The sequence below is a fragment of the Trichosurus vulpecula genome, chromosome 3 (assembly GCF_011100635.1).
Source record: "Trichosurus vulpecula isolate mTriVul1 chromosome 3, mTriVul1.pri, whole genome shotgun sequence".
Classification (NCBI taxonomy): domain Eukaryota; kingdom Metazoa; phylum Chordata; class Mammalia; order Diprotodontia; family Phalangeridae; genus Trichosurus; species Trichosurus vulpecula.
The window spans coordinates 427,466,503-427,741,580 of record NC_050575.1 but is presented as its reverse complement, the minus strand read 5'-3'; the positions used below and the strand labels follow the sequence as shown (position 1 = coordinate 427,741,580).

Genomic DNA, 275,078 nt, shown 5'->3' with positions numbered 1-275,078 from the left:
GTTTGCCTCAATTTCCTCATCTGTAAAATGGCCTGGAGAATGAAACGGCAAACCACTCCTGTATCTAAATGGGGGTCGCCAAGAGTTGTACATGACGGAAAGGCTTAACAAATGGAAGGCCCGGTATAATGTGCTTCTAACTAACGAATTCCAGTTCTGTTGGACCAGCCTTTCTGTAAATAAGGCTAGAGTCACTGAATAACAAGCCTTATATTTAGCATTTATAAATGTGCCATGGTAGCCCACATTCTAATGGGCAGACAATATGCAAACAGCTATGCACATTCAAGTCATGTATAGGGTACGTCAGGGGGAAGTCTCCAACATTGAGGAGAGCCAGCATGAGCTGAGTGAAGATCCAGCCAAGGAAGCAGGAGAGACATTTCTGAAAAGAAGGAGGAATAGAGGATAGTAGCTAGCAGGAAGGGGTGGATCAAGGTAAAGGCCTTTTGAAGGATGAAGGAGATATGGGTGTATTGCTAGGCAGTAGGGAAGTATATGTGGGCAATGGCCTGAAGAATAGGTGATGGTGGGGGTAAAGAAAAGGGAGAGGTAATAAGGCAGAGGGAAACGTGGTTGCTTGAGAGGGGAACAGAGAGAATCAGCCATTGCAGGACCTTCAACAATATAGTTAGACCTAAGCTTCAAATTGAGATGTTCTCTGCATCCTAGCCAGACCCCTTGATCTGTTAAATAGGTCTGATCAAGTTTAATTTGCTATGGAGAAAACATTTGATGAAGTGTGAAAAGCTTTGAGCTTGGGGGCAGGAGACATGGGTTCATCTGGGAGATAATTGATAAAGAGCATTGAACTAAATCTAACAGGATGTAATTCAGTAGAAGTAAATGTAAAGACTTCCACTTAGGTACAAAAAATCAGTTTCACAAGTGTAAGATGACAAAGGCATGATTTGGCAACATTCTGAAAAAGATCTGAGTGTTTTAGTAAATTGCAACCTCAGTATGAGACAGCGTTGTGGTATAGCAACCAGCAGTCTTGGCTTGTATTAAAAAAGACATAGCTTTTAGGAATAGGCAGGCAAGAGTCCTGATGGACTCTGTCTGCCTTGTCAGGTCTTATTTGGAGTATGGTCCCATGGTTTAAGAAGATTCCTGATAAACTGGAAGGTGCCCATAGTAAAACAGGATGGTGAAGGGCATGTCATGAGGTCTGGTGGCAGGACCTGGAAGGTTTAGCCTAAAGCAGCTCTGTGGGGGGTGGAGGGGAAGGCCATGATAAATATTCAGGTATATGAAGGGTTGTCTTTTGGGGGAGGGATTGTCTTCTGTTTGATTCCAGAAGCAGTAGGAAAGTGTTAAAAGGCCTCTGTGGACTTGGCATCAGGAAAAGCTTCTTAACAATTTAAACTGTGTGAAAGTAAAATGACCTACCTTAAGAGGTGGTGGGTTTCCTCTCCTTGGAGGTTTCAAGCAAACTGGATGACCACTTGTAAGCTGGAGTGGGGATTCCTTTCCATGTATTAATTGGACTAGAAAATAGATGCTGAAATCCCAACTCCAAATTTTGTGGTTCTGTGAAATCCCACCTTTTACTAGCATTTACTAGCTGTGTATCCTTGGACAAGTCACTTAACTTTTGTAAGCCTCGGTTTCCTCATTTGTAAAATGTAGATAGCATTACCTCACAAGGTGGTTGTTTGGATTAAATGGGAATCAATTGTGTAAAATGCCCAGAAACTTTTTGAAAACTTGAAAGCCTCGTACAAATGTCTTCTGATTTGCATTTGAGTTATAACATCGGAAACATCTCTATTAGGCAACTTCTCCTATGGTGGTGGAATTAGGACACTGCACAAGAGATATGAAAGAGGAACTACTCAATTTCAGCCATTCATCTGTGCATATTTAGGGTTAGGGTTAGAGCGCATTTCATCCTGGAAGCTCTGCCCGAAGGAAGGTAAATTTTGATGGCTGAAACCTAGCCAGATATCTTGAGGTTTACAAGCTAGACTTCTTTCCTAAAACCCAAGCCTTAAATCCAATTCGCTCTGGCTCTCATTGATTGGCCAGCAATAGATCCCAGCCCAAGCCCCACTTAGTGGTCATTTTTTGTACCCTGATGCCTCAGAGTGAATGTAAATAATATTTGTTTCTGTTTTGGCCAGAAACCTTGAGGGTCTTCGCCTCCCAGTTTGTTTGTTTTGACTAGGTAAAAGAAGCAGCTCTATGCCTCATTTCTTACCTGGCCTTAATCACTGAATGGGTATTGCCTCAGTCAAACTGAGACCTGTTAAAGACCTTAGCTTAAAAAGGCCAAGGTCTACCACTGCATCCAGGGCCATCTCCAGTCATCCTGATCTATATCTTGCCATTGGACCCAGATGGCTCTCGAGGAGAATGTGAGGCTGGTGATTTTGCATAGCCCTCCCTCACTTAAATCCACTTTTAATCACTCACTTCTGAGTGGAGTTTAGCACTATGGGTTCAACTCTATCGAGAAGTGAGATTGTTGCTGAGAATGGGGTGTGGATTCCCCCAGATAGATCAGGCATCCAGACTGGGTGAATACGCATCTTGAAATGTCTCTTCATGTCCAAAAATCAAAGCCTTTTACTGAAATACCAGGCTTATACAAAAAAAGAGGGATCTTAATTTCTGCTTGGGTGTTTGTGGGTTGGGAGCTCTCGCCACTTCCTTAGTGCCCCTTCCTGACGTAGACATGGCCTTGGGTTCTCCAAAGCTCTCTGCGGGTCCTGAGGCTATTGACCCACAGACAACATGTCCATCTGGCATTGCACCTGATGAAATAGCCATTGTGGTACAAACAAAACAACCCCACCCTATATTAATGAGTGGCCGGTGAGATAAATATGAGTGGAAGTATTAGCTTGTATGGGCAGCACTAGCAGTGCTGATATGGATAGAGCATTGGGCCTGGAGTTAGGAAGACCCAAGTTCAAATTCAGCTTCAGGAACCTACTAGCTATGTGACTCTGGGCAAGTCACTTCACCTTTGTATGCTTCAGTTTCCCCAATTGTAAAGTGGGGGTATCACCTACCTCCCAGCGTTGTTGTGAGGATTGAAGGAGATGAAATTTGTAGATACTTAGGGCAATGCCTGGCACATAGTAGGCAATACTTGTTTCCTTCCTTCCTGTAAGCTTTGGTGTTGGTGTTAATGTCATAGAATTCTAGAGCTGGATTGATTCTTAGAAGACATCTACTCCACCTCTCTTATGAGAAATCTGCCCTAGAGAGACTGACTCGAGATCATACTTCAAGTTGGTAGCAGACCCAGAGCTGGTATTCAGACCTGGCTCCTAAAATATTTGTTCTCTCTTTGGGTCCCCTGGGAGGCTCTGTGTTGGTAGCCTGACTGGATGAATCCAGCACTTGGCACAGTGCCTCAGGCGTAGGAGGCACTTAATAAATGTTTGTGGGCTGACAGACTGACTGAGTGACCCACTGAATTCATGTGTTGAATTTGCTGCTCCCAACTCTGAAACTTTGAGCTTTGGATCCTCAGGCTAGATCTGCAGGTCAGCCAGCTAGTGAGAAAAGCTGTCCTATGGATGGGGGATTTACTCTGTTCTCTGTGGTCCAGAAAGCTGAACACATCCAGGCTTCAATTCCATCCCACTGAAGCACTGAAACCGCCCTTGCCCCCATGAAGTGTCCATTCTAAAGGCGGGATACAACAGGAACACCTGGAAATAGAGCATAGAAAATGTGATCTGTAAGGGGGATAGGGGTGGGGACTAGTGAGTGGATCCAGGAAGGCCTCGTGGAGGAAATGGCAGCTGAACTTTGAAGCTTTGAAGGGAGCTAGAGATTCTTCTAATTGGACGTAAGGAGAGATGCATTCCAGGTGCTCGTACAAAGACGTGGAGGAGGCAGGTGGAGTGTCATAATAGGAATGGCTAGCAGACCAGTTAGACTGGATGGAGAATCTGTGCCAGGCAGAGGAGTTTGGATTATTTTTCCCCCAAGGCAATTGGAAGTCATTTTTGAGTAGGAGACGTCACATAAATCTCTGTTTTATGAATATCATTTAGCTTTGTAGTAGATGTATTGGAGAGCAAGAAGAAACATCAGAAGACTATTGCAATAATCCAGGCCAAAGGCATGGAAGGTCTGAACTAGGGTAGAGGCTGTGTGAGGACAGAGGAGATGGAGGTCACACTGAGGAGGAAGAACAGGGTTTGGGGTTGTTAGGTATAGGGAAGGATGGAACTATGGAAGCTGATGACCCGATGAAGGAGTTTCAGAGTTCATGAACCTGAAAGTGGTGCCTTTGTGGAGGATGGTCAAGGGTGTAACCCATCTCTGTGTGAAACTGGAGTGAAGAAATAGGTTCTAGGAATGAAATTGGCTGAGGATCTGGGAAGACGGGATACTTGAGGGAAGATTGCTAAGTGTGTTGAAGTCCTCTAGTGCAAGGGATGCAGTGTCGACAGGAGGAAGTTGGGTCTCAGTGAGAGCCAAAAAATAGATGGAGTGAAAAATGAAAGGCAAAAACAAGTCTGATAGGGAGTAGGCATTCCATAGAGCACAGTGCACGGAGACATGGCTCCAAGCTCAATGTAAAGCTAGTGGGCAGGATGGGACTGGGGTCTCCAATCACAGAGAGAAGGGGGCTCCTCTGAGAAGAGTCGATTTCTCCCCCTGATTCTCAGGCTCAGCCACTGATAGTCAAGTGAGAAGGTGATTTTAGGGCTTTCTTCTCAGGGTTGTTGTGAAGATCAAATAATCATTGACAATAGTAGGCCCTTCATAAATGCTAGTTTCCTTCCTACCTCAGATACAGCATAATACTCAGTAGTATGTACAGTAGGTGCATTAGAAAAATACACAAAATTCTGAGTGAAGCCTGCATGGAAGATCATTATCTCCACAATATTTGTCCATCAAGTTGCTGGTCAACGGGGCAGTTTCTGATCACCCGGAATATGCCTGTGTCTACTAAAACGTTAGTACTGTGAGGGCAAGGTTTCGCTTAATAGAACTTTACAACCTGCTTCCTGCATGCCAAGCACTGTGCTAGGGACACAGAGCTGTCCCTGTAGACAGGTAAGCCATCATTACCACCTGGAACATAGTATACATTTCTCTGCTGGGGCAGGACCGCTGGAATGAGAAGCCTACGCTTCCTCTTTTTAAAACCCTTTTTAATGTAGCCTTAGTTTCCATATCACCTTCCTTCCTAACTCTCCCTTTTCTGTCCCCTCCCCAGAGAGTCATCCCTGGTAACTAAGTTGAAAAAGAAGGAAAAGAAATGGTTGGAAAATATCAACCAAGCTCAAGCACGGCTGATCCACATGCATACCTCTGCCAACAGGGAAGGGAGATGCCTTTTCTTGCTTTTAGCGATGTGTATTTTTTCAGCTCTCCGGAGGTCAGGCTTGGTCATTAGCCACAAAAATTAAATAGTATTCACTTGACTTTCTTTTTAGAAGGCTCCACTCAATAATAATGTTTTATGTTATTTTATATTATTTTACAAAGTGCTTTGAGATTGCAAAGCACTTTCCTCACGACAACCCGGGTGCTATTATCACCCTAATTTTACAAATGGGGAATCTAAGGCACAGAGCCGTTAGGTGACTTGCCTGGTGACACACAGCTCTTAGCATCTGAGACAGGATTTAAACTCAAGTCGTCCTGAGTCCAAGTCCTGTGCTCTAGCCATTGTACCACCAAACTGTTCTTTGAATATTATACCTTTCGAAACCCATTGGGTTACACTTTGCTTCCTACATTCTGAGCCCCAGGCCTATAGGACCAACATAGCTTTTAAAGAGCATGAGTCGGAACAGGGTCCTCGGCTAACCCGTGGACTATTCCTAAAGTTAATACTCTGCAGAGAAACAGTGTCATATAGCATTGGGTTAGGTTCCCAGGCTAGCCCAGGTAAGCCTATTCGTGATGAACCTAAAGCGTCAGCCATTATGACTCTACCAGATCATTGTGTAATTATGTGACAGAGACATCCTCATCCCCGACATTGGAATACTGGTGGGGTGTCGGGAAGACGAAGAAGAGAGACTGGAGGGTACTCAAAGGCCTCCAGTCCAAACTGGACCCCCCAAAATTCCCTCTAAACTAGACCAAACAAGTGACCAGCCAGCCATTGCCTGAAGGTCTCTGGGGAGGTGGACAGTTACCTCAAAGCCAGCCCATTCATTCCACTTTGGGACAGCTCCAATTGTTAGCTGGCTTTTTTCTGGTGTCAAGCCTCTATCTTCCTTTTGGTAACTTGTAGTCACTGCTCTTGGTTCTGGCCTCTGGGGCCAGGAAGGAATAAACCTAGACTCCCTTCCAAAAAGCAGTCCTACAGACATTCAATCGGGATCAGTCAGCATCAGCTTGCCATGTGCCAGGTGATGAGAATACAGAGACAAAAACAAAAGCTTCTATTCTAATATGGGAGACACTACACAGGCACACAGACACACACAGACACACACACACACACACACACACACACACACACACACACACACACGCCCATGTAGCATGGGGCCCCAAAGCCTCTCGGTATGAGACTCATTGGTAGAAACCAGTGCCCCCTTCAGGCACTCCAGGCTTCTGGCTTCCAGCTTGGAGAGAGGATGGCAAGCCAAGCCTTCTTCTGAGACTGGGAAGAAGCCAACAAAAGGGGCTGGCAGCTTCCCTCTCACCCCTACCCCCAGCTTGCTCATTAGAGACTGGGGGAAATTTGCCCTTGAGTGGGATCTGAGAGCTGAAGTACCTCCTCCTGATGGGAAGATCTTCACTTTGCATCATCTGGTACATATTCTCTTATGTACACCTTCTCTGATTTCTCTTTTGCTATCAACATGAATAAATATTACTTTGCTATTTCTTAAGTCTGTTCATTGTGGAACTGGAGTTTGGTGGGAAAGAGGTCAACCCTTGGATATAAAGCTTGGGTCCTCCTTTCCCCATTAAAGAAATAGAAATCAGAAGTTCAGCTTGAACCTGAAAACCACAAACCTTGGACGAATATTTAAGGGAGCAGACAGATATAACTCGTGCCTGTAGAGTGGCCAAACTTCTGGCCTCAACCTCCTGCTTCCCATCCTGGCAGGAATTAGTATCCCTTGAAGAAGTATCAGGATAAGAAGAGGTTTGAGATGTCTAGGCTTTGTCCCTTTGATCCACAGAATCTTCCCTGCTACGTGAGGGGAAACCCCTCACTACATACAAAACAAACAGAAGGTTCCCTTGTGTATGTGTATGTGTGTTGGGAGTGGGATGGCAAGTGGAGGCGGGGAGCCCTTAATAGCTGTGGAAACTAAGAAAGGCCTCAGGAGGAAAAGGTAGTGTTTGAACTGAGGCTTGAAGGAAAGCTGGGATTCCAACGGGGAGGGACTGCATTCCAGGCCTGTGGGTGGTTAATATCCTCATATGGGAGAAACTGAGGCTCAGAGAGTTTAGTGTTCACCCAGGGTCATGCTGCTAGTGTCAGAGACAGGATTTGAACCCAGGTCTCTTAGACTCTCAGTCCCACATTCTGTCCACTGCTGCTGAGAAACCTCTAGGTACCAGCTGGCTGGGGATGGAGGCAGGGGTTGGAGGGATGGAGAGGAGCAGGGGGGTTGGGCTCCTGTGGCTGACGTCTATAAAGGTCAAATTTAAGTGTACAGCCTGTGGCAGACGCTGAACGAGTGTTTGTGGAATGAATAAGTGGAGTTTGCGTAAGCCAGGGACTGCCTGTCCTTTAGTGTGATTGCAAAGGAAAGAAAGCTGGGGGTGGGGGTGTTTAGTTTCTCAACTGAAGAAACAGAGCCATGGCATCCTGTCTCAGTTGGGTCTGTGCCCTCAGATGGGTGTCCCAGGCTCATGAGGATGGTGACGTCCTTGAGCTGGAATTGATGAAACCAGGCAAAGTCAGCTCATCCTGGGCTGAGTCCTTGTTTGGGTGCGGCAGTGTGGTTCAGTGGAAAGAGCCCTTGATTGATGTCAGAGGACTCAAGTTTGAATTCCTGCTCAGCAGCTTACTCTCTGTGGGACCCTGGGCAAATCTTTGTTCCTCAGTTTCTTCCTCTGTGACATGGGGGCGGGGAGAGTAGATGGCCTCTGAGGCCTCTTCCAGCTCTTAATTTATGGTCTCTTGGGGTTTCATTACAGCTCCAAAGCTGGGAGATATCTTAGAGATCCTATCTTCTAACGCCCACCCACCCCATTGGCATATTAAGAAGCTGAGGCCCAGGGAGTTTAGTGACTTTCAGAGTTGGAATTTGAACCCAAGGCCTCAGACTCTAGTGCCAGGACACTTCCCATTGAACCACAGCTCCCTCTTTGGCTGTAATTCTGTCAAGTCCAAGGCAGGAGCCACTAGGTCCATTTGAGCATCTGATGGCAAGAGTGTCCAGAGGAGAGAGACAGAGGCTGCCCCGCCTGAGTGGCTTCTGGGCTGTCTGCTTCTGCCCACTGCTGCCAACCCATCCGGTTGCAGTCTTTTTCTGGATTAGTCCTCACCTGGCCCAGAGGGAGGCAAGCTAGGGAGTCATGGGCCTGAATTCTTGATATGAGGATGATGGAAGGAGCTTGGTCCAGCACCCATGGGTCTGGACCTTTGAGCCTGCTCCTCCACCTCCTGGGCCAGATGTAGGCTGTTGACTGAGGCTGTGTGCAAACCAGGCCTCTGGGTGAATGTCAGGAGAGTGTTGCATCAGTTGTTTGGGCTGCCCAGGCTGTGGAACAAGTTCTCCTGGTCTGGTCCTAGGTCTTTGGTTTGGGAAAGAGGAAGGAGGATCTTGCACAGCTTTCCAGCTGCCACTCATGCTCTGTGGGCCTTTGGGTATTCCAGATTAATTCCACAAGCCTTGGAGTGCCTGGCAATGTGTACTTAATGAGGAAACTGAGGACAGTGACTGGCCCTTGGTCACACAACTAGTATCTAAAGCAGGACTCGGGTCAGCTTTATCCACCCCGCAATCTAGCTGTCTCAAGACTCGTCCCCTATGTTTTTAGAGATGAGGCCACTGAATCCCGGAGAGAAGTGATTTACCTAAGGTCACTCAAGCAGGAAGTACTAAGCGGCAGATCAGGGATCTGATCCCAGACCCGTCTCTCCACGTCCAGTTCTATACATGCTTCAGTCTCGTTTATGGGGCCTAGGGCTGTCTCAGCTGTCCCCCGGAGCCTGCATCCCCACCCCACCCCCTCCACCCTCTTCCAGCCATAAGCCTGCTATCAATAGAGTCCTGGTAACCCTCTTAATAATGCCTGGGAGCTGGAGCCGGCTGGGGATGCTCTGCCTTCTGGTCCCTTCCCCTCCTCCCCCGCCCCGCGGCTGGCGGGATGCCCCAGGCCACCCACCCTTTTGCGGCTCGATCTCTCCACGTGGGGTTTACTGTCCCCACGTACACACACGTACCCACCGTGAGGGCCGGATCTCAGGCTGCAGGTTCCCCGGAGGGGAAAAGGCAGGCTCAGAACTGCGGGGGAAGCTGATTGGCTGGGAGGGCAGTGGTATGAGCTGGGGGCCCGCCTTACAGGAGGCCAGGCTTTGGAAGGGGAGGGAGGTAAGCTGGACTCTATTGCTTAGCTATGGAAACCAGCTTCTCTCTCCGCATTGGGGGGAAATGGGGCGGCACAGGAGAGGCGGAAGGGTCAGCTACAAGAACGAAGGGTTCTAACTAAGCCTAACCCTAACCCTAACCCTAACCCTAAATGCTCACGATTCCTCTGCGGGCCCCGGCGGGTGCGGGGTGAACCAGTGCATGGAGGAGGGAGGCAACCCAGGCGTCCCGCAGAGCATGAATGAGTGCGTGCATGATCGCACGAACGCAGGGATGGGTGGACCGGTGGGTGAGTGGGTGGGTGGGTAGATGGATGAATGTACAGACAGATGGACGGACGGACGGACGGATGGATGGATGGATGGACGGACGGTGGGATGGATGGATGGATGGTGGGATGGATGGATGGATGGACGGACGCGGGATGCATGAATGGATGAGCCAACGAGCGTTCATTAAGTGTTTACTATGTGTCAGGCAGCGTTCTAAGCGCTGGGGCTGAAAAGACAAAAGCGAGACATTCGCTCCTTCTAATAGGAGAGACCACCCAGAGAAGGGGAGTGGCGGCCAGGGGAGGGAGTGTGAGTTTGGGTAGTTCCAAGGCAGTGAGTGGAGGAGCCTCTGGGCAGACCACTGACACGCCCTATCAGAAGCCCTGGTAGAGTGTTGGATGGTTTGCAGTTCCCATAGATAGAAGTGGGGGTGGGGGGAAGGGGGGATTGTGGGGAGGAGGGATGGATACAAGGCGGAAGACCGGCTGCAAAAACCGATCCAGGTGAACGCACGGCCCTGTCTTGGGATCCCAGAGGTAGTTTGATTTTACCAATCAAGACAGCCGAGTTTCGGGGAGGGGATTCCAACACCCCCACCCCGAGCGGGCGCTGTTTCTGGATAATGGCCTGGGAATAAGGCAAACTAGGGCTGGGATCCGGGATTTACATCCTGGTCCATCAACATGTGTTAAGCGCTTCTGTTCGTGCCAGACGCCGATCTAGAAGCTGAGGTTACAAAGAAAGGCAAATAATCCCTGCTCTCCAGGAGCTCTCCTCGCGGGGGAGACAACAAGCAAAAGTCTATGTACGAACGAGATCGTGCAGCCTAAATCAGAGACCGTGAATGAAGGGAAAGCGCTAGCACCGAGGGGAGTCAGGACAGGCTTCCTGCAGAAAGTGGGATTTGAGCAGGAACTTGAAGGAAGCTAGGGGCAGGCAGGAAACAGAGATGAGGAGGAGGAGCCCCCCCAGGCCTGGTGTGCGGTATGGGGGTGTGTGTGTGTGTGTGTGTGTGTGTGTGTGTGTGTGTGTGTGTGTAACAGCAAGGAGGCCAGTGTCACTGGATCACCGAGTACGTGGGGATGGGGTGGGGGGCGGGCAGGTAACGAAGGGCTTTAAAAGTCGAACAGACGGCTTTGTCTTTGATCTTGGAGGCAATAGAGAGCCTCTGGAGTTTCCTAAATGGTGGGTGCTACTGCTGGTGGTAGTGGGCTGACATGGTCAGACCGAGATCACTTTGACAGCCGTGTGGAGGACAGACTACCTAGGGGGCTCCTGCGGTAGTCCAGGCTTGAGGTGATGAAGGCCTGTGCCAAGGTGGTGCCAGTGTCAGAGGAGAGCTATTATGAAGGTAGAAATGGCAAGACTTGGGCATAGATCGGACACCTCCCCCTCCCCTTTCCTCCCTTCCACCCACACATAGAAAGAGTGAAGAATTAGGGAGGATGCCTTGGTTGGTGACTGGGAGGCTTTCAACAGTAATGGGAAGTTAGAAAGAGGGGAGTTTGGGGGAGGAAAATATGAGTTCAGTTTTGGACTTGTTCAGTTGAAGATGTCTACAAGGCATCCAGGTCAAGATGTCCAGTAAAGAGGTGGAAATGCAAGGCTGGAGGTCGGCAGTAAATATGACCTGGATGGATGGAGCATCATCGCAGAGCTGTAACGGTTGGCTGGACCAGGAAAGGCCTCCCTGAGAAAGGAGGAGTTTGGGGAAAAGTCAGGGATTCTAAAAGACAAGGGGTAGGGGCGTGGGGGAGGAGCATGCATTCCCGGCCTGGGGCTGCCAGGGAAGAGCCCTGGAGACTGGAGGTGAAGCATCATGTGTGAGAGCAGCAAGAAGGCTTGAGAGTGCATGGGAAGGGAAGAATGTGGGAGAAGACTGGAAGGGTAGGAAAAAGCTGAGAGAGAGGAGTTTTAAATGCCAAACAAAGGAATTTGATCCTAAAAATGTTAAGGAACATCCAGAGTTTTTAACTAGGGGTGACATTGTCCGACCTCTTTGGAGGATGGGCTAGAGCAGGAGAGCCTTGTGTCAGGCAGACCTACCAATAGCTACTGTCATAGTCCAGGTGTGAGTGATGGGGGCCTGCACCAGGGTAGGGGCAGGGTAAGTGTAGAGAAGGAGCCATAGTCAAGAAATATAGGGGAAAAAAAAGAATGACAATTTGGAAACTGACTGGAGTTGGGGAGGTGACTGAGAGTGAGGAGCTAAGGATGTCACCAAGGTTGCTAACCATCCACTTGAACCCTCCCCCGAACTAGTGACGGGGAACAGTCTCTGAGAACCCCCTTGAATTCTCCTTGAATCTTCCCACTAGATCTGGCCTTCACCTGAGGCCATAAGCCTTTCATTACCTCTAGGCCCAAATCTCTAACTAGGGTAGCCCTCTGTTGTCCAGCTGCTTCCCACCCTTGATCCCATCAAAATCCCATTCTCTTGTTTCCTAGAGCACACCTCTAGTCACCCCAGTCCCATCAAGATCCTCCTTAGACTCCTCCTCAAGAGCCTTCGTAAACCCCTCCTCTAGTCACCCCAGACTACTTGGCCACCCCAGATCCCTCCCACAATCTTCCTGTATATAAGTCTCATCTTGCCTCATGAAGGCGCTCAGATTCAGTCTAGCTCAGCTCAGATGGATCTGGCCTGCTGGCATCAGCGTCACAAATCTACCCAATATGGCAAATCTTTAATAAACTTTAATAAACTAAATTTTTTCTTTGGCTGTGAGAAAGCTTGAGTCAAATTCATTTGGTAGGGCTTGGTGTATTGGTATTTTGGGGTCTCAAACACCCCTAAAATCATATGGTTCCCTGACCTCATCATTTTGGTAAACCCCAACACTAGGACCAAAGGAAAACAAAGACTTGGGGACACAATGAAGGACATTTTTCTATGACTTTTTCTAAGGTGCCTATTTTTATTGCCTCCAAATTCTTCCTTTGGTGGCAGAGAAGTAATCCTTCTGTACCAGGCCTTCAGGAGCTCCTTAGAGCCTGTCAAGAATAAATGCCCAACAGAGAAAATAGCTTGGAGTAGGATTCTTGGGGACTTCTGCATTGTGGGGAATGTTATCTGTGAGCCCTAGGCCCTGGGTCCTGGGTCCTTGTCCAGGACCCCAGGCTGTGACGGTAGAAAACAGTATCATAATTTCTATGGGATGCAACCCTGAAATCACTAAATGGAAGGTGTTCAAGAAATAACAGAATTGCAGAGTCTAAAGAGACATGAGCAGCCATTGAGTCCAACCAGTACCAGAAAGAAATTCACACTCTGCCCCTGAGAGACCCATGGCCTCATTTCACTTTTGAATAACTGATTATTAGGAAGTAGATCCTGATACCAAGCCTAAATTGGCTTTTTGGCTACTTTCACCCATTGTGGCTGGTTATGCTTCTCTGTGGCGAAGCAGAAAAGGCTAACCTTGAAAATAGCTCTCATATCTCTCTTAAGTCTTTGCTCCAGGAAAAATATTTCTAGTTCCTTCAGTGGAACCTCATACATCATGAGCTTAAAGACTTTTTGCATCCTGGTTGCGCTCTGTACGTTCTAGCTAATCTGTGTCCTTCTTAAACCTCCATGCCCAGAAGAGGTCTGACAGGAGCAGAGCACTGTGGGATTATCACTTTTTAGCCCTGGAAGTTATGCCCCTTTGAATATAGCCTAAGACCTCATCAGCTTTTCTGACCACCACAACACATTGGTGTGGTTTGGGTTGCTGGGAACCCTGAAATGTCAGGTTATAGAGCAGTGTCTACCTGGAATAAATTCACACTCAAACCTTCTTCCAGTCAGGGGCAAGATTCTTAGATAATTTGCAATTTAATGGGGGTGAGACTGATGCTTATATACAAAAAGGGACAGTGTGGTAAGTAGTCTGGGGTGGGCCAGTTGCAACGGTGAAAGGAATAGCAAGTAAGCTAATTAAGTGATCTAGATGGGTTGGGGTGGACCAATTGCTTTGGGTGGAGTCCAGAGATCTGGGCTGCTAAAATGTATAAGAAAATCCAGGGACTGGGTTGCTTTCAGAGACCTGGTCTTTTCCTTTTAGGGGTCCAAGTCCCATCACGCCATCACCATGGCTCACTTATATGAAGCTTGTAGTCCATTATTATCCCCAGATCCCTTTCAGAACAACAAATGTTAATACATACTTCCCCCATTTTGTACCCAAGTGCAAGATGTTCCATTTATCTCTATTGAATTGACTGTTTTGAGATTCAGCCCAATTCTCTCGTTTGTCAAGATCTCTTTGGATCCTGAATCTGGATCCCTCCGTGTACCCCCTCCCCCTGATGAGGGCACAGTCTCTGGGAACCCCTTGCACCCTTGAACTCTCCTTGAATCTTCCCACTGGACCTGGCCTTGGCCTGAGGCTATAACCATTAAGCCCAAATGCCTACCTTGCCCAGTCCTCTCTTGTCCAGCTGTTTCCCACCCTGAATCCTGTTTCCCATCCTTAATCCTGATCAAAATATCTATACCCTAGCTCAGCTACCCCAGCCCTTGATGGGTTGTCATTTCCATATAGCCTTCAGCTATTTCCCCCACCCTGGAGTCTGACCTCATCCCAGTCCCTTCAGGCTCCTCCTTAGACTCCTCCTTAAGTCCCTCCCTAGACCCCTCCTCTGGTCACCCCAGACCACCCCTCAATCCCTCCCACAATCTTTGTGTATATAATCTCCATTTTGCCTCCATGAAGTTGGTCAGATCCAATCTAGCTCAGATTGATCTGGCCCGCTTTCCTTACAGGCATCGCAAGGGGGGGGGGATCTCTTGGGGCAGGCCTATTTGGCTAACTCTCAATAAACTTTGTCTTTTCCCTCGGCTGAGAAAGCTTGAGTCGAATTCTTTCGGCAGGACCCGGTGTGTCGGTACTTTGGGGAGTCGAGCACCTCTCACCCCAAACCCTCTTCACCCCCATCAGATGGGCAACCTACTATCTGAGATGGGCCTCATCCTCACCCGGCTGCAGCCCTCACAGACAGCCAATTACTATACATAAATAAGAACCTTAAGGACCTAGAAGGGAGGTAACTACATAACGACAGGAGGAGTTAAACAAGGTTGTAAAATAGAGCCTTGGGAGAAGAGTCTAAAAAACACGGTTGTATATGGTGGGTGGGGGTTAGGCTATGAGAAGCTTTAAAAGCTACATGGTGGCGGTGGTGAGGAGTTATATTTTATCCTGGGGCATTAGGAAACCTGGGGAGTTGGTTAAGAATGGGAGACTCAGGTCAGATCTGTGCTAAATGAAAAGTCACTTTGGTAACAGTGTGTAGGATGGATAGAGTGGGGAGAGATTTGAGGGAGGGAAACTATTTAGGAAGGCAGTAGCTGTCTGTGTGAGTGGGAAGAAGGGGTTGGATCGCAGAGACATTGTGAAGGTAACATGAGCGACATCTGGCCACTGTTTGGATGTTAGCCTCAGTCTCCTCGTCTCTAAAATGGGGATACTGATAGCGTCTATCTACCTCATAGAGTGGTTGTGAGGACCAAATGAAATAAGAAGTAAAAAAGTGCTTTGCAAACCTTGTAATCACGTGTACATTTGTCGTCTTTGATGTTATTGTTTGTGCAGTGAATGAAAGTGGGGAGTCCAGGATAATGCTGAGATTAGGAACTGGGGAGTCTGGAAGGGTCGTGGTACCTTTGAGGGAAATAGGGGAGTACCAGCTCCTGTCCGAGCCCTCAGCTGCTTCTGAAGGAAGCCTTTCCTGATGTCCCAGCTGCTAGGGCTCCGCATTCAAAGATACCTTGTCTTTGCCTGCTTTGTAGAAATTTGTATTTATTTACTTTTTACTTATGCTATGTATATATTTTATATGTCCTTGGCTCCTCTGTTAGAAGCTAAGCTTATTGTGAATAGGGATTATTTCATTCTTTATATCTGAATACCCAGTGCTCACACATAATTAGTCCTTAATAAATACTTGACTGGTTATTGGATATGTCTTTTCCCTGTGTTTGACAACTGCATCCTTACCAGTTAAGTAAACAGATAGATCTATATTTACACCTATATCCATATCTGCTTCTATCACCATCAATTCATTTCTCTCCCCACACTCTCTCTCTCTCTCTCCCCCCTCTTCCCTCCCCCCTTTCCCTCCCCCCTCTCTCCTGCCCACCCCCACCTACCTAATTTGTATTGGGTCACTTATTTCCATCACCTCAATGCCTAAGGTTTGGATGTCTCCTCCACCTCCTAGAACATCTTTATCCAAATTCATTGATAAAAGTGTTAAACAGCACAGGGCCAAGTACAGATCCCTGGGGCCTTCCACTGGAGATCTTCAATGTTGACAGTGGACCATTAACCCCTACCCTTTGAGTCTGGCCATCTGACCAGTCCTTTAGCCAGCTGATTATATTACTCTCTTTTGTTGACAAATCTTGTTGTGTATAGTTTCATTGGGCAGCTAGTCTGGAAGACTAATCTTCCTGAGTTCAAATCTGGCCTCAGATACTTTCTAGCTGTGTGACCCCAGGCAAGTTACTTAACCCTGTTTGCCTCAGTTTCCTCATCTGTCAAATGAACTGGAGAAGGAAATGGCAAATTACTCCAGTATCTTTCAAAAAAATCCTAAATGGGGTCATGAAGAGTTGGACATGACTGAAATGACTGAATAACAACATACTTGCATAACACCTCTTGTATACATCTCCTTCTTTCCTCTGACACCACCTTAGTACAGACCCTCATCACCCCATGCACTAGACTATTGCAATAGACTTTTGGTCTACTGGTCTACCTAAAGTCTTTCTCCACTCTAGTCCTCAACTCAAGCTGTCATATTGTTCTTAAAACACAAGTGTGGCCATGACAATCTCCCATACAATCAATTCTATTGGCTTTCTAACACCTCTAAGATCAAATATAAGATCCTGTTTGTCCCCTTCGGATCTTTACAGTCATCTCATCACACACACACACACACACAGACACACACACACAGACACACACACACACATACACACACACACACTGTACTATAGCTCTGGCCTCCTTGTTTTTCTCCCACAAGACCTTCTATGGCCCAAACTCAGAGCACTTTCAATGCTTGTCCACCATAGCCTGAACATCTCTCTTCACCTCATCTCTGCCTCCTTCATGTCTCAGCTAAAGTACCTCCTCTGACAGAAGTCTTTTCCCATCCTCTTTAATCTTGGCTCCTTCCCTCTGAGACGCCTCCCAAATTATCCTGACTATAGCTTGTTTGTACATAGTGACACGAATGTTGTCTCCCCCATTAGACTGTGAGCAACTTGAGAGCAGGGACTGTCTCTGCCTTTCTTTGTATCCCCAGCATTCAGCACAGTGACTAACACACAGTAGGTGCTTGATGCTAGTTAACTCCACTTAACTTCATCATCTTTTTTTGACTAGTGGACACATTACCTAGATTTTAGCAAAAATTTCTGGTAAAGTATCTCATGCTCTTCTTGTGGCAGAGAGTGGGGAGCAAAGGATGGCACCTGAGTTTTGAGCCTGGGTGACTGGGTAGATTGGTAGTCCCATCCACAGTAATAGGGAATTAGGAAGAGGGAAGGATTTAGGGGTAATGATAATGAGTTCATTTTTGGACATGTCTATGAGACATCCAGTTTGAGATGTCCGAGACTGGAGGTTAGGAGAAAAGTTAGGGCTGGATAAACACATCTAAGAATCAGGTGAAGGTTGTTGAGGATGAGGGAGACATGGGAATATTTGTAGGCAGTAAGCAAGCAGCCAGAAGACATGGGGATATTGAAGATAAGGGATAGGGTGAGAATGACAGAGGAGGCAATCAATCGAAAGAAGGAATGGGATCCCTTGTGCAGAAAAAAGTGTTTGCCTATGCAAAGAGGAGGGCCACCTCTTCATATGAGGCAGTGGCAAAGAAGACTGAACATCTCCCATCCCTTCCAGGTTGATTTCCAGTGAACCATTTTTGTCTATAATCGAGATTCTTTTCTCTGAGTCTCTTAAAATCTGCTTTCCTAAAGCCCAGGATGGATGTCAGATTATGCTCCGTTTTCCTCTTCTCTATCATAAACTCTAGAATAGAATGATCACTTCCCAAGGTTCTCATCATTTCATGTTTAAGGTCAGTAGTATCATTGTGACTGATTTGTGTAGAGGGGAAGTATATGGATAGAGACTTGAACTTCAGGGGTGAGTAGTAGGAGTGTATCTCTCCACCCCATGGTCACCCCAGGATCTTAAAAATGAATAGTAGCTGCATGGCTGTGGCTGTGGCAGGTCCCCTCTCTACAACCATCTCCTCACCCATGGAGCTGCACGTCAACAGGTGTAGATTGGGGTGAGTTAGCCAGCCTAGAAAGGAAGAAGACAAGTGTGAGTGCCATGTTGGACACCATGTCCATGGGTTACATTGCAGGAATGAGTAGGTCAGGGTCCAGGCCCACACTTCAGGAAGAATTCATTTAATTCCAATAATATGTGCTTCAGAGGATCATTGAACAAAATCCCCTATGGTCATACTAACCAGTGAGAAAGGGGGACAATCATGGTACAGTGGAAAGAATTCAGTAATTGGAATTGGAGGACTAGATCTGATTCCCATCTGGGCCACTTATTGTGTGACTTTGTGCTTGGTTTCCAGAATCATCTCAAAAATCAAGGAGTTGGACCAGATGGCCTTTGAGTTAGTTTTGAGTTACTCCATCTCAGTCCTTGAGAACCTGTGATGAAATGAACCTGCTACCTTTTAGTAGAGAGGTGGGGCACCATGACTTGGAGTGTTGCATGTGTGAGACAAGGTCATTTTTTATATTCCCAATGTGTTGGGAAATGATTGTGTTGTAAGAGACTAAAGTCACAAATAAAACTTAAATTTATAAAATTCCTCTGGTTTTGTGAAAAGTGCCAGTTCTACCAGGACTCCTTAGCCCTGCTATCTTAATTTAAAAAATATATTTATTTTATTTTGAATTTATAGAATAAAACAAGCATTTCCATAACATAGTATAATTTTAAAAAGATGATTGCACATGGAACTGCAAATCTATTATATACAACTTGCTATTCCTTTTAAACATAATAAAATTATCATGTAAATTTATTTTTTCCTTTTTTCTTCATTCCCCACCTCCCCCCCCCCCACCTAGAGATGGCTACCATTAGACACAAATATGTGTATACATACATAAAATCATTCTTTACATATATCTATTTATCAATTCTTTCACTAACCCTGCTTTCTTTTTTTGTTTGTTTATTTTTGGAGGGGGAAAGGCAGGTCAATTGGGGTTAAATGACTTGTCCAAGGTTACACAGCTAGTAAGTATGTCAAGTGTCTGAGGCTGGATTTTAACTCAGGTCCTCCTGACTCCAGGGCTGGTGCCACCTAGCTGCCCCCCTGCTATCTTTTTAACATCATAAAATAATAAAAATCCTGAACTGGGTAACCTTTTGTGATCTCTTATAGTTATGCATTCCTAAGGTAGGTGAAGTCAGCATTTTTTGTCCCTTATTCTTTGAACCTCATGCTCATTTGACTACATGTACATTGGAGAACAGGGGCAGCTAGGTGCCTAAAGTGGATAAAGTGCTGGTCCTGGAGTCAGGAAGACTCATCTCCCTGAGTTCAAATCCAGCCACACACACTTATTAGTTGTGTGACTCTGGGCTTTCCTCTTGAAGTTAACAAATTCTAAGACAGAGTGGTTGCTTTCTTTTCCTCCTCCCTCTATGAAGGTTCCCATCATTTCCACCCCAGTAAAAACTTCTTTCCTGTTTGGTGAGAATCAGAGAAAATGCCTCTTGTTGATTCCATCACTTTTTGAGCAAAAAAAAATACCATCAATACATTAAATTAAAAAGTTTTTGCACAAATAAAGCCAATGCAGCCAAGATTAGAAGGGAAGCAGAAAGCTGGGAAACAATTTTTACAGCCAATGTCTCTGATAAGGGCCTCACTACTCAAATATAAAGAGAACAGAGTCAAATTTAGAAGAATATAAGTCATTCCCCAACTGATAAATGGTCAAATGATATAAACAGGCAGTTTTCAAATGAAGAAATTAAAGCTATCTATAATCATATGAAAAAATGCTCTAAATCTCTATTGATTAGAAAAATGCAAATTAAAGCAACTCTGAGGTATCACATCATATTGGCTAACATGACAAAACAGGCAAATGCTCAGTGTTGGAAAACCGGAACACTAATGCATTGTTGGTGGAGTTGTGAATTGATCTAACCATTCTAGAGAGCAATTTGGAACTATGCCCAAAGAGTTATAAAACTGTGTATACCCTTTGATCCAGCAATAGCACTACTAGGTCTGTATCCCAATGAGGTCACATAAAAGGGGAAAGGACCCACATGTGCAAAAAATATTTATAGTAGCTCTTTTTGTGGTAGCAAAGGATTGGAAATTGAGGGGATGCCCATCAATTTGGGAACAGCTGAACAAGTTATGGTATATGAATGTAATGGAATACTATTGTTTCATAAGAAATGATGAGCAGGTGGATTTCAGAAAAACTTGGAAAGACTTACATTAACTGATGCTGAGTGAAGTGAGCAGAACAAGAAGAACATTGTATACAGTAACAGCAACATTGTTTGTTAACCAATTTTGATGGACCTAGCTCTTCTGAACAATGCAATGATCTAAGACAATTCCAAAAGACTCATGATGGAAAATGTTATCCATATCCAAAGAAGGAACTATGGAGTCTGAATGCTGATCAAAACATACTATTTTTTCTCTCTCTTTTTCTGTTTTTTCTTTCTCATGGATTTCCCCTTTTGTTCTGATTCTTCTTTCACAACAGGACTAATGTGGATTTAAACAAATATGATTGTATATGTAGACCGTGTACCAGATTGGGGAGGGGGAGGGAAGGAAGGGGGGAAAGTTAGAACTCACAGTCTTATAAAAGTAAGTGTTGAAAACTAAAAAATAATTACTTAATTAAAAAAGAAAAAGAAAACTACAATCAAGGGAGGTCAAGAAATTGTCAGCCACTCTCTTCTGGCAGTGAGAGAATATGACCTCTACTCTGCATCAGGCTGAGTGATCACCTGACTGAGGAGCCTTCTGCCACCCTTCACCCAATTGCAGCCTCTTCCTGGATTTCCCCAAGCGCTTGGATAAAGTGTATTATGATGTCCACAGTTGGAGATGACTAAATCAAGGCAAAAGGGGATGTTTGCTTCACACTTTGGAAGGGATCCAAAAGGAGACATTTCTAAATAGTTGTGGCCTCATTAGGTTTTCTGAGTGCAACTTGCAAGGACCCAAAAACAGAAGCTCCATTTAACATTGGCATGTAGTTTAAAAGAAAATTTAATTAAATTTAATTAATAGGTCTGAATTCTCTGTCTCTGTCTCTCTCTGTGTTTCTTTTTCTCTCTGTCTCTCTCTCTGTGTCTCTGTGTCTCTGTCTCTGCCTCTCTCTCCTTATCCTGAGGCACCTAGAGTGCTAGGCCTAGAGTCAGGAAGATCCAAGTTCAATTTGACCTCAGAGACAATCCCTCGGTTTTCTCATCTGCAAAATGGGGATGATAACGGCACCTACCTCTCAGGGTTGCTGTGAATATGGAATGAGATAATTTTTGTAAAAAGTACTTCGCACAGTGCCTGGCACATTGTAGGTGCTTCATAAATTCTTATTTCCTTCCCTTCCACTGTTGAGAAAACAAGAAAAACAAACTAATAAGAAAACTTAAAAGAAAAACAATATATAAAAATACACGTGTATAATACATGTATGTGTATGTGTATATGTGTGTGTGTGTGTGCGCACACATATTTGTTGTTGCTGCTGAGTTGTTTCAGTCATTGTCTAACTTTCTGACTCTCTATGACCTCATCTGGGGTTCTCTTGGCAAAGATACTGAAGTGTTTGCCATTTCCTTTTCTGCTCGTGTTGTAAATGAGGAAAACAGGGTTAAGGCACAGCTAGTGCCTGAGGCCAGATTTTAACTCAGGTCCTCCTGACTCCAGGGCTGTGCCACCTGGCTGCACCCTAGATCTGTATCTGGATCCATATCTATATCTATAAAACACACACACACACACACACACACACACACATATAGACAAACAAAACAAATTACCTGCTTTGGCCATTTCCAAAACAAACAAACAAAACCACAAGTCTCAGTCTATTCTCTGAGTCCATTTGCTCTCTATCTGGAGGTGGGCATGTTGGTAAACAAAATGGGCTCTTAGCACTCAGTTCAACCAAGTGCCCTGGAAGAGTTTTCTTGATTAGATTTGGGAGTCCTTGGAGTCCTCCTTGCCTCAGGGGAGGGCCTAGTTTACACATGAGTTTGAGTGACATTTTTGGGGCATCAGAGGTTTTTAGACCATGTGAGTTTAAGTCGCCTCTTTGTGAGATTCTAGGTCACGTGGGTGAGTCGCATGTGTGACTCACCCTTGACCCTGAAAAAGATATAAAACCAGGGGTTAGCTTTCTCTTTTTCGGAGCTCTTGCCCACAGCCATGGTGGCGTGTGTGACTCTGGGCCAGCCCTTGTTATGAGCTCCCTGGCTGAACCTAGATGTTGGTAACTATGAATCGTATTTGGTCTGTCTATTGATGTTTGTAATTTGTTTGTATTTGCTCTGAAGTTCAGGATGCTGGCTTTTTCCCCTGAACTAAGTGAATGGTATTTGTATGCTGGATTAAAGTAAACTTGTCAACCCCTTCACCTTGCTTTCCTTACTAAAGCAGATCAAAAGAACCTGGGCTTTTGCAGCATGCTGGCAGTGTTCTGGTTGTTGGGCTTGTGTTGGTCTTTCACCCCCACAACAGCTGCTAGCCGGATTGTTGAAACAGTGGGTAGCATGTTTCATCGTAAGTCTTCTAGAATTTGTTTTGTCATTGTGTTAATCAGAGTTTCCAAGGTTCTCAAAGATGTTTATCTTTACAGTATTGTTATTATTATATAAATTGTTCTCCTGGATCTGCTTATTTCACTTTGCATCAGCTTATATAACTCTTCCTAGGTTTCTCTGAAACTACCCTTTTCATCATTTCTTACATCACAATCATATTCCAGACTTTGATCAACCATTCCCCAATTGATGGGCATCCCCTCAGTTTCCAATCCTTCGCCACCACAAAAAGAGATACTGTAAATATTTTTGTACATATGGGCCTTGACTTCATTTGGTCTCTTTTGGGTGTAGACCTAGCAGCAGTATCTGGGTCAAAGGGTATGCACAGTTTAATAAGTTTTTAGGCATAGTGCCAAGCTGCTCTCCAGAATAGCTGGACCAGTACACAGTCCCATCATCTCCTCCTCTCCTTTCTCTCTCCCTCTCTCCCCCTCCCTCCCTCCCTTTCTCTCTCTCTAGGTCTCTCTCTTTCTCTCTTACTCTTTCTCATTTCCTATCTCCCTTTCTCTCTTACTCTTTCTCATTTCCTATCTCTCTCTTTCTCTCTTACTCTTTCTCATTTCCTATCTCCCTTTCTCCCTCTCTCCCATACTCTAATGTACCTATTTTCCCATGGTCCTTCCAGTATTTGTTATTTTCTTTTTTTGTAATCTCAGCCAATCTGATGAGGGTGTGGTAGGCATATCATGGTTGCTTTAATTTGCATTTCCCTATTATGATTTAGTGTGGTTTTCTCATATGGCTATTGATAGCTTGGATTTCTTTCCCTTAGTGATACAGTTTGAAATACTGGGTTATTTATTAGGTCACTGGGTAGAGAAGATTGTACTGAGACTTTTTCAGATGATGCTAAAAAATTGTCCTCATTTATGAAAATGAGCAAGTTAGATAAGGTGAATACATGAATGAATGAAAAAAGCACTTACTATGTTTCCAGGCCCGGTGCTTTGGATACAAATGCAAAAAGCCACTATCCTCAAAAAAGAAGTACATTCTAATAGGGGAAGATCATACATTTAGGGAAGTGTTAACCAGAGAAGGATATTTTGGATTGGGAAATCACAGGGATGATGAATAGAGCCTTAGGGTGATTTAGTGACTCATCCTTTTCAGGAATGATAACATTGTTTTGATTATAATTCCAAGAGCTTGAGGTAGAAGGCAGGGAGGGGTTTGGCAGGCATGTGATGACCGGGATGAAAAGGGCCAGGGAGCAAATGTGTTGGGTCTAGGCCTAGCACTCGACTAGGCGTGGAGAACTATTACCTATCAAGAGTCTGGTTCCCTTGGAGAGGAGCTGGGGCACCAGTTTGGAAGTCAGAGGCTGGATTAAGGAGGCAAGGATGGAGAGATAGGTGACCTCTACAATCCCATTTAGTCTTAAATCCTATGATCATCCTCATACTTATTATAAACCTAAAATGAGATCATAGTTGTTGTATTAGGTAAGCCAAGCATGAGCAAGAGGAGCGGAAGTAAATTCTTCCCTTTACTGTTCCCTGAGTAAAGTAAGAATTCTCCTCCTATATTCCAAGCTAAGCTATCTTCTTGCCTTAATTCTATAATCCTCATAGCCCTTCTCAAGAGTCCTCAACTCAGGCCAGTTTTCACAGCCATACGGGTTTCCCTACTCATGTACCTTCCTGTTAGGTTTCTGTAAGTGTGTGCCCACTGCGTGTACTGGTGAGATGTGACCCGGGTTTATGGGTGGACTCTTGTAGCTTGATTTTTTTGCTTTTACTTTCTATTGAGTAAATGCTGTGATGTGACCAATTCTTCTTTCTGCCTTCTTGTTTAGTAAATGTTTCATGTTAAAGAGTTAGTGGTATCTTTGTGACTGATTTGTGTAGAAGGGAAGCACATTGGTAGGGGCTTTAGCAATCCTGAGTTATTTCCTCTTGAGGAAGGAAGAACCCACCAGTAAGAAGGTAGAACAAAATGAGTCAGAAATTGATGTTCTCAGGCTTTCCCTGGATGGGGGCATGACTTAGAGAGGTTCCATGAGAGATTCCAGACATACTCTCACTTCACCCCTGTTTTCCTGGTCTGAGTCTAAGAAACTTTATAATAGATATCCTTAAAATCATCTGTATCCTTACATCAGGAGGGATGTTACATTATCAACCGTGTGACCTTGGGTAAATCATTTTTCCTGTTTGAGCTTCGGTATCTCCATCTGCAAAACAAGAGAGTTGAACCAGAGGCTATCCTGATGGTCCTTTTCATTTCTGATGTTCTGTGATCCTAAGTTACAAGCTCATCTTAGCCCAGCCTACCAGTAAAGAAAGCCCATGGACTCCATATTTTAACTTAAAGGCACCTGGGAAGGCAGCCCTAACTTAAATATTTTCACCTCTTGGCCTTGAAATACTTCCCTAATTTTTAACACTGCTTGAAATTCTGTCCGTTAGGGGTAATAAACTTATCACCTGGAAGTTTATGTGTGGATATCCCTTAGCAGGGGTTATTAGCCTGGCATCTGTGAAATTAGCCTTTAAAACTATTTTGATAACCACATTTGAATATAATTGGTTTCCTTTGTAAGTCTATGTATTTCATTCTATACATTTACAAACAATCTGAGCCCCTTCATGGAGGCAAGATGAAACTTATATACAGAAAGATTGTGGGAGGGATCTACAGAGGTCCTGGGGTGATGGAAGGAAGGGTTTGGGGGGTCTTGAGGAGGAGTCTAAGGAGGACCTTGATGGGACTGGGATGAGGTCAGACTCCAGGAACCAAGAGAATGGGATTAAGGGTGGGAAGTAGCTGGGGCTAGGCTAGGTTAAGAGTAACCTAGAGATTTGGGCCTAGGGATAATGAAAGGCTTATGGCCTCAGGCAAACGCCTCATCTATTGGGAAGATTCAAGGAGAGGTCAAGGGGGCTCCCAGATCCCATGACACGTCACCTTTAGCTTTCCTGATGTATCACACTGTTTCAACAATCCGGCTAGCAGCTTCTGTTGGGGTGTAAGATCCACCCACAGCCAGCACCCAGAAAGCTGCCAACAGCACAGATTCTTTTGATCTGCTAAACCAAGGAAAGCAAGGTGAAGGGGTTGACAAGGTTACTTTAATTCAGCATACAAATATCATTCACTTAGTTCAGGGGAAAAAGCCAACACCCTGAACTTCAGAGCAAATTACAAACAAATTACAAACATCAACAGACAGACCCAATACAATTCATAGTTACCAACATCTAGGTTCAGCCCGGGAGCTCAGAACAAGGGCTGGCCCAGAGTCATGAGCCACCACTGCTGCGGCAAAGAGCTCCCAGGAACAGACATCGACCCCTGGTTTTTATATCTTTTTCAGCATCAGGGGTGAGTCACACATGCAACTCACCCACGTGACCTAGAATCGTCACAAAGAGGCGGACTTAAACCCACGTGGTCTAAAAGCCTCTGCTGTCCCAGACATGTAAAAGAGGTACTCCCCGGAGTTAGCCCCACCTTGGGCCCCACCTTAGTTGCCAATCCATACCCACTACGGTTTTACACCTAATAGGGGTTTGGGCCTGGGGCTTAGCACCTAGTAAGGATTACTCAAAGAAAAGGCCATTTTGCTTACCAACACACACCTGCTATAATCCTATACAAGTCCTTCCAAGGAAGCTTCTTCATCCTCTGATGCCTTGTAGTAGCAGGATAAGAGACTTGGACTCTCAAAGGTTTTGCTGGCAGTGCATGGTAGTAGGTGGTGTACTGTTAGCACCACCTATGGTATTGATTCTGCTGAATCTGCTTAGTAGAAGTGCTCTACCATGGGCCTCACCAAGTTCAGAGGGACTCATCACTTAGCTGGGCATCAAAGGAGGAAGCTTTAGTCCACACCAACTCATGAAGACCATTGACTAAGCCATGAAGGAGATGTGATGTGTTTTGGTATATCAATGATATCACAGATCCTTGAAAAACTGAAGCAAGCAACTAATTATCATTGACATATGCAAATGTTCTACAGGAGCCTTTTTGATCCCTCCTGCCACTAGTACTCACCTCCACCAATCATCTTTCATTGATTTTACATGTACTTGTGTATGCATATGTGTTTCCTCCAATAGAATGTAACCTCCTTGAGGACAAGGATTGTCTCCATTCATATAGTTGTACTCCCAGTTCCTGGCATGAAGTAGGTCCTTAACAAATACTTGTGTTTCAACAATCTGGCTAGTGGCTGCTGGGGTCGGGGGTGGGGGGGGTGGGAGGGGCCGTGGGGTGTAAAACCAAAAACAAGTAGCTCACAGAATGCTGCAAGCCCAGGTTCTTTTGATCTTCTTTACTAAGGAAAGCAACATTAAGGGGTTGACAATCTCACTTTAATCCAGCATACAAATACCATTCACTTAGTTCAGGGGAAAAATCCAGCACCCTGAACTGCAGAGCAAATGCAAACAAATTACAAACATCGACAGACAGACCAAATACAATTCATAGTTACCAACATCTAAGTTCAGCCTGGGAGCTCATAACAAGGGCTGGCCCAGAGCCACTGGCACCACCACAGCTGTGGGTCAGAGCTCGGAAAAAGAGAAAGCCAACCCCTGGTTTTATATCTTTTTCAGAGTCACACATGCAACTCACCCACGTGACCTAAAATCTTCACAAAGATTCGACTTAAACCCACATGGTCTAAAAGCCTCTGATGTCCCAAACATGTCACTCAAACCCATGTAAATTAGGCTTTCCTTTGAGGCAAGGAGGTCATCAAGGACTGCTAATTTAATCAAGGAAATAAAGGCCAAACTCTTCAAGGGCACTTGGTTGAACTGGATGCTAAGAGCCCATTTTGATGCCAACACAACTTGTTGACTGATTGGGTGTAACAGCAATGTTGCTAGCAGCAGTTGTGGGGTTGAAAGACCAACAACAAAAGCACACAGAAGGGCTGCTAGCACAGGTCCTTTGATCTGCTTTTCTAAGGAAAGCAACTTTAAGGGGTTAGCAATCTTACTTTAATTAAACACACACATATCATTCACTTAGTTCAGGAGGAAAAGCCAGCACCCTGAACTTCAGAGAGAATACAAACAGAAATTACAAGCATACATTATATAAACAGAGCAAATAAACATGAATCAGCAGACAGGCTTCTAGCTGTCTGTCCAAGCAATACACCAACAGTTACCAGAGAGAGAAGCACCACCATCTGGGTTCCCAAAGCTGGGGGGCTCTTAATAATAGCTACCCAGAGTCTTGCCTGGTCAAATCACATGACACTCTTCCAGTGAGTGAGAACCCTAAAACAAAATGCCAACCTCAGATTTTACATACCCTTCTCAGGGTCAGAGTGCATCACAACCATGGGACTCAAACCTAGGTGAACTAGGCTTTCTTGTTTTTTAAGCAGATCAAAGACTCTCAATTCAATCAAAGAAACAAAATACAACAAACAATTCAGTTTGATGGCCATTACATTTGAAAGGCAAGACTCATCAAAGGTACTTGATGGTACTTAGCATTCTAAAAGAGAAAACAAAAAAGTCCCACCCTAATTACCATAACATTGATTTACGAGGAGTGTTTTACAATTTAAGGGAGAGTCTACAAATATTATCTTATTTCAACCTCATAATAATCCTAAAATGGATACAGATCTGGGAAGACCTGGGTTAATTCCCACCTGGGACACATACTGGCTGTGCCACCATGGACAAGTTCCTTGACCTCTCAGTGCCCCAGGCAGCCTCCTGAGGCTAGATATTGCAGAAAATAGTTATAGATCTTTGTTGCCAGTGGGAGTCTTTCACCCCATGTGCTCTATAGCATGGAGGCCAAAGATCTAGACCAACAAAACAAAACAAATTGCCCCACGAGGGAAATACTCCAGGTATAATTTTTGTCAGTGGAGTGCAAGGTAGCACACTAGATAGGGAGTTGGACCTGGAATCAGGAGGACTAGAGTTCAAATCCAGCCTCAGACACTTCCTAGTTGTGTGAACAAGTCACTTAACTGCTGCCTGCCTCAGTTCTCTCATCTGTAAAATGGGAATCATGATAATAAATAATAAATCGCCTGCCTCCCAGGGGTGTTATAAGAATAGCAGAATTTCAGACTTGGAAAGGACCCATGAGGATGTCTAGTCCAATCTGTAGTTGGGGACACAAAGACTGAAATGAAATAGACCTTGCCTTCCAAAGAGTGTGCTCTCTAACTCAAGGTGGGGGATGGGAAGAACACAACCTATAAACAGAAAAGGAAATACAAATTTTATATAAAATAAGGGATAGGAGCTGTTCCTCTGATTTCCCTGGGGTCAAAAACTCCAGACAAGGAAAGTTCTTGAATCCAAAGTACAACGGGCTGCCTTGAGGGTGAGCGTGTCCCCCTGCTTCACTGGAGGTCTTCGGGTCATCCCCAAAATGGGATGACCATTTGTGCTGGAAAAGGCTTTTTTGTTCAGAGATGATTTGGACTTGATGGTCTCTGGGATCCCTTCCAACCTGGAAATCCTGTGATCCTGTCATCTGGAACAAGACAAAAATTATACCTGGAGTATTTCCCTCATGGGGCAATTTGTTTTGTTTTGTTGGTCTGGATCTTTGAGAAGTTGTGACTTGCCCAGAGTCACAAAACTAGGTGGTAGCAGAGTTGGGATGGGAACCATGTCTCTCTTTGCACTGTGCCTTATTTCCAAGGCTCTGGAGCTCTCCTCTCCCCCCTACTCTTGAGCAGTCAATACCATGACATTACTCATCTATTCTAATTACTCAGCTACTCCATCTTTGTCTGTGAGCAACAATTTTTCAGAATGGAAAGGACATTGGTAGTCTTGGAGGGAGGAGGTAATTTCTGGCTCCCTTCTTCTACCTTGGGCTCCAAATGGCCTCCCTTCTTTTTTCTCCCCCTAAGTAACCTCATAGACATGTTTCCTTACTCTCTAACCAGGGCCAGCATCAGAAGTGTGGGATGGGTAGAAAGAAGGATGCTTATGTACCCTACCTTCCCTCCCCTACCCTACGAAGTGACCCTGTAATCTCTCCCTTGCCTCCTCAGAAGCCTCTGCAGTGGGCCCAACACTGGGGAAAATGTCTGTCCTGGTGATGGGCTCCAAGCCTGCTGCCCAAGGAAGGGGTGGGGTGGGGAGAGGAGCTTGACCAACAGCTGGCTTCCTAGCAGAGGGAGTCAGGAGTAAGGACAGAGGGAGGGAAAGCTTCACACATGGCCGTTCCAAGCTGCTTGCCAGGCCTCTGTTTTGACTCTTGCTTCCCTAAGGCCTAGTACCTGAAAGAAACATCAATTCAGATGCATAGATTCCAGGAGAGTCACTGCACCTCCCTTTGGAGCCACAACTAGGTTGGAGTGATTGGGAATTTTCCCAGGGAACTGAAATTTATAGGGTGCAAACATGTAAAATAGTGACTTTTTAAAAAAATGGTGGAGTGGTTTAACTTGTTATGTTTATATTTTGATAGCACTCTTCTTCAGCTTAAAAATTAGTTGGCCAGAATAATTAAAAAATTCCAGCAGGAAGCATTGAAAAGGCTCTCTTCTTCTCTGCGGCCCTGCCCCCCCCAACTCCTTACTTCCATGGCCAGCAGCAGCATTGCAAGTACTGTCTCTTTGTCTCTGTTTCCTCCCCCCCCCTTTATCTTTATCTTTCTTAGCTCCAGAATTCTAGCCATGGGGTCCCCAGGTCCTGATTGGTGAACATCTCATGTGTGGACCATTGTATCTGACCAGCTGCTCCAGCCATGCTTTCCTTCACTCCCCACCCCCACCACCATATTCTCACCATTCTATGGGTGTTCTCCGTCTCCCTGCCCAGCCCTGCCCCTTCCCCAATTTTTATCTTTAGCACCATAATCAAATTAATACTATCCCTGCTACTGGAAAGTTTCCTCTCTAGGGCTCTCTACCAGTACAATCATAGATAGAAACATTATTTCATATCATGAGCTACAGAGTCGATTTTGAAGGCAGTGAGTGAATTTAGCCTTAGATACTGCTTGTGCAGCCTGGGGCAAGTTGCTGAACTTTGTAAGCCTCCATTTATTCATCTGGGAAAAGGCAATCATGATTCCTTTCGGATAATAGATTTGTACCTGGAAGGGAATTTGGAGGTCATCTAGTCTTAGGAGCAGAGATGAGAGATAAAAGGGACCTTGGAGATGATGATCGTCATCATCCTAACCCTCCCATTATACAGATGAGGAAGTGGCAGTTGGGATTGGTGGGTGATTACCCAAATATCAGAAGGAGGATTTGAGCCAGGGTCGTATGCGTCAAGAAAGACTTTTACTGGAACCCGGCTTCTAGAGTTTCCATGAGGAATGATCTAAGTAACTGACAAAGAGAGACAAAGCACTTTGTATACAGAAGGAAAAGGGCAGATACTTCTGTTTTTGACTCTGTATGCCCAGGCTTAATGGGGGCATATAGTAGGTGCTGAATAAATAAATACATCAATAAATCATTACAACACAGTGCCTCTACTAAGAATAAGGAAAAGAGAATCAGGGAGAAAGCATGATATTACTGGGGCTCTGAAAGAAGAAGAGGAGGAAGATCATAGATCTAGAAATGCAAAGGACCTCAGAGGTCATCTGGTCCAATCTTCTTATTGTCCTTGTAACTATAAGAACTGTTGTTGGGCCCAGAAGGCTAGGGCCCTGAGCCTATTTCTTTTCCATAATGGGCCCCTCTACTTTGGATCTACACAGACAATGATTGGTTAAAACTTGTGGGAGCCTGGCATCTCACTAAAAGGATTACACTTCCTTTCTCATATATTTTGGCTCTTTATGTCCCTCACTCTGGCACCCTGGTGGTGGTGGGGAAGTCCTTAGGTTTGGATCATGTTTAGAGTCTTCCCGAAGGGAGGACTAAAAACATATTTAATAAATAATAGGTCAGGTATGGGACAGCTATTTAGTTCCTACATATGAAAGGGAACCCTTAACATCAATAAGACCCACATATGCTCACTGACAGAAAACTTAATAGGCACATCTTAGTACCATAGTTACTGTTGCCCTCTCCTGGCAAGTTGGTACTTAAAACATCAAGACATGACACAATTGTGGCATTGCTGAGTAGGCATTTGTGCATTTCCCTTCTGGCTATGTATCATCCAAACAATTCCCTCCAATCCTGGTGAGCCAGGTTGGAGGATGAGCTCCTTCCCTCCAATGCAGAAACTCCACCTGTTACTAGTCAGCTCCAACTAATGGACGTAGAATTTTCAGATCTCTGGAATTTCCAAGGTTGCCTCCAAGCCTGAACATGTTCATCTTGAAACTGCTATCAGGTCACTTCTTCTCAGGGAAGTATCAGAGCAGAACAGACATCAAGAAACCCAGGCTCAAGCTTGCCTAGATGAACTCCACCTTGCTCCAGATGTCACGTGCAAGCACTCATCATGCTTCCATCACAGGAAGTCTAGAGCATTGGTTCTCAACCTTTTTGGTCTCAGGACCCCTTTTATAGTATTAAAAATTATTGAACACTCCCCCCTCCCCAAGAGCTTTTGTTTATGTGGATTATACTTGTTGGTACTTACAATATTAAAAATTAAAATTTCTTAGTATTATTATAAAAACAATTTTCACATGATGTACCCCCTGAAAGAGTTTCAGAGACCCATAAGGGTCCCTAGACCACACTTTGAGATCCACTGGTCTAATGAAAGAAAGATTCTTTCCACATGAGAGAGCTGAAGGTAGAGGAGTCTAAAACTGCCTCCTTTTTTCCTTTTAAACAGATGTAACGCTATCCCCCTTCCCACCCCCCACCCCCATCACCAGGCTAAGGGGCTAGTAAGGACATTGTCCTTCCAAAACAACCAAAGTCCTTCCGTGCTGAATCAGATCAGGAAGTTAACCAAAATCAGGCAGAGTATTGCTACTTATGCTCTGGGCAATCCTCCTTCTTACATCTAGATTAGAGCCTGAGGCCCAGGGAGATTAAGAAGAGGAGAAGCACTAGACAGAGGGAAGAAGGCACCAAGTTCATCCAGCCTTCATTGACTGAGGATGTCATGTGCTGCTTCTATTTTTGACACTCACCAGGAAATATCCCTGCCCAATTACTGGAGGGTGACACTGTCATTATTACTATTGGGTCATATACAGTTGGCATTTTAATTGTGGTGAAGGTGTGGTTTGGGGAGCTCATCTTCAAGGGGAAGGGAAAACATGAATTTGGGCAAATGACTCATGGCCCTGAGGTGAGGAAATTGTCCAGGGCCAGTTGGCCCAAAATAGTCTGCCAATGCAATTCGGACCATGAGCAGAGAGCCGCAAGGGGACCCAGATTCAGCAAAGATTTTGAGTAATGGGTGGAAGATGCAAATGTGAAGAAAAAGGTTCCTAACAATTAGAGCTGCCCCAAAGTGGAATGAGTTGCCTTTTCCCTCACTAGAGGGCAGCCTTTAGGATAAATCTAGATGACCACTTGTTTGTTAAGGTACAATGGAGGTGCCTTTCATGTATGAATTTGACCAGATGGCCTCTGAGATCCCTTCTATCTCTGAAGGGGCTCTTGTGGACTCAGGTCCCAGGAAAGAAAACCCAAATGACAAAGGTGAAAAAGGTGATCTGAACAATCACTGGTGGCAACAGCTGAGAATATAAGACAAGTGGAATCCGTTCTAGGCAGACCTAGTAGATTTGAAGGATTGGACTTCCCAAGGAAGTATGGAGACCCCAATCCCCTACCTCTAGAGGAAGGAAGACGTGGCTGCAGGTTGAAAGCAGAAGAGGGGAGTGTGAGAAATGAATGTTTCTCTCATTTTAAATAACTAATTATTGTATTATGACCAAGGTTTTTCCCTTTTTCTGCTTCCTCATCCAGAAATCAATCAGTGTGGGAAATCTTAGGCAGAGATTTACCCAGGCCAAGATCTAATCAGACAGAAAAAGAAATTCTAAGTTTGGGCTAACGACTATATTTCTGTCCATTGTGTTTGCTCAGACAAGTCCTGAGAAAATGTTGATTCTCCTAATTATCAAGACATGTGGTATGGAAATTGATGTCTCTTTGACTAAGATTTAGTGACCCAAGTCACATAGCCCAAGACCTTCATTTTAATATAGCCCATACCTGTTTTTGTGTTAACCAATCTGAATTGATTGCCATTTTTCAGGAACACCTCCTCTTCAAAGGGCATATAAACCCACCACCACTAGAGATCTTTGGTCTAAGAGAGACCATTATCCTTCTACTAATAACCTGCTGCCCTTATTAATAAAACGATTAAATTACCCAGAAACTATGTCTCAAACTTTTTAATTGTCACAAGAGCTAGCTTTGGGGCCCACAGAGAGAAGAGGAAGTGACCTAGGGTGAAACCAAATTCTTTGGTTAATTCTGGACTTCCTTTTGTTTGATCTACTACCCAGGTGTCCTTTGGTTTTCCAATCTGATAATTCCATATATACAGAGTTCAAAGAAGTCATAGACAGATGTTTTAGGTATAGTCCAGATTTCCTTTTTCTTTTAAAATTCTCTATGATAATGAGTTTAACAATCATCAACACAAACATTTTGATATATAAAAAGAACAAGGATTATACATGAACCTGTGAACATGAATTATATACAGTTTATTTTTATAAATGTCTATTAATTTTAACAAGGTAGTAGCAAAATCACTCTGTTTGTATTCCACTCTGCAGTTCTTGAGTTTTCTTCATTGGTTTTTTAATGTTTTATTGATGACCTTTTCTTTCTTCATCCCCCTTCCCCCCACCTCTACTCATTTCCAACCTTTTTTTTTTTTCCTTCAGAACTTCAGAAACATTAAATGCCCACATGGTGGATGGGGCAGAAGCTTAAAACTGGGTGAGAGTAATAGTGAATACACTGGATGACAGGATCCAAAAGGATCTTAATAGGCTGCAGTAGTTTTTATTTAATGGTTCTCCTACCCATCGTGGGGTTTGCCACCGTGGTCCAAGGGGTTTGCACTAAAAATCCTGTAATGCTGCCTTGGGAAACAAATAATTTTAAAGTATATTATGAATGGGGGCAGCTAGGTGGTGCAGTGGGAAGAGCACTGGGCTTGAAATCAGGAAGGCTCATGTTCGTGAGTTCAAATTCAGCCTCAGACACTTACTAGCTGTGTGACCCTGGGCAAGTCACTTAACAGTGTTTGCCTCAGTTCCTCATCTGTAAAATGAGCTGGAGAAGGAAATGGTAAAGAAAAGCCCAATTCGGGTCACCTAGAGTCAGACACAACTGAACAACAACAGTAATGCTATCAGGGACATATTAAATTACCCTGGGAGGTCATGGCACTTTTGTTGTTAAAATGTTGGGAACAACTGGGTTCAAGCTGAGGGCCAAAACTGTTCCAAAGGAATTCAATAGGGAAAAAATATAAAATCTCATTTTTGGGTTTGAAAAGTCAGGGTTGAGGAGTCATGTTTAGAAAAAAGATTGGGGTCAGAGTGGACCACAGTCTCCATATAAGCCACTTGTGTGACCTGGTAGTAAATTAAGCATCTGGGATTTAGGCTTCACCAACCAATCAACAAGCATTTATTAAGTACCTACTATGTGCCAGGCATCGGGGAGTATAAATACAATGAACAGAATACTCCCTGCTAATATCCCTTCCACTGGACAGCCCTTTAGTACTTGTAGAGTGTTAGCTTACACTCTGGAGAAAAGAAGACATATCTTCACATATTTGAAAGGCCGGCACGCTGAAGGGGTGTCTGATTTATTCTGCTGGGCTCCAGAGGACAGAGCAACGGCTTAAAGCCCCAGAGAATCCAAGTTCAGTCTGATGTTAGGAAGTGCTTCCCAACAATTAAAATCATCCTGAAAGGGAAATGGGCTGCCTCCTGTGAAGGTGGCTTTTACCTCATTAGAGATCTCAGAGCCAAGACTGAAGGCCTCCTCACTAGGGATGATGTGGGAGCCTGGCACCTAGGAAATGCTCAGTCAGTGTCTGGTGATTGACCGGGCAGGATTCTTGTGGTGGCACTGATTGGACTGAATGACCTCTGCATGTACAATGAAAAGAGGGCTGAACTTGGTGTTGGAGTACCCATGTTGGAAATCCTGCTTCTGAGTGACCGTGGGCAAGGCATTTACCTATTTGGGGCTCAATTTCCCCATCTGTAAAATGTTGGACTTGATGATCAGTCTGAGGTTCTTTCCAGCTTGAAATCTGTGATCCTATAATCCTACCTGTGTGACTTTGGGCAAGGGGCCTCGGTTGCCTTTTTGGTAAAATGGGGAGATTGGATTGTACAATCCCCAAGGTCCCTTTCCACTCTATGTCCATGGCCCCTTCCAATTCCAAGAGGCTGTCATTTGGTAAATTCTCAATCTTCTGCAGGAAGTGGGTTCAAGAGGCCTAGGCAGAGCAGGGGGAGGGGTGTGGGAGTGGTGGGGAGGGGAATGCAGAATTGGTACAATTCTGGTATGAAATGGCCTGAGAACTTGGCTCTTTGTTAGTCCCAGATCAAACTGCAGAGACTAGCCCTCAGTTTATGCTGAGCTTCAGAAGAAGGTCTGGGGCTGTGAGGGCTGCCAGCTCACCCTGAAATGGAGATGTCTCAATCCAGGATTCTGCCGCTTCCTCACCCTGCTTGGTGTTCCTGGGTATAGTGCCCTTTTGGTGAGATGCTTATCGAATGACAAAAGGAAGAGCTGGAAATTTTATTTCCTCTCTGGACCTTCCCTGCTGGGGCCTGGCCCTGGGGAAAGCTATTTAGAAGCCCGAATGACCCAGGACTGTTCCTTTTCCCTCTCATCCTAGGCTGCCTTTGGACACATGCCAGCCTCTGCAGTCAGAAAACAGTGGCCGGAAGTCTCCGTCTTCTGGCTCCTGCTGGCTACACTGTGGGTTGGAGGAATGCAGAGCATCTCCTGGCAGAGAAAGACAGCCATCCTATTCCCACTGCCTTCTCTGCCCTCCAGGGTTCTCCCAGTCTCAAAGCCTCTCCCAGCCATCCCACCACTACAGAAACCTGGACAAAACTTAGATGCTCACTTGATAGAACCATTGGTCATGGATTGGGTACTTGGAGCTAGAAGGGGCCTCAGAGTCCAATCCCTTCATTTGACCTATTGAAACTGAGGCCCAGAGACAAGAGAACTGATTTGACCAAAGTCACATAGATTGTAAGGGCAGAACTGGGATTTGAACTCCAATCCCCAGGCTCTGATTCCAGTGTTCTTTCTGGTTTCCTCACACCTCGGTTTTCTCCACTCCTCTTTCCACTCTTGGTACAGGGCTTCTTCTAGCCCTACCTCATGTCTGGCTGGCCAGGCTCCCCACTGCCTCTCTTTCCCATGCTTACCATCCCTGAGGACTGCCCCTTCTCCAAACCTGGAGTCCCCTCACTGTCCACACACAATGAGTCTCCATTTCTTGTTTCTTCTGTCTTCTCATCTTTTGTATCTTTCCCTTTCTCTCTGATGACATGGCCACAATCTCATCATGTTTCCCAGCCTAGTCCACTGCTATAGTCTCCTAATGGCTTTCCTTGCCTCCTGTCTCTCCCCTCTCTAACCCATCTTTTACATCGCTGCCAAAGTGATTTTCTGAAAGTACAGATTTGGTCTTATCACTCCCCTGCTCGATAAACTCTGGTGGCTCCCCATCAGCCTAGGGTCAAATAGAAACTCCTGTATGGTATTTAAAGCCCTTCACAAGTTGGCTCCAATTCACCTTTTATAATTGCCCGTATTCCTTGCTTGGATAAGAATACATCTCTCCAGAGTTATGAGAGGCATGTCATATGCTTTTCTTCAATAATATCAATATATTCTATAATAATGTAATACATTTTCTTCTATAATATTCTCTAATTTTCTTCTACAATATCCTATAACATATCCATATTGAATGTGTTATGGGATATGGTATAAGATGTTGGTCTTAGCCTAGTTTCTGCCAGATGGCTTTCCAGTTTTCTATCAAATAGGGAAGGAGCTTCCATTGTAGCAGGGAACCTAACATGTACACATGTAGGTATAGATAGGATAGATACAAAGGAGATACAAAGTGATTGGGGGAGGTTGTGGGATGGAGGGAACCAACAGCTAAGGGGATCAGCTCATGTAGGAGGCAGCTTGAGCTGAGTCTTGAAGGAAATCAAGGATTAGAAATATTTATGAGAGTAGTCTATGTACATAATAAATGTTTCCTTGATGAAATTATGAGATGACAATAGGCAAACAGGCAGATTTTTTTATAGTAGGCTCTATCTTCACAGTCATATAGTTGAACAAGATCTTGTATCCCCAGTGCTTAGCATAGCACCTGGCACATAGTTGGCACTTTGAATGCCTGTTGACTGACTAGAGAGAATAAAAGATCTTACTATGTTTATTATGCACTTTACAAAACAACTGCACCACATTTGACTCCATAGAGTTAAATGGAGTATTCCATGCGACAGACTATCTCCTAGGCATATTAATGTAATAATCTATTATAGGCATCAACTTCCGTTCTTAATCCCCTCCTTCCCCATGCATACCTTGGCTGGAGGAAGGGCCTTGAAAACTTTGGAGGTCTGAAAGAATTCTCATCTTTCTAAGATTATCCAGTAAAAAAAATTTTTTTTTTATGATTAGGAATGGCTCTCTAGGAAGGAAATATAACTAGGCAACATAAACATAAATATATTAAAATTTATTTCAGAAAGAAACACATGTACTAAAAATAAAAAATGAAGATCATTCCAGAGTCTCTGACAGTGCAGCAGAGAGGATTTGGTACCACAACTCTCTGACGGTCAATAGCAAGTAAGACACCAGGAAGAGAACCATATGCTTTTCAGGGGTGTTAGGCCCTATCGGGCTCTGTCCAGCACAGAATCCAAATCACACATGCATTCCCTGTGGCTGGCAAGGGCCTCCAGATGCTCCTATCTGGCAATGACATGGTGCTGATTGCAGTATTCCCTAAATACTGTGGTGAATTGGCTGTTATGCTATGGAACCCTGTGGCCAGCCCAGCAATGCATGCTGGAAAAGCCAAGGGAAGGCAAATGTTGCCCGGATGATCATGCACAGGTGTTTGAACAGCCCAAGGAGCAGACTCATGCTAGCCACAAACTGGGGAAGGACAGTGACATGAGCCTAGAATGGAATTGGAGAGGAGGTGGACTGGCTCACATTTACATTAAATGTGTAGGCTTTTGATGATCCCCAACTATTCCCTTCTTCAAAAGTCATTTTTATGACAATATACTTCAAGTGATTCTATGTGACTGTCAGTCAAGAAAGACCACAATTTCACTAGAATAAAAATTACAGTTGACCCAAAAGACAAGGGAAAGGCATATGGGGGCAGAGAAGTATATCTGGAAGGGACCTCAGAGGCCATCTTCCTTATTTTACAGATGAGGAAACTGAGTCTTAGAGCAGGATTTGAACCCAATAACTCCAGGTCCAGCTCTCACTCCACTGTGCCAGATAGTTACCTCCATAGAGAACCTGATGCTTATGTCCAAGATATTTCTCTAGGACTTTTGAGAGTCCATGGGAACCTAAATAGGAGAGAGATATTTGATTCCATGTCAGCCTTCTTAGTGATCCTCAAATTGAATTAGGTAGATGATCCATGGGCTATTTAGGCTAATGTGTAAGTCTGTAAGTTCCTTGTCATAGGCTCTGGAGGGGAAAGTGACCTGAGAGGGACTCTATTCCAACTTCCTGTCCAGTTAGGAGTGTCCTCTACAACATTCCTGATAGGGAGCTATCTTTCCTCAACCTGAACTTCAGGGATGTAGGGGCACACAGTGGGCAGAGAAACGCACTGAGTTGCTCAAGACCCCTATAATGTGTTCCTGGCTAAATTATGACTAAACCCATGAGTCATTTCCTCTCTCTGTGCTTCCTGAGTTTCCTTATTTGTAAAACGAAGCAGTCAGATGAGTCAGATGCTGAGGCTTCTTCTAGTTCTAACATTCTATGAATCTTGTAGGACTTTCTAGGACTGGGGAGCTCATTACCCTGGGGCTTATGGGAGCAGGGCATGTGCTGGGCAAGGGTGCTCTAGATTTGTCCCTTGGCCATTGGATTCCTTTACCATGAAATCAAATTCATTTATAATATGTTATGATTTGCAAAGCACTTTGTGGACAGTATCATCTGAGCCTCATAATAAATAACTTTATGAGGTAGATATAGTTACTTGTTTTATGGATGAGAAAATGAAAGGACATAGACTTGCTCATACTCACACAGGCAGGAAGTCTTTCAAGATGGGCTAAGGCCAATGACGTTTTGATCACTTCAAGCTGCCTCATGTTTTAACAAAATCAAGTCAACCACATTTTTGTTCAGTTGTTTCATCAGTGTCTGACTTTTCTTGACCCCATTTAGGGTTTTCTTGGCAAAGATACAGCAGCGTTTGCCATTTCCTTCTCCAGCTCATTTTACAGATGAGAAAACTGAGGCTAACAGGGTTAAGTGACTTTCCACACAGCTACTAAGTGTCTGAGGCTGAATTAGAACTCAGGTCCTTCTGGCTCCAGGCCCAATGCTCTATCCACTGCAGTGCCACCTAGCTTGGCCATTTATTAAGTGCTTATTATGTGCCAGGCACCGTGCTAAGTACTAGGATTATAAATACAAGCAGAAAGGAAAACAGCCCTGCCCTCAAGGAGCTTATATTCTAATGGGGAGAAATAGTGTAGCATGTAAAAAGAAGCCGAAAAGGAGAAGGTGGGGGTGGGCAGGTGCACTTGTAGGGGCATGGTACAGAAAGTCCAGAGAGGGACAAGCAGAGAGCCAAGAGGATGGCTAGCCTGGACATTTCCTTTAAAATGGAGGCCCTGGGAGAAACCAGCCAATCAGAGGAAGGTGCCACAAGGTCAAGGTGTACCTCCAATGTGAGAAGTCCAGGAGCGGAGTGAGCTTCCAGGATGAAGAGGTTTCCATGGCACGGTAGAGAAAGTCCAGAGAGTTAGGCATGGAGGCCATTGACCATTCTAGGAAGTCATTCATCCCTGACTTAACGCAGACTCAAATATAACTGAATTCAGCTGGCACTCTGTTCAAATGGCCCTGACAAACTCCTTCAGCCTTCTAGGAAAACCAATCCCCTGTCATCACCCTGGGCCCCTGACTCTGGCAGTCAATCCCTCTTCCCTTCCTTTTGATAAACCCATAGTCAATCACTGAGCCGTTATTCAATGCCTTCCTTAAGCCAGGAGCTGTCCTAAAGGCTGCCAATACAAAGATAAAGATGGAACAGTCTGCTCAAAAAACTTATGAGATGTTGGGAAGAATTGATACGTACAATTCAAAATATCTGCATAACCAGTGTTTCTAATGACTCCTAGAACTTGTCTGGGGGCACCACCCAGACAATCTTCTAGTCACTCAAGCTTTTGACTTGGGTGTCACTCTGGACTCCCTGATCTCTCTCCCCACCCCATATCCAATGTGTTGCCAAGGTCTGTCAATTTTACCTTTGTAAAATCTCTTCCATGAGATCCCCTTTCTCTTCTGACATTGCCACCACCCTGGTACAGGCCCTTATCACCCCATTGGACCATCGGACCATTGGACCATTGTGATAGCCTGCTCTTTGGTTTCCCTACCTCAACTCAGTTCTAACCTATACTCCACTATCAAATTAATCTTTCTAAAATTCAGATCTGAGCATGTCCCTCCCCTCTTCCACCAGTCAGAGTCTCTATCTCCTCTAGGATCAACTGTAAAATCCTCTGTCATTCAAAGTCCTTCATAACTTGGCTCCCTCCTACCTTTCCAGTATTCTTACACCTGACACCTAGTAGACACTTAATAAATCTTTCTTGATTTGCTGATCCCTACAATCCAGTGACACTGGCTTCCTTGAATAAGAATGATGATTACAGCTAGCATTTATATAGAGCCCATGTGCCAGGCACTGTGCTAAAACAGTAAGCATCTCATTTGTAAGCATCTCGTTTGATCCGCGCAGCAACCCTTGGAGGGAGATGCTATAATTGTCCTCATTTCACAGATGAGTAAACTGAGGCAAATAGAGATTAAGTGACTTGCCTCGTGTCACAGTAAGTATCTGAGGGCAGATTCGAACTCAGGTCTTACTGACACGTGATCCAGCACTCTCAGCTTCACCACCTGGCAGTCTCTGAAATGTCAATCATCTAATCAATAAGTCAGCTCAGAGCAGGAAGTTCCCCAAAGTCAGGGAGGGGGCTCAAGAGTAGAAATGAGAAATTCCCTGTCCTAGTAATTTTGATACATAATCTCTAGGATAAAAGACAGTGGGAAGCTAGGAAGACTAGAATTCAAGTCTCACTTCTGACACCTACTGGCTGTGTGACCCTGGACAAGTCACTTAATCTCTCACTTATCTAGGCAACTTTCTCAGACTAGCCATGTTGACCTACATTGACAGAAGGCATCTCCTCACCCAAGGGTTCCCTTCACCAATGAAATTACAGTCCAGTCCCTATCTTTGTCCCTGTCTGTGTTGGCAATCAAAATGGGCTCTTAGCACTTAGTTCAACCAAGTGCCCTTGAAGAGTTTGGCCTTTATTTCCTTGATTAAATTAGGAGTCCTTGCCAACCTCCTTGCCTCAAGGGAAAGCCTAGTTTACATGGGTTTGAGTGACACATTTGTGACATCAGAGGCTTTTAGACCACGTGGGTTTAAGTCACCTCTTTGTGATGACTTCAGGTCACGTGGGTGAGTCGCGTGTGAGACTCACCCTCGACCCTGAAAAAGAGGTAAAATCAGGGGTTGGCTTTCTATTTTTTGGAGCTCTGACCCACAGCCACGGTGGTGCACATGGCTCTGGGCCAGCCCTTGTTACGAGCTCCCGGGCTGAGCTTAGATGTTGGTAACTATGAATTGTATTTGGTTTGTCAATGTTTGTAATTTGTTTGTATTTACTCTGAAGTTCAGGGTACTGGCTTTTTCCCCTGAACTAGGTGAATGGTATTTGTATGATGGATTAAAGTAAGATTGTTAACCCCTTAACGTTGCTTTCCTTGGTAAAGCAGATCAAAAGAACCCGGGCTTTGGCAGCGTTCCGTGAGCTGGTTGTTGTTGGTTTCACACCCTCCGCAGCAGCTGCTAGCCGGATTGTCGAAACACTGTCTGGATCCTCCTCCTAGATCTGTATTGAAACCAGGATGAGGCCTATGATGCCGTGTGCTGTGTCAATAGTCTGTGAGCTCCTTGATGAGAGGGGCTGTCTTTGACCTTTCTTTGTATCCCCGGCGATTAGCGAGGTGCCTGGCACCAAGTTATTGTCGTTCAATTGTTTCATTCACGTCCGACTCTCTGAGACCCCTTTTGGGGTTTCTTGGCATGATAATGGAGTGGTTTGGCCGTTTCCTTCTCCAGCTCATTTTATGGATGAAGAAACTGAGGCAAACAGTGTTAAGGGACTCACCCAGGGTCACACAGCTAGTAAGTGTCTGAGGCCAGATTTGAACTCAGGAAGATGAGTCTCCACTACTGCACCACTTAGTTGCCCACTGGCACTGAGTAGGCACTTAATAAATGTTTGTCAACTGCTGTTTGAGTTCCAGTCCGTGGGTGGTGGGAATAGTCAGAAAGAATCTGTAGGCTGAGTGCCCTCTGGTGGTCCTGAGGTCTTTGGGAAGGCCAGCACCTGTGCCCTAAATAGCTTCTCATAAAGTGAATCCACTTGGCCCGTGTCCTAAGTGAAGTGCCCTTGGGACCATATTATAGATGAGGCTGATTGAGTGAAAGCTGCAGAAATCGCATTGATGAGCCATGTGTGGGCTGGTATTGCTTTTGTAGCAGCACCAACTAGCTCACACCACTGGATGTGATCAAAGTGATTTTGGGGGAAAGAGGACTTTGGAGATGAGGGTGGAGTTCTGGTAGGAGGTGACATTGGAACTGAGCTTTGAAGGAAAGTAGGGATTATACAAGAGAGGAAGGTGAGGAGAGAGTGCATTCTGGGTAAGGGGGGCAGGTGTATGTGAAACAGCAAGCAGCCTCCTGGGGGCTGAAGGAGAGTGAAGGACAGCAAGGTGGAAAGGTATCCTGGAGCCCGACTGGGAAGGGCTTTAAGAGCCAAACAGAAGAATTTAGATTTTATTGTGGAGGCAAATGGGAGCCGCTTGGAGCTCGTCGAGGAGGTGTGGTTAACATGGTCAAACCGTAGACATCTCAGTTTAGTACCTGTGTGGAGGATGGATTGGAGAGGGGAGAGGCTTGGGAGGGAGACCAGAAGGAAGCTCTGGAACGCCAGGGAGACTTTGGGAACAGTGTGTGTACGTGAGTGTGTACGTATATACACATATAGGCATGGATAGGTATATGTGTGCATGCACACACATGTAGATACACACACTTGTACGTGTATGCATATACTGCACGTGTATACATATACATTATGCGTGTGTATGTATATATTACACAATGCATGTATATATCACACGATGTATGAGCACATGTGTATGTGTATATTACGCACACATGTATGTGTATGGATTGTATATATTACACATGTGTGTGCATGTATACACGTATATATTACACATGTATGTATGTATGTGTGTGTGTGCTTGTATATATTCTTTCTTCGCGGGAGAGCCTCAAGCTGAAGTGAGGCGACCCTTTGTCAGGTGTATTAGAGCAGGGATTCCTCATAGGGTATGAGTTCTAAAAGATAGACATCACAGGGTTACCAAGGTCACTGATTTCGAGCTAGAAGGGACCTTAAAGGTTATTTGCTCCAATCCCTTCACTCCATAAATGCAGAGCTGAGGGAACAAGGGAATAAGCATTTATTTAGTGCCTACTGTGTGCAAAGCATGGGGCAAAGCACTTTTTAGAAGTATTATCACATTTGAGCTTCATGACAATCCTGTCTGGTTAAATGTTTTTATATCCACTTTACTGTTGAGGAAAATTGAGGCATACAGAGGTGAAGTGACTTTCCTATTGTCACAGAGCTAGAAAGTGAGGCAGGATTGGAATTCAAATATTACTGGCATCAGGAAGGCCTGAGTTGAAATCTGGCCTGAGACATTTACTAGCTGTGTGATCCTGGGCAAGTTTGCCTCAGTTTTTCATCTGTAAAATGAGCTGGAGAAGGAAATGACAAACTACACCAAGATATGTGCCAAGAAAACCCCCCAAAGGGGTCATGAAGAGTTAGACCCGACTGAAATGACTGCACAATGACGAGAGTTACTGACTCCAGGCCCAGCGTGCTATCTACTGAGGCACCAGATGACAGGTCATCAATTCATAGATCAGAGTCGAATGGGACCATTGAATCCAAATTCTGCATTTTGCACACGAGGAGACTGAGAGTAGGCAGGTCGTAGGATCACAGAACTGTAGATGAAGATCCGGAAGGCACAGGAGAGGCCATTTAGTTCGAACCCTTTGTTGACTGCTGAGGAAGCTGAGGGCCAGAGAGAGCCAGAGAGGGGGAGTGATTTGGCCAGGGTCCCACAAGCCCTAGATAGGGGAGCCGGTTGTAAGTAGCCATGGAGATCTCTCCCAAGCTCCAAATTCAGAGATCTGGTGAAGCTGCTCCCAGAGCAGGGAGTGTGGCGCTGTGGCAAGCACAGTGAATTTTGGTGACTCTGGAAAGGTCTTGACCTCCCTGGGTCTCAGTTTTCTGTCCTGTGAAGTGAGAGGGTTGGATGATATAATCTCTAAGGTTCCTTCTAGCTATAAATCTCTTCCTGGGTAGTAATTTGACAAGCACTTCACGTATATTTATCCATTTGAAACTCCCAACATCCCAGGCAGGTACCATTATTCCCAGTTTACAGACCACGAAATTCAGTCCCACAGAGTTTAGAGTGGCCCACACACTAGCTCAAGGTCACACAGCTGGTGACGGGAGGAGAGAGGCTGAGGAGCCCTGGGATTCTGCCTCTGAGGCTTCTGACATCACAGCAGCCTGAAGGTCAGGTGCTACCCTGAGGAATCCTGGGAAGAAGCACCCAGCCCTCAGCCTCAGCTGCTTCCTAGGAAGGACCAGGGTGTTGTCATGAACATTCTCGCCTTCCTTGTCACTTCCTGGTTTGGTGGATCACCTGTCCCTTGTGGAAAATTTAATGACACTGATGGGGTGACACATCTTGGATGTGGCTGGTAGAAGGTAGAAGGGCAAGGCAAGGAGGAAGGAGCATTATTTTTTGGGTTGTAAGGAGAAGTTCTTTTGCTCTTAGCATCTTAGAGCTGGAGCTTCAAGGGACCTCATAGTCCATTTAGTCCAACCGCTCATTTTACAGATGAGGAAACTGAGGCCCAAGGAAATACATAGCATCATGGGGTCATAAATTCAGAGCTAGAAGAGACTTCAGATGTCATCTAGTTCAACCCTTCCATTTTACAGATGAGGAAAGTGAGGCCTCATAAAGTGAAATGATTTCTTCAAGGTTACATAGGTGTATACTTCCAAAAAATTGTGGGTCTTATTCTTGGATAAGAGTGGAAAGAAAATTGGACTCAGGAGTCCAAGGGCCTGGGTTTGAGTTTCCCCTTTGTCACCATTTGGGTGACCACAGGCAAGGGGTGGAGAAATGCAATCTCTAATGCCTTGTGTTTAGAATCAGATGCATAAGAATGATCCTCGATTTATTTACAAGAACTCTGCAGGGAGAGTTTCTCAGGCCATGAACTAGAACTGAAAAACAGACAACACCTTACATACTATACTTATTATTAGGGTCATTACTTTGCATTCCATAGCTGCATGTGGAATGTGAGACAGAAATGCCAGTTATCTCAAGGACCCTGGTCAGAACAAGATGTAACGTCTTATCTCAAGGATCCTCAGCTGTGTGACCTTAGCTGTTACAACCTCTAAACAAATAGCCTTAGATTTTGTTGGTACAGGTCCTTGTACAAACAGCTTCAGGTTCTGGGGTTCCTCCCATTGGAGCACAGTCTGTTGAGTACAGCTTTAGTTTCTGAGGTCTGAAGTCTATTCAATTTGCTGACACACATGTCACCACTTCCAGGAACCTCAATGTCTTCACCTTTTAAATGGGAATAAAAAGAAGTATGGCACCTGCCTTCCATGGTCAGTGTGAGTACTAAATGAAATAATGTACATGTAATGGGGCTCCATCCTCAGAGCATGGGTGAGGAACCCTGCCTACCGCCAACCCATGTGGAAGGGGCTGGGGAGCCTACTTTCAGAGAGCCAGATAATGTGAGATGGGAAGACTCTGTTCCCCAATCTGGTGTGTGTGCAGCCATTCTGTAACTGGTTCTGGTTGGTTAATCTTGTGGTTAGCCAAGAGATGGATTGTTGACTGGCTTTTTAGATGGAACTGGAGTCCATTCAAAAGGTTAGATTAGGCCTGAGGCTCTTCCCTGTGGCTGAGTTCAAATGAGAAGGCAAGGACTAGTGTAGGCACTCTCCTGGACCCCCTGTCCCCAGGAGAAAAGCCTCAGGCCTCTATCTCCCCACTGGGGCTGCTACCATGTGGGCCTTGAATTCATGTCCCTCCTGTTGTTTCTGTCTCTGTTGTGTCCCTGCTTTGGGGTGAAGGAGTGTTGGAGGTAACCATGACCTTGTCATCTTTGGAAGGTCAGAGGAGCAGGTGTCAGAAGTCCAGGTGGTGGAGTCTCGGTTGGGATTTGGAAGGGATCCAGTGTGACTGAAGTAGAAGATATCCTGAAGAACAACCTGTTTGAGAAGCCAGTGGGAGCAGAGATTTGGAAGGAAGGAAGAAAAAAGCATTTATTAAACGCCTACTATGTTCTGGTGGTGGAGACTTGACTTCAGCCATGCTGGATCCCTCTCTGCTCTGGTCCGTCTTCTTCTCAGCTGCCAAACTGATTTTCCTCAAGGGCAGGTCTGACCATGTCACCCCCCCCCCCCCCCATCAATGAGTATCAGTGACTTCCCAGGACCTCCAGGATCAACTCAGAACTCTGCAGCTCAGGCTTTGAAAGACTTGAGGACTCTGATCAAGGTAATAACCAGGACTCTAGAGGACTGAGGATGAAGCATGTCACCCATTTCCTGGCAGAGAAGTCATGGACTCATGGAGCAGAAAGAGACATATATTTTGGGATACGGCCACTCTAAGAATTGGTTTTACTTCATCGTGCATACTTTTTGCAAAGGTTTTTTTCTTCCTTTCTTTTATCCTTCCTTCCTCCTGCCTCCCTCCCCTTTTTCCCTCTTTCTTTTTTTCGGTGGGACAAGGAGGAGTGTCACACAGTTAGTAAGTGTCTGAAGCTGGATTTGAACTCAGGTCCTCCTGACTCCAGGGGTGGTGCTCTAGCCACTGCACCACTTAACTGCCTGCTGCCTTCCTTCCTTCCTTCCTTCCTTCCTTCCTTCCTTCCTTCCTTCCTTCCTTCGTCTCTCTCTCTCTCTTTTCCATTAGGGGTGGTGGTAAAGAGTGGTTGACAACAGAGTTTTCTTCTTCCCCCTCACCTCCCCCAAAAGGAAAAGAGGTTCATTAATGCATTTTTTTCCAAGTGCTCAGAAGAGAACAGAAGGAAGGCCAGAAGGAATCACAGACAAGCAGGACAGCTTTTAAAGTTACATGTCGAATTTATTATATACTTAAAAGGAAAAGCAAGCTGTAAGTAATAGGGATTTGAGGTTTCATGTACGAAACTTCCAAATGATAAAATCTTCTCTTTGGCATTCAGAACGCTTTACCAGCTGGCTCGACCCGACCTGTCTAGTCTGATCACACATTCTTCCCTTCACACACACTACTGTCCACTAAATTGGCCCCCCTCCCTTTTTTCTATTCCTCACACGTGATGCTCCATCTCCCATCTGGGTGCCTCAGCATGGGCTGTCCCCTATGCCTGTGAAACCCTGCCTCAGTACCTCTGCCTCTTAGAATCCTGTTTCCTTTAAAGCTCAGCATGAATCCAGCCTCCTCCAAGAGGGCCTTCCTAATTCCCCTGCTGTTAGTGATTTCTGGCCTACCACATAGTCAGTGAGTTAACTGTCATTTATTAAATGCCTACTATGTGTCAGGCATAGCGCTAAGAACTAGAGAGACAAAGAAAGGCTTAAAACACCCCAAACAAACCAGTTTCTGCTTTCAAGGACTTCCCAGTCTAATGAGGGAGACAACATGGAGATAACTATGCTGGGGGTTGTTGTCTTTGCTCTTGAAGAGAAATGACATCACTATGTTGGCGTCAGGTTTCAGTGCTGACTGTGGGTGATCGGACCAACATGAGCTTGGAACGCTCCATGACAGGTCGGGCACAAACAGTCCATGTGGACATTTGGGGTGGATTCTCTAAGTCTGCACATCTCACATTTCTCTTGAGCTACGTCAGTTCTGCTTTACTCATAGAGCACAGCACCTTCTCTGATGTGGGCACGCCATGCTGAGTGGTCCTGTGCCAGTGTCTCCCATGCCCCACAATCAATTCCAAAGGTCTTAAGAGAGACCTTGAGAGTGTCCTTGTATTGCTTTTTCTGACCACCATGCGAGTGCTTGCCCTGTGTGAGTTCTCTGTAAAAGACAGTCTAATACCTCTTCTCTCCCACACTTTCCTTCAGAGCCACCCAAACACTGAGCTAGCTCTGGCAGTGCATGCCTCTACCTCATTATCATCGTGTACATCCCTAGAAAAATACTGCTAAGGTAAGTGGACTTATCCACAGTATTCAAAACTTCTCCATCTGCTGTAACCTATGGTTCCACGCATGGATGGTGCGATGCTGGTTGGTGGAGCGCCTGTGTTGTCTTGGTGTTAAAAGTTAGGCCAAAATTAGCACAGGCAGTAAAGAATGGATCCATACTTCATTGCATCTCAGCTTCAGAGGATGCATCCAGCGAACAATCATCTGCAAACAAAAAACTACGCACCAACTCTCCCTCCACTTCAGTCTTGGCTTGCAGTCTTTTCCAGTTAAATAATTTACCATCCATATGATAGCTGACTTTGATGCTGCGTTCATCCTTGCTGAAGGCATGTGACAACATTGCTGAAAACATGATGCTAAAAAGCTTGAGAGCAATGCGCATATAGTCTTATTTCACCCCATTGGTGCCCGGGAAAGTGCAAGAGGATTGTCCCATTATCCAGAACCCAGGCAAACACACCGTCATGAAACTGACATACAATACCGATGAACTCCCAGTAACCAAATTTTGACATAATTTTCCATAAACCCTCATGACTGACAGTATCAGAGGGCTTAGATTGATGAACACTGTGTACAGACCTCTGTTCTCCTCATGGCATTTCTCTTGGAATTGTTGGGCAACAAACACCATATTATTTGTTCCTCAGCCCTTTCTGAAGGCACACTGGCCTTCTGCTAGGTGAAGGATTAGCCTATTAAGGTGAACTCTGGAAAGAATCTTGCCAGCAATGACTAAGAGGGAGACTCTTCTGTGGTCGTCACAAGACAATTTATTTCCTTTACCTTTATAGAGATAGACAGTGGAGGCATCCTTGAATTTCTGGGGGGGGATAACGTTCTCTTGCCATATAATCTGGAAAATTTCAGTCAGCTTACGTATGAACAATGGATCCCCCACCTTGTAAATCATAGCTGAAATAGAATCAGCACCAGGTGTTTTACCGCAGAGAGGAGCCTAATGGCATTCAAAACCTCTTCAGTTGGAAATTTGGCTAGAGAGGGATTGACTTTATCCTGATGTAAACGGTCAGCGGCTTCAGCATTGATTGATGATGGTCTATTGAGAACACTATGGAAGTGTTCAGCCCATCTCTCCAGGATCATGTCCTTATCACTAATCAACCTGGTTCCGTCAGCACTGAGTAGTTGAGATGTACCATAGGTCTTTGGCCTGTAAGTCCCTTCAGGGTGTCATGAAAGCACTATGTAAAACTGAATTTCACTGGCTCTCTTACTGAGCTAAGAATCTCACATCTCTCTAAACTTTGCTTGTACTTGACTTTTGATGGAGCTAAATGCTGCCTTCTTAGAGACAGGTTAACTATCCTGCTGATAAACCCTGTGGAGTTCTTGTTTTTTCGTTTAGCAGCTTCTGGATTTCCCCATCATTTTCCAATTTTGATGTTTGTGAGTGTTTTGACCCAGATGAATAAATGCAGTGCTGTATACCAAATCCCTGAAAGCTGTCCACTGATTTTCTGCCCCACTGTTGCCAACCATGTGTTGGCTCAACTTCCCTCCAAGTTAACTACAAACTGTTCCCATTCGAAGATGTGCTCTAATCTGTTGATATTAGGTCTTCTGGTAGTCATCTTGTCTTGGAGCCTCCACTTTTGTTGAATGCAAATATTTAGCTTAAGTCTATGATCCCTCCAACACTTTGCACCATACATTGCCTTCATCACTCTCACATCTTGTCTGTCTCTTCTCCTTACAGTAAAATAGTCTATTAAATGCCAATGTTTGCTGTGAGGGGCCATTCACCAAGTTTTATTGTGTTTAGGTAAACAGAAGACAGTGTTGATGATGAGAAAGTCATGAGACGCACAAGTCTTCAATGGTAAGTAATCATTGCTACTACTGTTTCCAACTCCATTCCTCCCAAGGACTCCCCTCCATGTCTGGTAGTCTGTACCTATTCTAGCATTAAAGTCTCCCAGAATCATAAGTTTGTCTTCTTTTGTCACATTGATGATGAGGGTCTCCAGGTCTTCATAAAATTTTTCTTTGACCTCATCAGGGTTCGTCATGGTGGGATCAGAGGCGCTGATGATGGTGGAATGGTGCTTTCCTGCAAATGGCAATCACATCGTCCTGAGTCTGTCATTCACTCCTTTTGGTTGGCATACAAGCTCGTTGACTAGATTAGTTTTAATTGCAAAGCTTATTCTAGCTTCACAATGTTCCCTTTCACCGGGGCCACTCCAGAAAATTGTGAATCCAGTTCCGGCTTCAGTAAGCTGGCCTTCATTTGCCAGCCTCGTTTCACCCAGGGCTGCTATTTGGATGCAATACCTGCTGAGTTCTCTTGCCACAAGAGCTATTTGGCTTTAGGTCTACTGGATTTTGTGTTGTCTATAAGTGTGTGTACATTCCATGTGCCGATGGTGAGCAGAAGCGTCTTTGCAGAAGTTTTTGTACAATACTTTTGTGTGTTTTGACCACAGGGTGGGATTCCCCACCTGTCATGTAAACAGGCTAGGGTTGGTTAAGCAGACAATTTTTGAGTTACCTTTTCTAGACCCTTCCTCACACCAGGTGGCCAGTGCTCAGATACCCAGGGGGCTGCCACATCCCATTGTTGCTTCCAGTGAGAAGACAACCTCCATGGCTTGGGCCACTTGTATGCAAAGTTGTGAGCACAGTTCCCAATGTATCTACACCTGCTGCTTCATCACTTATGTGTTGCTACAGAACTTTGAGATAGGTAAATATGGTAAAATGATATGGGTGATTCCATTTGACTTGCGCATAAATTGGATTCGAGGGAGGCAGAGTTGCACAAAGCCATCAGCCTCACTCTCCTCTAGAGTCATCAGAGTCCAGTGGCAGGACAGAGTCAAGATGACTGGTGATGGCTGGAATTACAGTGGATGACCTTGGCCTCTTCCATGTCTAACCAAGCTCTAAGCACTCTACAGCGCCTGCTTCAGCTGCCTTCATAGCTGTTGGAACAAATCATTCTCATCTGCACGTTCCACCAGGGGAAGTCTTCACATGCTTGGAGCAGACACTCCCTTAACTCATTGAAGGGTTTGAGACCCTTCTGTTTAGCTTGTCTGCTGAAACGGTTTACTGGGGTGTGGCTGCTGCACATGCTGCGGCTTCTTGGAGACACAGGTGAGAGTTAGGTGGACCAGGTGGACACCAAAGGTGGAAATCAGCCCTGAAAAGGGCTTAGTAGCCCTCACACCAGAGGTACTACTCTTCCTTGAATACACCCTACACCCAAGTTAATTATGTGCAAACAAGATATATACAGCGTAAATGGGCACAGTCTCAGAGAGAAGGCACTAAGATTAAGGGAAACTAGGGAAGACTTTTGTAGAAGATGGGACTTTAGCTGAGACTTGTCAGAAGCCAGGAAGTCAAGAGGCAGAGATGAGAAGGGAGAGCATTCCAGGCAGGGGGGACAGTCAAGGAAAATGTCTGGAGGTGGGACATGGAGTGGCTAGTGGGAGGAGCAGCAGGAGGTGAGGATCAATGATATAGTATGTGGAGGACAGTAAGATGTTGGAAAAGTGGGGGAGAGGGGCAATTATGAAGAACTTTAAAACCCAAGCAGGATCCTATATCTTATCCTGTAGGAAAGAAGGAGGCACTGGAGTTTATTGAATGAGGGGGTAGTGTGTAACACAATCAGACCTACACTTTAGGAAAATCACTTTAGTGGCCGAATGGAGAATGGACCGGAGTGAGGAGAGAATGGAGGCAGTAGAACCACCAGCAGCTATTGCAACAAGCCAGGTGGAAGGTGATCAGAGACTGTATCAGACTGGGGGCAGTGTCAGAGGAGAGGAGGGGGCACATTGGAGGGATGTGACAAAGATGAAATTGATAAGAGATGTTGCAGAGGTGAAATCCACAAAAGAGGTTGCAGAGGTGAAATCTACAAAAGATGTGCAGAGGTGAAATCCACAGTCCTTGGCAACAGCTTGGAAAAGGGGAATGTGTGTGAGAGAGAGTGAGGAGTCCAAGATGATGCCTAGGTTGTGAGCCTGGATAATTGGGAGAATGCAGTGCCCTGGACAGTAATAGTGAATTTAGGAAGAGGGGAAGGTTTGGGGCGGGGGGGGGGAGGAAGAGAATTATCTTGCTTCTATTTTGCATATACCTGTATATTATGTACATGTTTCCTCCCCTGACTAGACTATAAGCTGTACACACATCAGTGGGGAACCAATGGCAAAGAAGGGTGCTGCTATCTGGAACTGAATATAATCTGGTTTAGCGACTCACTTAAGGAATGCAACTTACCTAAAATGTACCTGTTTGCTATTCTCTAAGACATCGGAAAGTGAACTCCTCTCTAGTCTCTCTTCTCTACCTCATCGCTGCCATGCCAGTTGGCATTGCCACCCTCAGGAGTTTCCTGCTTTATTTAAAACTTGTTTATTTGATGTTTCCATTTTTATAAGAGATTTTTGTCTCCAGGTATACGTTGACTTTTGGTACATTCTGAGTATATTCTAAAAGGAGTGGACCACACAAGGGAGGGAAAGTCAAAAGGGAATCTGAGACCAATTGCTTCAGACAACTATAAACCTGGATTCAGCTACTTTGATGACTTAGGGAACTCCCAGTGTGGAGACTCCCTCTCCAATGCACTTCCACAACTCTTCTGTAAATTTATAATCTTAGAGAATTGCCTGGGAGTCACTGAAGGATTAAGTGAATTGCCTGGAGTCACATAGTACGTGTAAGAGACTAGACAAGCTTAGGTCTTCCTACCAAGACAGGGTCATGCTGCTTCTTTTTCTCTCCATCCTTTTCCCTCTCCCTCCCCCTCTCTCTCTCCATCTCTCCTCTCTCTTTTCCTCTTGCTCTCCTCTCTCTTCCTCTCTCTCCCTTCCCCTTGCTTTCCTCTTTCTTCCTCTCTCTCTCTCTCTCTCTCTCTCCCTCCCTCCCTTTCCCTTTTCCCCTCCAACTCTCCTTTCCTCCTCCTCCTTCTCTCTTTCTTTGCACACACATATATTGTAGGTATGCATGCATACATACACACATATTCTCTGTAATTTGTAAGAATTTTTTTTTTAAGTTTTAAGTGGAGAATTTATTAGCTGGCAGCCATTGGGGTACGGCACCACAAATCAATGGCAAATGTGTTAGGGTGATGGCTTGGCTTATAATTTGTAAGAATTAAGCAATCCTTACTCCTTGTTCTTGTCCCTGTTCTTGTTCTTGGTCTCACCTGTGGACCCCCAGGTAAGTCACTTCTTCTGCCTGGGCCTCAGTTTCCTTATTTGTAACATAAAGGGATTGACCAACATGACCTTGGTGGGATCATCCAGCTCCAAATACACAGTCCTATGATGATGGCATCATATACTTGCTTCTTCTCTGCTCACTATGTTTCTCTTTCTCTTGCCCTTCCCCTACCAATTCAGGAGTACCCTTGGCAACCAAGTTCATGGTCCCTCACTGCGACCTACTCCTTTCTCTCTCTTAATTGTTGCTTTATTGCCATTGACGAAGATTTCTTGCTGAAGTCAGCTTTTGGCAGCTTTCACCACCTGCCTCAGATCTCTGGTGGCACCAATTAGCTCTTTTCTAAAGAGGTCAAATGCTCCTCCCTCCTAATATTTTAAATTTATCTGAACAAAGCAGAGTGATTTAAAAACATGCCTCCAGTAGTTTCTTTATAAGCACCAAGACAGACACATGATTCCAGATGTCAGGCTGGGCCTGCTCTGTTGAGATGCAGAAATTCTGTTTCCTCATGTCCCAATTATCAAAGCATTGTCACAAGGTCGTAGAACTAGACTTGGAAGGACCCTTGGCGATCATCCAGTCTGTGAGTTCTTAACCTCTTTGGTGTCTTAGACCCCTTAGGCAGTGAGGCCTATGGACCCCTCCTCAGAATGATCTACTGTGTGCATAACATACAATACATAGGATTATTAAAAAAAAGCAAAGTTGGTGGGAATAAAGATACAATTAACTTCCTAACCATGTTCATGGGCCCCCTGATATCTAAGTACAGCCCGAAGATTAACAACACCTTCTAACCCAGCCCTTTCATTTTATAGAGAAGGAAGGCAAGGTCGTAGAGTTTAAGTGATGTGCTTAAGGTTACACTAATATCATCAGTGAAAATAGCTGCCATTTATGCAATGGTTTAAGGCCGGACAAGTGCTTTATAGATATTGTCTCTCATACACACACATGTATCAGTGCACACACATATACACACATACATACATACATCTATACTTATACACGCACCACCATGGGATTCAAGCCCTTCAAATATCATTGTCCCTGTTTCATAGTGGAGGAAGCTGAGACTCATTGAGGTCAGATGACTTGGTTGGGGTCACAGCTAGTAAGTCCCAGAAGCAAGGGTTACCCCAGGCTCACCTGTCTTCAAGTCCAGCATTTTTGCCATCAGGCAACATTGTCTCTCAATGAGAAAATGGACAGTTTAGAACTCAGGGTGGAAAACCTTAAAGAAGCAATATGTTTCTCTGAGCACTGGATTCCTCATCTTTAAATTGGGGAAAATGATCCCTGAAGGGTCTCGAGGACAGGGTTGGGATTCACAGCTGGTCTTTCCTGACTTAGAGCCCTGTGTCCTGTATATTGTACCCTACTGTCTCTCACATGGTTAGGCAGGAACAGAAAAGCTAGACCCATGTGAAATTGGAACCACTTTCGTTCTGTGATCTGAGATCTCTGGCAGGGGTTCTGCTCGAGATTATGACCCGCTCTGGTCTCTCACAGGAACATAAATTCTACCATTTGAAATTCAGTCCTTTGGATCTTTGATTAAAAATCAAATAGACATATAAAAGAAAGCAAAAACAACTGATGAGTCAAATGCCCTGGATTCAAACTTCAAATTTGCTCCTTACTAGCAATTGGCCTTGGGGGAAATTACTGAATATCTCTGAGTTTCAGTTTCTTCATTCATAAAATGGGGATAACATTTTATTGGAAAGGTGCTCTCCTCCTAGCCAGACTGGGCCCAGATGGAATAGCCCTGTTGATGGTTCATGTAGAGGAATACTGAATTCCTTCTACCTCAAACCCCACACCTGGCAATTGTTGGATTGGTAATAACCAATAAAAAGCTTGTTCTGATGCTGCTTCTCCACCCACAAGAGAAAGAATAAATAATAGATGGGAAAAGGCAAGAAATTCAATCAATAAGCAAGCATGTATTAAGCACTGACTGTATGCAACGCCCTTTGTTCTGTGCTAAGGATGAACCTCCCTTCCACTGTCAAGGCCCCACTGTCCTTCCAGACACCACGGCTTGACACCTAAGGGGCCATCCTTAACTCTTCTCTCTCTCTCTCTGCCCGCCCCCAATCCAATTGGTGGTCATGTTCTGTCATTTCTGCCTTTATAACTTCTCTCATATGTTCTCCTTCCTCTCTTCTGACGTTGCCACCACCCAGGTGCAGGCTACCATCACTTCATTCCTGGACTCTTCCATAACCTCCTGGGTGGCCTCCCTGCCTCAGATCCACCCTTAACTCAGCTGCCGAATTGTAAAATGTAGGTCTAATCATCTCTCCCCCTCACCTTTAGTGTCAAATAGAAAATCCTCTGCTTAGTTTTTAAGGCTAGTCATAACATGGCCCCTTCCTACAGTTCCAGTCTTCTTGCACTTTATTCCTCTTTACACGCTCCAGTGACGCTGGCCTCCTGGCTGTTCCTTGAGCCTGATTCTAGTATTTTTACAGCCATTTTTCATGCTGGTACTCTCACCCTCCTCATCTCTGTCTCTGGGCTTCCCTAGCTTCGTTTCAGGCTAGCTAAAGACCCAGTGTTCACCATCCTCCTTATCTTAGTGCTACCCTCTGAGATTCTCTCTAGTTTATCCAATGCATATCCTAATTGAGCAGTTATTTGCATGGTGTTTTCCCCCATTGGATCGTGAGCTCCTTAAGAACAAGGATAGTTTGATTTTTGCCTTTCTGTGCATCCCCAGAACTTAGCACAGAGCCTGGTACATCAAAGGTGCTCAATAAGTGCTCATTGACTGACTGAATCCCCAAAAGACCCAGAGGCAACTCTTAAGACACAAGTGAGACAATGTACTCATTGTACTTCCCTCAGAAGGTAAAGGTGACTTTGTGGCTCTGCTGAAGGTCTGTTGTTTACCTGTATTCCCAGAGAGTGCATTGCTTGGACACCACACAAGGTCCCTCCACTTGCTGGCAGGGGGTTGGGCTTTTAAATGGCAGCAGCTGATTCTTCCTCTTTACTGAGGAGAGTTTAGGAAAAACACCTTCAGCTGGGCAGTGGGTACTGCACCTCAGAACTCTCAACCCACAACTTTACCACTGGATCTGAAAATGTCTTTTTCTCGGGATCACTGGCTGCTGATGAAACCCAACGGCAGAAGAAAGTGGGAATTCTGGGCCCAGAGAAAACAGCCCTGCTGGTGGCTCCTGCAGAGGAATGCTGAATTCTTTCTACCTTAAATCCCACACCTGGTGATTGTTGGAATGCCGATAACCAATAAAAGGCTTGTTCTGACGCTGCCTCCCGGCCCAAAAGAGAAAGAATAAATAACAGATGTAAAAAGGCAAGAAATCCAATCAATCTGGGAATTCTGGCTCATCAAGACAGACACGCGTTCGGTTGACTTGACTCCCTGTTCCCCAACCTCTCTTTCACAGTGTCTCCAACTTCCCTGACCCCATAAAGGATCTTCTGACCTGGGGTCTCAATGTCTGATTTGGTGACTGTCTCTTCCAAAGTGCTGTTTTAGTAAAGCCTCAGCTTCCATGATTCACTTTGGATTCCACTCTCCAGCCATCTTTTTTTTTTTTTTAATTTATTTAATATATTTAGTTTTCAGCATTGATTTTCACAAAAGTTTGAATTTTTTCCCCATTTCTACCCTCCCCCCACTCCAAGATGGTATATATTCTGGTTGCCCCGTTCCCCAGTCAGCCCTCCCATCTGTCACCCCACTCCCCTCCCATCCCCCTTTCCCTTCTTCTCTTGTAGGGCAAGATAAATTTCTATGCCCCATTGCCTGTGTATCTTATTTCCTAGTTGCATGCAAAAACATTTTTGTTGTTGTTTTGAACGTCTGTTTTTAAAACTTTGAGTTCTAAATTCTCTCCCCTCTTCCCTCCCCACCCACCCTCCCTAAGAAGGCAAGCAATTCAACATAGGCCGCCTGCATATCATAATGTAAAACCCTTTCACAATACTCATGTTGTGAAAGATTAAGTATGTTTTGCTCCTTCCTAACCTATCCCCCTTTATTGAATTTTCTCCCTTGACCCTGTCCCTTTTTGAAAGTGTTTGTTTTTGATTACCTCCTCCCCCCATCTGCCCTCCCTTCTATCATCCCCCCTTTTTTATCTTCTTCCTCCTTCTTTCCTGTGGGGTAAGATAGCCAATTGAGTGTGTATGGTATTCCCTCCTCAGGTCAAATCTAATGAGAGCAAGATTTACTCATTCCCCCTCACCTGCCCCCTCTTCCCTTCCTATAGAACTACTTTTTCTTGCCACTTTTATGTGAGATAATTTACCCCATTCTATCTCTCCCTTTCTCCCTCTCTCAGTATATTCCTCTCTTATCTCTTAAATTGATTTTATTTTTTTAGATATCATCCCTTCATATTCAACTCACCCTGTGCCCTTTGTATGTATATATATATACACATACATATATATATACCTACACATATACATACATAGAAACACATATGTATATATATATGTATATACACACACACACACACACATATATATATATATATATATATATATATATATATATATATGCATATTCCTTTCAGCTACTATGATATTGAGGTCTCATGAATCATACCCATCATCTTTCCATGTAGGAATGTAAACAAAACAGTTCAACTTTAGTAACTCCCTTGTGATTTCTCTTTCTTGTTTACCTTTTCATGCTTCTCTTGATTGTTGTGTTTGAAAGTCAAATTTTCTATTCAGCTCTGGTCTTTTCACTGAGAAAGCTTGAAAGTCCTCTATTTTGTTGAAAATCCATATTTTGCCTTGGAGCATGATACTCAGTTTTGCTGGGTAGGTGATTCTTGGTTTTAATCCTAGCTCCATTGACCTCTGGAATATTGTATTCCAAGCCCTTCGGTTCCAGCCATCTTTTTTACAGTCTCACCTACCACCTTGCCACTGCTGAGGTCCCTTTTTCTTCCTGCACCCCGCTCCAGTTCTGGAACCATGAGCCATGGTTAAATCAACTCTGCAAATGTTCCTGGATGGGATGTGACAATCAATTTTCTCTGTGGCCTCACTTACCATCCCTTTAACTTTCCGGACCAAAGCACTTCTCTTTGTCCCCCACTCTCCTAAGTGGGTTATCTCCCCTGTTAGGAAGTAATCCACCTGAAGGAAGGGATGGTGTTTGCTTTTGAATTTTTGTATATTACTCTTAGCACACAGTAAATTCTGTTTCATTCATTCAAGAGACAAGAGAGAGAAAATGGAGTTTCTTGAGTAGTAGAGTGGCTTGGTCACACTTGTACACCAGGAGTATTAATCTGGCAGTTCTGTGGAGGATACAGAGAGGATACCAATTAGGAGGCTGCAATAGTCCAGCCAATAAGTCATGAGGATCTGAACTTCGTTGGTGGCCTTGAGAATGGAGAGAAAGGCAGGGGTGTGAAATATAACACAGAAGTAGAAAGGCCAAGACTTTGAAGCTTATCGTGAATTCATTGAGATGAGGATTTCTTTTATATGCTTAGTAGAAAGGATAAGGCAAGCGAGTGGCCTCTAGGAATAAGGAATTCCCTGATGAGGAAATTCCCTCTATCAATGCAGGTTGCAACTTCTGTGCAACTTAGAGTCATAGAGGTTTGCTTAGAGCAATGAGGGGTAAGGAGACTTGTCCAGGGTCATGCGGCTAATATGTCAGAGTTGCGACTTGAACCCAAATCTTCCCAAATTTGAAGATAACTCTTTATACTGAAGCTGATGGCATAAGAGGGATGGATGATTGGGAAGAGCTGAAGATACCAGGGTGAATGGAAGAATGGAAGTGCCTTTGGCAGCTAATGGGAAGTAAGGAAGATGATGATTTCAACTTTGGATATGCCTAGTCTGAGATGCCTGTGGAACATCCAAGTGAAGATGTTGGCCGGGCTCTCAGCAAAGAGAAACTGGAACTCAAGAGAGGGAGGTGGGCCAGCTATGTTGTATATTTGGGAGTCATAATAGGTGGTCACTCAGGAAGCATTTATTAAGCGCCTACTGTATGCCCGGATCTATACTAAGTACTGGGAATACAAATTCAAATGAAGCGATTCCCATCTCCAAGGAGCCTGCATTCTAATCTTTACAACTGCACAGAGATTTAAAGTCTCCACCACTCTGGGGGTTCCTGTGGTCATTCTAGCCACATTTCAGGCAGCTAGGTAGCATAGTTTATAAAGTGTGGGACCTGGAGTCAGGGAGACCTGAGTTCAAATCTAGCTGTGTGACCCTGGAAATGCCCCTTAACTCCTCTGCCTCATTTTCCTCATCCGTTAATGGGTACAATAATAGCACTCTTCCTCCTAAGGGGGTTGTGAGGACAAAGGGCGATCATCTTTGTAAAGTGTCACGTGACTCCTGTGATTGTTCCTGGAGGTCTGATCGCTGCTTTAACATGGCACTGTCCTTTTCTTCAGGACGTTCTTCCTGCATTCTCTGCTGATAGTAATCTTCATGGTATTGGAGACATTTCTTTTTGCTTACTTTTTCAGTCTCTCTGCTGATTCAGATCCTCGTTAGCTCCGTAATCTCAGGCAGCTGGACTCACCCTCTCTGAGCCTCCTTTGTGTCGTCTGCTGGCTGGGACAAAAACAGTGCCCACCTCACAGGGTTGGAATGGGGTCACATGGGGTTGTCTGTCTGTCTATGGCCTGTATATTCTATTTGTCTATATCATCTATCTGTCTGTCTGCCTGTCTGTCTATCTATCTATCGTCTATATATTCTGTCTGTCTATATGTCGTCTATCGTCTGTCCATCCATCCATCCATCCATCCATCCATCCATCCATCTGTCTATCTATCCATGTATTCTGTCTGTCTATATACCATCTATTGTCTGTCTGTCCATCCATCCATCCGTCTATCTATCCATCGTCTATATATTCTGTCTATATACTGTCTATTGTCCGTCTATCCATCCATCCATCTGTCCATCCATCCATCCATCTGTCTATCTATCTATCTATCATCATCGGCATAATCTCTCTCTCATCCGTATATTCCATCTATTCATCTCTCTCTCTCTCCATCTTTACATATATATTGCTTAGTAAATCTTAAAGTGCAACAAAAAAGCCAGCTATTATTAATTATTGTCACTATGTTTCCTAGGCTTTCTTTCTGAAGGTTTCTCTATTTCTCTTCTTCCCTTGTGTTGTTCATTTGCTTTTTCTAGCACATTCCTCACTGTTTTGAGCTCATACAAAGGAGCTCTTCTTAGACTCAGCTACTCACCCACCTTGGTTGAGGTCCCTCATTCTCCCTTGTGATAGCTCCCATTGTGAGGAAGATCTGATGTCCAGCTTAAAGCTGCTTCTCTGTGATATCCATCCACTACTTTTGGTTCTATCCCTGGGGCCAAGCAGAATGAGGCTAACTTCCTTTTCCATTTGCCAGCCCTCCCAACACTTGAAAACAGAGACCTGTGGAACTAAACAAAATTCTTCCCAGCTTTTTCATTCCCTTTCTGCCCACCACCATCTACTGGCCACTGAGAACAGCCTAAACCTTGATCAAGCTCCAGTTTCCATTTTCCACTAAGTCACTGGCCTCCATCTCTGTTTTTGCCAGGACCAAAGAATGCATTCAGTCTGCCCCAGGAAAAACCCTGGTGGAACCCTTGACATCCTGTGCAGACAAGCATTTGACAGCTGGTTACCCTGGCAACTAGTTCTTCTTTGAAATCATTTCTTGGCCTGTCAGACCCCCTCCTGCCTTTCTTGAACTGAGAACTGTCCAGCATTGTAAAAGAGATTGGACAATGGAGGGAGACTAGATACACAAAGCCTGCAGGGAGATTAGTCATAGCTGGAGAAGAGAGGGAGACTGATTTCCTGAAGGGCCAGGCCACCTTGCAGGCAAGGCTCACCAAAGGGTTAAGAAGATGCTAACTTTCCGAAGTCTGAAAATAAGATGACAGCGGCACCAACAAGCACTATTTATGGCATTGCACAACTTGCTAATTTAGGGAAAGAACAACTTTGCACATCCAGGCTAGATCTGCCTGCATTTCTTCCTTCAGACTCAGCCTTCATCTAGTAGGCAAGCCTTCTAGAAGCTGGAGCTGTGGGCTAGCCCAGCAGGGGCCTCGAGTCAGTGGCCTAAGATCAAAAGACCATGGGGATCAGTGAGGTCAGCCCCATCATTTTGCAGAAGTAAAAAGACCAGAGAGCATGCCTGACCTGCCTGCTGTGGCATAGCAAGTAAGAAAAGACTCAGGGATTTAAACTGGGATCCTCTGACTCCAATTCCAAAGTTCTTTGTAAAGTGTTCTGCTTTAATGATGATACAGGAACTGGAAGATGTGGGTTTCCTAGAGAGGCTACACTCCATGAGTTCCATGAAGATGGGGAGAGGTCACTAGTGACTGAGAGATCAGGCCTGGAAGACCCTCCCTCCTCACATATCACTGGCTTCCTTGATGATTCACCTTCTGCAGGAGACCTTTCCAGGGCCCAAGGATACTAGTGCCCTCCTTCTCTAAAGGTGCCTTCCATCTTCTCTGAATGCAACTTATATGAGCTGATTTTTATGTGCTATATATCCCAATTAGAATAGAAGGTGCCCAAGGGCAGGGACTGTCCTTTTCATTTTTTTTTCTTGTTGTCTCCAGTGCTTAGCATAGTGTCTGGCACATAGTAATAAAAAGCTTAACAAACACTTGTTGATTGATTCATTGGCATTTGATTGGGGCTTCAAGAATGGGTAAGATCTAAAGAGGTAGAAAGGGTCATTGCCAGTGTGGGAAAGAACATGAGAAATGCATGCAGGTAGGTTTCTAGAGTCTAAGAGTGGTTTGGGGGTGATTGTATGGTCATAGATCTAAAATGAGAAGATATTTCAGTGGCTAGGGCAGCTAGCTGGCACAGTGGGTAGAGTGTTGAGTCTGGAATCAGGAAGACTCCATCTGCCTTCAAATCTGACCTCAGACACTTCCTATCTGTATGACCCTGGGCAAGTCACTTAACCCTGTTTGCCTCCATTTTCTCATCTATAAAACGAGGTGGAGAAGGAAATGGCCAGCTACTTTAGTATCTCTGCCAAGAAAACTCCACATGGGTCACAGAGAATCAGACATGACTGAAAAATGACTTAACAGTGTGTGGGTTGGCAAGATCACCCGAGTACCCCAATAATTTACAGAGGCTTCTCAGGTAGGGACAGAAAAGGAATTAATCTTTATTTGACAAATCTCTCAAGATTTGGGCATCACCTCCACTAGGATGGATTAGTGGAAGGAAGTGAATCATGAAAGGCAAGAGACCAATTTATATCCTAATGCAAAAAGATTCCGGCCCACCACTATCCCTCCTCTCCATTGGCTAGGGGGTGGGCTTACAATCTAGGTGTGGAAAGCTAGACAAAGAACCAGGAAATCAAGCACAGCCAATCTAAGGTAAAGAAGAGGAATGAGGGAGGAAAGGGGAGTCTTCCTGAATTTGGAAACAGCTCTATGCTAGCATGGAGAGAGAGAGAGAAAGAGAGAGAGAGAGAGAGAGAGAGAGAGAGAGAGAGAGAGAGAGAGGCACTTATTGCCCCAGGCCCCGAATTCCTGAGAGTTAGGTAATCACATTCTTACAAGGTTAAATCCCAAGGTCTTTTCCATCCTCTCACTGCCCCTGCTTATTCCAGAAATAATTCTTATGTTTTCTCTCTCTGTGAAGTCTTCACAAGAATTATCTCCCACTCAACAGCAACAGCCACTGAATGGTTGAGTGACTTGCTCACACAACCAGAAGTTCAGAGGCAAGACTTGAACACAGATCTTCCTGCCTCTGAGGCCATCTCACTATCCATTATTCCATGGTAGGGATTATTATTATCACCATTTTATAGAAGAGGAGATTGAGGATCAGAGAAAAGTCAAGGAATTTGCCCTGGTTCTTACAGCTAGTAAGAGTCCGAGGCAGGATTTGATGCCTGTGTCTTGTGTCCAAGTTGAGGGAGCTGTTGTTGGAGGACTTTGAGCAAAAGAATAACATGATCAGATTGTTGCCTAAGGAAGATTAGTGGAAAGAAAGAGGATGAGGGGAAAAAACTGGCTGGGAGGCCAAGTAGGAGCTATTTCCGTAGCCTTGGATTTAAGTGAGGCAGGGCTTTCTCCTCCAGAGCCAGCTGGGTCCAGTGGCCAGGTATAGATCAGGATGACTGCAGATGGCTCAGGATGCAATGGGAGACCTTGGCCTTTTTAAGCTAAGGTCTTTCTGCCTTCTCACTTTGACTGAGGCAACACCAATTCAGTGAATAGGGCTGTTTAAGAAGTGAGCAAAGGGATGGCCCCTTTAATCAAAAAAGAAAAAAAGAAAAGAAAAAACCAAATTGGGAGGGAAGACCCTTAGGTGGTGTTTGGTATCATCTTCCTGATGTCATGGTCAAAGGACAAACCTCAGTTTCAGGAGTCTAGGTACCTGGTGGCCAGGGTCTGAACCAGAGAGGTGGCAATGGAAATAGAGAGGAAGAAACTCCACTCCTGCGCTTAGGACAAGTTATGTGCCAAGAGATGTTTATTGAGTTAAATGGAATCAGACTATCTGGCTCAAAGAAATTGGTCTAAATTGCCATAATAAATTCGATGGGCATTTGTTGAGTACCTTCTATATGATGGTCCCTTATCAGAAATAAAGATGATCAAGACAAAGTCTGCCCTCATGAGGCTTCTATTCTAGGTGTCTAGATCTAAGATAAGGAGATATAAATAATACGAGAGAGTGTGTAGTGCCCACAATGAGAGAGGCATAAAAGCTGCGGGAGTAGAGGCAGAAGCCATTGCTTCTACCTGGTGATGGGGGTGAGGGAGAGGTCCTTGTTTACAAGTTGGACTAAGTGTCTAGGGCTGTTATGGGAAAGAGGGAATTGACTTTTTCTGCTTTGATCCAGAAGATAGAACCAGAAACAAAGGGTGGAAGCTGCAGGGAGGCAGATTTGGGCTGATTGTCAGGAGAAGCTCCCTTATGGTTATACCTGCCTGAAGGTAGAATGGGTTGCCTTGAGAGGTCATGGGTTCCCTCCCCACCCTTTACTGGAAGTCTCCACACAAAGGGTGCCTTTTGGCAATGTTGTAGAAGGGAATCTTGATCAAGTATGGGTTGAATTAGCCAACTCCTGCAGTCCTTTTCATCTCTCCAAATTCTGTGTATCATACTGTCTATCAGGAGTTCATTTTTTTGTCTCTGCAAACTCCTTGATGTCCAGGCACAGCTTTGAATTCCTCCCCCAACTTCATAACCCTCCTTTGGACATACCCCAGATTGGCAGTGTCCTGCCTCAAATATGACACCAGAACTCAGCACAGTACAGTACTCTGGATGTGCTTTGACCAATAGACAAACTGAGACCTGGAAAAGACCTTAATTTAGAAAGGCCAAGGTTATCCAATGCATCCCAGGCCACCACCAGTCATCTTGATTTTCGTGTTGTCACCGGACTTTGATGATTCCGGAAGAGAGAGTGAAGCTGATGACTTTGTGCAGCTCTGTCTCACTGAAATCCAATTCATGTGCAAGTCAAGATCTCACCCTGTGACGTCATTGGTTCTCTTCTAGAACAAAGGACAGAGAGCAACAATATTAATGAGGTTATTACCACTTTTCTCATTGTGGATGCTAAGCTGGGTTTTTAAAGATGGGTGGAATTTTGAGAGGCAGAGATGTGGGGATAATGAATTCCAGTAGGAGGGCATGGAGCCTGAGAAGATACAGAAATGCAGCATGTGCTTGGAGGATGTCTATCTAGGAATCCAGTTTGACTGAAGAAGGGTACGTGAAAGGGGGTTCTAGGAAATAAGTTGACAAAGGTAATTTGAAGCCAAGTCTTAGCAAATTCTGATGCCAGGCAGAGTTGGACTTTATCTGTTAGGCAATGGGGAACCACTGAATGTTGTGGTAAAGTGGAGTCACATGACCTTTGCATCATTAAAAATCAAAGTAGCACCAATGAGGGGGCTATAGAGAGAAGACTTCAAAGGCTACACTAAACAGACTTATTCCAATGCATTAATGCAACTATGATTACATTCTTTAGTTGTAGAAGTTGGTGATTCATATTTACAGATATTCATGCTGTGCACCAGGGGCTAGCCTGGAACTACTTGGGAGAGAGGTAGGGCAGTGACTTGGGATCTCTGGAGGTTTGGGCACTTTTTGCTTTCTTTGGCTATGTGGCCTAGGAATGGACTTATTGGCTTATCCCAGGTTGAGTCCAGCTAAATCCAGAAAGGCTCATTTCCAGGTTGGTCACAGGGAAATGATCTTTTTGGCCGCAGGAATTCTCAATGTCCATCGAGTACATCTTGGTCTGGGATGGTGGAGGAAGCAGTGGCCAAGATGATGAAGCCATAGAGCCCTGAAGAACTGGTCATCATGGGAAAGAACTGGAAAGTTCCGCATTCAAGTCAGGCCTGATGAGAATTTGCAACATGGAGATGATTTCTTCCCAATTTTTTAACATGGTATGTGTGTATGTGTGTATGTGTGTATTTGTGTGTGTGTGTGAGAGAGAGAGAGAGAGAGAGACAGACAGACAGACAGACAGAGAGACAGAGATAGACAGAGACAGACAGATAGACAGAATCCATTCTACAGATGAAAAAACTGACACAAAAGTACTAATTTATTTAAAGGATGGTTGGAATAATGAAAAGTGATAGACTTAAAGCTGGGAAGAGAGCTGAGTTCATGTACTGTCTCTGACACATACTACTTGTTGTGACTGTGTGCAAGTCACTTAACTGCTCTCAGTCTCAGTTTCCTTACCATTAAAATAGGAATAATAATGTCTGTAGTACTTACTACCTAGGTTTATTCTGAGGCTGAAGCGAGACAATGAATACAAAGGCTTGGGAGGCTTCAAAGGCCGTGAAATGTCAGCCATTCAGAGCCAAGGCAACAGGAAGCACGATGACCAGAGAAATGGAAGTCAGAGTAGTCACTGGGGGAGAGAGAGAGAGAGGGAGAGGGAGAAAGAGAGAGAGAGAGAAGAAGAGAGAGAGAGGAAGAGGAGGGGGAGAGAGAGAGAGAGAGAGAGAGAGAGAGCAAGAGACAGAGAGAGAGAGAGAGAGAGAAGGAGGGAGGGAGAGAGAGGGGGGAGGGAGAGACAGAGAGAGAGAGAGGGAAGGAGGGAGGGGAAGGGAGAGAGAGAGGGAGGGAGGGGGAGGGAAAGAGAGAGAGAGAGACAGGGAGGGAGGGAGAGAGAGGGGGAGAGAGAGAGGGAGGGAGGAGGAGGGAAAGAGAGAGAGAGAGGGAGAGGGAGAGAGAGAGAGAGAGTACTCTAAAGAATTGAGCCATTTTATTCCTGAAGAACTGAGGAGGATAAACACTTTCCTCTTTACTACATAGGTGGAGATTAGGAGTAGAAGGAGGTGTTTCAACAATCTGGCTAACAGCTGCTGTGGGAGGGTGTAAAACCAACAAAAACCAGCTCCCAGAATGCTGCAAGGCCAGGTTCTTTTGATCTGCTTTACTAAGGAAAGCAACAGTTAAGGGGTTAACAATCTCAATTTAACCAAGCATACAAATATCATTCACTTAGTTCAGGGGAAAAAGCCAGCACCCTGAACTTCATAGAAAATGCAAACAAATTACAAACAGACCAAATACAATTCATAGTTACCAAGAAAACCACCGACATCTGAGTTCAGCCGGAAGGCCCTTAGAGCGGCTGTCCAGAGTCACGTGTCTCCAGGAGTCAGAGCCTTGAGCAAATAGCTCTGTCTTCCCTTTTTGTGCAGTTTCAGACATCATCAAACGTCATCTGAGCCGCCAGAACTTAGGCTCCCTCGATTGGCTCTGGTGTTATCACCTCCCTTCACTGGTCCCACCTGGAGCCCCACCTTAGTTACCAATTCACACCCACATAGGCTTAGCACCTAACAGGGGTTTGGGCCTGGGGCTTAGCACCTAGCAAGACTCAACTCACCTTACTAGCACCTAGTAAGACTCAACCAAAGACACTTAATTAATCATTTTAAAACATAAGAAAGTCCCAGCTTAATTGATGTTACAGGAGTCTGACTAGTCTGTCAGTTTTGTTGGAATGTTTTTGTTGTTACAAGGACTGGTTCAGTGAAGAGGACAGTGAAGAAGAAATAGCTGTGGTGTACAGGCAAAAGGAAAACAAAGGTATTTAACTCCTCCTCCCAAAAAAATCTGCTTCTGTTACCCACAATTAGCAGGGTTTAGTCTCATAAAGAGCTGAGGCAATGATTAAGATAATTTTAAAAAAGAAAATCCTCCTACTCTTTCCTTCCTCCCTCTTATCTTTCTTTCTTTCTTTCTTCCATCCTTCTTTCCTTTCTTCCTTCTTCCCTCCCTCCCTCCTTACCTCTCCTTCCTTCCTTCTCCCTTCCTGCCTCCCTCTCTCTGTTTCTCTCTTTCTTCCTTTCTTCCTCCTCCTCCTCCTGCTTCTTCTTCTCCCTCCTTTTCTCCTTCCCTCCCTCTCTCCCTCTATCCCCCCCCTCTCTTTTTTTCCCCCTTTCCATTAATGGAATTCACTGAGTTATTGCTCCACCCTTTGCTTCTCTCAGATTTAGCACAAATATGATGATAACCAAGCTAGAAAGAAAAGCTAGACATCCCTTCTCTCTGATTTTTGCCTACATCCCTGCCTGCCCCCCCCCCCATTCTGATGGGGCTGAGATCCTGAAGGAGTGATAAACATGTTGTTGAGAGGGAATACACCGCATCACAGCTTGCCCCATGTCCCCCCAGCAGAGCAAACAGGAAAATCGAGCAGCAGCTGGTGTGTGTGTCACATGTCACACTAGCACTGTCGTTTTCTGTTTTAGAAAGAAAATGGTAAACGATTAGAGGTCTTTTTTCCCAGCCACCATTTGGACAACAGCCTTGCAAGTGAAATCAAAATGGCTCAGACAATTGCTAATGGGGCTCGAGTCTCTGTGTTGTGCACTCATCATTGGCAGCCTCTCCATGTGGTAGGTTGATGCTTGGCGTTGCCCTCAGTGACAGTGAAGCACAATGCTATCCTTTGGTTTTGGAGTCTGAAGACCTGAGCTCATGTCCTGAACCCACCATTTCATAGCTGTGTGTCTCTGAATATGTCACTTAGCCACCCCAAGCCTGGCTTTACTTCTGCAAAATGGGGAAAGGGAGGGGAAGTTGAAGTAGATGATCTCTGATTCCTGCTACATCCTAAGGTCCTATGATGCATATCTTAGTCAACTGCAAAGCCCTATAGAGATGTAAGCTATTATTCACGCCCAATCCCTGAGGTAGAGTGAATGGGGTCTGGAGGTGGGTGGGATCCTTTATAACTTGACCCTAACCTATCTTCTCAGGCTAATTAGGACCACAAGATCACAGATCTAGAATTGGCATTTGATCTAACCCTCTTATTTTACAAATGAAGGAACTGAGACCCAGGGAAGTAAAGAAACTTACCTGAGGTTGTACAAGTGGCAAGTAGCAGATCATAGAATTATGGAAAAACATCTACAGTTGAAAGGGACATCAGAAGCCACCAGAGGCCAAACTCCCTAATTTTACAGTTGAGGAAACTGAGGCCCATATAGATTAAGTGGCTTTCAAGGTCACAAAGGTAATAAGTATCAGAGGCCAGATTGGAACCCAGACTCAGTGGGCAGGGAGAAATTCTAAAGGTCTGGATTTGAGAGGTAGGAGCATTTCCAGAACACCTTTCAGGAGCAAAGGTAGGACTGACTGATGTGTGGCAGACAAGGGAGATATTGAGGAGAGTCATTTGCCCTAAAATCATCTCAAAGTAGAGAACCAAGGCTGAGACAAGTTCCAAGAAAAGATCTGTTCTTACTCCAACTTCCATCTCCCCTGCCACCCCCAACACCCAGTGATTCTCAGACATTATAGTGGATTATTTTGTTTTGATACCAAACCATTTTCAGTACCCTGAATTCTGCCTCAAATATAAAGAGGCCATGGATGAACTAAAGACAGAGAAAAATGTCAGGTTAGAGTGCCCAAGCTCCGTAGAAATGTTTCGAATTTGCCCAACCAGGGGTTTGGAGTGATTATGCCTGAACTTAGATTTTTTCACTTAAAATAAATGAAAGAGGAGTAAAGCAAGTGGGCCTTAGGGACTATTATATTGCCCCTGGGCTTAAATTGAGCTAATTACTGTAACAGTGTGCTATACAAAGGAAGGCATGGGCCCTCCCTTAAAGGAGCTCTCCCCTTGACTCTCTGCATGTTCTCCGCCAGGGCAGACATCTCCTCACCCTGGAAGTTCCCACTTTCCCTGGACTTCTCCCCACTGAGGTCCATTCTGCCCTGTGGTCTCTTCCTCTGATTGGCTGACTCCTCTCAGAATCTGCTTTTGAAGGAAAGTGCCTAGGCCAGCCATGTCTTCATTCCTCTCCAGTCCTTACTCCTGACTTCTGGACTTTTTCTAGAACCATTCCGTTTTCAGCTTCTTTTTATGTCTTCCCTTCCTCTATTAGGATTTAAACCTTTTGAAGCCATGCACTGTTTTTCTTTCTTTCTGAAGCCTGTTCCAATTCCCCTGAATGCCAGTGCCTTTGCATTGCTGATTGTTTCTATTGATCCAAGCTATGGCTTGTTGGTACCTAGTGGGTGGCAGGTTGTCTCCTCCGATAGACCATGAGCTCCTTGAGACCAGGGTCCGTCTTTTGCCTTTCTTTGCATCCCCAGCACTTAGCACAGAGCAGATGCTTAATGAAAGCTTGTTGACCTAATGGGGGAGACAACACGTAAACAACTATGAACTTACAAGATAAGGACAGTACGAATAGGAGTTAATGTCAGGGAAGATGTTGACAGTAGGGGATAGGTGAGGGAAAGGTCTCTTGGAGAAGGCAGGGGATTTGAGGTGAGTTTTGATGGAAGCTACAGAAACCAAGATCTAGAGGTGATTAGGGAGAGCATTCCAGGCATGAGAGAAAGCCAATGCAAAAGGGCAGAGTGGGGAGTGTTGTGTGTGAGGAACAGCAAGACCGGTGTGGCTGGATTGTGGAGTATGTGCAAGGGAATAACAGAATGTAAGAAGATGGAAAAGCTGGGGAGGAGCCAAGTTTTAAAGGGCTTTCAAAAGCAAACAGAGGATTTTACATTTGATCTCGGAGTAATAGACTGGAATATATGGCATGGTGTGTGTGTGATATGGGTTAGGCCACTATATATTTTTTTTTTGGAGGGGTCCAAGGGTTTTATTTCTCATCATTCTGTGGTGATGTACTAAAATGTCAACAGACAAAGGAAATAAAAGGGTTAGGGAACATAATGATGGCATTTTATGGCACTTTCTCCATGATAGCTTCTAGATAATGTTCTCTTGGAAGGAAGGGCTCTGGGTGCCCAGCAGTCCACCCTACTGACACTTGACAAACCCTTTCAGATCTTCCAGAAAGTTGACTTACTCTTGGTGCTCTAAGGCCGTGCTGAGCTTGATCCGTTTGTCTGCAAACGTATTGTCCACCCCTGGGTCAACCAGAAGTCCATCAAGCGGTTGTACAGGGCCAGGTCCAGGGAATCTGTGTTGAGTGTGTAGTTTGTATCCTTCCAGTCCGATTCACTGGTGGGCTGAAAGCTAGCTTCCCGGATGGAGAAGATGTCACTCATTCTCTTCCTCCTGTCCCAACCTCATCCTCTGGATAGTGGCAGTCCAGCATAAGGGCTTTCTTGGTATGGTCCTTCACAGCCTCCACCATGAAGTTAGGGGTTGATGTAAGTTCAGACTCTTGCTGTTCTTGGGTCTTCTGTCCCTCTGGCGGCTTGTTGTCAAATGTCGGTGGGATACTGTTGTTAACACTGGATGTGACCATGATCCTGTCGCCAGCTAATCTACCGCCTAACTTGGCTTCTGTTCTTTGCACACCCAATTCTCAATCCCTGGACATCTTGGGGAGGGATTTGTGTTTCTGGATTTTCCTCTCCTCTTTAATTTCATCTGTCAGGAATTCGGCAAAGACCTTGTCCCCCTCGGTGTGGAGCCCCCCGAACATGCACGAGCATAGGCTGGGTGCGCTCCGGAGTGGCTGGTGATTCCTCCTCCCAGGAGGCCTCCGAAGGCACGGGTGGCGATGGCCACGGCTGGGCGCAGCTTCGGGAGGGCGGTGGGGCGCAGGGGCAGCAGCAGCGGGGCCATGACCCAGACACGCAGAGTGGGGTGGGAGCGACGACAGAGCGAGACCTGAACTTTAGGAAGTTCACTTTGCCAGCCAAGTGACATATGGACAGAAGTGAGGTGAGACCCACATTTCCTCCTTTCTACCTCCACAATATCTTTTGCATAGCCCCCCTTCTCTGATACTACCACCACTCTGATTCAGGTGCTCATCACTTTGTACCTGAATTACTGCAAAAGCTCAGCGGAGGTAGAAGTGATGACATGCGGCAACAACTTCAATATGTTGGCTGATTGTGAGTGAAGGTCAGCAAGGTTTTGAGCCCGGGTGACCGAAAAGATGATGGGACCCTCCATACTACCAGGGAAGTTTGGAAGAGGGAGGAGGAAAGATGATGAGTTCTATTTTGTTTGTGTTGAGTTTGAGGTGCCTATGGAACAGTTCAGGATTTCCACAAGGCACTTGGTGATGAGAGATTGGAGGTCCGAAGAGAAATTAGTGCTGGACAAATAAATGTGAGTATCACCTGATGATGATTGAGCCTATGGGAGTTGATGAGATCACCAAGTAAGATAATACATGTAGAGAAAAGATGTACCAGGATGTATCTGTGAAAATGAGCCAGAGCTGTTGAATGCCAGAATTGCATATTCAGTTAGATGGACAACTTATAGAACTCACCCATCATCCCATTAATCTCCATGTAGCTTGGACAGGAAAGGAACAGGACCCAGACTTAAATATGAGGAGAATGGGCTATACTGTGTCTGGCAAATTGCAAAGTTCTTTTAACGATTGGAATGAATTCTCTGAAGTAAAGCACATTTTGGGAGGTAGACAGGGAAACCATCAGTCTTCTGGGAATGCTCTATGACTCTCAGGCTCTACATGCTACAGTTTCTAAAGAGTTAAGGCTAAGGATCACCAAAGAACAATAGAGAGATACACGTAGAATGTAATCTCCTCAAGGGTAGAGACTATTTTTTTTTGGTCTTTGTCTCCTAGCATGTAGTAGGAACTTTGTGCATATTTATTTTTATTCACTTTATGTTTATGCTGTATTTTTTTATATTTTGTCATAGCACCTTCCAATCGGAATCTATGCTCTTCAAGAGTAGGGGTTATTTGGTTCATTGTATCTGTATCTCCAACACTCTACACAGGGCCTGGCACAAAATTGGCACACAAGAAGTGTTTGATTGAACCAAATTGAATTGAGTGGTGGATAGAGCACTGGGCTTGTAATCAGGAAGATTCATCTTCCTGAGTTCAAATCTGACCTCAGACACTTACTAGCTGTGTGACCCTGGGCAAGTCACTTAACTCTGCCTAAATTTCCTCATCTGTATAATGAGTTAGAAAAGGATGGCAAAACCGTTCCTGTATCTTTGCCAAGAAAATCCCAACTGAGGTCGGTCACAAAGGGCTGGACACAACTGAGATGACTGAACGGCAGCTGCCGCAAGACTCCTGAGGGCAGGGAATGTTTCTCTTTTGTTTTCATATCTCTGGCACCGAGCACAATGCCTAGCAAATAGCAAGAGCTAAATAGATGTTGATTAATCAGTCCTTGCTTTGCTTTCTCGGGCTAAACAGAATGAATCTAATTCTTCTTTTATACGACATTCCTTTAAATACTTGAATACCCAAATCATGCTCCTCTACTTTCTCCTTTCTTTGCCGTATTTTCTCTTTCAGGGCTCCTCCTCCTCCTCCCCTTCTTCCTCCTCTTCCTCCTCCTCCTCCTCCTCCTCTTCTTCCTCTTCTACATAACACTCAAAGGGGTAAGGACCTCCCAGAGGAGGAAGCTACCTCTACAATTGTCTTCTGTGTAATTTATAGTTTTAGAGAGTCGCCTCGTTCTGAGACATTAAGCCAGTCAGTCAATAAACATTTATTAAGCCCCTAGTGTTTGTCAGGCACTAACTAGATTAAGTACTGAGGATTCAAAGAGAAGTAAAAGATGGTGCCTGCCTTGAGGAACTCACACTCTAATGGGGAAGAAAGGCTAAACGATAGGGTCCACAGTCAGTGTGGGTCAGAGGTAAGATTTCAGCCTAGGTCTTCCTGAAGCTGAGGCCAGCACACTATCCATTCTGCCACACTGCCTCCTTTTCCTCCACAGTACTTCAACAGACTCTTGAACTTAGAAATGTGCCTTCAATGATGCAGATTATAATCTTTTTACCCTCTTTCATCCAGTGCGATTTGTTCTTATCCTTCAGAGACAATTTTCCCAATGCATGAGGGGACTTGCTCTGATTCCTTTAGGACTTCTCCCTGAGGTCAGACTCTGTCTGTTGTCTCTGTATCCCCAAACCCTAGTCCAATGTCCAGCCCATATTAGGCTGCTAGGTGGCTCAGTGGTTAGAGCACTGTATTTGGTGTGAGGAAGCTGTTGTTGTTCAGTCATTCAGGTCATGTCTGACTCTTTGTGACTCAGGGCATCAACTCTTCATGGGTTTTTTTTTTTTGTTTTATTTTTGGTAAAGATACTAGAGCGGTTTTCCATTTCCTCTTCCAGTTTTATGAAGGCAGGGGTTAAGTGACTTGCCCAGGGTTGCACAGCTAGTAAGTGTCTGAGGTCAGATTTGAACTCCGGTCTTTCCGATTCCAGGCCCAGTGCCACCTTGTTGTCCCTACAGTGGAGAAGACATGAGTTCAAATCCTGCCTCAGACATTCAATAGATATGTGACTTCAAGCAAATCACTTAGTGCCTCTTAGCCTCAGTTTCTACGAGGAAGTACTAAAAAGGACCAAAGGAAGGCCTCCTCCATGCTGGGAAAATGATCTATGGTGGGTTTATGGACAAGATAATGGACAAGAAAGAATTATATTGGATGAAACAGAGTGACAGGATTTCAACTCACCTGTAAAGTGGGAATAGTCACTAATAGCCTTAACTCGGGGAGTTGTTATGAGTATCAAATAAGATAATATATGTGTGGCATTTGTAAGGACTATGTAAAGGTTAGCTATTGTTAGAACTCAGTAAATGCACTTAGATTGAAGAATTCTATGCTGCTTCTTATTGTTGGTTATCTTTTCATGCCCTCCCCCACTTTGACCATGAGCTCCTTGAAAGTAGGGGTGAGTCCCCCTTTTTATCTAGGAAGGACTGTGTACACAGTAGGTGCTCAGTAAAAGATGGTGTTTTCTCCATTGACTGCTCTATTATGGTGACTTTGAATTATCTAAGGCCAGCATAGCTCAAGCTCTGGAAGTTTCTACCAAGCTGGACAAGCTTTGAATGGGCAGGACCCAAAGATGAATTGCATGTCTGTTGTCTGAGGACCAGTTGAGCTGAGTTTGGAGAGGCTCATCACCAGGCAGACTGCAGAGAGATGAACTCTTGGGCCACAAAGTTTCTAGAAGGTCATCCACTGGATCACTGAGGGATTGTGATCTGAGTGGCCAAGAATGTTCTTACATTGGAGCCCATAAAAATATATAGATTTTCAGGCAGAGCCTTCGATTTGTCAAATAACCTCTCTGCCCCTGGCTTGCTGCCTGATCTTCCTCAGTACTCTCTTCCTTCTAGAGCTCATTCTCTGGAGGTCACTGTATCTGGCATCTTTTACGCCTGGAACGCTCCGGCTTGCTCTCCTTACCTATGACCTCCAGATCAATTTATCCATCAATACATGCTTGTTAATCACCTACAGCGTGCCAGACACTATGCCTGGCTAGGGGGTGCAAGTGAAAACAATGACACAATCCCACCTGAGCAGAACTGTCTCCCTGTAGAACATCTGAGCTCTCCTTGTGCGTGGAGTGAAGATAGACCCAGGATCCAGGACCCAGGAACAGACAGCTTGGTGTAATGGTGCACAGCGTCCTGGCCACAGATTCTTGCAAGAAAGGCTCTCCTTGATCCTCTCCTCCCTGCCCAACATGAAGCTCAGCGTGCCTGGAGCTCCCTGGACAAGAGACAGTGTAGGCATGGGGCACATGGGTAGAATGTTGGACTTGGAGTCAGGAACACTGCGGTTCAAATCCTTCCTCATACACTTACTTTTTTTTTGTTTTGCATTTTCAGCGCTTTACAAAGAACAAAAATTGAATTCATCTACAAAGTTTTACATTTTACATTATATGACCCTGGTTAAATCACTTAACCTGTAGTCTGCCTCGGTTTCCTCATATGTAAGAGACAGGGAGAATAATAGCATCTACCTCCCAGGGTTATTGTGAATGTCAAATGAGATGATATTCAGAAATTGCAAATTTTCCATGCGGTACAGAAGCTATTACATTTGAAAGTTTCATTCCCAATGCTACAGTTTTTTTTATAGACAAGATATTTTATTTATGAACACAGCTGACATTTGCATAGTGCTTTTTAGGGTTTGCATAGTGTTTTGTAGATAATACAATTTACAAAACTTTACTGTATAATGGGATAAGCCTTCAGCTGTTTAAGAAAACTGTCCAGAATGTTACATTCCTTGAGATGACTGAGGTGTTACTTAAGGCCCTTTTCATGTTGTCTGAAAAGTAATTTTATTTTTGATGCTTTCCAATGCCACTGTTTTGGGTCAGAGGGCCACGTTGGTCCCCCTTTATGTTGCTCCTGTTTTGTGCTTTCTTGGGTGTCTCCAGCTTAACCATCTTCTTTTGCTTAATCTCGTTGAATAAAGGACCTTTGCTTTCAGCATTGAACAGCTCATTCTATTTCTGCAGAGCCCCTTTAGATTCATGCAATGGACCCCAACACACGATGATGAAACTGGAGATCCTTGTATGATATGGGGACCTCAGAGCTGGTGCAGTGGAAAGTGTGCTGAACATGGACTCAGCAGGTCAGGGGGTCAAATCTGGACTCTGCCACTTCCTCCCTGCATGACCTTGGACCAGTCATTTCATTTTTCTGTATCTTAGTCTCCTGCTCTGGAAAATGAGTGGGTTGAACTCAGTGGTCTTTAGGTTCCTCCTAGCTCTAGACCTAGATAAGTTTTCTAAGCCTTATATTTTGTGTTGAGCCTTGTGAGCAATAGCATAGGGTTTCTCCCTTAGGATAGCACAATGGAATATAAACTCCTTGAGGGCAGAGCTGAATTTTGGGGGGGTCTTTGTATCCACAGGACCTAGCACAATTCCTGGACCACAGGATAGCCTTAAGAATTGAATTGAATGAACCACAGTCCAGCACCCCTGGTTCTCAGTACTCTCCTAAGCCCAGTCAGTCTTCATGTTTGGTTCAGACAGCTCCCACCCTCCTGTTTGTGGGTTTCCTTCCTCACAAAAGCCCTTGGTGTAGCTGGTAAAAGCGTTATCACCTCATTTACTGAGGAGGAAACCAAGGCTCATAGATAATTGTCCAAGGTTATACGGCTAGAAAGTGTTAGAACCAGGAATCGAACCCAGCTCTGTACTCCAAGGCCAGGACTCCTTGTACAGCATGAGCTTGTTTCTGACAGCTCGCAGAGGCCGCAGTCCCCTAAGTGGGCAGCTGGGGGAGGCAGTGAGCCAAAGCAGCTGTTGAGAAGGCCAGCAGTGACTAGTGGGCATCGTTTCAGCCAAGCCGCATTCCATTCTTCTGCCAGAACAGCACTGGGGCCAGGAGCCAGCAACCAGCAGTCAGGCAGGCTGGCAGCAGGTTAGAGTGCTTTCCCAGCCCCACCCTGGGCATCAGGTGCAAGCTTGGTTCCTATCATAGGATTGCAGATTTGGAGCCCAAAGGGACTTTAGAGGCCCTCCGGTCCAACCTCTCCATTTTACAGATGAGGAAACTGAGGTCTGAGACATAAAGGGACTCGCCCAAGGTCACATAGGTAAGGGAAGGCTTGCCAGAAGAGCATCCTGTTGCCTTGGCCTTGAGGGGCTGGGGATTTGCCCACGTACATGGTAGGCACAGAGAACAGAGGCATTTCTGAATTGGCTCACCAAGGCTCCTTTCAGAGTACTCAGAGAAAAGATGCTTCATGTGGTCAGCAAAAATGGATTGTTTCTTATCTGCAGTGAGAGGGCATTTGGATTAACTGAGCCACAATAAATGCCCTGTTAACTCAGCAACCACAGAGGCCAGGTCCATATCTGAAGTGTGGAGGACCAAGGCCACTTCTGGGAAGACCAGCAAGTACAAACAGATAAACAAAAGCCCCACCTGTCAAGTGCAATATCTGGAGACTTTAGGATGAATCTATCTTCTGGGAAACATATGCCTTTAAACTGAGAGGAAAGGTCAACACAGGTGCACCATAACTGCCAAACTGCAGCTGCCCAAGGAGACCTGGAATTCAGAAGGGGGTGAATCAGCCTTTGAGTTGGGGTGTATTGACACAGTCAATAGGACTCAATGATATTGGTTCATAGGTTCTTTGCTCTATTGCTGGAAGGGATTTTGGAGGCCATCTAGGCTAAGCCACTTTCCTCATTCTCATCAGCAGATAGTACAGTACAGAGGAAAAGATGCTGTATTTCCAGACAGAGGACCTGGGTTCAAATCCCAGCTCTGGGTGACCTTGGGCAAGTAATTTAACTTCTTCAGACTTTGATTTCTCATTTGTGAAATGAGTGAGTTGAAGACTTTAGTGTTCCAGCTTAACTTTATGATCTAGGATGTGTATGATAGGAAGAGAAGGTGGGCTGGCCTCAGAGGAGAGAAATGACAGGTAGACAGGCCTAAAGCATGTTGGGTAGACCCCTTCTGACATGGAAGAATGTGGATCAAAGTCACAAGGGATAGGGATGGTCATGAGCTGTGTCCTTGCACTCCCAAAGTGTTAAAATCATTGCTTGAACCAAAGATACCAAAGAGAGTCATTCACAGAGAATAGGAAGAACTGGTTGTGGAGTCAGGAGTATTCTGTCCTGGTCCTGGCTCTGTTGAAAACTGGCTGCATGATCAGTCTAGAGCGAGTCTCTTCCATTACTCTGTGTGCTTCCTACTCTATTCAATGAGGATCATAGAGTTACAGTCTTCGAGCTGGAAGGGACTTTGGCTGCCATCTTGTCCAACCTAGAGATGCCAAAGAGCCCCCACTACTCCACACTCTGAGAGTGGTCACCGGCCTTTGTCTGAAGAGCTCCAATGAGGAGCAACCATGACCTCCCCACTTTGGGAAAGCTCTTGTTGTCAGGAAGTTCCTCCCCACCCCACCCCACCCTACCCACATCTGAAATCGGACCCTTTACCACAGCCACTCGTTGCTTTTATTTCTGCCGTCTGAGGTCAAACAAAATGGGCTGAATCTCTTTTTCAGACAATAGCCCATCTAACACTGTGACTGCTGCTATGTCCTTAGGCCTCGATGGTATGTCCAATGATATTATGTCCAAGAAGTCTTCTCCAAATCATCCTTGTCCTACCAGAAGGTAGGACAGTAGGATTGTAGTGAGGAAAGCACTTTGTAAGCTGTACACACATATTTGTAATATCCCATACATACACACATATGTTATATCAGTGTGGTTTAGTGAATAGAGAGTTAGCATCAGAGTCAAGAAGATCTGGGTTCGAGTACTGCCTTTGACAACTACTGGTCACATGACAGGTCTTCTCAGTACCTCAGACAATTTTCTAAGACTAAAGGTTTTGGAGCAGGTGCCATTTGCATTGGTAGAGGGAATTTCCTCCCTGGGAATCACAGGTTTGGAAAACAAACAAACAAAAAAACCCCCAAACTTTATTACTGAATTGCTCTAGCATCCCACTTTCCCCTGACTCTGGTTTACTCTAGGCTGCCTGGTCCCACATCCATCACCAGTACACTGTCTCCCTCTGGACTCCACTGTTCCTCACACTGTGCCTGCCTGCTGTCAGAAATGATTTAGCCCTGCCCTGTCCTGGGGCCAAACAACCGAGCACACCCTTGAGAGCGACTCTGCCCATTCTATTCCCTCCCCCTTCCCCACAGTCCCAATGTGCTCTCTGGGTCACTGCCCATTTATCAGCAGCATCTGTGTATTGAGGAAGATTGAACCTCTCCCCTCCTCCCCCCATGATGCAGCATCAATGGGAACTCTTCCCGGAAGATCATTATGTGTTGCCGGGGGGGGGGGGGGGGGGGGGGGGGGGGGGGGGGGGGGGGACCTGTGGGGTCACCGGTACTTTTGAGCCGTCTTTGTGTTTGACACCTGGCCTGGCTGATTGATTCTCTGAGTTCAGTCCTTCATTTAAGCATTTGTTTATTTCCCAGTCCTTGCCCAGCATGGTGGGAAGAGATACAGAGGAGAGATATAGAAGGACTTTCTGTCCAGTTAGGGAGACAAGTCTAGCACTGGGAACAGCTGCCAGGCAGCGTGTGATCACTTGTTAAATTATTGGGTTTAGAACAAATGTGCCAGGAGGGCCCAGAGAAGATCAGTGAGGTTTGGAGCAATTCAGGGAAGGCTTCAAGGAGGAGGTGGCCTTTGGGGTTCAGGGGAAGGGGAGGGAAAGTATTCCAGGGAGTACGAATCACAAGAACGAAGTCTCCAAGATACCTTTGATGACTGAAATGACAGATTGTTTTGACACAATGCAGGCACAATCCTAATAATGTGACAGACTGAGAACAGGGCTGGTCTTGGAATCAGGAAGACATGAATTCAAATCTCACCTCTGACACCTACTAGCTATGTGACCATCGGTAAGTCACTTAAACTGTCAGAGCCTCAGTTTCTTCATCTGGAACATGGGAGTCCCAATAATTGTAGTAATTATTTCACAGGAGTATCATGAGGAACAAACTATGGGACTCAGGGGTGATTTGCTTCATATGAGGGACTGTCATGCTAGGAAGCTTTCTCTACCAATGCACCTTGTCTGCAACACGTAAGCTTAGAGGCGAGTGGCTGTGCCACCTTGCTGAGAGAGAAGGCGTCTGGGTGACTGAGCATTTCTATGAATCAAGAAATGCAAGGTGACTAGCATTCATTAAGCACTTACTGTATTCCAGCAATCGTACTAAGTGATGGGGATGCCAATTCAAACAAAAAGCAAGATGGTCCCTGACCTCGTGGGGCAGACGGTTTAATGGGGGAACATAACACATAAAAGGGATCTTCCAAAGGGTAGGAGTGGGAGTGAAGGTATCCGCACGGGGGACTAATATTGTTGTCCAGAAAGTCCAGAGAACAGTTGGGAGGTGAATGAAGGCTGGCCAGCGTGGGCCCCTCCTCAGGGAGGCCCCAGGAGGAACGCACCAGTGGGAGAAGGGAACTGAATGGCAGAAGGATGTTCTAGGCTTTGTCTGCAGATGAGACGTGGTGCTGAAGTCGAGAAAGTCAGAATAGGTTTATCTTGGGCACAGAGAGGTTGAGTGATTTGTCAAGAGGCACAGCCAGTATTTGCCAACTTCTGGTCTTTCTGGCTTTGAGGCCAGCTAGCTTCTCACTGTGCCAACGTTGTCTATCATCTCTGACTCGAGCTTTGTCAACTTTGACTGATTCCATGATTTACACTGTTGAAGTCATAGTATATGGTGTTCTCTTGATTCGATTTTCTTTCCTTTCCACCACTCTCTTTGTCTAGCTTTTTTTTCTTATCAAAAATAATGCTGCTACTAGTGCTTGTGCACATATTTTCTTTTTTTCCTTAGGTGAAGGTGGTCACTTTACATGGCTTTGAAGATGGCTGCAATTTCACATCTCTGTGAGGGTGGGAGACCATCTAATTCAAATTCTTTTTTTTTTTGGAGGGGGAAAGACCGGGTAACTGGGGTTAAGTGACTTGCTCAAGATCACACAGCTAGTAAGTGTGTCAAGTGTCTGAGGCCATATTTGAACTCAGGTCCTCCTGACTCCAGGGCTGGTGCTCTACTCACCGCACCACCTAGCTGCCCCTAATTCAAGGCTTTTTTAGCAATACAGTAAGGAAGGAAGAGTGTCCATGGAATAACCGACTGAGAGCTACAAGGCACCTTAGAGATCATTGAGTCCAAAGCCCTCATTTGACAGATGAGAAACTGAGTCAAGATAGGTTAGGTGACTTGCCCAGGGTTCCATTGCCACTAAATGTTTGAGGCAGGATTTGAATCCTTATATATATACATAAGTGTGTATATGTGTGTTTGTGTGTTCTGCATTGCCCCTTCTTAATAACTGTACTGGGGACAAATTAGAGTGAACAAGCCAGCCATACATTTTGTTCATATGAGCATCTTGTAATTGCAGTCAATTAATATACATCTATTAAGCTCCTACTATATGCCAGTCCCAGCTAAGTGTTTGGGATGCAAAGAAAGATAAAAGAGAATCCCTGCCCTCAAGGAGCTTTTAATCTAATGGGAGAGACAACATGCGAATAACTATATGCAAACAAGCTATATACGGAATAAATTGGAAATAATTAACAGAGGGAAGACCTTAGAATTAAGAGGGATAAGGAAAGGTTTCCTGTAGAAAGTGGGATTTTTAGCTGGGATTTGAAAGAAGCCTGGTGGTACAGATGAGGAGAGAAGCAAAAGGCAGTCCTAGCCCTTGAGGAGCTTACAATCTAGTGGGAGAAACAATAAGCAAACATATATAGACAAAGCAAGCTATATCCAAGATAAATAGGAAGTTAGTGACAGAGGGAAGGTGCAAGAGAACTAAAGAGGGGATGGAGTTTGGAGATGGAACATCTTGTTTGAGAAATGGCAAGAAGACCAGTGTCACTGGATTGCAGAGCTCGTGGTGGGGGGAAGGTGTAAGAAAACTGGAAAGGTGGGGGAGGAGGAGAAGAACAGGGGAGATGCCAAAGCATACTTCTGTGGTGGAGATTGCAAGTAAAACTAAAAATATTTGTATGCTATGTCACGACTGCATGTACGTGTGTTTGTTTCTTTTTCTTGAGCCCCCCTACATAGGGATATGATTTTGCAATTAGATCACACATGCTGTTTGATCAGAACACAAAGCTGCTTTAATAGTCTCTCATTTAGGCTCATTTCCCACATAATGATGATGGTGCCGATGATAGCAACATTTATGTGGCACTTCAAGGTTTTCAAAGGAATTTATGTATCTTATCTCATTTGATCCTTGGTGCTATCATCCCATTTTACAGATGAGGAAACAAATTGAGAGAGGTTGTGACACCTAGTAAGTGTCTGAGGTAGGATTTGAATCTGTGTCTTTTTGATTCCACCCTCTGTCTGTCATATTCTCTCCATAATGCCAAAGAAGAGTCACTGGTAGAACTTCAGAGCTGGAAGGGACCTCAGAAACCATCTGGTACATGACTGCTTTGTGAATAGGCAACTCGGTCTAATGGAAAGAGCGTTGTACTTGGAGTCACTTGAGCCCTTGTTCTGAATCCCACCTTACACGTTTGCTAGTTGCGCAGTCCTGGGAAGCTCACGGACACTCCTCTGCCTCTGTTTCCTCATATGTAAAATGGAGATGATAAGGCACATTCAACATCTTAGGTTATTATGAGGATGGAATGAGCTAATATTTGTAAAGTGCCTTGCAAACCGTAAGGCTAGTTGTGACTATTAATAACCACAATAACTAATAATCAAGATGATGATAAACAGGAGATAGATATCTAAGAGGAGTAGGATCTGCTACCAGAACAAGGGTCAAATTAGACAATTTATGCAAATTGCTTTGCGAACTTAATAGTATTAACAACAACATTTTACATGAGTCATCTAAGGTGTTGACGTTACTACTGTTGCAACATACCCCGCTAGCTGGACAGTCGGCTAGCTTCCACTGGCCCAGCCTTCAAGAGCTCTACCGAAGGAAATAAGAACTTGGATGGGAAAAGATTTATGACACCTGACAGATTTTTGGTGTGATAACAGTTTAGTTCCCATGCACCCATGTTTCCAGTGCCTCTTTGCCCTGGCGGTATTCCGTACTCCCAGCTACTTCATCCTGTTTTTATGGGTTCTAGAAATGTGTTTCAAAGCTCAGCTAAGTAACTTCGGGAAACATTATTGTAAGTTATTATATATCCCTACATAAGTACAGGAAGGATCAGTTTTCCCGTAAATGTCAGTGTGGGGCTCTCCTGGTACTGGAACTCCCTCCACCATGTGGCACAGCGCACATAGTGCTGGACTTGTAATTTCAGGACTCAAGTTCGAATCTCAGCTCTGCTATTATCTCTATGATTATCTAATCCTTCCAGGCCTCAGTTTACTCAACAGTAAAATAAGAGGGTTGGACTAGATGTCTTCTAATATATTTCCCAGCTCTAAGTCCATGATTCTATGTCCCTAGAAGTAGAGGTTAAGTGACTTGCCTAGGGTCTCACAGCTAAGAAATAATAGATGATTTGAACCCTGGTTTTTTTTGACTCCAAGCCTCTATGCCCTGATGATTACTAATGTATCTATCAGATAATGAGATATATTTTCTACTTCCATCCAGGTGTCCAACAGATTAGATGTATCAAATACTATTCAAAAATTTTATTGATATTTTAAAATTCTGTTGTTGAGTCATTTCAGAAAAGTCTGATTTTTCATGACTCCATCTGGGGTTTTCTTAGCAAGGAAATAAAAGAGGCCATTTTACACTTAAAAAATCTCATTGCTGTTCAGTCATGTCTGACTCTCCGTGACCCCGTTTGGGGTTTTCTTGGCAGAGATACTGGAGTGGTTTGCCATTTCCTTTCCAGCTCATTTTATGTATGAGGAAACGGAGGTAAACAGGGTTAAGTGACTTACCCAGGGTCATAAAGCTAGTAAGTTTCTGAGGCTTGATTTGAACTCATGAGGAGGAGTCATCCTGACTGTAGGCCCAATACTCTATCCACTAGGCCAATTAACTGCCCTTCTTGATTTTATGCCACCATACTTTCCAACCTATTCCCCTCCTTTTCCCTCTTCAGAAAACCATTCTTTAGAACAAAAAGTAAAAAGGAAGGAGAAAATAAAATGATTCAGCAAAACTAGCCCACATATCATTTGAGACACATCTAGGTGAGATGGTGAATGGAGTGATGGGCTCAGAATTGGGAAGACCTAAGTTTAAAACCTGCCTTAGATATTTGCTAGTTGCGTGACATTGAACAAGTCATTCGAACTCTCTAAGCCTTGGATTCTTCATCTGTAAAATAATAATAATGACATCTGTCTCATGGATGTTGTTGTGACGATCAGATGAGGCAAAGAAAGCCCTTTGCAAACCTTGAAGTGGTGTACAGTTGCTAGCTATGATTATCCTTGGTATCACCATCATCTGCACTATTCCACACCCATAGTCTGCCACCTCTGCCCAGAAGGGAGGGAGGTGCGTTTTGTCATCTCTCCTCTGGGGCCAGGCTTGGTCATTATAATCACACAGCTCAATAAGCATTTATTAAACATTTCCTATATGCAAAACCCCGGGTATCAAGGGTAGCCATGTCCAGTGATTCCCTTTGCTCGGATTCCCTGTTAGTAAAGCAATGGGATGCTATTCTTTTTATTCATTTCTGCAAGAGCTTTTATTTATGGCTTATAATGGGAGGCAGGAATAGGGGGAGATGACATCTGGGGGCTTCCTGCTAATGCAGAATTAAAGTGCTAGCAGCATGCTCTATCATGGGGCATTGCAAGGCTTCCCCTGAGTAATAGATTGCAGCACTTTCAAGGAGAATGAAGAGGATTGGGGCACTCAAACAGGGCAAATAGAACTGACCAATAAAGTCAAATAGCAGTGTTGATTCCAAGGGTGTCCTTCCCTCCCCATCCCCCATATGAATTTTATCTGGGGCATAATTTAACCCAAGTGCAAACTTATGTAAAACCATTTCCGATTTTCTATGGGTGATGTACACAGTATTTTAATAGCTGGAGAGTCTGGGTGTGGCCCTCATGCTGCATTAATGGTTAATGAGATTGAAGTCTCTCAGGGAGCTGGATTCCATCTGGTTCCTTTTATTTTTTTTTCCAAGGGAAATCAATGAGGGCTGTGTCTTATTCATTGTTCTCTTGGCTCCTGAAGACTTAGCATAGGAACACAGAATCATGAACTTAGATATTAGATCATATAATTAGATCATAGAATGATGAACTTAGATGTTGCATATTTGATCACAGAATCATGAATTTAGAGTTGCAAATAACCTTAGAAGTCATCTAGTTCATTTTACAGGGGAGGAAACTGAGGACCGGAAAGGTGAAGTTACTTGGCCATGGTTACTCAGAAAACTTGGCTTGAGTCAGGCTTGGATTCAAACCCAGGTCCTTTGATTCCAAGTTCTTGCTCATCAGGATTCCACAGTCTGGGTTTCTCTTATCAACCAGTCAATTGTTGAGCATCTATTAGGTCTTTATTATGTGTCAGACACTCTGTTAGGTGCTAGCATTGCAAAGACGAAAGTGAAACAATGACTTCCCAGAAGGAGCTTCTAGTCTAGCTGGGGAAGACAACATGTGATGTGAAGCCACCATCTTCAGACTTGGCCAACCCCGGCCTCTGTTTTGCTGCACTTTTCTTGTTTGTTATCATGCAGGCTTCTACTTGAGAGGGGAGTTGGTGGGTATAGGACAGGGACAAGTAGCACATGTGTGATTTCATTGGAATAAGGAATGGCTGGTTGCTGTAACTCCCTTTCCCAAGGCTGGTTGGCACTTTGCCAATTTAAAATTAACTTAAAGTACTGAAAGGTTAAGTGGCCTGCCTAGTCACCTAGCCAATACGTATCTGAGGCAGGATTTGAACTGAGAACTATTTATCTTCAAGGACAACTCTCTATCCACTCTATTCCATAGATATAAAACCAGAATTTATTAAGCACCTCCTATGGGCTACACTCTTAGGCAAAGACATTCTCCACCCTTTAGGAACTTTATTCTTGTTTTTGTTGTTGAGGAGTCATGCCCAACTCTCCACGACCCCATTTGGGGTTTTCTCATCAAAGACTCTGGAGTGGTTTGACATTTCCTTTTCCAATGGATTAAGGCAAACAGAAGTTAACTGATTTGCCAAAGGTCACATAGCTAGTGAGTGTCTGAGATTGGATTTGAACTCAGATCTTCCTGACTCCAGGTCCAGCACTCTATCTACTGTGCCACCTAGCTGCCCTCAGCTTGTATTCTACTAGGCGTAAAACAACAAGTATATAGATAAGTAAATAATCATCATAATAGCTAACCTTTATATGCCACATTAGTATTTGCAAAGTACTGCATGTGCGTGATTTCATTTGACTCTTCCAACAACCTTGGTATATGGATACCATATTATATCCATTTTATAGATAAGGGAACTGAGGCTGAGAGATGTTAAGTGACTTGCCCAGGCACACAGAGCTAGTGTCCAGGTGAGTTAGAAATAATTAACATCATGTAAACACTTTACATATATTGCAAAACAAACACTGCAAAACACTTTACATATATTATGTCGTCATATATGTATATGCACACATATATATATATATATATATATATGTATTTATACACATGTAGAGTAAATGCAAAGTATTTTTATGGAGAGAGGAAATGCTAACAATTGGGGGGGAAAGACCTTTTGTTGAAGGTGGAATTTGAGCTAAGCTTTATACAGAATGAGAGATTCTAAGAGGTGGAAGTGAGAAAAGACTGCATTCCAGTGCACGCAAAGATCTCAGAAGGAGTGGGATGTTGTATGTGAGGAGCAAGAAGCAGGCTACTTTGGCCAAAAGCTAGAACTCGCATCCTTGAGGCCACATGTGGCCTTCTAGGTCTATCTAGGTCCTCCTAGGTCTACGTGGACTTTTGACTGAGTCTAAGTTTTACAGCACAAATCCTTTTATTAAGGGGATTTGTTCTGTGAAGTTTGGATTCATTTAAAGGGCCACACTGGAGGACCTAGAGGGTCACATGTGGCCTCAAGGCTGCAGGTTCCCCATCCCTGAGCTAGAGTTTGTGAGCAGCAGTCATGCAGAATAATGCTGCAAAGGTAGGTTAGAGCCAGATTATAGAGAGCTTTAAATGACAAACCATGTTCAATGCTCTTTTCACTCAATATCACTAATCATTATAAGAGTCTTCTCCTTAGATATTATAATTTATGTGGTAATCTATCATGAAGACACCTATTCTATTGCTGTCTTGGACTGCTATGTCATTCTTGTATGATTTAACATCTCACGTGTTTGTTTTGATTCATCAACTAGACTGTCACCCTCCTTGAGGACAGGAACTTTGGTCTTATAAGTCTAGTTCTCTGTGTCCCTTTCATGGGGCATATTTCAATGTCTTGCTAACCTAGTAGGTGCTTGGCAAAAATTTGATCATTTTAAAGAATTGGATTAAACTGAGGAACTGGAGATATTTAATAAGTTAGTTTGCTTTTCTAATCATTGTCTCTCTGAAGTATTGGTAAGCTTAGTGGATGTTGTCAACATCCATTAGGTTATGTGTACTAAATTCCTTAAGTCTATGCCTAGAAAAATTTTAGTGAAGCTTTTATTATTAAAATTGATTTAGTATTCAAGATACTTTCTTTTTCTGAAAATATAGAATCCAGATACTTTTTGCTCCAAAGCTATGATTTAGAGGAAGAACCTAGAGTTTTGAAGGGTCTAAGTTTGTTAAAGTGTATTATATGAGATGTAGCAGTAGCAGCAGCAGTTATTTTATTGATTAGTGTTGAAGCTGATGAATGGTTACACACCACCAAATTTGTGGAATCATGGCATCACAGAGTTAGAGGTAATAGAATTAAAAAATTTTAGATTTGGAAAGGACCTCAATAGCAACCTAGTCCATCGGTTCCCAAAGTAGGTGATACCACCCCCTGGGGAGCATTGGAATGATCGGGGGAGGGCAGTAGTAGCCTCAGGTGTGATTGGGGAGCATTGAATAAAAATAAGGTGACAGTGGAAGCATAAGGAAAGAAGAGAAGATAAAAAAATTTGAAAAACTGTACATTTCATCTGTTGCATAACAGAGTTAAAGTCATAATGATTACATTATTTTCCAGATCAACACAAAAAATGCAAGTTCTAACCAATCATTGGTCAAGTCTGTTGACAGGTCTTAACAAGCAAGTGTTTGCTGGTGAGTGTGTCACACATTGTCGGAAAGTCCATCATGCATTGTCAGGAATATGCTTGTGTAATGACTTGCTTACAATATGATACTATGCAGTTACATGATGCAATATTGCAGCATCAAAATTTCAATGCAGGAAAAACCACAAATTTACAATAAATTGCTAAATTTGAGATGTCATTAAAATATTTTATGTTTATTTGAAATGACACAATTTTTTTTTTAAATTAAAGATTTAAAGAAAGTAGATTTTCAGGGGGTATGAGTAATTTTTTTGAAAAGAGGGCAGTAGGCCAAATAAGTTTGGGAACCTCTGATCTAGTCCAACCTGTGCCTGAACAAAAAATTCTCTCTATGATATACTGAACAGTCATCCAGCCTTTGTTGAAAACCCTTATTGAAGAGGAACCCACCGTATTTCAAGACAGCTTCTTCTTCTTTTGGGTGACTCCAGTTGTAGGGAATTTTCCTGATATGAAATTGAAATTGGCCCCTAACTTCCACTCATGATTCCTGGTTCTGCTCTTTTGGTCCAACCAGAACAAGTCTGATTCCTTTTCTACATGACACCTCTTTAAGCACCTAAAGTCAGCTATCACATCCTCCATGACCTTCTCTTCTCTAGGATAGCCATTCCCACTTTCTCCAACTAATCTGTGTATGACATGAACTCAAGCTCCTTCTCCATCTTGTTTGCCCTAGACACTCTTCAGTTCTCTCCAGTTTGCCAATGTCCTTCCCAAATGGTGATGTCCTTTGTAATTCAGTCATTTCAGTTGTGTCTGAGTCTTTGTGACCCCATTTGGGGTTTTCTTAGCAAGTATACTGGAGTGGCTTGCCATTTCTTTCTCCAGCTCACTTTACAGATGAGGAAACTGAGGCAAACAGGGTTAAGTGACTTGCCCAGGATTACACAGTTAGTAAGTGCCTGAGATCAGATTTGAAGTCAGGTTTTCCTGACTCCAGGCTGTTAACTGAACACAATTCTTGGAATGTGGTTTGACCAGAGCAGAAGAGAGTGACATTATCACCTCCTTATTCCTAAAAGCTGTGGTCCTTTTAATACAGCCTGAGGTCACATTGTTTTTCTTGGTTGCTAGATAACACTTTTTTTCATCTAGCCCTTCCTCTTATTTCATATGGTAATCTTTGCAGTATATCTAACATATGGTGATTCAGCCTTTTCTTAAGTATTTCTAGTGGTAGAGAACTCATTACATTAGAACCTTAAGTCACTTTATAACTGTAAGGTACTGTTGTTACTGTTACTTACCCAGGCATTTTTGAACAGCTCCGATTGTCAGGAATTTTTTATATTGAGCTAAAAGCTGCCTCCGTGTCACTTTAGTAAATAATTCTGAGTTCTACCTACCCCCTTTCCCCTATTTCAGGCTTTCCAATTTGAAATCATTTCCTCAGCCTTTTCTCCTATGACATGATCTCAAGGTCAGCATCTTTGCTGCCCTCCTCTCTATGTTCCCTGGCTCTCTAATCTTTCTGGTGATGTGGCACTTCAATCCCAACATAGCACTTCAGATACAATCTGTCGAGGATAGAAGAAAGCACAAATAATCACCTGTCTCACTCTAGACTCAATATCTCCATCTCAGATTTTTTTTTCCACAGCCACATCACATATTATTAGACTCCAAGATAACTTGTTAATATGTGAAGAGTCTTTGGATTTGCCATTGTGGGGTGTCCTATTGATAAGATAGTAACTGGTATATAGCTTAATGGATAAGTTTTAAAGAATTGTTTCAGGCATGGGGAGGTCAAGTGATTTGCAGAAGGTTACATAGTGAGTAGGTTTCAGAGGCAGGATTTGAACTCAGATCTTCCCGACTTCAAGTCCAACACTCTATCCACCATACTGCTTATAGTATAAAATGGCAGGCGACTAGGTGGCACAATGGATAGAGCCCTGGGCCTGGAGTAAGGAAGACTTAAGTTCAAATCTGGCCTCAGTCACCTACCAACTGTGTGATCCTGGGCAAGTCACTTAACCCTGAGTGTCTCAGTTTTTTTCATTTCTAATAAAATTATCTGGAGAAGGAAATGGCAAACCATTCTATTACCATTGTCAAGAAAACCCCAAATGGGGTCACAAAGAGTGGGCCATGACTGGTATGACTGAACAACAGCAACAATATACAATATGACATGATAAAACAGTATGATATAATGCAATATGATATGACGTAAAGTAGTATGGTACATTATTACATGATCCAATATCATAAAATATCATCTGACATAGGGTATGGTGTTATGTAATGCAATATAATATAACAATAATTTGGATCTTCTCAAATATATAGATACTGGAGTGAAACTGATAAGTGCACAAGTCATTCCCCAATTGATCAATGATCAAAGGATAAGAACAAGAGTTTTCAGACAAAGAAGTCAAAGCTATCTATAGCCATATGAAAACATGTTTTAAATTGCTATTGACCAGAGAAATACAAATGAAAACAACCCTTTGGTATCACTTCACACTTGTTAGATTGGCTAATATGACAGGAAATGAAAATGACAAATGTTGGAGGGATGTGGGAAAATTGGGACACTAATGCACTGTTAGTGAAGTTGTGAACTGATCCAACCACTCTGGAGAACAATTTGGAACTATGCCCTAAAAGGTATAAAACTGTGCTTACCCTTTGACCCCGCAGCAGCACCACTAGGTCTGCACCACAAAGAGAGCAAAGAAAAAGGAAAAGGACCTATATGTACAGAAATGTTTATAGAAGCTCTTTTTGTGATGGCAAAGAATTGGAAATCGAGGGGCTACACATCCATTGGGGAGTGGCTGAATAAGTTTTGACATATGATTGTGGGGGAATACTTTTGTGCTGTAAGAAATGATGAACAAGTTGCCTTTAGAAAAACCTGGAAAGACTTACATGAACTGATGCAAAGTGAAGTGAGCAGAACCAGGAGAACATTATACACAGTAACAGCAATATTGTATGATGATTAACTGTGAATGATAGCTATTCTCAGCAATACAATTATTCAAAACAATTCCAAGGACTTATGGCGATAAATGCTGTCCACCTCCAGAGAAAGAACTGATGGAATCTGAATGCAGACTGAAACATACTGTTTTAAAACTTAATTTGTCTTTATTTTTTGGTCTGTTTCCCTCCACCCCCCACACAACATGACTGATATGGAAATATATTTTGCATGGCCACATGTGTATAACTCACATCAAATTGCTTTCCTTCTCATTCAGGGGAGAAGGGAGGGAAAGATAGAGAAAATTTGAAACTCAAAATTTTAAAAAGAATGTTAAAATTATTTTTAAATGTAATTGGAAAAGTATAATATTTGAAAATAAAATAAACAATAATCTGGATGACTGAAACCATACACTTTTGCATTGTTCATAATTCTAAAGGAAGTAAATCTTGAAATGAAATTTGGAAAAGAAAATCACTGGGTAAAACAAGTTAAGCTGATTCCTCCATTAGTTTCCTTTGGTGGAGTATTAGCCTGTCTTTGCAAATGCACATCTAGGTGTTTCTTTGTACATGAAATGCCAGTTAGTAGCATCATACTCGTCCTTCTCCGTCATTTAAATATGGCTAATGGGTCATTTGGGACCTACAGGAAGTGGGGAAAGAAAACCTATCAATCCATTTTCGAGGCAAGGATTTGGTAAATCGAAGCATGGACGGCTGCCAGTGCATCTCAGCTGCTGTCCTGTGGTGTCTGTTGAGGTGCATCCATCATTCTTCCCTGGCTACGCAAATATCCACGAGTCCTAGGGAGTGTCTCTGTGTTGTAAATATTGAATGCTGACCTGTTATAGGAGCAGCAGCAGCAGCAGCCCAGCATCTCCCTTAGTTGTGATCAGTGGTGCTGAAGGGACAGCACCTCAAGACCAGAAAAACAAATTCTAGCTTCTCATCTCTGCTACTGATTGTATGACCTTTGGCAAGTCACAAGACCTGTCTAGGTCTCAATTTCATGACATATGAAATGGGGGAGGGGCAGAGAGTGCTCAGATATCCCCAAAGGGATGTCTTCAAGATGCAGCGAGAAAATGGCTGTGAAATTGCTTTGAGTTCTTAGGAAAAAATAATACTATTTCCACTATTACTAATGATGCTGACGAGCAGAAGTAAGAGGAGGATGGTGGTGATAATAATAATAGGGTCACAGAATTGTAGATTTAAAGTGAAAAGGGTCCTCAGTGGTGTTCTAGATCAATACCTTTATATTAAAGATGAGGAAGTAGAGGTCCTGGGAATTCACAGTATCATGGGATTATATAGTTCAGGCACATATTTGTAGATCACCTTAGACTTTGCAAACAAAAACATATTTCTTTTGCCTATGTGTTTTGTTTCTGTCCTTAGAATGTAATGTCCTTGAAGGCAGATTGTGTCTTGGGTTTTGTTTTGGTATCCTGAGTGTTCAACGTAGTACTTGACACATAACAAGCCATTCCGGTCTGATCATTTAGTCAGTTGACAGTAATTTATTGTGTGACTATGTGGTAGGCACTATAAGGGGTGGTGATATAAAGCAAGGTAAAAATGGGGGAGACAACATGCAAAAAACTATGAACAAACAAGATATAGACAGGATCAATTGGATATAATCTCAGAGGGAAGGCACTGGTCTGATGCAGTGTATCACTCAAAGCCTGAGGGTTCAGATAATCAATGTCTTTAATAAAAACATATTCAATGACCTCCAGGTAAAAGCAATACATAACACGGATAAAGAAGTTTACCAGAAAGTAAAAGCAGCTAAAAGCCTCTGGCAAAAAGATAAAAGCAGTCATAAAAGAAGTTCCCAGGGGGCTCAGAAATTCTCCGCTCAAGTCCTAAAACTGTCTATATCCTTCTTGCCCCCAGGGCCTAAAGTTGGGCCCCAGAGCAATCCACCTGGGGGCAAAATGAACTCAAACTTCCCTAGATCTGCTGTACCAACTCTCAATTTAAAACAGAGCTGGCTGGTGATGTGAATATTTTGGCATCAATTCAAGCCACCCCAGTTCCACTGACATCCTGGTCTATGACAGAAGCACTTAATAATTTATTTTCATTCACTCATCCTCACAGCAACTCAGAATTGTAGATACTAGAAAAGTGTAGTGTAGAAAGGGCACTAGAGACATTTATTTGGTTTCAAATCTTGCTTCTAGCCCTTGACAATTCTGTTACATGGGTCAAGCCATTTTTATTTGTCTCAGATTCAGTTTTTTCCTGATCCGTAAGAGGTGGATACAATACAGTACTACAGTGCCTGTGGTTCTTATCTCACTGGCTTGTGATGGGGGTTAAATGAGGTCCTATGTAAGTAATTTCAAACTTTAAAGTGCTGTATAATTAAAATGTTAATTACAACATCAGCAACTATTGCAACAGCAGCAACAACTACCACCACCACCACCACCACTACTACTACTACTATAGTTAATATCACCATTTTACAGATGAGAAGACTAAGGTCAGGTGACTTACCGATTAAGTACTGGAGGCATGGTTTAATTCCAGGTCTCTCCTGACTCTGAGTCTTATGCTCTTCCCACTAAAAAAGGTGGTGTTTACCACCGTTATTAACAGAGAGAAGTCTCTGTTCACATCACCCTTTCTAGCAACGCTCTATACCAGTAGTTCCCAAACTTTTTGATCTCAGGTCCCCTTTACCCTCTTAAAAATGACTGAGGACACAAAATAGCTTTTATTTATGTCGGTTGTATCTATTTATATTTCTTATATTATAAATTGCAACTGACAAAATTTTAAAATATTTATTAATCCAGCTAACATAATAATAAGCCTGTTACAAGTATAATGTATTTTTATGAATAATAACTATTTTATAAAACAAAGATGGGAAGACTGGAATTTTTTACATATTTTACCAGATTTTGCAAATCTCTTTCACATCAGTCTCAATTCAAGATAGCTAGATTGTCGTGCCTGCTTATGCATCCATTGTTATGTATTGTTTTGGTTGAGGATAGACCAGCTTCATACAGATTTGTAGTTGGAAAGGGGAGGACTATTTTAACAGGCAAATAGCACCTTAGCATTATTATCAAAATAATTTTTACCTTGCAGACCCTCTGAAAGTGTTTTAGGGACCCCCAGGTGTCTGAATACTGAACCAGTGGCCTATAGTAACAGTACCATCTTTATAGAATAGTACAACAAATGAGATTCCTTGTATATAAGGGTTGGTGCATGGTAGACTCAACTGAGAAGGAGGAAACCAGTGTCCCTAATATAAAGCAATCTTCCTTCAGTACTTCACAAACTCCATGATTTCCTCAGTATGGTGCTCCTTCACCAAAGTGGATTGGAATACCATTCCTACTTTGGTCAGTGGTCTCCATGAATTACTGTGGCCAAAGGAATTCCATCACTTGGTGGTCATCTTTCTGCTGATACTTTTCTTAGAAATCCATGTCTGTTGTTAGGCCAGTCATCAAAGCCATTCTAGGTTGGTCATAATAACAACTGACGTGTACTTTGCAATGTGCTAGATACATTATCTCATTCCATACATACAAAAATGTGGTGGGGTGGGTACTTGAGACATTATTATCCCCCCTTTCCAGATGAGGAAATCAAGATTCAAAAAAGGTTAAAGGCCTTGTCCATGATTATACAAAAAATGGTAAGGTGAAGACAGCACTGGTTTTGGAGATGGAGGACCTGAGCTTGAATCTCTTCCTGGAAATTTACTGTGCCCTCTGGCAATTCATTTAATGTTATTGGGCTTGTTTCCTTATTTGTAAAATGAAGGATCATAGAAGGAGAACTTGAGGCTTCAAAGGTCATCCAGGTCACTTTCTCCATTTAGAGATGAGGGTTAGATTAGACTGCCTCTGAAGCTCTCTAAATCTATGATCCTAAGTGTGTAAGGCAGGAATTGTGCCCAGGTTTTCTTGCCTCTGGTCTAATGCTCCATTTGCTATCCCATGTACCTCTTAGATTTAGAATTATGGGACTTGAAGCCATTAGACATCATCTACCCAGCTAATTTTCTAGATAGGGAAATCGAGGCCTGGGGATCTTAAATTACTTTCCTAAGTCTACACAGCTAGGAAGTGGCAGGGCTATAAGTCAAACTCAGTCTCTCAGAGCTACAGCTATGGAATATTGGAGATGGGACTCCAGAGGTCATGTAATCCAGCCTACACCTGACTCTTGCTTCCAAACCCAGCGTTATTCCTTCTATTCCATACTGCTCCCCTAATCCTGTTGGCATAGTCTCTGAAAATCCAGTGTCACCTTCGTGCTACAATGAGCAAAAGGGGCTTTTTTCCTCCTGTTAGCAAAGTAAATGGATCAGCATTTCCCTGCCATGGTGCTAAGAGTAAGAGGCTTCTGTCTCTCTTCTTCTTCTTCTTCCCCTTTCCTTCCTTTCCACACCCACGCACTTTGTTCTTTCTTAATTTCCTCTCCCCTTTCAATTTGAGACCACAGCCCCCCTCTCCCACTCCCCAGCACCCATAAGGGCTGGCGACACTGGCAAAGCCCTGCCTTCTAATCCAAACCCATTCAGCAGACTGATAGCTGCATTACAGTGGGGGATGAAGTGCCTGGTACCATTCAGGCTTCCAGCAGGTCAAGATCTCAGGTAGGGCTGCATTGCCACACTTAGAAGCTCATTTAATTTCCACCTTCAATCACCCCAGTTACTGGGCATGCCCAGTTGTCTCGCCTCAGTCACATTTGAATTTCAGCATGCAGACTGCATCCTTTCAGGTTGGAGCAGCTGCAGAAAGGGAGAGGAGAGTGGCAGCAGGGGCTGGAGCAGTGCCTGGGGAGGGGAAGGGGGTGGTCACAATGAAGTTATGGGAGGAGGACCATGAGAAGGGAGCATCATGGGCACTCATCAGATTTTGTGTTCAACTTTTCAATGGGTGCCTGTTGTTCGAGCACAACACAACACAACACACACAAACACACATAGACACAGACACAAAGACACACAAAGACACACACACCACGAAAGCAGACATGGAGGCAGTCTCTCCTGCCAGTGCTAGGCAACCTTGGAGAGCCACACTGAGAGACAAGAGGGGAGTGTGTGTGTTTGAAGGAAGATGGAGGGACCAAGATGCTGAAGGAACTCAGCTTTGCCCCCTCTTTATCTGTCAGTCAACCTGCTCAGTTAGCCGTTAGCTCTTGATACTCCAAGGCATAGGGAAGGAGCCCATGAAGGAGCCCTGCTTCACTGTGATACTCTCCTCAGTCTCCTCCCCTCTCCCTTCCACCTCCCTCCCTAAGAATTTCAGCTTCAGTCCTACGTGGCAACGTCCTTCACTGACACTCTTGTTTCTCTCTCCTTTGTACCTTGGTTTCCTTTTCTCCCTTTCTTAGAATCTCTCATACCCAAAGCCCAGGAAGATCTCCCCATCAGAGGCAGAGATAATGGATCATAAGAAGATATTTAGAGCTAGAAGGGTCTTAGAGGTCATTTAGTCTGCTTTTCTCATTTACAGAAGAGGAAACTGAGGCATGACAGAAATGAAGGGATTTGCCCAATTCCAGAGCTGGAATTGCAGCTGAGGATCATCGATTTAGAGCTAAAGAGACCTTGGAGGAGCATTGAATCCAACTCCCTCATTTTGCAGATGAAGAAACTGAGGCCCAGAGACTTGCATAGGGTCACACAGCTAGTGTCTGGGGCAGAATTGGAACTCAGGCCTTCCTGATGCCAAATCCAACACAAATTTCACAGGCTATGTGGGGAGAAGCTGGGGGTAGCAGAAGATCTGAGAACAAGAGGAAGGGGAATGCCATAGTCAGAACATTCCTTAAAGATGGCTTACATTTCTTTTTAAAAAATGAATTATAATGGGACAAGGCAAAGATGCAATGAAAATCTCAGAACTGCTCCTCTCTCTCCCTTCTCTTCATTGGGCATCAGTCTAGACTGCAGGTCTTCTGTCCTTCCTGCTACACCTTTGTATCACAGCAAGCTTTATGAGGGGTGGTGGGTGTGGGCAGGATTTGTATAAAGGGTGCCCTGGAGACTAAGACTTCAGATGAGAATAGCATACCCTCTGTGTCCTGTCCAAACCTTTGTTGGAAAATATGGCTGGATTCAATTTGGTTCAATTCACATCAAATACTGATTACATACAAAGCACTGTTAGAGGCACCTGGGATTCACAGACAAAGCAGTTCTTGCTTTCAAGGTCCTCAGCATATCCACAAAGAAGTTAATACAAACTAAATTGTGGAGAGAAATGACATGTTAGGGCATTCATAAGGCATTGGGAAGCCAGTGCCTAAACCCAGCCTTGATGAAGAGAAGGATTCTGAGAGGCAGAGATGAGGAAGGAGGAGACCTTAGGCACAGGAGATGACTTGTAGGATTTATCACAAAGTAAGTACTTACTGAGTGCATAGAATAGGGTTTTCTGGAATAAAAAAAATGTGCAAAAGCTTCCCTCTTGGTGCATTCTGCATACTTTGCTCTAGCAGCAGCCTGCTGGCATTGTTTGTCCCTAACCCTGGGGTAGTAACAGGGTAGACAAATGGTTTCTAGTGGAGGTATCCCAAACTTACACAGAGAGTCCTCAGATGGGGTAAGAGTACCAAATATGTGGTTTGGGGCGTCACTTATAATCTAGCCATCTCTTTGCCTGAACATTTTGGGTTAGGTGCAAATAGGTGATTCTGTGATTTTGGGCTTAAATCTAGACCCAGTCAGACTGCATGACTTTGGACAAGTCAATTCCTGTCTTGGTCCTTAATCTCCTCATCTGTAGGTTTATGGTTAAGGGAGATTCAGTAGTGAAACTCAGTGATCCTAGGCGAAGCAGAACAATGGGGGTTGGGGTAGAGTGTGGGAAGCTAACAGGTGTCCTTGGTGGGAAGGGACTGGGGCCTGGGTCCTCCAGTCTCAGCTGGAGACCCTGGGATGGGAGTTGGGTGGGGCAGCAGACTAGATGGGAGGGCTGAGATCCGAGTTTCGGGCTCCTCCCTTTTCTTCCGATACTTAGTCTTTTTCTCTCACTTGTAAGAGCTTCTCCCCTCCCCCCCTCCCTGGGTTCGTTGCCTACGACCCCTTCTGATCCATTTGTCAATGGACCACTGGCCACATCACTTCCGGATCTATGTCTTCAGCCGCTGGATAGCCCCCACCTCCCAACCAGCCCAGACCCGCCCCTCGCCCCATCCTCTCTTTCTCTCCCTCCTCGGGCTTCTGGGAATCGGTCACATCCTCCTTCTTCCTCCACCCCTTGGCCCCCTCCCCATTGCAGCGGCAGAATCCAATCTTCTGGACAGAACTTCACTGCCAGCCCCACACCCTAAGACCGGCTCAGTTCCCCCGAGCGTAGGAGAGGAAAGGAAGGAGACAGGGTAGAAAAGGCAAGGGTCGGGCCAGGGGAGTGGAAATCCTTCCTTTCGGTAACACCTTGCATTCTGGAGAAAGCAGCAGCCGGCTGGCAGCCAGTGGATTTTCCTGTAGAGGAGAAAGGGAGAGAGAAGGAGGAGGGAGAGAAAGAGAGAGGGAGAGAGAGAAGAGAAGAAAGGAGGGAAGGGAGGGAGGGACAGGGAGAGAGAAGGGAGAAAAGGAGGGGAGGGAGGGAAGGAGAGAGCGAAAGGCAGGGAGGGAAGGAAGGAGGGGAGAGAGAGAGAGAGAGAGAGAGAGAGAGAGAGAGAGAGAGAGAGAGAGAGAGAGAAGAAGAGGAGGGAGGCAGGGAGAAAGAGAGAGAGCCACACGCCCAGCTAGCCCAAGCTAGAGCAGAGCTGCACAGTTAGCTTAGGCAAAGCGAGCGAGCGGTGCCCAGAGCCCGCAGAGGCGGCGGAGCCATGGCCGAAAGGAAAGGCTCGTCAGGGAAGCAAGGCGAGGATGAGGAGGTCCCGGCCTTTTTCAAAAACCTGGGCTCGGGCAGTCCCAAGCCTCGGCAGAAATTCTGCGGCATGTTCTGCCCGGTGGAAGGCTCGTCGGAGAACAAGACCATTGACTTCGACTCGCTGTCGGTGGGCCGGGGCTCGGGTCAGGTGGTGGCCCAGCAGCGGGACGTGGCCCACCTGGGCTCAGATGGCCCTTACTCTCGGCACAACCCCGGCCGCCAGCCATCTGTTGAATCGTCCGGGAGGAAGGTGGAGATCCGGAGGGCCACGGGCAAGGAAGCCCTGCAGAACCTCAACGACCAGGTGGGTCTAGGGGAGGTGGGCTGGGGAGAGGGGCAGACTGGGGGGGTGCACAGAGACCACCCTTCCCACTGGAGAAGAGGCCGCCCACCCAGCAGGCTCCTGGACGGGGTCCCCTGCTGCAGGCTGCTGCCCTTCCGGGAATCTGACTCCCCCTCCACACCCACGCCCACGCCCACATCCACGCACACCTACTGGCAGCCCGGCTCCTCTCTGCATGCAGGAGAAGAGAGGACCGGTCGTGCGCCAGAGATGCTGTATCTCCTCAGCGATGCCCCACCTTAGGGAAGGAATAAAAAAAAAAAGATGCCAGGGCTAGCAGGAGGTGGGAGTGGGGACGCAGGCAAATGGAAACCTGCATCAGCATCCTTTGGAATGATTACAATCCGATCCCACTTCTGGCCATAGCTATGGATGGCGGTTGTAGCAGAATGCCCCACCCTTTTTTTTTGGATGCAGATCCTGAAAATGCAGCTGGAGTAGCATGGCATTGGAGATCTGGCTGTTTCCACATCTTGCGGTTCCCTCTGGGTTACCATGTCAGCTCAGAGGGAGGGCGGGCGAGCAATCAGATAGTCTCCCACCAGGCAGCCCGGAGCCTTGACCCCTCTCTCTGGCTCCCCACCCCCACCCCCTTCCATCTGTCCATACCTCCAGTTGCCCCACCCAGAGTTCTCTAGCAGCTGTCACTCTAGCACCGTGGTCAGCTATCCAATGGCTATTTATTTTGGACTAGGAGACTTTCAAGACCCCCCCCCCCCATCCCCCAACTCCTATTTGCAGCCTTTTAAGAGCCAGGAAGGATGTGGATTCGGCCAAGGAAATGGAACAGCTTTTAGATATCCCAGGTGGTGAATAAAGTTCTGCTAAGTATCTCACCAAAAGCAGTCCCAGGACCATCCTCCAGAGCCCCTTTTGGAGGAGTACTAGGGAGGGGGTGAGGCAGGAGTCCCAAGATTAAGAATCCACTTTGCCAAAGAGGATTCTCAGCAGGGCAGAGACCACAAGTCAGAAATCTCTATGTGCTGGGTTTAATGGGGGGAACGGAGAAGGCTGACTTTGTGTACCACCCCCCCCCACCCCCAATTCAGAAGCTCCTTTGCCAAGACTGTACCTGACCAATGTGGATAATGCTTATTCTCAATGATGGACTTTTCACAAACAGTTCACCCAAAGTTCTCTCCTCTGTAGGATGTTCACCTTTCTGGAGGCTGCCCTTGCCTCCTCCCCAGGTATTGCGCATTGGTAAATAGCATCACCACTTGTCAGTGTCTTTCAAATTGAATGTACCTTTGATGGAGTGGAAAGTCATTCAACTAACTAGTGTCTGTTGAGTCCCTCAGCCATGTGCTCCATGCTGTCCTTCCTGTAGGGGACACAAAAGAAGCTCAAGGGGAAGTTCCTGTCCTCAGAGAGTTCTCAGTCCAGCCTTGAACACTATAGGGAACCATGATTCAGCTGAATTCTGTGAGAATTTAGTAAGCACTTACAATGTGTCAGGCACTGTACTAGAGGCTGGGGACGAAAAGCCAAGTATGGTCCTGGATGGTAAGTGCAGTGGGAAAATGAGTCCATCTTCCTGAGGTAATACATGGAGAGGTAGCCTAGTGAGGTGGATAGTTAGCCAGGCAAAGAAGGCCTGGGTTCAAGTCTAGTCTTCAACATATATTATCATCAAGACCATGGACAAATCACCTAACCTCTCACTACCCCAGCAAATCTCTAAGGTTGTAGTACTATAATAGTTGAGTTACTGATTAGGATCAGTGGAGGGAATTTCCACACTGGGAGTCCTCTAGGTGAAATCACAGGTCTGGACCAAAAAATAAACAAGAAACTGACATCACATAGCTCTTTTTCACCAGCACCCTGTAGCGAATGAGTATAATTATTCTTCTCCCCATTTTACAGATGAGAAGACTGAGACTGAGTGAATTACCCCAGTCACACAGCTAGTAAGTGGGCAGGTATATTGAGCTTCAAACCCATTTCCTCCTGATGTCTGACCTAGCCCTCTATGCATAACACCACACTCTTTTTCAAGGTTGGCAACTATTGACTTCATTTGGGTCCATGACCAGTATCTGGTTGCTGTTTATAAACAACAAGGAAAGAAAGTTATTGGTTTTTACAGTGAGAGCAGGCTTCGAATGCCACATAGTCTTCTCCTCCCAGCAATTCACTGACATAAGACCTCACAACTTGAATTGGTCCCTTTAATGGGGTTTGTAGCAGAGGGATTACAAGTTCAGGCTAGGGAGTGAGAAACAGCCCAAACAAATGAACATTGATGGCTTTATCTAGGTATTGCCACTAATGAGGAAGGGGCTCCACATGTGGAAAGGGCAATACTTAAAATACGGGCTAATAGCCCATATGCTTGGGCAGCCCTTTAGAGGCCAATGCTATTCATTACCAGAAGCACTGGTGGGAACATGACCTGACCAGAGAAGTTGGGGATGATCTCAACGTGCAAATGGGCAATACCAGGAATATCTTTGGGACACTGACTCCATAAAGGCAAGCAGAGACCTGAGACAATAACTTCAATTGTAGACTGAGGTCTTTTCAGTTCTCAGACCAAGCATGTACCTCAATTACCTGGATATTTAGAGCAGTGTGTGTGTGTGTGTGTGTGTGTGTGTGTGTGTGTGTGTGTGTGTGTTTTGAATTTCCCAGGTCTCTGTCTGCATTCTCTGGCTTGTTCCCATATCAGTAAGGACTGTGCCTATAATACTTAAGCATTCAGGACAAAGAGCAATTATGAGAAACCATCGATCAGCTCATTCAGTGCTCAACTGCTTTGTTTCTATTCAGGAGACAAAAAAGGGAATTTAATGTTTCCCCCTGGATGAATTGACAGCTTTTTCTACACACAAGCATTTATTAAGCACTTGCTGTGTACCAGGCTCTATATTAAGCAGTGGGGATATAGAGAAAAGTAAAAACACTCTGCCTGCCCTCAAGTAGCTCAAAATATAATGAGAGAAACAACATGAAAACAAGACAAGAAGCAAAAAGCTCCCATTGTTTTGACAACTGATTTGTTCCTGATTTCTTGTCTGTGCATCATCAGATAGTCATGGGGTTGGAGAAGACCTTAGAAACAACTTGGTCCACCTCCCTTCACTTTACAGATGAAGAACTGAATCCAAGAGGGGGGAAGTGACTTGTCCAAACTTATATTACTCATGAGTGACAGAGCTAGGAATAGGACCCTGATCTCTTAACTACAAGGGCAACACTTTCTACTGTAAATATAGCTTCTCCCTTCAGTAGCTAGAGTATATGACTTCAACAAATCACTGAGGAGGGGAAAGGAGACTTTACTGAAATCTAATTTTTATTGATATCTCTTGTTTTTATATCACATTTGCTTATGATTAGGTGGCACAGTGGATAGAGTGCTGAGCCTGGAGTCAGGAATACCTGAGTTAAAATACAGCCTTAGATATTTACTAGCTGTGTGACCCTGGGCAAGTCACTTAACTCTGCCCCAGTTTTCTTATCTGTAAAATGAGCTGGAGAAGGAAATGGTAAACTGCTCCTGTATCTTTGCTAAAAACAACTCCAAATGGGTCACAAAGAGTTGGACCTGACTGAAATGATTGAACAACAAACACTCTTTTGGGCAGATAGGTGGCACAGTGGGTAGAGTGCTGGGCCTGGAGTCAGGAAGGCTCATCTTCCTGAGTTCAAATCTGGCCTCAGACACTCACTAGCTATGTGACCTTGGCTAAGTCATTTAACCTGTTTTGCCTCAGTTTCCTCATCTGTAAAATGAGCTGGAGAAGGAAATGACAAACCACTCCAGTATCTTTGCCAAAACATCCCAAATGGGGTCAACAAATAGTCAGACATGATTGAAAGTATGGCTGACTGTTCCTCCTTCCTCACCTAGTAACAAACAATAAAAAGGAGAAAAAAGTAGTACTCTAAAAGTAACCAACACATCAGTTGGATCTGATGGTATATGCAATTATCCATCCTCACGGTCCTCTACCTTCCTGATAAAAGGATTCAAGTACATTTCATTACTTCTCTGGGGCCAAGCTCGGTCACTATAATTAGACAGCATGCAGCTTTATTGCCATTGATCTTTCTGTTTAAATTGGTGTAGTCTGTGCACATTTTTTCCAGTTGCGCTTACCTCACTCTGTATCAGTTCACTTCAGTCTTCCTGCATATCTCTGAATTCTTCATTGTTTCTTTCAGCATAGTATTATTCCATTACATTCCTTCACTAAAATACGCTTAGCTATTCTCTGATTGATGGCATCTACTTTGTTTCCAGGTCTTTGCTACTACATAAAAATGCCACTATGAATATTTTTGTGCATATATAGACCTTCCTGTCTTTGACCTCCTTTGGGTATAACCCTAATATTGGGATGTCTGGGCCAGAATTGTAGATAATCATATATCTTTTTGGTTAGAATAATTCTAAATTGTTTTACAGGATAGTTAGAACAATTCATAGCTCCACCAACAATGTATGTGTATTTATCTTGCTACCACTCTGAGGAAAGAGACTTTCATGCCACAGGGGCCCTGAGTCTAGTAGGTGAGAAGGCCTGGATGAATCAGATCTCATGTTTTAGGGCATCTGCACACAAATCAGGAAGTAATGAGTGGACTGAGTTAAGAGATCTGGGTTCAAGTCCCGACTCTGCCACAAATTCATTTTGGGACATTGGCAAGCCCCTTTTCTTCTTAGAGCCTCACCTTTCTCCTTGATAAAATGAAGTGTATATGGGTAATGAGATGGTACAGTGGATAAATCACTGGGCTTGGAATCAGAAAGACATCTTTCTGAGTTCAAATCCATCCATGGACACTTACCAGCTGTGTGACCCTGGGCAAGTCATGTAACCCAGTTTGCCTGAGTTTTCTCATCTATAAAAAAATTCTGTTTTCTCTTCTGGAGGAGGAAATGGCAAACCACTCCAGTATCTTTGCCAAGAAAACTCCAAATGAGGTCATAGAGAGTTGGACACAATTAAAATGACTGGACAACAACAGCAGCAAAGTGTCCACATTGTGTGATCATGTATGCACACATGCAGAGGGCACAATTTCCATGTTGGACCCTCTTCAGCTTCTATCCCGGTGGCTCTAGCTCTGCCTTCTGAAGCCAAGAAGAAATCTAATCCTTAGGATCACAGAATTCAAGTTGGAAAGAACTATAGGGACCATCTAGTTGGCCCCTATTTCACAGAGGAGGGAGTGGGAACCTGGAGAGGTAAAAGGTCACAAAGCCTGTTAAATCTGTAAGTGAGATTTTTAACCTAGGTTCTCTGATTTTAGTCTTGCATTCTTTTCACTGACCTCTCCTGTATGACAGCACTTTAAACATTTGAAAATGGTTTTTAACATGTAAATTTGAGCAAAATTATTAGAGTAGAAAAGTATTAATTTGGGAAATTTGCCCTATCTCCTTCTCCCACCTCTTTGGGCTTCTTTTCCCCAATGCTATGTGCCCACTACCTTCCAAATATCATAATGCTGCCCAAAGATGCTCACTCTGGTGGCCTACCCTGACTGGCACTCTCTTCCCTTAAGTGCTCCATGCTAAATAAATTTTCCTCTTTCCCCATTCCTAGTTAAAGCCCCCACTCCATGTAGTCAGGTAGAAAGCCATGTGAGGAAAATGATTCATGCTATGGTGTGAATAGATGGCCTTCAACAGGGTTTGAATTTTAGAAAAGGAAGCTACTTAATGTAAATGAGTCTAAATATGGGCATATATAGAGGAAATATGGAGAATGGGTGAGGTCATTCTGAAAATATGGGTTAAAAATATGGCACTCTAATGATAGCAGAACTTCATGGGAATAAGCAGGGGTGAGATTCTGGAGGTAGAGTATAAAATTCCATTTTGGGAAAGCTCATTTACCTATCTCAGCATGGTTTTTTTTTCATTTGTAAAATGAAGTGATAACACATGATGATTTCTGAGTTCTCTTCAAGACCCAACATTCTTTGATCTGAAATGTCGGGCCCTGATTCAGGGGCCAGCTAGGCCAAAAAAGAGACTACAAAGTGGGAAAATTTGTCTCTCCATTGTCCAACAGACCATCGTGCTTCGAGTCTGCTTGTCCCAAAGAGAATTAATCTGATAGACTATTGATTAATGTATACTAGCAAAGTGCTTATTGAATTAATTTCATCACTGGGCGCCCTTATATCCCTTGAAGGGCCTTTTAATGAATTTAGAATGGTGACAAGGGTACTATTTAGGAGAAGAGTTGGGTCCCCAAGCTTATTTCTTCATCTTTGCTTAAATGGAAGGGAGAAGCATGGTAACCACAGTTCAGGGTAATTGTGATAAAAGACTGCATTTCTTGCAGGGCTACTGGACAGCAGCCCCTGACCATGGTGCTGAATTCAGCTTTCCTGTTCCCTACTTAGGGAAAAAGGAGCTCAGTGGATACAAGGCTTGCTTTCTCATTGTACCCCAATGATCTGAACTAGTGTATTCTGATGGTGTTGTATGCTATGCACACTCAACGTTCTTACCAGAACACTCGCAAGAGGGGTGCAATCAGCCCCTGAGTCATTGTGATTCTTCTCCCCACTCAGTTCCTTCCCATTCCCTTCATCAATGGAAAAATAGGGGTCGGAAAAGCACCAGCTCCCTCCCAAATAGTGTGTTACTTAGTACATTAAGTGAATCCAAAGGATAATCAAGGGATCCTGGAGTATTAGAGAGCTAGTGTGGTTCAATAGAAAGAATTCCAGATTTGGAGTTAGAGGACCTGGATTAAAATTCCAACTCTCCCACTCACACTACATGTATGACCTTGGACAAGTTCCTTAACCTCTCTGGTCCTCAGTTCCATCATATTTAAATTGGAGGGTTGGACTAGGTGGCCTCCAAGGTCCCTTCTAGATCCCTATCTATGCTTCTCTGATCTCTCACCTTGGGAGGTCATTTAACTTTTCTAAGTCTCAGTTTTCTCATCTTTATATGAGGTGGTTGGAATAGATGGTCTCTGAGCTCCCTTCTAGCTCTATCCCTGTGATCCTAATGATTCTACATCTATGTTGTAAAAACATATGAATTTATTTGTGGGAACATTGCCCACTCAAATTGCAACTACTCTCAGACTTACTAGGTGGCTTTTGCAAGTTAACAAATTTTTATTACCCTACAACTCTTCCCCACCCCCACTTTTGGGTACTCCTTTCCCTCACTTCTCCATGTGTTCCATGTCTTCATATTTCCCAGAATCCCACACTATGCTGCCCCACCCAGGACTGCCCTTCCCTGAAATTTTCCTGCTCCAAAATGACTATTTTCTATTGATGAACCTCTTCAGCTTAGCTGGGGTGGTCCTCAGATGACTGACACAGAACTCATGGTTCCATGATATTCTAGCTCCCACCTCTGTGACTTTGCACAGACTGTGCCTCATTTTTGGAATGCACACCTTTCCTCACATCCACCTCAGAAACCCTAGGTTGCTCCAAAGCCCAGCTTGGTGCCACCTCCTAGGAAGCCTGTCCTGATTCCCTTATTCCCTTTGTTTGTTCTTCCTCTCTCTCTCTCTCTCTCCCTCTCTCCCTCTCTCCCTCTGTTTTTCTCTGTCTCTGTCTTTCTCTCCTTCATAGTATTCATAGAATAAATTTAAATTTTAAAGGGGCCTTAGAGTCTCTTTATTTTACAGATGGGCAAAGTGGGAACTTGAGAGGTTAAATGACTTGCTTATGGGTTCATAGTAATAAGGCAGCTGGTGGTACAGTGGTTAGAGCACTGGGTTTAGAGCCAGAAAGACTTGAATTCAATTCTTGCCTCTTACACTTAGTAATTGGGTGACCCTAGAAAAGACACTTAACCTCTGTTTGCCTTAGTTTTCTCATCTGCAGAAAGAGGATGATAATAAGACCTACTTTCCAGAATTGTTGAGAGGATCAAATGAGATAATGGTAAAGTACTTAATACTGTGCCTAGCACATAGTAGGTGCTATAAAAATGCTAGCTATTATTCCTGGTGATTTACCATTTACAATGAAAACTCCCATTTTGCCTTTCTAACTATGGTGTCTACCACAAGAAGACCTTGTGCAGTGCTTGGGGAGGGCTGGTTTTTGCCTTTGCATTCACAGTATTTAGCACAGGACAAATGCTTGTTCACTGTTGGATTTTTTTATTCCTTTATTAATTATAAGCACTAGATAATGTTTGGGTATTGAAACTGAACATGTCATGAAAAGAATAGGATCATGGGCTCACAGTATCTGGAGCTGGAAGGGGATTTAGAAACCATCTAATCCAACCTCCTCATCTCATAGTTGGAGAAACTGAGGCTTAGCCAAGGAAGTAATCTGCACAAGATTACACACATTTTGGACTTTGAACTCACGTCCTCCAGCTCCAACTCTAGTGTTCTTTGCTTTACCGAAAAAGTGGAGACAATTCCCCATAGAAGAGGAAGGCCGTCCTTAGTGTCTTGTTGAATGAAGACAGCCAGTCCCTCCCAGCTCTGCTGGGAAGGGAAAGGAAAATCAAGCTCATTAGGGCACAACATATTGTCAGAGATAGATTTGGTGCTTTTCGAGGCCCAACCTCATCTGGCAGGTAATACATTCTGCATCCCGGGTACGCTTTCCAGACACTGCCAATTTATCTCTGTCTGTCTCCAGCGAACAAAAGGCAGAGGAAAGCCTGGGTGTCCACTTGCCACACAGTCTGCTGGCTGAGGTTATTTTTCCTTGCAGGGTTGTCATGAGGTTGGGATGGGTTAATGGATTGAAAGCATATTGTTAGCTGGAAAGGGCCAGGCAGACACAAGTTTATTAAAATAATAGTCATTATTATAAACAGAATATATTTTGTCTTTATAAATCACTCTAAGATCCCTGGACTGCCTGCCTCCCTCCCCACCCCGCCCTGGGAGGCCTTTTCACATGAGAAACTTATCCAATAGCTCCTGTGAGAGCTTGGGATAAGGCCTTGAGGACACTTCAGTGCTGGGCTTTCCTTGGAATGAACACTGGTCTTTGAATATTAAGATCTGTGTTTGAAGTCATTTCTGCCACATACTATCTGTGTGATATGCTGGTGGGAAAAACAAAAGCATGTGAAAAAAGCAGGCCTATTTTTGATATGGGTACCTAAGTGGCACAGTGATAGAGGTGCCGGGCTTGGAATCAGGAAGACTCATCTTCTTGAGTTCAAATCTGGCTTCAGACACCTAACTAGCTGTGTGATCCTGGGCAAGTCACTTAACCCTGTTTGCCTCAGTTTTCTCATCTGTAAAATGAGCTGGAGAAGGAAATGGAAAACTACTCCAATATTTTTGCCAAGAAACCCCAAATGGGGTCATGAAGAGTTGGATATGACTGAAATGACTGAACAATGACAAAAATTTTTGAGACAACCATACCTATTATCTGTATTTAACAGAGGGAACTAGGTAGTGAAGAGGATAGAGTACTGGGTCTGGAGGAAGGAAGCCCTGAGTTCAAATCTGACCTCAGATACTTACTAGCTTTGTGACCTTGGACAAGTCACTTAACCTCTATGTGCCTCAGTTTCCTTGAGTGTAAAATAGGGATCATAATAGCACCTCCTTACTAGGGTTGTTAGGATCAAATGAGAGAACATTTGGTAAGTGCCCAGCACATGGTAGGCACTTTCTTACTGTGGGCAAATTATAGTGACATCCATGTATTTTAGAAACATGTGGCAAATGGATAATGAATTAAATAGGAGAAAAAGACTGGGAAATCACCAAGTCCTTTAATTGCCCTCCTCCAGTTCTCCCTAAAACAAGGGGAAGTATTGGATGCAGTTGTGGAAGAGCACTGGTTCTAGAGTCAGAGGGCCTACCACTGATGTTTATTACTTGTGTGACCTTGGATAAGTCACTTAAATTCCTTGGGCCTCCATTTCCTCACTGATAAATTGAGAAAGTTTGACTAGATACCCTCTTAGTTCTCTTCCAGTTTTCTGTCTATGATCCAAATCCTGGCACTGCTACTTACTATCTCTGCCAGTTAGTAAACATTTATTAAGCATCTCCTGTGTATCAGGCACAGTGCTAAGCACTGGGATACAAAAGGGGCAAAAGATAATCCTTGCCTTCAAAGTGCTTACACTGTAATGGAGGAAGCAATGTGGAAACAACTATGTACAAACAAGCTGTCTACAGAATAAATAGGAAGTAATCAAAAGAAAACAGTAGAATTAAGAGGGATAAGGAAATCTGTAGAAGGTGGGTGTTTATCTGGGACAGGAAGGAAGCCAAGGAAGTCAGGAGGCAGAGCTGAGGATAGAGTCAATTCTAGATATGGGGGACAATGCATAAAAATGCCCAGAGTCTAGAAATGGAGGAGAGAGTTGGACTAACAGGAAGGGGAGCAAGGTCCCATCCAGCTCTGACGTTCTCTGGCTCTAGTAGATTGTGCAGGGATAAGCAAAGGTCCTTTGATCATTTCTCTCTATGGCACAAGTAACCCTTACAATCTCCCTGGCACAGCAGCAAGTTCCAGAGGGAGGGCTTCATGTTTCATTTCCATGTATCTTTACCTCATTCATCTGGTTAGAACAAGGACATGCTTGGAGGATCCTTTGAATTTGTTTAATTAAATAAAGATGTGACTCCCTAAAAGGGACAAAATATCTGGCCTCAGAGAGGTTACATTCTACTAGAAGATACAGCATGTGCCTGGAGAAGTAAATATAAGGGTTTTTGAGGAGGGAGAGAATACTCACAACTTGGGGATCAGAGAAGGCTTCCAAGAAGAGGTGGTACCTAAGTTCAACCTTGAAGGAAGACTAAGATTTTGAGGGGCAAGGAGATTAGGAGGGAGTACTTTGCAGGCTTAGGGGATGGTCCATGCAAGGTCACAGAGGTGTGAGATGGAATGCTGGGTATGGGAAATAGAGAGTAGTCAAGTGTGGCTGGAATATAGACTTTGTGGAAGGGAGTGATATGATGATAATGGAGGCAGTGCAGTATAGTGGGTAGGATAGCCAGGAAGACCCACCTTAACATGTATTGGCTGTGTGACCCTGGCTGGGCAAGCCACTTAGCCTCTCCGTACTCTAGGCAATTTTCTCAGACTTTAAGCTGCATAGAGGATTTTAGCCTACATTTGTAGAAGGAGTTTCCTCACTGGAAATTCCCTACAGCAATGAAATTCTAAATCTCATCTCCCCCAAAATACCATGAATAACAATTGAAACTTATATGGCATTTTGCCATTCGCAAAGTACTTTTTCATCCATTTTGTAAATATACACTTATACATTTGACCCTCACAAGATCCTTGTGAGGTGATGTCTATATCTGTTATTATATTCATTTTAAATGGATCTTCCTCTTTATCTTATTTTTTTGGGGCAGGGCAAATGGGGTTAAGTGACTTGCTCAAGGTCACACAGCTAGTACACATGTCAAGTGTCTGAGGCCGAATTTGAACTCAGGTCCTCCTGACTCCAGGGCCGGTGCTCTACTCACTGGGCCACCTAGCTGCCCCGATCTTCCTCTTTAGATGAAGAAACTGAAGTTCAGAGAAATACAGTGATTTGCCCAAGATCACATAGCTAGTGGCTGAGGTTGGACTCTAAGCCAGGCTCTTCTGATTCCAAGCACTGCCCTCTTTCCCTCCAGGACTGGATCCCAATCATGGAAGGCTTTATATGATACACTGAGGATTTTGCACCCCAGAGGCAATAGGGAGTCAATGTAGTTTTGAGCAAGGTAGTGACACAGTCATATTTGGGCCTGAGCAAGATTATCTGAGCAGCTACATGGAGGATGACCTGGATACTGGAGACACTGGAGCAGGAAGATGAAATAAGAGACTGGTACAATAGTTGGCCCAAGAGGTGATAAATGTTTGAATTGGGAGAAGTGAGTGTGTGAGAAAAAGGAATATAGATATATGTATATGTATAGAAAGTTTTGGAGATGGTATCAGTAAGATATATTGGTTATGGGGTATGAGGGAGAAGGGAGACTCCAAATTCACTCTGATAATGTACCTCTGTGCCTGCAAAGATGGCAGTGTCCTTGACAGAAATTGGGAAGCTTGCAGGGGGGAGAGGCTTAGAGCAGAGGGTAGTGAGTCCCATATTGTATGGCTGCGTTTGAGACACTGGCAAGATAGCCAGTTGGCAATGATTGGCAGGATCCTGGTGATGTGGGATTGGAGTCCAGGTAGGCCATTAGAATTATGTATCTACATCTGGGAGTCACCTACTTAGAGATGAGATCATTAAGGGAGAAAATGTAGAGAGAGAAGAGAGCTCAGAACCGGGCTGTGGGACAAATCCATTGCTGGGTGTTGAGAGAGGGAGGATCCAGGAAAGGAGAGAGAGAAGTGGATGGACATGTGGCAGAAGAATCATGAGAGTGACACTGTGGAATTTAGTTAAATTTCATTCGACAACCAATTGTTAAGGACCCGCTGGGGGCCTCACGTTGTCCTAGGCACTGGGGAATAAAAATAAAAACAGCTTCTGCTTCAAGAAGCTTACATTCTACTGGGCGCGTGGTGCATCAAAACGTACAAAGAGGTCAAAGAGGATAAGGACTAAAAAGAGGCCATTATATTTAGCAGTTGAGAAATTCTTGGCAACTGTTGAAAGAGAAATTTCACACGAGTGATGGGCTTGGAAGCCGAGATGCCAGATGATATTTGGAGTTTCATCTGCCAGGAGCTCGTCAGAAGGAGATCTTTTTTAGCTAGCAAAATGTTGTTTCTGCTATACTGCGAAAGTGTAGTTGGCCTGTCCCATGATGGCTGCATTTAAAATTCTTGTGCGTGTGTGTATCGTGCGTGCGTGTGTGTGCATACATGTGCATGTGTATGTTTATATGTCTGTGCGTATACACATGTTTATATTAATGTGTATGTAAATTGTGTGTTCATGTGCAAGTGTATGCTTATGTGTATGTGTGTACACACATTTATGTACGTGTATGTACACACGTGAACCTGTATGTTTGTGTGTGTATGTGTGCGCATGTGTTCATGTGTGTGTGTGTGTACATTGCATGTGCGCACGTGTGTGTGTCTGTACCTCCCTAGTGTACTTACGTGATCTTTTGTGTAACAGTTGCTTGAGAGGCAGGATGGTGGAGTGGGCAGATTCTGGCTCTGGAGTAAGGCCTGGATTCCCATTTCTGTTCTGTCACTTGAGAGCTGAATGAACTTGGGCAAATCACTTTGTCCCTCTGGGTTTCAGTTTCTCCTCTGGAAAATCAAGGTGCTCGATTAGATTCCCTCTAGGGCCCTTTCAGAGCAGAATCTGTGATCCCATCATCTTCCTTCAAACATGATTTCTTGAAAGATGTAATAACAGGGAAGGTTTTGATCCTCCTCTGATGATTATTGTGAAGAGAGGCATAAAATGAAGAAGATCTATGCTGACGATAACAGTGACTAACGTGTACACGATTCCTACCGCGTGCTTGGCGCTGCGCTGAGTGCCTTCCAGTTATTGTCTTATTTGATTCCCACAACAGCCCTGCGATGGAGGTGTTATTATGGCCTCCATTTTACAAGTGAAAAAACTGAGGCAAATAGAGGTTAAATGACTTTTCCTAGGGTCACACAGCTAGTAAGTGTCTGAGACCAGATTTGAACTCACATTTTCCTAAATCCAGGCCTGGTATTTTATGTAAAGTACCACCTAGCGGCTCACTGAAGGCGCTTACTACTGTCATAGGGAATGTCCAGGGGGTGTCCAGATGACCCAAGTAAATGGAAGAGGGATTTCACATACAGCTGGTGAAATCTTGCAGACCCTTCTCTTGTGAATGATGTGGTGGCTGCACCAAGCCCCACAACATAGCAAAGCCTACTAATAATCACTCCAGAAATTTGAGTCTGACCATCCATACAGGAAAAACCAAATGGATGAAGAGTGATTATTGTCCAGACTACAATTAGATGGGTGTTATCTAGAGCTGATCTAGCAGTACACACACACACGTGCTTATGTGTTTATATGTATAGATTCATATTTATGTGTACACATGTATAGTTGCGTGGACACATATACATATACACACACGTATATATGTATATATATGACACTGAGGATGAGCAATGAGCAATGAACTGAAGTCAGAATGGAAGAGGAGGAGGGAGGTAGGCTGGACTGACTTTAGGAAATGGTGAAGTGCTTTTAATGACATTGAACCCTCTGAAGTAAAGGCCCATCTCTTTAACATCCATATTCTTTCAATGATTTTATGTATCTGAGTTGTAATTCATAATAATAATAATAATAATAATAATAATAATAATAATAGCCACCATTGATAGAGTGCCAGGCCCCACGCTAAGTGTTCTACGGTTACCAACTCACCTGATCCTCATAACCTTGAGAGGCAGATGCTATTATCATCCCCGTTTTACAGGTGAGGAAACTGAGGCAAGTAGAAATTTAGTGACTTGTTCAGTTTGGTGTTCTTTTTTAAAGGAAGAATTTTTTTTGGAGGGGGGAAGGCAGAGAAATAGAGGTTAAGTGATTTGCCCAAGGTCACACAGCTAGTAAGTGTGTCAAATGTCTGAAGCCAGATTTGAACTCAGGTCCTCCTGACTCCAGGGCCGGTGCTCTACTCCCTGTACCACCTAGCTGCCCCTGCGGTTCTTTTTTTAATCACATTCATTTTTTTTCCATTTCTTTATTTCTCTACTCATTCTTTCAACTAACTCTCAGGTGCCTACTCTACATAGCACACTGTGCTAGGCCTCGGGAGAGGTACATAGTTTCTATAAGATGGGAGCCCGACCTTGCTGGAGCTCATCATTTAGTAGGAAGCTTGGACACTGTGTAGGGAACCTCCTGCTTGTGCAGCCTGGAACCTTATCTGTCATGTGGAGCTGTAGAGAGTCTCTTGGGAGCATTGAAAAGACAATGGTCACAGTATCATAGATTTAGAACTGAAGGTGGCCTTAGGGGTCATCAGGTCTAAAGTCCTTGTTTTACAGGGGAGTAAACTGAGGCACAGAGAGGTGATGTGGCTTGCCCAGGAGCACCTAGATGGTGTCTGAGTTGGGATTTCCACTAGGAGCTGAGAGCCTTGCCCCTGGCTCTCATCATGTCCCTGTCCAGTAGCTGTCCCCTCACTCTTGGGTTCAAAGTAAGAATGTCAAGATTGATATGTTTCAGTTTCTCCAGTGACATTTCCTTGTGTTCAGTGGACAAAGATGTCAGGTGTAGAATGAGCTAAGAGCTAAGTTAGAATGAGTAACAACTGAATTAAAGTGTTTAGAGAGTCTAAAAACTGCTTGAGTCTTAGGACACCCTTCTCTGTTTCTCTGCCTCTGACCCTGAAGAAGCAGAATGAGGCCTCCTTGCATGAGGCTGAGCTCCATTTTGTATTTTTCTTTGTTCCTTAGGGTGTGTTGACCAAATAATTCATCTCCATGTGACTAGACTATTGGTGGTGAGCCTTTCTGTGTCTAACCAGGCAGGTCCTTGGAAGGAGGCCAGTAGTCTGCTGTTGGGACCATGCAAAAATCCTTCCCAACAAGGTGGCACGTGCCAGGATGTGTGTGCTACTGACACAGACTTGGAAAACCCAGAGTCAACTCTATGTCATACTGAGGCCATTGAGGGAGGCCATTGGAGGAGGAATGAATGTAAATTATTTTAAAACGTTGAAATTATTAAAATTAAATAATTAAAATGTATAAAGCACTTGCTATATGCCAAGCACTGTGCTAAGCATTGAAGATACAAACAAAAAAAAAAAACTAGACAGTTCCTACTCTCAAGAGGCTTGCATTTTAATGGGAGAGATAACACAAAAGTATTAGCTTCAGGGTGGAAGGACAGGCCTGGAAGTATGAAGGGTTCAGTGGAGGTGCAGAGGGCAAGACCCAAGTGTCCTTAGGGTGCATCCAAGGGGAAGTGGTAGTGCCCAGGGATCTAGAGGGCATGGCAGCAGCATAGATGGTTAAGTCCCAGGTAACCACAAGATATGGTGCAAGGCTGATTAAAAATGTGAGGCAGGTTGTCCATGTGACCAGAAGAATTGCTTTTGGTGACTCCCTACTCATTTAAACAGTGGGAGTAATCATGTCTGTTCTATAGGGTAGGGATCCTAGTGTTATTGGGGAGGGGGTAGTGAGCCTAAAGGTCACAGTGCTATGGAGATTCTGGGTTCCCTTTTGCAGGGGTGACGATTGGCGGAAATTGGCAGGAAGGTTGGGGGAGAGAGCATACCAGTACTTCATCTGCTGCATCCTTGGGCACCTGGATGGGTGCCAAGGGGTCCGGGGTAGGGGATTAGGAATGGAGGCCCCTAGCTAGCAGGGCAGCTGTTCCTGCAGGGGCCATATTTAATTAGCTTCTTAAACTTGGAAAACTGATTATTACATCTGACTCCACATCCTGTAGAAGACAGGTTTACCGAAAGCTCGTGGTGGGAGGACCTTTGGGGAGTTGCCTAGGGGTCATGAGCCAGTGCCAAGCAGTCACTTAGAGCTTTTGTGCTTCTGGCATGGCCAACGTCTCTGATTTGACCAGCCCTGTACTCCACCTGGCAGTCACCCAGAAGCCCTTCAATCTGTGATCTCCAGACATGATCTTAGATGGAATCTTACAATGGCTGGGTCAGAATTTCATAGCTGGAAGGGACTTCAGAGCAACGATATTGACATAAATGGGGGCCATGGGGCAGGCAACAATCAGTGACCTTTTAATGGTAAAAATGTTGGAGGTAAGAAATGGTTTTGTTGGTATACTTGCAAACCACACAAAACAGCTTCCCAGATGTTTTTGAGCATTATCCTGCCTTTCCACCTTGATCAAGTACCCATCACCATGACAACTAGACATTGAAATCAGAATGTGGGCAACCAGCTTCTCTACACCTTCAGCATCTTAATGGTTGGCTTTGTTGAACTGTCTGCATGGACTGGGCTTGCCTGAAGTTTTATGGAATCACAGGATCCCAGAACTGCAGTAGAATTCAGAAGCTATCCAGCAAATGGCATACCTGAACAGGAATTCCCTCTCCAGACTTCCTTCCTCCCTTCCTCCCTCCTTCCTTCCTTCCTTCCCTCCCTCTCTTCCTCCTACCTTCCTTCTTTAAATTACTCCCTCCCTGCCTTCTGTTCTTTCCTCCTTCTTCCCTTCCTTCCCTCCCTTCTCCTTCTGTCTCCCTCTCTCCCTCCCTTCCCCCACTTCCCTCTCTCCTCCCCCTTCTCTCCACTCTCCTGTCCCTCTCCTCTTTTCTCCCTTCTGCTTCCTATCCCTTCAGATACCATTCTAACACACAGACATGGCTTCTACATGATTCAGGGCAGGTCACACCGACTGTGTCCACAAAGCCTCAAAGCAGCCATTCTGTTCTGGGAATTTGGGAAGAAATTCGACTCTAGCCAGTTGTAGTTGGTGCCTTTAGCTCCCTGTTCCTCAACTTCCTTTTCTGGAATCATGGGGTAAGGAAAACTGCCTTCTTCTAAGACACCAGGTATACAAGAATCCTTTCACAAAAGGCCACTCAGAGGGCAGTGGGAAGAGCTTGGGATGAGGAATCCAAAGACCTGGGTTCGAATCATATACAACTACTTTCTATCTTTGCCACCTTGGGCAAGTCACCTAATTGCTCTGCGCCTTTTCTTCCTTACCTGTAATATTGGAAGGCATGGGGGACAAATGACCTTTAGGTTCCCTTCTAGCTCCAAAACTCTATGATCCTAAGCTCTGGATTTATCAGGAGTGTGGATCCTAAAGGCAGAATCTGACCATTATAGATTCAGAATTATCAAGGTGAAATTGGTATTGGAAGAGGGATTTTGCCATGAATGGGCTCCATAGTGGATGTAAAAAAAATGATAAATTGTAAAATGGATTTGAGCAAAGCATGTTTTTTGTTAGTACACTTACAAATCTTCAGAGAGACGACTTCAATTTATGCTACATTAAAGCTTAAGGGTATCATTATGGAATAAGGACTTTCAATTCTAATTATATGGTATTAAAAGCAGCACAATCAAATAAGCTTTTTGGAAAACTATAAATAGACCACAACGGGCTGTGGACCATACCAGGGAACCAGGCTTATCAGATTGCCAGAGGCTCCATTATAGATTATTGAGGAAGATTAAAGAAAACCACTCATCCCAAGGGGAATTGGTCGGTATCAGGGCTTCCCAAGCTAATCTGGCCACTGAGTACTTTGGGGCTTGAAATTATAGAGGGAGAAAATCCCATAAATACCAGTTTGGGAGACCTGGGGTATGGAATGCCCTTACGATAAAGTATATGTGTGTGTCTGTGTGTGGGTAGGAAATGTAAGATTTGTCTATACTATACTGAAAAAATTTCCATATATGCTAAGTATCTTCGATGTATACTTAATTTTAAAAAATTATTTAGAGGTGAAAAGATCACTAACATTGAGCCTTTTATATCACTTGGAACGCCAAGATTCCATGGAACATAGTTTGGAAAAAGTGGACTAGAAAGAGAGCATCTGAACTCTTTGAGTTGGAAAGGACTCCAGAGGTCAAGCACCTGTATCATGACCCCCTAAACCTAAACAATATCACTGCCAAGGGATCACCCAGTCAGCTTATTCCACTTATCACTAATGGTTAGGAAGATTTTCCAAGCATCCAGCCTAAACTTCTACCCAGCTTTCCTCACTGTGCCCTTTGGGTCCAAGCAGAACAAACAGGATCAGAGCCTTCTGAGCTAGATGGGCCTCAAGGGCCATCTAATGGAATCCCCTCATTTTAGGTGTGGAGAGGCAGAGAGGTTGAATGGGTTGACCAAGAGCAGATGGACAATAAACACAGAGGCAGGATTTGAACCCAGGTCCTCTGACTCCAGAGCCAATATTCTTTGAACTTGCCATGTCTAATATGATCCTATGAAGCCCCAAAGTCATGGTTAGTGTGTTATTTAATGCGTGGTGTGTTGATAACAATAACTAACATATAGTGTTTTAAGGTTTGCAAAATATTTTAATACATTCTCTCTCCTATTTGATATAGCGTAGTGGAAAGGAGGTAGAATTTGGATACCAATAACAGCTTTGTTAAACTATAAGGTCATTCTACCTCAGGACCTCGGTTTACTCATCTGTAAAATGAATGAATTGGATGAGACCTCTAGGTCTTCTAGCTCTAACCCTACAATCTTGAGCCTTATGTTTCTGGAATCATAGAACAGAATGGCAAAGTTGGAAGGGAATGCAGAGGAGACCACTTATTGTAGCCCATGTCTGGATAAGACACTCGATAAATTTTTCCCAGTCCCTACTTGAGGAACTCTAGTGAGAGGCAGCTCTCCTGGAGCAGCCCATTCCCTTCTTAATAAATTTACCAGGAGCAATCTATAGAGATGAAAAATAACGGATCTTGTTAGACTTACTGTCTGACTCCATAGATGATAAGATCACTTATTTTCTCTAAAATGGGATTTCTTAACTTGTGATCCAGGAGCCTGGGAATAGATTTTAGGAGGGGGCATAAATTTGGATAGGAAAAAATACCATGTTATTTTCAGATATTTAGCATTGCCTTCAATTACATAATATATTATCCTGAGAAGGTGTCCATAGGCTTCCCCAAACTGCCGGTGAGGTCCATGATGTGACAAAGGTTAAGAACTGCGTCTATGAAATTAGTGCAAAATTTCTAGGGGATAAGAGACCAAAGGATTATGGGAAGGGGAATGGATCTGACCAAAGAGAAGGAGGAGTTGGCTGTGGGGAGAAGGAAAAAGAAAAGAGAAACTTATTGAGAAGTTTATTCCAGAAGACACAAAGGGTGTTTTGATTTCTGTATTCTCTTACTCAAGGTCCAATAAGAAAATGGTTGGGGGAAGGGAAAATCGATCATAATATGCCATAAATGGGGCCCTTTGGAGGCATGTTTGGAGGAAGTCACTAATGAAATCTCTGTCTCTGAGCTGTGAAGGATATGGGTTAAAGTTATAGCCAACAGGAAGAAGGTACTTTCTGGTGAATGACTGAAATCGATCTGATGGTTGGGGTTAGTGGAGAGAGCAACAAACCCCCTAAGTCAGGAGACCTGGATCCTGTTCCTGCTTCTACCACTGACTTGCTGTCCCTTTTCTTCTAGTGCCTGAGTTTCCTCTTCTGGAGCAGCTAGGTGTACAGTGGATAGAGTGGTGGGGCTGGAGTCAGGAGGACCTGAGTTCAAGACTCAGAATAGTTTAGTTATTCACAGTTATTCCTCAGACAGTATTACTGTTACTATATACAATGTTCTCTTGGTTCTGCTCATTTCACTCTTCATTATTTCACGCAAGTCTTTCCATGTTTTTCTAAGATCATTAAGCTCACCATTTCTTATGGTACAGTAGTGTTCCACCACAATAATATACCACAACTTGTTCAGCCATTCCCAAATTGATGGGCATTCCCTTAATTTCCAGTCCTTTGCCACCACAAACAGAGATGCTATAAATATTTTAGAACATATAAGTTCTTTTACTCTTTCCCTGAAAACCTTAGAAAATGGACTTCATAGAGGCATACTCCTGGGTCAAAGGATATGCACAGTTTTATAACTCCTTGGGAATAATTCCAGATTGTTTTCCAGAATGGTTGGATCAGTTCACAACTCCACCAACAGAGTATTAATGTCTCAATTTTTCACATCTCTTTCAACATTTGTCATTTTCCCATTCTATCATTTTAGCCAATCTGAGAGGTGTAAGATAGTACCTCAAAGTTGTTTTAATCTGCATTTCTCTAATCAATAATGATGTAGAGCATTTTATGCGACTATATATAGCTTTGATTTCTTCAATTAAAAACTGCTGTTCCTATCCTTTGGCCATTTGTCAATTGGGGGATGACTCAGATTCTTATAAATTTGACAAAGTTCTCTATGCATTTGAGATATGAGACCTTTATCTGAGAAACTGTCTATAAAAATTTCCCCCCCCAATTTTCTGCTTTCCTTCTAATCTTGGCTACATTGGTTTTATTTGTACAAAATTTTAATTTAATGCTATCAAAATTATCCATTTTACATCTAATAATGCTCTATATCGTGAGTTTATTAATAAATTCTTCTCTTATCCATAAGTCTGATAGGTAATATGTTCCATGCTTACTTAAGCTATCTCCCTTTATATCTAGGGTCATGTATCCATTTTGATGTTATCTTGATAAATGGTGCAAGATATTGGTCTTTACATAATTTCTGCTTTCCAGTTTCCCCAACAATTTTTTAAAACCAAATAGTGAATTCTTTTCCCAAAAGCTTAAATCTTTACATTTGTCAAACACAAGGTTACTATAATAGTTTACTACTGGGAATTGTATGTCTGCTCTGTTCCATTAATCTACCTTTCTATTTCATGGCTAGTACCAGAGAGTTTTGATAATAATTGCCTTATATTATAGTTTAAGATCTGGTATTGCTAAACCTCCTTCTTTTATATTTTTTTCATTAGTTTTTTGGTATTCTTGACCTTTTGTTTTTCCAAATGAGTTTTATTCTTTTCTAGCTCAATAAAATATTGTTTTTTTGGTAATTTAATGAGGATGGCATTAAATAAGCAGATTACTTTAGGTAAAACTGTCATTTATTATATAGGTTCTGCCCACCCATGAACAAATTATTTACATCTGACAGGGTTCTATAATTATGTTCATGTAGTTCCTGGGTTTGTCTAGGCAAGTCTATTTCCAGGTATTTTATGATGTCTACCATTATCTTAAAACAGGTATTTCTTACTATCTCTTCTTGCAGGGTTTTGTTGATGATACTGGGATTTAGATCCTGGTCACAGGATCATGGACCATAGACTTGGAGCTGGATGAAACCTCAAGGGCCATCTAGTATAATCCAGTAATTTTATAGAAGAGGGAAATATTGAAGCAGTATGGCATAATGGATAGAGTGCTGGACCTGGGTTCAAATCCCACCATAGACAATTATTAACTTGTGATCCTGGGCAAGTTATTCACTTAACCTCTCTGGGCCTCAGTTTCTCAGTGGTAAAAAGAATGGTTTAGACTAGATGACCTCTCAAATTCCTTCCAGCTCTAAATCCACAATCCCATGCAATAGCCTTCTCATCGGTCTCCCAGTCTCCAGTCTCTCCCCAGAGAGGCTAGGCAACTTGCCCAAGTTCACATAGGTAGTGCGTGGCCATGATTTGAATCAAGGTAATTATTGTCTGGGCCAAGTCCCATAATATCCCTGGGTCTCAGTTTCTTCATCTGTAAAATAAAGGGGTTGGAATAAATGGCCTCTGAGGTCTCTTCCAACTTTATTCCATGACTCCTTTCCATGGTGCCATGCTGTCCTGACAATGTCGACAGTGTTCCACCCACTTGCTCCCAATGACACTGGTGGGGGAGCTTTGGAACATTTCTAGCCTTTACTTCCCCAAAGCTGAAAATCAGGATTGAGACAATCAATCAAGGAAGCAATAAACATATATTAAGTGCCCACTATGTTTCAGGCATCTGGGTAAGTGCTGGAGGTACAAAAAGAGATAAAAGACAGCCCCTGCCCTCAAGAAGCTTACAATCTAATGTGGGGAAGACAATGTGTAAACAAATATATACAAAACGCACTATATACAGGATAATTAGGAAGTAACTAAAAGAGGGAATTAATAGAGGTTCCTGTAGAAGGTGGCATTTTAGCTGGGACTTGAAGGAGGTCAGGGAGGTTGGTAGAGCAGAGGAAAAGGAGAGCATTGCAGGCATGAAAAACAGCCAGAGAAAATCCCTAGAGCCAAGAGATTGAGAGATTGAGAGGTAGAGTGTCTTGTTCACGGAACAGCCAGGAGGCCAATGTCCTGGGGTTGAAGAATACGTGTCAGGGAGTAAGGTGTAAGGAGACTGGAAAGGTAGAAGGGGGCTAGGTTATAAAAGGCTTTGAATGCCAAACAGAGAATTTTGTATTTGCTCCTAGAGGCAATAGGAAGCCACTGGAGTTTATTGAGTGGAAGGATGGGGTGAGATGATCAGAAAAATCTCTTTAGTGGCCGAATATGGAATAGATTGGAATGGGGAGAGACTGGAGACAGGGAGACTGATCAGAAGGCTATTGCAATCATCAAGGTGGAGGTGAAGAGGGCCTCCACTAGAATGGTGCCAGTGTCAGAGGAGAGAAGAGCATGTATTAGGGAGATACTGCAAAGGTGAAATAGATAGGTCCTTGGCAACAGATTAGCTATGGGGGATGAGAGGGAGAAATCTCAGATTATTCCTACATTACAAGTCTGAGGACAGGGGTGGGGAACCTGCTGCCTCGATGACACATGTGGCCCTCTAGGTCCTCAAGTGCAGCCCTTGGACTGAATCCAAACTTCACAGAACAAGTCCCCTTAATAAAAGAATTTGTTCTGTAAAACTTGGATTCAGTCAAAAGGCCACACCTAAGGACCTAGAAGTCCTCACGTGGCCTTGAAGTTTCCCCACCCCTGGACTGGGAAGATGGCATTGCCCTCTACAGTAACAGGGAAGGTAGGAGGAGGGGGTTTGGGGGGAAACTAATGATGTCTGTTTTGGACATGTTGAATTTAAGATGTCTACTGACATCCAGTTTGAGATGTCTAAAAGGCAGTTGGAGATGTGAGATTGAAGGTCAGCAGAAATATTGGGGCAGGAAAAGCAGATTTGAGAATCATCAGCATATGGATGGTAATTAAATCTAAAGGAGTTGATGAGATCACCAAATGAAATAGTCTAGAGGGAGAAGAAAAGGCGGCCTAGGGTAGATTCCCAAGCAACATTTTATGGTTAGAGAGCATGACCTGGAGGAGGATCCAGTAAGAGAGACAGAGGAGCAGTCAGGTGGGTGGGAGGAGAACCAGGAGAGAGAGGGTTGTCCTAAAAACCATGGGAGAGAGAAAATCAAGGAGGAGAGAGTGAGCAACAGTGTCAAAGGCTACAGAGAAGTCCAGAAGAATAAGGATAGAGAAAACGCCATTGGATTTGGCTACTAAAAATAGTGACTTTGGAAAGATCGGTTTCAATGAAATAAGAAGATCGGGAGCCAGGTCGTAAGGGGTTAAGAAGAGAGTGAGGAGAGAAGTGGAGACACTTATTGTAGATTGCCTTTTGGAGGAGTTTAGCCACAAATGGCCAAAGAGATATAGAATGATTAGTGGGGATGGAAGATCAAGTGAGGATTTTTTCATAATGGGGGAGGTGCTGGCATGTTTGTAGGCAGTAGATAATGAGCCAATAAAAAGAGAGAAACTGAAAATAAGTAAAAGAATGGGGATGACAGAGGGGTAATCTGTTGGAGGAGATGGGATGGAATGGGGTCACTTGAACAAGTAGAGGAGTTGGCCTTGATAAGGAGTTTCATGTGAAACAGTGATGGAGGAGATGGAGAAGACAGTGGTAGAAGGCACCTGAGTGATAGGAGATGGGGAAGAGGGGAGAGCAAGTTCACTGCAAAGGGCCTATATTTTTTTTTCTGCAAAAATATGAGGTAAGAGTGTGGGGGGAGGGGTGCCATGGGAGGTTAGAGGAAGGAAGAATACGTTTGGGAGAGCATCTGTGGAGAGTGGGAGAATGAGTTTATGAGGGAGGTATAGTAGGATTGCCTAGCAGCAGTGAGGGCCCACTTGAGTTTGTGTAACATAAATTTGTGGTGGACCCAGTCAGGATGGTTGCCTGATTTTCTCCAGCTTCTTTCAGCAGTATATATGTAGGAATGAAGGTAATGAATGGTGGGAGTTGTCTAAGACTGAGGCTTGGCTGGGCATAATCATCGATATATTGGCGGTAGCGGGGGGCTTAGAGATTAAAGAAAGGAACACGGTGTAGAGTTAAATTTGTTCATCGAGGAGTCAAACTGTGGAGGAGATGAAAGAGGGGTTAGTTCAGGGGGAGATGTTCTGGAAGAGAATTGAAGCTTTGAGGGATTGAAAGGTGAAGAGCGGGGTTATGCAAGGGAAGGTAACTACCATTCAGAATACGTTCCAAACCACCCAAATGATTTCAGATCCTACTGGTATTTGTAGGCTAAGGCAGCTTGTTGCTAGAATGAATGCTCCCCTTTTCATTAGGAATAGAGCAGTTTAAAGTTTGCCAAGGGCTTTTACCAACATTGTGACATCTGATCCTTGTGATGACCCTTTGAATTAAATACAGTAACTAATAGATTGTTAAATTTCCCATTTTATATTTGAGGAACTAAGTGACTTGAGAAGCTCAGAGAAATTAAGTGACCTGTTTAGGGTCACACAGCTAATTAGTTCAGGAGACAGGATTTGAACCCAGGTCTTCTTGACTCCTAGTCCAAGACAAGACAAGATATAATTCTAACTACACATATGTGGAAACCAAGGTTCTCAAAAGTTAAGTGACTCACCCACAGTCACAAAACCAGTGAGTGATTGGAGGTGAGATTTGAGCCCAGGTGCCACATGACAAGAAATCTGTTTAGGAATGTACCAATATGGTGTTAGAAGGACAGGATGCCCTTTTGTCATCTCTGCCCACCTTGGCCTGCAGTTTTCTTAGCTTGCTGCCCTTGGAATCTTGGGCTTCTCCAACAGAAAGGTATGCTTGGTACTTTGGTAGAGTGATGTGATGAGAAGTGTGCTAGAACCAGGGAGGCCTTGGGTCTAAATTCCAACCCTGCCACTCTCTGTGGATCCTTGGGCAGGCCACTTAATTTCTCTGACCCTCAGTTTCTCAGTCTGTAAAATGTAAGAAGTTAGCCTGGATTGTTCCAACTAGCTGCCGATCTAGGATCTGTGAAATTCCCAAGCCCTCATGGTATTGGGGGTGCCTGGAAGGAGCTTGAGGAAGGATGGAAGGGCCATATGTGCCACCCAGTGGCAGGTGGAATATGGAAGGGGGAGGCGTAGTCAGCTGGTAAATGTGGACTGAACACTTAGTGGTCCTTAACTTGGCAATCAAAGCTAGGGAAGCAAATTTCAGCTTGATGTCCAGAAACAATTCCTAACAAAGAGAGCTAGGCGGAATGGGATACCTTGAGAAGTCTCCGGGCAGAGGCTGGAGGCCCATTGGTTGGTGGAGATTCCTTCCTATTCAGATTGTACTAAATAAAACCAAATTCTCTTTCAATTCTCAAATTCTGTGATTCTCTGCTAACACATGGAAGTTGCTAGAAGGCAGCTTTTGGCTCTATGTGAGTTAAAACATGCTAACAATTGGTTCTCTCTGAAAGTAGGAAGCAGTGAGAGGGAATGTATATGTATAGGCCTTTGCGAACTTTAAAATATTATATGAATGTAAGTTGTTGTTGTAGATAGAGAGGACTCCAATCTAGATAAGGAATGAGCTCCATGATAGCAGCTCAACCTCCTTCTAACTCGGAGATCCTCTGATTTGGTGCTTTTATGAATGGACAAGAGAACTCTGAGTAAGACCCTCAGCTGTGATCAAGGCCATGGCCGAGATCAAATAGGCACCGAACCTGGAGGGAATCCAGAACAAAGGCAGAGGGAGGACATTTTGAGGGGTGACAGAAAGATGTGGAGCCAGTCGTGCTCTTGGCACAGGCCATAGATCTGTCATTAAAGGGACCTCACCTCCTGAGGGGCCTTGGGCTCTGCTGGAAGGTCAGTAAGGCTGCTTGTTGCTCTCTGTGCCTACGTGGCCCAGGATCATGAGCTGGACTTCCGAGGCCACCTGATTTTCTTCCACTATTTTATAGATAAGGAACCTAGGTTCTGAACTATTTTATATATATATATACACACACACACACACACATACATATATATGTATATATGTATACATATATATGTATACACACACGTACATTTATATGTTTACATATACACACATACACATCTCACACACATATACATACACACATGCATACATATATGTATACATATATACATATATGTGCTCATATGGGGGAGGGAGAGAGAGAGAGAGAGAGAGAGAGAGAGAGAGAGAGAGGGAGAGAGAGAGAGAGAGAGAGGTGGGGGAAGAGAGGAACTGATGGAACTGACCTTTGCCTCCCATCCAGCATGCTTTCTACTGTCCTAGGCTTGAGGCTGCTGGGGGCAGGACACTCTGAATCCTCAGACCTTCTTCCTGCGGTGGGGAGCAGGGCAGGTGGTCTTGGAGAGTATTATGGAAAGAATCAGGGAGTTTGGGCTCTGATGTGACAAGAGACCTAAACCTTTCTACAGATTTTTTATAGACAGACAATTCAAATCCATCTCTATATCCAAGGCTATCCCAGGAGACCCTGAGATTCTATACTTTAACAGGGCCATATCATGGAATTGTGTTACAGTTGAGACTTTGCTAAAATGACATTTCCTAGTGGCTAATAAGGCAGGACCATAGATTTTGAGCTGGAGAAGACTTTAGGGTGGGCTAGCCTAGACATCTCATTTTTCAGAAGAGTAAACTGAGGCCCATAGAGTCACATAGGCAGGAAGTGGCAGAGCCAGGTCCCCTGACTCCCAAACCAGTGTTTTTTCTGTGGAACCTTGCTGTGTCTGGGTTGGGGGGATGGGAGGGGGTGTCATGGTATAACAAGGTTCCAGGGTGGCTTCTTCAGAAAAGTGCTTTGAGCTCCCTTAGGAATGCAGAGGATTTATTTCTTTGTACTTTCACAGTATCACCTCTGTGCTCTTTAGACCACTCTCCAAATCCTCTTCTATAATTGACAACTTTGTCACTATCTGACATAATTAGTTTTACTTAAAAAAAATGAAAAACAAAAAACCACAACTCCAAACCCAAATGGAGCATTTGACTCCAATATAAGCAGTTGCTCTGGACCCTGCTTTGGTTTGATTTTAGTGAATATTCAGTTTCTTGGGGCAGCTGGCCCTAGAGTCAGGAGGACCTGAGTTCAAATCCAGCCTCAGACACTTGACATACCTACTAGCTGTGTGACCTTAGGCAAGTCACTTAACCCCAACTGCCCTGTTTTCCCCCCTCAAAAAAAAAGGATGTTCAGCTTCTTACCTGATTGAGGTTAAGTATTTGTTGTCTAGTAGAGGTCCTTAGGAGACCTGCTTTAATGATTAGGTTAAAAATTAGTTGGGATGAGCACAGTCAGGGGCTTATATGTCCTATTTCTTCCTATTGTGAGAGATCTACAATCTCTTTTTCAAACACGGTTTGTACTCTTTATCTAAAGGGAGTCTGAATGTTCTCAGATGCTGCACCAAGACCAGGTCCTCAGATTGCTGGCCATCTAGGAGGTAGAAGGGTCAATAAATCTCCAGCCTAGATCTGACCTGGAGGACCACTGAATTTCAGGCCTGTTTCGACATCCAAAGAAATGTCTGTCCTCTTTGGCACCACAATTGATGTGGCATGCCACCCACCCCAGGCAAATAACTGGTGTAACACCAAGAGGATAATTTGCAAGTAGAATAGTTCATCATCTGTTGGAGCAAACATCTGGATTCCCTCAGACTTCATTAAAGGCTGGCACAGAAGACAGCTATTTTACAACTCAGCAGAGGCTCACGTATTTGCACTAACTGGAGGCAGGTGGTAGATGTGATGACGAGCATTCTAAGTCTATGAAAAATCACAATTCTAGAGACTGTCCCCTCCCCCTCCCCCCAGCACCAGGAAGTTTTAAAGCTTTCAGGCCATAAGATTTCGACTGGGCTAACCAAGTGTTAGCTGAATGTCAGCATTGCAAAATCATGACAGCCAGCATTTCAATAGCTCTTCCAGGTTTGCAAAGCATGCTACCAACATTGCCTCGTTTGATCCTTACAATTGCGGCAAGTAGGTGCTATTACTGCCCCCACTCTTCAGATGAGAAACTGAAGGATAACCAAGAAGAAGGTGACTTGCTCATGGTCATACAGGCAGGGTTCAAACTCGGGTCTTCCTGACTCCAGGTTCCACACTCTATCCACTGGGTCACGTAGCTGCCTTAACTGCACAGTGACTAATGAAGACCTGGCTTTAACTCCTGTGATCCTGGGCAAGTCACAGTCTCTCTCAGCCTTGTTTTCCTCATTAGCAGCTTACTCCCTGTGTGATTTTTGAGCTGCAAATGAGATAATATGTAAGTAAAGCCCTTTGCCAGCATAAAGCCCTATACGTACATTAGCTATGATGCCTTAATGACTACCATGAGGGCTTTGCCATTAGCACATGAATTGTGGGTAAAACTGGTGTTTCTAAAGTGCATGAAAGCGCTTTGCTCTTAGGTATATTTTCTTTTTCTTTTTACTTATTTATCTTGGTATGTGGTGTGCACCCCTTTCCATAGACAGCCCTGCCCTGGTCTGAATGACCACAGATTCTGAATGAATGGGGTCCAAATTAATGAGGTTTTGCTGTATTTTCACAGGTCTGGTGCAGCACAGTATCCAAGCAGGAAGTGTGGGCTTGGAAAGGAGGGTCACAGTTACAGTGACCACGGCTACTGGGTGCTCCTTTAGAGTCTCACACCAAATCATGCTTTCCCTTGAATGTTAGACCGGTATATTTTTGATTCCATTTTCATTCTCATTGGGGGAGGGAACCTGGTCTTTGGAAATTTTATTCTCATTCCTTGGAGCCCTAGTAATATACCTCCATCAAATGTGACTCATCCACCCAGTTTATGAATTTTTTGTAACTTAAGAAACAAGAAACATGCTTGGGAGTTTTTCACTATTTGGTGGCTTGGCTGCTTCAACATACAGGTAGGTGAAGGCAGAGTTTTCTCTGGGCTTTTCTGAATCTCTATCTCTTTTTGAGGAGACCTGGGACTGAATCTTGGCTCTGATACTTTCTAGCTGTGTGACTTTAGGTAGGTAACTTAACTTTTCTGACCCTGGTTCCTTATTTGTAAAAGAGGCATTATAATTTTTGTATTACCTCCCTTGTGGGATTATTGTGGGCCTTGAAATGCAGTATGGTACAGTGGAAAGAAAACGTACTGGCTTCAGAGTTCAAGGACCTGAGTTCAAATCCTATCTTCCTACTGTGTGACCTTGGGCATGTCTCATAACCTGTCATGTTTTCTGTTTCCTCATCTGTAAAATGGAGTGGCTTAGATAGCTTCTGGGGTCCCTTCAGACTGTGTGATTCCAGGATCCTAGGCTTTAGAAGATGAAATTCTTTTCTTCCTTCACTTCCTTCTCCCTGCAGGACCAGTTTTGCACATAGAAAACAAGTGAGAAGCTGTCTCTGTCATGTGATTTTAGGGATGACTCTCTGCTTAAGGTTTTGTCTGGCCCCCAAAGCTCCTTTCCCTACATGCCTGCCAGGTTTCCCAAAATTCCATTGAGATTAATTAATCGAGATTAATTTCTTTGGGTTAACCACTAGTCTCTTTAAAATTGCAAGTGTTCCTGGGAAAGGGTCAAACACTAAGCCACTGTTGGTCATTTCAGTTTCTCAAATTGCCCCTGAGGAAACCTAGCTGCCCCCTGAAGGGAATAGCAATTTGGAAGACAGAGGTGGGAGGGTGGGGAGAAGAATGGAAGATAAAGAAATCATCCTGGAGCATGTGGCTTTGCCCAAGGAACACAGTTCTAGGTAGGTTACCTTTGCTATTTCATCTCTTTGTGCCTTGGTTTCTCCCTCTATAAAATACTTGCTTTATCTCCACCCATGGAAGAGATTTGAAGGTCATGGAGTCTTGGCACTGGGAGGATCATAGGAATTGCAAATCACTTAGTTAAGCTCCTTCATTTTCTTGAGGAGGAACTAGAAGATGGAAAGATGAATTGGTAGCAACAGACCTGCTGAGTCTTGAACCCAGGTTTTGAACCCAGAGAGTTATTTCCAAGCTCTTTCCAGGTTATTCTGCTGCTGTTGTCTCTGCATAGGAAAGGGTTTTTGCATGCCGTAAAGTGCTGAATAAGCTTAAGGTGTCATGAATTATCTTTATTATTGCAAAGGTAATGGAGGGGTGTGTGTGTGGGAATGACACACACACTGGACCTGGAAGTAGGAAGACCTGGGTTACCCTGGGCAAGTCTCTTAACCTCTCTGGGCATTCTGGAGTTGCTTGGGCTTCATCTACAAAATTCCAAATGGGTTGCAGTGCATTGGTGGAGGTCTTTTCCAACTTCAAATATCATAGAATCATGTGTCTAGCCGCATAGGTTCCCAAAGTGGTTGATACTGCCCTCTGGTGGGGCTCTGCAATAGTGGTGGTGGTGGTGGTGGTGGTGGTGGTGGTTGTAGTAACCTTATGTGCAATTGGTGGGGGTGGGGGGATGGGCATTCATTGAATTAAAATAAGAAGGTGGTGGAAGCATAAGTAAAGAAGAGAAGAAACTTTTGAAAAACCATTTGTACATGTTTCATCTGTTGTGTAACAGAGTTAAAGTCATAGTGATTACATGATTTTCCAAGTAAACACACAAAATGCAGGTTCTAACCAATCAGTGGTCAAGTCTGCTGGCAGGTCTTAACAAGCAAGTGTTGGTAGGTGAGTGTGTCTTGCATTGTTGGGAAGTCCAGCATATATTGGCAGGAATATGTGCATGTAATGACTTGTTTATAATACAATACTATATGGTTACATGATGCAATCAATATTGCATCATCAAAATTTCAATGCAGGGAAAAGCCCACAAATTTATGATAAATTATTAAATTTAAGATGCATCATTTTAAAAACATATGTTTTATATTTTTATATTTCATATATTTATATTTTATATGTTTTTTAAAAATATATTTTATATTTTTAAAATGATGCAAATTAAACAAAATTAAAAGGTTAAAGAAAGATTTCCTAGGGGTGCTGAGTAATTTTTTTGAAGAGGGGGTGGTAGGCCAGATAAGTTTGGGAACCTCTGGTATAGAGCTATAAGGAACTGAAGAAATTGCTGAATCCAAATCCTTCTTTCTGCAGAGAAAGAAACTGAGGCAAGCAGAGGGTAAGTGACTTGTCTAAGGTCATAGTAAGTAGTAAGCTAGTAAGAGTCTAAGGTAGGATTTGAACTTAGGTCTTTCTTATTCTAAGTCCTGACCCAGTAGTGTGTAACTCCAATACAAATGCCACTAAACTATACATCAGGATCCCTGCAGGCCTCATGTTGAAAATCACATATTCACCTTATCTATGTTGCACTGTATTTTTATTTATTTTGTTAAATATTTCTCAATTGCATTTGAATCTGGTTTGGGCAGCACTCTGGCATGTTGGGGGTCACTTGGTGCCATCTGCCTCTTAGTTGCCAAGCTGATGAGATGCAGATGGCATCATAGAGCTGGGGCCATCTGAAGAGGGGAGCAAAAGAACTCAAATGGAAATGGGTCAAAGGATGTCAGGGTCTGTGATTTTGTTGGTCTAGGGAACCAATGATGAGAAAATGCCTGCCAGTTTTGGTGGGTGCTTGGCTTGCATCTTCTAGTCTTAGAGAATTGTCTGGGGTCCGTGACAGGTCAAGTAACCCATCCAGAATCATACAGTCAGGGGCAGGACTTGAACCTGGGGCTTTCTGACTGCAAGTCTGGCTCACCATCCACTAAATGGTCTCATATGTCACTCAAAATGCTGCGTGCATATGCTCTTGTTTGATAGCCAAGGCCCATAGGACAGATATCTCCTGTTTCACAGCTTTGCTGTGGGACTGTCTTTTCATTCATACAGTCCAAACTCCTCACAGGAGGAAACTCTAGTACAAGGTAGGAAAGGGCCTTGCTCAAGGTCACACCAGTAGTAAGCAGCAGAGCCAGGACTTGAAGGTGACTCCTTCGATTCAAATCCAGTGCTCTTCCCCAGTGGTCTATTTTTGATACAGGTGTGCTTTCCATGAAAAAAAAATCACTGCCTCATTGGCCCATCAACAAAAGGCAGGCAGGAAATCAGTCAACAAGAATTGATTAAGTGTCTGTGCCAAGTGCTAAGTCCTGGGAATACAAAGAAACATAAGAAAATAGTCTCTGCCCTCAACGAGCTCACGTTCTAAAGAAATAGACATCGTGCAAATAACTAAGTACGTACATATCTATACAATAAAATGAATATCTATACAAAAAAAGAAGAAAAGCACTAATGGGGAAAGGAGGAGGGGGCAGGAAACACCTGCAAGAGGTGGGATTTGAGCTGAATTTTGAAGACAGAGCTGGATCTCATGGGAGCAGGAGTGCCAAACCTTAGAGGTTATGAATGGTAATGAATAGGAATGATGAGTAGTAAGAACACCAGATTTGGAGTCAGAGGACCTGGGTTCAAATCCAGGCTCTCCTGCTACCTATGTGATCCTGGACAAATGACTTGGGCTCTCTGGACATATTTTCTCACCTGTAAAATGAAAGGGTAGAGCTAGGTCACCTCAGAGATCCCTTCCAGCTCAGAATCAAGAATCCAATGAACATAGTAAAGATTATGGAGTATTCTGACAAAAATGTTTACTGGGTGAGAAGCAGAACCTAGAGGAGAGTGGAGAGAGCAGGGGTCTGGGAGCTAGAGAACCTGGCTTAGAATCTCAGTTGTGTTATGTAATATCCCTGTGTGTTTGGGCACTCCCTTCTCAAGGCTTTAGAATGCTTGTCTGGAAAATGAGCAAGGTGGACCAAATGACCCATAAGGGGAAGGAGGGGGAAGGGAAGAAGCAGGCACTGTGCTAAGAGCTTCACAAATATTTTAAGGTCATTTAAGGTCACTGTGAGGTCACTGCCCATTCTAAATCCTATGATCTTTTTATTCTTTCTTTCCTTCCTTTCTTTTTCTCTTTCTTTCTTTCTCTTCTTCTCTCCCTTTCCTTTTCTTTCCTTCTCTCCCTTCCTTTGTCTCTCTATTTCTCTCACTCTCTCCCTCCCTTTCCTCCCTCCTTCCCTCCTTCCTTCCCTCCTCCCTCCCTCCCTTCTTTCCTTCCTTCCTCCCTCCCTTCCTCCCTCCCTGGTTTTGTCCATAATGCAAGGGTTGAAGAAAATAATGAGAATGCTTTCTGTCACACAGCAGAGGGCAGTGTTGAGGCATGCTGATTGGGGCAGAGTGCAATCTGCCCCTCCCTATTTAAACAAAGGGCACAAATGAATATTTTCCGTAAAGTGTAAAACAATGACAAAGGCCTGTAAGCTAAAGTGAGGATCCTCTGGGTTTCCTATGCATCCCCTGAAGTGGCCTACAAGTATTTGAAGTCCATATCCTGGAAGATGGATCAGGTTTGTCCAGTTTGCTTCCAGAGGGCAGAATTTAGCAAGTGGGTTGAAAATGAAAAGACCAGCTGAGGCTTGATTTCCAGAAAAGCTCTGTAACAATTAGGGCTCTCCACCTCAAGGGGTCCTGGCCTTTTGCCTCCTTGGAGGTCTTCCTCTAAGCAAAGGCTGGATTACCAATTGTGGAGAATGTAACGGAGATAGATTCTTGTTCAGGTCTGGGTTAGATTAAATGCTTCCTGAGCTTCCTTCAAGCTCTGAAAAAGTCTGAATTATGCAAAAGAGAGAAGGCTAGGTTATACCTCAGTTTATGAGACTGAAACTTAGAAGCTTATTTTGCTTCTGTGTCTTGCTAGAGATGCAGTATGGCATAATGAACAAGGAGGCTTGCCTTGGGGGTCGGGAAGCCCTCCATTCAAGTTCTGTCTCTGATACATTTACACCAGCCTGATGGCAAGGGATAGACTATTTAACTTTTCAGAGCCCCACACCCCTCTTTCTCTCTTTAAGTTCTAGTCCAGGTGACAATCTGCATTGTTGGAGGGAATTTGACATTAGGAGTTCTCACTATGTTCACAAGTCTGGACCATCCCCTATTTTCTCAGCCTTTCCCCTTTAAAATGGTGCTTTGATAGTATTCAATGTTTAGAAAAGAAGAAAAAGAAAAAATCCCAAATGATCCCTCAGTTACCAATGTTTCATATGATAAAATACACAAGTATATGAAGTTCAGGTTGAAAAATTAATTTGATGCTGTCAATTGTGCTATTTACTCTCTTTATCTTATGAGAATAGGGAGGCAGGCTAGGCTGATCCATTTCACTTTATTCTTCTCTCTTGGTCTTTCACAAAAGAACATATTCGATGGTTTCAGAAGCCTGGAAAATACTTCACTTGGAAAATAGTCATTTATCTTGATTCTGAGTCAGATTTTGTTTCCCACTTTATATTCTGGCCCAGACTTCGTGACAACCTGCTTTCCTGTGTTCTTTTAAAAGAAATCCTAGATTGATGACAGTGGTTCTCTCTGAGGTATTGCACGAGAGACAAGTCCAACCTTTGCTACATACTGCCTGGGTGATCTGGGCTTGTAGCTTAACCTGGCAATTCTCTAGGCAACCCTGGAAGACTGAAAGTTGCAGAGCAGGTAAAGACTGTATTGGTAGAGGGATCCTCTTTGCCAGAGTTCCCTGTAGCAATGAAATCATATGCAACTCTCTTCCTTCCCTCCCCAAAAATCAAGAAAAGGAAGGAAGGCAGAGAGGGAGGAAAGGAGAGAGAGAAGGGAAGGAGAAAAGGGAGTAAAGGAAGCATAAAGAAAAAGAAAGAAAAAAGAATGAAAGGAAAGAAAGAGGGAGGAAGGGAGAAAGAAGGAAAGGAGGGAAAGGGAAGGAGAGAGAAAGAAAAAAGAAAGGAGGGAGAAAAAGGAAAATGGGAGGGGAGAAGAGATGAAGGAAGGAAAGATGGAAGAGAATCCAGTGTGGGCAGGAAAGGTAGGTCTAGGTAAGCAAGATACTATGAAATTTGGTGCCAGAAGAGACCTCAGAGATCATGAGCTCTCAAGACCCACTCCCTTACTTTACAGTTGAGGAAAATGAAGGACAGAGAAGTTAAGTGACTTGCCCAGGATCATACCTAGTAAGTACCTGACATGGAATTTGAACCCAGGTTTTCCTGCCTCCAAGGCAGTATACAATGCTAATCTGCTACACAATGAATGCCAACCTCCTCATTTCGAAGATAAGAAATTGAAGACAGGCGTGGGATGTGACTTCAGATAATAAATATCAGACCCATGGTTTGAACCTAGGTTCAGTTGTATTGGCTGCTGCTCTTTGGGTATTTCTGGAAATTTGGGGTCCAAGAATAAGTGACCTTTTTCTCTCTTCATCTACAGAAAAAATGAAACTATGTGAGTCTCAAATGTCCTAAGCTATGCCCTTGGCTTCTGACAAAGCAAACATCAGATCTTTTGCTTTGCTGTTGCATTAATTTTAAACTCTCTTGGCAGCATCCAAAACCACACCCGGAGTCTCAAATAGCAGCATTTATGGGCTTTTAAAATTATCATTATTATTATTTTAGCTCTCTCCCAGATGTAAACCCAAACCTTCTGACTACATTTCCTGCTCAGGTGTCTGGAGTTTGACAGACTGTCCATTAGTTCTAACAACATAAAAATCTTGCCCTTAGCACTTCAGAGAGCCCTTGTAAGCTAGAGAGGTAGCAATGATCTCCCTTGTTTTACAAATGGGGAGAAGTAGAGGGATTGAGGGTATGACTTACTGGAAACAAGGGACTGAACCAAGCTGTTACTGTCTCTGCCAGCATGAGATCACACGGTCAGGTGGTAAAGGTCAATGGCACATAAGGTAATCCTGAGCAAGGCAATCAAATAGTAACATTGCTGATACATTATAACCGAACCCTATAGTGAATGCTGTTAACTGTTACATTCAGCTTTTTCACAGCATTTGTAATGTTCTTATGAAACTCACTGCCCCTCGTAACATTGTCTAAGACCTGCCTGCGTTGCCCAAGTTCTGATGGTCATGCAACAAGGCTGGTTTCAATTGTTGTTTGCTTCCTATGGTCCACCAGGGCCAAAATGGGAGGAACGAGTAAAAATCGCAAAGAGATACCTTTAGGCTCCAAACCAGGACAGGTTTCTTAGCCATTAGAACAAAATAGACTGCTTTGAGAAGTGGTGAGCTCTCTGTCATTGGAGGTCTTCAAAGAAATAGGGGATGACCACTTACTGGGTATGTTGTAGAGGAGCTCTTGTTCAGGTCTGAGTTGGACTACATGGTCTCTGAGATCCCTTCCATCTATACTTCTTAATAGCGCCGTGTCTTAGAATGAGAGAACTGTGATACTAAAAGGGACCCTAGAGGTCATCTAGTCCAGTCCCCTGCAACAGGACATAATTCTAGATCTAGAACAGGAAGGGACCCTAAAGGTCATCTAATTCAACTTTCTTTTACAGATAAGAAGAATGAGGCCTAGAAGTAAGAAGAGAATTTCCACTGAGATCACATAGCAGAGCCAGGTCTAGGATACAGGTCTGACTCCCTATCTGTGGACTCTCTGTTAGAGCAAGCTGCCACTTTCTTTTGACACAGTGCAAAACGGACTTTAGTCAGTCTGCAGATGAACTGGAAATTCTTTTCCATTTGAGAGGCAGGGTTGGGGGCTGGGAGGTAGGAGCAGAAAACACTGGGAGAATCTGGGCCATGGTCTGCCCAGAGAAGGCCAGGGAGACTCTCTCGAATCCTTTCATCTCTAGACAGGGTATTAGTCAAGAATCTAGATTAAGTAGCCAATGGGGTTTAAGTAATTCAGACCCACCCCCTCTTTGGGGCTCAAGGATCTGGATTTCATTGGGGTGGTTACTTCCACCACAGGTATGGAAAGCCTATACACATACATAAGTGTGTATATATGTATATATACAGACACATATGTATGTGTAAATGTATATGTATGTATGTATGTGTGTATAGATACACACATGTGTATACACACACATATTCCTTGAGTTACTATGCTCAAAACATTCCTCCACAGCATGATTCCCCTCTGTTGATGAGTCTCTATGAACTTAACTAGGGTGGTCCTAGGATCATTGATCTAGAACTGGAAGGGAATTTATAAATCTCTGCACCCATTTTGCAGATGGTAAGAAACAGACCCAGAGAGATTAAGTGATTTACCCAGGGTCACACCCTAAGTGATAGGGGTGGGATTTGACTTCGAATCCAGTGGCCTTTCTACTACTCTATTCCTCTGATGACATTCCAAATGGATGGCACTCCAAATTGCTGTTCCTAAAGTATAGGTCTGACCATGCTTTTCTACTGCTCAAGAAGCTTCAGTGGCTTTCTACTGCCTTTAACATAAAATCAGTTGGCCTTTAAAGCTCCTCACCATCTGGTTCTATTCTATTTTGCTAGGCTGACTTCACATTAGAGCCTTTTACACACTCTCTGTCTCAGGCAAGTGTGTCTCCTTTCTCCGAGGTTCTTTTCCCAAACACAATGTCCCATGTCTGGCCTTATATCCTTTGCACAGAGAGCCCTCATTCCTCCGATGCTCTTCCTTGTCATTTCTACCTCTTCCTTGAGGCTCAGCTCAAGTGCTGCCTGCTGTACAAAGACCTTTCAGGTTCCACCAGTTTGATCATAAAAATGTAATATTGGAAGCAGACTCATCATGGTGTGGTGGAAAGGAAACTAGGCCTGGAGTCAGAGGAACCAGGTTCAAATCCTGGGGGAAGTCACTAAGCTGTCTGGGCTTCAATTTTCTCATCTATAAAAAGAAGACGTTGGACTGGATGCCCTCTGAGGTCCCTCCCAGCTCCAGATCCATGATCCCTTGGTCTCTGAGGTCACCTAGTTCAATCTGGATTTGCCCAAGGCAGTAAACAATAGACCTGGGAGTCAAACAGATGCCTTATCAGTAAGAGTCATGTCCGACTCTTCATGATCCTATTTGGGGTTTTCTTGGTAAAGATACTGGAGTGGTTTGCTATTTCCTTCTCCAGCTCACTTTACAGACAAGGAAACTGAGGCAGACAGGGTTAAGTGACTTGCCTAGGGTCATACAGCTAGTAAGTATCAGAGGCCACATTTGAACTCATGTCTTCTTGACTCCAGGCCTGGCCTTCTAGCCATTGTGCTGACTGGCTGCCTCTCCCCCAAATCATTTTGTACTTATTTAGCATATGTTTATCTGTATGGATATTCCCCCCTACCAACTAAAATGTAAGCTCCTTGGGGTCAGGGACTATTCATTTTTGTCTTTGTGTCTCCAGCAGTTAGCACAGCTGCCTGGCACACAGTAGGTGCTTAATAAATACTTGCTGGCTTGGATTGGATCATAGATGCTGTGGCCCTATAGCTTAAGCCTTTTCAGGTAGGTAGGATGTTCCCAAGCTTTGTCTCCATTGGCAAACCTAGAACCTGGGCTCACCTCCATGTCACAATGAGGTACAGAAATACCTGAGTAGAAGGATTAAATTCAATGACCACTTATTAACCACCTATTGGTAGGTAGTGTGATAGACTGGTTAGAGAACTCTGACACAGTCCAAAAGCCCTGGAATCAAGGCATCCCTGTGACACAGCCTAACCTTGTGATCCTGGAAAGATCAACTCTCTAAGGTTGTAGGTTACAGCTCACCTACATTGTTTGAGGGAGTTTCCCATACTGATGAAATCTTAGTGCTAAAACTATCCCCTCCTCAATTAAAACAACAACAACCACAATAACAACCCTACTGTGTGTGAGGCTTCTGGACCTTAAGAAGCTGGAGGTAAAGATATTCCCAGATCAGTAAATATAAAGTAAACTGAAGAGGAGAGAAGACTAATAGAGTGTTTGGGAATCAGGGAAGGCACCTAGTAAGAGATGTCATCTGAGCTGAGCCTTAGACAAGAGTGAGGATTTAAGCAATTGAGGTCGTGTTTGAGCACATTGTAGGCAAAGCAGAACAGCATATGCAAAGGTAGGAAATGGAATTCTAAGGACAGGAATAACTAGCGGTCTTGTTTGGTTCCAGTGAAAAATGTTTGAAGGAATAATATGAAAAAAACTCAGAACAGAACATGCTAATTAGACTCTGTAAATAGAAACCACATAGGCTTTGAAAATGCAAAAGATACTATCAGGATTGATGGAAACTTTCCATTATGAACAATTTGCATGTGACAGTTGACTTGGTTGATGACATTCCTCCCCCCTACCCCCCTTGCTTTTAAAAGGACCAAGAGAAAGTATCGTCAGCTGGCTGGAAAATCCTCTTATTTTCCCCAGGTGGTGAGGAGGGTGCTTTATGTTTCTTCAGCCCCAATCTTGCTTGCTGACAACAGTATCTGCTGACACCAACTCACTTTACTTTTAGCCCTTCAGTAAAATCTGTAGAGAAATCCAGATGTCAGACAGTTGGTAGGGTGGGGGAAGGGGACTCTCCTGCTATCTACCATATCCACAGCTTAACAGAACCTGCAGCAATGTATGAGCATGTGTCCTCCCAACCAGGGCCTTCGAGCTGTTCTTTCATTCTTCATATCAAATTTGGACTCTGACCTCCCCTTGGCCTTCCTCTCTCTTTCTGACAGAGTCCCACTAGGATCATAAGATCATAGATTTAGAGCTGGAAAGTACCTTAGAACACATCTAGTCCAAACCCCTCATTTTACAGATGAGAAAACTGAGGCTGGAGAAAGGTCATGATTTGCCCACGGTTATAGGTAGTAAGAAGCTGAGCCAGGATTTCAACCCGGATCTTCTGAGTCCAAATTGTCTTCTTTCTACCACTCCATGCTGCCTGAGATTTCTAGGTAAGCTTGTAAGATTACAGAGAGGAGTGGCAGTTGCTAAAATTGCCAGAAAAGGGAGGAAAGAATGCCACTGGGAAAGATGCTTCCTGAGCTCTTGATTTATTTAGGGCATGTCTGCAAAGGTAGGAGTTAAGGGCTTTGCTAATCCCTTATTAGCTAATTAAAAGGATGATTCTTTCTCCCCCCCTCCCAGATGGGCTACATTTGTGCTGGGGGAAGACTGGATTTAGTGCGAAGCTAGAAAGATTTCAACTGGGGAAAGTTATGCAACAGGTTGGGACAGGGCAGATGTTCATTATATCCATATTATATATTGTTATCACTTTATATATTATTGTATGGATACTATTATCATATCTATGTATAGACATGCCTAAGTACCAGTCTATGTATGAGCTGTAACTAGGGCAGGTGGCCAGGACTTTTTCCAGGGTGCTGATATCCAAGGGAGTGATACATTTAATTCTAGTGAGGACTCCATTCCCTCAGGATCAGCATCAGGGTTGCAGGGACCTATGCAGAAATGCCAGGTGAGTTTTCCCTGGTCTCCTCCAGCCCTGCCTCACCCTACTTCCAGCTGTATTACCTTCTCCAGAAGCAAACCTCACAGTGGCCATTTTGTGGCTTTTGTCTGCTGTCCTCTGGTCACTAAACCAGGCTGCCTTACCATTCCCAGGTGGGGAGGATGGTTGAGTTTGGGCTAGGCCCACTTATTGTCATACCTTTATTCTCCAGGCTCTTTCTTCCCAGCAGTGGCAAAATGCTTCTTGAATGGTGCCTAAGGTAAAGGCCCCTAAAGATGGTTCCTTATCTGAGCCAGCAGAAAAAATGAAAAAATCTTGGTATATGGGGGTCAGACTGTGGTTCTCCTTCTGACCTTGACTGGGGGGGGGGTTCCCTTTGTCTGTTTCCCTAGCTTGCAAACTGGGGAGAATCATTAATTCCCTTCCTCCTTCCTCACCCTGCCTGCACCCAGCTCCTTCTCAGCTTCCATCTTTCATGTGAGCCGGTGGGAGGATTCGTTCATTGTCTTTCGATTATTAGAACTTGATTGGAGTTCCTTGAAAGGTGTGGTGGATAGCCATTCTCATCAAATCTGGTTCTTAAATGGCTTGCTTTTGGGGGAGAGGGGTCATACAAGTGAGCTTTTGGAGACTGGGGGGTTTGGAGAGGGACTGATAAGGAGAGTCCAGCCAGGCTTCCCTTTATAGGGTATTTCAGTGTCCGTGGCCTGATTACAGGGGTAGGGAAGGGACGCAGGAGCTCCCAGAAATCTTAGCAGAAAGTCCACCCAGGCCCAGTTGCAAGAACACTAGATTTGGAGACAGCAAGATTGAGAGCAGCAAGCAGACTCTGATGGGTTCTAGACCAACTCCCTACTTTTACAGGTGAGGAGATGAAACGGAAGGCAGTTCTTACCAAGGATACCCAGGTAACAATAAGCATCAGAGGCAGGATTTGGGTCTCCAGCCTCTTACTTAAACCCATTTCCCCTTCCATAGTGCCACAAAACCCTGGGATTGCAATCCCAGCTAACTAGTGACCTTAGGTAAGTCACTGTCCCTTGCTGGGTCCCAGTTTTCTATAAAAGGCAGGTTGGGGCTCGATGAACCCTAAGGCTCCTTCCAATAAATAATTTTGGGTATGGGAGGGGCTACTTCAGCACCTCGGGAGAGTTCTGGCCCTGTGAAGGCCCCCAGTACTCAGGCTGGGTGGTAGGCATTTCCTGCAGCAAGCCTGCCCTTCCACCCAGGCTGGAACCCAGCGTCCCCTGGCATGTGTCCCTCCCCCAGGCTCAATAGGACCTCGCCTTCTTTTATATGCAGCTGCCAAGCAACCGCTGCCTGGAAGCTGGCGCCCCCCTCTCCTACCCTCCTCTCCCCCGACTTTGCATTTTCTGCCTCCTAAATCCCCCTCCCCGTCCCCCCGCCCCTTTTGCAATTTGCAGAGCAGCCCCGCCCTCCCTGGATGCTATCAGTGCAGTCCCCAGAGCTAGTGCGGCGTCGGTGGCCACAGCATCCACGCGCAGTCTGGGGCTCCCGGCTCCGCAGAGCGCAGGGCGTGGCCCGGCTGCTGCATCACGCCCCCACGTCTCGTGCCCGGTCCCTTTCCCGCAGGGCGGCTCCGGCCCTGAGCGAGAGCCTTCCCGGAAGGGCGGGAGAAGGGCTCGCTTGCTGTGGCCCCTCCTGCAGCCGTCCGCCCAAGCCATTGGCTCTGCGGCAGTCACCCTACGCGGGGACGAGGACGGGAACGGACGGGAGCTGCAACCTCGCGGGAGAGGCGTGTATGCGCGTGTGCCCGTTCATGGCATGCATTTCTGCACCAAAACCGCCCCTCCCCTCCCCCCTCCCTGGCAGGGGCCTCCCCTCCCCCCTCCCTGGCAGGGGCCTCCCCTCCCAGGGCTCTGCAGATTCTGCTTTCGGGGCTGCTGCAGCTGCGGGGACTGCGGGATGGCGCGAGCGCGGCAGCCGCTGCAGCTGGCGCGAGACCTCTTCCCTTGCAGCCCCATCCCCGGGCCTCGCTCAGCTCCCGGGCCCAGCCCATCATTGCACCACTATCCTAGTCATTTGCATATCCCTTGTGCCTCAGCCAATCAGCGCCGGCCCCAACCGAAGCTGATGGCTTTGGCCGAGGAGGAAAGGGAGTGGTTGGTGGCGCATGCGCCGCGGAATCCGCCTGGAACTCAGGCTTTTATTGCTGTCTCTTCACCCGCTCCCTCCGCCTCCCCCCCCCGCCCCCCCTCCCAGTCTCTCTCGCTCGCTCTCTCGCGCTCTCTCTCTCTCTCTCTCTCTCTTTTTTTTTTTTGCTCTAAGCCGGGGCTGGGCTTGGAGCAGAGGAAGAAAGAGAGACAGACAGACCGCGGGGTTGCATTTGCTCCCCGTTTCTGCCCTTGGCTAGCAGACTCAGGACCAGCTTTCCCGTTTCTGCATCGTGCAAAGAGCCAGGATCCTTTTTGGACACTCCTGGCCATCAAAGCGGGCAGTTCCTGGCAGTTTTTGATCCCCAAGCGACAGAGCGATGTCTTATCAGGGGAAGAAAAACATTCCGCGCATCACGGTGAGTTTGGTGTTCGGGGAATCCGAGGCGCTCTTTGTGCAGCAGGCGATGCGAAGAAATTAGGAGGGAAGAGCGGGCGCGAAGGAAGAGATTAATTAGGATCCCTCCCCAGGATTAATCTGCAAAAGAGCAAAGGCATTAAACACGGAGCCTAATTGCATTACGGTTTCTGGCTTTCGGGGCCGAGCTTCATCTGGCCCTGACTGCTCTTCGTGGCCAGGGACAGGCAGGGATGCTCGAGCCCCTGCTTGGGCGGGTGGTCAAAACGGAAGGATGGCCGGCTCAGGGTGCCCAGCCTCCGGCGGGGGCTGCAGTGGGGCAACGTGGGGCCCTGTGCAGGGAGAGATGCGAGGAGCGCTGCCAGCCTGCCCCCCCCCCCCCAAAAGGTGTCAACCTTCCCCCTCTCCTCCATCCTACTCTCCAGAGAAAGAAGGGTGTGTGTACGGGGCGGGGTGGGTGGTGAGGAGGAAGGCAGAGAGATAATGACAGAAAAGGGAAGAAGGAAAGCGCAGGGTGCAGAGGGATGAAGGGGGGAAATCCCAGAACGCGGATGCAAGAGCCAAAGAAGGATGATGGAGAGCCGGGTCTCTGAGGCTCCATTGGTGTGGGTTACTCCCCCCCCCCCTCCCCCGCGGCAACATGTTTTTGTTACCTCTCTTTTCTGTCCGTAATTCCCTCGTTTTTTCTCCCTCAGGTCCCTATCAACTCTCTTCTCCTCTTTGACTCTTCCTCTTCTCTCCTCCTCTCCCTACGCATTTCCCTCTCTCTTCTTCCTGCTCATTTCCCTCTCGTCTTCCTCCGTCTTCCCTCTCCTCCCTTACTTGTTTTCCCTTCTCCTCCCTTGTTTGTCTTCCCCCTCCCTCGCTTGGCCTCCTCATTCCCTCTTCTCCCCCTGATCGCCTCTCTCTTTACCCTCATCCCCCTTTTTCCCTGATTTCTTCTTTCTTCCTCCATTTCTCCTCTCCTCCTCATTTTCTCTCCTCCCCCGTCATTCTCTCCCCCCCATTTCTTCTCCTCCTCCTTCATTCCCTCTCTCCTCCCATTCCTTCTCTTCCCCTCCCCACGATCTCCTCACTTCTCTTCTCTCCCGTTCCCTCTCCCTCTCTTTTCTCTCTGGGCTTGGCGCTCTTTCTTCTGGCGCTAGTGATCTGGCGGGGTTCCTGGGTTCCCGAGCTCCCCATCCCTCCCCCTCTTTGCCCCTGCTAGTGCGAAGGAAGCTGCCCTCTCTTTGCCTGCCCGTCAGCCTGGTTCATACAAAGAGGCTTTCGTTGTAACGGCAGCGACTGGAAGCTGGGGACAGCGCCTAAGTATTTGTCCGGAGGGAATGGCGCTGCTCCCAGGCCTGAACAGAACAGATGGCCCCTTGAGCTCCCATCCCCTCCAGCCCCGAAGAAAACAATGATGACAAAGGGTGGGAGGATGCTGCCGCCGCCGTTGCTGCTGCTGCTGCCACCACCTTCCTCTCTCCCCTCCCCCTCCCCTTTTTACAAATCATCACAAAAACAAATCCATGTCGAGAGTTTAGAGCCCCAGAGATGGATTTTTGCCCCTACCCAGGCTCCCCCCCCTTGGAAAAATCTTGCCAGCTCTTGTGGTGTGCATCTCTGAGTGAGCTCCCCGGGGGAGGAAAAGAGGGAGAGGGAGGGCAGTCATTGTTATGTAACTATATGTTTTTCTTCACTCCCGGACCAATTCCTGTGTAGGAGGCTGAGGGAAAGGCCTTGGACTGGTCCCCATCGGAAGGATGCTCTGTCGTGGGAGATCCTCTGGGCCTTTCTCCCTGCAGGGACCTTAGCCTGCTTTCCCAGTCCAGGCTCCCCGGCCAGCCTTGCTCCTCCAGCCCAAAGGGCACACCCATCTTGGGCTTCTTTCCTTCCAGGGAGAAAGGAGGGGGAGAAGGAATGGGGACCAGATGGATGTAAAGCTGGAATTTGGGTGTGAGGTCTCTGTAGGCTGGCCTAAGTGTGAACTGGAAGCTTCCCTAGCCCAGGGAAGATAATTTCCCTGCCTTTCTCTATGGAATGCTTTCTCTCTCGGAAACTATTCAATATCCCTGGAAGAGCTCAGGGGTGGAGGGGCTGGTTGGGTTGGTGAAGCTGGGGGGTATTGTGTAGTTGGAGGGGTAGAGAGGTAGGTCTGCACCCCATTTAGGGGGTCCTCATAAGTGAACAAAACATAATTTGAAAAGCAAAGGGGAGGGAGAATGACAAGCCAATCTAAAAACCCTGCTTTAGGAAGATTTTAGTGGTATTTTTCATTAGAAAACCAAAAAAAAAAAAACAAAAATCAGATTCCTTCCCCTCTCTTCTATTCTCCATCCTCCTCCCCTACTCACCTCCCAATAACATCTGTAGAATGTATGATCCCTGTAGCATGACCAGGCATTACAAGTAACAGGCCAGCTGAACTTGGATGACAGAAGCTGGGAGGGACCTCAGAGGTCCTGAGTCTGACCACTTCAGGAAACTGAGGCCCAGGAGGTTAAAAAGTTCACAGAATATCCCTGGGGGAAGGGGCTCAGCTACTACCTAGTCCAACTAATTCATTTTACAGATAAGGAAACTGAGGCAAGAGTGGTTCCTCAACAGAATCAGGCCTCAGACAATTAGGAGGGGTGGCCATTCTGATACTGAAGTCTCTCAGAGAATGGTTGGCTGAGGGCATGCTCCGGTGCCATTCTTGGAGGTAAGATTGAGCCTGAGCACAAGGGAATCTGTATTTATTTACTTATTTGACACCTTATCTGTATTTGACTTTCTAAAAGATGAACTAGGAGAAAGAGGCCTGCAATGTGTGTGTATGTATATACACACATACATATGCATACATGCATATGTATGTGTGTATATATGTATGTATACACATATACACATATACTATATGTATGTATGTATTAGTGGCCTTATAGCCTGAGAGGAATCTGTGAGAATAGTTACTGGACTAAAGTGAATATACAGAACATCCACTCCCCTGCAAAAAAAAAAAAATTATTGCAGTGCCAAGGAAAGAGCACTGGGTTTGATTCCTGGTTCTGCTACTTACATACCTGTGTGACCTTGGGTAAGTCACTTACCCTTTTGTAGAGGGGAGAGGTTGGACTACAGTAGACCCTTCTAGCTCTAGACCCAGAATGGCCTGTGATGCCATTTTTATATGCTCAGACAAATATCTCCGCATCTTTACACATCTTTATTGATTTGTTACACATGAAGGAACTCCCCCGGGGGTGGATTTCCTGAGGAACATGGCCTCCGAGGTGCGCAGACTGGGCTGCCGTTTGATCAGCACCTTTGGAGGTAGCGCCCACATTGATGGGAGTAGTGGAGTCACAGTTGCTCCCATGAGCCCTGGGATGAGCCAGGGATTTGTCATTTCGCCATCCTCTTATGAGTACTTCTTTTAAACTTAAGGTCCCATAAAATGTCATGATCTGGTCCAGCTTGCACGACTCCCATTTAATCCAAAATAATAGAGTCAGATGTTTGTTAACATCTGATATTAATTTTGCATTTAGTTGAAAACAGTTGAGGGGGAGGTGTCATGCTATATTTCTATTTCTCTTCCAGCCTCCCCTGAGGTTGCTGAATAGCTTTCACAGACATTCTGCACAAATACCTGCCAAGGACATGATAAGGGGAATCAGACCTTCATAGTGGGGATCTGGTAGAAATATTTGCTGTCACTTCTGCATTTCCATAGGTACATTTCTGTTTCACATCCACTTGGTAGTTCTGAAATTATTGGGGTGGGTGGGGAGAGAGAGAGAGAGAGAGAGAGAGAGAGAGAGAGAGAGAGAGCGAGAGAGCGCCAGACAGCATGGGAGAGTTGTCCTCAGAAAGACTTGGGTTCAAATCCTGTTTCTGATGTAGTGGCTTCATTACTCTGGGCAGTCACTTCACATGGTGGTGCCCCAGACAACTCTCAGAATCTTAAGTTTCAGAAAAGGTGCTGCCCTGAATTGGTAGAGGGAATTTCCTCACCTGAAAATACCCAGTCATCAACTCTATTAAGAAAAAAATCAAAGCGTCTTCCTTACTCCTTTGGTACTTGGTAATTTGCCTAGAAGAGAAGAGTCATTAGAAAGGACCCACTGGTTTGGAACCTTGATACAGCTGGATTAAATGAGTTTGTTTGTGTTGAGTTACCAATAGCAACAGACTTTTCGTCAATTTTTCTGACTGTAACTGACTCAAATTTAGCCAAGAAGTGACTTTACTATGTGTGGGTGTGAATAATAATGTAAAAAATAAAGAGGATCTGCTGGAAAACTATTATCTATTCCATCTGAAACTGTTCCCTGCCTTTCAATGGGTGATTGTTTGAGTTTGTTTTTATGAGCTTGCAGGTATGACAATAATAAAAAATAAAGTCTTTTATCTAGAAAAAGCCCTTGGCTTTGCTGGGGAAATGGATGATCGTGTGCAGCCTCACCCCTCTGCCTGAGTTTGCTTCCTGACTGGCTTATTCCAGCATCACCAGGGACTAATGCACAGGTTTCCCCATCTCTCCTCAAGGTCTGAGTGAGCCAGAAGATATTGACTGGTTTCTTCTCTTGTTTTAGAGCGATCGACTTTTGATCAAGGGTGGCAAGATCGTGAATGATGACCAGTCCTTCTATGCAGATATTTATATGGAAGATGGGTTGATAAAGTAAGTATGGTTTTTTCAGCCAATAATAGCTTTCAGTTTGATTTTATTTTTACAAATTTTATTATTTTTTACAAAATTTGTAACAATGATTTCTGAACATTTCTTTGCTGTTACCAACCAACAAAGAAACAGCTAAACAAAAGTCATTGTAACAGTGACAATGTTTGTGACATTCTTCCCAAGGGTATACATTGTTTAGAACTGTTTATAAAAACCTTTTAAGAGCTGAAAGTGTGAGTGGAGGAATTCATTTAGTCCTACTCTCTCAAAACGTTTTTGATGAGGAAATTGAGACCTGAAGAGTTTTAATTGGCTTGTCCCAGGTCACACTGTGAATTCGTAGAAGCATTGGAATCACTGTAACCCAAATTTCCTGACTCAATTCACTACCATTTTTACTACCTTGCCGGTAAATTTTGATTGATGAAACCTCTCAAAGTATCTTGGGGTTTATCGGCTGGATTTTTTTTTCTTAAGGACCATGCCTTAAATCCAAATTACTCTGGCTTTCATTGATGGGCAAATCCCAAGCCTCATTTGGTCTTTGGTTGGGCTCTGATGGCTCAGAGCATGCAAATAACAATTGTTTCTGTTTTGGGCAGAAATCCTGATTGTCCTCCTCTCCCAGATTGATTTTTTTTTAACTAGGTAAAAGAGGCCCTTCTCTGCCTTATTTCTTACCTAGCTTTAATCACCGAATGAGGCATTGCCTCAGTCAAACTGAGGCCTGTTAAAAAACCTTTGCTTAAAAAGGCCAAGGTCTGCAACTGCACCCGGGGCCATCTCCAGTTGTCCTGATCTACATCTGGCCACTGGACCCAAATGGCTCTGAAGGAGAAAGTGAGTGAGGCTGGTGACTTCGCACACCCCTCCCTCACTTAAATCTAGTTCAATTGTATGTCACAGTATCTCCTCCCCGATGTCACAGTCCTCTTGGAGAAAGGACAAAACAACAACAGACTAACTACCAACCTTGCCCGTTAGCCAGGATTCTATTATCAAAGCATTAGGGGCTTTGAGAGCATCTCTTCCAATCTCATCATTTTACCACTGAGGAAACAAGCTTGAGGTGGGGGAAGGAGTCTTGGTGATAAGGGGGTAAAGTGAAGCTTCCAAAGATAGTAGGAGAGTCAGAATTTGAACTCGGGTCTTTGGACACCTGAATCCAATGTTTTTTCTATGATGCCATGTAATACCACTCAACACAGGATCCTAGATCTTGAGCTGGAAAGGACCTTAGAGGTCATCTAGTCCAACTCTCTCATTTTACAGATGAGGAAACTGAGGCCCAGAGAGCCTTGCCAAAGGTCAGATAGGTAGCAAGGTTTGTAGCTGTAATTCTGACTCCCTTTACTCTAAATCCAGTGTGTTTTCCACTGTACCATCTAAACCCTGAATTGATTACCATATTACTGTAACCTTTAAAGGATGTGCAGTTTTGTTGGTTCATGTATTCTCATTTCTGATACAAGTCAGAACCATTCTGCTCCACTTTAAGATGTGGTGCATGGCCATTGAGAGTATCTTTGGTCAAACCGTTTATCATGTGATGACCAAATTGGAGTTGAGCCTCCCCAGGCTGGCCTTCAGACCACAGACACTCTACTTGAAGGCGTTCTAGATCAGTTGGGCTGGTAGGGACTAGAAACAGCCTTCAGGGACCCACCTCCATGCCAAGATGAAGCATCCCAGGAAGATGTTAGAGGAGGGATCCAGGAATATAGTATCAGATTACACTGAGAGCAATAAACAACCTGATGCCTGTTTTAAAACACCTTTTGGCAGATAACATACAATGAATTTGAAAAGTTCTCTTTTGGAAGGTTTAGAATTTAAAGTTCAATGAACAGTTTGCATTTTTTTCCTCTTAGAGAGTAGTCCCAACCAGGGCAAGCTGGAAGCCAATCTAGGTCCTAGGGGAAGTGGGGCACACCAGAGTGGGGAGCTTTCATTAGTGTTTAGCAAACCCTAGTTCTCCTCATGGGATTGGAGTATGGGAACTCCCATGTAGTTAAGTATTCTTAATTTGGTTGAAAGTGTGCCTTTATTTCTTATTCAAATACTCAACCTATGGTATGTTAAGTGTTCAAAAGGCTCTCTTGGAATGCAGTGCTTTGGGGTGATTTGCTCCATCGAGGGTTGTAAGTCTGGAATGTGACCATTTGGGTTGGGTCAGCACATCTGCTTTCTTGATCAGGGGTCCAAGGAGGAGGACATCTCACTAATTACAATGAGACACTACAAATAAATCTTTGCTAATGGCCACTTTGGGATCTCATCCTTGATTTTGCAAGGAACCTGGAAGACTGCCCTTAAGTTGGCTGTGTGTACCTGGAAGTGTGTTAGAAAAGCAAAAACACAGACCAATGAGGCAGCAGTACCTTCAGGATACTCTTGGCTCCAGGGAGAGTTTAGTGCATGCCAGGACAGAGGACATGTCTATATCATCTTACCCTCCTCCACCCCTTCTTGTACCCTGAGTAGCTCACATGACCCTGGAGAAGCAGCACATCTGTCTGATTAGAGACAAACATTGCAGCAGATGACATCTTCTTAGTACCCAGCATTCACTGAGTACCAGCAGCACAGCCTGCCCTGGATAACAGAACATTGCCAGGGATGCAGTCTCTCATTCGATTTACCAAGAGGAAGTCAGGCTAATCAATACAGATTTATCAAGCACCTACTATGTGCCAGGTACCATGCTAAGTGCTGGGTTGGAAGCTGGTCATCACATCTCCATGATTACCACGGTTTTTTTGAGGTTCATGCAGGCAACCTGTATCAGACCTTGCCACAGCCCACCCAGGGCCTTGGCGTTTTGTGGCCTCACAGAGGCAGCATTGCAGTGTGGGGGCTGTGCCCCGCAGGGGGCTGCTTTTGCTTCTGTCACTGACATGCTTGGGAGCATCACCACCTGCTCCTTGTCTTGATTTTCTCCCCTGTTTTGCAAAGGGGTGCAGGGAGGAGGTCGAACAAGGCCTATTGAATGAAGGCAAGACCCAACACAGCTCCGAGATGGTGTGGGAAGAGTTTTGTTTTGGAAGGGAGGTCCGGATCTGGGATTTCACTAATGTGGGAGAACTGGGAGGGAAACTCCCTCTACTCTGATCTAGATGAATGAATAAATGAAAAAACATTTCTTAAACTCTCACCCTAGGCAGAGAACTGTAATCTCGGAGAGTTATCAGTAATTTATCGAGGGTTATACAGCCGTATGTGTCAAAGGTGGCAGTATTTAAAACTCAGGTCTTCCTGGATCCGAGGCCAGCCTTCTATCCACTGCCTCCCTGCCTCTTCCACGTGCGAGATCCTGGGATCATAGGCAGAGAGCTGGAAGGGGTTGTAGACACCAGCTGATCCTGTCTCCTAATTTTATAAATGGGGTAACCAAGGCCAGAAAGGGAAAATACCTTGCCAAGATCACATAGGTAGGAAATGTAGGAAATGGTGGAGCTTGGATTTGAACCCACTAATGCCAGTGACATTTCCTATAAATGCCCAGTAGCCTTGTTACACACACACACACACACACACACACACACACACACAAATATACACGCACACGTACATATGTATACAAAAAATTAAAAAACATGTTATTTATGTTTTTGAATGTATTTATATATTTATATAAATAACAAAATATTATATATTATATAAATCTATTTGTATATTTATAAATTATTATATTATGTATCTTATATATTATAAATATTATAACAATTATATTTATATTTATAATTATATAAATCTATAATATATATTATAAATCCATATTATGTATATAATTTTATATGTGTATATATATGTGTGTGTGTATATATATATATATATAGGGAAGGCCATCCATGATTCGAACTTCCTCGGTAAAAGAGGGTGACTTGGTTGCTCAGTGGGTAGAACACTGGTTTTAGAGCTAGGAAGATCTAAATTTAAATCTGGCCTTAGACATTTTCAAGCTGTATGACTCTGGACAAGTCACTTAACCTCTGCCTCAGTTTCCTCCACTGTAAAATGGGGATAATAATAGCACCTACCTCCCAGGGTTGTTGTGAGGCTCGAAGGTGATAATGTTTTTACAGTGTTTAGCACAGTGTCAGACTCATACTAGGAGCTATAGAAATTGTTACTTATTATTCCTTATTTCTGTTCTTAATAAGATGAAGTCCTTTATTGGTTCTATAAGAACCCCTCCTTTCAGATGGGTTCTCTGAAGCCTTCTACAAAATTAAACCTATTCTGTGATAGCATTTTCATGATATTTTTATGTTATTAATATTTAATCTTTCAAGAGATCAGTGATTCCATCAGTGTGGATACTCTGTCCTCGGGTATTGGCAGTCACCTTAGTAAATAATTTTTGAAGTTTTTCTCTGGCTCCAGAATTAATTACCTGGAGGGCTAGGGGGTCAAGTTTCTGGGAATGATGGTAATCACTACACAGTCACCTACAGAGGGTGGGGCATCTTCTTAGGAATGAAAGCAAATAATTTAGAAAAACAAACTCAGAATTCCCCCAGGCCCCATCCTGGTCCCCAGGAGGGTGTTTTGTTCTTCGAGGCCAGTGGTGCCCCAGAGAAGGTGATGCAGTCGAGTTGGACCACCTGATTTGATTAACAGTTGTGTTCAGGATTCTTTGTAATGAGCCTCCTCACTGACCCAGCCCTGTTTAATCCAGGCAAATAGGTGAGAACCTGATTGTGCCAGGAGGGGTGAAAACCATCGAAGCCCATTCCAGGATGGTGGTGCCCGGTGGCATTGATGTGCACACCCGTTTCCAGATGCCAGACCAGGGGATGACGTCTGCCGATGACTTCTTCCAAGGGACAAAGGCCTCCCTGGCAGGAGGAACCACGATGATCAGTAAGACGAGTCTTTGTTTTATTTTCAAACTGACCTTTAACATGCAAGTACCATTCTGGTCTGAGGATAAGTCTCCATTGTTTGGGGTGCCTTTCTAAAAAGCTGGGAGTCAGCTTTTGGTCTAGTCGATGCTACCAAGGAAGGGAGGTGGGTGGGATGTTGTCCCCAGGGAGCATGTCATTTGATAGTGCGTTTTCTGGTGGTCTGTGAGTTTTCCCAGTGGCCAAGAAGAATGCCTCTGGTTTTCTGGTGAATTTCTGTAGTGAGAGAGGGCCTTTTGTCATCATTTTGGAGGCTAGAGGTTTGTTTTCCTCAAACAAAAAATTGATTCAGCTGGGATTATTTTCAGAACAATGCAGTCATTTTCTTCATGATCCTCTGATCCTTGACTCTTAAAAAAACATTCCAAATTGTCAGTAACTTTGTGATTAAATATTAAATATAGTATCTTGATACCTGTCTCCTCTCATCCCCCGGTAGCATAGTATTCTGGGCATGAGGATGGGAGAGAGTAATATTGGACAAGGGACATGGGATGGGACTCTTGAGTTCTTAGTTCTCCATAGACATTGGAAGTAATGAGGAGCATTTTCTGGACTGGGTTAGAAATGAATTCAACTAAGGTCCTTTCTGAGGGCTAGGGTGGGGCAGGACTGCATACGAGCCTTCAGGAGAAATAGAAGACTCTCATTATACAGTCCTTTGGGTAGGAAGATGTTTCTATTGACTAATGTCAATAATTGGGTATTTCTGTTTGCCTTCCTCAACCCTGTGATGAGGAGAGGTCATTTATACTCTCACATGGCCCCTTGCTGGATCAACGTAGTTTCAGAGATGGAGGACAACTGGATGCTAATTGGGCCCCATCAGGAAAGAGCCCATTACTTCGGTCTTACTAGGATAGCGTAGCACAGAGACTGGTGGACTATATGGCCCATTGGCTGTAGTTTGCAGCTCCCTGATATAGTGGATAGAGTGTTGGAGCTTGCATCAGGAAAATGTGATAGACCCTGTCTCAAACCTGTACCAGCTCTGTGACCCTGGTCAAACCCCTTAACTTCTCTGAACCTCAGTTTCCCTGTTTGTAAGATGATCCCTGCAGCACCTGCTTATGGAGTAGTTGGGAGGCTCAGATGGAAGAGATGTCTCTCATTGTGGTTAGGGTTATTTTTGTTATTAGCCTCATTTCATTACCAGTTCTTCATCTACCTGAGGTGACCAGACACAGATGTGAGGACATTAACATGGAGAGGGGAGAGAAAGCAAATACTAGTCGAAAGAATTTCTTCACATATCCAGGGGTAAGGTTGAAACTATATAACCATTGGATGCCTCAGCTGGAAAGGGGCCTTAGAATGGAGGCTATCAGGGCTGGAGGGGCTTCACTTAGAACATAGGACACCAGATATAGAAGGGACCTTAGAACATAGAGTATCAGAGCTGGAGGGGCTTTGAAACATAGACTGTCAGAGGTGAACATGGACCATAGAACACCAGAACCGAGGAGTCCTTAGAACATAGAAGATCAGAACTAGAAGGGACCTTAGAACATAGAGTATCAGAGCTGGAGGGGCTTTGAAACATAGCCTGTCAGAGGTGAACATGGACCATAGAACACCAGAACCGAGGAGTCCTTAGAACATAGAAGATCAGAACTACAAGGCACCTTAGAACAAAGAACGAAGGACATCAGAGTTGGGAAGGGCCTTAGAACATAGAACACCAGACCTGAGGAGTCCTTAGGACACAGAACATCAAAACCATAAGGGACCTTAGAAGATCAGAGCTAGAAAAAACTTGAGAGCATAGGATATCAAAGCTGGAGGAGCCTTAGAACTTAGAACTTCAGAGCTGGAGAGGCCTTAAAGTATAGACCGTCAGAGCTGGAGGGGCCTTTGAACATAGGACAGAGAAGGTTAGAGCTAGAGGTGACGTTAGACCCTAGAAAGTCAGAATTGGAAAGGTCCTTAAACCATAGAACATTGAAGATTAGGGCTGCAAGAGTCTTAGAACTTTGAACATAGAACACAGGAGGTCAGAACTGAGAGGAACCTTAGGCCATAGAACAGTTGGAAGGGATGAGAGGGGACTAGAAGATGAGTGAATCATATAGAATTCCACCTAAGCTGCTATTTAAACTAAGGGGTTTGATTTATGAAAATGTAATTAAGCTGACCTCCCGCCCTCACAGTCCCCCACTGCCCTTGGCAGGCTGACACATTCCCTGCTTAGTCTAGCAGAGGGAGGAGGCTCTTGCCTCGCCGTAGGATTGGCGGTCAGCAGGCGTCTTGGGCGTCATCTTCATTTCACCTGCTTATTGTGCCATCTCCCGTCCTCAGTCTGATGGTCAGAGGTGGTTGCCACTGTGGCTCTTGGCTAAGCCCCGCTTGCCTAACTTCTACTCTTTTCTAGGCATTACCAAGGCTCTGGCAGCCTCTCTGACCTGGCCTCCAGTATCTGAAGCCCCAGGAATAGCCTGGTTGTTTGGAACTCCATCTGACCCCTCTGGGCCCCTCACCAGGCAGCTTTCTTGAACCCCAGCTCTTGTGGTTAGGAGGTTTTGTCGTCAAACCTCAATCTGAGTCTGTGAAGCTTTCACCTATTGTTTCTGCTTCTGGCCTCTGGGGCCAAGCAGAACAAAGTGAATCCCTCAGCCACAAGACAGCCCCTGAAATACTTGAATATCTCCACCACCCTCCCCCTCCCCTGTGTCTCCCCCCCCACATCTTCTTTTCCAGACTAAATATCCCCAATTCCTTCAACTGATCCTCTTATGACATAGACTTAAGTCCCTTGATGAAGCCAGCTGTAGACTCAGATTCAGTCCTCCAGCCCATTCTCTCCAGGGTGGTCTCTTTTACATCCCACTTGGGACTTTGCACAGGGTTCTGTGGGGAGATCTTAACCCCACCACATACATTGAGTCAGAACCCAGTGGAGTACGGTGGTTAGAGCACTGGGTTTGGAGTCAGTGGGCCTGAGCCTGAATGCCAGGTGGACTGCTTGCCACCTGTGTGACCCTGAGTAAATACCTTAGCCTCTCAGTGCCTCAGTCTCCTTATCTGTAAAATGGAGGAGTTGGCCAGGTGGCTTCTCAGGTCTCCTCAAGCCCCAAGCCTGTATGATCTTGTTCCTAAGATCCTGGGAGCTAATGAGAAAGTCTTGCCCCAGATTCATATCTAATTAGCTTTCTCAAAGGAAACCCATGGACTTTCTCTCTAGCTTTTCTGAAATGCCGTGCTGAGGCCTTCCTCTCTGTGGCTGCCTCCCGGACAGGCCTATTCAGCCTTGTTCTCTGTTCCTCTAATCAGGCTCCCACCTGTTTCTCTTGCTTCTCGTCTCTTTCTCAGCATGTTGGTTATCATTAGCTTGGCCCAGTGGCTAGAAAGGCAGCCTCCAAGGAAGACTCAGGTCAAGTCTCTCCTCTGAACCCATGCTTGGTGTCATTCATGTGCTCTAGAGAAATCTCTAAGAAAGAGGTCCTAAACCCAGGGCCCCTAAACTGATAATGGTATTTATTATACTAGTGGAATTGATTTATCTTTTAATCCTGTGTATTATGTTTGGTGGATTTAAAAGTGTTCATCTGAGAAGGGGTCTGTGGGCTACCCTAGACTTTTGGGTTAGTGACTTGCCCAGGGTCACACAATCCATCTGGGTCAGACACAAATAGAGTTAAAAACCCCTGCTTTAAGACTGTATGTTTCAGAGGAGAGGCTGACTTCTGTTACTGGAGGATGTTTCCTCACTAGGAAGTTCTTCATTTCAGAGAGATCATGGGCCCAGTCCCTAAGCCTGTCCCTTTTCCTATTATTATTGTCATTTTCTTTCAAACCCAGTGGGAATTCTGCTGTTTCCAGCCTCTTTGAGTTCTTCCTGGAGGGAGCAGGTCTTCTACTGGCTGGACCCAGGCCTTTATAGCTGGATGGGGGTCCAAGAGGAGTGGCTGGGAGACTGGATGGGTGACTTCGTAGACCAGGAAACTCAGAATGAGCTCCCAGTGATGACGGGGAAGTGAGAGAGGAGACTTATGGCCTTGGCTGGGCCCGCAGAACAGAACCGCATTTTAATGTGGACTTTGGAATTGAGAAATAAGGGCATTCAGAAAATTGCTGGCCATGGCTTGGGGTGCATTGATGAACCAGTATAGTATCTTGCTGCCTGTCCCCTAAGGGTATGGGTGGCATAATGGATAGAGCGCTGGGCCTGCAGTCAGAAAGACTCATCTTCCTGAGTTCAAATCTGGCCTCAGAAAATTACTAGCTGTGTGACCCTGGGCAAGTCACTCAACCCTGTTTGCCTCAGTCCTCATCTGTCAAATGAGCTGGAGAAGGAAATGGCAAACTGCTCCAGTATCTTGGCCAAAAAAACCCCAAATGGGGTCACCAAGTGTCAGACACGACTGAAATGACAACAGTAATGCCCTCTTCCTCTAACAAAGAGCAGAGAACAAAAGGCAGCCAGTGGGGGTGTCTGGGTGGACCAATGGAAGTGGAGAGTTGAAATCACCTTTGGCTCTCTCCCTGTTTTTTGCCATCTGGACACTTGCCAGCTCTTGCCAATTGGAGCTCGGCCTCACCTATATTCAGCCCCTTGTCTCCGTCCAGTTCAAGGCTCTGTCACTACTCACCTGGGCTTCTTAGAATAGTTCCCTGACTCATCCTGTGCCTTCCATTCTCTTGAGTCTTTCCAATCCATCCTTCACACATCTGGGAAACCAGTTATCTAAAGGGTGCAGGTTTGACCAACTGTCTCCTTCTTTTCTAACTTTGTGACTTTGAGCAAGACATTTAACCACTCTGGGTCTCAGTTTCCTTAGTGGTAAAATGGGGGAGGTTGGACCAAATGACCTCTAAGCCCCCTTCCATCTCTGGACAGGAGATCCTATGATCATCTATTGCTCAGGACTTTCCGTGGCTTCTTTGGACTTTTCCATCCTGCCCTTCTGCCAGGTTCTCGCTCCCCATTTCCCCCCTCACCCTTTTCAGCTTCCTTTTGTGTATTGTCTGCCATGTTAGATTGGAAGCTCCCTGCGGGCAGTAGTTGATGCTTAGTAAATGTTTACTAACTGACTGACTGGTCCCTAGCTTGGCATTTAATGGCCTCTGCCAGCTGCCTCCCTCCTGTCCTTCTGTCTTTACTACAGACACTCCCTTTCAAGCACTCTCTGTTCTGATCAAACTACATTACTGTCTGTGTCCCCCTCCTTCCTCTTGATGGGCCTTTTCCCACCTCTGGGTATTTGCTCAGCCATCTGCTATGCCTGAGATAATATATCTACATCTATATCTATATCTGTATCTATATCTGTATCTATATCTATATCTATATCTGTATCTGTATCTATATCTATATCTGTATCTGTATCTATATCTATATATCTACATCTACATCTGTATCCATATCTGTGTGTGTATTTGGTATTTCTGTAGCACTTTACAGATATCATCTGAAATCGCCCCCACCCCCTCACTGCCTTTTCTCACCTGACTTTTCAGTGAAGGCCCAGCTTAGGGACCACTTCTACCCAGTCTTGACTCCCTCCTCCTTCCTTCCAGCTGAGACCAAGCTCTGCTCTCTCAGATGTGTCTCATGTTTGTCATCTAAATCTCTTCTTCATGTTCTAGTATATAGGGCATCCCGAAAGCCATTTCAGCCATCGAAACTTAAAACTACACGTCGCCTTATTTGCTGGGAGCTAGGCTTCTTTCCCTCAATGGAGTGCAAGCCCCATGAAGGCAGAGATAAGGTCATTATTTGTGTTTGTTTTCCCAATGTGTAGCATAGTGCCTTGCACAAAAAGGCCCCTGAAAAACATTGGTTGTATTGAATTTGGAGAGTTGTTCAAGAGAGATATGACTTTCTCAGTAGAGAGTTGCCCTTCACTGGTACAGATCACCACCCCTTAATGGATGGTGTTGTGATCTTCTGAATCAGGAGCTTGTCTTGGGGAAGCAGCCATTTGCATGAACGAGGAATTTGTTTAGGTCTCCCAGGCCTTGGTTGTGTGAAGAGAGCAGAGTTTCACTGTCTTGATGCACACCCTACTCTGCCATCTTCTTACTGAGCCCTCCCTATAGCAGCCTGAGCCAGCGCCCCCTCCCCTGGTGCTGTTTTGCAGATGGGCACTTTGGATGCTGGGAAGAGAAATCAATCCATCAACTGAAATTTATTAAGCACTTACTATCGGGCACCGTGGGCAGCTGGGTGGTGCAGTAGATAGAGTGCCAGGCTTAGAGTCAGAAAGATTCATCTTCCTGAGTCAAATCTGGCCTTAGATACTCACTAGCTGTGTGATCCTGGGCAAATTACTGAACTCTGCCTCAGTTTCCTCATCTGTCAAATGAACTGGAGAAGGAAATGGCAAACTACTCCAATATCTTTGCCAAGAAAACCCCAAATGGGGTCATGGAGAGTTGGACTTGCCTGAACAATAATGATGGATCAGTCACTGTGTTGTGAAGGGGCATACAGAGGCACAAGGGAGATGGTCCCTGCCCTCAGTTAGTTGATATTGAAGTCAGGGACCGCCTTTTGCCTCTTTTTGTATCCCTGGCATATAGTAGGTGCCTAATGAATGTTTACTGATTGACTGGTCCCTTTCTGGGGAATACAGCTTATGTGTAGGTAAGTAAATGTAGCAGTGATTCAGAATAAATATCCAGTGGTCTGGGATGGGTTGGGTTGGAGGAATTGTTCTTGCCAATTGAGTGTCTATTTGGAGGGAGCTGGGGGGAGGTCTAAGGTGTGGAGGAGGAGGGAGAGCATTGCAGGTGCCCAGTGTAGGCAGCCTGAGGCAAAGGCCTGAAGGCAGGGGATGGAATATCGGGTACGTGCAGAGAGTTGGCCAGCCTGGCTGGGCACAGAGTTTGTGAGGGGAAGGAATGTGTCATCACACAGAGCTTGGGGCCAGATTGGAAAGGGCTTTCGATGCCAAGCAGAGAGGTTTGTACTTCATTCTAAAGCCAGTGGGGAGCCTTTTAGGCCTCCTGAGAAGAGGATTGACGTGGTCAGGCTTGAGCTTTGGGAAGGTCATTTGATCGGCCTTATTAGACTGTGTCCTGTTTGAGGGCAGAGCTCAGTTCTAACTGGTCATCCTGGTGCCAGCAGCACAGAATACCAGGATGGAACAGGACACTGAAATCTTGGGGTAGTGAGATTATCGAGAAGGAGTGAGTAGTTAGCGTTGGCCAATGGGACAGGGAGGCTGAGAAGAATGAGGCTGGAGAGGAGGCCAGATCATTGCAGACAAGGGCCCCAATTCAGTGGCTGTCTGGAGATGGAGATCCTTGCACCAGGTGCCACCGGGAGCCCTGTCGCCTCTCGCAGAGTGACGCAGCTCCACTGAATGCCCAGGAGCACGCTAAATGTAGCCCATTGAAAAATGGGGGGTGGAGGGCACCACGTCAGCAGCACAAAATAACATTAGTGCCACTGAGACAGAGCTGCCTATTGAGCACCACACAATGGGGCATTGTAGGATGGCCCCAGCTGAGGGGGCACCCTTTGCCCTTTTCTGTTCCGTCTCTGTTTGAGGCTGGGAGCTATAACTTTTCCAGTATCATTCATGGAGTCTTGATGAGGCATCCTGGAGATGTTGATCTAGACCTTGACCTCTAGACTTCTTTTTAGCTCCTTTCTAAGGGCTTAGAAATTGCCGAGATCAGTCATGGTTCCCAAAGACTCCAGGGAGCAAGTCACACCCATTTTGCAGAGGAGAAACTGAGGTAACAGAGAAGGTAGTGAGTTCCTCACAGCTACATCTTGACACAGGGCTGATGTTGGCTGGAGCGGGTCCAGTTGACTTGGAGGTAGCCTTGGCCATCCTGGGCCAGGATCTCTGCCCAAAGGCTGGCACAGAAATGTTATAAATAATAATAATAGTAATACCAGCACCAACATGGTTTATATGGGGCTTTCAGATCTGCAAAGCACTTTCCAAGCACTCTCTCCCAGTCCTCACAAAATCCCTGTGAGGCAGGTGCATTAGTTTTCCTCATTACACAGCTGGCTCATTACACAGCTGAGGAAACAGGCTAAGAGCGATTGTGTATGACCCCTGGATTGCACACCTGTGAGGTTTCAGTGGCAGGATTCAAACTCAGGTCTTCATGACCCCATCTTCAGCGCTATAGTCACTCTACCATCTACCTGAGGTATGGTAGAAAGACCCCTGGTTTGGGAATAACAGGAACACAGATTTAGAGATGGTGGGACCCATTTTACAGATGAGGCAAATGAACCCCAGAAGGGGCAGTGTTTTGCTAAGTTAATACAGGTCATTGGCAAGGTAGGGATTTGAACCCAGTCTTTTGACTCCAAAGCCAGGAGACTTTGAACTGCATCATATTGTCTCCTCTGTCAGAGCCTAGTTTAAATCCTGGCTCTGCCGTGGGCTGGCTTGTGTAGCGTGGGCAAATAAATTTCTTTCTTGGCACCTCAGTTTCCCTTTTTGTGAAAAGGGGATAATAGTATTCCTGCTTACCTCACAGGGTTTCTTTGAGGATCAAATAGATAATAGATTTAGAGAACTTTATGAAGTTATTGCTTTGGAGAATTAATGAAAGAAAACCAATGTTAATAATAATAGCCAATATTCATATAGTACTTTACAAAAGTGGTTTGCAACATGCCTTACAAATAGTATCTCATTTAATCTTCACAAGAACCCTGGGAAGTAGGTGCTATTAATTATTAATTATCTATTAATGTTTAATAATATTGGTGCTATTAATTATCCCCATTTTACAGATGAGAAAACTGAAGCAGACAGGTTAAATGACTTGCTAGGGTCACACAGTTAGTAAGTATCAAAGGCAGGATTTGAACTCCGGTCTTCTTGTTTCAGGACCAATGCTTTATCTAGTGTGGTGCCACCTAGCTGCCTTAAGTGTTTCTTGTGGGCTAGACACTTTTCCAGTCACTGTGGATACAAATATAGAATTTTATTGATAAATTTTATTTTATTTTGATTTCCCCGTGTATCCTTCCCTTGCCCCTTCTCAGAGAGCAATTTCCTTTAATAAGGAATTTTAAAAAAAGCAAAAAGAAAAAGAGAAGAGAAAAAAAACAGCAAAACCAACCAGTAGATTAAAAAAAAATGGATATTATATGCAATGTGTCACACATTGGGAGTACTCCCCTCCCCCCCCCCCACTTCACTTCTGCAAAGGATTGTGGGGAAAGGCCTTCTCACATCTCTTCTTTGGGGTCATACTTGTTCTTTAGAATTTTGCAGTATCTCTCTTCAGATGTTTTGTGGTTCTTTTTATTTATATTGACTAGGCATTGTATATTTTGTTTTCTTGGCTCTGCTTAATTCATTCTGCATCAGTTCATATTAATCTTTCCAGGCTTCTCTTAGTTTATCATGCTTGTTTTTTTTTTACAGCAAAATAATACTTTATTATATTCAAATGCTACAGTTTGCTTAGCCGTTCCCCAGTGGATGGGCATCTACTTTGTTTCCAGTTCTGCCACAAAAATTACTGCTATAATTATTTTGGTATAAATATGTATACATATATATATTAAAAACTAGAAATATATAGAGCTCTTCTTCCTATTAATGACCTCCAGTGCCAAGTAATGAAATCTCTGAGCAAAAGGTATGAATGTTTTAGCCGCTTTATAATTCCAAATGGATTTCTAGAATGGTTGTACTAATTCACAGCTTCACCAACAATGTGTTAGTATGCCTAACTTTTCACAACCCCTCCAACATTGAGTCTTCTCATTTTTTGGGTTATCTTTGCCAATTGTTAAAAGCTATACAAAGCATATTTATAGAGGGATCTTTGTTTAATACCATAATATCTATTCTAAATCAAAAGCAAGCATCATATTCAATGGGGATACAGTAGAAGCTTCCGCATTAAATATAGGAGTAAAGCAAGGGTGTGCCCTTTCCTTACCATCATTAGTATAGTTCTAGAAATGTGAGCGATAAAAAAAAAAAAAAAAAAAAAAAAAAAGAAATGTGAGCGATAGCAGTAAGGTGATGAAATAAAATGAATAAAAGCAGGCAATGAAGAGACAAAACCATCCCTATTAGGTGATATAGTGGAAGCCCATTAGATCAGAGTTTAAATCTGGCCTCAGACACTTAGCTGTGTGACCTTAGGTGAGTCATTGCCTTCTGTTTGACTCAGTTTCCTCATCTGAAAAAAGAAGATAATAAAAATAATACCTGCCTCCAAGAGTTGTGATGATAGAATGAGGTATTTGTAAAGCACTCTGCAAACCTTAAAATACTATGTAAATGCTAGCTATTATTATTTGCTGATGACATGTTTTACCTAGAAAACATCTCTGAGTCAGTCAAGAAATTAATTGTGACAATAGCTTCAACAAAGTTACAGGCTACAAAATAAATGCCCAGAAATCAACAGAATTTCTATTTAATAACACAATCTCAGAGTCATTAATAGGAAGGAAAACACCAGTCAGAGTAATTACAAAACACATAAAATATTTGGGAGTCAATTTACTGAAGCACAGTCAATGCATGCACATATTCAATTAAAAAAATGCTCCTTAGAGAAATAAAGAACAACTTTAATAGTTGTTTAATAGCCACTGTTCATGGCTGGACTGTGCCAATATAGTATAAGTAGTAATCCCACCAAAGTTGTTTACAGATATAATACTATATCAATCAAACTACCAAAGGGATATTTTACAGAGCAAAACAAAATAACAGAATTCATTGGAGGGGGGCAGGGAAGGAAACAAAAGATCTAGAATATCAAGGGAAATAATGAGAAAAGGTAAGAACAAAGGGAGAAGAGCGCTTGCAGTTCTCCAACTATAGTATAAGATAGCAATCATCCAAGCTAGGTGGTACTGGTTAAAAATAGGGAAGTAGATCATTGGAATAGACTGGACAGGGAAGAATCAGAAACAATGGAAATCAATAGCCCAGCATATGATAAACCTGAAAATATAAATTGCTTCAGAAAGAACTCCCATTTCATAAGGATTTTTAGAAAAACTGGAAAAGTTATGGCAGGAATTAGGCTAGCGTCTTATACCATATTCCACAATTAATTAAGAACATACAAGATGTGAATATTAAAAATCACAGCATTAAAAAATTTGAAGAGCAGCATCTTATATACTTTTTGTAGCTATGAGTAGGAGATGAATTCTCAGCCAAACAAGGGATAGAGGCAAGCATAAAGTAAAAAGGAAGGAAACAAGCATTTTTTAAGCATCCATTGTGTCAGTCACGGTGCTTCAGGGGTGGGGAAACTGTGGCCTTCTAGGTCCTTGGTTGCAGCCTTTTGACTGAGTCCAAGTTTTACAGAACACCTCCTTTTATGAAGGGAATTTGTTCTGTGAAGTTTGGATTCAGTCAGAGGGCTGCACTTGAGGACCTAGAGGACCACATGTGGCCTTGGGGCTGCAAGTTCCCTACCCCCATGCTAAGTTTAGTTTTACAAATATGATCTGGTTTGATTCTCTGGGAGGTAGGTGCTTTTATGATCCCCATTTTACATTTGAAGAAACTGAGGCAGTCAGAAGTTAAGTGCCTTGCCCAGGGCCATAGAGCTAGTAAGTGTCAGAGCAGGACATGAACTCAGGATTTCCTGACTCCAGGCCCAGTGTTCCATCCACTGGGCCACCTTCTGCTTCAATAACGAATTTTGATTATAAGACATTTAAAAGCTTTTGCAGAAACAAAATTCATGCAACCTGCAAGAATAGAAAAGCAGTAGATTTGGGGAAAAAAAAACCCTTTGTATCAAATATCTTTGATAAGGGATTAGTATCCAAGATAAGGTAGCAATTTTGGGTGTCCCAAAAGTCTTAATGCAGTTATAAGCTTTAACCACTTAAATAGCTTAAGTTTTAATTGCTTAAAACTTCACTAATACTTTTACGATGCCCTATATTGATAACTAAAAGAAACATATGAGACCAAAAGCCATTCTCTGAGACATGGTTAAAGGATGTGAACAAAAATTTCTCAAAAAAATAAATTGTAAACTCTTCACAGCTATATGAAAGAATGCTCTAGATCACTAATGAGAGAAATGCAAATCAAAACAAGCTTAAAGTTTGACTGCCCTTTGCACCTCAATCAATTAATTACTAAACATTTACTTAGTACCTACTATGTGCTAGGCACTGTACTAAATGACGGTAATCTATCAATAAAAATTTATTAAGTGCCTGCTATGTTCCAGGCACTGTGCTGCTAAGCACTGGGGATACAAAAAGAGGCCAAAGACAGTCCCTGTCCTCAAGGAGGTCTCTGGAATAAAAAGTAGCTATAGTAATGTTGTGGAAAGAATAAATAGGTACCTTATCAGGCAGTAAGCTCCCCGTTGCTGGAGCTATCCAAGGAAAGTTTTGAGGGCCACCTATCCTGCCTCTGAGATGATATAACTCTTCATTTTGGGGGTTGATTTCTCTTTCTTCTCTCTTTACCACCTCATATTAATCTTCCCGTGTATAATTCTTAATATCCACCATATTCCATTATATCTCTGTGGCACACTTAGTCCAGTGTTTGCCCAATTGATATTTCTAGGATTTTTTTTTTGGCTATTATGAGTCAAACAGCTTTGAGTAGTTTGGTCTTCCCCTTCCCTGCTTCTGTAATGTCCTAAGGGTATAGTCCTAGGAAGCCACTGCTGTCTCTTCTCAGGAAATTATTATTTGTCTTTTAGCTTTTGAGAATTGGGCTCCCATCCTTGGGCACAAACTTGTGGTCCCAAACCATGCTCTGAGTCAGATTCAGTTGAGGGCCCTGATAATGACAGAGGGTAATTAACACTAACTAGAAACAAAGCTTCTTCTTGGCTGGCCCATTTGGAAGACAACTCTCTTTGAACTTGATTATCTCTTACCCTAATGATATGGGGGATAGCCACTGGGGATGCGGGTCTTGGGTCTGAGCATGCTTACCCATTTAAAGGAACTTTGGAACCATCTGGGGGCTGTTTCCAAATTCTTCATCGAAACTAGAATAGCTTCTGCCAGTATTTTCTACAAGCAGAAGAATGCCCTCGGGCTTCTGCCACCTACTGCCAACTTCAAAGAGGTGGGCACCAGAGGAGAGTAGACAGGGTGTATAGGTCCTGTGGGGTTGGCAGCCACTTTGTGAAATCAAGGGTCTTAGAGAGAGGATCAGTTTTTAGTCTCCTTATCTGTCAATAAATGTGGCTGGGCCCTAAGTGTGCCTGAAAGAGCCACAGACTGAGCTTTAGCAGCATTAGGACCTAGCCCTGGTTAGGGGTCAGATTCTGGGACCCAAAACCTAGGAGTCTTTCCACTGTACTAGTTGGTGCCCTGTGAATATTTCTTGAATGAATGAATGAATACTGGCATTTGTATTCCCAACGCTGAAATTGACCAAACTCTGGCTAAGCTGGAATGAATCACTTTGTGTTGTTTTGTCTTTGCTTTCTTATATTTGTGTCCCGTTCCTCCGCTGGAATGTAAACTTTTGGAGATGAGGAAATGTTTCATTTTTGTCTTTGTTCCCCAGTGCTTAGCACAGCCCTTGGCACATGGGAGACCCTAAGGAAAGCTTTGTGCAATTGAATTGAATGGTCTTTTGTTGAATTGGTGAGTTTGTAGATCCTAGGGTGAGGACCAGGAATTCCTGGCACTCTGTCATTTCTTTTGAAGGTGCTGCAATGACCCTGAACAGTTGGAGAGGTTAGCTGACACACAGATCACTTTGAAGTCAAGGCTCCATCTGAGGTTGACCTCAGATGGGTGGAACAGCTACCCTGTAAAGTGCTCTTGGAGATCATGGGGCTGAGCATAGTATTTTACACTATGGATCATTCTACAAATGAAAAATGCTTGTTGAATGAGTAGAAAAAACTTCTCAATTGTATTCTCTTTGGATATTTTAGGAGTAAACAATGCACTCTCTTGAAAGGTCTAGACTGTGAGTAAACTGTATTCTCTTTAAAGGTCTAGACCAGGAATAGACATTGTATTTTCTTAAAAGGTCTAGGCTAGGAATAAACAATGTATTCTCTTGAAAGGTCTAGACTAGGAATAAACAATGTATTCTCTTGAAAGGTTTAAACAATGTATTCTCTTGAAAGGTCTGGACTAGGAGCAGACATTGTATTCTCTTGAAAGGTCTAGACTAGAAATAGATGATGTATTCTCTTGAAAGGTCTAGGAAAAGCTGAGTGGAGCAGTGGATAGAGCAGGGACTCTGGAGTCAGGAGGACCTGAGTTCAAATGTGGCTTCAAACACTTGACACTTAGTAGCTGTCTGACCCTGGGCAAATCATTTAACCCCAACTGCCTCTCAAAAAAAAAAAAGGTCTGGATTAGAGTCAGCATGTTGGAGTGGATAGAAAGCATGCTATGGGCCCCAGGAGAGCTGGGATAAAACCCTTGAACACATGATGGCTGTGTGACCCCAGGCTAGTTACTTAGCCTCTCAGTGTTCCAGGAAACTATCCAAGTTACTTGCCTACGGTCACAGAGCTAGTAAGTTTCTGAGGCTGGATTTGAACTCACATCTTCCTGGCCTGGGCCTCTATCTACTGCCCTGGTTGTTATTTATCCCAACGAAATTGCAAGTTCAGTCCCTATTTCTCTCTCTCTCTCTCTGTCTCTGTCTCTCTCTCTCTCTCTTGCTCTCATTCTCTCTCTCTCTCTCTTGCTCTCTCTCGGTCTCTCTGTCTCTCTGTCCATCTCTGTCTCTGTCTCGCTCTCGCTCCCTCTGTCTCTCCATACAGCCATCCATCCAAGTCTAGTAGCATTTAGCTAGTAAGTTCTGTCACTTAATAGGTGAGTGGCAGCATGGCCAGGCTGCTGGGCTCTGGCTTTGGAGTCAGGAAGAGCGACATTCAGACACTTGCTCACTGGCAGTGGGGTTCTACATGAGTCACACCATCTCTCTATCTCCTCTTCTTTAAAACGATGGGGTTGGACTCAATGGCTTCTAAGCTTCCTTCCAGCTCTAACTGTGTGGTCCTATGATCGTATAAGGTACCACACCTCTCTGTGCCTTAGTTTCTTCATCTGTAGAATGAGGAAGTTAAACTCTACTGCCTCAGCTTATGATGAAAGAAGAGCAGGAGACAGTGCTGGATCTGGGTTCAAGATTGTGAGAAACATGGTTTTGGGGATCACTGGACTTCCTAGGCAGGGCCAAAGTCCTGAGGAAGAACCCTATGATAATCCTTAGGGAAGGCTGTACAGACCACAGGACTCCCAGAGGAAGACCAAGTGGTAGCCATCCCTTAATCTGTGGGGATCACAGGGCACCCCAAGACAAGATCCAGGAGTAAGCCTGGCGAGCTTCCGCTGCCTGTTGCTTCCCCTCACTTGACCTTAGGAAAATCCATGTGATTTGCCCATTCCTACCCAAAGAAGTCAAGACCAGAGTGGGCAGAGGAAGGCATTTTATTACGCTCCTTAAGAGAGCAGGTGTAGTGCTCACGGGAACACTCACACTGATACAGCTGCAGGAGCAGTGGTAACCATTCCCTCCACTCCTGCTAGAGTCATGGTTAGTTTACAGTCTTTGTTTTTTTACATAGTTTTCCTAGGTTATACAGTTTATATAGATAGGATAATAAGGATACAGAAGCGAAAGTGAAGTTAATTAGATTTTCCTTGTCTTAGTTTAGGATTAAACTATATTCTTTTATTTCCCCTACTTTCCCTCTCTAACATATGCAAATTATGCAAATCAGTAGGGCTGGATTCTTGACCAAGACCAGACCCTAGATAAGCTTGAACAGGTTCAAGTGGGTTTGGCCTCTCTAATTCCCTAGACTGCCTTCTCAAAAAATATGCACATGCCTACAAGCCTCTGACCTCTCACCTGACCGACCTTGAGGCCTGGTCTCTGCTAAAGCTGGGGTGGGGGAGGGCAGGGAAGCACACGTTTAGTTCTGTGGAAACAAAACTCCTCCTCCCATTTCTTACAAGATGTTACCCTAATTCTCTCTGTGTGACCATGGGCAAGTTAGAACCTCTCTCAGACTGTTTGTCTCTAAAAAGGGATAATAATGTCCAAAGTGCCTTTTGTCTGAAGTCCCCACAGAGCTTTAGCAAGCCTTAATGAGGCTTGCAGATTTTACAGGGCTGTATAAATGTCAGTTATTATTAAATGTGTAATGTTGAAAATATAGTTAATCTTCTCTTCTTATTCTATGGTAATGCTGGGCAATTGGACCTTTTATTTGTGGTCAATTCACACTTTCTTTGCCATTGCCCCTTTGGGTTATGGTGGTTGGAATAGTGGAGTCTCTACCTTTTAGCTTCTGAGAAAAGCTGAGGATAAAAATACTGTCTGCCTTCTGTCCATCTTTGTAGGATTTCAGTGGGGGAGGGGGGGTGAGGAGTAGGGGAGGGGCAAGAGAATGAACCTGGATGTAGGATCATAGAATCTTTGGGTTGGAAGAGGCCTTTGAGGTTAGCCCATCCAACCTTTACCCAAAGTAGGAATCTTCATATGATTCTTCACAGAACACCGATAATTATAGATTGTCAGAACTGGGAGAGGCCTCACCACAAAGGATGTCAAAACTGGGAGGAGCTTGAGAAAGCAGAATGTCAAAGCTGGGAAGGATCCTAGAGCACAGCACATATAATGTGGAGAGACCTTAGAACATAGAACATACAATGTTGGAGCTGGGAGGGAAATTAGAACATAGAACCTAGAATGTCAGAACTAGGAGAGACCTTAGAACATAGAACAGAGAATGTCAGAACTAGGAGAGACCTTAGAACGTAGAACATGGAATGTCAGAGCTGGGAGGGAAATTAGAACATAGACCTGGAAAGGTCCTTTGAGGGGTCCTATTCCAACCCCCTCATCGTGCAGATGAGGAAACTTTGGTTTGCATCATGTGTTCCTGTTCCCTGGCCTGAGGTGGGCAGCTGGCCCTGGCGTGGTTCACCACGCCTTGCAGGAATCATTGAGAGGAGAGCTATTCTCAGACTTGGGCACATTGCTGTGGAAACTGAGTTTCCAACATAGAGTTTCCTCATTTTTGAGGGTCTCATGAAACACTCTTTCATTTTCCCTCGTTTGTTTTCTCTGGAGAATCCAGAGCTGAAGTTTCTTGACAAAGCATCTGGCCTAACAGATGCACAGATGTGTCACCAGGAAACAGACTCATCAAGGAGATGAGGGTAGTTTCATTTGAGTTTTCCAGTTGTTTCAGAACTCAGGGCTGGTTCCCCTGGCACTCCATTCTGCCTTGCTATTGTCTGCTTTGTCCCAACTGGCCTTGTTCAGGCTTCCACAAGAATGCTGCCTCCTTCCCTCAGCCTGACACTCACGCTCTGCTTCCAAGCACTGTGGCTCACCACCGCCTTTCATGACCTTGTTTACATGGCGCTGTTGTCAGTGACGGATACTTCCCCTGCTGTGTTTGAGAATGGGACGCCTTCCTCAGAAAGAGAATGACCCTGGCTCAGCTCAACCGGACAAGCTGCTTGTGGGTCCTAGGAGCAGAGACTTACAAGTGGGAGAGGTCTTAGAGACTTTAGAGGAGTCTAGCCCCCTTGTTATGTAGATGAGTTCGAATGTCATTTCCTAGGAAGGGGCCTATTAGGGACTTTCAGAGGCCCCCAACTGTATATACCTCTCCCCTTACCTTGCTCTATATTTCTGTCTGCTTTCTATTTCTTTCATTGCGCTCAGCTGCTACTTCTCATGACAAATAAGCATTGGGACCTGTAGCAGTCCTTCTTACTTATAATTGGCTGTTGTGCATTTGGAAATGAGATGCCCAATTTTGTTAGAATTGTGTATAAAGCAGTAGTCAGTAGGTTCTGAGTGAGGGCCTGAGGATTTCTTATCTGGAAGCACATGATCTCTTTGTGTGCCCTTTGTGATTTCTTTTTTTTTTTTTTTTGGCCTACTTCTAGGACCTCTGACTTAGAGCTAGTAAGTAATTAAAAGACCATTTAATACAACCCTCTAATATTACAGATGAAGAACTAAGGCCCAGAAAGATGATGACTTAATGACAGTAAGAATAATAGGGGCAGGCAGGTGGTACAGTGTTCTGTGTTCTGGGCATGGAGTCAGCTAGACTCATCTTCCTGAGTTCAAATCTGGCCATAGACACTAGCTGTATGGGCCTGGGCAAGTCACTCAACCATGTTTGCCTCAGTTTCCTCATCTGTAAAATGAGATGGAGAAGGAAATGGCAAACCACTCCAGTATCTCTGCCAGGAAAACCCCAAATGGGGTCACAGAGAATCAGACATGAATGAAATGACTGAACAGCAACAGATCATAACAGCTGACACATGTATGTGATGTTGGGTATGTAAAGTATTTTTGTATTTCTTATCTCATTAGATCCTCACAACATTCTGTGAATGTTGTCCCATTGTTGAGGCCCCATCATTGTTCCCATTTTACAGGTGAGGAAACTGAGGCAGGCAGGGTTGAAGTGATTTGCTCACAGTCACACAGGTAAGAAGTGTCTGAGGGAGGATTTACATTTAGGTTTTCCTGATTCTAAGTCCATGGTTCTATTCATTGAACTACACTGCCCCAACACTTTCCTCAGGTCAGATAGAGGGTTACAGAATCAAATTTGAACTCAAATCATCTGCTTTTAAATCCACTCTGTGCTTTATTGTACCAGACTGCCTCAACTTCCTTGTTCTTAGCTATGTTGCCAGGTGTGAGACGTTTTGCCCTCTTGGCAAGTTATGTAATAACACGAGATGTTCTGTACTGAGGGCCAAATGTGTGGGACAGAGTAAGTGAGAGGGTGAATTCTCATTAGGCTGGGCTTTTGCTGGGTTGTGGTACCAGATCGTGGTAAATTAAAAACAAAAGCCAACTCCTGATCTCAAAGGATTTAACAGAGGGCCCAGATGACTGGGATCTTGAAGGATGTGTAGATTTTGGAGTAGCAGGGAGGACGTACTTTAGGTGGGGGGGGGGGAGGGGATGAGGCGGAGAAAAGCAAGGAGGCAGGAAATCAGCTACCCCTTTATTATCTACCGTCTTGCTTTCATGCCCCTTGACCCCTTTTAGACCTTAATTTAATTCAGTAAATATTTATGAAAGTGCAAGTCTTTGGTGATACAAAGACAAAAATGAAACACTTACATGTGATAACCATCAGCAGGTGCTACAATGTGCCAGGCACTATGTTAAATGCTAGGGATACAAAGAAAGACAAAAACACTGAAGTGGTCCCTGCACTCAAGGAATTTACACACTATTAGGGGAGACAACATGTTTATACATTAGTATATACAAAGGAATACAAAGTAACTTCAAGAAGGAGAGGGCAGTAATGGTTGGGGGAGTGTGGGGAGGAATCAGGAGAGGCTTCCTATGAGAGGTGTCCCCTGAACTGTGCTTTGAAAAAAGCTAGGGATTCCACACCCTGGAGGTTAGGAGAGCATGTAAAGTCATAGAAGCCGGAAATGTAAAGCCATGTGTGAGGAATAGCTTGGTGGGCTAGTTTGACCTCTCTGAACTCTTCCCATGACATTCCTGTTTGCTCTGGAAAAGAAATAAGCCGTGGAAATTGCATTCCTGGAAGAGGGTGCTATATACATTGTGGCAATTAAAAGAGAGAGCTGTCTCTCTGTCTCAGATTTCCATCCTGGGTCTTGGTCCAAGTCCCCAGCTCCTTGGCAAGATCTCTTTTTGGGGCCGTTCCTCATATTTAGCATTTGGAAGTAAGTGAGCATGACCCCTTTCAGCTGGGTAGTTGTCCTTTGCCTCTTTCTATGAGCCTTCTGCTTCTTGGCTTGGGTGTCTGTGACAGGGGGTCATCAGTCTATTGGCCTCCTTGAAGCCAGCATATGGTGATCTTCCTTAGGGGATGGATCTGACTTTCCCATGTTGTCAGGGAGCCAAGCTTGCTTCTGTCTTAGCTGATGACCAGCGACTACCCAAACCCCATGTGGCCTTCTGAGGCTAAATGTCAAAATATTCTCATTGGCTCTCCCTTTCAACCCACGTCCCATGTGTTTACCACTGGACAGATTTCCGGCTTGGATGGCTTGGTAATAAAAATCAGGAACGAGCTGTCCCCAATGACAGGAATGTTCTTCCATCTTCAGCTCCATCTCTTGGAATCCCCAAGTTTCCTTCGAGGCTCAGCTCAGGAGCCACAGTTCCAGGAGGCTCTTCCTGATTCTCATGCTTCCCTCTCCCCATTTACTTTGCATTTACTTTGTAGAGGGATGGGGATTTCATTGGGAACTTCTGGATGAGGAACTTCTCTCATTGCTAGTTGGCACTTTCTTTGCAACATATGACAGTACCTGGCATTTATATAGTGCTTTAGGGCTGGCAAAGCGCTTGACAAATGTCCCATCTTATCCTCACAATGACCTTGGAGGTGGGTGTTACAATTAAGTTCATTTTACAAATGAAGAAACTGAGGTTAAGTGGCTTGCCCGGGGTCACACAACTAGGGTCTGAGGTTGAATTTGAACCCAGATCTTCTGGACTCTAGGTCCCGACCTTTATCTGTGGCTCTGTTTAGCCATCTACATCTTAAGAGTCAGTCAGTCAGTCAGTCAGTCAGTCAATAAACAACTCATCTTCCTGTTCAAATCCCGCCTCAGATATTGATTAGCTGTGTGATCTTGGGCAAGTCATTTAACTTCTATTTGTCACAGTTTTCTTATCTGTAATACGGGAGTAATAATATCACCTCCCTCCCAGATTTGTTGTGAGGCTCAAAGCTCAGAATATTTGTGAAGGGCTTTTCAAACCTGAAAGCGATATAGAAATGCTATTTTTTGGTATTAATCATAGACTCTTAGGATCTCAGAATTGGAAAGGACCTTAAAGGTCATTTAGTCCAGTCTTATTGTCATGCAGGAAACCATCTTTTCAAGGATGAATTTATTGTTTAGTCCTTCCAGGGATGAGGTACTTACTCCTTCAAATGGCACGGCATTCCATTTTTGTACAGCTAGACTGGCTAGGCAGGATTTCCTTAGAAATTTGTCTCTTCCTCACTTCTGAGTGGTCATCATTCTGTCCTCTGGAATGACATAGGATAAGCCTGCTCCTTTTTTTTTTTTGTGACAGCCCTACCATTATTTGATAACAGCCGCCATGTCTGTCATCTCTTTTCTAGCTTGTCCTAAGGTGTTACTGACCTCATCATGAATCTTCTGGAACTGTGTCTGCTCACTGGTCACTGCATTGAGCAGAGTTCTCATGTCTTTCAAAGCTGTCTTGGTAACGTGATTTTGTGTATATCCTTCTCCTGGTTCCGTTTGTTTCACTTTGCATCTGTTTTATACAGCTCCTCTCAAGTTTCTCTGAAACTGACCTTTTCGTCATTTCTTATGGCACAATAGTGTTGGCTTTAATTTTTCTTAACCCCCTAACCCCATCCCTTTCAATGGACTTAGCCCTTTCACATTTTGTCGCTAGTCAACTACATTCAGATCTATAATTGTGTGTGTGTGTGTGTGTGTGTGTGTGTGTGTGTGTGTGTGTGAGAGAGAGAGAGAGAGAGAGAGAGAGAGAGAGAGAGAGAGATTTAATCTCCCAGTGCTGTTTCTAGCACTGCCTCAAATTCAGCCTGTAATGCTTCTTACCTGTGTGCTTTTGGGTAAATGGAGGTCCCTGGGCCTCAGTTTCCTTATCTGTAAAATAAAGATAATAATAGCACTGACTTCATAGGGTTGTTATAAGGATCAAATGATATTAAAGTGCTTTGCAATCCTTAAAATGATATAAATGTCATCATCATCAATGATAGGTCACAAGCTGGTTGCTACCTTAGAGGCCAAGTTCAAGTCCCTTATTTTACAGATGAGGAATCTGTGACCCAGAGAGGTTAAGTTATTTGCTCAGTATCCCATAGTTAGCATCTTAGGCAAGATTTGAACTCAGATTTTCCTGACTTGAAATCCAGCTCTCCATCCACTGTTATGCTAATCAGGACATTGAATTTCAATTAATGGAGGCTCCTCATTGGAGGATCCTTTTTCTGATCCATTCAGCCTTTTAGTGCCTTCTGGAAAAATTACCTTGCATTGTAAAAAATAGGCTTTTATGTGTACTTGTGGTCTCCCCCTTGGGAATATAAAGCCATTTGAGGCCAGAGCTTCTCATGTGTTTGTCTTTGGGTCCTCAGCACTTAGTATCTATAAGTCTAGTACACAGTAGGTGTTTAATTAATGCTTATTGATTTGAGCACATTTGAGTGACTAGCTGTGGGCCTCATTAGCAAGTCCCATTAGGTTTGCAAGCTTTGGTTTCCTCATTCCAGTGGAATGAGAATGTCAGAATAAAGGACATCTAAAGTCCCTCCCAGCTCTAGCATTCTAAGGGATGAGGAGATCCCATTCATTTCTTTGGCAGCCTCTTGTGACCCGTGTGGGAATAGAGCCCCTACATCCTAAGGTTTGGTGGTGATAAACAGCTAAGATGACAATTAGAGCCTGGGGTGTTGGTGGTGTTTGGGAGCCTGCTTTGTGGCCATGCCCACTGCCATCACTGGCTCAGTTTTGGAGCTGCTTGCTACAAATTCCCTTTCAGGACTGCAGTTTCAAAGAGCAGCTATGCCATAGTGATTTGGGAGTGGAGGAGAGGGAATGATCTCCCCTAGCTAGTGATGACTGTACCAATGAAGATCAACAAGGAGAGAAGAAATATCCCTCAAGCTGCAAAATGGGTTAGTCTTTTTTGAAACTTGAGCCAGAATTTCCTCTCCTTCTCAAAAGTGGGGAGTGACTGACTCATCATGTCCTTTTAATGTGGCTACAGTACTGCAGATGTGGTTGGAGGAGGGCAGAGTACAGCCTAGTACAGGGAAGAGGATACTTCTTGGATGCATTTTGAATAATTTAATATTTATTTTTACTATTCTTGGTTTAGACATATCCTTCATAAAGTTGTCACAATCAGCTTTCCACAATGGCGTTGTTATCGTATTATAAGAAATCAGTCTTCTGTAAAGCTGTGCAATCAGTCATCCGTTTATAACCTTGTTCCCAATTGCCCACCCCTGTAAGGTAAGATATACTTCCCATTAGAGTTGTCCCAGAGTAGAAAGGGCTGCCTTTGAGGGGCAGTGGGTTTCCCCTCACTGGAGATCTCCAAGCCCACAGTGAAAGGTAATGTTGAGTGTGTTGCCCTTGAAATACTCGTTGATGTTTGGGTTGGACCAATTGGCCACCAGGGGTTTTTCCATCTCTGATATTCAGTGATCCCCCTTGGCCCAGGACTCTTAGAGCTGGAAGAGACTTCAGTTCATTTCACTGGAATGGCCATTTGTGGGTTGAGTTGCCTCTGGGTTTAAGAAGGGATTATTTCATTCTTTGTGCTTGTGATCCCAATGCCTAGAGTGGCATGTAGATGGCACACAAAAATACTTGTTAAGCAGTTGATTGATTGGTGGAAGATATAAGAGCAATGTATGATGTGGTCTTTGCCTTTCAGTTTATAATCTCAGTGTGGAGACAAAGCAGAGAAAGCATATGCCATTTAATTAACAGCATAAGGTGTATATACCAACAGCCGCCACAACAGTAATAGCTAATATGTATATGGAACTTTAACGTGGGCAAACCACTTTACATATATTGCCTCATTTGATCTTCATAACAACCCCGTGAAATAGGTGCTATAATTATCCCCATTTTACAGGTGAGGAAACTGAGACTGAGAGAAGTTAAGGAGCTTGTCTGGCCTCACCCAGCTAACAAATGTCAGAGTCAGGATTGGAATCAGGCTGTCCTGATTCAAAGCTGGTGCTTTAATAAAGTTAGAGGAGGAAGAGTTAAGTGTAGACAGTGCTGGTCATGGACAGCTTCATGGAGGACAAGGGCTTTGACCTGGGTCCAGGAAGAAAGATGGAATGTGTCTCGACAAGCGGAAGGCTCTGCAGAAGGGGAGGGGGGCAGAGCATGGAGGAGCTTCATGTGCAGAGGCCTGAATGCTGTTGGAATGTCCTAAGGACAACGGGGCCAGGCTGAGGTGGGGAGTGATGAGAAAGTTGGCGAGATAGATCAGGAATGAAGTGTGGAGGACTGTGAATAACAGGCTGGAATGTGTCCCCAAAGCTTGGGGGAGCCGCTGGAAACTTGGGAGTTGAGCAGTGACAGACAAAAGAACACTAGTGAGAAGGCCCATTCTGATGTCTCCATGCCTCTATTTCCACCCCCCCCCCCCACCCCAGGCTCCTTTTTTTTTGGACACCAGAAGGCACTGAATGATCCTTTTTGGGTATCTGGCTCAGTCCTGCAGGCCATTCTCGTATGTAGGATCATAAATTTAGCACTGGGCAGGACCTTAGAGGTCATCTATTCCAAACCCCTCATTTTACAGGTGAGGAAATTGAGGCCCAGATAAATTAAGTTACTTGTCTGAAGCCACAAAACTAGTCAGTCAAGCCAAGTCAATAAGCATTATTAAGTGTTCATGGTGTGCCAGGCACTGTACTAAAATTTGGGATTGCAAATATTTATGAAATAAAGGTATTCCTTGTCCTTCAGGGAGTTACATTCTAATGGAAGAAGCCAAAAGGTAGGGACAGGGAAGAGATGAAGGCCCTTGCCTGGGGTCAGAGTGGAGAAAGCCTGGACTCCCTATGCTGTCTTTGCCCTCAAGAAGCTTACTGTCTAATGAAGTTAGGGTTGGGTCGGGAGATGGTTAAGATTAGGTCAAACTGACCATTACTACCCATTTTCTCTCCTCTCATTTTCCACAGCCACGTTTCTTTGCCACCTTAATGTCACCCAGACCCCTCTCCTGCTAGCCATCTTTCAGTCCTTTCCAGTCTCTATCCCCTCCCTGAGAACCATTCTTCCTCCTCCTTCTCTTGGCTCTTCCTGTTCTTCTCGCTGTAAGGATCCTCTTCTTGGCCTTAACAGCCCTGTAGGACCATGGGATTCAGAGCCTGAAGGGACCTTGGAGAAGGGTATCTACTTCAACCCCCATTACAGATGAGGAAACTGAGTCTCAGAGATACTGAGTGACTTGCTCAGGGCCACACAGGTGGCAGTGCTGGGTTCTGAACCCAGCCCTTTGACTCCAAATCTCTCACTCTTTCTATTGGGCTAAGTTTCCTCTGCAGCATCTACAGGGAGAAACATGCAGGTGGGTAGAATCATCCTACCTTGGATCTCGTTCCTCATGCTGCTTTGATTTGGAGCCAGAGGGCATCCCATAGGTCACTTGGCCTCTCCAGTGGTCCCCATCTTGGGTTTCCTAACTCTCTCCATTTGTGCCTCAGGATCTTCTGATGTGTCTGCCAGCTTTTCACCAGCTTTGGCTGCCTTTAAAGAATGCCCTTGAAACTACCTTTTGAACTTGGCTCCTCAGAGCTTATCATTGCTGTCCCTGAGATGGAAGAGGATCCGTGGGAGGAGGCTCTTTAAGTATATGAAGAGGAAGAGCTGGGCTGACTTTGGCTGAGGGCTTGAACTTTCAACAATCCAAACAATTGTGCAGAGTAATTAATGGGTCTCTGAACTCCCTGGCCCCTAATCTGGCCTGACCGTTGTCTAAACACACTAACTTTTATTCAGATATTGGGGCTGGAATCAATGGAGGAAAAAGGGCCACAGTCAACAAGCTGTAGCGCAGCCTGAACTTGGCCAAGCCAGGGGCATACAATGGCACAATGGCCATATCCCAGAATAGAGACATGTTGTGTTAAGTTCTTGAACTCAGTCCAGGTTCCTGGCTAGGCTTAAGGGTGGGGGAGCCTGTCAGTTCTGTTGGCTCTACACAGACCCTAAACAACATATGATGTCATCTGTACTTCCTGCCCTGATGGGCTGGCCCTCTCTGGCAGTGGCAAGTCAAAGAATTGTGTAACCTTGGAAATAGCCTTTGAGACAGACATCGGTGGGACCCTGCCTCCTGGTGCCTTTAAATTCAGCTGTAGTCTGACAGTTAAATTTTTCATATGTGTTCTTAAGCAGCATGGGTCTGGCAGAGAGCCTCTAGGCCTCCCTAGGAGGAACAGTTAGGTCCTTCACTAATTAGGGACCTGTTTATGAGTTGGTTGTTAAGTGTAGATTGTTTGAACTGGGCTCCCTTGTATTTGGAAGAACAATCCTAGGCCATATCTGGAGCCTTGTGTTAAGTTTTGGGCACCACAGTTTAAGAAGGACATTGATCAAGAGGAGAATGGCCAGAGGAGGACAGCCAAGATGTGGAAAGGCCTTGAGTCCATGGCGTAGGAGGATGGGTTGAATGGACTGGCCATGTTTAGCCTAAAGAAAAGATGACAGCTGTCATGAGGTATTTGAAGGGTTGTCAAAAGGCTGGGGGTCAGCTTTGTTATTTCTGGCCCCAAAGGGCAGAACCAGAGGCTCTGGGGGTGTGGTGGGAGATGCTCCAAGGAGACCAGTGTGAAGAAAACCACCTGCTCCCAATGAGAGCCTTCCCACAGGAGAATGGCCTGCTTTGGGGGGGGCATCTATGTGAGAGCTGCCCCCAGTAGAATGGCCTGTTCCTGGAGGCGGAGGGTGGGACTCTCACTTGGGTCTTCAAGCAAAGCCTGGATGCCCACTTCTTGGCGAGGTTCTAGAGATGGTTGCTGTACCTATTTAGACATCATTGAGGTCCTTTCTAACTCCCAGGGAAAAGCCTTTTATTCTGACTATTTCGATTAAGTGGGATAATATTTATAAAGTGCTTTGCAAACCTTAAAGCATTCTATGAAGGACTACTTTAAATTATATAAAGTAATACTACTTTGTGTATATATGATATATGATATATATATATATATATATATATACTTTCTATGATATATACATACTTTATATAGTACATTATGTAAAATTATATAAAGTGCTACTACTAGTGCTGTCAGTAAATGATATATTTAAATTCCACAGCACATGCAAATTTTTGTTGTTCAGTCATTTCAGTCCTATTGGACCCCATTGGGTCATGAAGAGTCTGAGTCATATAGGGCTGAAATTTGGGGTTTTCTTGGCAAAGATACTGGAGTGGTTTGCCATTTCCTTCTCCAGGGCCCAATTTTACAGTCTAGCAAACTGAGGCAAACAGGGCAAACTTGCCCAGGGTCACACAACTAGTAAGTGTTTGAGGTTGGATTTGAACTCAGGACTATGAGTCTTCCCAAATCCAGGCCCAGTGCTCTGTGTACTATGGTGCCACCTAGCTGCCTCAAATGCAGATTTTACCAGTGTGTCAGTTCAAAGTAGGGACCCTGTCTCAGCCAACAAGTGGTTGTAATTGAGAAGAGTGAAGGAGGATGGCATGGTAGATAGAGGTCTGGTCTTGAAATAATGAAGACCTGTGTTCAAATCTTGCTTCTACCTGGCACATAATAGGTGCTTAATAAATGCTTATTGACTTGCAGTTGGCTGATATACTGGTTGAATAGCCCTGGACAAGTAATTTCCCTTCTTCCATGCCCTAGGTCACTCTCTTAAAATGCTTAAGTTACAGATGAATTGCCTTTCTTCATTTTGGAGGGAGTTTCCACACTGGGATTTACCCATCCTGAGGAAATCACAGATTCAGACCAAAATTTAAAAGCTAAAAAAATCTGGATAGAAAAATGACTTGTCTTAGGCCAACAAGTGATCATCCATAGCAATGACCATGTAAACAGGACCTCAGTCTGCCCATTGGCTTATTGTTCTCCCTTGGCAGCTGATGTCAGCCTGTGGTCTGCCGCCAACGGAACATTTGAGCACATGTGTATTTATGAACACCCGGGCTCTATGAGGAAGATACAGGGCTCTCGGCTCCTTGGATCCCTTTCTCGGCAGAGAAGGGACAGGAAGGAAAACTGTGAGACAGAGCTGGCCTTCAATCATGAAAGCCAAGTGGGCTAAGTTTTATGTGTGTGCTCTCTGCCACACAGTCCGGGAAGCTCTTATTTTCGGCAAGCCGGGCCCAGATTTGTGGTCTGGTATCCCTGAGCAACCCAGCGCTGAGACAAACAGAGGAAGTTACTCACACGCTACTCTCAGCCACTTCATTATCATCCTGACACATCCAACCTTGGGGCACTCCAGAGAAGGGCTTCCTTAGCAGTCAGATCTTGGGGAAAGCAGATTAAGGATAGGCAGACTATTTTGGTCCATCTCAAGCATTTTAAGCTTATTCCTTTTGGGGGTTTTGTTGCTTATCACTTTCTAATTTGCTCCAAGAATTTGTCCTCAATTAGGACTAGCTCCAAATGGAAGTTCCCTCTCTTTCCCAAAAACTAGCCACTGAAGATGGGGAAGTAGAGAGAGTAGGTAGTTCCCCACCTCCAGTTCCCCTAAAATGAACACCATCATCATTTGTTAGACTCCTTCCTGCCAAAGACACTGTTGCTGGGCAAACACATCTATTCAGTCATGAAAATCTAGGCCTGGACAGGCCCTTACTGACCATCTGTTAATCTGTGAGCTCTCTAAGGGGTGGAAGCCATGTCTTCCTTTATCCTGGCTCTAAAAAATAGTAGCTCAGTGACTCTGAGGAAGCCTTTTAACCATCCTGGGCTTCAGCTTTCTCATCCATAAAATGTAAAAAAAAAATGTAAAAACAAGTCTGTTTTGAGCAAAGTGCTGCTTTGTAAGCCTTGAAGTAGAAAAATTAGAGAATAGATGTGCGATTTCATTGGTATGAGGATCTCCTGCTGATGCAGACTGGTCCCTTCTCTGCAGTTTGTAGCATTTGGAAGTAGCCTTGAGCACTGAGGAGGCCAAGAGAATTGCCCAGAGTCACATAGCCCATATGTGTCTAAGGCACGATCTGAACTCAGGTCTTCTGCTATACTGTGCTGTACTTCTGCACCATGGAGATGGGAATGATAATGATAATTATTGTAAGTTTGTAACCACCCACCGCCCCTCCAAGGACTTAACAGTTGAATTATATTGACAAGGTGGCTTCTAAGAGTCTTCCTACCCTGAGATTCCATGATTCTAAGAGTTCCACAGCTGAGCTGGCCCTAGAACTCTTGACCAGTCAACCTTAGACAATGGCTCCCAGAAGACACTGGGGTAGATCCAATTGACTAGGATTTTAATTAATTTTAACCCAGTATGTTAGAGGTCATTCTTCCTGCAGGTCTTTGACGTACTGCATCTACCAGTGAAGCTCTTGGCTCCCCACCTGTTAGCCTTTACTTTTTTCCCTCAGTTTCCTGATCTGTAAGCTGCAAAGTTAGGTTCAAATGCCAGAGCAAATTGAAATCTATATCAATGGATAAAATGCCACCCCCTTCCCCCGCCCCCCAGCTCTCTTGCCAAAGAAAATGCAGTTGATAACATTTGCACAACCTACAGCATGTGTTTGCTTTGAGGAAAGCATTTTATAAAGAAATACTCGAGTAACCACTAGGTGTCACTATAGAGCACAAGGGTGGGTGGCTATTGACTAACTCCTTCCCTTTCTCAGGGGACGGCAGCAGGGTTGAAAGCCTCCCAGACCACTTCACCCTCTGCCTATTGGACCAGCTGGGAGTCAGGACATTTTCCTTAATCCCACCTTTCTTTGTTTGGGTCCAGGTGGCAGAGGATATGGCTGTAGCCTCAGTCAGCCAGTAAACATTTTTTAAGCACCTACTATGTGCCAGGCACTGACCTTAGCTCCATGAGTACAAAGAAAGAGAAAGAGTCTCTGCCCTTAAGGAGCTCACAGCTGAATGGGGGAAGACGACATCAAAAGGAATTGGAAATGGGAGGGAGGGTATGATGAAGTCCTGCCCGTGGGGTGAGGCAGCTGCCCTGGGCCCCTGCCTCCTCTGGATCATCTGGGAAGATCTCACCAATGTTCATTCCCCACCCTCTCCAGTCAGAGGGAGGGAGGGACCCAGGGGGCAGGCAGGGAGTAAGGAGGAGCTGGGCGTTTCAGAGTCCATTTCATCTTGTAGGCATGGACTCTCTGAGTAAGCTTAATGTTGGTCAGAACGATAGTGGCAGCTTCGGCTCTTTTAGTCATCAGGTTAGCAAATGGCCCAGATCCATGTGAAATCCTCTCTCTGCTCTTGGGGAGTTAAAACATTATAGAAATTATAATAAAATTTGCTCTTGGTGCCTCCAGGCTGTCCCTGACTATCCAGCCAGTAAATTGGGCCTTAGCTTATATGTTCTGTAAAATATAAAACTCCTTCAGGGCCCCATCTCTTGATCTGCATACTTTGATTACAGTTAAAGACATTTGTATGACATGGGCCGTGGGGGTGGGGAAAACAACTCTTTATTCTCCCATCTGGTCGTTACTGCTGCTGCCTCCAGGGGCATGAAGCTTCCGGCCAGCTGTGATGGTGCTTGGCATCATCACCCAGCCTCTATGTCATGACTCCTCTCTCATTGACTTCTCTGCCATCTCTTGTGTTCCTGTTGCTGCCCACAGCCTTTCCCGCTACCCTTCCTCCTCTCTCATTCTAAGGTTTTGCACATTTCAGAGTCTTGTGCTGTATAGTCCCCAATCCCACGTAATACCATTATCCCAATATTGAGCTAGATCTCCCAGGGGACTCTGTGACCAGTTTCTAGAAGTATGGCCACTTAAGGGCACACTTGATCTGATCAATGAAGGCACTCCCTCCTCCTGTGCACATCACACCCCTCCATCAGCCCATGCAATTCTTGACCCACTTTCCACGGTTACTCCATAGAACCACTGAATGCATTGGAAGCCTCCCTGTTATTCTAAGAACATGTAGGAGTATGTCTTGGGCCAGAATCGTAGAGTTGGAAGGGGCCTCTGAGGCCCTGTAGTACAGGCTGTAGCTGACCACGAGTACCCCGTCCTATATAGCCGACACGTTGTCATCCAGTCTTTGCTCAAAGACTGTCGATGAGGAGGAGCCAACTACCTCCCATTGCATTTTGGGACAACTCTAACTATTCAGAAGTTTTCTTCTTATACTCAGCCCAATGCTTGGCTAATTATAGGAAATATTACCTCCCATGAAATTCATGAACTCTTTTAAGATCATCTATAGAATTCTCCCTTAGGTTCCAAAGGCTCCATTCAATATGAATATGCTTTATTTTAGCTACCTTCCCTCTCCCCTTTTGTCACTGTTTACTCATTTTTCAGTCATGGCTGACTCTCTGTGACCCCATTTGGTGTTTTCTTGGTAGAGATACTGGAGTGGTTTGTCAATTCCTTCTTCTGCTCATTTTACAGATGAGGGAATTAAAGCAAACAGGGTGAAGTGACTTGCCCAGGGTCATACAGCTAGTAAGTGTGTGAAGCCAGATTTGAACTCAGGAAGATAAGGCCTCCTAATGCTAGGTCCAGTGCTCCATCCACTGTGCCACCTAGCTGCTTCCTCTCCCCTTTTCCAATCTATAATTTCATTCGTGGCAATGACACTTACCACCAAATATCATCCTTCATCTTTCTTTTATTAAGTTTCTGTCTATTGCTTAAAGCTCAGTGTAACACAGGTCTGCTTCCCTTTATATGCTGGTATAAGTTGCAGAATCTGTTAGGAAAAGAGGGCTCAGGCCTGGGCTTATCTATGGCTCTGTCACAAGGCCCCAGGTGACTTCAAGCAAATTACTTAGTCATTTGGGCTCAACTTTTCTTTTTAAAATTTAATTAAATTTTTTTCAATTAAAAATCAATTTTCTCTTCCTTCCTCCCATTTTCCCCTACTCTGATTAGTTATAAAAAGAAAAACATTGTAACAAATATGTATAGTCAAGTAAAACACATTCCCACATTGGCTTGATCAAAAATATATGACTCAATCTACACCTTGAATCCATCCCCTCTCTGTCAGGAGGTGGGAAGCATGTTTTGTCCTGAGTCTTAGGGAGTCTTGGTTGGCCTTTCCATTGATCAGAATTCTTAAAATTTTAAGTTTTGTGTCTTTACACAACTTATTCTCTTCTTTCTTCTCACCTCACTCTGCACCAGTTCAAATAAGCTCTTCAGTTTCTCTGAAATCATCTCCTTCATCATTTTACACTGGGCCTTCTCTCTTGAAACTGGGAGTCCTACTGCTACTTTTTATTTCATTGTTGAAAAGTATGTAGGCACCACCACACTGTAATCCTAACCCCTATGTGTGGTAGTGAAGGTCATGTTGGGGTTTGTGGGAGATTAACAGACTTGGAGGGAAGAGAGAAATTACAGGAAAGGGGCATGGTCCAAGCTGAAAGCCAAGTGAACAACTCGCCCAAGCCCTCTGAGGCTGGAAGGCCACAAATATAACATGGAAGGAAATAAGGTATAAGAAGGGCAGAAGGGTAGGAAGGGACCAGGTTACCAGGAGCTTTAAATACCAAGCAGAAGATTGCTTATTTGATCTTGGAGGTGCTTTGGAGCCATTGGAGTTCATTGAGTAGGAGAGTTGACATGGCCAGACTTGCTCACTGGCCTTTGAGGAGAGCTTTGGGTTGTTTCATCAGGTTGGTGAAGGGCATTGTCAAAGGAAAACAAAAGGGGAAAAATGGTGGAATGATATCCTGAAGAATCTGGGAAATAGGAAATGCTACTTTCTCTGATGGAGGCATCTCCCTTAAGTGACTCCTATCTACGCAAGGGAGACCTCTTACTTTGAGCATTCCATCACCTCCTTCTAGGACTGGCACTCTAACACCTTGGACACTCATTAAATATCTCTGGGCCTCAGTTTCCCTATCTATAAAATGAGGGGGTTGGGCTGAATGGCCTCTCAGGTCCCTTCCAGTTCTAGGTCTATGAGCCTATGATAGTAGTACTGGCTCCCTAGAAGAAGAGGCAGAAGACCAGGCAGTGCCTTTATGATGATTCTTTTCCTGAACAATCTTAGAGTCCAATTTCTGGCCTTGGCTAATGGTTTTATTTGGCTGGTTGGAACTGACAACAGAACATGGGGGTTGGGGTAATGTCTCTACCTGAGCTGGGCTGGCTGTGTCCTTGAATTACTCATGTTGGGAAAGGCACCCTGGCTGGGGGTGTGGCTGGCTGCTCTAGCTGGATGTGACCTATCTCTGCTTTTCCTTCACTTCTTCCTTGCCTTTCCTGGACTCTTTCCTTTTCTTCTTCCCTCTTCCCTTCTCCTTTCCCCTTCCTTCTTCCCCTCCCCTTCCTTCAGTTACTTGGTTCCATTTCTTCCACATATGGGTGACTGAGCCCCAAGTCACGAGAGGACATCCTTACTTAGAATATAGGTGTGACTGCCTTCCATTCCTCCCCCTTCCCCACTTTAGCTTCTGGGGCCCGGTGGGGAGACCGTGCAGGATTAGATCAGCCTGGGGACTTGGTGGGGGGATGCTTAGGAAGGCCCCTTTACTCATGGGCTATGGGATCTTATGTCACGTAGGAAAACCCAAGAGAAGAGTGTTCAGCCTGCTGGGAGATTTGGCCTCATATCCTAGTTGTGCCAGAGCCCAACTCTGCGAGCAAGATCAGGCAACAGCCTTAAATGAGAATGGAGGCCTGGGGTGGTGAAATGGTGAATTGTCTTTCTCTGTTGCTAGCCATGCCTTTCTCTGCTCACCAATCAGTTAACCAACAAACATTTATTAAGCATTCACTACTTGCCAGGCACTGTGCTAAATGCTGAGGTTACAAAGACAAAGACAAAAAGCAGTCCCTACCATCAAGGAGCTTACGTTCTGATGAGGGAGACCAGAAGCATGAATGTATATGTGTCTAGACAATATATTAAAGTGACTACTCACAAAACTGTTAAGGTGGTTTGGGAGGGAAGGCACAATCCAGGAAGGCTTCATGTAATAGATGATATTCATATACATTTTAAAGGACTTTTCCTGCAACAATTTTGTGAGGTAGGTGCTATTACTTAGGTGAGCTACTCAGAGTTGCATAACTAGTAAGCAAGGGAGGTGAGCTTTGAACTCAGGCTTTCTGCTGAAAGATCCAGCCCACACTCGCCTCTACCTTTGTGAGTGGGTCACTTACTGACAGTCTCCCATTCTAGCTCCATTTTTACTTCAATAAGACAACTTTCTGGGCAGATTTCATGGACTTCATGTTGCCCACAGATGTCCCGAAGGGACCCTGCCACTCTTTCCAAGTCTGGTTTCAATGATCCAAGGGGAAGCCTTCTGTTCATAGTTTAGTTCGTCACTCTTGAAGGATTTACACGTTATAAATGATCCTTCATCACTATATCCAGATCCCATCAGCCTGGCCTTTGATCTGAAGTACAAGCAGGCGAGCTGGGTACGAGCTTTACCAATCCTCAAAGAAAGAACATTTTATGAGGTGCTGAAGTTTTGACACAATCCCTAACTGGAGCCCCAAGTTGATTTCCATTATTCAAGTTGGATCCGGTTTGCCATCTTCCCACTGTGCTAGGATCATTAGCTGATCCTCTAGGGATCGCTCACATGTGTTTCATATGATCAGTCTATTAGCATAGTTGAAAAGAATACAGAAATTGGAATTGAGTACTATTAATAGACATGCTAGGAAACTGGTCATCAGCTTAGCCAATGCCAGCCATGGCGGGCAATTGGGAAATGCTTTGTGTACTTGCCCTCATGTAAAAAGACACATTTTCCTTAAGAGGACATTGGAAGAGGTGATTTTTTTTTAATGAATAAAACATTTATTATTCACATCATGGAGCCTGTAAAATGGCAGTGAGAATTGGCTGGCACCTTAGAGGTGATCCTCTCCAGCTTCCTCATTTTACAGATGACGAAACCAAGGACTAGGGAGGGGAGTTTAATTGTCCATTGTGGTAAAGCTTCCAAATGGTAGAAACAAAGTCCTCTGACTCCAAATCTAGTGTTCTTTCCAGTGTGGAGTTGACTTTCCAACATCAGTGAATGAGTTGGGAATAACACTATTTCCAGCAAACCTGGTCACCTTCATTCTGATCTATCATTATTAATATTCATGTGGAAAGGATGAGTCTCCTATCAGCCTCTGATTCTTCATCTGTAAAATGGGGCAAATAGTAGCCCCCACCTCCCATTATTGTTGTAAGGATCAGATGAGATACTGTGTGTAAGCCTTTTGCAAACATTTACATAATAATAAGAATAATAATGATGATGATGATGATGATGATAAAAGGTGCAGAGGTACCAGAATCTCAGTTAGGAGAAACCCCAATGACTATCTAGTGGAACCCATATCCGAACAAGAGATCCTGGATAAGTCATCAGCCAGCCTTTTTCTTGAAGATCCCCCAGAGGGGAGACTCACACTGCTCAAGGCAACCCTTTCCATTTTTTTTTTAAGACTTAATTTTTTTAAGTTAACAAAAGTTGATTTTAATTTCCTTCGCTCACTGGAAAAAAAGAGAAAAATGAAATCTTATAATAAATATGCATAGTCAAGCAGAAACAAATTCTCATATTTGCCATGACCAAGAACTACATCTTATTCTGTATGTGGAGTTCATCACCTCTTTGTCAGGAGGTGGGTGGGAATCATGCTTGGTCAGAGTTCTCAAGGCTTTCAAATTTGCCTTTACAATGTTGCTATTTTATAGCTTGTTATCTTGGTTCTGCTCATTTGAGCCTGCATCAGTTCATACAAATCATCCCAGGTTTCACTCAAACCATGGCCTTCATCACTTCTGGCAGCACAGTAGTCTCCCATCGCCTTTTGTAAACCATAATTTGTTTATCCCTCCCCCATTTCATGGACATTTCCTTAGTTTCTAGTGCTTTGTTGCTACAAAAAGATCTGTTATAAATACTTCTGTACATTTGGGTCTTTTTTTTTCACCCTTTCTTTGATCTCTTTGGAACATAGGTCTAGTAGGGACGTCTCTGGGTCAAAGGGTATGCACAGTTTGGAAACATTTCAGCCCATATCACATTGGGATAGACAGCTGTCATTGTCGGGAAGTTTTTCCCAATGTTGTCTAAATAGATCTTTTCATAACTTCCACTTACTGTCTCTATTTCTGACTCTTTCTGGGGCCAAGTAGGAGTCTAATTGTCCTTCCCTTTGATGGCCCTTCAGACACTTGAGGAAACATACATATGTGCATTGTGCTTTCTCCTTGTAAAAGAATTTAGATTTTCTTTTCAATGGAATTCTTTTTCCCCTGATTCTGTTTTCTTTATTACAATCTTTGATGGTTCAGAGGGCTAGGCCAGTCACCAAAGGCCATTCTGTCCCCCCACAAAGCCTTCCCCCATGGCTTCATGGGCTATAGAATGTTTCAGGGCTGGCCAAGTGCCAGCTTTCACAAAGGAAAGCTACCCAGATAAGCCGACAGTGTTCCTATTGTCTCTCTTTGGATGCCGGCTTGGTTTTAATCTCGAGCTGATTAATTTGCCCCAGAAGAAAGGGAGACAGACTCACAATCTAGTTACATGCACACTGGAGTGGAGAGCAGGTGGTAATGACCGCTGGAGTGAGTGAGGGGCTGGCGATGGGGAGTCTTGATAGAAGGGTGTCCTGGGAATGGAACTGAGCGTTGTCTATGCTGGTGAATCAGACTTTTGTCCAGCTGGGACAATGTGGAGAAGGCTGTGCTGAGCCTGGGAAAAGAAGGGGCTTGACTGGGAGCAGGATGTTGGGGTCCAAGCTGTGGTGATTCAGGGCTGGGGGAAATGGAGGCAGCACAGGGAAAGAACACTGATTCAAGGCCCAGAGAACCCGAGTTCAAATCCTACTTAGGGCAAACCACTTCATTTTCCAGAGATTCAGCTGCCTCCTTTGTAAAATGAGGGGTGAGGTGGTAAGACCTCTAAGGCCAGAGGTTTTAATCTGGGCTTCACGAATTTGTGTTTTTAATACTTTGATAACTGTATTTCTATATAATTGGTTTCCTTTGTAATTAATTAACAAAAGTTGACTTCCTCCCCTTGGGAAAAAAATAAGACCCTTATCATAAATATGCATAGCAGTCAGGCATAATTTCATTTATTTAAAACTGTGGTTTTGAGAAATAGTGCCTGGGCTGATGCAGATCTCTGCTCTGAGGGCTTTTTTAGCTCTTGCTCCTGTGTATTGCAGCTTCCCTCAACAGGTCCCCTGACAGATTTTGTTTTTGAACTTTTTTTTTTTTTACAATTTAAAATTTTTTTGTTGAAATCTTTTGCTTTGACATTATGTTTATTTCTGATTCTCTCTCCCCCTCCCCTGTCCAGTGAGCATCCCTTGTAACACAGAATATAAAAAAGGGGAAAAGCGGAGTACGCTAACCCAGCCAGGAGGCCCCCACCACTGAAACAAAGGCAGGGAGGTTTTTTTTCCTCTTCTTTTTGGCCAAACTTGGATATCATAACTACAAAATATCCTGATTAACTTTAAAACAGGGTTCTTGTCAGGTCTTTTTCAAGTGGGTGTTCCATGATTGTCTGTTTTCATGATCTAGAAATGTCTCCAGTGTAAAATCCCACCTGAAATGCCAGTGGTTAGTTCTTAGGACATAGAGTTGCAGGTCTGGAACTGGAAGGGACCATCTAGTACAACTTTGTCATATTACAGACAAAGAGACTGCGATTCAGATAAGTTAAGTGCCTTACCCAAGGTCACATGGGCCAGCAGAACTGAGATCTGGCCCCAGGTCTTTTATCCACTCTGGATTTGACATAGGACCATAGAAATGGAGTTGGAAGGGAACTTCAAAGTCTCTGGACAATGGATTATAGATTTGGGACTGGGAGGGACCCAAGAAGCCATCTAGTCAACCCCTCCCCCCATTTTACAGATGGGTAAATCAAGGCCCAGAGAACTAAAGTGACTCACCCAAAGGGGAAACTTGGTAGGGAATAAGCATTTATATAGTGCCTACTGTGTTCCAGGTACTTTGCTAAATGCTTTTACAAATACGATCACATTTGATCCTTACAGCAACCCTGAGATATAGGTTACTTATTACTATCCCACATTTACAGTTGAGGAAACTGAGACAGAGATCAAGTGACTTGACCAGGGTCTCACAGATGTAGAAGAGGATTTGAATTCAGATCCTTTGACTCTAAAGTCAGTGATCTTCCATTATTTTCTGGTACCAAATTGAACCCTGGTCTTTTGATTCTAAACTTAGCATGTACTCACTCCTCCCCCTCCCCCCCCTGCAATTGGGAGTGACTTGCCCAGGGTCACACAGCTAGTAAATGTCAAGTGTGTGAGACCAAATTTGAACTCAGGTCCTCGTGACTCCAGGCCAGTGCTCTGTCTACTGCACCCCCCAGCTGTCCCACCTAGCATTCTTTCCATTGCTCATTTATAACCTTCATGAAATTTGGGCATCTTTTGGAAGGCTTGCTTTCTCTTTTTTTAAACTAGAACTCTCACTAAGCCTTTGTCTCTAGGTAGGCCTGGAGATGAAGCACTTCCAGGCATTACCTTAGAAATCTATACTTGGGCTGGAATCCTGGGACTACTTCCCAGGTCTCTTTTGAATGGAATCTTCCGGGGAATTTCTCTTCATTTATAAACACCAGCCCTCAAAGGACCTTGTTTATAGCTGCAGTCTTGACTGCTCCTGTCCCTGGTGGCCTCAGGGACTGAGCCTTTTCTTATTCCCAATAAAAATGTGTGTGTGTGTGTGTGTGTGTGTGTGTGTGTGTGTGTGTGTGTTGGGGGGAGGGTATAGGGGAACAAGTAGGAGCCTTTGAGCGGAAGATCTCTGTTCTCAGTTAGCTCGGGCTGAGTATCCTGCCCCAGCCCTTTCCAGGCTCATCTTGGAGCTGGGGATTCTCACTCAGTGGGGAAGGTCAGAGGACATTCTGTCCTCTTCCCCAGTTCCTTTTCTCCCAAGAGAACACCAAGAAGGCAACACTGTGGGAAAACATGTGGGGGTTTTCAAAAGCATGTTCCTGGATATCTTAAATATTAAATTTCCACGAGTCAGGGAAAGAGACACTTTTATGAGGTTCACACAGCAAACCCTTTCAGGAAACATTTTTTTTTTCAGGTGGAGCAAAGGCCTGAGTTTTTCACTCCAGACCTAGATTCAGCCTCTGGAAATTATAATGGAGATAAATGCCATGTAGAAATCAGACCAAAGGCAGTGTTGTGTAGTGGTCAGAGAGCTTGCCTCAGAGCCAAGAAGTCATAGATTCAAGACCCATCTCTGCCAGATGTGCTGTGTGATGCTAGGAAAGTCACTACCCCTGTCAGTAGAGATGATTAGTTGCAGAGAATTCTGGTGGTGACCTGCATCACCACAGCCAGTATTCTTATCTGGGAGTTCCTCAGCTCACTGAAACCACAGGTGCAGCCTCCTGTCTCTAGCACTCAACCATCCATGGTTGGAGTCCCTCCTTTCTTTCAGCACTCAGCACTGGGCTCCATCTTTTCTGTGAGCCTTTCTTGTTGTCAGCCCCCTGGTCCGACAAGGGGAAACTGATCTTTCTCTGTTCCTGTCTGGTGTGGTATCTCTTAGCACATGGCCTAGGCCTCTTATTCCACTCTCTAAGGTAATAACTGATGTTTCTATAGCACTTTAAAGTTATCCTGGGGCTATCCAGACATCATCTTCCCATCTGATCCTCATGACAAATCAGTCCCATTACACATAGAAGAAAAGGACCAGAGAAATTAAGAGCCTTGCCCAGCGTTATGTAGCTAGGAAATTCTGGAGGCAATGTTTGAACCAAGGTCTTCTAGAGTCTGAGCCTTGCCCTCTTGCCACGTGGATGCTGTGCTTCCTAGGATCATAGAATTTAGGTCCAGAGCTCATCTGGTTCAATCCCCTTTGATTTACTGATGGGCAAACTGAGGCCTAGAAAAGATGAGAATGCTGGTCACATGGACAGGAGGGAGCAGACATGGGATTCCAAATCAAGTCCTCTGTGCTCATCCTCCTGGGCTACCGTCCATCCCCTTGGGTCCCAACTTGTGATCATGTCTCCCCTTCTTTAGAATGTAACCTTCTTGAAGGCAGGATCTCTATTGGATGTCTTTTTGCATCTCCAATATCTAAAACGTGATGTCTTGGTTATAGTAGAAACTCAATAAATTTTTTTCCCCACATTTATTTTATTTTTAATTATTAATTTCTTATTTTTAAATTGTTTAAATTATTAAATTATTCCTTTAATTTAATCCCCAAGCATTTCCATAACATAGTATAATAAAAAAGATGACTACATGTGAAATAAATATTGACTTTCATCGACAGTCATACTCATTTCCTGATAATCAGAGATGATTGTGGAAGTTTTTTGAGGAGGTTGGCCTGTGCATGTTGCCCTCTCTCTTTCAGAAGTGGAAAATCTGGGGCCGTGTTAATGAGGCAGTAAGAAGGTTTGGAGTCAAAAAACCCGAGTTCCCAGCTTGGCTTTGTTCCTCACTACTTGTGTGACCTTACCCAAGACTGGCCTTATGTTGCCTCTCTGGGGCCTCAGTTTACTTATTTGTAAAAGCATCAGGTTAGACTAGGCTTCCAGCTCTAGAGCTACGGGCTTGTGGGATCAGTTGAGGTTAAGTGATTCTGTTGAGCTTGGGATCCTGGATGTCTTCACTTATGGCCTGCTGCCATTCCCGTCAGGTCACCTGGAACCTCTCGCAAGAGTTCAGGGAGCATAGAGGAGAATCTCTTGGAGAGGCCTGCTCTTTAGAGTGCAATATGGAGTCCGTTCATTCCCTGGCACTACCAAAAATAGAATGTCTCCCCTTTGAAGGTTTCATTACTGAGAACCAACAGAAAAAAAGAGGAGAATTTAAGATTGATACCAGGACAATCTTCTAACAATTTGAATTGCCAAAGTGTGATGTGGACTGCCAACAGAGGTAATGGGTTTTTCCCATCTTGTTGTTCAGTCCTTTTGGTTGTATCAGTTGTGATCCCATTTGGGGTTTTCTTGGCAGAGATACTGGAGTGATTTGTCATTTCCTTCTCTGGCTCATTTTAGAGATGAGTAAACTGAGGCACACAAGGTGAAGTGACTTGCCCAGGGTCACACAGCTAGTGACTGTCTAAGGCTGGATTTGAACTCAGGAAGAGGAATCTTCCAGACTCTAGGCCTGGTACTCTGTCCACTGTACCACCAAGCTGCCCTCTCCATCCCTCGAAGGCTTCAAACAATGACTGGGTGATTAAATGTTGAGCCTGCTTTGGACACATTTTCCAAGACCTATGGGGACCTGTTCAGTGATAGGTTGGACTAGATGGCCAGGAAGGTCCCTCCAACTCTGAGGTTCTGTAAGATTCCATGACTCAATCCCAGAGATTACAAAGATATCAGGACAGCTCAAAGGGTTGGTAGAACTTCCCAGGGTCCTCCAGGAAGTTCAATATCTCCATGAGCTACTCTGCTGTCTTCATAATCTTTGGGTTTAAGAGTTATAGAATCTCACAGAATCTGGAGTTGCAAGTCCCACCTATTCTTAAATAAGGTCCCACAGGTCTTGGAGAATGTGTCCTGGAGCTGGCCCAAGATGGCTTCTAGTCATTGTGTGAAGCCTCCCAGGGAAGGAGAGGTACACTTGGGCCGGTCCAGTGTGTGATGAGATCTGAGGTCACAGGATTTTACTGGAGTGGCCCATGGAGCTGAGATTTCTAATTTTTTTCACATACAAGAATCCTTTTTAATATCAATATAATAACTAATTTTTATATAAGGCTTTAAGTGTGCTAAATGCCGTATATACATTGAACTTCATAATAATTCCATCAGGTGTTTATAATGATGGACTGAGAAGTTAAGTGACTTGTCCAAGGCAATACAACTAGTAAGCCTAGTGCAGAATTTGAACCTGAGTCTTCTTGACTCCATGACCAACACTGTGGACTGCAAGTAGTGCTAGCTAAAATTATTATCCCCATTTCTTAAATGGCAAATTGATGCTCAGAGAGGCTAGGAGTCTTGTTCAGTGTCATACAGCTAATATGTCACAAGGCCACCTCTTGAATCCAACTTTCCTTGGTTCTAAGCCCAGGCTTTTTCCTGTACATCGTACAGTCTGTATAAATCCTCACTCTTTCTCTCTTTGAAGCTCATAGAGTAGTGAGTTTCAGGGAAATAAAAATGTTTCCTGAAATGTTTACTGGTTAAGACATTTAAGAACATGTTAATGAAAAAGAGCCTCTTGCTTTCTTCATTTGTGTGGATGAACTCCCAGGTGAGGAAAATCTCTGCACCAGTGCAGGTCAGCACTTTTTTTGCAATTTATAATCTTAGTGAGTTTTCTAGAGCAGAGGAGTCAGATTCAAAGCCTGCAAAACTCTGGAGTCTGGAAGAATCTGATTAAAATATAATTGAGAAATGTTTAACAAAATAAAAATAAATAAAAAAATAAAAAATACATACAGTTTAAATAATGTTAATTTGTGGTTTTCTAAGTCTGTATGCAGCCATTTCTATTTGAGTTTAACACCAACATCCTAAGGGATTAAATGACTTACCCATGATCACACAGCTAAAAGGGAGATGCTTCCCATCTATTTTAAAAGAGACAAATGCTCCCCCCCCCCCACAATAGTTCTGCACTGTCAGAGGCAGAAAGACAAGCACTCTAGATTATTACAGGCTGGCAGAGCTTCCAAGGTGTGATTTGTTCCTGCAATCTGAGCTCAGTCTTAAGGCAGGGGCGGCTTTTAGCGGGAGGGAGCTGCTTGGCTGGCGCTGAGTGAGTCACTGAGGCTCGGCTGAGGAAGCCCCGGCGCCAGGGCTCCTAGATTGGCATCTCTGGGCCTTTCTTATCAGGTGGGTTTGACCTTGATGAGTCACTGCAGGCCCTCTCGGACCAGAGGAAGGCAAAGCTCAGGTGCCAGAAAGCTTCCTGTCCTCTCCCTAAGCCGGCTGGCTCCTGGCACTGTCATGTGGAGGGGAAGAGCTCTAGAGTGAGAGCTAGAGGACCCGGGTGCAAATCTTGCTCTGCCGTTTAGTGGGTGTGGAATTCTTATCAAATCACTTGAACTCTCAATGACTCAGTTTCCTCATTGGTCAAAAAAAGGTGGGAGGAGTGAAGGGTGGAGAATGGGGGAGAGGAAGAAGAGAACAAAGCAGAACTGCTTGAAGGAATTGGAGGTAGTGCTGTACAGTAGAAAGATCCCTGAATAATTATAGATTGAGAGCTGGAAGGGCCTTCAGAGGTCATTTGGCCCAACACCTTCATTTTACAGAGGTGGAAACTGAGGCATATGGAGTTTGAGTCATCCAGATAGAACCAAAGGATCAGAGATTTTGTGCAGAAAGGAACTTGGAGGTCGTCCAGTCCAGAGGGGTCACATTCTTAGTTCTGCAAAGCTTCCCAGTACGGGCAGAACCAGGCAAAAGTATATTTAGGCAATGTTTAATGAAATAAACACCAATGTGATATGACATAGATGACGTTAGTTTGTGGTTTTCTCCATCAGTCTGTAGCCTGCAGGGATCCTTTGAGGTGGACCCCACTGGTCTACTCCAGTCCTTCATCGTTCTGAGGAAGAGAATCCGGGGAGAGGTTGAGTCCCACAGGCAGGATGGAAGCTTCTTTAGAGGTCAGCTAGACATTTTTACAAAAAAATGGAAACCGAGTTCCGGAGAGGTAAAGCAATTTGCCTGAGGTCCCATAGGTTGTAAGCTGCAGAGCCAGCATTTCAGCCCAGGTCTTTTGACTCCAAATTCATTGCTCTTTAAAGTTAACCGTGCTGTCTCTAAATTCTCCAGGCACTTGGGCTTTCTGATCTTCCTCGCCTCCTGGATTCCCCCCACCCCATTTTATGGGTGAGAAGACTGAATCCAAGAGAGGTTAAGGGATTTGTCACACACAGGGAATAGTGGGAAGAGGCAGGATTTGAACCCAAGTCCTTGGTTTAGGGTCCAAGAAAGTTGGACATAATTGAAAAATGAAACAGGTGGCCTCCCCTCTTTGGATACTTTCTAGCAGGGGCTGGCTGAGCACTTGTTGGGCTGCTACCACCACAACGGCAACAATAAAGTTAAGGTCATTGCATTTGATCCTTACAATACCCCTGGGAGGTAGGTTGTATCATTAACCCCATTTAATAGATGGAGAAACTGAGGCACAGAGAGGTTAAGTGACTTGACCACAGTCACACAGGAACAAGAATAGCAAGTGCGTGAGGCAAGATTTGAATTCAGATATTTCTGACTCCAAGTCCAACACTTGATGGTATAGCGGGGGTTATTTGGTCTAGGCAACTGCCAAGTTCTAGCTTTCAAATTCTGTGCTTCTGTGAGTAACAGTAGACATGGTATGGGAGTGGTTTTTGAAATACTTTTGAGTTCTTCAGATGAAAGCTCTTGCACAAATACAGTCATATTATGCTGTTGAAACTGGAGTGGGGGTGACTTGCCTTCCAGCCTTATCAAAGCCCGGGAAAGGGGATAGGTAAGAGAATTCTCAAGGGACCCATTCTCTGTGGCCCCTTGCCCACTCCGTCATCTTAAAGCATCTTGCTTGTATTGGGAGGTGAATGTCTTAAAACCAGCGAGAGACATGAAGAGGAGATTGTCTGCCCGGCTGGTCACTTGACACTAACGTTCTATCTAAGGAAACCTTGTCCATGAAACTTTCCCGAGGCCTATGTTTTCATGGGTCTTGAACCAGGAAACCAGATCTACATCATTCCCACCCAGTTTCACTGCTGTGAACTTTTGTAGCAGGGTTCTAATTTAATTGCTCATCTCTCATCATTGGCTTGTGTAAGTGGATTCTTAGATATCGGCCACAGAGCCCGCCATCTTGGTTTGGAACTTAAGAAGTTTTAATTGTGGGCAATTATAAGAATATCCTCTTGGCTCCGAGCCCTCAGTAATGGCTATAATTGTTTGCTTCTTTTTAGTTGACCATGTTGTTCCTGAGCCCGGCACCAGCCTGCTGACGGCCTTCGACCAGTGGAGAGAATGGGCAGACAGCAAGTCTTGCTGTGACTACTCTTTGCATGTGGATATCACAGAGTGGCATAAAGGAATCCAGGAGGAGATGGAAACACTGGTGAAGGACCATGGTAGGTTGGCAGTGACCCATTGCCCTTGTGGACATAGCCATTCTAGAGCCTCTGTTTTGATTCATCACGGTGGGTGACATTTGTATGTTCGGTTGAGTTCAACTCAACAAGCATTTACTAATCAGGCAGTCAAGCATTCATTAAGCACCTACTACAGGCCCAGCACTGTGATAGGTGCTGGGGATACAAATACAAAACATCAAACAGTTCTTGCCCTCAGGGAGCTTCCATTTTAATCATTTGCTATATTACCCCACCCACCCAGCCCTGGGTCCAAGGGATACAAGGACCAAAGTAAGCCAGTCTGTGCCCTTCAGATGCTTGTTTTCCACTTGGGGTTGGGGGATGTATACACAGATAAGTGAGTACAGTATATCTGCTGCATTAATATACAGTGATTTCCTGGTGGAGGAAGACAGACTTAGGCTATCAGGAGGAGGTGGCTGAGCTGAGCCTTGACCCACCTCCTCCGCTGTGTTCCTCCTTGTGTGCTCATTAGTGGTGTGGTGGTGAACCTGGCTTCTCCCCAGTACCCTGCTGGCATTCTTGTCATCCACGTTCACAACCTTGGCATTATCCTTGGATGCTCCCGATGCCTCAACTTCCAGACTCAATCAGAAGGTGTCTTGTTAATTTTCCCTGAAAACATCATCTATTATCCCTTCTCTCTAGTCATATAATCACTCCTCTAGGTTGGGTCCTAATCTTTTTTAACCTGGGATTTCTAATTGACCTCCTGGCTTCAAGCCTATCTCTAATCTATCCTCTATACAACTGCCATATTGATTTTTCCCAAGCACAAATCTGACCACATTACCTCCCCTCCCTCTCAATAAACATGAATGGTTCCCTAGAACCTCTAGGATCAAATCTAATTCTTCAGGCCTTCCAAGCCCTTCAAACTGGCCCCAACTCACCCAGTAAGCTTTCTTGCTTGGTCCTCCTCTTCACACCCCCTTTGATCTTTACTGTTTCTTACAAAACACATCGTTTCATTAATCGTTTCAGCGTTAGGAGGAGCCAGAGAGAGGATGTCTCCTGTGAAGTGCTTTGTAAGCCATAAGCAGTGTCGTTCCTAGAAGCATTAGTATTTCCTGGGGATGTCATGTTGTCTAAGCTTGACTTGAACCTCCATTACTTATGTCCCTGGGCTCCTGGGACACAAATCTCAAGGGTTTTCTGAAGCCCCTGCTGAGAAGACTCTGGTTGGGGAGGGATTGAGATAGCACTACAGAAGGGTGCTTTTTTTGCTCCTTAGTTCCTAGCTAGAGATACCAGTATGTGTGTGCTGGTGGATATTTGAGTAAATGTTTAAACACTTGCTCTCAGGGCAAAAAGTATGTATGACATCACTTTTATGTTTAATCTAAGCATTGTTAACATTTTCTCCATCACTTTCCCAAGTCTAGACAATCAAGAAAATAATAAACAAAGGCCAGATTTGCAATGTTTGCCCATTTCCAAGGTATAAATATTTGCAGTGGAAATTTAACAACCAGCTTTTGGTTGTTCCTATGGTCACATGGACAAGTGAACTGAACAGATTCTATTCCCTGAGCTGACAGACTTATTTTTGACAAGCATTTCTTAAAAATTAGTGTGAGCTGTTTCTTAAGACAGCGTGGTGACATCATGGACAGAGTGCTAGAGGTTGGGTCAACAGGACCCGAGTTTAAATCTTGCCTTGTCTTTGTGAGCCTAGACAAGTTCTTGTCCTTATTATCCCCTCTGTAAAATGGGCATAAGATGGCACCTAACATCCTAGGGTGGTGGTGAAGGTCAAGTGTGATAACTTATACAAAGCTCAAAGTGCTACAGAAATACTAGGGCTGTTGTATATGGGGAAAGGAAGGGAATCTAAAAACAAAAGATACTAGCAAAAACTTAAAAAAAATCAAGTAAGCAATGAATAAAATTGAAAGCAAATCACTGTAGACTGGACGAAGGGAGGGATAACTCCTGGAATCAGGCAGTCGATCTATCAGCAAACATTTGGCACCGTTTGGAGCAGCATGTCTCCGCAATTCCTTCCCTCACTAAGGCCAGGTTTCCTTTTTCCCCTCTGCCTTATTTGGTTTGTCTGACAATTTCCTCCCCTTCTTTCTCTCTCTCTCTCCACCAGGAGTCAACTCCTTCTTAGTGTACATGGCCTTCAAAGATCGCTTCCAGCTCACAGATTCCCAGGTAGGAGTCTGCCGTGTCATTGTCTCCAAAGGCACTTGTCAGTGCTTGACAACCTTCATTTTCTTGTTTTTAAGAATAGATAGTTTGAGGGGCAGCTAGGTGGTACAGTGGATAAAGCACCGCCCTGGAGTCAGGAGGACTTGAGTTCAAAGCTGGCCTTATGTACACTCAGCTGGGTGACCTTGGGCAAATCACTTACCCCGTATTACCTCCAAAAAAAAGTTAAAAAAAAAAAGAATATTGGTGTGTGTCAGAAGTAAGCCTTGACCTCAGGTTTTGAAGTCTCTGTGGCCAGCTCTGTCTTTTCTCTCTAGCTTTATCTGATGGAGGTGAAGTAATTTGTCTAAGGTCACATAGCATTGGGTTCAAATCCTACCTTTGTTACTTCCTTAAGTTGTGTGACTTGAGGTACTTCATTTCACCTTTACCAGCCTCAGTTTCCTCATTTGCAAAACTAGGGGGTTGGACTTCAGAAGCACAGAATCATGGCACCTTGGAGTTCTAGGTGACTTCAGAAGCCATCTGGGCCAATCCATATCCCCAGAAGAATGGCCGTGACAGCACCCATCATGTGGTTGACCAGCCTCTGGTTGAAGATGTCCAATGTGGGGGGGGGGGGTTGCTCTGCCATTTCCTGAGACAGCCTGTTCCACTTAGGGACACCTCTGTTAGGATGTTTTTCCTGAAATCCAACCTCAGTTGGCCTCCATTTTCAGCTTCCACCCATGGCTCCTAGTTTGGTTTTCTGGATCCAGAAAGTCTAGATGAGTCCCTTCTACATAACAGCCCTAAAATACGCTTGAAAACATAGCAGTCCTCTCCCCTCCCTGCTCCCCCCCAAGTCTTGTCTTGTTCTGGCTGAATGTGCCAGTTTCTTTAACCGCACCTCATGTGGCATGGGCATTTTTGGGCTTATCAATAGGGCGTCTGTCCTGAGTCTCAGCAGCCAGAAGTGAACCTAGCCCAGTAAGGACTCTGGCTGATGTCGGACTGAATGACGTCTGACGTCCCTTTTCAATCTAAATCCCATGAACCTGTTATCCCTCTCTTGTCTTATCCTGTGGTGGTGTCTGCCACTCGGGCCTGGAAGTGGCTTGCCTTGTCAGTAACGTTTTCTCAGCTTTCCCAGGGCGTCCATCAAAGGGCTGTCCTTAGGGTTTCCCTGAGTGAGCCGGAGCCTGAAACAGCAAAGTAATTCAGAAGCTTCTGGGTCCCCATCCAGGATTTTCTAGGTTAGGCTGCCTCTGAAATGCTGAGTGGCCCCACTGCGTGAATGGTGCCCCATAAATGACTCTTTGAGGGCTTGGGAAAGGAGACTTAAAGAGACAAGATTACAAGGGAAACAGTGGAATACTGGGGGAGAGGCCTGATGTTGGAGCCATGGGATCCGAGTTCAAATCCCGGCCTTGTCGTTTACCTGTCTGACCTTACATAAATCATTTCGCCTCCCTGGGCCTGTTTCTTCTTCTGTAAAACAAAGGAGTTGAAACAGATGGTCTCTGTGGACCCTTCCAGTTGTAAATCTGTGATTTGGGATGAATGGTACCCTGACCCAAAAGCTGTCTGTGCCTGAGAGGGCGGGGGTAGGAAACACAGCCACTAATTGAGTTAACTCTCTTCCAGATCTACGAAGTCTTGAGCGTGATCCGTGACATTGGCGCCATCGCCCAGGTTCATGCTGAAAATGGAGACATCATTGCTGAGGTAACATGCTCCTATCCAACCATTTCCTTATTAGTCCCAGATCAAAGCTGGGGTACGTGCATGGAAGCACCAGCCCTGCATTGTAGACCCTTGGTAACAAAGCAGACAATGGAATACACTTTCCCATTCAGGCCTGTTTGGCATCGCCAGGGCCTGACAGTCCTGCGAATCACGTGGTCTTTCCCAAGACCGCAGCAGTATAGAGCCTAGACTATGTATACCTCTCCCCCTTCCCCAGGGGGATCATTTCACTCAGAGCTGCTGTGCCCTTGTCTCTGGGGTGGAATCCATTCACTCTCTGGTTAAGCCTGGATATTTGACCCTGGTGGTACAGGGCCAGGAATGTGTCACTTTTTAGCCTGTCCCAGTGGCCTCACATATGCGAGGCTACTGTAACTACAAGCCACTACTTAATTCGATCTGGATGCAGGGGGTCCCTGGTTCTTCTCATAGGGTCTTAACTGATTCCCATGGAGTCAACTCTGCCATCTCACCGCTTGGCTAAAGAACTCCCCATCCAGGTTTCCATCCATCTCCGGGATTGTTCCCCCAACTGAAACTATTTAAACATTCTTCTTTACTCTCTCTCTCCCTCCCTGCCGCCAACATCACAGGAGCAGCAGAGGATCCTGGAGCTGGGAATCACCGGCCCTGAAGGACATGTTCTGAGCCGGCCTGAAGAGGTGAGCACTTACTTGGATGGCACAAGTTCATGTGTCTCCCTAGGGTGCTGGGCAGGGGGTACATAGAGAGGCTATAGACTAGCAGCCTCCAGCCCTGGAGGGGCGGCTCATTGTGGCCTGCTTTGGATCCACTTTTAGGTTCACAGGTTGTGGGGTCGGGAGGACCAGCATCCGTTTCTGTAGCTTTTTAAGGTTGATCGAGCGATGACGCCCTTGAACCACCTCTGGGAATTGGTGGTATGAGTTATGTTTTACAGATTAGGGAACTGAGATCCAAAGAAATTTTCTCCCCTTAACTCTTTCTCCTTCTACGGCTGCCTACCCTATAAATCCCATTCGCATCATGTTATCTTTGCCAGTCAATGAACAAGCATTTATTAAACACCTACTGGGTATCAGAATTACAAAGGCAAAATGAAATCCCCCCTACCCTCAAGATGCTGATATCTTATAGGGAGAAGCAACATGTACAAACATAAGCAGATGTGTATTTTCAGGCCATTTCCCCTTGGGGCTGGAATCTCCTTGTTCCAGTACTCATGCCCAAGATTTTAGCTGTAGCTCGACATCAGGGGAGTCCAAGGTTGCTGGGCAGAGGTACCTGGGGCCTAGTTTCATTTGAAAAGTTGAGCCTTTGTCTTGACATGGTTTGCTAGTTGAATGGGGATTGTGGAGGAGGTTTGAGGAGCTGGAGCTATTTGTTCCTATTAAAAAGAAGAGCAGGAACAGATGTGCCCATCTGAGCTCAGCCGCATGGCCCTCTGCACAGTCCCTCGAGGTGATTTGTAAGGCCTGAGCCTTTTCTTGAACGTTCCAAGTATTCCTGTGGGGCTCTCTTCCTGTGTGTTTGCACAAGGGCTCCAGATTGCTGCCTAGATATCACTGGGGCTCCCCTGCAGAGAGAAGGGCTAATTTCAGCCTTCTTCCTCAAACTTTTCTCTAAAAACAAAGGAAAACAAAAAAAAAATATGACGTGCTAACAGAGAGGAATAATTTAGTATTTAGTTAGATAAAATAGGACCATATTCAAATCCTCAGGAAAATATGCCTCTCCCTGATAGAAATGGTCATCTTGAGAGTTTCAAAAAAGCTCCAGCAGTGAATCCTTAGGCCTCCTTAGGGGGCCGAATGGCCTGGGAAGATCACTTAGTTGGGGTGGGCAGCGCTGAGGAAAGGAAGGTCTCTTTTGTTTCCTTGGTCAGATCAGAGATTCAGGTTTAGAACTGGAAAGGCCCCTCCAAGGTCAGCTAGTTCAATGCTTGACATGATGGTGGGAGATCCAGCATATGAGGAGGGGGAGGCAAAGCACTTCAGATTTAGAGAACAGGCCTGAGTCAAGACTCAGGCAGGAGAGCAGGAGGCCTACCTCCCACAGAGCTGCCCAATTTGCCCAGAGCACGGAGTAATTTGAGATAAGAACTTGAGAACTCTTGGACCCAATTGTTTCCAGTGTAAGGTTGGCTGCTCTGAGGCCCCACGTTTCCCTGGAAGAGGCCTGAGAAGGGAGGGGCCCCTAGAACCCTGGAGACTGAGTTGAACAGGCCGATTCAGAGCTAAGTTACTTGTGTGGGAGGAGGAAGGTGGGAGCTGGAGCTGGAGCTGGAGGGGAGGGGGGCAAAGGCAGCTGCTGATGGGAGGAGGAAAAGCTGGGTCAGGAGGAGGCCTCAACTTTATTTAGCCCTAGAACCACAGCTGGTGAGCAACTGGAGTGTGCTGGGCCTAGAGTCAGGAGGACCTGAATTCAAATCCAGACTCAGACACTTACTAGCTGGTGGCCTTGAACCCTGCTTGCTTCAGTTCCCTCAACTGTAAAATGGGAATCCTGGTTCTCGCCTCTTAGGTCTGCTGTGAGACTTGAGTCAAATGATGTCTCGAAAGTACTCTGAAAACTCTGAAGCTCTGTGGGAACGTCAGCCACTTTGGATAAAGTCAGACCACATTCAAAGCCTCAGGCAGACGTGCCTCTCCCTGATAGAAACGGTCATCTTGAGAGTTTCCAAGAAGCTCCAGCCGTGAATCCTCAGTGCCTGGCCCTGGGCACAGGATCATTGTTTGAGAGCCAGAGGGGAACGTAGGAGTCATCTGATCCAAAGGGGGGTGGCGTGTGATTTCCCAGAGGGAGCCCGTGGTGCTAAGGCAGGTCTCCAGTGCAGGGCCTCAGGGATTGGTGCCATTTAACGTCTTTATCAATAACTTTTTCAACACCACAGACGCCATGCTTGTCAAATCTTCGGCCGCCTAGCTGCTCTGCCCTCCCTATGCCTGTTTGCTCACCTATAAAAGGAAAGAGATGGAGGAGAAGGTGCTGGCCCTGACGTTCTCATGCTTGTGGCTGTCATGTTTTTAGTTGTGTCTGACTCTGTGTAACCTCAGTGGGGTTTTCTGGGCAGATGCTGGAGTGATTCATGTTTCTTTCACCAGAATCCCCATTTTACAGTTGAGGGAACTGAGGCAAACAGGGCTCAGTGACTTGCCCAAGGCCACCCAGCTAGTAAGTGTCTGAGTCTGGATTTGAACTCAGGTCCTCCTGACTCTAGAAAGCAAGGAGGAAGTTAGCATTTTGACAGAATCAGGATTCAAAAGGACCTTGATGGGCTGGAGCATTGGACTGCATGCTCTGATGAGTTGAAATTCAGTAGAGGTTAATGTAAAGTCTTCCAGTTGGGTTAAACAAATCAATTTTACAAGTGCAAGCCAGGGAAGTCATGACAATTTGCCTGGAAGGCAAAAACCGATCACTGTCGGCCTCCCTTCACCCCCATTGCCTTCCCCGGGGTGCACCCTTGTCCTTCAGTGTCACACAGTGACTTCTTTAAAGCACAGGTTGTCTGTCCCAAGTTTAATAGAACAGAGGGGAACTTGTTCTTCCCTTTCTCCAGATACTACACTTTTAGTCATGCAGTGTAAGCTGCCATTGGGTTTTGTGTCTATTCCGTTGCCTCATAGGTTACGTTGAGCATGTGGTCCGCTGACATCTCCAGCTAGCCACGTTTCCCCAATCGTACACTTTTGTAGCTTTTTTGTTCCTTTGAACCAAAGTGCAGGACGTTCCAGTTGTTCCTATTCATTACCTTTCTTTGGCTGACTTATTTTTTCAGTCTTTTGAGCTTGGGTGGGTGGGGGGCCCTGATTCTGTCATCTAAAGTACTCCTTGTCTCCTCCAGCTTTGCAGCATCAGAAAATTTAATAAGCCAATAAACAACCTTTCCATGTCTTCACCCGGTTGGCTTCCTAATTTCCTGGCCTTGTATCATAGTGTGGAGTGGAATGGGAATGAAATCAGCTTGAATTTATCAAGCAAGAAGGCAATCTGCAGAATCCCCAAGTACACACTCTAGGCCAAGCTACCATAAAATCTCATTAGAATGTGGTCTGTTATACCAATTTAGATATAATATGGGTCACATCATGGCCCATGAAAAACAGCAGCTATAAACTGAAGAAACCTGATCCAAACACCATTAGCCATGTCTAAGTGGAAAGGATTTGAGCAGACGGTTTTCAAAAGAGGACACACAGGTTGTTAATAATCCTTTGAAAAAATGCCCAACCCCAGTAACCATCAAAGTAGTGTGGATTAAAACAACACTGAGATCGTACCTTATAGACATTAAATTGGCAAAGAAACTTAAAACCAATGAGACTCAGTGTTGGTGAGATTGTGGAGGGGTGTGTGTGTTTTTGTGTGTGTGTGTGTGTGTGTGTGTGTGTGTGTGTGTGGATGTATGTATGTATTCCCTCCTGGTGGAATTATAAACTAGTAGAATCTTTTTGGGGAGCAGTCCCTAAGAATGCAGAAAAATGAGGAAAATAATTCTAACATTTACGATTTTCATTTCAGTTATAAATGTAATGGTCAGAAATTGCAGGAGGTTCATATGCCCCAGCAGCAGGGGGATGGGTGAATGAACCTGTGGCCCATTCACTCAGTGGCATCCTCTGATGCTCTCAAGGCCAACAGGGAGGAAGAGCACAAAGAAATCTGGGAAGCCCTTTATGCACTAATGTGATTGAAAAGAGGCCTAGAGAAATAGAGCATTCCCTGGCCTCAGATTGGGAAAGGGAAAAGGGACAAGGAACATGTAGCCAAAGAATCCTGCTGGAGACTTAGAGAGAATGAAGGAAAATTCTGACATTTCAGTTGTTGAAATGAGTTGATTTCTATGTAAATAGTTGCAAAGCAAATTTCCTTAGTTATGTTGGTGGTTTATTTTTCATGGGGTGGGGTCTAGATTGGTGATTTCATTCATTTATAGAACCCTGGGTGTGGAAGCTTCCTACACCAATGCAGATCCAACTTGTCTGTAGCTGGGAGTCTAAGTTGCTTGGAGTCTTGACAGGTTAAGTTACTTGTCCAGAGTCACACAGCTAGTAAGTGTCTGAGGCTGCATTTGAACTCAGATCTTCCTGATTCTAAGGACAGCTCTAATTCTTCATGTTAATTTCTAATAAAAAAATCCCCAACACCTATCATTAGTGTAGAAGGCAGATGAGGTGACATATTGTGTTCTCTCCTCTCCTCTCCTCTCCTCTCCTCTCCTCTCCTCTCCTCTCCTCTCCTCTCCTCTCCTCTCCTCTCCTCTCCTGTCCTCTCCTCTCCTCTCCTCTCCTCTCCTCTCCTCTCTTCTCCTCTCTCTCTCTCTCTCCCCCTTTCTCTCTCTCTCTCTCTCTCTCTCTCTCTCCCTGCCTCTCTCTCTCTCTCTCTTTTGAGAGGCATCAGGGTTAAGTGACTTGTCTGGGGTCATGAGTTAGTATCTGAGGCTGGGCTTGAACTCAGGTCCTCCTGGCTCCAAGGCCAATGCTCTGTCCCCTGGACACTGAGGTGACATCTCTTGATTACTCTTTTATAAAAGGCTCTATTCTTTTTTTTTTCCTCTGAAGACAGTTGTAGATGGTTAAGTTTTCCTAGGGATTTGTAATGTCAATTAAGTTGGGACTTTTTTACTGTTTTAGAATGATAAATTAATTAAGTGTCTTTGATTGAGCCTTACTAGGTGCAAAGCCCCAGGCCCAAACCCCTATCTACTAGGTGCCAAGCCTATGTGGGTGTGAAGCCCTCAGGGTCCTAAAGGGAGTTGCTAAGACCAGAGCCAATAGTAGGCGCCCGAGTTCTGGTCGCTTAGATGACATTTAATGACATCTGAAAACTGTATAAAAGGAGAGAACAGAGCTATTCACTTGGGGCTCTCACTCAGTGGAAGAGTGCTGTGTGACTGGAAGAGACTCTGGGCAGCTGTTAAGAGCCCCCCCAGCTTGTAAACTCAGATGTTGGGACTTTGTTAAACCCTGGTAACTATGCACTGAGATTTGAATCAGACAAGGTCTGTCTGTTGATGTTTGTAATTTGTTTGTATTTGCTCTGAAGTTTAGGTTGCAGGCTTTTTCTCCTAAACTAAGCGAATGATATATGTATGTTGGATTGAAATAAGATTGTTAACCCCTTAACGTTGCTTTCCTTAGTAAAGCAGATCAAAAGAACCTGTGCTGACAGCATTCTTGTTGTTGGGCTTGTGTTGGTCTTTCACCCCCACAGCAGCTGCTAGCCCAATTGTTGCAACAGGATTCTTGAAATGAAGTGAGGGCTGCTTACTGCATTCACCCCTTCAGCCCTGTATGTGGAGTTTCATCTCCTTCTGTGCCCACGCTCCTTCAATTCCACCTGTTTCTCTTGATCATTGTGTAAGAACAATGCCCTGCTCTCCCTTTTCCTGGTGGTACTCAGTGCTCATTGGAGCTAGTTGGGGAGGCTCAGCCTCTGACACAAGGACCTGAGTAGAGCATCAGTTTTGGAGTCAGATTTTCCTGTCTCTTTCCCTGAAGTCAGTTAAACTCTCTGATCCTCAGTTTCTTTTTCTGTAAAATGAAGTGGGTTGGAGGTGATATTTCTGAGGTGCCTTCCAGCCTCGTCTGTGGGAAACGAACCACTTCAATAATTCCTGTAGCATCTACAGCATGCCAAACATTGTATCAGGCACTTGAAGTACAAAGGATACAATCTGTGCTCTCCATGAACTGATTTTGCACCAAGCTTGGGGTGGAGGGAGGAAAGGAGGGGACTAGGACACAGCATGTGTGCTGATAGGCAAATATAATGTATATAAAGTATATAAAAAGTTACTTCAGGAAGGACAGAGGACTAACACTTGGGGGAAAACAGGAGAGGTCTGGTGTGGGGCACAGCCCCTGAGCTGTGCTGTATGGGAAGCTAAGGATTCTGTGAGGTTAAGGTGGAGAGGGAACACATGGAGGACCAGCTGTGCAAAGGCACATAGGGAGGAAATGAAATGTGTATAGGAACCAGCCATTGGAAATGGAGAGTGAGCATAGGGAAGTAGTTTGAAGTTATCCTAGAAAGGTAGGCAGGAATGAGATTGCAGAGGGCTTTAACTGCAAGGCTGATTTGGTATATTGTCCTAGAGGCAGACAGGCAGCTAGATGGCACAGTGGTTAGAATGTGGTGCCTGGAGTCAGAAAGACCCGAGCTCAAATCTGGCTTCAGATATAGACTAGCTGTGTGACCCTGGGTAAGTCACTTCACCCTGTTTGTCTCAGTTTCCTCATATGTAAAATGAGCTGGAGAAGGAAATGGCAAACCACTGCAGTATCTTTGCCAAGAAAACCCCAGATGGGGTCACCAAGAGTCAGACATGACGGAACAACAACAACTTAGAGGCAATAGGGAGCTATTGAAGATTTCTCGAGTAGAGAGGTGACATGGTTAGATCAGAGTGTTAGGAATATTGGGGTAGGGAAAGCTTTCAAAAGGGGAGTTATCATTGTGATAATTGTGCACCCCATGGATTCCAACTGTATTCAGGGAGTGGGGGATGAAGAGAAGAGCCTGTTGGCTATTTGGGGAGCTCACACGTGGATGTTGTCTTGCAGGTCGAGGCTGAGGCTGTGAACCGGGCCATTACCATTGCCAACCAAACCAACTGCCCGCTGTATATCACAAAGGTGATGAGCAAAAGTGCCGCTGAGGTCATCGCCCAGGCCAGGAAGAAGGGTGAGTGCAGCTGCAGGCTGGTGGGAGGCAGAGGCCGGGTCACTCCCGCTGGGGAGACAATGCCTTTCCAGCCTCTCCTGCCAAGCGGCTACTCTTATCACGCTCCAGCATTAACCTAATTACAGCGAACTGAGGCCCAGAGCTCAGGTTACACCTTTGTTCCGCTCCCGAGGCCCTGCTTAGCTTCTATTTAAAGTTACCACACTGCCAAGAATGGGTGGGCAGGCCCGTCTTCTCCCTCTCCAATGCCAGGCTTGGATTGAATTTGATCCAGTCTAAATAACCTTCCACTGCGTGTACCTGTGACGTCAGTTCCATCTGGTTGTGGAATTCCTCTCAGGAACATTGTGTAGTCAGAAGCCTTCTCCTCATGACCCAGGGGGCTTTTTGCTTCAATATGGGTCGGGGAGTGGTGGTGGTACGGCAGCGTGGGGTGAGGATGCCTTTCCCATTCTTGTTCGGTACATGAGTGATCTGGCTAATATGCACATGTCTCCTAGTACTTATGCTGTTCCCTATTAGTGATCCAGGACTTTTGGGTCTTATGGTATAGTGGGCTTGAGGTCAGGAAGACCTGGGGTCAAATCCTTCCTGGAGCACTTGCTAGCTGTTTGACCCCAGTTAAGTCACTTAAACTCTTAGTGCCTCGGTTTCCTCATCTGTCAAATGAGGGAATTAGACCCAAGGGCCTCTAAGGTCCCTTCTGTCTTTAAATCTAGGCTACTGTTTTATTTCTGAAAAGTCCATTTACTGAGTTATTAAACCTCCACTTACTTAAGTTACTAAAGAAGAGGTGTTGTAGAAAGAGCACCTGAGCCAGGGGCAGAGGCCCTGAGTGAATCTGGGCTCTGCTTCTTGTGGGGGTCTTGGGCGAGTCAGCCCCTCTCTCTGGCCTTTGGTTTTCTCAAAGGTGAAATGAGGGAATTGGACCCTGTGAGGTCACTGCCAGCCTGAAATCTAGGGTCTGAAGAGGGAAGAGCGCTGGGCTTGGAGTTAGGACATGGGGGTTCCTATCCCCTCACTTACACAACCTAGCCATGTTACCTTGGGCGAGTAATGTAATGTAAGACTCAGCCTTCCTTGTCTACAAAATGGTGATAAAAATACTTTTCCTACCTATCTCACAGGGTTGTAGTGACAAGAAAATTGATTTCTGCATTGTAAAGTCCTCCTTCCTCTCCCCTTCCCCTCCTCCCTTCCTTCTCTCTCTCTTTTTTTCTTTCTTCTTTCTCTTCCTTCCCTCCTTCTTCACTTTATTACTCCCTCTTTCCTTCCTTTCTTCCCTCCCTTTTTCTTTATTTTTCTTTCAAATTCTCTTTTATTTGTCCCTTCTTCCTTCTTTTTTTCTTCTTTCTTCCTTTCTTTTCTTCCTTTTCCCACCTCTTTGATCCTTCCCTTCTTTCTTTCTTATTTCTCCTCCTTTCCTTCCTTCCTTCCCTCCCTCCCTTCCTTTCTTCCTTCCTTCCTTCCTTCCTTCCTTCCTTCCTTCCTTCCTTCCTTCCTTCCTTCCTTCCTTCCTTCCTTCCTTCCTTCTCCTTCTCCTCCTAAGTGGGACCCAAGTTCTTCAAATTCAACCCAACAAACAATTATCGAGCTCCTACCATGTTCTAGGCACTGGGATCACAGAGACAAAACAATAGTGCCTGCCTTCAAGGAGTTTACATTCTACTGGGGGCAGAGCTGATGTGCTGCCTGAATAGGAATTTGTAAAACAGAAGGTCCTTTATTGGCATTCTCACGAGCTGTACCCAGAGGAATCTCCATTATAGCATATCCATTAATGGGCACCCATTGCTTCTGGTTCTGCCCTCTAGAGCCAAGCAGGATGAAGCTAATCCCTCTTCCAGGTGACAGCCCTTGAGATACTGGTTATGCTGACCTCCATACCAAGGCTTGATTGCACTGGTGGGGGGAGTTTCCTTACTAGGAGTTCCTTACATTGATGAAATGACAGGTCCAGCTTCTGTCCCCACCTCCCAAATTATAATATAGTTAAGAAAGAAAGAGGAAGAAAGCAGCTGAGCAAAATTAACCAATGTCTCAGCCCTGTCTGAAAGTGTATGCCACATTCCCCTCCCCAGCAGCCCTCACCTCTGCAACAAAGGGTGGGAGATTGTCTTGGCATCATTTCCTTCTTTTCAAGTTTGCCGATGGTTCTGATTTGCCACTTTGGTGACCCTTTGGTGATGGGCGGTCCAGACTGTGGCCTACATGCCCTTTGAGGCTCTGCTGGGCGGCCCATTCTCTGCCTTCCCTTCTGAGGCTCTGAGTCAGACAATAGATTCCAATGTGGCTCCAGCCCCCAGCCCCAGTGCATTCAAGGGACTTGGTCAATGGAGGCTGTTTGGGTTGATGCCCCAACAAAAACTCAGGGCTCCTGCTGTACTGTGGGAACCACCGAGGGGGGCCCTGGGCGGAAGGCCCAACATTTGCATTTCATAAAGTCTGTTGGTCAGCCGCCAAGGCTTTCTTTTTCTCACTCAGGCGCCTTTTCCCACCCCGTCCATAAGGGAGGGACTGGATGGAGCTGTGTGCTGAGGCCACCAAACCAGCCCTGATTAGGAGGCTTCTGAGAGCCTGGCGATGGCCCCCTGGCTGTGGACGGGCCGGAGCTCACAGGGACACCACCCCAGCCCTATAAAATCGGCAAAGCTTTTTGTGTGTTTGGATTCTTTTTCATATATGCCCTACAACTACTTCCAGGCAGTACAGACATCATGATTCCCTCATTTTACAGGTGAAGAAACTGAGGCTTAGAGAGATTGGCCCAGGGACACACAGCCAGGAAGCATTAGGAGTGAGATTTGAATCTGGGTCTTCCTGACGAAGTCTAGCATTCTGTTGATTCTTCCACATTTCAGGCATCTAAGGTGGTAGAATGGTTAGAACGCTGAACTGGGTTCAAATCCTGCCTTTGGACCCTTACTAGCTCTGCAACTCCAGGTAAACTGGTTCCCCTACCTGCCTTTCCCTCTCAGATTACCTGCCATCTCGTCTATATTTTGTACCCAGTTTTACACGTCTGCTTCGTTAGAATGTGAATGCCTTGGGGGCTGTTTTTATCTGTTCACTGTATCCTTAGCACTTAGCAGTGTGCCTGGTTCAGTCAGTACTTAATAAATGCTTGTTGACTGACAATTTCCTCGAGCCTCAGTTTCCCCATCTGTAAAATGGGCGTAGTAAGGTAAGGGACTTCAGAGGCTGTCCATTCTAACCTCGTTTGACAGATGAGGAAATGGAATTTTGGCGAAGCTGGGGCTTGCCTCCAGCCAGGGGTGGTGAGGGTTGGAGGTGGAATGTGAGCCCAGGTTTTCTTCATGATTCTAAGCCCAAAACTCCACCCACTAAGTGATACTGCCTTTAGATTTTGGGTGGACCCATCATTTGAAAGCTCTCATGTAGAAGGGTCAGATTTGAATGAATAAAAGAGAAAAGGCCTTTCTTAGACACCTACTACGTGCCAGGCATTGTGCTAAATCTTGGGGGTAGGAATAAGGAGGCTGAGCCTGCCCTTAACATGATTTACATTGCTGTTGGGGAGACCAGGAACAGCAGGGGAAAGCAACACAGAGAGACTGTTTCTGTTTGGGTCCCAGGGAACCAGGGAACCAGGAATCCAAATTGCAGAGAAAGCACCTTAGGTCTGACGAAGAAGAAGGTCCTCCCTAACTATTATGGCTGGCTGAAGGTGGAGGGGCTGCCCTCCTCCCAGGAGGTGGCTTGCCCGTGCCTGGAGGGCCACATGTTTTGGGCTGCTTGTGTGGGGAAGGCTTGTTTAAGTAGAAGCAAAGCCTCTGCAGCCTTTTCTGCCTCTGAGATTCTGGGCATATTTTCAGAGCCCTGGGGAATGCTGCCATACAGACAGGCCTCAGGTCAGCCCAGCTGAGGCTTTGGAGAGTGTTTATTCTTTCCTTACATGAGCTCCTTCCCCAGGGTCCTGACACCCTCCTGGCTTGGGGAGTTGTTCTTCCTTCCCAGGAGTGAGCTGCCTGGGGCTCTGCCCAGCTCGGTTACCCACTCAGTTCTCTGTGAGATTCCTGAGGTGGGAGGCCCTCCGGCGTGGCTGGAGGAGGCAAACAGGGTGGCGTAATCTATTTATCAAGTTGGGCCTCAGAAAAGGCTAAGGGGAGAGGAGGTGCATTCCATTCTGGGAAATGTCTGGCTGTAAGAACTGCCAGAGATGTTTGCGCTTAGGAGGTGTGCAAAGAGGGCCAGGGGCTTGCAGAGGTAGTGTAGTGAACCTGATGCCAGGAAGATATGGGTTCAGATGCTGCCACTGACCCTTACTAGCTGTGAGGCTTTGGGCAAATCACTTAATCTCCCTGAGCCTCGGTTTCCTCATCTGTAAAATGGGTGGGTTGGACTAGATGGTGTTAGAGACACTAGTGGCTCATCATCTATGATCCCGTGGCCTGGATGAGGGAGACTGGTGTCATATGGTGATGCTGATTGTTGGGGTGTTGGAATTCCTAGGCACCGTGGTGTATGGGGAGCCCATCACAGCCAGCTTAGGGACGGATGGATCTCACTACTGGAGCAAGAACTGGGCCAAGGCAGCAGCTTTTGTCGCCTCTCCGCCTCTGAGTCCTGACCCAACCACTCCCGACTTCCTCAACTCTTTGCTTTCTTGGTGAGTAGCAAACACTCCCTGACACCTCCAGGTTCCCAAGAGCCAGGGCTCCCCCTGCCCCTGCCGTTTTCTTCTCATTCTCCAGTAGACCCGGCTGCAATCACATTTGATGGATTTAAGGGGTGAAAACAGGCTTGCACCAGCCTGACCCCAGTGACGATTTACACTCTGGAAGCCTCATGTTAGCACTACTAGCTGTAGAGTGAAATCTAACCGGTAGGGTCAAGGGCCATGAGTCCATGTCACATGGGGATCCTTTGAAAGAATGAGGGATGCTCAGCATGGAGAATAGAAGGTTCAGGAGCATGTGATTGCTGCCTTCATGTATCCCAAGGGCTAGATAGTTTAATTGTTCTGTTTGACTCCAGAAGACAGGACCAAGAAAAAGGAGAAGCTACAGAGGAAAATTTGAGTTAAATGTAAATAAAAACTTCTGAACAATGAATAGTCATCCAAAGAGGGAATGGGCTGCTCTATAAGACCCCACTGGGGGCCTTCAAGTCAGTCAGTTAACATTTAGTCAGCATCTTCTATGCACCAAGTATAGTGCTGAAGGGCTGGGTAGATACAAAGAAAGGCAAATGACAGTGCCTGCCTTCAGGGAGCCCACAATCTAACGGGGGGCCAACATGCAAACAACTACGTACAAAGAAACTATACACACAGAATAAGCAGGACAGGGAAGGCATGAACGTTAAGGAGGGATGAGGAAAGGCTTCCTGGAGAAGGTAGGACTTTAGCTGAGACTTGCAGGAAGTTAGGGAAGCTGAGAGGCAGAGATGAGGGACAGCATTCCAGGCATGGGGGACAGCCAATGAAAATGCCTGGAGTCTGGAGATGAGTGTCTTCTCTGAGGAACAGCAGGGAGGTCACTGTTATTAGATTTCAGAGTACATGAAGCCTGGAAGGGTGAGAAAGGGCCAGGTTCTGAAGGACTTTAGAAGCCAAATACAGCATTTTATGTTTTTTTTTGATTCTAGAGGTGGTAGGGAGCCCCTGGAGTCTGTTGAAAGGGCCATTACATGGGCATTACAGCCATGCATTATAGGAAAATTACTTGGACAGTTGAGTGGTTGATTACGGATATGTTTTAGTGGGGACTTTTTTTTTCTTGGTGGTGGGGAGGTGTGTAGGTTAGTTGGCTAGCCTCTGAAGCCCCATTCACTGGAGATTCTGTGACTCTTCGGCTTTGTGAGGCTGCTCCATTGTGGGGACAATTGCAGTCACTTACTGAGGGGCCCAGCAAACTTCTTTTGTAGTTATACCTTTAAGGAGCCTGCTTGAGGACAGTGTCATAGTGAAGCCTTGATATCTTTGCAAAGTGTTTTGTTGGTGCTCTTTAAAAAAAAAAATCATCGTCACTGGTGACGCCACCCTTCTTCCTCAGGAGCATTCTTCCTAATAACAAATAATACTTAAAACACTTTGACACATTGGCCTTTTCTGAAAACGTATGCCTCATTCCATCTCCATAGGCCACCATCTTTTTGCTGAGAAGCAGTAGTCATCAAGCCCCAGTGTTCTCTAAAGAAATGATTAATAGTCATTGACTTTTCCTTCTTTCTTGGGGAGGAAGGTGGGCTCATTCAAATTAATGTTGGGGGTCCAATGTGCTGGACTTTTGCACATATCTCAGGGTTGAATGGAAATGAATGGTGGCCTTCCTTCCACCTCTAGGTATAGATCTCGAGTATATCTGAGAATGTGGATGGCAGTGAGTACCTCTTCATGCCTATCCCACATGCCAATGGCAAAGCAGGCTTAAGCATTCAGGGCTCTCTCGTCTCCTTTCCGTTTCCTCCAATTCACTGTCTGTGATATTTGCCTTTCAGTGGGGATCTCCAGGTCACTGGCAGTGCCCACTGTACCTTTAACACTGCGCAGAAGGCTGTGGGGAAGGATAACTTCACCCTGATTCCTGAGGGCACCAATGGAACTGAGGAGAGGATGTCTGTCATCTGGGACAAGGCTGTGGTATGGTATCCCCCTGTCAAGGGACAGCCCCCTTCCCTGGGGGTTGTGGCATGCCTGTCTGAATGGATTCTTGAGAACTACCCGTCCCCCGCTTCAAGTTATCATGTATGTCCTCATCTGATTATCTGTGGCATGCCAACAGTAGAAGTTTTGTGAGGACAGGGGTTATTTTCCATTTTATCTCTGTGTCCTGGGCACTTACCCCCAATGCCTGGCACGTGGTGGACATTGAATAAATGCTTGTTGGATCTCACTGGTTTGCTTTTGCTCCTTTATGGAGATCTTAGAAGCTGAGTCTGGGTTTTGGGTGAATCCCATGTGACGATTGTTGACGGTCCTTATTTTTGTAAGGGAGGCTTCATAGGTTTACACATTGATGGCCAAGCCATATCAAGCTGCATAGCATTCTTATAACAATCATGTCTTCCATTCTGCCTATATATAGGTGCATATGCTCTGAGAGGCCTTGTCCTGTAGTGGAGAGAGGAGGGCTGGCCCAGGAGGCAGCCAGTATTTATTAAGCACCTTCTACATACCAGGCATTGCGCTAGACAATGCTAGTACAAAGCCAAAATGAAATGGGGCCTTACAGAGCTTATGGGGCGGGAGGCGGGGAGGGGAGACAATGTGTACAAAGATAAGTAAATTCAAGATTCAAACTGTGTGGATATTGTAGAATCCACTGTGTGGAAGATCTGAGTTCAAATCTTGGCTGTGTGACCATGGGCAGGTCTTCCTGACTTCAAGTCTGGTGCCTAATCCATACGCAAAATTGAATCGTGATCCTTCTCCAGGCACTGATTTTGTTGTTTGGTTTTTCTCCTCCCCAGGTGACTGGAAAGATGGATGAGAACCAGTTTGTGGCTGTGACCAGCACCAACGCTGCCAAGATTTTCAATCTTTATCCTCGGAAAGGCCGCATCGCTGTGGGCTCCGATGCTGACCTCGTCATCTGGGACCCTGACAGTGTCAAGACCATCTCAGCCAAGACTCACAACATCGTAAGTTCCTTAAATCATGCAGCCCTTGTCTGGCTGAAGTGCGCTATGGTGGAGTTGGAGATGGAGGACCGGCTTCAAATCTCACTTCTGGTGTTTGCTGTCAGTATGACCTCCTAAGCAAGTGCTTAACCTCTCTGGGTCTCAGTTTCCCCATCTGTAAAATGAAGAAGTTGGACTAGATGCCCTCTGAGGTCCCTTCCTCCTCTAGTTCTATAATCCTTGGTCATTTAATCTCTCTGGGCCTCAGTTTCCTCATTTGTAGGATGAAAGAGATGAAGAGATGGGCTTTTGAGGACCCTTCCAGCCATAGAATAGTCATCTTGTGATTCTCTGCAGCAGCCACAGAGATAGGGTAAGGGGCTCCAGATTGGGGGGATTAGAGTAGAAAATGCAGCAGAAATAGGGGTTGGGCTTATTTTTCTCATAGGAAACATTGAAGAAAAAAATTTAGGAGGAAAAATAGCTCCTTCCCTTTGAAATGACAGGGACGTTGCTTACTATTCTCCCCATCAGCATTTGGACACACTCTGGGTTTTTGTCTCCAGGGCTCAGAGGCCCTGATGGGTGGGGGTGCGCCAAGGTAGTTGGAGGGCATCTAGTCCAACTGTTGGGCACATCTCTCAACCCAGTGCTGGGTGCAGGCAGGCTAAGTAAGGCAGTGTAAATTAAGCTCTTTCTTAGATGAAAGTCAGCTCTTTTAGGAGGGGCATCTCTTCTCTGGTGCTGCTAGGGGATGGTGGAGCAGAAGCAGGAAGGAGGATTCAATCACTGATATCTTTAAAGGACTATTTCTAAAGCAGAGTCAGCCCTCCTGAGACATGGCTTCTTTCTCCGTAGCCTCTTGGGCTCCCGGGCCTTCATGCTACAGCTTGAAAAAAAATTCAGGGCATACCTTCCTTTCATTAGCACTGATCTCACTGAGGCTTTCTCCTCAATGAAATTAGAATTGAAGGAGCCCTGAGAAAGGGTGACCTTTGTACAGAAGGTGGGCAGCTGTCTAAAGCATTTGGTTTTAGAAACAAGTCCTGGATGACTCTGTGTTCCTAGGGAATCTCTGGAACTACTTTTCCAAGGTTTCAAGGTGTTAGAGGTTTCCTGGGGATTTCTTGAACCCTTTGTCCAACAGCTGTAAAAGGTAGCCTGTACTAACCTTGGAAACTGCCTGATCTAACAAATATGTTCTGAAGGGTTCTGAAGATCCAGGGGTCTTAGTGGACTCCAGCCTCAGTATGAATTAATGGTGTAACATGGCAGCCACAGAAGACTAATGAGATCTTAGAGACATCGTTTTCGGATGAGAGGTGATTGTCACATTTGACTTTTCCTGGGCAGATCAGACCTCAAATCCTGTCTTTGGCCAGAAACCTTTGCTGATCCATCTTAATCTAGTATTTCCCTCTGAGGTTATCCCAGTTTGTCCCATATGTGTCTTGTCCATAGTTGCTTACGTGTTATCTCCCTCATTAGCCTGGGATCTCCTTGAGAGAAGGGACTGTATATACCCAACACTTAGTGCAGTGTCTGGCACCTAATAGGCACTTAATAAATGCTTGTTGATTGAGACTATAGTTAGTTCTGACCGGTATTGTTTGGAAAAACATTGACAGGTTGGAACATGCCCTGTAGAGGATGATCAAGATGCGGAGGGGCTGGAATCTCTTTTATGTTGGGATCCAGTGAGGGCACTGGGATCTGTAGCCTGGAGAAGTCAGGGCTCAGGGCTGCCGTGGTTGCTGCTTTCTAATATTTGAAGGGTCATCATTTGGAAGCACGATTAGATGGATTCAGTTCTAAGAGCGATGGAAGAAGTTGCAGATGCAAATTTAGGAAAAACTCTTTGGAGGACAAACTGGTTGAGGGTCAGTGCTGTCCTCAGGTAAGAATGGACTTCCTGGAGTGGGGGGAGGGGTAAGGGCTAGTGCTGTCCTCAGGTGGAATGAGGTCCCCCTCCTTGGAGGTCCTGGAGCCTAGGCCTGTTGAGTACTAGAGTGAGGATTCTTTGGGGTTCCAACGGTGTCTAGCACCTTGCTTGGCCCAGAGTAGGTGCTTAATAAATGCTTATTGTTTGGTTGATGAGTGCTGCCCTCTCTTTTGTCTATGAGATCCTTTCATTTTGTGACCCTCTTTGGAAAGAATGAGGCCTTTGAGGGTAGGTGGGGCTCTTGTAGGAGAGGAGAAGAAGGGGCAGGGCTTTTAGGCACAGAGCAAAGGCCCTTCAGCAGCTGAGTGGGTCCAAATGGTGAAGTTTGAATTTAGTCAAAGGGCCACACTTGAGGACCTAGAGGGCCACATGTGGCCTCGAGGCCATAGGTTCCCCACCCCTGGTCCAGAGGATGCCTCCTCCTGCCTGCCTCTCACCCTCAGGTGACCTTACTCATGTCTTTGTGCCTCTGTCATGGTGCCAGACTCTTCTCACCACCATGGAAGACCTGGCCCTAGGAAGGCCCCCGTTCTTTGGAGGGCTTTTGGAAAATGCACCGAGGAGGCTTCTCCCATCTCCCCCCTACCCCCCAGTGTTTCCTAGGTTGTGCTAATGCAAGTTAATTTGGAACATTATCCTAATGGGTTTTAACAGGCTTGTCTCCTTTCGCTGGAGTTTTCCAGGCATCGGGCCAGATTGGTAATTTTAGGGGAAGCGGCCTGGGGGAGGGGGAAAGCCTTTGGACTTGGAGTCAGGAAACTGGGCTTCCCTGTCCGGGACCTCGCACGTAGCAGCCGCGTGATTCCGCCTCAGTCCTTTAACTGCTCTGAGCCTCGGTTTCCTTGTCTGTAAAACAGAGATAATAACTCTTGCCTTAGATTCTTGTGTGAGGAAATCACGGGAAGCCTTAAAACGCTGTTGAAAAATGAGCTTCAGCAGCCTTGTTGTTAATGGATCGAGGGAGGCAGAGCGCGCTTGGGCTTTTAGTTTGGTTTGTTTTAATTAAAGCCTTTCATTTTTATTTTATGCGCTCTCTTTATTTTAGAATTTTCCTTGGTTTCCTTTTCTCGTCAGTCATTTCTGAATATCTCGCTGCCCTGTTTCCTGTCCAGGGAACCAGCCTTTTTAACAAAAACAGAAAAAAAGGGCAGTTAAGCAAGACCAACCAGCAAATAACCTGTTGCTAAAAATGCCAGCAGTGTTTCACAGCCATAGGCCCTCACCTTCTCCGAGACAATGTGCGGTTGGTCCTGTGGTTGCAGCTGCAGCGCCTGCGATCTGAATCCCCTCAGTTCTGGCCACATTACTGGACTCTGTTGGAAGCCCCAGGTGTGTCCCGCAGCATCGAAAGCTTGGCTTCCCTCTCTCTGAAACGCGAGAAGTATCATTCGGCTCATTTGCGGGTCCTGGTGAAGTGCACGCACACAACGTCAGGCAAAATCGAGGAAGGCTCCCAGCGTGGTGGGGGAGGACAGAGACAGGGCCCTGCATCTCTGGAGAGGAGACTGCACAGAAGAGATCGCAGAGCCGTCTGTGTGCATGCAGGCCTCATGCTGGGCACCAGAGAGACAAAAACCAAAAAGGAGCGATCCCTGACCTCAGGGAGCTTACATTCACTCCTAGTCTGGAACGTATGATGCAGATTTGCAGCTTGTCTGTGATTTATCATCTTAGAGAATTGTTGGAGGGAGCCAGGGGGCTCAGTCTGTAGAGCGCTGGGCCTGGAGTCAGGAAGACCTGAGTTCAGATCCCACCTCAGACACTGCGTGACCCTGGGCAAGTCACTTAAACTCTGTTTTCCTCAATCTGCTGGAGAAGAAATGGCAAACCACTCCGGTACCTTTGCTAAGAAAACCCACCATACAGTATTGGCGTGCTGTGGTCTATGGGGCCATGAATGGTTGGACATGACTGAGTAAATGAACAACAACAGAGAATTGCTGGGGGGCTGGCCACATAGCAAGTTCATAAGCACTTATTCAGCACCTACTGTATGCCAGACACCGACATTGGAGGTACAAAGAAAGGTCAAAATAATCCCTGCTCACAAGCAGAATGGGATCTGAGGCAGTGCTGCAGTTGTCAAGGGCCCGGCCACCAGCACTGTCCTCCAAGAGTGGGCACCTCCCTGTTTGAGGTTGCCAGGCATGGCCATTTGGTGGGGATGCTGGAGTGGGGCTGCTTAAGGAGGGAAGGGTTGGGCCCGGTGGTCTCTGAGGTCTTCTCTGACTCTGATTGGCTGAGCCAAAGGAGAGGCTCTTTGGAGAAGGTACATCAGGAGGCAGCAGCTGAGCTCAGCCTGGAAATCTGACCCCAGCCATTTCCCTAGGGTTACTTCCAAGGTGACCAGATTCTGCTGTGGATTTATGAGCAGAAGCCGGCTAATCCGACCCTTCCATTTTACGGAGGAGGAAGCTGAGGGCCCGTGGAAGCTGTACCTAACCCAAGGTCTCTCAGGTTGTAACTGTCAGAGGCAGGATTTGAACCCATATCATAGGATCATGAGTTGGAAGGGACCTCAGAGGCCATCTAGTTAAACCCTTTTCTTTGACCAGTGAGGAAGCTGAGGACCAGAGTGGTTAAGTTGCCGCACGTAGTAAGCATCAGAGTAGGATTTAGATCTAGTTTTTTGCACTCCAGATGCAATGCTCTCTTCACTTTGACATTTCTGTCTTGTGGCCTCGAGGCTCTCAGGTCTTGTGAGGGCTCTGCAGTGTCTCCCTCCCCGTCCTTGCTGCTTTGTTGCTTTTGAGTAGGGCAGGTGTCTGGAGTGTCTTCCACCTAGGCTTGTGTTGTCTCTTGGGCCATACTCGAGGAGCTTTGCTGCCCTCCTGACATTCCTGGCTCCTCTTGGCACTTTCCAGGCCTCGGATGACGACAATAACAAACCCTGCCTGATGTCAGTGGGTGAGGCCGCTTCCAGTATCCCGAGCCATTGTGTGAGAGCGGAGCTGTTTAGATTGGTTCCTGGAGCTTCGGGCTGTTTCAGGAAAACTCCCCACTTGTCTTTCTTTCCATTTTCCATGAATGTTACATGCACACCCATGACATTGCTGACAGGCTCCCTCCAGGTTCGTGATTCCAGGTCGGTTGTCCAGGGAATTCTGGGAGGGAAAGTACCTATTGTTCTCTCTGGGCTGATTTCAAAACTCTGAAAAGAACTTTGGGAGTGGAAAATGGTGCAACAAATAGCCAGATGCTCCTTATTTTGGAGATTAGGGCAGGAGCTTGGGTAAACCAGGTCTCTCCACACAAAATGGCCGTGTGTAACAGCAGGGTGTGAGGAAAAGAGGGATAGAGTTGGCATCACTGGGGTCCTGGATTCGAATCTCCTTTTTAACACATTGTCCTCGTGGCCATGGGCAAGTCAGTTACTTCATCTCTCTGATCTCCTATTTCCTGATTTTGAAATGGGGTTAATTGTGTCTGTGGTACCTAACTGCCTTATAGGATTGGGGGGAAGGTTGGACCAACCCTTTGTATGGGGACCCCTATGAGGGAACTCCTAATCGAGTGCAGGGAAATCCCAGGCACAGATCTTGAACCCAGGTGTGTCTGTCCAGTTCCCTCTCCTCTGCGCTCTCTGCTTTATAACAGGAAGATCAAATGAGAAAATGTATGGAAGAATACATTGTAACTGAAAAGTCTAGTAGAACACAGTGGACTTGAAAGGGGATGGAGCCTAAGTCCTTTCTCCCAGCACCAAAGTGCATATCGATTCATTCGTGCATCTATTTAACAAGCATTTCTTAATTACTTATTATGTACAAAACTTGGGGTTAATGTTAGGCAGACAGATAGTGACAGAGACACAGAGACAGAGGGAGAGAGGGAGGGGGAGATAGAGAAAGAAGGAGAGAGAGGGGGAGATGGAGGGGGGGAGAGAGAGAGAGAGAGAAGAGAGAGAGAGAGAGAGAGAAAGAGAGAGAGAGAGAGAGAGGGAGAGAGAGAGAGAGAGAGAGAGAGAAACGGAGGGAAAGACACAGACAGAGACACAGAGGCAGGGAAGGAGGGAGGGAGAGGGAGAATCAGAAAGAAGAGACAGACAGACAGACAGACAGACATACATACATACACACACACACACACACAAAGCACACACACACACACACACACACACACACACACACACACACACAAAGCACATGCATGCTCATTGCCCAGTAAAGAAAAGAGGGAGAGTGAGCCGCTGAGCCGGGCAGAGTTCCTGCTTCCTTACTGAACCAGAGGAAGAAAGAGGGGAAGGTCAAGAGACAGACAGGGAGCAGCCCTTGACCTTGAAGTGGGAGCTGCTTCTATCACTCACAACAGGTCGCAGGCCCTTGGCCAGGTTCCTTCTTGCTGAGATCTAGGTCTTCTTCCCAGCTTGTGTCCCGTGGGTGGGGCAGCGGCTAATCTCCCCTGTTCAGAGCTCTGTCTGCCAGATCTGAAGGCCATGGGTCTTCTCTTCTGCCCCCTTTCCAAGAAAGGAGTCAGTCATGAATCAAAGGGGTCCTGCAAGAGAGTAACCTAATGTCATTTGTGAACCTGGCTGTTATCCAGGTTGGTGGTATAGACTGGTTTATAACACTAGTTACTAGCATTTCGTTACTAGGATGCTTAGACTCTGTTCCTTTATAGATAGTCAATCCTTGCTTGGTACTGGTGGCTGCCAGCGGTGTACACACCTGGAAACTCCCTTCTTCAGGTGCTCCATCTGGCGATGTCACCTGTGACCCAGTCAGCCATGCCTTCCCATCCTGTGGGACTGAGGATCAAAGACTTAGGGCTGGAAGAGACCTTACAAGCCGTCAAGTTCCATCTCCTAATTTTACAGATAGAGAGATTTAGGCCCGAGGATCACACAGCTAATTAAGTGTCAGAGGCAAGATTTGAACCTAGGTCTTCTGGATCCCATCCACTGTGGCCCACTGTCTTCCCATAAGGTTGCCATGCAGCAGCTACCCAACATGCAGCTGGCTTTCCTTATTTTCTTTGGATGTCTCAAGGTTATGATAAAAAGACTAGTAATTGCTGGCATTTCTATCTCACTTGAGGTTTACGAAGCTTAATACTTGTATTAAGTAAGTGTTCTGTACTTAATACTTAATACTTGATACTCGCAACAACCCAGGGAGGTAGGTGATGTTAATATGTCCATTTCACAGATGAGGAATCTGAAGCTCAGAGATTTTAGGTGGTTGCTCAGGGTCACACCTCTGGTAAATATCTGAAGTCAGACTTGGGCCTCTCTGGCTTGAGGCTCAGTGCTCTGTCTGCCCTGGCACCCGGGGGAGCATCTGTCCCTCCCTCTTGCCATGTGACATGCCCAGCTTCTTTTCCAATATTGCACTTCTCTGATGCTCCCTTTCCTCAGGTTCTCATGGATACGTCTATATTGATGTGTTGGGACCTGCTCTCTCCCCCCCTTCCTACTGCCCTGCAGGTGTGAGTTTGAGTTCTTTAGAGACTGTCCTGTGTTCACGTCTCATAGCCTTGTAGCCTCAGTGGGGCTTTGTCCTTGGGAGGAGTCTGGGATCAGTGAATAAGCTTTACAGTTTCCTGAGGGCCATAGCCAAGCCATATTTGTAGGCCCTCCAACAGCTTGACGATCTCTCCAGTTTTTTCCAAGTCCTCATAAAAATCCCAAAGCACAAGCTGGCAGGGACCTTCGAGGCCATTGAGCCCAACCTCTCATTTTCCAGAGAGGGAAAGTGAGGCATCTTGCCCAAGGTCACCTTGGAGGAATTCTAACCCAGGGCCTCTGACTCCAAAGTCAGTGCTCTTTGGCGCTTGGATGCAGCATCCGATGACAAAAAGCCCGGGTAGCCTCTAGGCACTCTGTGCTACTGTTTCAGTGGTCACTAACATTTTTACTTGCTTAAAGCCAGATTTCTTTTGGGTCCCAGGCCTGTGGTTTGGCACCAGTTTTCACAACTGGTTTAGATAATTCATGTGATTGACTAGTGGGGTGATAACTTGTTGGAGAAGTGAGAAGAATTTTAGATTTGGAGTCAGAGGACCTGAGTTCGAATCTCAGTTCTGTTACTTTTATGTAGGTATGAAGTTATGGGGTGAGTCAGGTAGGTGTAGGCAGGAACTGAATCAGAGCCCAGGACATATTCCCTGATACAGGAACCGATGGCTTCAAGGAACCTGGCAGATCCTCTCAGTGGCTTTGCTGGGGAAGGTACATGGGGAAGGCAACTTTTGAGGGATTCATTACTGGTTACCTGAGACTGAGGTGGGCTGGCAATGTCAGGAGCACAAAAGGAGGAAAAGATGAGACCACAAGAAGAATTATAGGATCTTAGGTATAGAGCTGAGAGGGCTTTAGAGGCCGTAAGTCCAACAGATGAGAGAACTCAAGCACAGAGAGGGTAAGTGAGTTGCCCAGGGTCACACAGCTAGTAAATGTGTCAAGCATCTGAGGCCGGATTTGAATTCAGGTCCTCCTGACTCCGAGGATGGTGTTCTACTCACTGCTTCACCTAGCTGTCCCCAGGACTAGTTTTCAAACAGGTCTAGGACCTCTGTCACTTAGGTACTAGGGTTTTCAAGGAGCCACGGAGGCAATAGTGTAACTGGTTGTCCAAGAACTGCCTGTTGGCAGGCAGTTATCTTGATAAAGTGTCCGCTGCCCAGCTGGTCAGAGGGGGTTGGGGGTGAAGGAGAGCTGGGCCTGCTTGACCGCTCCCTGGGCACCAGGAATGAGAGGGAGAGGAGGCATGATTTTATAAGGACAGTAAGCACCTGGGGCATTGCCGCCTTCCAGGTGGGCACAGTGGTTGGTGCAGTGGCTCGGGCACTGGGCTTGGAGTCAGGAAGATGTGAATTCATATCCTCCCTCAGACACTTAATAGCAGCGTGATCTCAGTCTCAGCCTCCTAATCTGTAAATTGGGATTGTTTTGAGGATTAAATGAGATAATATATGTAAAACCATAAAGCGTTATATAAATGCTATCATTGTGTGCATGTTTCTTCACCACAGCCCCATATGCCCAATGGCTTTTAGTTTTTAGCCTGTCCCAACACTAGCGGGCGGTCATAATTGGATGGCATTCGGGCTGTAACCAACAAAATTGAGATGGGCTGGGAGTGAGGCCATCAGAGGGCCACACGTGGATTGTCCAGTGAAACTAATGTGGGAAAATGGCCAATTTCCTTTGGGTCCCCAGGGCCACAACAGCAGGGGAGAGTGACATCTAACAGTGATTCCCTGGGTGACCTTGGACAAATCCCTTCCCCTTTCTGGGCCTCAGTCTTCTTTCCCGTCTAATAAATGAATGAGTTGGGCTGTGTGATCTGAGGTCTCTTTAAGCTTTGAATCCCATGATCTGTTGATCATTGGACTAGACAAGCTTGGATTCTATTTTTGGATTCCTCTGCGTTACTCACCTGGGGACCTTGGCCAATTAGAACACTCTCTTGTCTCTCAGTTTACCCATTATAAAATCATTATTAGTCAGCATTCATTATTTACCTTTCATGGTGAAGGGGAGGAGTAAGGGCCTAGTCCATGATGGAGAGAGGGAAGGAAATAGAGGCTGCCCCTTGGTGTAGGGGGCTGGGGCTGAGCTTTTGTGGCAGAGGAAGGGGATGGGATCAAGGCCTGGGGACCACCAGCTCAGTATGAGCCAGCCAGGAAATATGGCAGCCAGAAAGCTAAGGAATGGAACCTAAGGCTATATTGAGAGACTTAGAGTACCCAGGACTAGGGCTGATTGTCCCTCTGGCCTCTACCCTGCTCAGACTCCTGCTGGAGTCCCATGCTCAGTTCTGGGTGGGCACCCCAGTTTTTAGGAAGGACTTCGATAATCTAGAGAGAATCCAGAGGAGGTTGACCAGGCTGGTAAAGGGCCTTGAGTCCAGGCCATATGAGGAAAGTGGGGATTTTTAGCCTGGAGAAGAGAAGAATCTTGTTTCTATGTCACCTTAATTTCCTCCAATGAGGCTGAAGTTTTTCAAGACCTGAGTGTGCTCCCACAATCCCTGTCACTTGGCTAAATAGTAAGGTGAAGGTTCTCTGGTGAGAGTGGTACAATAAACCACTTAGCTGCCCTGTTGTTCTAATCCGGCCCATAGATAAATCTAAACAATCTTATTGCCTGGCACTGTCTCTCTAGCTGCCAACATCCCTGCCCTTAACAGCCCTCAGCCCATGATGTTGGTCGGCAACATCTGAGAGAAGAGATTTTCTTTTTTTTCTCTCATTCCTCCTTGGCCACAGTGTAATGTTTTTCAGGCTTGTGGCCTTTGGGGCTTGTGCTAATTTGCATGGTTGCAGTAATCTTGCTGGAATGTTTAGTTTTCCAGCTTCAAGTGAAACCCCAGTTGGTTTGCAAAGTTGGAGCTGCCTGTCTAAGCATCTGTATCCTTGATGTGACCCTGGGAGCAGGGCCATCAATTCAATTCAGCAAATATTTATTGAGCCCCTATTGGCAGTGAGACTGGGCACTGTACTAGGTGAGGGATACAAAGATGAAAACTGGATAACCCTTGCCCTCCAGGAGATTACAGTCTTCTGGAAGAGGCAGAGGGCTTGGGATTTCGCAACCGTTAATAGCTGAGTAAATTCAAGATATTTTGAAGAAGGAGAGAATAATTAATTACCGGGAGAATCAGGAAAGATTTCTTGGGATAGATGGCACTAATCAGTCAGTAAACATTTATTAAGCACCTACTTAGAGCAATGCATGGGGGATTAAAAGAAGGGTAAATGACATTTCCTGCTCTCAGGGACAATGGAGGAGACAACGTGCAGACAACTGTGTACAAACAAGATATGTACAGGATGACTTGGAGATAGGCAGCAGGGTGAGGGCACAAAAATGAAGGGGGATCAAGAAGGGGAAGAGAATAAGCATTTATTTAGCACCTACTATATGTGAAGCACTGTGTTCAGCATTTTATTGCATAATAAATATTATCTCATTTGCTCCTCATAACACTCCTGGGAGGAAGGTGCTGTTGTCCCCATTTTACAGTTGAGGAAACTGAGGCAAAAAGAGGTTGACTTGCCCCAGGGTCACACAGCTAGTGAATATCCAAGGCCGAATTTGAATCTGGGTCTTCCCAACTCCAGGCCCAGGGGTCTATCTGCTGCACCACCAGCTCTGTCAAGGTGCCAGAGCTGAGCTTTACGGGAAGTTAAGGGTTCCAAGGAGCAGAGGTGAGAAGGGAGTGTTTGGACGGAGGGATGGCCTGTGTAAGTACATGGAGGTGGGAGATGGAGAGTCAGGCAGCTAGATCAGAACATGTTGCTAGGCTATATGGATGGGGAATAAAGCTCTGGTTAGTGACTGGGTAGGGTAATGATAGGCTCCGCCATGTGGATATTTCAGTGTCCCAGAAACTTCTCTTCCCCACCCCACCCCCTGCCCCTTGACAACGCCCCCCACTGCAGTACACCCAACCATAGAGCCAGGAACTTGGACAGATGTGGCACTTTTTGCCCAGGGTGAGCTCGAAGCCACAGGGCCATGCTCTGTTTCTCTTGGCTCTTACCGAATTCAGACATTTGAGTGAAGGCGTTTCTCTTAAGCCGCCACAATCATTTCATTTGGGGCTTTTCTTTTCTTTGGGCTTAACCACCATTCTAACAAACATGTGGAAAGCCAGGCAAGGCTGGAACTAACATTTTGGGAACTCCCGATCCTTCCCCAAAGCCACCTCTCCTCCTGATGGTCCCATATCTGTCACCAGCACCACCATCTTGCTGGTCGCCCAGGTTGGCACTCTTGGTGTCCTTCCTTGACTGCCCCCTTTCCCTCCTTACCCACATAGCCCATCAGTCACCGAGTTGTAGATTCTACCACAGTGGCTTTCGAATCTGTCTCCTCTCCCTCATCACCTCTCACCTGGACTCCAGCTATAATCACCTCCTAATTGGTCTCATTGCTTCCAGGCTCTGTCCTTCCAGGTGATCCTCCACGAAGCTGCTGAAGTCTGGGTCTGACCACGACCCTCCTCTACTCCAAAAGCTCTGGAGGGGTTCTCTGGCACCTTTGGGATAAAATGCAGAGTCTTCTGTTGGGCCTGGCTACAGCTCACCTTTGCAGATGTGCTAGCAGCAACTCCCCTGCTCCCTGGATCTCTTTGTAGTGAATTTGGTTTTTAAATTTTATTTTCAATTTAACAAGGATTTACTTTCTCTCCCTCCACTCCCCCCTCCTTCACTTAAAAGAAAAAAAAGAGAAAACAGAGCCCTTGTAAAAAAGTATGCACGGTGTTGTGTGTTCACAAATGTCTCGAATGTGTATAAACTTACAAGTGAACATGTAGTTTTTCCCCAATAGAATGTAAGCACCATGAGGTCTGGTACTATTCCCATCTGTCTTCATACCCCCAGCACCCCACACAGTGACTGGTCCGTATTAATAAGTGTCTGATGAATGAGTGAGCGAGGGTGTTCTGCTCACCAAAACATGAAGCAAAGGGTATGGGTTCTAATGTAGCAGAGTGTGACGTGGAAAGAACAGCCTTGGCAAACATTTGTTTAGCACCTATTTTATGCAGAACATTGGGTTAGGTGCTGAGGGGGCAGCTCGGCTTAGATACATATTGGAATCGGGGCTTAGATACATATTGGAATCGGGATCCAAGACCGCAAGTTTGAATCTCTCACTTTGCATCCTTCAGATCTGATTCCCTTCCTGTATAAAAGGAAATATTTGGACTGAATGATCCAAGGCCCATTTAGCTCTAACTGTGATGCTGTAGGATAGAAATTGTCTTAAACTTACAGCTGAGGAAACTGAGGCAACAGAGAAGTATAGTGGCTTGTCCACATATGATTATGAGTAATCAAGCTGGGGATAGAACCAAGATCTCCTGTATTCTCTCCATTCACCCACTGGGCCACTGGAAAGCAGAGCGTGGTGTTAGGTTGCTTTCCTATCCCTCCAAAAGCCTTTGCGGCTTTGAATTCTGTTCTAAAGCTGTGTGTGTTCTCTTCCCCAGTCTCTTGAATACAACATCTTCGAGGGCATGGAATGCCGAGGCTCACCGCTGGTGGTGATCAGCCAGGGAAAGATTGTCCTAGAGGATGGCAACCTCCACGTGACTGAAGGATCCGGCCGCTACATCCCCCGCAAACCTTTCCCCGATTTCGTTTACAAGCGCATCAAGGCCCGGAGCCGGGTGAGTGGCTGGAGCTGGACAAGGGGGTCTTCTGATTGAAAGATTCTAGGACTCTAGTACAGAGTGACTCTTGTCTGCCCCCATTCAGACCTAGGCAAAATGGTCCCAACCCACATACCATGTTCATCATTTGGTTTGTTCAGTGCAACGAGGTTGACGTCAAAGTGCCTCTGGGACCAAAGGAACTTTCTAGAGAAGGGAGGTGAGGCCTTCAGGAGGCTTTGAGGAAGTCATGAGTCTTTGTGGTGTTTAAGGGGAGGTCCTAAAGGGTATCCCGGGTGACATCCAGAGGAGCAGGAGGTGGGGATGAGGGAAAGGTCCTGGGCCGTCCAATGTACCTCTCGCTCTGGAGCCTGGACTGACACCTCCGAAGAGGGATGGGAAGGGGCAAGGACAGATCCATTCAGGAATGGGAGGCAGCATGGAACAGTGAAAGAGCTTCTGGAGTTAGGGACTTGGGTTTGATTCCTAACTCTGCCATTTGATAGCTATGTGGCCCTGGCCAAGCCCTTTCCCTTCTATGGCCTCAGTTTCCTCGTCTGTGTAATGAGGGAATTCACTGAGATGGTCTCCAAGATCCCTTCCAGGGTTAGAATTATGCTTTTATCTGTGACCTCGACAAATCACTTAATCTCCCATGTTTTCCTCATCTATATAATGAGGGATAGACTAGCTAACCTCTGGGATTGATGAGTCTATGATCCTGTGAATGTCCCCAGGGAGCCTTGGATATGAAGGGCTAGGAAGGAAGGCTCCCAATAGTCCAGGACTCCTGGGTCCATCAGGGTATCTGGAGCAGTTCCAGGGTCAGGGCTGCTCTGCAGACACCACTCAGTGTTTTATATGTCATGGGGGTGACTGGATTTAGGGGGGTCTGCTTGGTTCCCCCTTCTGAGATCCCAGATAGGGAGACACCAATCAGCTAAGAACTGGGAGGTTTCTAGTACGCAGTTTTCCGAGTATCCAGATCTGGAGGTTACAGAGTAGGGACCGGGAGGAAATAAGCATTTATTAATCACCTACATGTCAGCCAAGTGCTTTAAAATATTATTACATTTGGTATCCTCATTGTACAATTGAAGAAACTGAGGTAGACAGAAGTTAATTGACTTGCTCAGGGTCACATAGCTAGAAAGTATCTGAGGGGGGATTTGAACTCAGGTTTTCCTGACTCTAGGCCCAGCAGTCAGTAGATTGAGGCAGATAGGTGAGCCTATGATACAGAATTGTGTTTGCCTTGTGGTGGACACTCCCTTTACCAGGGCTGTGATACCCCTTCATGGCTTGTGCTTTTGTCTGTCCCTCTGCAGACTTACTGAGAAGACCCTGTCAGGATGTTGGAGGCCATCCTAGCTTGGGTTTGTGTTTTTAAACATCGTGGTACTTGGGCTGCCCATTCAGGGAGTCCTGGGATCCTACATCCAGAGCTGTCAGGGACTCCAGAGACCATCTAGTCCAGGAGTGGGGAACATGCAGCCTCAAGGCCATATGTGGCCCCTTAGGTCCTTAAGTGTGGCCCTTTGACTGAATCCAAACTTCACACAACAAATCCTTTCTTAGGTCCTCAAGTGAGGCCCTGTGACTAAATCCAGATTTCATGCAACAAATTCCCTTCATAAAAGGATTTGTTCTGTAAAACTTTGACTCGGTCAAAAGGCTGCACCCAAGGACCTAGAAGGCCACAGGTTCCCCATCCCTGAAGTCCAACATCTTCATGTTACAAGTGAGGAAGCTGAGTCCCGGAGAAGTGAAGGGATCTTCTCTAGGCCACACACAGATGACCATAGGTAGGGTGCTAGAAGGGCCTTAAGAGACTCAGTGGTCCAGTGAGTCTCCCTTATTTTACAGAGGAAGGAGTAAAGGCCAGAGACGTACCCAGAATCACCCAGAGGCTCCCAAGGCTAGTGCTGGAAGGACCTCTGAGACCATCTAGGCCAGGGGCTCTGAGTGGGGGGGGGCGGTCTCAGATTTCAAGGAGTCTATGAACGCAGATGGAAAATCAGTCACATCTTTGTTTTCACAGCTCCTGACATCTAGCATTTCCTTTGATTATTTGGAAATGTTCTTTGGAGGAGGGGTCCATCCCTAGAGTACACCAGACTGTCAGTTGGGTCCAGGACACACCAATGGTTAAGAGCCCCTGATCTGGACAATCTCCTTCCTTTTATGGAGGAGGAAACTGAGATTCAGGGAAGTGCCCAGCAGGTAGGAAGGGTCAGAGGTGGCATTCGAACCCAGGTCCTCTGCCCTACCACACTGCCTCCCTCCTATCAGTATCCCTAAATGGCTGCCCCACTGCCTTTCCTAGTCCTGGGTGTCCTTGATGGCGTTGATCCTGTATCTTTTATGGGCTCCCATTGCCCAAGTGGACCCCAGGAAAGGTAGCTGCTCAGCACCTGGAACAGTGCCTTCTTCAGATGCCCCAGGGTGGGAGAGGAAAGGTCAGCCTTCTTCCTGTGCCTCCCTGAAGGGAGTCTGCTGCTTAGTGGTCTTTCCACTTTCCCCCCCTTCCTCCTGCCCATGCATGGTCACCCCAGAGCAGCTCTGCCTTCCCACAGAGTCCTTACATGGTACCCTTCAAGGAAGGTGGGGTCCTCTCCCAGCCTCCTTTGTTCTGTCTGGGAAGATGCCCTCCACCTCTGCTTTCTGCAAGGGCATGCTGAGCTTTACTGAGAAAGGCCGCATGTGTGGGAGGGCAGAGAGATTCCTTAACTTCATCAGCTCAGCACTTTAGAGTCCCAGAGGCTGGGGAAAGAACTAGATAACTTTTTTTGAGGCAGTTGGTGTTAAGTGACTTGCCCAGGGTTACAGAGCTAGTAAGTGTCTTTGGCTAGATTTGAACTCAGGTCTTCCTGAACCAGGCCTAGTGCTCTATCCACTGAGCCGCCTAGCTGCCGAAGTTCCTGAGTGAGGATAACTTTTCAGAGGCTCTTCCTGCCTTGAGGGGATGATGGTGGTGGTGGTGGTGGTAGGGTTGGGGTGTTCTGGGATAAACAGTGCATCACATGGACAGGGCCTTGGTCTTAAGTAAGGACGTGAGTCCAAGTCTGCCTCTGAATGTGATCTCCTTGGAGCATCAAATTGTGAAGTGGATGTTCCAGGAATTGTTATCCCTCTGATCTTGGGAAATCATTTTGACTCCTGGCCTCTGTTTCCCACATGTGTAAAATGAGAGGGTTAGATGCTAGAAAGTCTCTAAGGCATGTTCCAGCTTTAGATTCATAGGCTTAAAATTGGTGCCCAAAGTGCCAAGATGTCACAGGGACCAGAGGATGGCCTCTAGTAGCTGCAGAGTTGGAGGTGCCCTGCTTTTGGTAGAGGGAGTTTCCATACTGGGAGGTTCCAGAAATGAATGAAAGCCGGGTCCAGTCCCTGTCCCTGATAGGGCCCTGAGTCTGGCTGAATCTTGGGAAGCCTTCTGACCCAGCTCTGTGCTGCCTTTAAGTGGGAGGATATCACCTGGGGCTTCTCAACCGATAGCTAGTTTGGCCAGTAGGATTTGAAAGGCTAAGGGCTCTCTGAGACTTCCTCGTATCTCCTTCCTTTCAAAGTATTATGATGAACCCAGAGGGCAGGGGAACATGCTCTACACAGGAATCCTTTTGCTCCTCTCAGGAACTTAGGTTCATAGATATGGAGCCAGGAAAACGCTCAGGCCAGCTGGTCTGACTCCCTCCCCCATTTAAAAATAGATTAAAATTAAACAAATTAAAAATAAGATAAGAATAGGGTCATTCAGTATTTATTTAGTGCCTACTATATGCCAGGCACTGGGGATACAAGAAAGCTCAAAAGACCATCCCTGCCCTCAAGGAACTTATTAATGTAAGTTAAGTGGCTTGCCAAGTGGGTCCCCCTCTGTCAAGAATGAGAGACATTGTCTGTTTTCTTCTTGACCATCCCTAGGGATAGAGAATCTCCTAGACCATACATGAGTTTAGTGGTGAAGTGCACCTAGCAAGAAACCTGAAAGGGCTTAATCTCCTTTTAATATTCAAAATTGTATTTTTCCACACCGCAAGCTTTCTGAGCCTGACTGGGGTGAGGAACATGGCGGTGAAAGCCTGCCACCTGCTGGATGATATTGTATCTGCTCTCGTTTCTTCAGTGTCCCCCATTCTTCAGCATATCTGGCCATCTGTGGCTTGTTGTCAGGTCTGCCCATCAGATGTGGCCTTTCATCGTCATCGCAAGAAGTGCCCCCACAGGAGAGGGCCTGGATGACCGAGCTCCGGCTCCTTTTCCTCGGAAGATGCTCACTCTTCAGCCCCCAGCTAACTGGTTCTTGTGTTTTCAGTTGGCAGAGCTGAGGGGTGTTCCCCGAGGCCTCTACGATGGGCCGGTGTGTGAAGTGTCCGTGACACCCAAGACAGTGACTCCGGCCTCCTCTGCCAAGACTTCTCCTGCCAAACAGCAGGCCCCGCCTGTCCGGAACCTGCACCAGTCTGGATTCAGCTTGTCTGGTACAGACTCACTTACAAATGAATTTTTCTCCCCAAATTAGAGCCTTTGTTTTTGACTTGAGTTATTGGGAACTTCGATGTGCCCCTCAGAAGACTTGTGGACTACAGTGGGTTTGAGCAGTCAATCAACAGGCATTTATTAAGTGTCTGCTGTGTGCAGGCTTTGACAAAGGGGGAGGGAGGGCAGTTTATTTAGCCTATTTATTAATTCATCCATCCATCTTTCCATCCATCCATCCATTCTTCCATCTATCCATCCTTCCATCCTTAATTTCATCCAGAAATCATTTGTTAAGTGTTTCCTGTTGCCAAAGCATTGTGGCAAATTCTGAGGGAAGTACCAAGTTTAGATAAAGTAGGGCCTCTGACATCATGGATCTCCCTTTATGGGAGGTGGATACAACGTAAACTCAGGAAATCACTCAACTTCTGTTAATCCTAGCCCAGCCAGTACCACCTGTGTGATCATGGCTGAGTCACTTAGCCTTCAGGGACCTCAGCTTGTTCACCTGTAAAAGGGGTATAAAAATACTTTCTGTTCCTCCCTCATTAGTCTGTTCTGAGGAAAGTAGCTTGCCAAACTTAAAATGCTATAAAATGTGAGATATTGTTGTTATGGTTTTTATTATGTCTTGAGATATGCATGCCACAGAACCATAGAATTTCAGAATCAGGAGGGACCCCGCTTGTCCAAACTGTGCCCCTCAGATAATCTCCTCTTCCTCCCCCTCCTCCCCCTCCTCCTCTCCACAGAGGAGAAACCAAATAGTTGGGGGAATGTCTGTGCTTTAGACCAGAAGTTAGTCTTTTTCTTCATGAACCCCTTGGGCAGTCTGACTCCTCAGAATTATGTTTTTAATGTGTAAAACAAACTACATAGGCTCACAAAGGAAATAATATTTGTGAAGCATTTAGCACAATACCTGGCACATAGTAGGTGCTTAATAAATGCTCTCTCCTTCCTTCTTTTCTTCCTTCCCTCCTATAATTGAAACTGGCTATTGAAACAGTTATTGAAAGTTAAAAAAATAAATAATGAGGAAAGTGTTTTATAAAACCTAAAAATCTCTGTTTCAAAGGGAGGCACCATTATCATTGTTATTATGGAAGGGATAAGCATTTATGTGGCTCTTACTCTGCGCCAGGTACTACGGTAAATGCTTTGAGAGGGAGGTGCTATTAGTATCCCCACTTTACATCTGAGGAAAGTGAGGTAGAGAATGACCCTCGCCCAGGGTCACACAGCTAGTAAGCGTCTGAGGCCAGATTTGAACTCAGGACTTCCTTACTCCAATCCCTGTATTCTCAGTCCCCAACAGTATTCCTGGCACATAGTATGCACTTAATTCTCCATTGATTGCTTAAATTATAGTCATTAAATGTTAGAACTGGGAAGGACCATAGGGCTTATACAGCATAATCTCTTCATTTTACAGACAGGAAGACTGAGGCCTGATCTGGGAAGTGATCAGTCCGAGGTTGCTCAGATAGTAGGGAGCTACTGTGACTTTTTTAACCCAACTCTTTCTCCTCTCTTTTCTTCACACTCCAGGCGCCCAAATTGATGACAACATCCCTCGCCGTACCACCCAGCGCATCGTGGCTCCCCCAGGTGGCCGTGCCAACATCACCAGCTTGGGCTAGAGCTCCCCAGTCATTGAGCAGCAGTAGCAGACTGGGAAAGGGGGGTGAGGGGTGGGGCACCTGAGGACGTTGGGTTTTGTTTATTATTATTATTTTTTAGAGCCTGTGATAGTTACTGTGGGGCAGCCAGTCCATGGGGCTTACTTCTGGGCCCCACACTCGGTCCTCCTTACCCTGATGTTACCGATTTTGCTCACCTGTGTTTATCCACTTCTGATAGCATTACATACATGTTCACACACTGAAACCAGAGACAGAATGTGACCTGACACCTCAAGGGTGCAAAACGAAAAGTATGAAAAATATCCCTGGCGCAATAGGGTGGTTTTCATTCAGGATCCCTGTTGTTCTCACAGACATCTTTCTTTTCCTAAGGGAAGGATGAAGTGAATTCCCTGAGAGCTGCCCTTTTTCCTCCCTGAGGAGGGGTGGGGTTGGGGAAAGTGTTTTAAAAATCTGGTGTTGGAAGACGTGATCAAATATTAACTCAAGAGTTTTGAAGTGTACATGGGTTGAGACAAGTGTTTGATAGCTGAGTGAATCAGGTTGGTAGACCAGCAGTCCCCCACCCAGGTGGTTCCAGACCATGTCTTTTGGCATTCCATACATTTCATTCCGGGTCAGCTACTGACACGAGAGATCATTTCTCTTTGTCCTGGATTTGGCTACAACACGTATCCTTTGAAGTTCCCCTTTCTCCTCTTTTTTTTAAAGCTCTCTGGCTTTTTGTTTTGTTTTACAGAACATTTTAAGTTGCCTCTCTCTCCTTGGCTTCTGAGAGACAGCATGGCACAGTGGGGATAGCACTGGATCTTACGGCAGAGGACCTGGGTTCAAATCCCACCTCTGGCCATTATTACCTGTTTGACCTTGGGCAAGTCACTTAACTTATTTGCCCCTCAGTTTCTTCGTGTAAGATGAAGACGTTCGATTAGACATCCTCCAAGGCCCTTTCCAGCACTTGAGATGAGACGATGGGTTTTTGTTTTAGACGACATTTTTCTCCCTATCCCTCTCTACCTCTCCCTATCACTAGCCCTGCTGCTTTTCCATTGTCGCCATAGGAACCTGGCTTGGGGAAAGAAGATGTTGCCCCGTCACTCAGAATGCGGAGCTGGCCTTTGTAATGCAAGATGCCACCAAGCCACCCGTGGCAGCTGCTGCTAATTAATTCATTCTTTTCTATTAGCAAGGATGGGCTGGACTGAGTTATCCATACTCTTGGGTGCTCCCTTGGCGAGAGGTTGAGGGGGAGATACAGTCTGTGGCTTTTCCCCTGAGCAAGGCTAACTGCCTACCATAGGGCATCAAACTGGTGTCCAGGGTCTCATTAACACCATATGCTAATTGACTGGGCTAACTCCTCCCATGGCCAGCCACCAGAATAGAACAGATGGATGACTTGGAGGCTAATTTGATAGCGTCCTCTGAGCCCCCTTTAATTTGACCTGGACGCATCTTTTGGGGAGTTCAGGACCCACTGAAGCATCACTCATTGGGAATGGGCCCCAATAGAACATCCTGGTGCCCAGTTGAACAATTTTACCTCATAGAGGTAAATGCATAGAGGCCTTAGAAACACACACATACACACACACACACACACACTCTTTGGAAATTTTGACACAGGGAAGTCTCGTAATTGGCAAAATGGAGAAGCCATGCCTTTTTTTTTTTTTTAAACAAAGGGCGCTTCATTGCGCATCGACATTTGCAAATGTAACACAACATTGGTGGAAAGCAACGTCTGGCAAACTTCTTTCTATGGGCCAAACTTGAGCCTATGGGTCACCTCACCTTAGCACTGCCTAGCGTCTTGGTATCTTGGAATAGTTTCCATTAGCTGAATCTCCTTCTCTCCCCTCAGATTCTTATGTTACTTTGATATGTGTGGCCTTTATTTCTGTGTGTGTCGACAGGTTCTCTTAAAGGTATATCTGTAGGTTCTTAAAAAAAAACACGAATAAAAACAAATCTGCTTTGAGAAAACATAAGCAGTAAGTCCTTTGTAGCCAGTCCACTCATCTGTCCAGACATATCGACCTGGGGTTGTTCTTATTGTTTATTTTTTCTATTTTTTAAAGTAAAAAAGCACTTTAAGAAAGTAATTGGTTAACTTAAAATATTTTATCGTTCCCCTCCCCCATTTTTCTTTATCACCTGCACTTGAAGGAAATTGGAACAAGGTGGAAAATCCCCCCAAAGTCTTGTTTCCACTCTCAGCTGTGTTGGCAGCCTTTCTCAGCATTCACTTGAATCTTCCCTTTTTATCTCCTACTCATGATGGTTTCCATCTTTTGGTTGTTCTAAAAGACAAAAAAATCCCACAAACAAACAAACAAGCAAAATAAAAACACAAACCCTGATGATGTTTGCAGGCTATGTAAGCATGTTCCCCTGTCGGCTCGCTTTTTGTGTCTGTTTAATGAATGTCCTATGTAAATGCTAAGAGAAATTGACAAGGATTTGGAACGGACTAACTGCAGTGACTTGATGCTCTAAGACATTGTAGGATTGCGGACTAGCTGGATTTTAACCCTTGGATTTGTGATTGTGAACCATGAGTGAAGGAGCTGTATGTGCTAAAGCTGATCATGTGTGTAGACAAACAGTGCTTTTTTCCCTCTCTCTTTTTATTTTTTACCACTGTCTTAATGGCAAAATAATTATGGTAAAAAAAGTCGTGTTTATTATTCCTTAAGAACTCTGTGTAATATTACCATGGAAATGCCTAATAAAGACAAATGTTGTTGTTTCAGGGGTGTGTGTCAGTGTTGAGATGTTCTGAGGAGTTGGGGGAGGTGGCCTCCCCGTGCCTCTAATCAATTAACAAGGCTTGAAGCACCTACTGGGTGCTGGCCAGGCGATGTGGGTATAAGAGAGCTGGGTTGTCCTGGCTTCAGGTCCTGCCTCTGACATGTCCTGGGCTAGTTACTTAAGCTCTCATTACTTAAGTTCTAAGCCTAGAAGTTTCAGAAGGGCTGACTTGCATCAGTAGAAGTAAGCTTCTTCTTCTGGGAGTTCCTATAGCAGTGAGATTACAGATCTAATCCTTGTTTCTGTGTAGGTAGGAATACAATGATCCAAATGGAATGGTCCCAGCCCTCTGAGCTAGCAATTGATCAGAGGCGACTCCTCCAAATGTCCTCACCAGGGGGTCTGAACTAGCTTTGGACTTTCTCCCTTGTGATGGAGATGGCTCAGGTTGACGTCACTTCAGGCAAACAGGAATGCCATTTTAAGTGAACAAAGCACAGAGCAGGTGAGGGAAGAGTTACATATCAATGCAGCTACTGGCAGTGAGCTTGTCCCACCTCCCGAAGTGCAGTGGTAGGCTTTGGAATAGAGCACTAGACAGGTCAACAGTGGTGGGACAATGACCCCTCTGGACTCTCCCTCCTCCTAATCTCATCCTGGCTTAGCCACTACAAATCATAAGACCATAGATCTAGACTGAGGTGGGAGGTCAGAGGTCATCTAGTCCAGCCCTTTCATTTTATAGATGAAGAAACAGGCCTAGGAAAATTAAATGACTTGATGTATTTGTGTGTATTTGCATGCATGTATGTTCATATATATACACACATATATTTAGAGACATGTAGATAATACACAGGTATAGCTATATAGACACATGTACCCCACACAAGCATGTTAAATTTACATATAACACATGTAATATATGCATGTTATATACAGATTTACATGGTATATACGTATAAATGCAACATACATATATTTTCATATATCCATGTATATACATGTATAAATATATGGGGCAGCTAGGTGGCACAGTGGATAGAAACTCATCTTCCTGAGTTCAGATCTGGACTCAGACACTGGGGCAAGTCACTTAACCCTGTTTGCCTCACTTTCCTTAACTGTAAAATGGGCTGGAGAAGGAAATGACAAACTACTTTAGTATCTCTGCTGAGAAAACCTCAAATGAGGTCATTAAGCGTCGCACCCAACAACAAATACATATATGTATATATGTATATATATATATGTGTATGTATGTGTATATATATATATATATATATACATATATGTATATATGTATATATATATGGCATTCCAAAAGTCTTAATGTATTTGTAAGTTATTAAAGCTCATTATGGACTGGATGCCACATTTGATTAAGACAACCATGTTGGGAGGAGCCTGGAGACCATGCCGTATGAGGATTGGTTGAAAGAATTAAGGATGTTTAGCTTGAAGGAGGGGAGGAAGTGGGCAGCATCCTGGGCATTTTCAGATATTCCCCAGAATTTAAGAGTTGGCAGGGCCCTCGGTTGAACAGTCAAATACCTACCCCAAAGGAATCTCTGTTCTAACACACCTAACAGGTGATTATCTAGCCTCTACTTAAATAACTGAAAGGAAGGAAAGTCCCCCATCTTTCACAGCACCTATTCCACTTTTGGCCAGCTGGAACTTGGTATCTTCCAATGGCTCCCTATTACCTCTAGGATCCAATTCAAAGATTCTGGAATTTCAATCCTCCACAAACTGTCCCATTCCAACCCCTCCTGCCTTCGTACACTTACCCTCCTCCATGGACTTTGTGATCCAGCTATATTGGCCTCTTTCCTACATCTCGTGATGCTCAGTGCCTTTTCACTGGTTGTTCCTCATTCTTGGAATGCATGCCTTCCTCACCTCTGCTTTCTGGCTCTCCTGGCTTCCTCCAAGATTCAGTTCAAATCTTGCCATCTGAAAGAGGCCTTTTGCACCTCTCTCTCTCTCTCTCTCTCTCTCTCTCTCTCTCTCTCTCTCTCTCTCTCTCTCTCTCTCTCCCTCTTTATCCTGCCTCCACTCCTCCCAGGAGATTACCTCTCATTTATAATGTCTATATCTTGTAAATACACAGTTGTACCCGACATAGTTGTAAGTTGTAGGGCTGGCTAGATGGCTGAGTAGGTAGAACACTGGACCTGGAATCAAGAAGTCCCGAATTCAAATCAGAGAACTCCTAGCTAGGCGACCCTGGGCAAGTTACTTAACCTCTGCCTCAATCAATCAATAATCAATAACTAAGCTTTATTAAGTACCCAGCACGAACCAGGCAAAAGGCAGTCTCTGTCCTCAAGGACCTCAAGCTGTAAAACAGGGACGATAACGGCACCTATCATCCAGGGTTGCTGGGGAGATCAAATGACATAACATTGGCAAAGCACTTTGCAAACCTCAAAGCACTATAGAAATGCTAGTTATTGTAATTCTTACTGGATTATCTTAATTATAAATTGTAAGTATTATTATTAGCAGTCATAGTTATTTTCGTGTCCCACTCATTAGGACGTGAGCTCCTTGATGGCAAGGGCTGGGTCTTTGGGTTTCCTTGTAGCCCCAGCACTGAGCCCAGTTCCTGGCACATTGGAAGTAAGCGGTTAGTAAATGATTGTGGCCCGACCATCCCGGGCAACTCTCTAAGATTCGTATTGATAAAGAAGGTGCCTGGTAACCTCCACTGGGAGCCGGAGTTTCCTCATCCTGCCAAGGACATCATAGCTCCGTTATCTATGCTCTATAGTCACACTGATAACAACAACATAACACATTTGGGTTCATCCTTGGCATGTTCCCCGTAGCAGCTGTTCCAAATCTCCTCCAGCCCCAAACTCTCGTACTGCCATTCTCCCAGCAAAACGTGGTGGCACTGCCTTCTTTCTGGAGAAATTAAGGCCATCCTCATATCTCCAAATCTCTCCTCCCTTCTCATCTAAGGGATCGTGGTAGTCCCTCCACTTTGCCAATCTAATCCCTGTTTCACCTGTGTGTCTTGATCTCATTCTGAATGGCATAGTTATAGAGAACAATGGACCTTGAGTCAGGTTAGACCTGAGTTTGAATCCTGCCTCACACACTTACCAGCTATGTGACCCTGGGCAAGTCACTTAACCCCAGTTTCTTCATCTACAAAATAACAATAGGGTTGCTGTGAGAATTAAATGAAATAATAAAATGCTTTGCAAACCTGAAAGGGCTAATAAATATTAGATATTATTTATTGTTATCATCATCTTTTCTGGTCTTCTTTCAGGACCTTGCTCCTATACATCCTCTCCCCCTCCCCCATTTCTGTCATCTTTTATCCTCCCAGCCCTCTACTCACACATCTCTATCAAAGTCAATAACACCACCTTCCCATGATCCTGCCCCTCCTAACCCGAAGCTGTGGTCCCTATATCTCTCTGCCAGGGTTCTGGGGGTACCCCTGAGGGATTGAATGGGTATTTCTAATACAATTGTATTGATGCAAAACTCGAGGTGCAGGGAGATGGAATGATTTGCTCATGCTCATGGTTCAGTCGTTTCAGTCGTGTCTCACTCTTCATGACCCCATTTGGGGTTTTCTTGGCAAAGATGCTGGAGTGGTTTGCTATTTCCTGCTCCAGCTCATTTACTGATGCAAACAGGTTAAGTGACTAGTCCGGGGTCACCTAGCTGGTAAGTGTCTGAGGCCAGATTTTAGCTCACATCTTCTTGACTCCAGGCCCAGGGCTCTATCCACTGTGCCACCCAGCTGCCTCTGGTCACTGTTGTTGTTCAGCCATTTCTGTCATGTCTGACAAGTTAAATGGTAGTTAGAATTTAGATGCAGATCTTCCTAACACCTAGGTTGGGCTGCTATTCATGATGACGTGCCGCTGCCTCTGTTGTAAATATAAGGGATTGATATTAACTTTATCTCCTCCCCCCAATTTTAGAATGAAAATGGGGAGAAATATGAGTAAATACTACCCATTCCCCAAAGAAGTGTCATGCACTTGTCTAGATTAATAATTAAATTGATTACTCTTGAAAAAAAAACGAGCCCTTGATGAGATCATAGGCCTTGGTTTGCTTTCATTGGATTCTTCTCTATAAGCAGACGCCAGTCTTTCCTTTTCAGTCCCGTTACCCCCTCTCCCATTCTTGAATCCTCTTCTCCATCCAGGATGACCTAGTCACTGACCTTCCCCAACAGACCTTCCTTTTCGGTTCCTTTCAGCTCTTTCCATGAGTACCAGTTATCTATGAACTGTTTAAAGCCTGCTTTTGCTCCTTACTGCCTTTGCTCCTTTCATCAAATCACTTCCCTTTTTTGTCTTAATGTCCTCACATATAAAATGAATTAGTTGGAATAGATGATCTCTAGGGCTCCTTCTAGCTGAAGATCCTGTTAACTAACTATAAGACATGCTACAGTGCAAAGAATGCTGGGTTTGTGGTGGGGGAACTGGACTTCAGATCCTGCCTCTGACACATATGATCCGTGTGATCTTGGGCAAGTCACATAACCTATCTAGGACTCAGTTTCTTCATCCGTAAAGTTGGGGGTGGGTGGCATTGATGGCATCTAAGGTCCCTTCTGTCTCCAAATCATAGATCTGGCTCTGGAAGAGACTGCAGGGGCCACATAGTCCCAATTCTTTCATTTTATGTATGAGGACACTGAAGCCCAGGTGTACTGAGTCTATGGTTATATGGGTCATAAACATTGGAAGTAGATTTGAAAAGCCAGAGCTCTAATGGAAACAATGCCAGGTTTGGAGGCAGAGGAGCTGGGTTCAAATTCCAGCCACTTACAGTATAGCCTGTGGGACCCAGGTAAGTCAATTAATCTCTCTGGGTCTCAGTTTCCTTATCTATAAAATTCGGGGCTTACTTTGATGACCTCTAAGTTTCCTTCCAGTTCTAGGGCTAGGGCCCTATGATTAGAAGACCTCTGAAGTCCCTTCCAACTCAGTCTGTGATCCTATGATTTTAATAAAATCCTAGACCAGGAAGCAGCTAGAACGGATAAATGACCTAGCATCCATACCTGTTGCACATTCCATATCCACTAGGTGGCACCAATGCCCCTACAATGGAAAGGAATTTCTTCCTGAGAGCAGCCTGGGAATTTGTCCATTCATTCAACCAGCATTTATCACAATGGGCTGAGGGCTTGGAAAGAGGTTCTGTGCCCAGTATTTGGTTATTGTATCTTTCCCTGTTCCCCACACGTAGCAAGTGGTAACAAATAGGCCGCCAACAGAGACAGACTTACATTCTGGGTAACTATGTAGAGTCTGTTGGCATGCCCCAGATTCTGTAACCAGTTACAAAGAGGGATGCCCATGGCCTCAACCGAACTTACTAACTTCAGGCCAAAGCCTCAGACCCACCCAAGCTTCCTAACTTGCCTTTCATTCTCCTCAACACAGTGTCGAGGTTTTGTAGTAATGTTTGAACAGCTTTGGGAGCGCCTCTGGAGAAACAGACTTTAGAAATGCCAGGTAATTCCATCTATTTGAACACAGTTGCCACAAGAAGAGTTATAGAGTTTCCGCAGAACAATGAGATATTTTGTTACTGAACCCATGGAAGAATGCTGCCCGTTAGCCCAGCCAGTCCCAACAAGTCTCTTGATTTCCTGCCTTGACCTGCCTGGGACTTCCCAGGTTGGCACTCTGAGTGAGGGCATTCAAAGTCACCCCTGAAGGCTCTTGGTTTGGGCATGGCAAACACAGGCTGTGGAAAGGAATCGTTTAATACTTATATGGTGAAGTCCATGGGAGACGCAGACAAAACAGAGAGCTCAAGGCCCAGCTCTTATTCCTCCTGCTGTGTGTCTCCCCCTACTCCCCCTGCTGATGAATCAATCAACAAGCATGTATTAAGTGCCTACTACTAAGTTCTGGGGACGGGAAGGAAGGAAGAAAGGAAAAAAGGAAGGAAGGGAGGGAAGGAGGAAGGAAGTGAGGGAAGGAGGAAGGAAGTGAGGGAAGGAGGAAGGGAGGGAGAGAGGGAAGGAAGAAGGAAGGAAAGAAGGGAGGGAAGGAGAAAAGAAGGAAGGGAGGGAGGAAGAGAGAAAAGGAAGGAAGGAAAAGAAGGAAGGGAGGGAGAGAGGGAGGGAAGAAGAAAGGAAAAAAAGGAAGGAAGGGAGGGAGGGAGGAAGAAAAGAAGGAAGGAGGGATGGAAAGAAACATTTATTAAGCACTGCTTTGTACCAGACACTGTGCTAAGTCCCTGCCCTCATGAAACTAACACTCTAATGTAGGAGATAATATGTAAATGACTAGGCACCAATAAAATTTATGCAGAGTAGAAGGAAAGTGTCAGCCCCTAGGAAGATCTGGGCCCCTAACTTGCTCTGATCAGCAGTTTCTAACCGACCCTGCTCCTGGACAGAGATGGTTCCAAGGATGTTTCTATGACCTTGTTTATGTAATCAAACACTTTCAACACTTCCTTCCCTCAGACTGGCTGTTCTGTATATCTAGACTATACACACTTTTGTTGTTTCCCAGGACTATAGCCTCTAAGAGCCCCCTCCTCTCCTCCCTCCCTGGGCATCCTTGTCAAATAAGGCAAAAATTCCTCCACCCTGAATAAATGCCTCACTTTATTTACTGATCACCTAGTTGGGCTGAGTTGTTTTCCCTAAGTTGACAAAAGTAATCTCAGAGGGGAAGGCACTAGCTTTGGAGGAACCAGGAAAATCTTCCTTCAGAAGGTGGGATTTGAGTTGAGTCTTGAAGGAAGCCACTGCATCTAAGAGGGGAAGGATGGAATGTTATGGGGGAAAAGCAACAAGTAAGCCAAGATCTCGAAGCAAGACTCTGATCTCTTCTTTTGCCAACCCTGTCTAGGATATTTAGAAATGGCCCTAGGTACAGGCGGACAACTAGTAACAGTTAACAACTTACATTCATTTAAAGCTTCCATCCTCATAATGTACTTTCCTCACGATAGCATGGTGTATTGGATAGAAAAACAGATTTGGAGTCAGGTGATCTGGGTTTAAATCTTGTCTTTGCTGCTTGCTACCTGCATAATCAGGGAAATTAGACAAAGATTCGGGTAGGAGGGGAAAACTGAGAGGCAGCTACTGAACTCCTTGAGAAATGTGGCAGAAGAATCTGGAGGCTGGTAGAGAACAGCCACTAGGATCCGGATGGGATCTTAAAGGGGAAGAAAGCACTGAGTGATGTGTGACAGATGAAATCAGAAATAACTGAGGAAACAAAGGTTTGAACTTCTGAATATGTCAATTTATTAAGCAATGCATGCCAATTGCATAACAAATTGGGACCATGCCCCTCAGCTTTGGCACTAGACCTGAAATATAGGGGGAGAGAGGTTTTTATGCATCAAAAGAAAACAATTAACAGGATATAAAACAGGATTAGACAATCTGATTTATAATTGGAAAAAAAAGATTAGGGACTTTCTAAAAGTTAGGAGGTCAAGACTGAACAGGTGTAATTCCCTGAAAATAAAAAAAAAAGGTGTCCCACTCCACCCCCCCCCCCCAAGTGTCTGTATTCAACCAAAGGACCATGGAAACAATAATTGATTGACCATTATGGGGGCAGTTTTCCAATAAGACACATGGGTTACTTGAGATGTATAATTGTGAGAAAACTGAGAAAACTTCTTGCATCAGTCTTAGGATCTGACTAGGTTTCTGGTCAGCATTACCTAGGTCCTTTGTTAAGGGTCTCTAAGCAACAGGTAGAGGAGTCTAGCTTCCCAGCCCCAAAAGGCGAGGTTTAAACAATGCAATAAAGCAAAAAAAAATTCTTACAATTCCTGCAATTGAATAAAGTTTTGTCACAAGAAAGAAATTGGACTAGATCCATAATTAATAGAAAGGGACTGAATCAGACCTGGAACTGAATCACAAGATGGAGTCAGTGTGGTTCATTCAGTTCCCACAATTCCCTCAGATGGTGGTAGGGCAGGGTCTTTGGTGAGGAGTAAAAAGAGATCTTCCTCCTTCTGGCCCAATGTATTGGAGGAAGTAGATCTGGGGTGTGTGTGTGGCATGAGTGAAGGCACTTCTGGTTCTGGAGGGTGGCCAGGGATTCACTGTCTTCTGAGGGGATACAGATTTCCCTGATTTCAAGGAGATGGAAGGAATGTTGGAGGGCAGTTTGCTTACAATAGAACAGGAGTTCCAGAGGGCACAATGGAAGACTGTGATAGAATGGGACAGGGACTTGGCAGGTATGGTGCCTCCCTCCCTCCCTCCTTCCCTCCCTTCCTTCCTTCCCTCCTTCCCTCCTTCCTTCCCTCCTTCCTTCCCTCCTTCCCTCCTTCCTTCTCTCCCTCCCTTCCTTCCTTCCCTCCTCCTTTCCTTCCTTCCCTCCTCCCTTCCTTCCCTCCCTCCCTTCCTTCCTTCCTTCCTCCTTTCCTTCCTTCCTTCCTTCCTTCCTTCCTTCCTTCCTTCCTTCCTTCCTTCCTTCCTTCCTTCCTTCCTTCCTTCCTCCCTTCCTTTTCCTTTCCCCCATTTGCTAAGCACCTACCATCTACAAAATATCACGCTAGGTTTTGGGGAAGATTCACAGATTAAGATAATAAATGACCCGTCAAAAGGACTGGAAATATTCAAATGTTCAGTAACTGCGTGATGACCATAAGTAGAATGGGATCCGGGAGAGGTCTATGTAAAGGAAAATCAGGGAAGACTTTATGGAGAAGGTGGCATTTGAGGCAGGTTTAGAAGGTTGAACAAAATTCCCCTTGGTGGAGATGGGAGGAGTCTTTAGATATTTGCTCCCATCCTGGTGAAGAAATATACTGTGCTATAAATTGATGTTGGCATTGTAGTCTCTGCAGCCTTGGATCGGGGAATCACGGCCTTTATAGAGCCGTTCTCGCGAGCTGCCTGCTCTGGGGGTCCAGACATCGTCTGTGCTCGGAGGGAAAGTCATCCAGATGGAGAGCTGTTGCAAAGCAATTTTCGCAGAATGACACTCACTTATTCGTCACTCCGCTTTTGCTGCGCCATCAGCTCGCAATTCCGTGCTTTCACTTGCCGCTTCTTCCACGTACACGTGATAGAAAGGAAAAATGATGAGTTTCTTCTGCCTCACTTCCAATCCAAGGGCGTCTTTGGCCTTGACGAAAAGTTCTTTGTAAATAGAAACATGTTTGCGTTCGTTCTCCAGGTGCCTTTGAATTCCACGGAGCTTGAGGCTCGGCTCAGGGCTTGACCTTAGAGTCTCCTCTCATTTAGGAATGGCCCATGCAGAGCAGCTGTTTGCCATCAGAATCGAATTAGCTCATAGTTCATCACTGGTGATTGCCTGGCTTTTACGGGGAGTAGGCAGAGTTCAGTGTTCTGTCAAAGTCGACCAAGTAGCTGACTTTTGGCTGCCTAGGGCTGGGGTAAAAATCAGAATTCTAAGCTATTTGATGAAAAAAATCAGTTTTTATGATATCCAAATTTATTAAACAAGTGCAACCAGGCTGAAGGTCCAATCAAGAGCCTTAGGGGGCATGCTTTGATGAAGAGATTAGAATGATTCCTATTGAGCAAATTCTAAGGAAAAGGATGAGAGACACTATGACACAGTGGATAAATGGTGACGTCAGACTCAGGAAATCAGAGCTTAACTCTTCTCTTCTGACAATTAGCTGTACCACTACAGGCAACTCAACCAACTTCTCTGATCCTCAGGAAATGTTGGAAGATTTACCTACTCAAGTTGTAGTAGGGATTGTGGAGATAGAGACAGTTCCCTTTCTGACAGAATGCCAGATTCTTAATATATAGGCATCAGAAAAAGATACTGTTATTTTATTTCAGCATTTTCCTTTAGTGGCAGAGAATAATTAGGGTAGGGGCTGGGGGAAGATAGACTTTAAAGCTGCCCATTCAGATTTAAATCTAGGTAGATTGTTGTGGGGTGAGCTTTCATCAGTAGCTACCACACTTAGCAATTGGACAGCTGGGGCCATTTCTTTGACTCCCTCTCTCCCCTGATAGATAGGAATCCCTCCTCCACCCCCCCCCCACCTTCCCGCCATCCTTCTGGAGGATCCTGATCTCCTGGGGACAGAAGAGTGAAAACTGATGTTCCTTTGGCCAATGCCCTGGTGCCCTGGTTCAGAGGGAAGACCAGAAATTCACACAGAAACACCAGTAGAAGTGATTGTCACCCACTGCAGACTCACATGCTCCAGTTCTGCATGTATTTTTTTTCACCATAGGTACCCATAAAGTCCTCATTCTAAAACAACATTTTAGCCCAGTGGGGTTAGGCAGGTAGAGTATGTATGGAGGGGCAACAATCAGATCACCAGTGGCAGTGGCATCTTGAATGCTGGTTAATATATTGTTCTTGGCAAAGACACTGGAATGGTTTGCCATTTTCTTCTCCAGCTTATTTTGCAGATGAGGAAACTGGGACAAACAGGGTTAAGTGACACACAGCTAATGTCTGAGGCCAGATCTGAACTGAGGAGGATGAGTCTTCCTGACTCCAGGCCTGGACTCTATCCATTGCACCACCTGGGTGCCCCACTGGTTACTATAGACCAAGGCTAAGTGTTTCTGGCAGGGGTGGATTCATATGAAACTTCTTTGGACCTCTCACATGCTTGGGACATCAGCCTTCCTCTAACCTCTCGGCTGATGACCTCATTCGACTTGGCAAAGGACACTGGGTAAAGCTGGTTACGTCCATTCACAGGCCTGCATTCTGGGAACCTCCTTGTTGTCAGCTGCAAAGAATTCAAGCTGTCCCAATAAGCAGCAACTCTGAAAAGTCCTGAAAACACTTGAAAAGAGCTTGCAACTTCCTCTTCTAATCTGTTTTTACACCATGTTCGTTATTTCTGAAGGAAGGATGCTTTAAGCAAAGGTAAACTCCTTGGCTACTACCCAAAATTGCTGGAAAAATGATGATGACGATGGTGAAGGTGAAGACGATGATGATGAAGACAAAGACAACAATAACAGCAGCTTGCTTTTATGTAGCATTTTAACATTTACAAAACACTTTTCATATTGTCATTCCAAATTAATGAGATTTACCCATGCAATATTGTGACTTAGGTGTTTTTAATTTAAGATATTAGAGTTCATGCTTAGCTGAAAATCCACAGCATTTACCCTGGAGTGTGTTCACACTTCCTTCCCATGAAGCAATGCTCTTAGGCATTGTTAGCACCAGCTGAGGTTCATCAGCTATGCATAGGTGACTGGGTTTGAAAAGCTGATGGTTCCCAGCAATCCTTGCAGAAACAGATCTTTTCCCCCTCGCTGTTCTTCAGCCTCCCTCTCACCTGGTAAATCATTTGGTGCTTCTTGTCTTATTTGGAGCCATTCTGTCTGTAGCCTTCTTCCCAACAAAGGCTGGATCCAGGTCCATAATTCTGCTTAGGATATGATAATGTTCTGACTCTCCTCTCCTCTTGCAACATCTCAGCTGAGCTTTCCGTGTTCCAGGCCAGTCTAAGACCTGCTAGTCTAAGATGGTGGTCAGGACATACTGTGATGTCATAAAGACAAACTCTCCTGACTTACATAAAGGTACAACTCCCAAATTTTTGTCACATGGGACATTACAATCAGATCCAGCATGAGATTATGTATATATTAAACATTCAAGGTGTTTTCGGGTTCATCTCCTTTAATAACATCGGCCTGTCTAGCACACACTGGCACACCATTCTGAGTCTACGAGACTCAGTAAGTTGTTTTTCAGCCATGTCTGACTCTCTGTGACCACATTTTGGGTTTTCTTGGCAAAGATACTGGAATGGTTTGCCATTTCCTTCCCCAGCTCACTTTATAGATGAGGAAAGGGAGACAAACAGGGTTAAGTGACTTGTCCAGGGTCACACAGCTAGTAAATGTCTGGGGCCAGATTTGAACTCATGGAGATGAGTTTCTCTGGTTCCAAGTCCTGTGCTCTATCTTATGCACCACCTAGCTGACCACTGAGACTCGGTATAGGTTGGTAATTGAAATGAATACCACTGGTTCCTGATTAGGGGGCACCAGTGGGCAAAAGGTGATATGATTGAAAACTGCACATTTTCGATTAAACAACTATGCTAAATTCTAAGGATAAAAAGATGACATTGCAATAGTTCCTACTCTCAAGAAGTTCTCCTAGGACCTGTTTCAACTACTAGGGCCCCAAACTTAATTTGCCAGCACTTTGTCTCCTAGTTTCTAACACCTTTGTGCCCACCAAATTATGAAGCATTCCTCAGTCTTACCTTGCAGCATATCCCAAGACCAATAATCCCTCCTCAGGGCAAACATTTTCACCTGATTTTGGCATTCAAGGCCTTCTGCAATTTTGTTCCAACTTACCTGTCTAGCCTTTGAGGATCATGGAATCAGATGTAGAGATGGAAAAGACCACTGGGGAAACTGAGTCTAACCCCTTCATTTCAGAGGGAAATGGGTCTAAAGAGGTCACATAGGTAATAAGAGTTTCCAAACTTCTATTGTATCCTCCTATATTTTCAGGCATGTCTACTGAGGTCCAGAGAGGCTATAATCTCTATTGTTGTGAGGAAGGAGTGAGAACCCACATGGATGGAAACATGGATCCTTGGAGAATTGAAGTAAAGAAATTCTTATCGACTAAAACTCTAACAAGAAAAACAGGTATAGAGTGTTTCTTTAATAACATGATAAAGAACATATATATTTAAGCAAGGAGTCAATATTATATTTAATAGTGAAATACTGGAGTCATTCCCTTTCAAAATAGTAATAAAATGAGGACTCCCATGCCACTGTCCTGATTCAATATGTGATTGGAAAAACTGGCCCCAGCTGAGGAAAGAAAAAATAAATAAAAGGCATAAATTGAGGAAGGAAATAAAATCAGCACCTTTTCAGATGGCATGTTTGTCTGCTGAGAAAATCCTAAGGTATCAACTTAAAAGTTAGTAAGGTAAAAAAAAAAAAACAAAACTAAACCTACAACCCAATGACTTCATTCAATTGTATTCAATGAACATTTATTAAATATCTACTATGTGCTGAGGACTGGGGATACAGAGACAAAAAGGAATGTTTTTGTCCTCAAGGACCTAAATTATAATAATAATCCAGTTATTTTTTTCCTTATTATTTTCAGTGAACATAAGCTCCTTGAGAGCAGGGATTTTTCATTTTAACTTTGTACCCCTGGCACCAAGCACCACGCCTGGGGATTTTGGTGGGGTAATTCCACCATAGGAAGGAACTTCAGGGAAGAACTTCCTCTAGTGATGCAAATTTGAAACGGTTCTACAACCTCTAGTATTAGACGGTTGCGTTGGGTGCTGAGAGGGATAGAGTGTGGTCCAGGAGCTCAGCCAGGATGTATCAGAGGAGCATCTGCATCCACTTCTTCCTCATTCTGATATGCTGCTATTCCATGCTCTCTCTTGCCTGGATACAGCAGGTGCTTAACAAAGGCTTGCTGATTTGTTATTGAGGGATACATCATATACAGAAAAGTAAAACCAAGATAATTCAACAAAAGAATTCAACAAGCATTGATTGGGCACCTATGGTGTGTAGGGACCAGTACTGAGTCAGAGACAAAGATTAATAATAATAGCTGACAGTTTTATGTGCTTTATAATCCTTACAACAACCCTGTGAAGTAGGTGTTATTAATTCCCCCATTCTCTAGCCAAGCAATTAAAGCTCAAAGAAATTAGGTGACTTAGGTCATTCAGTTAGTAAGTGTCTGAGGCAGGATTTGAACTCAGGTCTTCCTGATTCCAAGTCTAGCACTTTATTTGCTCTACCGTGTAGTTGCTTCTGTTAGATCTGGAATGATTTCTGTTCTCATGGGGTTTAAAGTATAGTAGATTCAGACGGCAGCTAGGTGCCAGGCCTGGAGTCAAGAAGGCCCATCTTCCTGAGTTTAAATCCAGCCTCAGACACTTACCAGCTGTGTGACCCTGGACAAGTCACTTAACCTTTTTGCCTCAGTTTCCTAATTTGTAAAATGAGCTGGAGAAGGAAATGACAAACTGCTCCAGTATCTTTGCCAAGAAAATCCCCAGTGGGATCACAGAGCGTCAGCCACAACTGAAACAAATGACGACAACAAGAAAGATACAGACACCTTTGACTCAGGGATTTCAACGGCGATGTGATTGTAAAGATATGGACGCTTCTACAGGTGAACCGCTCAACCCATGGAGGACATCTCATACTGCATAGTTCTTGTCTAACGCTAGCAGAATATTCATCTGTTATCCCTCATTAAACGACAATAGTGATGATAACCATGATAATGATAATGGCTGAATTCATATAATGCTATGTTCCAGGCACTGTACTGAGGGCTTTACAAATAGTATCTTATTTGATCTTCACAACAATTATCTCCATTTTACAGCTGAGGAAACTAAAGCAAACAGGTGAAGTGATTTGCCCAAGGACATACAGGTAGTAAACGATGGGTCCACCTCCCTTTCTGGTCATATATATCTTTTATTGAGTCAGGAAGCTCTGGGTTCAAGTCTCACCTTTGACATATATTGACTGGCAAGGCATTTAGTGCTTGACTCTCAGTTACTTCATCTGCAAAATGATCTTTCAGATCCCTTAGTGAACCTCTGAATGCTCTAGGTCACCTTTCTAAGACTGCAAGCTGCTGAGCAGTTGCCCATCTCCATTGTTCTATAGTAAGGAGACACTAGGTTCACGTGTTGCGCCACAGACCTTTTATGTCACTTCTCAATTACGAGTCATTGTTGGTCATCTACATCAGCCCATTTCCACCCACTACATGTCTTGACCCTGTTAGAACTAGATGCCTATTAGCAGAAAGGGCTTCTCAGGGAACATCTACCCCATCTGCCCACTTAAGCGTAACAAGGTCACGAGCTCCTTGCCCAGGGACTGCCTTATCTCTGAGACAGAGAGTGGTGAATGAAGAAACTCCTGCTTCCCACCCTGTACCAAGCCAACTCTAATACCTCCCAGCTTGAAATGCCAAAGTAAAAAGAGATCCTACTCACACTAGCAACAACACTATTAAATTCTCAGGCATTAGCTTACCTTGGGACATGAAAGATTTATTCGAGGAAAATTTACAAACCTCTATAGAAGAAATAAAGAAAGCCATGAATAAAGGCAGAGATATACTTTGCCTCTAGCTGGGCTGGCTAAACATAGTAAAGATGACAATACCCCCTTAGTGAATATATAGATTCAAGGCAATACCAATTACAATCCCTGCTGGATATTTTATGGAACTTGACAAGTTAATAGCGAAATTCATCTGGAAGAATAAACAGGCAAGACTGGCAAACAATATCTATATTTTAAAAGGTAATGATGGTGGACTCATCCTACCCATTTTAAAAGCATATTGTAAAGCAATAATAATCAAAACCATCTGGTCTGGTGTTAAAAACAGGAAAATTAATTAGGGGAATAGAAGAATAGTGATTCAATAATTGGATTCAAGCTATAATAACTCAACACCGTACAACAACAAATTTGAAGCAAAACGACAAAAAAGGGAAACATTACTAGTTAGTAAAAGTTGTTGGCTTCATCATTAAGTGTGGGAGATCAACCTAGCACCATACCTCATGCTAAAGATAGCATACTGACTACTTTGGTCCATGCGGGGCAAAGCATTAAACACGAAAGATCAATACATACAAAAGTAGGGAGAAAAGAGAGTAGCCTATTTGTACCAACTGGGACAGGGAGATAAATGTATAGCTACTGAAGCAGTGGTCACCATCACAGAGGCACCACCTGTCTGGTGCCTCTTCGGAGAGTGAAGAAAACCCTGGGCTTTTGAGGCTCTGCCAGGGGGTAACAAGCTCTGGCTGGTCCTACCACGATGGGAGGGCATCAAGTATGAAACCAGTTATGGGCCCTCATCTAAGGACCAGCCTAGTTAATTCCAGAGAAGTTGATCAACAAGGTTGGCCAGCACATTTTTGGCCATAGCAACTCTAGGTCATGGAGATAGACAGAGTGACGAAATCATTGATTGTGGAAGAGTTATCATAGGGTCGTAGACGTGGAGCTGGAAGGCACCCTAGAGTCATTGAGCTCAAACCTTTCATTTTATAGGTGAGGAAACTGAGGCCCAAAGAGAAGTGGCTTGCCCAAGGTCATATAAGTAGCAGAGCCATACTTGTAGTATAGGGTTTCCTGAAAAGGGGTGAAAGGAAAAGATGTGACTGATGTACAAACACGAATCAGGTACGGATTAGGTCTTTTATTCTCACAGTGAAAGGGAATGCTAAGCACCAAAGGATCCAAGAGCACATTACAGAATGACTAACTTGGAGGATAAAAGATTTAGAGCTAGAAGGGATTGTAGAGGCCATGGATCCAACCCCTTTATTTTACAGATGAGGAAACTGAGGCACAGAGAGGCAGAATGCCCTTCCTAGGCTCATGCAGCTTGTATCAGTCAAGATTTGAACCAAGACTTGCCAGTAGCGCTCTTTGGACTGCCAAACTTCCTCTATTACAGTCAGTTGGGAGGTTACATCCGGACCTTTTTAGGATATAAACACAGTTCTAGGAGGGTGTTAGTTGGCCATCTGACATTACATTTTACATTGAGCCTTGGGACCAAATACCAAGCGAGATTTTCTTCGCACTGTGTTCTTTCTCTCTGGCACTAGCCCATAGCTTGCTGCTGCTATGACCACAATTGTTTCAGTAGATGTTGCTCCCTCTCACCAGCACTCACTGGCCTTCCAGGAACTTTCAATGATCATATGGTCAACATTAAATGAGGGGAAGACACAAAAGAGGCAAAAGCAACCGTGGGCCCTGGTACAAGTCTGCTTAATTGGGTCCCTACTCCATGTGGGGAGTAGTGGCCCCAAGGGAGGGCCCTCCTCCACCTTTCACTGAAACTACAAATTGCTGCACAGATCAAGAAGGCTACCAGTCCCAGCCAGAAGCTGTCTCCTCTTCTTTTTTTTTAAAATAAATTTTTGTTGACATCTGTTTCTTACATCATGATTGTGATCCCAAGGGTCCCTCCTCATCCCTCTCCCAAAGAACCATCCCATGTAACAAGAAGTACAGTTTTAGAAAGAAAACAGATGGTTCATTGCATTGAAAAAGTCTGAAAACCTGGGGACCCCCATTTCCACAGAGGGATAGGTTGGGGTGTCTCCTCATATCTCTTCATTTGAGTCCTGTTGGATCTTGATAATTTTGTCATGTTCACCTTTGATTTTTGGAGTGTAGCTCTTTCCATTTATATTGTTGTAGTTGCTTTGTACATTTTCTTGCCTCTATACTTTACTCTGCATCGGTTCATACAGGTCTTTCCATGCTTCTCTATAGTCATCACACACATTTATTACAGCACAGTAACATTCCATTGCCTTTGTGTACCACAACTTGGTTAGCCATTCCCCATGTTTTAGCCATTCAGAGTAGATGATGGCCATCCCTTTGGCTTCTAATTCTTTACTATCACAAAAGTGTAAAATGAAGATCATAACAGTGCCAACCTCACAGGGCCATTTGGAGGATGAAATGAGATACAAATGAGCATTATGTAAATATGAAATATTATTGTTCCATTATTACAAATTAAAACATTTAGATCACTAGTGCAGTTGTAATTTGTTGTTGGCACATGATTTTATATATGACTCTAATCCTATTTCCCCAAATATGCCATGAGGTTTCTCCAGCTAACTCTAGGAGACCTCTATGAATGGGGACCCATTGTACCCCCTCCCTCAGGTATCCCACTCCAATTTGAAGAGTTCTAACCATTAGGGTGCTTTTCCTTACATTAAGGATTAATTTGCTTCTTTACACCCTCCCATACCTGCCCTCTGGAATGTCGACTTCCCTTTTGATGTAAAGACCATTTTGAATGCTTGAAGACATCTCTGCTCTTGTTTCTTCTCCAGGGTAAACATCCCCAGGTGTTCTGAAACCAGCTCAAGAGGTCTTGGCATGACATAGCACTGCTTCTGGCAGTTATATGTAGGCTGGACTGAGTCTCTCTATCTAGATCAGGACAGACCATGGCAATCTCCACTGGAGCCATATCTACCCCTGATCTAGGCAAGGAGATTAGGGAAAGAATCTGGTTGAGGGAAGGCCCTGTCCTATTTGGAAGTTCTGAGAACCACTGCCTGAAATCTAATTTGCCTGAGGCTGGAGCGAATTTTCTGATGCCACTTTGTACATCTCATTTCTCACTCACTCACTCACTCACTCTCTCTCTCTCTGTCTGTCTCTGTCTCTCTCTGTCTTTGTCTCTCTCTCCCTCTCTGTCTCTTTCTCTCTCTGTCTCTGTCTCTCTCCCTCTCTCTCTCTCTCTCTCTCTCTCTCTCTCTCTCTCTCTGTGTGTCTCTCCCCCCATTCCCTCCCTCCCTCTTTCCCTTTCCCTTCCCTCACATCCTCATCAGCACTGAGCACACACATCCTTTTCTTTATTCCTGGACATCCCACAGTTCTATAGTTTGAGTGTTGAAACATGTTAAAACAGCTAGTGGGAGGAGGCAGACGGGGTCTTGCTCTGAAAGTCATGGAAAGCACCAATTCAAAATGTGTTCAGATTTGCGCAGAGAGATTTTTTAAGTACTTGATTAAATACAGAGATGCTGAACCATAAGCCACCTGTGACTGTCAGCTGCATTAGGATGCTGAGATGATGGATGAGAAAATGTGATTATTGCTGACAGCAAAGCCACTCAATGTATCTTGACTAAATTTTTCCTTTCTGGAGCAGTTCATTGGCTCCCTGGCTCCAGCAGCTCAAATACTCATTTATATGATGGTTAAGCAAGAAGAAGAAGAAAAGAGGGAAAAAGCAAAGAAGGGAACATGGAGGAGAGAGAGACAGAGACACAGAGAGACAGAGACAGAGAGACAGAGAGAGACACAGAGATAGAGACACAGAGAGAAGAGAGAGACAAAGTTAGAGACAGACAGAGAGAGACAGAGATAGAGAGACAGAGACAGAGACAGATGATAGAGACAGAGAGAGACACACAGAGAGAGCCAATAGTCAGCATTTGTATGGAATCCCAATCTGGAATCCAACATGAATCCTAAATGCTGTAGTGAACACAAGAAAATCGTAAGGCATAATGACTACCATCAAGTAGTTTACACAATGCAGTGCTTCTTAGACTGTGGGTCATAACCCCATATATGGTTGTGAAATATTTGGCAACAGTAAAAGATTTCTGAACTCATTATAACCCAAAATTAATTAAAAACCGAACATGTAACGAGTCCAAGGCGTTGCTGGCAGTGCTTGCCCGTGTTGCATTGTGCAACTTCACTGCTGCCTTGGTTCTGAACACAAAGCATGCGCACTTTGCACTTCCCATACCGTCCCGCCATGCAACGCTAATGAATGCTGCCAAACCGAAAAGGGGTCGCAAATGGAAAAAGTTTAAGAAGCTTGTTGGGAAGCAAGGTCAACAAACATGAAATAAAATCAGTTTCCTGTCTTGTGTATACAGTGAACTAGAGAGGCAAGTGATATAGTGAAAAATACTGTATGCTTGGAGTCAGTCAGGCAAGAAGACTTTGCTACCTAGCTGCGTGACTGTGGGCAGAAGCTGGGATAGGGTCCCTGGGGCTCTGACCCAGGATGCCATGTTTTCAGTGAGTGGATGGTCCTTGGAGACATTAGCACTCAAGAGACTGGAGAACTCAGCACCTAGTTAACAAAACAATGAATTCCAGTAGGAAGCCATCAGATGGTGGGCTGGAGTGTGTTTCTCCCCAGCTCATTTCTGCCCTTCCTGCCTGTCCCTACCCAGTGCCTTTCACTGATGCGAGGTGGGGTTTGTGGTCCATGCCTCCTGAGCCTTCCTCATTAAAGTTCCGATCAGAGAAAAGTCATTTAATCATGTGGAGACTCAGTTTCCACCTTTGTAAAATGAGGAAGGTAGCCTACATGACCATTAAGGTCCCTTCAAGTTCTCAGTCAATGATCCGTTGACTCTGGAGGCCACATCTCTTCGATTGTTTTGTAGCCTTTACTGTGTATTTATTACAGTATACTGTGTATTTATCTCCGAGGCATCACAGCTAGCCACGGATTATTCTTTCATACTTGATTATAAGCTCCTTGAAGGCAGGGCCTTCTTGATCTCCCTAGTGCCTAGCATCATGCCTTTTTCCCTGGCAGGTGCTTATGAGATGCTTGTTGGCTTGAACTGAAAGAAAATGATGAGGGCCTCCCCCAGAGTCCTCCTTGGCTGACTTGTCTGGGTCCTTGGAATCTATGCCCCCAAGGCACAAGCTTTGGCAGCTGGAAAGGCTTAACCACAGGCCTGGAGACAGACTATGTGCCTCTCATCTGAGGAAGGGCCTAGTTTAATTTGGAGAGCACAGGGTGAGGAATTTTTGGGGTCTTTCCCTGTCATTTTCCTGTCTACTAAGGTCTGTGGAAGGGCTGTGATCTGTGTGGCTGGAGGGAAGAGTCACTTAGATGAATCATAGATATTTGAACTATCGAAATGCAGATCGGGCCCTAATCCTCTCCCCTGCCACTGGCTTCTTATTTATGGACTTGCTCACTCTCCTCAAATTATTTTCTATTTGTTTATCCATTTCACTTCTCCCCTAAATTACTTTCTGTTTATTTTGTTTATATTCATATCTACTTATCCCATTTTGTATATAAATATGAAAGTGTGTGTTTTCTTCCCTCTGAGAAATTTTCTTGTGGGTAGAGACACTTTCACTTTTGTTTGTTGTTGTTGTAGGTCTTTTTTTTTTTAAATCTCCAGTATCTAGTGCAGTGCTTAGCATAGAATAAGTATTTCCTAAGTTTGTTGATTATGGATGGATTGATATATGCCTCAGTGTCCTCACCTGTAAAACGAGAGGGTTGCATTAAATGGCCTCTGGGGTCCCTTGCAGCTTTAGATCTATGATCTTATGATTCAATGAATGAATGGATATCATACCGTCAATAGAATGTTGAGGGCATAGACTGGTTTTCATTAATCCCCAGTGCCTAGCACAGTGTCTGTCATAGGTGCTTAATGCATGCTTGTTCACTGATAGATTATGCATGCCTTAGTGCCCTCATTTCTAACAGTGGAGGGCCTTTGCCTCATCATCTCCTAGAACCCAGTCTTGAATGTGAATGATACGTAATCAATGCTTGTTGATTTGAATTCTGTAAACCTGAAGCTCTCTGCCCTGCAGAAAAATAATACCTGGCTGTCGCTCTCATAAAAGTTCTAAGAAGGATAAATGAGGCAATAAATGTGAAAATAGCTTTCAGGTCTTAGGGTGTTAGCCCCAAGAGATATAAATCTTAAATATATCAGAGATCCCTATTATACTACAAATCGTCTTATAAAGGAGCCATTTAGATGCTTGACCAATAACTCTTTCTGCCTCCCTTTCCATCCAGGATCATAGACACTTTGAGAGGGAAAGGACCATGCAGGTAATCTAATCCAATCCTTTCATTTTACAGACAAAGAAACTGAGGCTGCTTTTGTGGGTGCTGTAGAAAATCTCTCTACAATTTACAGTAGGCTGGCAATGTGGAGAGGGAAGCTGTTATCACTCTTATTTTATGTGTGGGGTTTGGAGAGGTGGTGGCTTCCCCAAAGTCACAAGGTAGCAAATATTAGAGCCAGGTTCCTTGACACCCAAATGAATGTACTTTCTAGTTTACTACACTGGCTGTCCTATAAATCAATGCACATATTCCTTACCAGCCAACCAACCATCAAGCAGTTGGATGGATTATTGGGCCCGACACTTGAAACTATGAGAGTCACTGAAGGCTCATAGAAAACAATCCCAAGCTTACATAACATTCTTGCTATAGGAGACCAAGGTCCTGATTGCCCAGATCTCTTCCTTTTACCGCCTCCACGGGAAGGCAATGATTATGGCTAATAAAAGAGAAAATGAGTATTCTGAATAACTTCTGATACTTCGGGACAGTTAATCACAGCATAGGGGCTTCATCTATATGCAATGTGTTCTAGATCAAATCTCAGGTGGCCTATTGTCTATTGTCCAACCACCAGAACCCAATTTTAGAATCTGTGACTCTGAGTCACAGAAGAGACAAGAGCACCTTGCTTTTTGAGGTGGCTAAGTGAAGCTCTTGGGTAATTTCTATTGTTCTGGCATTAGCTGAAAGGATCATGATGGGAGTTGAAAGGACTTGACTTATCCCAAACCAAATATCAAGTAGGTCTGAGGAAATTCCCATTAAAGGAGGCTATGACTGTTAAGAAGTTAGATTTGACCTCGGGGACATTTTGCTGTGCTGGTTAGGTGGAGTGATGGGCCTGAATCACTAAAGAGCTATTTCTTCCCAAAGCCATGTGGGAAAGAAGTGACCCAATAAGAGCAGTTCACAGAAGAAGTAGCTGCCAGCAGCATTTTAATGGCAATATCTGTTCAATAGCTGTTCAGAAGAGCAGTTAGGTGATGCAGCAGATAAAGCACTGGGCCTGGAGTCAGGAAGATGAGTTCAAATCCAGATGTTACCATTTCCCCCGTTCTACAGCCAAGCAACTGAGGGTCAAAGAAATTAGGTGACTTAGGTCATGCAGTTAGGAAGTGTCTGAGGCAGGATTTGAACTCAGCTCTTGCTGATTCCAAGTCCAGCATTCTATTCACTCACTACACCATGTAGTTGTTTCTGTTTAGATGTAACATGATTCCTGTTCTCACGGGGTTTAAAGTACAGTAGATTCAGATGGCAGCTAGGTGGTGCAGTAGATAAAGTACCAGGCCTGGAGTTAAGAAGACTCAGCTTCCTGAGTTTAAATCTGGCCTCAGACACTTACTAGCTGTGTGACTCTAGGGAAGTCACTTAACCCTGCTTGCCTCAGTTTCCTCATTTATAAAACAAGCAGGAGAAGGAAATGGCAAACCACTCCAGTATCTTTGTCACCAAAACCCCAAATGGGGTCATGAAGAGTCAGACACGACTGAAATGACTGAACAACAAAGCTGTTCATTCGGGAAGTAGAAATTCTGAGCAGGAAATAACAAGCAATAGCTTTGGAGGCATAGAGACATTCAGAATGGGAAGTCACCGTGGGAGCACAAGTCCTTTGCAAAGGAATGTCCTTCCTTCTCTCACCTGTGGAGTGGAAATGAGAAAAATTAGGCCCCTGCGTATATGGGAGAATTTCCCCCCATTACCGACTTTATTATTCTGATTAACTAAATAGTTTTGCTTTGAATTAATGTGTAATCTGTTAGAGGCAAAATCAAATGGGGCATTGTTTACTATGGATTTGGGAAGATGCCAATCTAAAGAATCTCTTCAACCTCAAGTGTCGTCCAGGAGGCAATGTTGGATGGTGGTTGTTCTGGACTGTACTTGCAAGCAGTGTAAATACTAAAGAAGTATGGATTGATCATTATTTAGCTCTGCTGGAGTAGATGCACAGTGTGAGGGCTGGGCCTGTAGTTACACCAGGTTCAAATCCTGCATCACATACTTGCTACCTGTGTGATCATGGAAGGATCACCTAAACACTTGGGGTTTCAGTTTCCTGATCTACAAAGTGGGGGTAATGACATTTGCATGAACAGTTTCTGATCTTGCATCTACTCCAGGGCTCCACTAAAGATGAACAGATAGTGTAAAGTGATCAGGGTCCCCTATAGCTCGCTCAGTGGGACAGAGAGGTGAGCAATGGAAAGTGACTGAAGGAGGAATCAATGCCCCAGGTCTCCAGTTCTTCCCAAACCTTGATTTTGGGAGGCCATGAGTAGAACAACAGTGGGAATGTTTGCTAGCCCCCAGTGAGAGCAGCTGACAGGGAGATCTCAATATAAGCAATTGAACTCTGTCCTTGGAACTTCTGAATTGGTGGCATGATGATAAAGTGAGTCTGAACCACCCATGTTTGGGAGAACCACCAAGCATGCAGCTTATGTGGTAGGAATTTTAATATATTTGATTTTATTCCTTTTGCTTCTGTGGTTATGAATAAAAAACAATACACCAAAAATGGCACCCTAGAGTGTGTTATTTTTATTAATATTCCTTTTTTTTTACAAAAGTAAAAAAATGAAAGAAAGCACATCATGAACCTTAAAGCTCGGTAAAAATGTAAATTACTATTATTCTAGTGGAAAGAGCTCTGGAACAGCAGTCGAATGACCTGGGATCTAGTCTTGGCTTGGTTACTAACGAACGGTGTGACCTTAGGAAGCCTGTCACATCTCTGGCATTCGGTGTCCTCAGCTGTGAAGTGAGGAAGTCAGACCAACTGACCTCTAAGGTACTTCCCAGCTTCCAAAGTCTGTATTCTCTAGTCTCTCCCGGCTCTGACGTTTTCTGTTCTGTAGTTTCTCTCAATTCTGACATTTCTGTAGAATCGAAGGGCCCTTTCAGCTGTCATCTTTTCCAAGATCTCTCCCAACTTTGACATGCTATGTTCTATGATCTTAGTGGGATTTACAACTTCCTTTGAACAGAGGCTGATCTTGTGCTTTTTCTCACTTTTCTCGTTTTTCCCCAGCTCCAAACTACCCAGCGTGAAATTACTTTCCATCTTTCCTAGTTCCTTCTTTCCCACTGGGGAAGTCACTTCTTTAATCTGATGGCTTGGTCCAAACTCAGCTCCATGCACCTGACTATCTCTCAGAATAGAAAAAGGGGCCAGCGAGCTTGTATCATATGGTGCCACACATGGCCAAAAGATGTTTCTACCATTTGCATGAAGATAGAGAGAGGGTCATCATTGATTCTGCTGCCTGGTAGATTTGTACTGCGTTCAGGATGAGCGGTGGCAAGTTCAAAATCGTGGAATCCCAGAGTCCTTAAGGGACCCCAGATGCCCTCTGTTCCCACTGGTATCCAAAAGGAATGTGCTCTATAGCATCCTTACAGAGTGCTCACCCACTCCTTGCTTAGGAGTCTATCATCTCCCAACCCATCCCATTCCACTTGGTGTACATGCGATTGTTAAGAAGTTCTGCCTTATGCTGTTCAGTTATTTCGGTTTTGTCTGATTCTTCACAGTCCCATTTTGGGAGTTTTCCTGGCCAAGATATTGGAGTGATTTGCCATTTCCCTCTCCATCTCATTTTACTGATGAGAAACTGAGGCAAACAGGGTGAAGTGACTTGCCCAGGGTAACACAGCCAATAAATGTCTGAGGCTGGATTTGAATTCATAAAGATGAATCCTCTTGCTTCCAAGTCCAGTGCACTACCTAGCTTCCCCATTCTGCCTTACATCAAGCCTAAATTTATGTCTTGATACCTAGAAAGGGAAAGGGACTTGCCAAGGTGACACTGCTACTTACTGGCAGCGCCAGGTCTAGAATCCAGGACTTTCTGGCTCTTTCTGATTTAGAAGTAATTGATTCTTTATGAAGCAATGAAAATGTTTCACTTTGCCTGGCACTGAAGCTTGGGCCTCTGGGGCCAAGGGTTTTTGTCCCTGGGACTTTCCAGGGAGCCCTGCATTTGCCCCACATCCAGACATGTTGACTTTGAAACATCTATCTGTTGCTCCTAGTTCTCCCATCTGGGGCCATCCATCCATCCTTCCATCCATTCCTTCAATAAGAATTTATTCAGCTCTCACTACATACGTCATTGTTTGAGGCCCTGTGGATGACTAGGATGAAAAATGATCTGTACGTAAAAGGAGACTATACCTATGGTATAGTCCAGTGAAATTTGGATTCAGTCAAATGGCCTCACTTAAGGATCTAGAAGGCCACATGTGGCCTCAAGGCCACAGGTTTCTCACCCCTGGTCTGGTCCATCAAGGGACAACTAGGAGGTGCAGTGGATAAAGCACTGGGCTAGGAATCAGGAAGATCCATTTTCATGAGTTCAAATCTGGCCTCAGACGTTTATTGGCTGTGAGACCCTGGGCAAGTCACTTTACTATGTTTGCCTCAGTTTCCTCCCCTGTAAAATGAGCTGGAGAAGGAAATGGCAACCCAGTCCAGTATCTTTGCCAGGAAAAACCCAAATGGGTTCATGAAGAGCTGGACATGATTGAATACACTCACAAAGTCCATCAGTCAATCAACATTTATTAAACATCGACTGTATGCCAGGTATCGTGCTAGTCTACTGATTTAATATCCTAGTTGGAGGGTCAAGCAAACTCCATCTCATCCCTCTGGTTGGGGAAGGCCCTTCAAATACTTGGAGAAAACTAGCACGTCAATCAGTCAAAGCATTTATTAAGCACCTACTATGTGTCAGACACTGTGCAAGGTGCTTGGAAAATGAAACATGTCCAAATGAAGTATGCTCCCCCCGATGTGTATGTGTATGCGTGTGTATGTGCATGTGTATGTGCGTGGGCATGTGTGTATGTGTATGTATGCGTGTGTAAGTGTATGCATGCATGTACATGTGTGCATGTGTGTATGCGTGTGTATATGCGTGTGTATGCGTGTGCATGTGTGTATGTATGTGTGTATGCACGCATATGTGTGCGTATGTGTGTATGAGAGCGTATGCATGTGTACGTGTGTATGTATATGTGTGCATGCATGTGTATGCATGCATGTGTATGTGTGTATGCATGTGTGTATGTATGTATATGCATGTGTATGCGTGTGTATGTGTGTGTATGTGTGTATGTATGTGTGTATGTGTGTGTATGTATGTGTGTGTCTCCAAGATAATCATCCCCATTTCCTTTCATTGATCCTCACACAGCAGGCACCTGAGACCCTTCACTATTCTGGTTCTCTTATTGCTATAACCCTCCCATGCATCGATGTGCCTGCTAAACTGGGGTGCCCAAAGCTGACGCTCCATAGATGGTCTGTTCAGGGCACAAGATGGTGGAACTGTCTCCTAGGGCTCCCAGACACTCTCTTAATGTCAAATGTGAATAATGATGTGCTTGTGGTCTTTGCTGTAGGGTTACCTCTATAATACTGTGACTACCCCTTCTTGAAGAAGCTTGAGCTTTGTATCTCCAGAGCTTTAGCCTGGCACATAGTAGGTGCTCCACTTAATTGATTAACTGACTGGACAGTCCAGATAGTCTTGGGTTTCCCAGAACTAATCTCTCCCATTGCCTGGTCCCATCACCACATCTATTCATGCTTTTATGTCCTGTCAACAGATTTGTTGAGGAATTTCAATAAGCTACAGTCAACTCTCAGTTATTCATGGTAATCAGAAAAGCAGGGATACAGTTAATCCAAAAACGATTTGTACTTGACCCCTGAATTCAGTTTTTTAAATTCTCACAAGTGCTAATGAGGATAAATGTGTGTGTATGTAAATGCATATGTATATATACGTATGTACGTTTGTGTATATGTGAATGTATGTATACTCCAACTCTTTGTGACCCTATTTGGGATTTTCTTGGCAGAGATACTGCAGTGGTTTGCCATTTTTTCCCCAACTCATTTTACAGATGATGAAACTGGGGCAAACAGGGTTAAGTGACTTGTCCAGGGACACATGGATAGTAAGTGTCTGAATCCAGATTTGAACTCAGGTCTTCCTGACTCCAGGCCTAGTGCTCTATCCACTGTAGCCCCTAGCTGCCGCTTTCTCTCTGTCTCTGTCTCTCTCTATAAACATACATATATAATATATCATATATGTACATATAATATGACAATTCATTAAACTTTATAATAATAATAAAATACCTGGAATTGATAAAGCACATTAAGTTTTACAAAGTCCTTTTCATACATTATCTCACTTGATGCTCCAAGCATCTCTATGAAATGATACTATTATCCCACTTTACAGATAGGAAAGCTGAGGCTTTGAGAAGTTCCATGGCTTAAATAGCGTCCTATAGCCACTAAGTGCCAGAGGCAGGTTTTGGACCCTTATCTTTCCTTACCCTAAGTATGATGCTCTTTCTACTACATAGAGTCTGGAAAGGACCTGAGAGACCATATATCAGAAAGTGCTGAGGATCTAGATGCCTAGAACAGCGACAAGGGCTGCCTAAGCCCATGGAGAGAATTTGTGGCAAGGCTGGGTCTAGAACATTCTTCATGGTGGTGGAATGAGGACTGGGGGCCTGCACACCCAAGGAGTTGTGGGACTTCTTAGACCTGTATCCTCCCCTGTAGAATGAAGGAGTTGGAATAGATGTAATGGGTAGAAAGTCAGCCTTGAAGCCAGGAAGACCTGGGCTCAAGCCCTGTCTCTGACACTTACTGGCCTTGTGACCCTGGACAGGTCACTTATCCCGGGCAACTTTGCAAGACTAGAAGGTGACAAACAGGTGGCATTGGTGGGGGGGGGGGCAGAATCTTTACCTGGAAGCTCCCTCTGCCAGGGAAATCAGAGGTCCAATCCAATCCCAGTGGAACCTGACAGCTGTCTGGTAAGCTTCTTGAGGGCAGGGACTGACTTTTACTTTTCTTTGTATCCCCATCCCATAGCACAGCACCTGGCACATGGTGGGTACTTAATAAATGTTTATTGACTGACTGGCATGGGGCAGGTGCTTCATAAGAGTTTGTTAGTTGATTGGCCAGCCAATTGATCATGGGCCCCACCAATGCTTCAGGTGTGTCACATCTCAGAATGGTACAGAACGTGGGCCTAATTAATCTCCCCTGGTGCATCCCCTCACCCCCTCTGAACAGCCCCTCTCCCATCATCCTGGTTTATCAGGTTCACCCCTTTGCTGGGATAAGGTTCAAAAGTGGGGGGAATTGTTCTTGTTTAAGAAGTTTTTCCTGACTAGGCTAAAGAGTCAATTCAGCTGTCTCTTCCAGAAGGAAGCCTTCTCTGATTCCCCTGTTAGGACTCTGCCATGCCTCCAATGAACTTATATTGTTTCTCTCTTCACATGTTGTAACCCACAGGGGAATATAAACTCTTGAGGGCAGGAATCATTTTTCATCTTTGAAGTCCCCTTGCACAGGGACTGGCACACAGTAAGTACTTAATAAATGCTTATTAAGTTGAACCTCTTTAAACCTCTTTCTCTTTCCCCTGGCTGGTCCAAAGGCCACCCATGTGTAAGTGGTTGTTGTCCTTTGTGCTTGAAGAGGACCAACATGACATTGCTATGTTGGGGTCTTACTATGGCTGATAAGACAAATGTGGGTTTGGAAGGCTTTACCAAGGTCGGGCACAAATTGTCCAGATGAACACTAGGAGTGGAGATGTCTCAAAATTTGTGCATTTCATGTTTCTTTTGAGCTGCTGCAATTCTGTGATCATAGAGCACAAGGCATTCTTTAATGGGGTTCTGCCATGCTGGGTGGTTCTGTACCGCTGTCCCCCCAATCTCATAGCCAGTTCCAAAGTTCTTCAGAGACACCTTGAGAGTATTCTTATATCACTTCTTCTGACCACCATGTGAGCACTTGACTTGAGTGAGTTCTCCATAAGCGAATTCCCTTTAATGCAAACACACCCATAGGAGTTGTGCTGTCTGCAGTAGAGTTTGATTCCTTGGCAGTTTAGTTCAAGAAAAGACCTTAATGTCTGGTACCTTATCCTTCCAGATGATCTTCGGAATCTTCCTAAGACAGTTAGAATGGAAGCAATTCAGTTTCCTGGCATGGCGCTGGTAGACTGTCCAAGTTCCACAGGCATACAACAATGAGGTCAACACAACAGCTCTGTAGACCTTCAGTTTGGTAGTCAGTCTAATACCTCTTCTCTCTGACACTTTCCTATAGAGCCTCCCAAACATTGAGCTAACTCTGGCAATGCCTGCATCAACCTCATTATCAATGTATACTTTCCTGGAAAGTATACTGCCAAGGTGGTATTTAAAACTTCTCCACAGTATTTAAAACTTTTCCATTTACTATAACTGATGGTTCCATGTATGCATGGCTGGTAGGGTGCCTGTGTTTTCTTGGTGTTAATTGTTAGGCCAAAATTAGCACAAGCAGCCAAGAATCGATCCATACTTTCTTACATCTCACCTTCAGAGGCTGCATTGAGTGCGCAATCATCCGTGAACAAAAAATCATGCACCAACACTCCCTCCACTTTGGTCTTGGCTTGTAGCCTTTTCAAATTGAAGAGATTGTCATCAGTGTGCTAGCTGACCTTGATGCCCTGTTCATCCTCACTGAAGGCATTTGACATGACTGAAAACATCATGCTAAAAAGCATGGGAACAAACATGCAGCCTTGTTTCACTGCATTGGTGACTGGGAAAGTGAGAGAGCATCGTCCACGCTGGTTCCATGGTGTAATGATTAGCACTCTGGACTTCAAATCCAGTGATCTGAGCTCAGATCTCATTGGAACCTTGGTGGGAAGTAACCATGTATAAGTAAAAAGTCAATAGAAGAATTGAGAAAATCGATAAGTGTGTTTAAGACTGGCTTCTGATAGGCTTATAAGATAATCCAGGCAGAGACAATTGGTACTCTGTTGGCACAGAACCATAAGTGGGTCAGCCTGATTCTCTAATCTATGGCAGGAAATGGCATAAAGCCCTTTAGGAATCTGTGGTATCTATGGAGTGTGGGAAAATTTCACTTTTGTTCTCTATATTGAAATTGGAAAATGGCAGACTTCTCTCCCATAATTCAATTAGCTCCACAATCATTTATGAAGCACATACTATGTGCCATGAGTTGAAGCAGCTTGGTGTGGCAGATAGAAAGCTGGCTTTGGAGTCAGAAGCACCCAGAGTCCTGAGCCAAGAGTTTTCTTGCTGGGTATTAGTTCCCTATATCAATTAAATCATTGGTTAAGTTTTTTTCTAAAGTGTCAGGCACAAAGACAAAAATGAAAATGGTCCTACAAGTAGTTATGCCCAAGGAAGTGGAATGGCAGAATGCAGACTGCATCAAAGAGAGTGCTGGACTTGGGCTCAGAGGTCACTATGAACCCTGGATAGGTCCCTTCCCCTGTCTGGGACTCATCTTCTTCATCTCTAAAATGAAGAGATTGGACCAATTTATCCTGTAGATCCCTCCCAGCCCTAAACCTAGGATCTTAAGAGCAGGAAAGAATTCTCCCTTACGTCTTATCCTTGGCATAGGATGCTTCTCTAGAGACCATACTTACAGAATTGTTGTAGTTCAGTTGTGTCCAACTTTTCGTGCCCCCATTTGGGTTTTCTTCGAAGAGATACTGCAGTGGCTTGCCATTTCCTTCTCTGGCATATTTTATAGATGAGGAAAATGAGGCAAACAGCGTAAAGTGACTGAAGCCTGGTTTTGAACTCAGGTCTTTCTGACTTCAGGCTCAGCACTCTATCCACTGAATCATTCAGCTGCCCTAAAGAATGTTAAGATTTGAGAATTGGAAGGGACCTTGGCAGCCATCTAATCTGGCCCAAACATGAAGTAATCCCTGAAAAGTGGTCATCCAGCCTTTCCTTGAAGTCCTCCAAGGAGAGAGAACCCACCACCTTTCCAGGACTAGGAATTAACTTAAGAATCCCAGGATTCACCACTGCTTTGGGTCTGTGGTTCCATAAATGTGGTTACCCTCTCCGATCATGTGGCAATCAAAACTAGTCCTTGCCTGCCCTCCAAGGGACTCTTCTATATCCATCACTGGGATGCCCACCCAGTATCCAGGGGCACTTCCTTGGGTTCTCTTAATAGGGAGAGGATAGGGAGTGGTCCTGAAGTTAAGCTGGACAAGCAGGGGTGTAGTGCATAAAGCGCTGGAATTGGAGTCAACAAGTCCCGAGTTCAAATCCTGCCTCAGACAGTTATTAGCTCTGTGACTCCAGGAAAGTAATTTTCACCTCTCCATGCCTCAATTTCTCCTGTTTGAGTGGGGGTAATACTATCTTCCTCTCAGGGTTGTTGTGAGGATCAAATGAGATAGCACCTGTAATGTGCTTTGAAAACCTTGAAAGGCTATAGAGATAAGCGCCAGTTATTTTCATCATCTGACACCATTATCATTATTAGGTTTTTTGGCTTCAGGAAAATCCAGTGAAGTCCAAACCCGGGACCTTCTGTTCCAGACGTGAGAATGAGCCGTAGTTCTGCTTTCTTCCCACCAGAGGGCCCCCTCAGAACACTTTCTCATCCGATGACTCACCTTTCTCAATGTCAGGGCTGCTCTCAGTTCATTCTGATGATGATCTCCCAATGTCTGGAGCACAAATTCAGGACTGATTGCTGCGGAGTTCTCTCTCTTAAACCCACAAGTGTCTGAAATATGAACAAAGGAGTTATCAAATCCAGGTGTTTGTGGGCCATAGTGGGAGGGTTGGGAGGAGAGGCAGCCATTCTGATCACTGCAGCTTGTGGGGACGTTCAGAGACAAAAAAACAGCTGAGAGACACCACAGTGTTACTGTGATTGGGCAGGCAGGGCGGTTGAGCTTTACCAGGCACAGGGCAGTGGCTTCCAATAGCCTGAATCAGGCCCCTAGCCTCTCCTACTCTGAGGCTGCAGGTAAAAGCAGGAGCGCCTGGGCCCCTCTGCTGGCATTTTGGCTGGCCCACACAACACGTGTTAACAGAATGGATGACAAAAGATTCAAGGGAGACTTTTTTTTCTTTTGGTGACAAAGGAGGAGTATGGGCCTAGATCAGTGGTGTATATACCCTGATGGTTCTCTCTCTCTCTCTCTCTCTCTCTCTCTCTCTCTCTCTCTCTCTCTCTCTCTCTCTCTCTCTCTCCCTCTCTCTCTCTTCCTTCTTCCTTCTCTCTCTGTCTTCTCTCTTTCCTCCTCCCTTCTCTTTCTCTCTCTTCTTCCATACTCTCTCCCCCTTTTCTCTCTCTTCCTTCTCTCTCTCTCTCTCTCTCCCTCCCTCCCTCCCTCTCTCTCCGCCTCTTTCCTTAATAATATCTGCCACACCAACTCTTATCACCTCCCCTTAGACTGGGAGCTCCTTATGAGGAGGGATGCCCCCCATCACTCAGCAGTGCCCAGCACATAGTAGGAGCTTGGTAAATACTAGATGTCCAACTGCTTTCTGTTCCCTCAGCTGTGTCTGTAACAGAAGGCAGAAGACCTTAGAAGGCAGGCAGGCAGGCAGGCAGCACATGGAATTCTGGGGAAACAGTGGGAGGCAAAACCAGTTTCTGCTCTCAAGGAGCTCACATTGGAATAGAGGCGATGGTATGTCAACAATCAGGTACATTCAATACACATGTATATACAGAATTGTGGTTGAGTTGTTTTTCAGTCATGTCTGACTTTCTGTGATGCCATTTGGAGTTTTCTTGGCAGAGATCCTGGAGGAGTTTGCATTTCCCTCTCCAGCTTGTTTTATAGATGAGGAAACTGAGGCAAACAGGGCTAAGTAACTTGCCCAGGGCCACACAGCTAGTGAGTGTCTGAGGCAGGATTTGATCCCACAAAGATGAGTCTGTCTCTGGACCCAGCACTATCCACTGTAACACCCAGCTGCTCCATACACAGAGTAGATGGAAGTTAATCTGATAGGAGACACACTGAGAGGTGGGAAAGATCCACAAAGTCTTCCTGCAGAACATGATACCTGGATTGTATCTTGAAGGAAGACAGAGGTTTCAGGACCCTTAAGTGGGCTGCATTACTTAATATGGCAATTCTTAGGCTCTCATGGCCATATCAGAAAACTCAGTAGGGATATATGGAGTCATAGTAAAAATTACCTAAATTCAATTGCTTCATAAAACAACTGGCAGCTAGGTGGCACCAAAGTGTGCAGATCATTGGGCCTGGAGTCAGGAAGACTCATCTTCCAGAGTTCAAATCGGCCTCAGACACTTACTAGCTTTGAGACTCTGGGCAAGTCACTTAAGCTCTGCCAGTATTAGTTTCCTCACCTAAAAATGGGGTATAATATTTATAAAGCAACTTATAAACCTTAAAGCACATTATAAATGCTAGCTATTATTAGTATTAAAGCTTTGCTGCCTAGAAGGCCCAACTACTGTAGGCACTGCTGATGGAGACACTCTAAAAATGTTGAATTGGTATTCTTCCCTTCTCTTGAGATCTCTGCCATTTCAAAATCACCTCCGCTCCTTCACTCGAGTAGCTCCCTTCCTTAAAACAGGGAAGGACAATTAAGTAAATCAAAGCAACCCATTAGCCATATTTGGCAATGTATGCATCATTTGGCACCTGTAGCCCACCACCTTATGTTTTTCTGTCTGTCCTCCAAAGCATGGCACAATTCCAACTGGTTCTGCATTGACCAAAATTCTGACAGCTTCTTACCTTATCTTTGCTTTGCATTCTAAATTGTTCTCCTCTTTCTGCTTACTCACTGGAACTATTGGTCATCAGAGACACTTTTCCTTTCAATTCCACAGGCCTTGGTTAATGACTTATCGGGGCAATATACTAGGAAATCACATACTGGGAAATCACTTGATGCTTTGAGTGTGCTTTTATCATTACATACCTAAATATTCAGCTCATTAAATAAAACCCTATAATAGTATCCTTAGGCATTTTTCTTAAATAATTTTCTTAAATTCCTGGCCTCTTGTCTGTTTCCTAGACAGGCTCCTGGCCTCCCACCTTTATTTTTACTTTTCTGTAGAGGTGTGTCTGCAGTTTGACACTCCTGGCATCTTTTGGCCAGCTCGTTTAATAGCCCTGATTCCTTGAGAAGTCACCACTGAACACATGCTATGGGAAGAAGTGGGCTATTGAGGGGTAGCTAGATGGTGCAGTAGATAGGTTACCAGGCCTGGAGTCAAGAAGATCTGATTTCAAATCCAGCCTCAGACACTTACTAGTTGTGTGACCCTGGGGAAGTCACTTTACCCTGTTTGCCTCAGTTTCCTTATCTGCAAAATCGGTTGGAGAAGGAAATGGCAAACCATTCCAGTATCTCTGCCAAGAAAACCCCAACTGGCGTCATGAAGAGTCAGACATGACTGAATTTGGGCTTGATTCCTGGAAACACTTCGTGACAATAAGATTAGGAATAGAGACTGGATTGTACTTCTATTGACATAAGAAACTCCCTTCACCTCTGCAGGTATCTTCTCTTAGAGTCTTAGAAAATTGCCTCCACCACAGAAAGGTTAAATGATCTGCCTGGGGTCACACAGACAGTATGTATCAGAGTGACTTGAGTCTGTGTGTTCCTGCCCTGGAGACTGGTTCTTAATGCCAAAATGAATGGGCTGCCCTGGAAGATCCAATCGAATAAACATTTATTGAGTACCTACTATGTGTCAGGTACTCAGCAGCTAAGTGCCAGGAATGTGATTAACATTAAGAAACATAGACAGTCCCTGCCCTCGGGGAGCTTACAGTCTAAAGTGGGGAGCCAATACACCAAAAGAGGCAGAAAGGGGATATCTTGTTCCATGAAGATGAAGTGAGTCAGGGCAGTGGAGTGAGAGCATGACTCTCTTCTGTCTTGTTTCAGTCATGTCCAACTCTCTGTGACCCCATTTAGAGTTTTCTTGGCAGAGATCCTGGACTGGTTTGCTATTTCCTTTTGCAGCTCATTTTACAGATGAGGAAACTGAGGCAAACAGAGTGAAGTGACTTGCCCAGGGTCACACAGCCAGTAAGTTTCTGATGCCAGATTTGAACTCATGAAGAAGAATCTTCCTGACTGCAGGTCTGGTTCTCTATGCACTGCATTACCTTGCTGTACTTTGCTTCTTGCTAAAGTCATCAAACATAGACTGGATGACCACTTATTGGGCCAGGTATGGGTTGGATTTGATGGCTCCTGAGGTCTTTTCCAACTCTGAGATTCTGTGGTGACTGTTTGCTGATCACCAGGACTTATTAGGAAATCTTGGCTTTTTATCTGCTCTAAAAAGTAGTTACATAAACCGGCCGACATGCACTCAGTCCTGATGCTTTCAATGGATGATTTGCCCACTTGGAAATTTTATCTAACAATCCCACATACTGGAAAATTACTTCGGTAATTGAGTGTGCCTGCAATCTGCTTTATTCTGGGGACAATAAAACGTTTGACAAGAATTTCGAGCAGGAGAGGCTGGACAGGGCCTCTTTGGTCCTTTGAATCTAGGTAATTACCGTGAGTGCTAATGACTTGGA

General features: G+C 44.7%; 1 protein-coding gene and 1 pseudogene across 2 annotated transcripts; one reads left to right on the top strand and one right to left on the bottom strand.

The window, feature by feature from the left end:
- Nucleotides 1–71,672: 71,672 nt before the first annotated feature.
- On the bottom strand, nt 71,673–72,533 carry LOC118842811 (annotated as a pseudogene).
- A 27,588-nt stretch (nt 72,534–100,121) lies between these two features.
- On the top strand, nt 100,122–239,201 carry DPYSL2 (dihydropyrimidinase like 2). 2 transcript variants are annotated; one of them, XM_036749570.1, is made up of 14 exons: nt 100,122–100,469; nt 148,433–148,521; nt 153,203–153,387; nt 197,946–198,110; nt 200,233–200,294; nt 201,918–201,998; nt 202,613–202,681; nt 209,567–209,687; nt 214,161–214,317; nt 216,150–216,291; nt 217,122–217,292; nt 230,157–230,336; nt 234,634–234,799; nt 236,352–239,201. In XM_036749570.1, exons 1-14 carry the CDS (start codon nt 100,122–100,124, stop codon nt 236,441–236,443), a joined length of 2,028 nt encoding a protein of 675 aa, XP_036605465.1. In that variant the 3' UTR covers nt 236,444–239,201. The 2 variants fall into 2 exon arrangements, with proteins under 2 accessions (XP_036605465.1, XP_036605466.1); XM_036749571.1 differs by lacking the exon at nt 100,122–100,469 and adding an exon at nt 143,432–143,871.
- The last annotated feature ends 35,877 nt before the right edge of the window (nt 239,202–275,078 follow it).

Bases quoted from the DNA above. Each gene is read 5' to 3' on its own strand.
- DPYSL2 (XM_036749570.1), top strand. From the start codon at position 100,122: ATGGCCGAAAGGAAAGGCTCGTCAGGGAAGCAAGGCGAGGATGAGGAG. The intron at 209,688-214,160 runs GTGAGTGCAGCT...TGGAATTCCTAG, and splicing joins CGCCCAGGCCAGGAAGAAGG to GCACCGTGGTGTATGGGGAG. The intron at 230,337-234,633 runs GTGAGTGGCTGG...TTGTGTTTTCAG, and splicing joins GCATCAAGGCCCGGAGCCGG to TTGGCAGAGCTGAGGGGTGT.